Raw genomic sequence first — 216,922 nt, 5'->3', positions numbered from 1 at the left:
CAAGACTTAAAGAACCAAACATTTTTAAAATTATTTAGAAGGGTCTTAACTTTCTCTTTTTGGACAATTATGTATAATTCAAACAGTAGAAGTACTTTATTTATACAAGGCATAAGCTCTGAAATTATCAAGAAGAAAATTTAAGCTTCTTCTCTCATTAGTCATAAAACGTGTTTATCTTACAATGTCTTTCCAGTAAAAATGCAGTATGAATTGTGTGATTTTGTTCCCTCAAATTGTCTTAAACTTTTTCTGTGAGTTACTCAAACAGTTTACTACAATGGGTTTATGATGTTGGATGGTCAAGGTTGAAAGAAGCCAGGAGATTTCCCCTTCACATGAGATATAAGACAATCGAAGATCTCAATTATGATGGTCACTGTGAGACTGGGAGTCACCTTTTACCAATTAACACCACCTCTTCGTAACGCGAAAGGTTATCCTAATTTCTAATATACAGATAGAGTTTGCGTGTGACTGACTTGTTTTCTAGTTATGAACTTGAGATAATATTTAGATTGTGTTTGTGCATTTTTTTGCCGTTTACACTTATTTGATGGTACGTAATTAATCGTAGGTTACAAAATATAATTACGGGTTACTATTCTAGTTAATTACCTTACCTCTAGGGATCTGATCTAAATATTATAAAAAAAACTTATTTGATGGTACGTATAAAATACGATTAAATTATATGATAACACATATTTTGTAACCTAAGATAATACATATAGGATATATATATATATATATATATATAATATTGATTAGGGATGGACGTTCGGGTTCGTTTTTGGATCTTTTTGGAATTTTGTGTTCAATTCAGATCTTTGATGATTTGGTTCGGATTTGGATAACCAATTTAAATAGGTTTGGTTTAAATATTTGGATAGAAGATAAATAATTATTTAAGTATTTTGGAGTTTTAAGTATATTTTAACTATTTAAGATATTTATGTTTGATTTTTTGTATATATTTTCAAGCATTTAAACGAACTTAAAAGTATCATATATATTCTGGATGTTTTATATATATTAAATCTAAAAATAATTAATATATAAGAATATAAATCTATTTTGGATACCCAAATATTTTGGTTCGGATCGGATTAGATTTCAGTTCTTCAAATACCAAAATTTTAAATAATTAAGATATTTAATCAATTCCGGTTCGGATTTAGTACTACTTATTCAGATTGAAATCGGTTCAATTCTTCGAATTCGAGTTTTTTGCCCAACCTTAAATAGTGACATAAAAATCAAATAGCATCATATTTTTTTTTTAAAAAAATACACCCGTATGGATGTGCGGGTCATTTTCTTTACATAGTAGGTGATGTGTTCCGGTCTACATAATTATATTAACTCAGGGAAGAAGTCAACATTTTTCTCAAGAGGAGAATGACTTTTGAGTATTGAATCTAAACCACAACTAAAGTCATGAAATAAGATTAAGGGAGAATTTGTGAAATAACCAAGAAAAAAACCAAAATTAAATTTTTAGAGAGAGGGATGAGAGAGATAGGAAGGGAAAGGAAGAGAGAGAAAAAGATTTTGGTTACTTAGTTAATTTGAGTTTTTTGTTTGGTTATGGGATGCAATTTCCCTAACATTAAACTAGATTTCAGATACAAAAAGCAAAGAAACTTCATCTCTCTCTCTTTCAGAGACTCTGATCTGTGCAATTTCCTTGTTACCCTAGTCTCATGGCATCCTCGTCTTCTTTACCTCAGACCTGGAGATACCGTGTCTTCACGAGCTTCCACGGCCCGGACGTCCGTAAAACGCTGCTCAGTCATGTACGCAAACAGTTTAGTTGCAACGGGATTTCGATGTTCGATGATCAATGGATCGAGAGAAGCCAAACCATTGCTCCTGCACTCACACAAGCGATTAGAGAATCCAGGATCTCCATCGTGGTGCTCTCGAAGAAGTATGCTTCTTCCAGCTGGTGTTTGGATGAGCTGGTCGAGATTCTCAAGTGCAAGGAAAGTATGGGACAAATTGTGATGACGGTCTTTTACGGAGTAGATCCATCTCATGTTCGGAACCAGACCAGAGATTTTGGGATTGCTTTCGATGAAACTTGTCAAGGCAAGACAGAGGAGAAGATACGAATATGGAGACAGGCTTTGACCAATGTGGGAAACATAGCGGGAGAACACTTTCTAAACTGGTTTGTTTTCAATTAAGTTTGGATTTTCACTTGCTCATATTATATTTTACTGTTTGGGGCATTTTCTTTTCACATGACTATCTTATCAACATGGTGATTTCTCTGCCTTGTTAGGGACAATGAATCGATGATGATTGAAAAGATTGCTAGAGATGTTTCAAACAAACTAAACACTAGAATCTCTAGAGACTTTGAAGACATGGTGGGTATTGAAACACATTTGAAGAAGTTGCAGTCTTTGTTACATTTAGATGATGAGGAGGAAGCTATGATAGTTGGAATCTGTGGCCCTGCAGGCATTGGCAAGACTACCATTGCCAGAGCCTTGCATAGCCGATTCTCTAACAGTTTCCAGCTTACTTGTTTTATGGAGAATGTTAGGGGAAGCTGTAACAGTGGCCTTGACGAGTATGGATTGAAGATGCATCTGCAAGAAAACCTTCTTTCAAAGATTTTGAACCAAAATAGTATGAAAGTATACCATTTAGGTGCGATACAGGAAAGACTATGCGACCTAAAAGTGCTTATTGTTCTTGATGATGTGGACGACCTGAAGAAACTTGAGGCTTTGGCTGATGAAACTAGGTGGTTTGGTCCTGGAAGCAGGATTATCGTAACCACAGAAGACCACGAGATTTTGGAGCAACATGGTATCAGCAATACATACCATGTGGATTTTCCAACTAGTGAAGAAGCTCGTCAGATCTTCAGTAGATTTGCTTTTAGACAGAGCTATCCGCCCTACAATTTTGGAAGACTTGTGGAAAGAGTAACAAAGCTTTGCAGCAGCCTTCCATTGGGTCTCCGTGTCATGGGTTCATCTTTGCGCGGAAAGAAAGAAAATGAGTGGGAAGTTATTCTGAATAGGCTAGAAAATAGCCTTTGTCAAGATATCGAGAGAGTACTCAAAGTTGGATACGACAATTTACATGAGAATGATCAATCTTTGTTTCTTCACATTGCATGCTTTTTCAACTTGGAGAAGGACGATTATGTGATGGCCATGCTCTCTGACGGTAACTTGGATGTTAGACTAGGGTTAAAAACCCTGGCGTATAAATCTCTAATAGAAATATCCACCGAAGGTGTAGTAGTGATGCACAAGTTACTACAACAAATGGGTTCACAAGTTGTTCAAAGACAAGAGCCTTGGAAACGCCAAATCTTAATTGATGCTCATGAGATTTGTGATGTCCTGGAAACTGATTCGGTAAGTTCTTTTTGCTATATTTGATAAGCCTTTAAACTGGATAATTTGGCAAAGACCCTCATATCTTACATATATTCTTTTAATTTGGAATTTGGTATAGGGTAGTAGAAGTGTGACGGGTATATGTTATGATACATCCACAATCCAAGATGAGGTGTATATAAGGGCGGGAGCTTTTAAGAGAATGCGCAATCTTCGATTTCTCAGCATCTACAAGACAAGATTTGATAGAAAAGATAGAGTGCATGTACCTGAGGACATGGATTTTCCATCTCGACTAAGGTTATTGCATTGGGTGGCATACCCTAGAAAGTGTCTTCCTCATACATTTTGTCCCGAATATCTTGTGGAACTCAATATGCCGGAGAACGAGCTCGAGAAGCTTTGGGAAGGACCACAGGTTGGTTTGATATAAATTCCTTCTTTCATAATTTGAAACTGTCTGCTCTCTTGATGTTCTTCATCTCTTGTGCCGTTTTACATTTAGCCCCTTACAAATCTCAAGAGGATGAATCTGAACGGGTCCAAGCATCTGAAGGAATTCCCGGATCTTTCAAATGCTACGAATCTTGAGGGTTTGTTTCTGGATAACTGCGAAAGTTTGGTAGAGATTCCATGCTCTATTGGAAGTCTTCATAAATTAAAGTATTTGTATATGGCAAACTGTTTGAATCTACAACATGGTCCGACTCACTGTAATTTAGCATCTCTTGAAGTTTTCCAGCTGATAGGAAGCCGGAACTTGAGGAAAATTCCAGATCTTTCCACCAACATCAAAACACTCGTAGTCACGGACACAGTGTTGGAAGAAATGCCTGACTCATTTAGACATTGGTCTCGCCTTACGCGTCTCTGTATATTTGGCTGTGAGCCAACTCTTGAGAAACTTCCAGACTTCATCAAATACCTTCATGGGTTAACAGTGCTTCAGTTACTAAACTTGCGAAAACTTGCATCGCTGCCAGAGCTCCCTGCCTCGCTCACAAGTCTAACGGTAGCCTCTTCTGTATTACTGGAGACGGTACCCTTCTCTTTTGACTCTACAATTGAGATTCTCTATTTCCCCAACTGCTTCAAATTAGGCAGAGAAGCAAGCAGAGTAATTACGACGATTGCATTGCATGCATTCCTACCTGGAAGCAAAATGCCTGCGGAGTTTGATCACCGAGCTATAGGAAACTCCCTGATCATTCGTTCGGATTTCAAAAGATTTAGGATTTGTGTCGTGATTTCCCGTAAGGAGAAGATGGAAAAAGATGTTCCCAAGTTATTGTGTCGCATAGGCATAAACGATTGCTACGTTGAGAAGCTCATACTCCAGGGTGTCCAAAGAATAGAAACAGAACATATGTTTATATCTTCCTTCGACTTGCTTGACAAAGACGGATGGCTTCAACAGGACAACGAGATATCGTTTGAATTCAGCTCCACGTCTCTCGAAATTATTGAATGTGGTGTCCAGATCGTGGTAGACAAAACCGACTGAAACAGAAGCTATTAGATCAAGAACACTCCAATAAGTCGCGAGGAACATCAAAAGCTGTTCGACAGCAGCAGGCAAGATGATGACAATGATGTTGTTTGCAGAATGCTCAGCAGCTGGTTGTCTCTTGCTTCTTTAGCTTTTAGAGGTTTCTTAGTCATTGAAAATCAAATTCTTATATATGCAACATCAGGTATTTATTTCTTTTCCTTTAGTCCATTGCATACTTTTACCTTCTGCTTTGTAAATGTCTTTCTGGAAATTTGGAAAGGCGAAAAGGATGGAGAAGAAGGACGCTCTTGGGTCGCTTCTTAAGCACAAGGCTTGGCTTCTTCTCTTGGTTCATGGCCTCACTCTCTGCTACTAATTGAGTAAAAGTTTAAATCTTTTCTGAATACTATGACATCACATTTCTCTCATCTGAAGTCTGTTAATTTGTTGTTTCTGTGCTGCATTGAATTTGCTTTGATTATCTTTCCTTGTGTAATTATTTGGTTTATCCCGGTTAAATCATTCACTCATCAACATAGTCAGACCATATTGAAACGCAAATCACCAAAAATAAACATTGTTATCATCCATCCACTCATACGATCAAGGTAGCTACAACACTCAACAATAAGGAAAAAGGAATAACCAAAAAATTCATTTGAATGCCTAAAAGAATATACTTGCATGACACGGCAATAGAGAGAGCTAGGGTTCAGAATAAACAAAGACCAAGTCACATAGAGCAGAGCTGTTTCCCCCTGAATCTCTAATCACAACCGGAGCTTGAGGTCCACCGTGGTAGTCTCTGTGAAGGATACTAGTGAGGTCTCAGTGATGGCTTCCTGTGATGTCCACCTAATATGCATCTCTTGTACAGCCTCGAGAGGATCCATCTCTGGAGGTGGTGTTCTGTTTAGATCCAAACCCTCGTCGAGGTAGAGATCGCTGGAGTCACTTGTTGGAGGCGAAACACAAACACGAGGACTTCTGCTACTCCTTGGAATCTTAGGTAAAAGTCTCCTGTTTGCCTCTTCACACACAAACGAACCCAAGGATGAAGATGAAGCTTCAGGGTTAAATGGAACCAGAGCTAGAGCCATACCCTCCTCATCTTGAGATTGTGGTTGAGCTGGAGTGAGAGGATCGAAAGCAAGAAAGAGTGTCCCATCTCGAGAGTGGAAGGACCAGAGGCGACGAGTCTGGTTAACCTCTAGGTCGTTGTCGCGGACGAACTGGTTCCAACCAGAACACAAGGCGTAGTTGAAACTGCTCCTCATCTCCCATATCCTCAGGTTAGCGTTCCATTGCACCTCAGCATCGTTACCATCCAACAGGATCACGTCAACTCCTTTGAGTCCTTCATCTCGATCTGCTCTGTGATGCTCCTCCACGATGCTCAACTCTCTCTCGTTCAAGAAGTCTTCTATTATCTGCTTAAAGGGGATCAAGAGACGTCCTTGGTCTGCTTTGAGATCGGTCTTCGTAATCACCTTCTCTATCACCAGCTTCGCATCCACACCGTTCTTTCTCCTCATCAGTTCAACCAACCATCCAGGCGTCACCCCAGGCTCTCTTCTAACCGGCTCCTTTTGCTTAACCGGTCTCTTTCTTTCCTTAACCGGAGGTTTGATTTCTCTAATCGGTTGTGCTCTGATTGGTTCGTCATTGGACTCCACACGACGCCTCTTTGACTCAACGACGTGGGACGAACTTGAAGTATAAGAAGATGAAGCAGTGTTTTCTTGATTCTTGCACTCATCATCAATCTTTCGCTTGCCTCGCAAGAAAGCGTTGGTGGCTGCACTAGTGATAGTGTGGATCATGAGCATGTTTCTCGCTTGCTCCTCTTGTCCTCGTCTCGCTCTTGTTTCATCGTCACCGTAAGCGTGAAGCAACGCCGCAAAAAGATCAAAGCATCTCTTCTCTCCCTCCTGCGAAGAACCCTCGCCGCGTTTGTTAGCATCATCATCATCACGGGTCACCATCTTACTCCTCGAAAAGCTGCAGAGTTTCTTTTTCTTGGCGATGAATCAAAATCTCTCTGGAGAAATATAATAAAACAACAATGAGAAGATAGTAGTGGTGAGAAAGGAGGATGAGAAAGAGACTCCTGTTTATATAGACACATCGAAATAGAAATTTTCCTTTTGTCTTTATGTATTTTGATTAGTGAAAATAATCTGATATCCGTTAGAAACTCCATCTCTTTCCTTTTTTTCTTTTAAATCCGTATTTTTGTTGGTTAGTTTTAATTATCGCTAACAAAAATAAAATACAATTTCCTTTTCTTAAATTATTAGCTGCCTCTATTTCCTTTTTCTGCATTTATCTTCGTATTGTTAACGGTAACAAAAATAATAATACAAATGTAAACATTATTAAGTAAATCTCAGGAGATTCTGGCCCTGTTCGTTTGTAAATCTGGAAGATGCATCCAGATGGTCCATCTAGATGTCTTATCCAGATGCTCCATCTGGGTGTTGTTCGTTTCTTCATTTCGTCTATGCATCCAAATGAATCATCTTAATGCAACTATGTTCGTTTCCTTGTCATTTTTTAACTTTCATCTCCATCTAGGTGGACTTGTTAATAAATTGAGTAAAATATAATTTTTTACGTTTCAGCGGAAAAATAGCATTTTTCCGGTTTTGGCGGGAAAATAAGTTTTTTTTCCTGGTTTTCGCGAGAAAAATACAATTTTCCGGTTTTGGCGGGAAAATGCGTTTTTCCGGTTTTGGCGGGAAAATGCGTTTTTCCGGTTTTGGCGGGAAAATGCGTTTTTCCGGTTTTGGCGGTAAAATTTCATTTTCTGGTTTTGGCGGTAAAATACATTTTTCCGGTTTTGGCGGGAAAATGCGTTTTTCCGGTTTTGGCGGGAAAATACATTTTTCTAGTTTTGGCGGGAAAATATGTTTTCTGATTTTAGCGGGAAATACATTTTTCCGGTTTTGGCGGGAAAATGCATTTTTTCGGTTTTGTCGGGAAACTTCCGTTTTCCAGTTTTGGCGGAAAAATTCCGGTTTTGGCGGGAAAATTGTATTTTTCGGTTTTGGCGAGAAAATGCGCTTTTTTGTTTTGGCGAGAAAATGCGTTGTTTCCAGTTTTGGCGGGAAAATGCTTTTTGCGGTTTTGGGTGGAAAATGCTTTTGAAGTTTTGGCGGGAATATGCGTTTTTTGGGTTTTGGTCGAAAAGTGTGGTTTTACTGGTTTAGCCGAAAAATGTGTTTTAATGAAAATATGTGTTTTATGTTTTTTTGCGGAAAAATGCATCTTGCGGTTTTGGCGGGAAAGTGTGTTTTTCCGTTTTGCGAGAAAATACATTTTTTGGTTATAGTGAAAAAATGTATATGCAAAAAAAAAATAGAATTTACGGTTTGAAAATAATATTTTGATTTTAAAAGGTCATTTTTGTCATTTATTATTTTGGACTGAACTAGATGCATCTGCATCCAGATGCACCATCAAGACTCACCTTCATTTGGGTGAGAATTTGAGATGAGTTCAGCTGGGTGATCCATCTGGATGTAGCATTATAATGCAATAAACGAACATCAATTTGCATCTTCACCCAGATGGATCACCTGGGTGAGCAAACGAACAGGGCCTCTCTAGTCAGTTTTAAGTCCACGCGCGTGTGACATTCTTTGGAGAAAGAAACCAATCATATTAACATTATATACTTTGATTCATCAGATATAATAAAACTATACTGTATATTGCGTTGATGATACTTCAACGAATAGCGTTACAAAAATACAAGTATATATATATATTGGTTATTCTTACATGAAGAGACTGTTGTTCATAGTGCATACATTCTCTTGTTGTATTCACCATTTAGAATCTCCGAATCAGAAGCCATACGAGACATAGAGAAAGACTGAGACTTACTCCTCTCTTTCCTTATACTCCTCAGCTTAGACTCCTCCATCCTATGCATCACCACGCAGTAACACATCGCACCGATCGTCGGCAACATGATGGTCCCTCCAATAACAGTAGCACACACGGCCAACCACATCTCCTCTTTCCCCACAACAATGTACAAGAGAGACACAAATGCAATGGATATGAACAAACAAGCGCACCACATGAGCTTGTTGATCACAAACACAAGCTTCTTCTTCGCCTTCTGCTCGATCACAACCACCGAGGTCTGCACCACGACGACAGCCAAGGATATAAACAGCGCCAAGCTGTCGAAAATGAAGAAGACAAGAAACGGCGCTCTGTTCGCTATGTGAGCTTGTCCTAGCAACGCTCCTTTGGACGGGTCCTCCTCGTATTGGCCTGGGATTGTGAAGATGGCTGCGAAAGCCACCGTGGCGATAAGCACGGCCACCACGGTCGCTGAGTTAATGGCGTTGTTGAGACCGCTGATGTGGAGCTTCTTGAGTCTTTTTGCTATCTTCTGGACTCTCACGCCGGTTTGTCTGGACTGCTGGAGCTGAGATTGTACCTCGTGTTTGATGTCGCTGACCGTTTGCTTCAGTTGTTTAGCTGGATTTTGAGGCTTTCCAAGATCTTTAGCTGTAGCTGCTCCTGCTTCCTTTAGAACCGAGACAAGCTCTCCGTTTCCTATCTTTTCGGCTATGTCGAGTGGTGTGTCTCCAGCTTTGTTTATTGGGTTGAGGTTGATGCCTTCAAAAGATACCAAACACTGCACTATCTGCATAAAAGTCAATAAATTTTTTTATCTAAGAACTAATATAAATTGGCTAATAGGCCTTGGATTTGGTTAGGTTGATTCGGATTTTTAGTTTTCAGTATTATGTATTTACTAATTCTCGGGTCGAGTTTGGTTTGGTTCCAGATTAGATTTCAGATCGTATTATAACTAATGTCTATAAAAACAAAAAAATAGCAAAATAAAATAAACTACAAAAATCTTTAAAATACTCAAAAATATCTAATTATCTTAATATATACAAAAACATTAACTTATTTAATTAATTTCAGATATTTTCAGATTCTATTTTAGATTTTGGTTTGGGTTGCACCCAACACCAAAATACTAAGTTCTTAAGTCTCGTTTAGATATTTTGTATAATGGTTCGGATGGCATTTTGGTTTTTTTTGGTTCGGGTTAAGGTCAGAGTTTCGGTTTGGGGTAAAAACACCCGAGCCTATTGGCTAATATGAAAGCATAGAACTACCTTAACACGGCCCTTGTTTGTGGCAATGTGCAACGGTGTGTTTCCTTTGTTATCCTCAACGCTCAAAACCGCTACATCAGGTTTCACCAACTCAACAACAATCTCATCGTTTTGACCTTTCACAGCCATGTGAAGAGCGGTTTGTCCCTTTTTATCGGTTCTAAACCCAATGCTTGGATCATTACCTATCAAAGATTTCACAACGTCCACATGACCCATCCTCGCTGCGGAGTGAAGCGCGGTTTTACCGTTGTTCTTAGCTATCTTAGCCAAGTTAGAGTCTGTCTCCAAAAGAAGATTCACCACGTCAATGTGTCCTTGTGTTGCAGCCGTGTGTAACGCAGTTGTACACGATAAATCTGTTGTCATTGCCAAGTTTGGGAATGTCTCCAACAGTTTCTTCAACACCTCTACACAAGAAGAAGAACCAAAGTAAGAGATCAATCCATGGATGGTTCTAGGCCTGGGATTTTGAACCAACCCGAAACTTCGATTAGTTCAGTTTGGTTAGAAGTTCGGTTCGATTTAGCAGGTTTTCTAAAAAACTTTGGTTTGGTTTGGTTCGGTTCGGTTTTTTTCTTATAAAAAATATACCCAAACTCTACCAAAAAACCTGAACCAATCTAACCAAACTAACCAAAATTAACCGAATTTATCCGAAATTTTTACAAAATTAAACCAAAATCAAAAACTTCAGTAGAATTTTCAAAATCGAACTAACCAAATACTGAACCGAACTTTATTACGGGTTAAATCGGTAAGATTTATGTTGAACCGAACTAACCAAAAACGAATAACCCAAAGTAACCGAACCCACATGCCTAGATGGTTCTGTAACAGGAGAAGTTTCAAAGAAAGATCTTTTTTCTTACCAAGATGGCCTTGTTTAGCTGCAACATGGAACGGATCAAATCCATTTCTAGCTGCAATCGAACCAGTTTCAAGACACATATGCTTCAACATCTCCTCAACAACAAACGAATGCCCATTCTCAGCAGCCGTATAAAGAGGAGTCTCTCCTTCAAGATTCTGCTTCGACAACAACTCTCTCAACTCTTCACCACAACTACTACCTCTGATCAACTCCTTAACCTTCCCTAAGTTCCCGGTCCGAGCTGCTATATGAAGAGGCGAGTCACCTCTCTTCCCTGGCGACTCAGTCTTCTTCCTCCTCTCGCCGATGAAACTCAGCTGCCTCTCCATCACCACACGGAAGCTCTTCTGCTTCTCTAGAAACCCGCCGCGGAAACTCTTCTGCCTCTCCATTGATGGTGCTTTACCGAAGCTAGGAAGCTTCTCCATAACTTTCCCACGTTTCTGATTATTCTCCACACCTCGAAAGCTCAGCTGCTTCTCCATTGACCTTCCTAGTCTACTTGGCTGCACATTCACGCCTTGGAAACTCACTTGTTTCTCTAAAGCTCTCGCCTTTCTCGGCTGGTTAGTCTCAGCACATCCAAAACTCTGTTGCTTCTCCTTTGGTTCTGTCTGGTTAAAGCTCTGCTGCTTCTCTGAAACAGGGCTACTCTGTTTCTCCTCCATTATAGTCATACTATTACTCTAGTTTTTTTCGTCGTTATCAACAAAAGAAACCTAAACCCAGATTGTTTTTTTATCCCCAATCTAACAAAGAAGCCTAATCTAATCGGAACAATACCTTAGAGAGAGAGAAAAAAAAACAAGCTTTTCTTAATTGTCACCTCGGGGAGTCCATGTAGTGAAGAAAAGAGACGAACTTTATACTATGGGAAACGAATTGGAGAGAAGACAGAAGACTCAAAGAGCTCCGGTTTGAAGAAAAAAAGGTTTAGTCTTTTATGTTCTAGAGAGAGAGAGAATGTCTGAAGCAGAACATCAGCATCATCTTTAGTTATGAAGAATCTTTATTAGCAGCCACACTTCTTTGTTGTTAGTGCCTTGTTTTAACACGCTTTACTTTAATTTCACCTCACTCATCTTCTTTGGAGGTCTCTGTGACTATAGTCTATAGATAGATATTTATTGACTTCTGTATTTGATGGTGCCATGTCACCTACTCCGAGTTAAAAGTCTAGACGAGGTAAAATATTTAAAACACGATTCAACTTGTCATCTCTACTATTTACAGTTGAATGCTTTGTTAAAAGTCTAAGTCAATGTCGCTTATGGACTTATAGTAGACGTAGGGTTTTGGTTTAATCACTTTGGTAGTTAATTAACGATTTTCTCTTTAGTTTTGTACGGTAGTTACATAGGCTGTGAATGTGATCCAGAACAAATGCAGATTTAATGCAGACTATTTAATTTGCAGATAGAACTGCATTAATTACCCATTCATGTTTAAAATGCAGAACTGAATAAAGTAAAAAAAATAAAAACTCCCCTGCATGCAGATTGGTTTTGTTCTTTGATTTCTTGTCCTGCAGATTTTAAGGGAAATGGTGCTGGCGAGATGCAGAGGACCAATAAGGGCTTGAGTTTTTTTTTAATCATTGATTATAAATACTTTTCATTATTGCACTTTATTTATTTAACAAATTAATTGTTCTCTTAGTAGTGAAATCTAGTATTTTTCATTCTTACGTTATAGTAGTAGACATTTTTTATTAAAAATAAAAAATGATAATTATCTTGTGTCTAATCAAATTTTATATTTTCAGGTTGTCTTTACATCAATTAAAAGAATTCAAAAACTCAAGGAGTATTTTTAATTAGTTCATTAAATAAATAAACAAAATATTCTTTTAAAAGTTTTAATATAACCTTCAAAAAAGTTTATAACTGTCATATAAATTAAAATTAAATAAATAAACATAATTTTTTTATTAATAATATTATATTAATAATTAATATTGGTGTATAAGTAGTATGTTTAGAATATATGGTATTTCTAATACTAAATATAATTAATATATTTAGGTATAGAAATTGTATTTCGGATATTCAAGTACCCGTTCGGTTCTCTATTTGGTTCTAATTCGGTTTCGTTTTTTCGGGTACAAAAATATAAGAATCATTCGGTTATTTTTTAACTTTGGTTTCGGGTTCGTTTTTTTTGTTTCGTTCCGGTTTGGTTTTCGGTTCTTGGTTTTTATGCTCATGCCTAATTAATTCTATGGTTCAAAAGGTAAAAAATAACCGAAAATCGAGTAAAGATACAAAAAATAAAAATAAAATAAGAATACTCACTATAATTTTTGTAATTGTGATGAATTTTCATATAATGGACAATTTTACTATAGTTATTGTTATTTTTAACATTATATTTATTACTTATTTATAATAGTTATATTTAATTTGGATATTTAATTTTCATTAAAAATCAACATGTATTAAATTATAATAATTATTAAATTATCTTATTGTTCGGTTTGATCTGCATTTGTTCTGCATGATCTGCATTTGTTCTGCTTGATCTGCATTTTTGTTTGATCTGTATTTTTTGATCTGCGTCACCCATTCGAAGCCATAGTGTGTAATCAAAGAATTGTTAACAAGACAAAACTAAAGACGGCTATAAAAACTTCCGTTTTCTTCCAACTCTTTCTTCATTTCTAATCAAAGTAGTACTGTAGAAGTTTCCTTGGTTTAGTAGTAAATTAAAATTTTGAGATTCGATATATAAATTTTCTCAAAAAAGGTTTGTTTTATAGAGTATTCTTATAAATTAGTTAGTTAATTTATAGAAAACATTTAATATAATACATAGTTTAGTACGTAAATTTTAACTTATACTTTTATGAAATGGATATAACTGTTTAAGAAGGTTACTCATATAACTATTTTAAACAATAAAATAAGAATATATTAATCTAATAAATAAATCAAAGTATTAGTTTGAAAATGTTAAATAATTAGTTTAAGTAATTTTTCTTAACTTAGTATTTATGTTACTATGCTATGTTACATCGTTGTTAAAAATATTTAACCTGATTTTATCATTATGCTCTACCATTTATAATATATCAATACTATTAAAACTAAATTATAAAATAAAATTTATCTATTTTAATTGTTTTTTACATTTTTTTTTCTTCCTTTTTAACTAATGTAAACTACTTTATTTATTGTTTTTTTCAATAATTCAATTCCATTTATTATAGAGTACAAAATAGAACTTACTTGTTTTTATTACATCTTGTTCTTTTTTTATTTTTAATTACTTTATTAATTATATTTACTATAATAATTTAACAATATTTAGTTTACAAGTCAACCAAAATAATTTCACAAGTTTGAATAAAACTGATTTATTCATAACAAAAATTAAAATAGTTAATAAGTTTTTTATTTAAATTAGATATGGATATCCAAGTAGATTGAGTTTTTTTTGGTATCAAATTTTTGTAAAATTAAATGTATTATAAATTTTTGGACGGAGTTTGGATTCGGATTTTTTCAGATCCAGATAGATTTGTAAGAACCTAAAAATATCTAAATAATTTATGTGTACAAAAAATTTATTAAACAATTTATAAAAATATGAAAATTAACATCTGCCTCAGTCGGATCGATCGAGTTATATAGTTGAATTTAAAAATTGAATTTAATTATCTGCATATTAGAAATCAGTAAACTATTTCATCTATGAAGACCAAGAAAATATAAAATAATTAAGTTCTTCCGTCGAGAAAGTAATAAATAAGTGATCGATCTATTCAATGTAGCCGATAATTTTGTAGTCAATACGGACAAACACCCTAAAATAAACGAGCAAATCATAAAAAGCACGTGGTCTGCTCATTAATCATTGTGCTTTTTAATTGCATATGGAAAAACAACTTTTCTACATACTTAAAAAAAACTGAGGCTTGATATTGATATCAGATCTAATCCATTGATTACCCGATTTAGAATAGAATAATCATGAAAATGGTCAGTCACTGGAGCTTGTACATTTGGAGAATGATACTTTTATTGAAGTGGATAAAAAGGGTATGCGTCGTCTGCATATAGACCTTATTTGTACGTTGAAATGATTGAATTACTTTTGTATAAATTTCGAAAGTTATTTGATAGTTTGTGTATAAAAGGGTATGCGTTGTCTGCATATATACTCTCTGAATTGTTGATATAGTAGAGCTGCAGAGGTATTTGTTAGCATAATATAATTGCATTTTGAGAATAATCTTGACAACCGATACTTAAAGACAACTAATAACATAATTACATAAGTATGCTTAACTTAACCATACCTAAGAAGTATTAAAAAAAAAAAAACCTAAGAAGTATTGTATACAGTATTCACACCAAAAAGTATTGTATATACACAGTATACTATATTTGAATGGGTATGTGTGCATAATCCCGTACGTTGGTGGAATAACGGCCGACAATTTTTTGACGCGTAGATTGTTATCCGGTTAGTGGAACATGCACGTAAGAATAAAAAACGAGTATTTTTTCAAACCAAACTTAACTAGAGTGATTGTATTTGAAAATGTAAGTAATTATGCTAGACCTAGTTGACAAAAAAAAAGTGTTTGTGCTCGGACAAAGTGGAGGAAACTTTTGACTAGAATTAGGATGAGAAACGTGATCAAACTATGAGACCAAATTAGTCGGTACCACGTTTACTTGTGTTTTAATTGCTAAACTCTAGAACGATATGCCTATTTTCTGTTGATAAATCATTACAGATGTGGGATAATGTATAAGTACTAAGAATATGATTAACCCGGTCTTTTATTTGAGGTTTTTAATTCATGATTTGATATTTTTTCACATTTTTCGGTTAAGAGACGTTTTTTAACCGAAAATAAAAAAAAATATCAAATCATAAATTAAGAACTCCAAATAAAAAACCGGAGAATCATGCTCTAAGAGAAATAAACAAAGTTATAACAAAAAAAAGACAAGAATAAAATCAACCTTTTTAAGGGAACAAAATCAACAAAGCTAATCTTCTGTGTTTCATCAGTATCCAAAAAAGGTTTCAAATATGAAAATATGCATGCTCAATTTAAACACAAAAGAAAAGTAAGTTAATATTGTAAGCAAATTGAATTTCTTACTAGAAGAAAAGTATGGAGTTTCATGGAGAAATAGGCCGGAAAACTTTTTCTTCAAGTATATATTGAATGAACATATATTTTGGGAGACATCTAGTGCTATGTCATAGTTCTTATGGGGAAATAGCTAGTCGTCCCTATGAGTACGTATACATATTATGAGTACTTATAGCCATTGCTCTCCACTTCTGTCACTATAAGTTGAGGTTTGGGTCTGTTGATGGTGTAGCTTTCATATATGATCAGTATTCTGCAGTATCTTGAAAGGCACAAATATCTTACAGGCAACTTCAAAATTAATAAGTGACATAATCACAAAGCATCCTTTACAAATAGGGCCATTTAATTTATTAGTTGTCTCTATATCCCATTAGGTCTCAACAGTTTCTTGGCTTCTTCTTATCGGAATGTGATCGATCTAATATATATTTGAATATTACTAAATCCCAATCTGACTTCCTTTCACCATTTTCCTTGCATCTGCCATTTTACTCAGAAAGAAAAAAAATAGAGATGCACATGAAATTGACTACAAAACATTCACCATTCTTACTTTATAGAAAACGAAATAGAAACAAAATATCAGATAATGAAACAACAAACATAAAGAGATGCTTCCATACAAGAGGAATCATTTACCACTTGACATACATTAGAAGGATCATACTCAAACTGAAAACAATCCTAAAGGCTTAGGCGCTTGTTCGGACCAATTATCTTGACGAGCCACTCCGATTTGTATGAAGCAATGGCTTGTGCTATTGCCAATCCAAGCAACACTCCAAGTACATATCCAATAACTACACCTTTCCAATTCAGCACTTGTTCCTCTTCTTGGTCTTCTTCCTTAGGCTGTTGTGTCGGTGGTGCATCAGTCCCAAAGCAAGTTTCCTGGAGAGGAAGACCACAAAGCCCTGCATTCCCTTCGAACGAAGATTTAGCTTGCCCAGTAATTTGTGTTCCTTGTGGTATTTCTCCTTTGAGTTGGTTGTGAGACACATTTATATACGCCAAAAACGAGAGGCTTCCAAGTCCACTAGGAATAGTCCCGGAGAGTTGGTTGCTTGATAGGTCTAGTGACTCGAGCTTTCGCAGATTGGAGAAAGACAGTGGAATATGGCCTGTGAAGGCGTTGTTTGATAAGTTGAGTGAAATCAATGCTTTCAGAAGACCAATTGATTCAGGAATCTGTCCTTCAATTCTATTCTCAGAAAAATCAATGGTGGCGTATAAGGTAAGGGCCCACTGGTGCTCCATTGATAGACCTTTGTATCGCAAATCTATAATATCAATAATGTTATAGAATGATGTCTCTTCGTATATACTACCACTGTGTACCATATATAGACCACCATCTTCATTCATTGTAAGTGACGATGCTTTCCAATCCACAAAGTATCTTGGTGGCAAGCTTCCAGTAAACTTATTATCAGCTATCTCAAATATACGCAGCTCTGGAAATCCGAGAGAACCTTGACCAGGAGGAGATATAGATCCATAGAATTTGTTTGAACTAAGGATAAGGACTTGCAAATTTAGTAAAGCCTTGAGCCAAAAAGGAAATGTATCTTCAATCATGTTGTGGTCAGCAACTAGAAACTCTAGAGATGAGCAATTTAGAAGAGATCTTGGAAGTTTCCCGGTTAGTCGATTGTGTCCAACGTCAAGTGTCCGTAGAGAAGCACCCATATGAAAGGCGTCAGGAATACTTCCTTCCAAGTTGTTCTTCCGGATATTCAGAAGCGTCAAGTTACTCAAGCATTGAGGAATTGGACCCGTGAGGTTGTTGTAACCTAGCCTCAGATACGTCAGAGACCTATAATTGCAGATTGAAAGAGGTATGCTCCCTGAGAATCTGTTTTTTGATGCAGCAAAGAAGTTGATAGAGAGTGGTAGAATAGGAATTTCTCCTTCAAAACAGTTTCTCCTCAGACTTAAATTCTTCACCGATGAATGTACCAAAACTTCCACTGGACCTTCGAAACTATTAATCGAATTATTTGGAACAAACACTGTAGTCAGACGAGGAAGGTTCCATAACCACTTGGGTACTTTCCCTTTGATTCTATTGTTGGACATGTCTATTACCTCCAACTTCTCAAGGATCTTTAAGATATTTGGGAACTTGGTGATTCCGCAGCCGGATAAGAACAATACCTCCAAGTTTGTTGGGATGTTGTATAAATTTGTATCTAAACTTGCTGGAGATATACTATTACCGGAAAGATCGAGGTACAACAAAGACTTTAGTGAGGAGAAGAGTCTTAGGTCAAATGGGGAGCTTGTGTTTAGGAAAAAAGGTCTAGATGTTTTAGGTTGATGAGCTTCGAGATAGGCTCTATGATTTTTCCTTCAAAATGGTTATCCCCAAGGTTCATGTGTTGGAGACTAAATGTGGTAGATGAGTTATCAAATTCAATAGAACCAGTGAGGTCGTTTCCATGCAGATTAAGATACGTTAAGGATGGCATAGTGAGGAGAGAAGAAGGAAAGGTTCCAGAGAGCTGGTTATGAGAAAGCGCTAAGTACGAGAGCTTTGTTAGATTCCGTACAAGTGAGAAACTACCAGTGAGTTTATTTCGGGAAAGCCTTAAAACGGAAAGAAGGCTGAGGTTATTAAATGAGGAAGGTACTTGTCCAACGAACCCATTATTCTTAAGAGATAAGACTTCTAACCTGTTGAGATTGCCAAATTCCGAAGAAATTGAAGATGAGATGAATTTGTTATGATGGAGGTTGAGATAACGAAGATGGTGTAACCTGAATAGGCTACTATTGGGCTTGAGGTTTCCACTGAGGCAGTCCCTGAGTCGTAGCAATGTGACCACACCGGTCGAGTTATCGCACCAGACTCCATTATAGGGATCAGTGAGGTTGCAGCGACTGCTATCAAACTCGTTCATGAACTCAGTGAGAGCTTGAGTCTGATGAGGACCACAAGCAACATAACGACTATTATCGATATGTAAATCGAAGGATCTTGAAGGGAAGACACAGCAGAGCAAGATTAGCGAGAGAAAATGCAAGCGCATAAGTGATTCAGACATGGTCTTTATGAAAACTTTTTGAAGAAGAGTTATTTTGGTTTTAAAAAAATGAGAGGGAAGGTTGGTGGTATAAATAAAAGATATACGTGGGTTTCAACTTAAGCTATCTCACCCATACAATTTGATTTAGAAGTTTTTGTATTTTGGGTTGGGGTACAGTATGGCTAAGTGGCTAATTGCCATTCAAATCATGAAGTGAAAAACGTGGATTGGAAAGACATCAATTTTGAAATCTCTCACATATGTTCACATATAGTGAATTGTCATGTTTCAAGACTTGGTACTTGAGGGCCAGTCAAAGACCAAAGTGGTCACACGTTATGGCGTAGCTAACAAACACCCTTACACGTGCCACACACTAAACGCGTCATCAGCAAATGTCGGGTGGAGATATATGTGAATTTAACGGATTACAATTCTGTGATTATTCGGATTCGATGTTTTCATCTTTTTTTTTTACTTATTGGTACATCTCTTGGTTTATATTTAAAACCCAAGACTGTTTCAATCCTCTGCTTAAGTCAAGCCAAGTTGACTTTGATGTATCAACACTTCTATCCCATGTTGTATTGTTTTTCTGTTATTGTTGTTCATCTTACCGTCGACTACAACCGGTTGTAGTCGTCAAAACGCTTTAGATTTGAATTAATGAAATTTTTGTTACAAAAAAAAAAGTTTTTATTTTGTATGTATCTGTCTTCTCTTCTAGTAGTGGCATTTTTTAAGCATTAAGTTCTCTGGCGTTTGCTTTTTTTTTATCCTACTATGTTTCGAGACTTTTTCTTCTATCAAGAGTGAAGTGACTCGAGTTGGGGGCAGTCAGTTTATTCAAGAGACCAATAGATTCAGGAAGTGAGGACCATTGCTTGCTCCACTTCAGACTTTGTATTCCAAATCACCTTGTAACCAGTCGTTTTGATTACCATATATAGGCCACTATTTGTTATTCATTTTAAGTGATTATGTTTTCTAATTCCAAAAAACTTACTATCAGATCAGAGATGGTCCTGAGCATAGAGATGGTCCTGAGCATATCAAAGTGAAACATTGGCATAGAACCCTCAAATTTTTTTAAGAAAATTACATGGAAAAAAATTCTCAAATTTGTAAAAAAAAATGTTTTTAAAACTCTTACAAATTGCCTTTGGCCCCCAACATATCAGGGACACCCTTGTATCAGATATCAAGTATTCATAGCTCAGGGAACCCCAGAGGACCTAGATGGGGATGAGATAAAAAGACTAGAAATGTATATATACATATAAGATAAAAGAAGACTTTTTTTTTGTGCGACAAGATAAAAGAAGACTAGAGATGTATATGTATATATATGTAAACTTGTACGTGTCTGTGTTCTCTTCTATTAGAGATGTGTATATATAAAAATGACTAGAGAAGATTCAGCTTTCTTAATTTAAATGACAAGAAATCAGAACATAGCATTGGATAAATATTTAAAGAAAAAACATATGAAATATGTTTTTACTAAATAAACCTTTAAAGATTCAATGCAAAACCAAAAAAAAATCATAAAAGTTACTAGGACTGACGAGCAACCCTTAGGGGGGGGGTTATTGGACAAAGAGTTTTAGAGGAATTATTAAATTTTAAGATTCTATTGTTATTGGTTTGTGAATTTTTAAAATCTAAATAGAATCCATTGTTGTTGGGGTGATGATTTTTAAATTCCACTCAAAATCCTTTGTTATTGGAAAAAATTAGTTTTCATTGATTTTAAGATTCTATTAAAATCTATTGTTGTTGAGATGTAAATTTTCTTTGTTTTTACTCATAGTACTCAACTTTAAGAATATCATCTATACCCATAAGATTTTTGAAATCAATGTAATAAAATACACTCACATACAAAAACTCAAATTGAAGAATGAAATAATATACAAATCACAACTTTAACATAATACAATTCACAATTTAAAAAAATAGAAAAAAATATTAAAAATTTAAAATAAAAATTGTAAAAATAGTTTTAAAAAGCACTTTCGAATTTTTTATAAAAATAATAATTCAAATTTTTTTTACAAAAATTTAAATTTAAACACATTTAATTTTTATTTTTTATTATTTATATATCTATAAAGTAAGAAGTAGAAATTAAATTTTTTGGTCAATTTATTTCTTGAGATCTTTTTTGTGACAAAAACTTTTTTAAAAGTTGTTTATGAATTGCCTTAATTGAAATGATTTTCTTTCCTTTTTTTTTTTCTACCACCATTATTTCTTATTTTAAAAGTTAATAACAATTAATAGAATTCTATACACAAGTAATGAAAATCTATGTAAAAGTATTTGATAAAATTTGTTAATTCTAGTTAACTTGTAAAATCCTCTCAACTATTAAAATCATCAAATTTCACGGAAATTCATGTTCCAATAAACTCCTTAGCCAATAATCACTGCATCCCACTCTTGTTACTATAAGATTTTTGTATTTTGAGTAATTTATTAGTTGTCTTTATATCCCATTTCAACTTAACTTTTGGCTGATGCATCATCATATATATTAGGTCTCAACAGTTTCTTGGCTTCTTCTTACCGAAATGCGATTGATCCCATTTCACCATTTTCCTTGATTCTGCCACTTTACTCAGTAGAAAAAAAAAACATAAATGCATATGAGATGAGAAAAAACATACACAATTATTACTTCATAAAAAGAAGCGAAATAGAACAAAGCATTAGATAATGATACAACAAACATAAAGAGATGCTTCCATACAAGATGAATCACATCAACCACTTGGCATATATTGAAGGATCATACTCAAACTGAAAACAATCCTAACGGTTTCTGCGCTTGTTCGGACCAATTATCTTAATGAGCCACTCCGGTTTATATGTTGCAATGAGGTGTGCTATTGTCAATCCAAGCAACACTCCAGGTCCATACCCTATTGCCACACATTTCCAGTTCAACACTTCTTCCTCTTCTCCTTCTTCTTCTTCCGGAGGTTGTTGTGTTGGTGGCGCAATAGTCCCAAAGCAAGTTTCCTGGAGAGGAAGACCACAAAGGCCTGCATTCCCTGCAAATGAAGACTTAGGTTGGCCGGTAATCTGTGTTCCTTGTGGTATTTCACCCTTGAGTTGGTTGTGAGACACATTTATGTACGCCAGAAAGGAGAGGGTCCCAAGTCCATTTGGAATAGTCCCGGAGAGTTGGTTTCTTGATAGGTCTAGTGACTCGAGCTTTCCCAGATTGGAGAAAGACAGAGGAATATGACCTGTGAAGGCATTGTTGGATAAGTTGAGTGCAATCAGTGCTTTCAAGAGACCAATTGATTCAGGAATCTGTCCTTCAATTCTGTTCCCAGAAAAATCAATAGTGGCGTATGAGGTAAGGACCTTCCCTTGCTTCATTGATAGACCTTTGTATTTCAAATCTATAGCTTCTGTATCCATATATGACAGTCTCCCGGAAGTCCTTTTCGTGTATACCATATATAGACCACCATCTTCATTCATCATAAGGGACGATGCTTTCCAATTGACAAAGTATCTCGGTGGCAAGCTTCCAGTAAACTTATTATCAGCTATCTCAAATATACGCAGCTCTGGAAACCCGAGAGGACCTTGACCAGGAGGAGATATAGATCCATAGAATTTGTTTGAACTGAGGATAAGGACTTGCAAATTTGGTAAAGCCTTGAGCCAAAAAGGAAACTTGTCTTTGATTATGTTGTGGTCAACAGCTAGAAACTCGAGAGATGAACAATTCTGAAGAGATCTTGGAAGTTTCCCGGTTAGTCGATTGTGTCCAACATCAAGTGTTTGTAGAGAAGCACCGACATAAAATGCCTCAAGGATACTTCCTTCCAAGTTGTTCTTCCGGAGATTCAAAATTGTCAAGTTACTCAAGCATTGAGGGATTGGACCCGTGAGGTTGTTGTAAGGAAGCCATAAATGCGTAAGCGACCTACAATTGCAGATTGAAAGAGGTATTCTCCCTGTGAATCTATTGATTGTCGCAGCAAAGTTGTTGATGGAGAGTGGTAGAATAGGAACTGCTCCTTCAAAATAGTTTCGCTCCATTAATAAATTCTTCACAGATGAATTTACCAAAACATCCACTGGACCTTCCAAACCATTAAACGAATTATTTGAAAGAAACACTGTGTTTAGACGAGGAAGCTTCCATAACCACTCCGGGACCTCGCCTTTGATTATGTTGTCGGACAAGTCTATATTCTCTAACTTCTCAAGGATCTTTAAGATATTTGGGAACTCTTTGATGCCGCAACCTCGTAACAACAAAATCTCCAGGTTTATTGGGATGTCTAAATTTGAACCTAAACTGGCCGGAGATATACTATTACCGGAAAGATCAAGGTCCACCAAATATTTCAGCGAGGAGAAGAGGCTTACATCAATCGGGTAACTTGTGTTAAGGAAAGAAAGGTCAAGAATCTTGACGCTGATGAGTTTTGAGATAGGCTCTATGATTTTTCCTTCAAAATGGTTATTCCCAAGGGACAAGTACTCGAGCCTAGACAGGGTAGATGAGGAGTTGTAAACTTCAACAGAATCAGTGAGATCGTTGTCTCCCATATCGAGATATGATAAGAAAGGCATGGTGAAGAGAGAAGATGGAATGGCTCCAGAGAAGTGATTATGATTGATTGCTATAACTGAAAGCATGGTTAGGTTTTGAACAAGTGAGAAACTACCAGTGAGTTGGTTGTGGTGAAGGTTCAATTCCTCTAACGAGGTTAGGTTACTAATTGTGGGAGGAACTTGCCCGAAAAAGTCATTGGAGGAAAGAGCCAAGATCTCTAGTCTGTTGAGATTTCCAAATTCAGAAGGGAGTGATGAGGTGAAGTTGTTTTGACTTAGATCAAGGTAACGGAGGTGGCGCAACTCAAACAGGCTAGTACTCTTAGGATTCAGAGTTCCATAGAAATGATTCGCAGCAAGGCTTAAAGCCGAGAGCTTTGTTAGATTCCTCACAAGTGGGAAACTACCAGTGAGCTCGTTTAGGGAAAGTTCTAAAACGGAAAGAAGGCTTAGGCTGTTAAATGAGGAAGGAACTTGGCCTACAAAGCTATTATTCCTAAGAGATAAGGCCTCTAACCTGCTGAGATTCCCAAATTCTGAAGGAATTGTAGCTGAGATGAAGTTGTTTTGAATGAGTGCAAGGTAACGAAGATGGTGTAACCTGAAGAGGCTACTATTGGGCTTTAGAGTTCCGCTGAGACACGCCTGGAGTCGTAGCATTGTGACCGCACCAGTCGAGTTATCGCACCAGACTCCGTTATAGGGATCACTGAGGTTGCACTGGCTGCTATCAAACTCGTTCATGAACTCAGTGAGAACTTGAGTCTGATGGGGACCGCAAGCAACATAGCTACTGTAATCGATGTTTAAGTTAAAGAAGCTTGAAGGGGAGACATAACAGAGCAAAAGTAGCGAGAGAAAATGCAAATGCAAACGGGATTCAGACATGGTCTTTATGAATTAGTAGTGAAGAAGAGAATTGTTTTGGTTTAAGAAAAATGAGAGAGAGTGTTGGTGGTTTAAATAAAGATATGTAACCACACACAACTTGACTTGGAAAAAGATAGAGAGCTACGTGAAGTCTTTTTATATTTTTGATTGGAGAACTTAATGGCGCTAAAGTTAGTTGATTTTTCAAACGTATAACTTGTGTGCATCATTAGCGGTACACTTTCTCACAAGAGTTTTTTATCTATATAATATTAATGTAATTTACTTTACAATTAAATTATAAACATAGAAGATTTGATACAAAAAAAACATAGAGAATATGAACCAATAACAATGAAACACATTACAAAAGAGTCTCTCATCTTTTCCTTAAAGTTCCACGTACAAGAGACGTCGCTCCAACTTTCTGTTCTTTTTATCGCCCTCTCTCCTCTTTACTTTATTGTTTCCAATATTATAATCACAAGAGACTTGTTCACTAGGTTTTGTGGTCTGTCTGTGTAATGTCGTGTGAATTAGCGGAGTACATCTTTGTGATTCTTTTTTTTTGGTGTAAACATCTTTATTGATTCTTCTATCTCCTTTTGTGTTTTTCGAGATTCCTGGAGGTTTGGTGGACTGAGTCGTGTGAGCCTTAAATACAAGAATATTGAGAGTCTCTAAGATGAGGAAGGGCATCTCCATCCCTACTCCATTTTTTCCTTTAAAATGGAGTAAAAGTGAATATGGAGTAAGGAATGCTCCAACCCAACTCCATATCTCACTCCATAATGAAATTTACTCCATAAATGGAGTAATCTTTTTTTTGTTTGTTCATCATGGAGTGGGAAATGGAGTAGGGTTGAAGCAATTTTATTCTATTTCCACTTTTACTCCATTTTGAAGGAAAAAATGGAGTTTTACATTGGAGATGCTCGAAAGCTTTAGATTTGGAGTAAAGCATAAAAATTATTGTATAGTTGCTCTGTTATGAATTCACCAATTTTGTGTAGATATATGATTATATTTATGCCTTGGATTCGCGTAACAGTTTCCGAAGGCGAACTAATTTTGTAGTCATAGATATGTATGTATCTTTCTGTTGGTATTGCAATCGATTACAGTGGTCTATATGGTGGTTGCTGGTGGAACCAGTGACGTTACTTTGTATATTTGTGGGATTTGTTCTGCTTCTGTGAAGATCTTTTCTGTGTTTCTGCATATTAAAGATATTATATATTTTTACTTATTGATACATCTCTTGTGTTTCATTAGTATCCACAAAACTGTTTCATTTTTTTTGTAGGCTCCCATTTTCTAAGATTGGTAGCCGAATTTAAGCTGTTCCGAAGAGAAACTAGGTCCGGCTGGGTCTGTTTTATTTTTCTAAATACATAATTTAATACCGTAAGCAAATCAAATTTCTTACTAGAAGATAAGTATGGACATATTATCAATAACATAACCGGTTCAGTCAATGCTTTAATTTGACTCTCCAATCCAAAACGTTTACAAAATCAGTCCCATCTGTGCTTTTAAGTCATTAAAACTAGGGTTGAGCATCATTACTCGTTATTCGCCTTAAACTCGTCGTACCCGCCTTAAAAATTCAAGTATTTGATGTTGCCAAGGCAAGTAACAAGTCTGACAATTTTCATTACTTCCAAGACCAAGTCAAGTATCAAGTATCATTATTATTTTTAGTACTTGACTCGTTACTTGCCTCATTACTATTTGTTACATAATCTATTAAATACTTATTTATATTTGTCTTTTCTTTTAGTTGTATTTAGAATTGGACACAAACACTCATTACTCTTCTTATACTTATTACTTATTTCGTATATGTCTTGATTTTTAAATATTCCTCATCATCTAGTTAAGTATTATATAGTAACAAGTATTAAAAACTTAACTACATGACTTGTTATTATATGTTACTTGTTTAGAGAAGACATTTTTGTCATCATAAAAATTATACAATGTTTATATATTGATATATTCATATATATTTTTATTTGTCTTCTTTATAATATGATCACCCGGAAAAAAAAAACAAGACGAGAGCGGCGGTGATTTCAAAAACCCTAGATCTGCTCCAACGATACCGGTGCGTCCGCGCGCGTCAGGCCGTCGGGAGCTCCGATGTTCAGTAGTTAGTCTTCGTCTTTGCTTCACGATCAAAACCCCTCTCCTGTCGCTTTGTTTCCGGTCTCTGGTCAGGCGTGCAAGGTCTTCAGCGTTGGTGGAGTCCGGCGAGCTCTGGAGTCGAGACGCGGTTTGTTGCAGGGGTTATGGGTGGTGGAGTCGGATTTTGAGGCCGACATAGAGGTCGTGTTTCCCTTTCGATTTTCTCTCAAGGTCTCCTTGTTCTTGTTAGTGTTTTGGTCTAGTTGGGCTTTTGGTGTTGTTGGTTTTGTTTGGTTGTTTGTGCTTTGCTGAATTAGAGTTGTAAGGTTTGGATTTGGTATTAGCGTTTGTGTGAGGGTTTTTTTCCCTTTGGCTGCTCTTCAGAGTTTGGGTTTTGCTATGAGTGGGATTGAACAATTGGTTTAGCAGACTTTTGTCTAAGTTTAATGGGTGTGGTGATTGCTTGTCTTGTGTGGTTCTTTGTCCGGGAGTATCCGGTGATATTATGTTGACAAGGCTTCGTAGTTGTGGAGTTTAGTTGAGCTTCTTTTTAGGATTAAGTGGTCGTATGGGATTGCCCCAGATCCGTATCCAAAGGTTGTGTTGATCGAATTTGCGGTCCCTCTTGTCGGATTATGAAGTCTCATGTTCTTGGAGTTTGGACGTTACCGTTTGGCGGGCGTAAGCAGCAGCGGTAAGTCGTGGTGTGACGTTAAGAAGTGGATGTTATCGTGTGCGGGTTTGTAGCAGCGACGATATTTCCCTGATCATTGGCCCGTACTTGTTTCTAAAGTCTGTTGAATTATTTTGTTTACTGCTCGTTTGTAGTGATTAGTCGTAAATCTAAGTCACCCCTGTGTGGGTTCTAGTTGCCGCCTTCATGTGGACTCTTGTTTCTGGGGCTTACTCATTATGCCGCCAGTTTGTGTATCACAACTGCTATTTCACTTTGAATGAATTTTATGACGGAAAAAAAAAAAAGATGAGAGTCCAAGTATTCTGGTGAGATTTTTCTGTAGTTATTCTTTTCTCTCATAATTTTTCTGTAGGAATTAAGAAAGAAAAACTCCATAAAACAACATTTTTTAGTTTTTTTTTTTATAAAATAGCACTCAAAAGAAGAAAATAACTAAAAATTTTTTATTAAAGAATAAATATACATTCATATCCTTAGAGTTAATTAATCTAAATTTAGAATTTAAAGTTTAGAGTTCAAAATGGAGTTTAGAAGATTGGGTTTCAAATTAAAAAAAAAAAAATTAAAATTTTCAAAATAAAAAATAGTGATTTGATTTTTTTTTCAGAGCTATTTTGATGACCAAAACTTAACAATGACTATTTGAAAAAATTGCCCACTAAGAAACTATGCTGTTAGATATCATCACAGTATTATTAATCCCAACAACAGTTTATTCTCAAAATAAAGGAACTGAAATGAAGTCACAAAGCTCCATGGGTACTTGCAGACATAGCCAACCTATGTGGTTCTCCAACTTTTTCTGTATCTTTCGTTTGGATTCCTAGAAACCAAAATGTGGTTGCTGATGCTCTTGCAAAAGAGGCTCTTTGTATGGTTGAAGCTTTTATGCCTCTCACCTAACTCTTCGTTTTATAATTAATGAAAGTTGTGTTCAAAAAAAAAAAAATGAAGTCACAAAATTCAAAAATCTGCTAATTATAAAATAAACAAAGTCCCAAACATATCTACACACAATCTCTCTCTGGCTAGACTTTGGGTTGGCTTGCAAAATATTTGATGAAACTTTTATCTTCAAAAATCTTTATGAAACTTTTATCTTCAAAAATCTTTATTGCTGTTCCATTGATACAGGTTTTGTATCCAACTCTGCGATTGACTTGTTAACCTGTTAAGGGAAAAGAGTATCCACGAAGATACTTAGAGTCCACTCCTGATTCACGAGCCAACGCCACACGCCCTGTTCTTGCAACCTGTGATTGATTGATTGCTCATTAGTAAAGATCAACACGATGCATAAGTTATAATACAAGTAACAACAACACTTCTCAAACTGATTCTTGTTCTAAGCACAACCAGAAGTATTTAGAAAAATGGGCCAGGCTTTGGCTTTACCATACTTATTTATTAGCGCTAAGACTTGCAAGTTATAACATAAGAGTAAGAGATGAAAACTAACACAAACTTTGTAGTGCAACCATTTTGTCAAGATCCCCAGTAAGTTAATTCCACAGCAATCAAATTCAGCAATAAATCAAAAAAAAAAACTAAGGGAGAAAATGATTTAAATGGAAAATTACACCTCTAATAGAAATCCAGTTAATGATGAATGCAATTTACCTGCAAAGTAATAGGATGATCGGATACGTCAACAGCTTTTGCCCTGAAAATACTAGCAATGTCCAGGACATCTCTTCTCGCAGCAGCGTTCACAGCAATCTTAATCAGCATCAGTTCCTCTTTCAGCAAATGGCAATCTTATGAGTAAGATCATGGACCTGAGAGCATTCAAACTGTTTAAATATATACTAAAGACAGTTGATTTTTTGTGATCCTACCTCATGCACATCTACGAGTTTATAAAGTTGCTGCACCAATTTGTTGGCTGATTCATCTGTCGCAGGAACAATTTTTTTTTTTTTGTAAAAAGTTGATGCACCAATTTGTTGACTGATTCATCTGTCGCAGGAACAACCGTTGTAATGCCTGAATTTCCCTCTGTTTCAAGATGTCATACAGCCAAGCTCTAAACCAAAAAAAGATCGGTCAGTGTATCAGCAAAAATACTATGTGTGTGTGAAAAGAGAGAGAGAGATAAGGAACATACCTGAATGATGTATTCCCTTCGAGAGAAAACACCAGTTACGAGATAAAGGACTCCTGGAACATCGTTTACAAGCAAAGATAGAGAGTATGTGACCATAGTCCACTCGTCTGAAAGATCAGAAAAAAAGAACTATTATCAATGAAACAAAACAACCTACGGCAGTGTCTTATAAAATCTACATATATCTCATCTAGAAACAAACTCACTTACATCTTCTTCCGTGAGAAGTCGTAAACCATATTATATATATACCACCATCTTCATTCATTGTAATTCGGTGTTAAGCTTCCAGTAAATTTATTATCAGATATCTCAAGGATTCATAGCTCAGGGAACCCTAGAGGACCAAGATGAGATGGAGATAAAAAAGACTAGAGATGTATATACAAATAAGATAAAAAAGACGAGAGATGTCCAAAAAAAAAATTTTATTAGTTGTCTCTATATCCCATTTCAACTTAACTTTTATTAGGTCTCAACAGTTTCTTGGCTTCTTCTTATCGAAGTGTGATTGAATCCCATTTCACCATTTTCCTTGCTTCTTCGGCACTACTCAGTAGAAAAAAACATAAATGCATATGAAAATGAGTACAAAACATACACCATTTTTACTTCATAAAACGAAATGAAACAGAACAAAGCATCAGATATACAACAAACATAAAGAGATGCTTCCATACAAGAGGAATCACATCAACCAATTTGACATACACATTGAAGGATTATACTCAAATTGAAAACAATCCTAACGGTTTCTGCTCTTGTTCGGACCAATTATCTTAACGAGCCACTCCGGTTTGTAAGTTGCAATGAGGTGTGCTATTGCAAGTCCAAGCAACACTCCAGGTCCATATCCTATTGCCACACCTTTCCAGTTCAACACTTCTTCATCATCATCATCTTCTTCCTTAGGCTGTTGTGTCGGTGGTGCATCAGTCCCAAAGCAAGTTTCCTGGAGAGGAAGACCACAAAGCCCTGCATTCCCTTCGAACGAAGATTTAGCTTGCCCGGTAATTTGTGTTCCTTGTGGTATTTCTCCTTTGAGTTGGTTGTGAGACACATTTATATACGCCAAAAACGAGAGGCTTCCAAGTCCACTAGGAATAGTCCCTGAGAGTTGGTTGCTTGATAAGTCTAGTGACTCGAGCTTTCGCAGATTGGAGAAAGACAGAGGAATATGGCCTGTGAAGGCGTTGTTTGATAAGTTGAGTGCAATCAATGCTTTCAAGAGACCAATTGATTCAGGAATCTCTCCTTCAATTCTATTCCCAGAAAAATCAATGGTAGCGTAGGAAGTAAGAACCATCTTTTGCTCCATGGATAGACCTTTGTATTGCAAATCTATGGTATCTACAAATGTAAGGTACAATCTTCCAGACCTAAATTGTCCGTATAGCATATATAGACCACCATCTTCATTCATTGTAATTGACGATGCTTTCCAGTGCACAAAGTATCTTGGTGGCAAGCTTCCAGTAAAATTATTATCAGCTATTTCAAATATACGCAGCTCTGGAAACCCGAGAGGACCTTGATCAGGAGGAGATATAGATCCATAAAATTTGTTTGAACTGAGGACAAGGACTTGCAAATTGGGTAAAGCCTTGAGCCAGAAAGGAAACTTGTCTTCAATCATGTTGTGGTCAACAACTAGAAACTCTAGAGATGAGCAGTTTTGAAGAGATCTTGGAAGTCTCCCAGTTAGTAGATTGTGTCCAACGTCAAGTGTCTTTAGAGAAGCACCAATATAAAAGGCGTCAGGAATACTTCCTTCAAAGTTGTTCTTCCGGAGATTCAAAATTGTCAAGTTACTCAAGCATTGAGGAATTGGACCCGTGAGGTTGTTGTAAGGTAGCCACAGATGCGTGAGAGATCTACAATTGCAGATTGAAAGAGGCACGCTCCCTGTGAATCTATTGTAGCGTACATCCAACATGTTGATTGACAGTGGCAGAATAGGAATTGCTCCTTCAAAATAGTTATTGTCCAGATATAAAATCTTCAATGATGAATTTACCAATACCTCCTCCACTGGACCTTCGAAACCATTAATCAAATTATATGAAACAACCACGGTGTCTAGACGAGGAAGGTTCCATAACCACTCGGGGACTTTCCCTTTGATTCTGTTGTTGGAGAAATCAATAAACTCCAACTTCTCAAGGTTCTTTAAGATATTTGGGAACTCGTTCATGCCGCAGTCTGATAACTGCAAATACTCCAAGTTTGCTGGGATGTCTAAATTTGTATCTAGACTGGCTGGAGATAAACTATTACCGGAAAGATCGAGGTAGGACAGAGACTTTAGTGCGGAGAAGAGTCTTAAGTCAACTGGGGAGCTTGTGTTTAGGAAAGAAAGGCCTACATTTGTGAGGTTTCTGAGCTTTAAGATAGGCTCTATGATTTGTCCTTCAAAATGGTTATTCCCAAGGAACAGGTAGTTGAGCCTAGATGGGGCAGAAGAGTTAGGAATTATAAAAGATCCGGTAAGATGGTTTCCACTTAGAACAAGATCTGACAAGAAAGGCATATTGAATAGAGAAGATGGAATGGTTCCAGAAAAGTGATTGTCACTGAAATATGCAATTGAGAGATTGGTTAGGTTACCTACAAGTGGTAAACTACCAGTGAGCTGGTTATTGTAAAGGTACAATTGGGTTAACAAGGTTAGGTTACTTATTGTTGGAGGAACTTGCCCAAAAAAGTCATTAAAGGCAAGAGCCAAGACCTCTAGCCTGTTGAGGTTTCCAATTTCAGAAGGGATTGATGAACTGAAGTTGTTGTAACCTAGACCAAGGTAACGGAGGTGGTGCAACTCAAACAAGCTAGTACTGTTGGGATTCAGAGTTCCAGAGAAATGATTATAATTAAGGTTTAAAAACGAGAGCTTTTTTAGATTCTGTACAAGTGGGATACTACCGGTAAGCTCATTTTGGGAAAGGTATAAAACGGAAAGAAGGCTTAGGTTATTAAATGAGGAAGGAACTTGGCCGACGAAGCCATTACTGGAAAGGGATAAGAACTCTAACCTGTTGAGATTGCCAAATTCAGAAGGAAGTGTAGCTGAGGTGAAGTTGTTTTGACGGAGGACAAGGTAACGAAGATGGTATAACCGGAATAGGCTACTGTTGGACTTAAGTTTTCCACTGAGACAGGCACTAAGTCGTAGCATTGTGAGCGCACCGGTCGAGTTATCGCACCAGATTCCATTAAAGGGATCACTGAGGTTGCAGTGGCTGCTATCAAACTCGTTCATGAACTCAGTGAGAGCTTGTGTCTGATGGGGACCACAAACAACATAACTACTATTATCGAAGTTTAAATCGAAAGAACTTGAAGTGGAGACACAACAGAGCAAGCTTAGCAAGAGAAAATGCAAACGCACACGGGATTCAGACATGGTGTTTATGAAAACTTTTGAAGAGAATTATTTTGGTGTACGAAAAGTGAGAGAGAAGGTTGGTGGTATAAATAAAGATATGTCACCACACACAACTTGACTTGGAAAAAGATAGAGAGCTACGTGAAAGTCTTTTTATATTTTTGATTGGAGAACTTAATGGCGCTAAAGTTAGTTGATTTTTCAAACGTATAACTTGGGAAGACATCAGAAGACCCTACATGCGTCGCCCAAGGCCGATTGGTTCAAACGCAGCGATTGTGGTTGCGAATGTGAGAGTTTGCAGATGCAGATAGTTACGATTTTAAGTGTTACTAAACGTTTTGTATGACTCGTACAACGTTTGAAAATCGTTGCATTTGCGACTGGTTGATTATAAGATATTGCAGCGTTTTATTTGCCCAACCCTGATTTGTGGCATTTGTTCTGCTTCTGTGAAGATGTTTTGTGTTTTTCGTTGCATATTAAAGATATTATATATTTTTACTTTTTTACTTATTACATCTCTTGTGTTTCATTAGTATCCACAAAACTGTTAATGTTTTTAAAAAAATACATAATTTAATACTGTAAGCAATTCGAATTTCTTACTAGAAAATAAGTATGGACATATTATCAGTCCAAAACATTTACGAAGTCAGTCCATCTGTGATCTTAAGTCATTTAAGCATCATTATTAATGGATCCTTTTCAAATGAGTTTCTGAACTTTAATACATATATTGAATATTGATATATATGTATAAATATATTATACTTTATACTTTTAAGTATATCTATTATACTTTAAAGTATATTGGTATATACATTATACTTTAAAGTATATTGGTATGTGTTTAAAGTAATATATATACTATAAAGTATATATATTATACTTTAAAGTATATTGGTATGTGTTTTTAAAGTATATATATTATTATACTTTTCTTCTCTCATAATTATTTTCTGTAAGAAACTATGCTGTTAGATATCATCACAGGAATATATATGGGGTAGGAAAGGATAGGAGATTGGGAAAAAAGGACGACGAGCCAATATTAGTCCCAACAACAGTTTATTCTCAAAATAAAGGAACTGAAATGAAGTCACAAAATTCAAAAATCTACTAATTATAAAATAAACAAAGTCCCAAACATATCTACACACAGTCTCTCTCTCTCTGGCAAGACTTTGGGTTGGCTCGCAAAATATTTAATGAAACTATTTTTTGGTAAAACTTTTAATTTCAAAAGTATTTTTTGATGTTCCATGGATACATGTTTTGTATCCTACTCTGAGATTGGGTTGTTAACCTGTTAAGGGAAAAGAGTATCCACGAAGATACTTAGAGTCCACTCCTGATTCACGAGCCAATGCCACGCGCCCAGTTCTTGCAACCTACGATTGATTCATTGCAAATTAGTAGACATCAACACGATGCATACGTTATACAAGTAACCTACGTTTCTCAAACTGATTTGTGTTCTAAGCACAACAAGACATTAGAAAATGAATCAGGCTTTGGTTTTTGTTTTACCAGACTTATTTATTAGCACTAAGACATTGCAAGTTATAACATAGAGTAAGAGATGAAAACTAACTTCGCATATACCGTAGGGCTCCAACAACCTTTGCAGTGCAACCATCTTGTCAAGATCCCCAGTAAGCTAATTCCACAGCAAACAAATTTCAGCAACAAATACCAAAAAAAACAAAGGGAGAAAAGGATTTAAATGGAAAATTACACCTCGAATAGAAATTTAAGTTTATGATGAATGCAATTTACCTGCAAAGTAATAGTATGATCAGATACGTCAACAGCTTTAGCCCTGAAAATACTAGCAATGTCCAGGACATCTCTTCTCGCAGCAGCGTTCACAGCAATCTTAATCAGCATCAGTTCTCTTTCAGCAAATGGCATATGAGTAAGATCATGGACCTGCGGAAAACCCCCCACAAGATTAATAACTGCTTGGAAAGATATTGATACAGTTTACAAATAGCAAAAGGTAAAAGAGCAAAGGGTAGAGACATCAAGAGCATTCAAACTGTTATATATATAAACTATCATCCTACCTCATGCACATCTACGAGTTTGTAAAGTTGCTGCACCAATTTGCTGACTGATTCATCTGTCGCAGGAACAACTGTTGTAATGCGTGAAATTCCCTCTGTTTCAGCATGTCCTACAGCCAGGCTCTAAACCAAAAAAAAAAGATCGGTCAGTGTATCAGCAAAAACACTGTGTGTGTGAAAGAGAGAGAGAGATAAGGACACAATGCCTGAATGTTGTATCCCCTTCGAGAGAAAACACCAGTTACGAGATTAAGGACTCCTGGAACATCGTTTACAAGCAAAGATAGAGTATGTGACCGTAGTCCACTCGTCTGAAACATCAGAAAAAAATGAACTATTATCAATCAAACAAAACAACCTACGTCAGTATCTAAAAAATCTACATATATCTAATCTAGCAACAAGCTCACTTACATCTTCTTCGGTGAGAAGTCCCCAGTGGGCGTCAAGAACACGATGTACCATTAGGTCAGAAGCTTGCTCAACGGGATAAACATCTCCCTACATTTAAAAGCAAACAAAACTTTTAACATTGGGTGGGTGAATAGCAAACTTGTGAAAGATATTTAATTTAGCAAGGGGTAGAAAAACAAAAGGGTATTGATTTCTTTTAAGAGAAGAGAAGCACACACACCCCTGTTGTTTTTTCAGTTGGAGGAATCACAGCTCCCTTTTTGCTACCTCTAAGAACACTAGCAGGTGCTTGCTCCTTGAGATCTGGATAGGACGCTGCTGAAAATCGCCAAAATGGAGCAGTAGCACCCATCTTTTCCCTTCTCAGTGCTATCTGTTAATTAAAATCATCATCCCATATTCCCTAAATCAGTGAAAGTCAACAACATCTATGTGTTTATGTCCACTGAAAGATGCAACTATTACATACATTCATTAGAAAGCACAAACTGGATGATAACAATCCACTACCTTTCCTGTCCTGACAATCTCTCTGATCTGAAACTTTCTCAAATTCCTTTCTACAGCAATCATTTTCCCAGGATCTCCAGTTACCTGCAAGATAGCGTACAAAATGAATAATAAAGACTAAAATATGTAAATTAGAGAAACCCATTTTGTTTATCACATTTTCTCATAGTAAGGTAAAAAGAGCAATATGTGTATGATATTTGATCGTCCAACTATCATAAACAGCATTGAGAATATATTTACATAGTATGGTCGAGTGAAGCAACTTGTTCAAGAACTTTCTAGTTATATTAAGTTAGTGGGTAGTCAAATATATTTAAGGAGGTACACAATACACAAACATAAATTGAATCCTTGTCCCAAAACGAAGCTAGCATGTGGATCATCATCAGTCCAACCAGTCAACCACACTCGATAGAAATGTTCAAATGATAAACTAGGCAATAGTGTGAAAAACAAAACACTGAGAACAGGACAAAATCATAAGCAGACAGACGTACCTCAATAGTCAATGCATGTTCCGCAATATCTACAATTCTGGCTCGGAATGTATCAACTAGCCACATGATCTGTAAATCCATTCAACAGAAGAAGCAGGTAAATAAATGAAAAAGAAACTAAACTCCACCTCTAAGCTGAATCAAAGATTCAAAATCAACCACCTGAGTAGGCAAGGAAGGAAGAGTACCTGTGCCCTGGATTCTGGATGTGCATTCACTTTTACAAGCATTAACTCACGCTCCACTTGCGGCTCACTCGAGATATCTTCAACCTAATTATCAACTCAAAAGTCAATAAGAGATACTATAGATAAACTGTGATGTAGAAGAAAGCTACAACCTTGAGAACATTAACGAGCTTCTGAAGCTGCTCAATGACCTGCTGAAGCACCCTTTCAGTGCCAGAGACAACAATGGTGAACAAAGCCTTGTCTCTGTTGAGACCAACAGCAAGACTCTCGATATTGTATCCTCTCCTCGCAAAGACTCCTGCAATCCTATTTATCATCCCGCTTTCGTCTCCAACAAACACCGAAATGGTATGCTTCTTCACCCTGCTCCAATGTTACAATCATATCCAATGATCATGAAACACATAAAGATACAAACTTTACAATTTAAAACATTGTTGTTCACTCTACTTTGATTCTGGAGTTGTCAACGGAGCATCCGAGACCATCTTGTCTACGCTTCTGATGATTCTCTCTGTTCTCTTTCCTGTTTCGTTGTCACGGTTCGGAGATTTATTACCGGAGAGGTGAGAAGTCTTGGCCGGGAAGGATACACGAGTCAAGGGTATGAGAGAGGGGGAAGAATCGGAAGAAGCAGATCTCAAGCTGCGAAGGGAAGGGGGAGAGCTTGTAGAAATGGCTGCCATTGAAGAGACGAAATCGAAAGTTTGATGTTTTGAGGATTGAAGAAGGAATGATGACAGGCAGGTGAAAGTACGGAGACCACTCTCAAATGTGATAAGAGGTGGTTTTGAGCATTAGATCTTGTCATTTGGTTTATGGTTTAGTACCGGTTCCGGTTTCTGGGATTTTAAGTTTTGGTTATAGAAAACTATAAGAACGGTTAGAATATTTGTTAAATTCAGTTTAATTTCGGTTTGATTTTCGAATTTTAGTTTGGTTCTAATAAAAATATTGGATATTGGTTCATTTTGATCCCGATTCGATTTAATTTTTAAAATAATTTTAAACTAAAATAATTTTTGAAACAAAAATAATCTATGATTTAGATTGTCAGATTAAAATATTGGATAACTAAAATAATTTAATATAATTAAGATAAAGATTAGGTTGTTTCGGTTATTTTCAATATTTTTTTATAATGTTAAATATTTTTCTATGTGAAATTCTAGATTATGTATTTTTTGAAATTTTATTTCAAATGTTTGGATGTCTATTTGGTTTTCTGTCAATTTTAGTTTTTCGAAACTAAGAAAATAAGAACCATTAGTTGCGAATTTCGTTACGGTTCTTTTGATTTGGTTCGGTTCTTTGGGATTCAGATAAAACATCTGGTCTGTCCAAAAGTGGGGTCATACATTAAGTCTGTCCAAATGTGGGTCATACATACATAAACGTTAAAATGGCTTAAAAGAAAGCTCAAAAGGCCTCGACTGGATCATGCCGACACGTGAGCCTTATTCACTAGTATCTCTCAATTAAAAGGGTCTAAAGTTCCATCATTACAAGAAGTTTAGGGGTAATTTCATAATTTGAAAATTAAAATAATTATAGCAACCGAAATAAGTGGACAGCGATCAACAACAGTCCAAGTTTACGCGGGAGAGTTGCCAAACAATGATTGGAAGCAAAAGGTCAAAACCAAAGTCATAACATAACCTCCCCCAATAACATCACAATTAATCTTAATTAATTAACTAATCTCCCTCGATAATCCAACGCGCTTCCTCCGGATCTCACATAATCCTCACAGCTCAAACCAAACCAAAAAAAAAAATGTGATTCGATTTTTTTCCTTTTCCCCTCAGAAGAAAAGACGAAACCGGAATAAGATGGCGAACATCGCCCGACAATTCTCATCCGCCTCCCTTCGCCGCACGCTCAGCCGCCAGTTCACGCGCCAGTCGTCCCACGATCCTCGCCGCAACAACATGCGGTTCAGCTTCGGGAGACAATCCTCCCTCGATCCGATTCGCCGGAGCAGTACTCCTGAAGAAGGCTCCAACCGTCCTCCTCATCAGCTCGCCGTCCCCGATAACCTCGACGCCACTATGCAGCTCCTCTTCGTCGCATGCGGAGGAGACGTCGAAGGTGTTCGGGATCTGCTCGACGAAGGTATTGATGTTAATAGCATCGATCTTGATGGTCGTACGGCTCTTCACATCGCTGCGTGTGAAGGTCACGTTGAGGTTGTGAAGCTTTTGCTGACGAGGAAGGCTAACATTGATGCGCGTGATCGTTGGGGAAGCACGGTAATGTGGAAGTTTGACCTAATATTTATTTTTTATTTTTTTTTCGTGTGGTTTTGATCTGAAGTTTTTGGGGTGGGTGTTGTGTGGATAGGCAGCTGCTGATGCTAAGTACTATGGGAACATGGACGTTTACAACATTTTGAAAGCCCGTGGCGCCAAAGTTCCGGTATGCTTCTTGTTTCATTGATCGAGCTCTGTTCTCTAAGAGTCTGTCATGGGCAATAAAATGATGAAATATTTGTATTAACCCCAAAATTTAAATGGCTAATATGTGTAAAATCATTTTGCCTCTAAATTGTTTAAATATACACTACAAGAAAACAGGCGGATACTGACGGACAAAATCGTCAGAAGTTCGTCGGAATAGAGACAATTTGACGAATTTCTGACAAAAGTGATCGTCGGTATTATTTCGTTGGAAAATGGTCGTCGGTATCATTTCGTCGGAAAACAGGGGCACACTCTTTCGTCGGAAAGTCGTCGGTATATTACGACGAAATAGTATTTTTTGTTTTTGTCGGAATGCCGTCGGAAAATCGTCAAATTTGTCCGACGACTTTTTTGACGTCCGTCGGAATATAGCGTATTTTCTCGTAGTGATATAATACTAATCATTTAGGGGTATATTCAACATAACATTTGAGACAATTAGAAAATATTTGAATTTTAATATAAGTTTTAGATGATTTTAGGTGAATTGTGAAAGTTACATTGACTGTGACAAAAAAAAAAGTGAAAGTTACATTGCTTTCTAAAATTCTATCTAAAACCATATGATTTGGATTTTGATATTTTTTTTAACTATCAACTCTACCAAAAGACCTTTAAAATCACCACAAATCTTCTAAAATCTACTATCTAAAATATTTTAATAACAGTAGATGTTAAAGTACATTTTAAAATCACAAATTCGGTAACACTTAATTTTTAATAATTTTATATTTAAATAATTACGTATTTTATATGTCGCAATGCGTTAGTTACTTTTCTTTCTTCTTGGTTTTAGAAAACTAAAAGGACACCGATGGTTGTGGCGAATCCTCGTGAAGTTCCTGAATACGAGTTGAATCCACAAGAACTTCAGGTTCGGAAAGCTGATGGTATCTCAAAGGTAAGAGCTCTTTTTGCTTCACTTTCCCGTGGATGATGTTTTAGTTTTCCAGTTAATATGTTTTAACAAAATACTAGTCTTGCCAGGGAATATATCAAGTGGCTAAGTGGAATGGGACTAAGGTATCTGTAAAGATACTAGATAAGGATCTCTACAAGGATAGTGAAACCATGTACGTTTTACTCTTCTCTTAGATTTGAGTATAATATAGTCTAATTTAACACATAGGTCCAAGAGTGATTTTAATATATTGATCGTTGAAAGCATTTTTATGCTCTTTGTGATGCTGATATGTGTGAGCTCGAAAATATTAGAATCATAGTTCATGTAGTCTTTGGAATTGCGCATTTTTGGTTTGATTTCTTACAATTTATCTTCATTTCCTCTGTTTTGATCTCTGTTTATTTTTTTGATGTATTACCTTTGTTCTGAAATTGTATATTACTTACCTACAGAGAGGCCTTCAAACACGAACTTACTTTATTAGAAAAGGTTCGTCATCCTAATGTTGTGCAATTTGTTGGAGCTGTTACTCAAAACGTCCCCATGATGATTGTGTCTGAGTATCATCCTAAAGTAAGCTTCTCCTCTTTTGTACACCTTACAAGATTTGTCCCTCATTAAGCATTTTTTGGATTCCAGGTAATAATTTCTTTTGACTTGGGGGTAACTTGCAGGGTGACCTTGGGAGCTATCTTCAAAAGAAAGGACGACTTTCTCCATCCAAAGTTCTAAGATTTGCCCGCGATATAGCCAGGCATGTGCCCTTTTTTTAATTGCAAGATTGTATTCAAGTTTACATTGGTTTTACATGTCTTCTGAACAAATCATTTGGTTATTCTCAGGGGAATGAATTATCTTCACGAGTGTAAGCCAGAACTAGTAATCCACTGTGATCTAAAACCCAAGTAAGATAAACTAAATAAAGAAGAATCTCTATCTGAAATATTTAGAGAAGATACTTTGTTAACTAATTTTTGCAACTTCTTGTAAGGTGCCAGAAATATTATGCTCGATAATGGAAAACATTTGAAGGTGGCGGGATTTGGATCTATAAGTTTTTCAAAGCTATCATCTGATAAATCAAGACTCCTCAATCACGGGGCACATATAGATCTTTCAAGTAAGTTCCCTTATGTGCATGTGAGAAACTGTTTCCATTTTTTGATATACCATTAAGGATGATTGATTTCATGATCCAATTGTTTGCAGACTACTGTGTGGCGCCTGAGATTTACAAAGATGAAATATTTGACAGAAGTGTGGATTCATATTCTTTTGGTGTCGTATTATATGAGGTGGGTACCTTATGATTACCATTAAGGTCAAGTATTCGTGATAATACTGCTCCTCTAGATCTCTTGATTGATGCATCTGGTCTAGGTTTCCTTTAGATGGTCTCCAAAGCACTCCACTCTGTTTCTCAACCACTCTAGTTGATATGTTTTCTTCTGGCATTGAGGCCACCAATAAGCTTCTCTAACAAAATTTCATTCGACGATCTTTGATTAAGTTAATATTAAAAATTCTACAGATGATTGAAGGACAACCTTTCCATCCTAAACCCCCAGAGGAGGCAGTGAAGCTAATGTGTTTGGAAGGAAGAAGACCTTCGTTTAAATCCAAGTCTAAAAATTGTCCCCAAGAAATGAGAGAGTAAATGCACTTCTCTATCTTTTTTTATCAACTTTGTTGGTGTACAGTAGCCATCATTTGCTTGGGCTTGATCCTAATAACCAATCTCTTTCAACGTATTGTTTCAATTTTTATAATAAACAGATTGATTGAAGAGTGCTGGGATGCGGAAGCTGTTGTTAGACCGACATTTTCTGAGATCATAGTTCGATTGGATAGGATCTTTTTACACTGCTCAAAACAAGGGTGGTGGAAAGATACATTCAAGTTTCCTTGGTAAAAAAGTTCTTTCTCTTGACAACTCTTTATCATTTATATTTTAGAATTCAAGAGCCAAACTCTCACATTATTCCTTAAGTCTATTTCTAAAAACCAAATGGATGATTTCTCAGGAAATAGTAGAGAGAAGCGGGAGAGGTTTAACTCAGAAACTCAAAGAACTCAGCAATTCAAGTGCAATAAAAACGGTACAAAGAATACAAAAAGAAACGGCGTGCCCTCTCCCATTTGTCTATGTCTTGTTGTGTAAGAAAATGTATTACATCGGAAAGTACTTCATTGAGCTATATATAGACTTCTCTAATGCACAGAACTGAGCATTACGAAAATTACAATGTATCATATTCATACAAGTAGCACGAAATCTTTTCATTCTTGTTGTCTCAAAGTCGAAGGTCTTTTTTTAACTACGCATAATTCATATGCCAAGAGTCTGATCCTCAAGTCCAAAGAGCAACAAACTCATCAATGTTCTTGTCGGAAGTACCTCCTTCAGAGATAGCCTCACGAGCCAACACCTTTAACTTCTCAACATTCTTCCTCATCTCTTTCCCTTTCTCTCCATCCATAACCTCAACAACGCATCTCGCAATCTCTTCCTTACTCACAAACCCTTCTTCATCAGCCTTCACTCTAACCCCAATCTTCCACACATCTTCTATAAACTTTGCGTTCGTTGGCTGATCTGTCCACTGAGGCATCCCCACCAATGGAACCCCTAAGCATAACGCCTCCAAAGTCGAGTTCCATCCACAGTGCGTCACGAAACATCCAGTTGAGTCATGTGATAAAACCTCTAGCTGAGGAACCCACTTAGCCACCAATCCATAATCTTTCTCCAAAGCTTCTTCAACAAAACCAGACGGCAACTTGCTTCTCTCCGAATCTCGGACAGACCACAAGAAGCTGTATCCGGTTTGTTTAATGGCCGCTGCGGTTTCCTTCATCTGCTTATCACTCAAAGCCGCCAGTGTCCCAAACGCCACGTAAACCACCGACTTCGCTGGTTTACTCGCTAGCCACCTTAAGACAGACTCATCCGGCTCAGTCTTGAAATCTCCAAGGTCGTAATCTTTGTCTTCTAGCAACCGGTTATCCAAGAACTTGGAGGGAACCATCGGTCCAATGTTCTTCACCGGCCACTGATCACTCATCCATTTTACCACCTAGATAACACGTTCCACAAATAGTATTAATGAAACTACCCTTCTCAAAAACCAGAGCCGGTCCTAAACATAATAAAATGAAACATTCTCTATTGGTCCCAAAATATTAGTGGTTAATATGTATATATCATTTGGTTCTAAAATTGATTAAACTAAATATATGTATTTGTTGGGAACAAACGTGAAGAAAACAAAGAAATTTAGTAAAGCAAAAAAAATTGAATTAAATATCCGTTTAAAGTTTGTATATTAATTATGTGAATTATTAATTTTCAATATTTTATACCCGTATTTATAGTAGTCTCAAAACTCAATTTTTTTTTCTTTTAGAAAAGCATTATTATCCCTGTAAAAATATCTTTCCTAATCATAAAACGCATATTATACCCTCTAGATAACAGATCTATCTTCATCTGGTCCAACCTGGTGCACAAAAATCTAAGACACTTCTAAAATTAACATTGATCATACAATAATTGTTTCTCCCATGAATATCAGGCTATTAAAAACATGAAACCAAAACACTTAGATGTTCACCTTAGGTTCTAGCTGATCAAAAGTGTTGCAAAGAATCAAATCAGCTCGCCGCAGGTTAGAGAACTGGCTAACCACAAGTTCGAATAGTAGAGGGTAAGACCCCTTCTCGCGTGCGAAAGAAGGAAGATCATTTTGGCTTAACAATGGGAAGGCCGGAAACGATGCAAGCGTTGGGTTCTCGTGTCTATCATCGGGGACGTCGTAGGTGCCTTCGTTGATGTGGTAGTAAACAAGACTAGCCAGCCATGGTTGAGTGGAATAGGCTACTACGTATAGACCCAACTCCTTGGCTACGTCCAGTGCAAAGGGCATGAAGGGATCATAGATCAGAGCTTTTGGAGGGTTGCTCGTTAACTTATCCCTGCACAAATACATATATGATGTATACATGAGCATGACACTGATGCTAAATAATAATTTCATATCATATTCATAAAAACGCGCGTTGGCTAATTCTTTAGCTTATTAAATAAAAAGCTATATTCTTATGGCTTTTAGATCCTTTTTTTTTTCTTATTCTTTAAACTTCTTTAGCTTTCCACTTTTTTTTTTGTCTTAAAACAAACTTTACATGTCAAGCTGGAAAATTCGCTCAAAAACTTATACCTAGAGATGAAATCCGTGAGGCTGCGAGTAGTAGAGCTAATGAAACGTTGAGGTTCGTTGAACTTGGTTTGAGGGTGTTCGTGTGACAGGAAACCGTCGTGGATTGTGTGGACGGTGATGGAATAGACGTCGGAAGTGTAAGGTTCACGGTGGTTATTGGAGGCGATTACGAGTGTTACGGTGAGTCCCTTTTTGGATAACCGTTTAGAGAGTTGGATCATTGGGTTGATGTGCCCTTGAAATGGATAAGGAAACACCAGCACATGACCGCTTGCTTCACTCATTTTTGGATGGTTTCGTTAAGAGCCAAATAAACAATAAGTGGGTGATATGGTCTAATTCAAGTAGGCATCCTATATATATATATATAATTTATTTACATTGTTGGGGAGTTTTGTTATATACTCCCTCCGTTTCAATTTAAGTATTGTTGTAGAGTAAAAATTTTGTTTAAAATTAAGTGTCGTTTTATAATTTCAATACAAAATTTATTGACTTTATATTATATTATAATCTATTTTTCTATTGGTTAAAATATGGCTAGGTGTATTGGTAATGATGTTTTTATTTTAGAAATATGTAAAATTAAATGTTTTCTTAATTTGTGTGTCCAATTCTAAAAAGACAATTAAAACGAAACGGATGGATTAATATACATTTAGACTGGAGTAGTATGTTAGATAAATAGTAGAATGACTTACTAATTAAATTTTACTAAATGAATTAAATGACAGTTTTGAATATGCTAAAACCAATTTAAGTATGTGACTACATATTATTTTGTAATTTATATTTTAATACATCTAATGGATGTGTAGCAATATTACTCCAAAACGTAAAAATTTGAGTTTTGTGGAAATATAATTATGTGTGGAATAGGGAGAAGATGAAGCCATGAAGGTCAACTGATATATCGTAAGCATGGTATTAAGCGACTTCAACGAAGTAGTCGGACCAGTTATTAAAAGCAAAAATAAAATAAACTAACTTTTAAAATCTGTAAAAAAAGGTTAAGAGGTTGATTGTTTAAGATTTTAAAGTAATTTTTAGTTTTTGTTTTTGAAAAAATCATTTTTTAGACAATTGAGTTTTTACATAAATAGATTCGCTGTAATCTAGTAAAAGTTTTTCTTTAATAATATAATACAAAAGTAAGTTCTATAAAGAACAATTTTAAAACTTGTAAATAAAATAAAATTAGTTATTTAAAATTATTTTTATGTAAGGTTTATATTTTTTTTATAATCTACTTTTTCTTAAAAAAAAAACAAATCAAAATTCTCTTGGTTTTTCCCTACGACCAAAAAATAATTTTTTTTCAAAAAAAATTTCAATAATTTTAGACATATAAGTTATAGAAAATTAATTAACTTTTTAAGTCTATATATTGTAAATTTGTTACACTTTAATTTAATTTTGTGTTTACAAAATTTAGCTATTACCTTTATATACAATAGTTTAATAAAATATAAAAATATACTCACATATAAAAATTATGTCTACACATAGAATTAATTTTTATTTTAAAATGGATTTATGACATAAATATACATAGAATTAATTTTTATTTTAAAATGGATTTATGACATAAATATATGTATTATCAAATTTTTGTATCTATGTAGGAATTACGATAGTTTTATTTTGCATTTATATTTTTTAAATTTTATTAAACAATTTATATGTCTTTTGATGACAGTATTATTATGATGGGGTATTTTAAAATAAACATTTGACTAATATTTTTATTTTATTAATTTTAAAAGGAAAACCCAAAGGTAAAACCAACATCTAAAACAGCCAATCATGTTTTTCTAAAAACCAAAATCTACTGCAAAAGCAAAAATCAAAACTAAAAACCAAAATCTATAAATCAAAATCTAAAAACGAGAAACCAAAATCTAAAAACTAGTAAAACAATCATTGCCTAAATTAAAAGAAATGAACTTGTACCCATGAAATCGGTGATGCTACGAGTGGTAGAGACGGTGAAACGTAGAGGATCTTTAATCTTGGTGAGAGGGTGTTCGTATGAAAGGAACCGTCGTGGATGGTGTGGACGGTGATGGAGTAGTCATCGGAGGTGTAAGGTTCACGGTGGGTTGGAGGCAATGAGGAGTGAGACGGTGAGTCCCTTTTTGGATAAGCGTTTGGAGAGTTGCATCATTGGATTAATGTGTCCTTGTAATGGATATGGGAAAACATTAAGTGGCCGTTTGCTTCACCCATTTTTTCTAAGTTTTTTATTTGTCAAGAGACGCCGAAAACAAGAAGTGGTTCGCTGCTGCTAGTGCCGTGTTGTTCGTGTGCTCGCTGCTGTTCTCGGAGTTGAGGCAGGCCGTCTATGACCTGTTCCTTGGTCTCCTCTGGCGGTTGCTCTGACTTTTCCATCTCAGTCCTCGCCGCTTTTGATGTTCGTATTGCATCGTTTGTTCATTTGTGGAGGTTTCTTCCTCTCCAGTACGTCGGAGTTGCTCACCGGCTCTCCCACGTTGGCGTAACTTTGGCGTCGCTTTTGGAGCTAGGCTCGGTTCTCGGGTTTAGCGTGAGGCGGCGTTTCTCGATATCCTGTGGGTCATGGGAGGGATGGTTCGTCGAGGGAGCCTCATGTTTGGATATGTCATCCCAGCACCATTGTTGGGTCAGTTGGTTCGCAATGGTGGTCATATCCTTGGTCTAAATTGTAGGATTGGAAGAACAACATCAGAATGTGGCTCTCACTGCACCCGGTTTTTGCTATGGTTTGCATTATTTCTGAAGTCGAACTGCGTAATAATAGTAACAGTTAGAGATCTTGGTGGGACTACCCAGTGGGCGCAGCTAGAGCTTTCTGGTTAAGAGTAGTGGTCGGAGTTCTTGAAGATCAGTCTCCTACTGTCGGTGGTGGTTTGAAGGATTGATTTTCGTCGATTGAGGAGTGCAAAGCTGTCCAGAGATGGTATCAATCATTTGGAGCAGCGTTAGCGGGCAAGCCAATTTCTACTGCAGCGTGGTCTCATATATCATCAAAGATGTCATCTCCATTTGGCAATGCACTCATTTGGTCAAGCTTTAGCCTCTGCTTTGCCTCTTAGTTCTATGAGTTTAAATTGTGTGATTGTTCCTAAGGTCTCTTCATGTTGCTTTCCTTCTTCTCTTTGCCTATGTTGATTAGATTACTTTGCTCTGTTACTAGTGTCTGTGTAAAGTCTGTCAAAAGATCTGAAAATGGTATAAAAATTTAACATTTTTACCAAAAAAAAACAAGAAGTGGTTTGAATTCTTTGTATGTTCTAATTCTACTCTCATTATCTCTTATATATTAATTGAAAAAAACATTACAACATATTTTAATAGCCAATTAGAATCTTTAGAAAAATAAATTGGTACATTTAAATAAATATTATTTTTTTTTATTAAACTAACAATAAAATTGATAAAAAAAATAAAAAAATCAAATTTATTAGTAGTGTGCAAAACAATATTCTTCATTTCTTCCTTAAATAAAAGCTACAAAATTACCTAATATGATTAACATATATATGTCAATTAATGATTATGAATAAATAAAGATTTTATAACAATTTTTGTATCCTCTTTATTTTCTGTTTAATTTTATGTTATTAAAATAAATTACACATTCACATTAAGCATATAATAAAAAATTTAGATTTTTCTTATATGCTATATTTTTAATTTTTTAAAACGACTATAAATTACTAAAAATGATAAAAGTCCCACATTAAAAAATTTGTGATCAATGGTTTAACTTTTTTGTTAAAAGAAGATTTAAATAATCATAAAATCGTATGAATATGAAGTGTCCATTAATAGATATTCATATTAAAAATATATAAATATAAATTAATAGCATTTAAATTAAAATACATAAATATGTTAGTTTCGAAATTTGCACTGAAAAATTATTGTGACCTTAATATTTTAATTTTGATATTTCCATTGAAAAAATCTCACACTGAAAATTTTTAGATTAATGATTTAATTTTTTTGTTACAACAAATATAAAAATATTAATAAAATCATATGAGTAGAAAATCTTAATAATAAATATTTATATTAAAATATACTATATATCGATGTTAATATCATTAAAATTTAATTATATACCATATAAAATAAATAAATGATTGTTTTGATTTATTTACCAAAAACATTATTGTAAATAAATAGGAAGTATTGTTTTGGTTTATGTGTTGACTCTAATTAAATTCTATATATAATATGTAAATGAACAAAAAATAAACAATAATATGTTAATATTATTTTTATACATAATGTTCATCCCGCGCCAGAAGTAAATTTTAACCTACTATACTAGTATTTAGGATTCTTTGTAGTTTTGTCTTGTTATTTAAAATGTAAAAATTTCAGAGTATTTAGGATGCTTTGTAGTTTTATGTTTTTTTTATTAGAAGTAATTCAGTGTTACTACTAAATCTGTTTATTAGTAATGTAAATACCATATTAATATGTGCTTACTATTTATTTATTAAAGTTTAATGATTATAATTAATTATTAATAAAATCGAGGATTAAACTGTAAAATATAATTTTAACAGAAAAAAATTGAAGGCCATCATTGAAAAACCACGTCTTTATCTTTTTATTTTAAAAGTGATCCCTTTCAAAATGAAGGGAATTGTTAGAGATGCCCATAACGGGTGGGCAAAAAAATCGAACCGAACCGAATCAAACCGAACCAACCGAACCGAAACCGAACCAAAGTTTATTTCAAACCATTTGGTTGAAGATTTCTCCAACCCGAATGGTTCAATTTAAACCGAACCGAACCGAGAAACCGATGTGTTTCGTAATTATTTTGAATTAAAAATATTAGTAATACCAATATACTAAAATTCTAATACTATACCACATATTTTCCATTTTTCACTAATTAATATATATTCTTCTAACCTAATATGTATTTATCAAAATATTTGATGTAAAAAAAAAAGAAAAGTTTGTATGCTTGTATTTTGTATATGTAAACGTGGATGTTAAATCTAAATCTAATACCTAAAGCAAATTTTATTAAAAACAAAAGTTATTTTCCATAGAGTCACATAGAAGATGATTCATTATATACTTTTTAATAATTTTATAAGAGACATTACTAATGATGTTAGTTTTTTTTATTTTAGTTAACTTTCATTTATTTTAATTCTTATATACTTTTCGTGACTTTAAAAAAAAAATCAGATTTATATTGAATTTAATTCACATAGTTTATGTTTACATAATTTATGTTTTAAAACACAATTTCTCTTAAAAAATTAAACTAAAAAAAACCTAATTAAACTGATCCAAAAAACAAACCGAACCTAATATAAACCGAACCGAACATAAATCGAACCGAACCAAACCAAAATAAATATGGTTTATTTCAGCTGGAAAAATACTATAAACGAACTAACTAAACCGAACCGAACCGAAAAAATAACCAAAGTGCCCACCCCTAGCCCATAATAAAAACATGGAAGGAAATTGGTGGGCAGGCGCCATGTTTCATTGTTTCATCTTCTTTGTCTTTTGTGGAGCATGATTTTTCGTGTTATTAACTTATTATTAGTAACTAGAGGTTTCGTCCGCGCTACGCGCGGAAAAATGTTCGAGTCTTAATAAGTTTGAGATTGGATATCTGGTGATTAGATGTAAATCATGTCTATTAACAAAAGTCTCCGAGCAATCTCATGTATATATAATTATATATATAACTAATAAGTCAATATGTGACAAAAAAAAAAACAAACTAATAAGTCAATAATTTTTTTGACTACGATGTCCTATAAATATAAATTACATATAAGCATATAAAAAGTCTATTGCTATATTTCTCTGTAAATCTATAAAAGTAAGTGTTGTTACGATATTAGGGGTAAAATACTAACCTAATTGTTTGCTAATTTGACTGGTAGAATAGCCCTCTTATATGCACTCAAGCTGGGTTCGAACTCTTATATAATGATTTTTTGGTTTTGGTTTTTTTTTTTGGCTTCTTCTGACCTCCAGGAATAGGAAATGTGTTTATGTAATACTAATTTTGAATACATTATCGGTTTAAAACTGACTTATAGAAACCTGTCTAACATGTACATAGTTGTACATATTTTTTTTTAATTTTTTTGTTTTTTTTCAAAATAATTAGCTAAAAGTTATGAAAAATATACTAACACATTTTCATATGATCAATATTCCTTTAAAGGTATTTATTCAATTTTTGGATTATATCATTTATTTTTTCCATATAGCACTGGAAAATTTTGAGTTAGTTATTTTTTAAAATAAAATGTTCTGATTGTAAAAATATTAATTCATATATTGTCCACATGTATATTGTTCTATACTACTAAAGTTTAAGTATTGTTGTTTTTTTATTTATATCATATTAAATTTTTTGAATAATATGGTTAAATTTTTAATAATTATTAAAGAATAGATCAGTAACCCTCACTCCATGTATATAAATATTCCATAAATATAAATATTCGGATGACTAATTAAAAAGATTTAATTTTTTTTTAAATATGTAAGACGTACTTCAATTTCATTAGATCGGCATGCAATGCAGGTTTGTACTTTTGTTTGATTTAGGACATATAAGTGAGCGCAACAGTATATAATCTTCATATTTGTCATGTTTTGTGATCACAAGCTTATTTTTTTGTTGAGATCTAGATGCTTAATTATGATGCAACAAAATAAGTCTGGGTTGTGTGTCTGCTTTAGACTATATAAAGCTATGTGAAAGATTCTTTAAAATATTCTGAAATGAAAAATTAGTATCCAAACTGTGAATACAGATTCATGCCTATGGATCCACGCCCCTAACCATTCCTCATATCCTGTTACTAATCCTGATTCTGCATCTGAAGCCACTGATGTGCTTAATGTAGTAAGGAGACGACTCAGCACCTATAAACTAAGCTAATCCCTACTAACTATTAAAAAGTTCAAAATAAGATAAGTAAACTGGCTTAAGAGATCGTAAAAACCATAAAATGAAATTGTATTCAAGGAACTTAAACATAAAAGACAAAAGTCTGAAAGTTGAAATGAAAAAAACGCAAAGTCATTCAGAAAGCATAAAACATAACTCGAACTGCAGCAAAAACAATCACTGCGTATGAGGAGAGCTTGAAGCTATATCAGCCACTCTTGCACCGCTTGGCCTCATCTGCCTCAAGAATCTCAGCTGCTTTTCTAGCCCTATCACCCGCAGAGTTTCCAAAGCCACTGGAAGCACCAGGTTCCTCGGATGTTGCTGGAAGAGCAACTGCCAGTGGGAGTATCTTCGTTACAGTTATGGTCTGAGTCTTGCCTGAGAAATTGTGATCCGAGACTTTGACGATGAATTTGCGAGTCTGGCCTATCGTGTCAAGTAAAGCTTGCGGGATCGGCACACAATGATCAGCTCCAACTCCTTCATTAGACTAATAACCAAGCAATATGTACGTTAGGTCAACTAATACTGCCTTTCGGAATCCATGAATAGGCGATGGTCAGCAGTAACACAAATATGTATATGATGTATAATCAGGTAGGAAATTACCTCAAAATAAGTAGCAACCAATTCTGCAGCATGTTTCCCACTCAGCTCCTTGCCAGCATCGCCAAGAATGACAAAAACTGCTTGCTCACTCTTATCATAAACTGATATCTTTGTGAGGTACCTACAAGAAATCAAGATTAGCTATCAGCGCTGATAAAACATAGTTCAACTATGATCACAACACTTACTGAGGAACGCCTGTGATCTCAGTCTTCCAACACTTCTTATTGTTGCAAATCATAGAGGTATGACCTTTGAAAGCCTTGCTATTACATCCACCGCAAGAAATGTAATACCAAGGAGAACCCCGGACAACATCATCTATTGTTGCCGTGCATTCAAACCAAGCGACCTTCATCGTGGAAATTAAAATAAACCTCATTAGTTCCCATGCACATGCAAACGTATTTAAAAACATTAAAAAAATAAAAAAATATTGTACCTTTGAAGTTTCTTGCTTGATGTAGGTGAATAGCTCCTCAAGAGTCACTGCCTCCGGCTTAGTGACAACCTCAGCAGCAACACTATTAGCAATTTCTGCGTTAGAATTCAACCTGATGCAAATAAGCCGTAAGTATGTTAAATAATAAGCTGCACGAAATGTCACATCAACAGATGAATGATAATAACTGCATACACAAATCCCTACCATTCGAGATAGTCCTTGCTAGGCTGGACGTCGGAATCCATGAACACTCGAGATGAGGACATAGAAGTGATAGCAAGGGTTCCTGTTAATAACATATGAGTGAATGTGATTAACCGTAACATACTATATGATTGCTCACCTAACAATTAAAGTTTACTTAAGGTAGTTTTATAGAATTTCTCTAAGGTCTGAATAGGAACATGATGTTTTAAAGTGGAATGCTAACCTCCAAGATGCTTAGGATTCACTGTGGTGACCAGAAGAACGCTTGGAGTCCCTCCATACGATTTGAATTTCTGGCAGAAGTCGGATGCAGCCTGGTCCCATAGATAGAGCTTCATCACTGGTCCGCTACATAAGACAAAAATATTTGTTAACAATAACACAAAACGAAAGAGGCTAAGGTTGGAGAAACATACTCAAGTGCCTGAACATGAACACACAGATGCCGTTTCTCTGCTATATCAGCTTCGTCAAGAACCATGTGTTCAGAGATAGTTTGCCCATTCACCAGCTTCATGTGGCCAACATAGTCTGAGATACCAAAATATAAACCGTATACATCAATCTTATACTATAGTAATATAACAAACCCGTCTATAATTATACTCTCATAATTTAACAAACGTATCTATAAGATCAATTATACTCTCATAATTTAACAAACGTATCTATAAGATCATCATCAGTAGCTCAAATATAAAAGGTAATCTAAATAGTTCAACATGGCTTACCATAAAGATCACCCTTGGAGTCACAGTTGGCCCTAAACTCATCGTAGCTGTGGAACCTGAACCTATCTACTGGAAAGAGAACCGGAGGATTCTCAAAGACCGACAAAGAAGAATTCCAAGAGAATGAAACGGTGGCGCTATGATCAGCAACCCGATACTGAATTTTGCTTCTGGATCCGAAAAAGTTGGTCAACTTATAGACGGAACCAGCTGAGAGATCAAATGTTCCTACACGACCAGCCGGAACAAAACCCTGAATAACAGTTCCCTGTCGATAAATCCAAATCATTAATTAATTAATACACTATCTCAGTCGTGCAAAACCAAACAAAATAAGTAAAAAATTGGAAACAAACCTCTTCGTCGATAAGGAGCATCTCTTGACCAATGAGAATTTTGGTATTTGGATTTCGAGCCTCCCATAAGTGAATCAGCCGGAACCTCAACTCGGCCTCCTGTGGGCCCAGCGAAACATCCCTGAACAACATCACTTGGTCGCGATGAGCGGATGAGAGACCGGTGGTAGCTTCAGGGTTCATCGGGTTGGCGGTTCCAACAGACGCATGCGCGCTAGGAGTCATCGCAGTCGCAGAGGAAGCAATAGACTTTCCGTTTGGCTTAGCAGACGCAGAGGAGACGACAATAGACTTTCCGTTTGGCTTAGCAGACGCAGAGGAGACGACGGTCTTCTTGCCGGACGTGCGTTCGGTGGAGGATGAAGAGTTACGGGTAGGCTCCATCGGGATGAGTATTTGAGAGAATCGTAACAGCTTTGATGGAGGCATGAGATCGGAGAAGAGATTTATAAATAGTAAAACAGAGAAGAAGACGAAAAGAATCCATTAAATGGGTTAAAGCAAGATTTGATTAGAGAAGTTAATGGTGAGGAGGTTTGATTACAAAAGCTAGTGGTGAAGTTACTCGTCGATTCGGATTTGGAGAGGTGAGAAACGGCAGAGATAGAAGTGGAAAGGAAGGTGACGACGCAATTGAGGCTACGACATACGACGCCTAACTCATCAACCACCCATGGGCCATCGCCTACAGAAAAACAGGCCTAATACACATAAGCCCAAACCATTAAAATCAACAAATAAAACGGGCCGAAAATACGAACCCAAACCATTGTAACCTCGTAATGACGTGGCCGTTTTGTGTAATATGACTGGTTGAATATATCATCCGACGTAGACACCTCCATAGAGCCTTATATGCTGCTTTTAGTATAGTTTTGATTTACTTCAAAGGACTTCAAAAGTTGTGGAGCAGCTTAAAAAGAGCTATGGACAAAAAGGCAAGGTTCTCACTTCTCACGTAGTATTATTTCAGCCTTTAAAGGTTATAAAAATAAAATAAAAGATAAAAGAGAAGAAAATAAAATAATTCAAGAAATCATGAATACACATGCCAAAACACTACAACATGTGTCATATGATATTTGATCCATTTTTATTTTAATATTAAAGTTTGAATATAGAAATAAACATAGTAAAATTATATGCTCACAAACTTTATCTTGTGGTGGAAGTCATAGAGTCTGTTGTTATTTTGCTCTCATTGTGCTCTCTACATCAGCAAGACCATTCTCCAAAGCTTTCACCAGATTTTCGAAGTAGGTTTTGGTTACTATAGTTAGACCAGTCAATTTCCTGCGGAAATCACTGAAATCTTTAGACGGTTCTTCGGTTTCGCTGACAAACTGTTTAAACTCCACTTCTGCACAATCATGAAGCCTCTCCAAACCAACTTGAGCCTCCGCTTGCAAATACTCGAAAAATTGTTTCTTGGCATGTTCATGTTGAGGAAGGTAGTATCCATATGCAAATGTCCATTTCAAGACCCTCCTACACTCGATGATCTGCAATCGTAAAATGAATCACATAAAGTCTCACTTACTGTCTCAATAACTAACTCCCAAACGAGAATTATTGCAAGCTTTTACTAATAACACTTTTAAGAGAAATCACGCTTGCTATTCATCGATTCAACAAGATCTATCATGAAAAATATAATTATGAAACCGTGGCTGTAGTCTAGTTTTCAGTTAACCTTAACATTTCACATTATATTCCATTCTGCATAAAGATTAAGGAAAACAAATATACAATTTCTACACCAAGTTATAAATTAGTCTTAGTTATTTAATAGTATATATCTACTAACCTGAAGCCATGCATCTACAATGAACTGAAGCTGAGCTTCTGGTGTGCTGTGTTTGTCACTAAGCTGCTTAAGTTGCACCGATTGCAACTTCTCCAGGTCTCTCTTAGCCGTTAGCCTTGACGATTGATTACTTACCCATCTTTCATAATAATGCATGTATCTACGCAAGGCAGTTTTGGCCATTTCTCTCTTGTTTTCAGCCTCATCATCACCCTTAAACTTGTTGCAATCCTCAGGACATGGATATGCACGAAGACAGATCCAACAAAACTGAAAACGGCAAGGCGCTGAGCATGTCATGTGGCTGCATCCCTGGTTCTTCTCGATATGACGCTTGCATTTGGGACAAGGCTTTGTATTGGCTAGTATCCAAGTCGTGTTCTCGGATTCATCATTGTTCTTGAATATCCACTTCGCCACCGTATCGCAGTCCACAGGACGGTGAGCATCTTCACTACAGTTCCAACAAAAGTCATTAGAACACAAACAAGAAACGTCATAGTTTTCACTTCCTCTTCCAAAATCAACCGCGTATTCGCACCCTGGTGATGGACACCACTTTATTTTTTTCCCGCTGGATTCAACATAAGACCTAAAGAAATATCTATAATACTTCTCCTTATACTCTTCATTAGATATGAGCTTATCGATCATATCTTGACCGACCACAGCAGAACAAGAAGGCTCAGGACATGTAACCATCAAACAGCCAGGACCACCGGTGATTTTTGCAGTGATGTAACCGTTCCAACAAGTCATGCAATAAGGATGACCACAAGAAACTGTTGCAATGTCCTTTTGAAAATAGGACTCAAAGCAAATTCCACATATAATATTCATTTGATTAAGATCAACGACAGGCTCCTTCACTATACCGACGGTTTTACGAACTCTCTCTTCATCGGTAAACCATTCATCTTCCACTTTACTAGCATTCCACTGATAGTGAAGAAGCAGAACGATCGCTTCAGCTTGGCTTATAGAGAGAAGCGTAGAAACTTGTTCGATATCAGTCCTTTGATGCTCGTGAATATCTTCTTCCTTGAGTATGACGTAACTTAGCTGAGATGCAGAATCGTTGTCATTGTCTTCCTCGGCGAATCCAGGATCAACGTCGTCACTGTATAAATTATCTTCACCTGATTCAATATCGAGCATGACATCATCATCCGAATAATCCATGATCGATGGAGAGACAATAGCCCCTAAACGGTTTTGAGATTTATAGGAAGCAGACAAAACCCAAACCCTGTTCTTCTGTCTCGTGATAATTAGGGTTTCACTCTTCTCTTTTGGTGGGGGCTTACGAGTTCTCGTTTTATAAGTTTCCATTTCCACGTCGTATAAATATTTATCCAATGAAACTTCAACACGTGGGACGCATTAAGTTTAAGTAACGACTGAAAAAAGGAAAAGTCACAAACTGAAACGTATACAAGAAGAAGGAAATTGGTATAGATTTTGCTCAAAAAAATCATAGGTTTAAGAGCAAAACCTATGGTTTTTAAGTCTAACTAAAAAGTATTTGCTCTACGGAGTTAAGTCTAACTAAAAAAAAACTATATATGCGTCATCAGATCTGACAGACAAACAATTTTCATTTTTCGGAAAAGAAAAGGTATATTTTGGACTATATCTGAGTGAATTAGTTTAAGCAATGCTAAAGATATTCAAGACCTTTGTTCAGAAACTATATGTTTTGTTCTAAAACTATAGATTTTCACTATTATCAACCAAAATTTAATACAAAATACAAAATCTTTGAAAAAGATTACGAATACACCAAATATTATATTAGCGCAACTTAAACGTACCATACGTAAAAGTTGGATGGACCATAATCGAGTAATGCTTGACACAAAAATACGTAGTGTGGGGTCTGGTAATCCAGTACAACTTTGCAAACAATATAAGTTTACATCAATGTTCTTACACCCGATCCGGATACTGAATCACTCACCAGATTATTGGATCACTGGATCGACCGCGTCGTTGATTTAAAAAAATATATTTAGAAAATATTAAACTTAATTTTTTTATTTTTATTTACAAGACTGATATATTATTATATAATAATTTTAATTTATTCATTAATCCACGGTTCATCCACGGTCGATCCAGTGATCCAACAACCCGGTAAATCGTCCCGGGTTTAAAAACATTGCTTGTGAGAGAAAACATGTACGCGGACGACTGTTTATGGGTAATGATATATGTGGGTGTTTTTCAAAACCAACCCATATTTTCAAGTCAAATCCAAAACCAACCCTTTTTTTTTTGTCCATACTATTCATCAATAAAATTTCCATACTATCCTTATGTTTTTGAATTATTCACAAAATTGCCATTTTTATTTATTTTTTTATTAATTTCGAAATTAACAAAAAATCAAATACACCCTAACCATTTCTTCTTATTTACAAAAATGCCATCATCATCAATTTTTCCAACCACCATGAACCACCATTTTTGAGCTCTAAAGCTCTAGAATTCAATTTTCAACCACTTTTTTTCTCATTATAACCCAAAAAACTTCATTTTCTCTCATCTCCTCTACATTTCCATCTAAAAAACTCTCATAACTATCATTTTCATAATCACAAACTTCATATTTTCGAGTTTCTTCATTAGTGAATCGTTAAAGATGCTTCTTTTTGCTCATATTTGGAGTTTGGACGGTTGAAAAGGTTGGAAACAAGCTTTACACATGAAAAATGTAACTATTTACATGGTTTTCGTTCTTTTTCAGATCTGTGTCGCGACGGTAGACTGTTTTGTATGTCTACGCCTCCGTGGAGACTTACGATGCAGTCTATTTGTCAACGCACGGGTTAGTTTTGCAATTGAGCAGACAAATTTTTTTTCTAACGCAGACTTCCCCAGTAGTCTCCGTCTTTACCTTTGACAACAAAAATAAAACTTTCGGTAGACTTACTAAGACGTCTACCTAAAAGAGGTTAGTTTTTCATTTGACCGAACTTTTGACTTTTCAAAATAGACTTCAACGGAAGTCTACAAAATGTAGACTGCCAACAAAGTCTATAAAAGGTCAGTTTTGCATTTGACCAAAACTTTGACTTCGTGGAATAGGTTAGTTTTGTGTTTGACCAAAAAGTTTAAAAAGCAATCAAAAATTTATTAAATTGTAGACTTCATATGCAGTCTTCTTATCTTAAAAAAAAAATGTAGACTGCGTATAAAGTCTACTTTTTTATTTTGGTCAAATGCAAAACCAACCCGTCGGATTTGAGAGTAGACTTCACAAGAAGTCTACACACCCGTAGACGTTCATTTTAATCTACTGATTTGAAGTCAAACTTGGTCAATTGCAAAACTAACCTCTTTCAAAAAAATTCAAACATGTAGACTGCATATGAAGTCTAGTTCTGAAAGTCAAATCTTGGATGAATTCTGGTCAATTGCAAAAAGTAACCTTTTTAAATTGTAGACTGAAATGAAAGTCTACATGTACAAAATTACAACTTTTATTCAACTATAGAAAGCAACCCGTAAAATGGTCAATTGCAAAAACCAACCCAAAGAGTAGACCTATTTGACAGTCTACGTCTGTAAACTGAAAAGAACGTCAACATCTTCAGAGACTAAATATTAAGTCTTCATAGAAAAATCTATAAAAATGTGAATTTGTGTATTATTCATTAAATTTTTTCTAGTTTTTTTGTTTGACAGTGTGTGTTAGTTAATCCTAATGGGTTTGAGTGATTTTGAAAATAATTTTTTTTTTATAATTATGAAGGTATAATTCATTTGATTTGACAATGTTGTTAGCTAATAATTGTAGACGTATTTCTAAGTCTTCGTTTATAGTTTTGCTAGTAAGGCTGAGCTTGTTTCAAAGCTGAAGTCGGTGACTGTGGAATATAATTTTACATTTTCAGCATATAAGACAACAAAAACTCTGTATGTGGCTAAGTGTCGTGTTCAAGGATGTGGTTGGAAACTTAGAGCGAGTGTGAAGTATGGGCCAAAGACATTTTGGGTGACAAAATATTCGAAAAAGATGAAGAATCGGAAAGGTTGAAGAATGTTCCTTGTGCATGATGGCTGTACACATGGTAAACTTCTTGAAATGACACAAGAAGATTATGATCTGGACAACAAAATTGAGAAGATGGTGCTAACCTATTCCTTACCAAACATCATTTAAAACAAATGACTCCGAATAGGAATATACTCCTCTTATGCCTGTCACGAATAATCGACAAGTACGGAACTTGATCGAGTTATCTAAGACACACTTTGTACGCCTTTGTGTATCAAGCCTGCGCCAATACACTAAAAAAATTTGGATTGACTATATGTTAAATAATAAGTGTAGACGTTTTTGTAAATCTACAAATGTAGACTGCAGTTGAAGTCTACGTCGTAAATTCTATTAAAAGTGTATTTGTGTATTATTCATCATATTTTTTCATGATTTAATTATTTTACAGTGTATGTTAGTAAAATTTTAATGGTCTTGGATGAATTTCACAATTTAATGTGTTATAATTATACACTTGATACTTATTGCAAATTGTTTTGATTAGTATTATTCTTGAAAATTTTTGGGAAAATTTTGTATAGATTTTCTTCTTCTCACATGTGTGTTAGTTATTATTTTAGCTTATGGTGGTTTTACTTGTTTGGTTGGTTAGATCTTGTGAAAAAATTGATATCTAACAAAAAATTAATAATATCATACAAGTGAAAACAACTAAAAATGAATACAATGTTTATAGATTATGCATTAAAAAATTATTTAAAAATTAATATTTTATTATGAAAGTTATTACAGAGCAATATATTAAAAATTATTCTTGAGTATGTTTGATTTTTCATAATCTTGATGCTTCAAATAAAGTCTTGGAAAAAGTACCTGCCAAATAAGATAGAGTTATGAGAAAAACATAAGATAAAAAATAAAATCATATTTTAGTAGACTTTTTATTAAGTCTACGTAAAGTTATTGTTTAGTAGACTTTAGTTGAAGTCTACACTAATGGAAAATTTTCATATTTAAAAGTGTGCATTTAGAAAATTTGAAAATACTTTGTTCTGGAAAATATTTCAAAAATGGTTTTTTGTCATCCTTGTAACAAAGCAAAAAGATAATGTATGAATCTATAAATTTAGTTCATTATAAACACAAAATATCTTATAATGAATATATGGAAAGCTTACATTTTTGGGAAGATGATTTGAAAATATTGGAAGAGAATACCTGCAAAATAAAATAAAATTTTAAAAAATAAGATAAAAATTAAAATCATATTTGAGTAAACTTCTAATGAAATTTGCTTAAAATTCAAGGCTAGTAGACTTCATTTGAAGTCTACCAGCCGTAAGTTTTAAGTAGATTTCAAATGAAGTCTACTCTATCAAAAAAAATAGATCTGAAAAATAATACATTAAAAATATGAAATAAGTTTAAATCTAAAAAACTTTTAAAAATATGATTTAATAGACAAAATAGTTATAAATTAAAGACATATTAATATGAATTTTAATATGTAACTTTATTTGAATATAAATACTAGAACACATATTTTAAATCTATAGATGTAAACCTTACATTTCTAGGAGGAGAAGAGAACAACTATGGAAGAAAATACCTGCAAAATAAGATAAAATTATTAAAAAACATAGAAAAAAAATTAAAGTCATATTTTTGTAGACTTCCAATGAAGTCTGCTTAAACTTTATGGTTTAGTAAACTTCATATGAAGTCTGCAAGCTTTAGTAAACTTCTTTAGAAGTCTACACTGTCTGATAATTTTCAGATCTGAAAAAATCTATATATTTTGAAATGTGAAAATAATTTTAAATCTGAAAATACTTTACATAATATAATTTATAAGGTAAACTAGTAGCAAATTAATGTAGAGAGCTTGATCTATAAATTTATTTGAATATAAACATGTAAATACATATTTAAAATCTATTAATCTAAAACTTACATTTTTAGAGGAGATGATGAAATCCATGAGTGATAATACCTACCAAAAAAAGATAATATTGTGAGAAATAAACATAAAATACACATTTAAAATCTATAGATCTAAAACTTACATTTTTTAAAGGAGAAGATGAAAACCATGAATCATAATATCTAAAATGACAAGAAAATATTGTGAGAAAGACTTGAGAAAATTTTAGAGAGAAAGAAGATAATGAGAGAGATTTAGAAACAATTGAGAGAATTTTAGAGAGAAGAGAGAAAGTTTTAGAGAGAAGGGAGAGAGTTTTAAGAACTTGTGCAGCCACTTTAGAGAGAGATTGAATAAATTTTGTTTATATAGGGAGACAAAAATGTAACTAGGTTAAAATTTACGATACTGTAGACTTCGTTTGAAGTCTACTAAAATTAAAATTTTGGAGTAGATCTTACTATAACATAGTAGACCTTTTTGGAAGTCTACTATAATAATTTAATTATTGTTGTTTATTCTTTATTATTTTAATAATTTTAATATATGATTTATTAAATTTATTTCTTTATTTTTTAATAGTTATAGTATATGATTTCACTTTTTTATTCTTAAGGAACTTAACTTAGTTTAAATATAATGATTTTTTGTAAAACAAATTGAAAAATATAGACTGAAAAAGACGTCTTCAGATAAATAGACTTTATTGTAGGTCTACGAAACCCTAAACCACAAATATCAAACCCTAAATGTTTTGCTTGATAATCAAAAAGTCTCATTTATACAAAATATAAACTACTAAACATTAATATGCAGATTTAAGTTAATAAAACAAAAAAAAAAACAAAATCTAAAATCTAACCCTATGAAATCAACTACTAAAAGACATAACATGTTAGAACCTTTTGTTTCTAAACTATGAACATAGTCTAGCACATGATAACCAAATTAGTATATATTCTTCAAAATTGTTCGATTATATGAAATTTTAATTTATTTACTTCATATTATCCATTATATTGATGATTAATTAAAAATATCACAATAATTATTTTTATACATTTTCAAAATTAAATTAGTAGACCAAATTAGAGTGTAGACTACAAAACAAGTCTATAAAGTAGACTTCGTAGGAAGTCTATATATATGTAGACTTCTTTTATTACGTGTAGACTTCCAAAGGATAGAAACGTAAAATACATTTATGTTTTTTGTTTGGTCATAAGGGTGAAATAGTACTTTCACTACTCCTTTAGGTTGGTTTTGCATTTGACTGAAAGTGGGGTACACTTTTACATTTGACTTGAATATTTGGGTTGGTTTTAGCAAATGTCCCGATATATGTTGAGAGGCGGATCCACGTGTATGTGTATAGAAGGGTGATCAGCTAGCAACACATCTTACTATGGCTGATCCCTTAAACCAGGTTCGACTCTACTCTACTGCCTATTTTACTTCTTTTTGTCTGGATTTAAAGTCCATTTAAATTTTGAACCATGTTTAAAAGGATCCTGATTCCTGAGTACGCCACTGTATATGATGATGTATTGATGTTAAAAAAGGAATTTTTTGTTTAGTGCCTAAACCTCTAATTCGTATGGAGACTTTAAAATTAGTGACAAAATCTCTAATTATATGGAGGCCCTTCACATAAGATTCATTCTTCTTCCTCGTTCCTTCTTTAGAATCAGTTGCTTTTGACTTCATTCTCTTCTTCTGCATCTCATCAATTATCTGAATTTTGTTTTATCAGGTTTGTTTAACTAGAAGATGGTCCGAATTTGGTTTTATAAAAAACAAAGGCATTCCACATTTTTTGTTTTCTACAATTTTTTCGGTGATCTTGCATTGAATTTCTAATCTATTATCTAAATAGAGAATGGAACTGAAAATGATTTACCTTGATAAAACATGTTTTTCTTTGCACGTTATTCTATAATATGAGTTTCAAAGGCTAAGAAAAAAAAAGTGGTGGAACGACCCGACCCAAGTATTATGTATGGATGGCCGACGGAAAAATTAAGTCCGCAGAGGAATTACATTTACCATAGACCAAACCTGAGCAAGAGGACTTGAGAAGCCTCGAGGTGCCTCCTCAGTGAGAGGAGGAGAGAGCTAGCTTGAAAAAGATATCTCAAACTCTGGAAGAGAGCTTTCATCAAGCTCCAATAACCAAAGAGAGACCCGAGAGAAACTATCAAAACCGTCAGATAGAGCAAGAAAACCAAATTTACTGTTCTCTAAATTTTTGCCAAAGCAAGATCAGGGCTTCATAAGTCAAAGAAGAGTGCAAATTCTAGTATGCTAAATAATTATTAGGAAATAAGGTTTAAAAAGTCACAGATTCTACATCCTTGCCACAAAAAAAAAACATAAAACACAGATAGTACTTGAACCAAGAGATCTCAGTGATCACTTGGATCTTTTTAATACCATTATACCAACTTTTGTCTTTTATTAGAGTCTGTTGCCGATTTGGTCTCATTGGGTTCCACATCAGCAAGACCATTCTCCAAAGCTTTCACAAGATTTTCGAAATATGTTTTGGTTACTTTAGTCAAACCAATTAACTTCCTCCTGAAATCTTCGAATTTTTTAGAGAAATATTCAGTTTCGTTGACGAGCTCTTTGAACTCCAACTCTGCACAATGATGTAGCCTCTCCAAACCAACTTCAGCTTCTCCTTGTAAATACTCGAAAAATCGTTTCTTGGTACTTTCCTGCTCAGGAAGGTAGTACCCATATGCATATGTCCATTTCAAGACCCTTCTGCACTCGATGATCTGCAAACGCAAGATCAAGTACACGAGCCACAGATTTTCTTTTGAGAAAAATGTTATAATACAAACCAGCTAGAGCCTCATTACTAACTCTCATATATAACGTTTTTACTATTCACTCCTTTTCTTTAGTTAAATAATGTTTTATGCTCATTGGTTTCAAGAATTAAGGTTTTAGAAATATATTTTTTTGAAGCCGACATGGATCTACGTACTTCCGATCTTATTCTATTCCAACCTTCCATATTCTACATAACTTGTCTTCAGTTAAATGTTACCAAAGTCTTGGTTATTTAAATACATGTATCCGCTAACCTGAAGCCATGCCTCTACGGTGAATTGGAGCTGAGTTTCCCGTATGCCATGTTTGACACTAAGTTTCACAAGCTGCACCGATTGCAATTTCTTCAAATCTGCCATAGCCATTACCCTCGAAGATTGATTTCCCACCCATCTTTCGTAATAATGCATGTATCTATCGATTGCCTTTTTCGCCATTTCTCGCTTAACTTCAGTCTCACCCCTAAAGTTGTGGCAAGACTTGTGATTATTCAGTGGATCCAGACAAGCCCAACAGAAGCTATGTTTGCAAATGGAGCATCTCATATGGTTGCATCCTTGGTTCTTCTCGATCTGACGTTTGCAACTAGGACAAGGCTTTGTATTGGCAAGTATCCAAGTCGTGTTCTCGGATTCATCATTGTTCTTGAATATCCATTTCGCCACTGTGTGGCAGTCCACAGGGCGGTGAGCATCTTCACAGCATTTCCAGCAAAACTCATAGGAACACAAACAAGAAACATCATACTTTTCACTCTCACCTCCAAAATCAACAGCGTATTCGCATCCAGGTGACGGGCACCATTTTATCTTCTTCTGGCTCGATTCGATATAAGACTTAAGAAAATATTTGTAATACTTCTCCTTATCCTCTTCCTTGGTTATAACACTATTGATCATATCTTGACCAACCACAGCAGAACAAGACGGCTCTGGACATTGAACCGTCAGACATCCCGGACCATCGTTAATTTTCGAAGTGATGTAACCGGTCCAACAAGTCTTGCAATAAGGATGACCACAAGAAACCGTTGCACTATCCTTCTGAAGAAATGAATCAAAGCAAATCCCACATTCAATGTTCACTTTGTCGTTAAGATCAACAACTGGCTCCTTCAATAAACCTGCGCTTTCACGGACTTTTTCTTCATCGGTGAACCATTCATCTTCTATTTTACTAGGACTCCACTGGTAGTGAAGAAGCAAAATGATCGCTTCGACTTGGCTTATAGAGAGAACAGTAGAAACTTGTTCGATATCGGTCCTTTGATGCTTGTGAATGTCTTCTTCGTTAAGAACTACGTAACTTAGCTGAGATGTGCAATCCTTGTCCATATCTTCCTCGGCAAATAGAGGATTACTGTCGGCTGCGTCGTCACTGTATAAATTATCTTCACCTGATTCATTATCGAGCATGCCATCATCATCAGAATAATCCATGATCGAGTACTGGTGCAAAACCCTAAGAAGATACGTAACTAAATCCCCTTTTCTTCTCGGAGGCTCGGGGCTAGGGTTTAGCTCAACGAAGTTCTCTCTTTTTTTTTGTGGCTGACAATCTCTCTCTTCTAGTCATTTCACTTTAATATAGGCTCCACGTAGTAGAACCAATCATTTATGTACACGTGTAACTTTTAAAGCTTTCAGTAACGTCTAATAACGAAAACTCATAAGTCCCAACCAGTAGCCGTTTGCCACATGTAACTGATATGTTATATAGAAGTACCTAAAAAGCAACACTATTATAATTACATTTTTGAGATTTTGCTAATGAAAAATATCCTTATATTTAGGTAAAAGCCACGATTTTTTTTAAGGATTTTTGGGTATACAGATTTTAACTAGTCAATTGTTGGTTGTTGTTAATACTGTTAATAGAATTTAACCTTCAAGGTCTGTATATGATATTCAAGATTTGGTTTTGAAACTAGTAGACTTTCTTATAAAATACGTAAATGGAGGTTAACGAAAGAGATTAATAAGAATAAAAAGTGATTTCTTGGAATGAATTTGATTTTCAAATCAAATTCAGATGAAGTGGCATGGATACATAAAAATATGATTTTTTTTTGAACACACATCAAAATATGATTAAATATAAACTTTTTGGTGCAAAGAAGAAGACACACGAACCTAATTTATTAATGGAATAGCTTGTTCATTTGCCTTCTTAATGAGCATGAGGAGAGATCTGAATAAATCATCTTTCAAACCCTTCCTCTTTCACTAGTTAATTGTATTTTTGGTTATCCATGCGTATTCTTTCTAGATTGGACTTGTAAAATAATGGGTTGTTTTACTCATTATAAGTTTTAACACATCAACACTTTGTATAAACATATGTGATTGAAAAGCTTGTAACAAAAAAACTATTGCTATAATCTCACCTAGTTTTCCCAAGCAAAAAGCAGGCTCGTATTAGCAAACACCAGTGACGTCTCTAATTTATAAAAATATAAGTTTTCTTTCAATTGGCATTTAAGAAGAAAACAAATATCCAACAAATAAGAACACAAAACTTAACTTGGTTTCTCTATTTTTCAATCCCCGAAAAATCTCTGGCTCTAATTATTTTCACGTTGTTCATACCAAAGCAAACTTCAAGAAAAAACAAACAGTTACATTATAAAATTCTTACGTTTCTGGAACTCCCAAAACACTTTATTAAGCATATCACACATTGGTACGAATAGTTTACCTAGCAATTTTAGCAACAAATTCATCAATATTCTTATCAGAGTTTCCTCCTTCAGCCAAAGCTTCTTTTGCAAACTCCATCAATCTCAGAGCGTTCTTTCTAATCTCTTTCCCTTTCTTTGACGTCTCCTCCATAACTTCTCCAACACATCTCACAATCTCTTCCTTTGTCACGAACCCATCTTTATCTGCCTTAACCCTAACCCCAACCTTCCACACATCCTCTATAAACTTGGCATTTGTCGGCTGATCGCTATAAGCTGGCATCCCAATCAAAGCTACTCCTAAGCTCAATGCCTCTAGAGTTGAATTCCACCCGCAGTGTGTCATGAAACAACCAATCGATTTATGCGCAAGAACCTGTAGCTGAGGACTCCAATTAACTATCAGTCCTCTATCACCAATTTCCTCTATGTAATTGCTTGGGAGCTTCTTTGTCTCTGTTTCTCTAACTACCCATAAGAAATTATGGCCGGTTTGTTTTAGACCGGCAGCAAGTTCGATCATTTGATCGTCTTTTAGAACCGCTAAGCTTCCGAAGGAGACATAAATCACTGAACCAGGCGGTTTTGAGTCAAGCCAATCAAGGCACTCATTGACTTGAGCATTGAAGAGACTGATTCCATAGTCTTTGTCGCCTGCTAAACGTTTGTCTAAGTACATTGATGGAATCATTGGTCCTATGTTCTTGACAGGCCATTGGTTCTTCATCCATTCTAGCACCTAAGAAAGAAAAAGGTATCATATCAGTAAATCCATGCAATAAAAGAAATATTAGTATCGTATGATTGCAGATACACTTGGTAGATTAATTCTATAAAAGCAGTTCAAGCATAGCATATCATATCATGCAGATTAAGCGGATCAAATACAGATCAAGCAGATCATGTGGGAGAAAGACAAATCAAGCAAATCAAACAATTTATTACAATCATTATAGCTAGTATAGTTGTAAATTATTTTGATACAATTTTATATCATTGTTAAAATCTAAAATGATATAAATAAAATATATATTTTTTAAATGATATAAAATATGACTGAAACTAATTTATTTGCATAGATATTAGAAAATAATATGAATTTTCTATGATTTTTTAAAACTGGATTCTAATAACGAATCAGGTCATGATTTTAGCGAGTTTGACCAGTTTTTGACTCAATTTACCGGTTTAACTAATTTGATTTTAACACAACCCAAAATCAGTTGGAAGAACGAGTCACAGTCCGACCGGTTTGATCCACCGTTCCACCGGTCGGGTTTTCAAAACATTGATTACAGTTTATAATGATAAAAACAGTTTAAAAATAAATGATATAATTAAATAATAAAAATTACAATAAAATACATAATATACCGATACAATACATACATAACAATAAATATTTCACTAAAGTTACGAAACTATATTTTAAAAACTAAAATATGAAAATATTAGTGATTAATCAGATATGTCTATATGCCATTAATATATATATATATATATTGAAACTACAATATTATATATGTACATAATTCAAAACACACACACATCATATATAAGTGTTAAAAAAATTGTATAATAAAAGCTGTAAGCAAAATAGAATAATATTAAATATATTAACGATTTGTAATAAAATCATTTATTGGCCAAAAAGATGAAAATTGGTGAACAGCTCCAAATGTCTAGTGGACAAATCTGCATGTAAGAGATCTATTTTTTTCAGAAAAAACAAAAAGAAATTTGGACTGTTTGTAGATCTCCGGCAAAAAAAAAATTAAAAACAAAAAATGGTGAATGGGTGATTCAAGTGCAAGTTCTTCTGCAACAGCAGATGATGTGCTTGCCTCCCATTCATATAATCAACCAAAACAATTGCCTCATGCATATATTATATAACTCTTGTTAGAATCCGGTTCGGTACAAACCTTTCTCTAATAGATCAATTTTAAGAGTTTTTTTTTTTTTTTGCTAAAAACTTTAAGAGTTTCAAGTTGAAAGATTGTTTTTCATATACTGCTTACGTATTATATATTTATAATAGTGTATTTTCTTCAAAAAAAGAAGAAACACATTTTATAGTTTTAATCCAAAAGAAAAATTGTAAGTTGTGAAGTAAAAAGAATAATAAATGTTTACGGTTTCTAGAATTATTTTCTTTTCTAGATCACATGAAAACACACAATAAAGTGTTCATATAATAAAACACTATTTTTATTTTCATTATGAAGCCAAATACTTCGCTTGTGTTAACGACGGCAAAGACTTGTAAGCTAAACGCCGTAGCCATGTTTCTCTTTAAAGTTTTCAATTTTTTTGTTTTCTAAAACAAGGGAACCTATTTCACTTTGAAAATGCATACCCCAAAAAGACATTTTTAAGAAGTTGGGTAAATGTATCAACCAAACTGGCCCGACCAAACCTACAAGTTCTCGGACTAAAATATTTGCTACTGTGAACCATATAGTATGATTGTGATCTCTGAATCAAATCTTTTTGGGTTTAGAATACTCGATGACACATGTCTAATCTCAGATGTGTATTAAAATAATCCAAAGGCCTATCGCATGGGTTAGGATACTCGAAATAATTGAAAAAGTAAATTAACTTTTTGTGAAATCTTTACAGGTAATAAACATTTTGCGCAAAATTCATTTATAACCACTAGCCAGCAACACATGACACATGTCTAATCTCAGATATGTATTAAGATAATCAAAAGGCCTATCGCATGGCACGTCTATTTGAGTTTTCTGGCTATGTATTTGCCACGAATCACGATAAAACCTACACAATTGGACAAGAACACAGCTCGAGTTGGAGATACGTTATAGATATCTTACAAAAAAAAAAACATTTGTCAACAGATATCTTACAAATATAATATTAACAAAAGGTTAAAAAACTATATATATACTATTAATATTTCTGACATAATTAAATAAAATTGTTGAACCCATTTTTTGTCAGCAATTGTTGAACCAATTATTTTAGTTTACTCTCTTTTCTTCTTTTCTCTTTTAGAAATTATAATTATTGAAATACTCTTTTAGTTGGAGTTGGCCTAAGACATGCTACAAATTATCTGCACCTTGGGATGTTCGCCAGTTGATCTGATATCTTTCGATTTTCGAAGATAGTTTTTTTGTAGTCTGAAAATTTATATTTTCTTATTGTATTTTCCTATTATTTAATGATATTTTACAAAACTATCATTTAAAATCATCTTTATACACGAACATACAAGTCTACGACCATATTTGCGGAGGTAAATTATATTCGCAAACTACCTAATTTCATTTGAAATCTGCAACTTAAATATTGCTGATGTTTTGTTGTATTTTGTGTATGGTTCACGTCAAGCACTAATTGACTCATGTAATTCGGTAGGATAGTATCCACTAAATATATGACGTGAAAAATATTTATATTTGGATTTCATTTTGTAGATAATTAATAATAAACATGAAAATAAACAACAAAATGCCTTAAGATAAAGAATAGTTACCTCAACTTCGAGTTCGTCGAAAGAGTTAACCAAGAAGAAGTCAATGTCGTCAACATTCACAAACTGGCTACTAATGAGCTCAAACAACGGCCGGCAAAGATTATTGTCGTACAGAAACACCGGCAGGTCACTACCTTTCAACGGAGGCATCGCAGGCAAGACGACGTCGTCTTGAAACTCCTTAAACTCTCCACGCAAGAAATGGATGTATATGGCATTCACGATAGAGCTCTGAGTGAAAAATGAGGCCGCAGCGACGCCTGGATATTTCCGGCAAACGTCGAGAATCCAAGGCGAACACGAGTCGTAAACGACAGCGTTTGGTTTAGGTTCCATGGAGGAGATAAGTTGAGAGAGGCTTCGAGAGACGTTTTCTTCCAACTTTGCGAAGTACTCGGGAGATGTGTCGGTTGATGGGTGGCCTTCCTCAAAACCGTCGTCGAGGGGGACGAAAGAGAGCGGAAGAGCGGTGGCTCCTCCGGCGGTAGAACGGCGGATGATGTTGTTATGGGTGGATGAAGTGGTGAGGAATGTGACGGAGACGTTTTTGGAGATTAGACGTTTTGAGAACTGGAGGAGAGGGTTTATATGTCCTTGGATCGGAAACGAGAAGACTAACACTTTTGCTATGGCTTCTTCTCCCATTTTCTTCACTCTTCTTTCTCTGTCCTTCCCTGAGTTTTTTTTTTTTTTGATATTGTTGTTGATAATACTCTCTTCTAGATGTGGTTCGGAGGGATTAGAATAGTTATATATATATATATATATATATATATATATATGTGCAACGTTTTTATGTTGAAGTTGTGATTACTATATGTTGGTAGGTAAGTGACGTAGATATATAAGATTTTGTGTCTTAAGTTCTTTTACAAATGATGTGTTCTACTCTTATTCAGTTTTTGTTTCAGTGGTGGAGGATATTTTATCAAGAAAATATATTTGATTAAATCAAGATGAAAGAGTTATCTTTATAGTTTTTCTAACCATTTAGGCATTAATTTTTTTTTTCATTGGACAACCATCTGTGTTAGTTGTAAACATGTGATATATAAATTAGAAATTTTTTTTCAAATAGCTTCTTTTAAGTTTTCGTCACGAAATAGACCTCAAAAAAGAAAATGACTAAATAACATTTTCTTATTTTGAAAATTTTCAAATTTATTTTTTATTTTTATAAATTTGAAACTCTATCCCCAAAACTCCACCCTTTAACTTTAAACTCTAAGTATAGATTAGTTAACATCTTACATTTTTACCCTTTAATAAAACTTATTTTGGTCATTTTCTTCATTGATGTCTATTTTTGTGATAAAAATTTAAAAAGAACTATCTTAGAGAATTTCTCTATAAATTAAGAACATGGCATTTTATTTACGTTTGGAAAATTTCAATTATGTTTAAATGATAAGTATGCATTTACATTTTTAATTATATTTTTTTATGATAAGTAGTGTTAACAATCGTTTTAAGCTTCTTAAAATGAAAGTACCAACATTTAAGCTTTTCGCACAATCAAAAAGAGAAATCAGACAATCGTGTAGCTCACATGAGCCATCTTGCACAAACAAGTAAGAACGACAAAAGAGAATTATTTGGATGTCAGCTAGGTTTGCGATGGTATTTATCAATGTCACATACACCTTTTGTATTTGTTAGGTCTGCACTATCAATACAGGGACCCTGGCACCAACTGCCCACAATTAGGCCTACCCATAATTTCTGTCATCCAAATTCTTATGCAATGAATGGATTTAACGAGGTGCACGTCGCCACTTACAAAATTCATGGATCTGAACAATTTATTAAAAAAACAAATCTAGTTTTAGCTTTTAAGGGCTTCCAAAATACCAAAAAGAAGATGAAGAATAATAATAATAAAAGAGCACACGATTATCGTTTACGAACTTCATTATGTATTTGAAACTAATGTTGATGTATGTATGAAACCTTTATCCAAAAAGAAGAATAATGATAGTACATGCATTCTTTCGAAATGAATAACTCTAGTTGCCCTTTGGCCCTGTTTGTTTGTATTGAGAGACTAGGTCACATGACATACCAGTTTATATTGTTCTCATCTTCCCCGCAGACGCAAGTAGTTGCTTACTTGCTTATGTTAGCAAGTGAACTGAAAATGACTCAAGGTCCATTTAAACCTCCCAAAACTACGGGCCCGATTGAAAGCCTAGCATACGTACTTGATCTCTCTCCTCAGCCATAGAGCCGAACAGCCTCCCACTGGCCCATCTCTTCGACCATAAAGCCGAGCTAGTCTCAAGAATCTTCTCCTCGGCCATAGGGCTGAGCTGCCTCTCCAACTGCCCATTCTCTTTTTGGCGATAAATGCAAGCATTCCTCAACAATCTCTTTGGCCATAAGGCCGAGCAGGCTTCTTCGACAATCCTGCTCGGTCATAAGGTCAAAAAAGCATTTCCGGTCACTCTTCTCTACTATAATGCCGGCAAGCTTTGGTCGTTAGGATGAAAGGTGATATGTTCTAAATTGGAGGATCACTTTATCTGGGTGTTGGATATGATCTGAGAAGGCAAATGACTCTTCTGGAACTGAAATGGATTGAAAGGATCGTCAAGAGATGCGGAATAGCTCTTGATATACCAACGATCTAAGGCTAACCACCTAAGAAAGAATGTAGTGTGTTGGCTAACCACCAAACAACACACAAAGATGAAATGGCTGACCACCAAATCAACAAGCTGGTTCACACCAATGAACTAGCTAAAGAACACTCTCTCACTCAGAGAAGAAACAAAAACAAACTCAAAAATATAGACTGGTTTTATCCATAAAAGAGTACATATTTATACTAGATGTGGTCAAAGAAAGACATAATTATTTGTGGGAATCACACATCTAAGAAATCAGAAATTTGACTAGAAAATAATAAATGAGTTAAAGTTGCTGAGTTTGAGGTGGACTGGTCTGGTCAAGGAGACCTTTCAAGTTTCGACTACTGTCCAGGTTCATTCTGGTCGTTCTGGTCCATGGTGGTAAAGATCAAGACGTGAACTGGATAATCCGTACGGCCCAAATTCGCGAGAACTGAAGATCACTTGATTTGCAAAATGCATAACTCCCACATCTGAACTCCGTTCGATCTGATTCTTCTTCGAGGAGCTCTGTAATTGAGTTGAGAATATTTTTCAAGTGATTTCATACGTAAAGGCCTCGTGGTTTAGAATATATGAGTCAAACAATTAACATATATCATTAGTGCTTTCCATGATCAACCCATGCATGTCTGTTTTGCCCGGTGCGCTACTCAAAGGCGCATCAAGAAACCTCATCATACTACTTTTCTCGGCAGAACCATGTTCACCTTATCATTTTTAAGGCATTGGCCTCAGGGGCCCTCCGCCCTTTCACATCAGTATATTCTGGAGGTCCAATATTCATAAATAATCATATAATTAAAATGACAATATGATAATTGAAAAACATACTATCTTTTAATACTTTTTAATAATACAATTATTTATGTTTAGTTGTCGTAGAGATTAATTTATTTTTATTTTATTTTAAATGTCAAAAAAAGTTCTGTATAGAATTTAAGTTTATATATAAAATTTTCATAACCAAAATATAATGTTTGCCATTAACTTTTTCTTAAAAATAATGTCAAAAATTTAGGATAGGAAAACAATTTATTTTCTGGTTTATGTTAAAAATAGTAATATTGTTGATACAAAATAAATTATTTGTATGCCGACCAGACTTGGTTATAAGGCCGAGGAACCCATCTCCTTCGAAGATAAATATGGATTTAAAAAGAAAAAGGAAATAGAGACAGCTTCTAACATATTTCAGATTGTCTTCACTAATCAAAAAAATTAAAGAAAACGAAATTATGGGGGTGATTGGTAGTTGCTGTAGGTGCTGTCCACAGCCCTATTTATTTCCACAGCACCAAATTCAGAGCAATCAAGCTTTAAATTTTTTTTTGAAACCACAGCTCTTAAAATATCCTACAGCTATACAAGTGCTCTGCAGAGCCAAATATCCAAAGCAATTTTTTAGTGCTTCAATAAAATTCTACAGCAATAAAATCTAAAGCCACAGCAAAAAATCTACAGATTTTTTTCTACAGCAAAATATTTAAAGCTACAGCCATTACCAATCGGACCCTATATTTTCTTTTTGTTAGCGATAAATAAAACTAACCAAAAGTAAGAAGATAAATACAGATCTAAGAAGAAAAATGAAAGAGAGAGAACTTATAACATATATGATATATCCGATTGTCTTCACTAATAAAAAAAAAAAAGACAATTGGAAAATTTCCTTTTTAGGTGTCCGTGTGAGAAAAGGTGAAATGAAACGCTATATAAATTGTCCCTACTACTAAACCCTTTCACAGCCTCGCTCTCCTCATTACTATCTTCTTATTGCTGTTTAAGTGTTTATATATCTTTCCAGAGAGATTTTGATTCATCGCCAAGAAAAAGAAAAGAAAACAGAACTCTATTTTCGAGGAAGATGGCGACCAATGATGAAGATAAAAAACGCAGCGAGGGAGAGAAGAGATGCTTTGATCTTTTTGCGACGTTGCTTCACGCTTTTGGCGACGATGAAACAAGAGCGAAACGAGGACAAGACGTGCAAGCGAGAAACATGCTCATGATCGACACTATCATTAGTGCAGCCACCAACACTTTCTTGCTAGGCAAGCGAAAGATTGATGATGAGTCCAAGAATCAACAAAACACTGCTTCTTCGTCTTCTTCTTCTTCGAGGAGTTTGTTAGCCGTCGTTGAGTCAAAGAGGCGTCGTGTGGTGGAGTCCAATGACGAACCAATCAGAGCACAGCCGATTAGAGAAATCAAACCTCCGGTTAAGGAAAGAAAGAGACCGGTTAAGCAAAAGGAACCGGTCAGAAGAGAGCCTGGGGTGACGCCTGGATGGTTGGTTGAACTGATGAGGAGAAAGAACGGTTTGGAAGCGAAGCTGGTGATAGAGAAGGTGATAACGAAGACCGATCTCAAGCCAGACCAAGGACGTCTCTTGATCCCCTTTAAGCAGATAATAGAAGACTTCTTGAACGAGAGAGAGTTGAGCATCGTGGAGGAGCATCACAGAGCAGATCGAGATGAAGGACTCAAAGGAGTTGACGTGATCTTGTTGAATGGTAACGATGCTGAGGTGCAATGGAACGCTAACCTGAGGATATGGGAGATGAGGAGCAGTTTCAACTACGCCTTGTGTTCTGGTTGGAACCAGTTCGTCCGCGACAACGACCTAGAGGTTAACCAGACTCGTCGCCTCTGGTCCTTCCACTCTCGAGATGGGACGCTCTTTCTTGCTTTCGATCCTCTCACTCCAGCTCAGCCTCAAGATATAGATGAGGGTATGGCTCTAGCTCTGGTTCCATTTAACCCTGAAGCTTCATCTTCATCCTTGGGTTCGTTTGTGTGTGAAGAGGCAAACAGGAGACTTTTACCTAAGATTCCAAGGAGTAGCAGATCTCCTCGTGTTTGTGTTTCGCCTCCAACAAGTGACTCCAGCGATCTCTACCTCGAGGGTGGTTTGGATTTAAACAGAACACCATCTCCAGAGTGCACTGAGATGGATCCTGATCTCGAGGCCGTACAAGAGACGCATATTAGGTGGACATCACAGGAAGCCATCACTGAGACCTCACTAGTATCTTTCACAGAGACGACAACGGTGGACCTCGAGCTCCGGTTGTAACTAGAGATTCGTGGGGAAAACAGCTCTGCTATGTGACTTGGTCTTTGTTTATTCTGAACCCTAGCTCTCTCTATTGCCGTGTCATGCAAGTAGATTCTTATAGGCATTGATCGTATGAATGGATGATAACAATGTTTATTTTTGGTAATTTGCATTTCAATCTGGTTTGACTATGTTGATGAATAAATGCTTTAACCAGACTAGACCGGAATAAACCAATTAATTACACAAGGAAAAATAATCCAGCAAAATTCAATGCAGCAAAGAAACAACACTTTTTTTTTGACGAAATTCTTCTATTTAAAGCATGAGAATACAAAAAAAACAAGCCATAGACCTTAGTGTTTTTGATAGTTAGCCCAATAGTTAGAACCCACATAAATTTTTTTTTAAAAAAAAACCAATAAAAGATCGATTCAGCTAGTGATCGGCGGAGTAGTCGAAGAGGCACAAGGAGAAGTGAGTTTATAGCCAAGCTTGGATCATCTGAGAGGAGAGTTGAGGATGTGATCTCATAGAACTCAGAGACGAATATGAAACTTTTACTCAACTAGTAGCAGAGTCAGGGTATATGTATGACTTATGAGCCATGAGAAGAGAAGCCAAGCAGTGGTGGATCTAGCAGTGATGGATCTAGAAATATTTTTTACCGGGGTCATACTGTATCACAGTGGCTGTATATTTAAAGAATAAGTATTGTTTTCACTATATAAAAATGTAATAAGCTCTAAAAATGTTACATGTACTTTGACTCTTCTAAAAATGTTACATGTACTTTGAAAAAAGTGTCAATTAGGGATTCGAACCCTAATTTATAGGGGTCTGAACTATAACTAACACCAATTTAGCTGAAGATTCTTTGATATTTCTCATACAAAACAAACTATTTGTTCACTTTAGTGGGGTCAGCTGACCCCACTACTCCCTTAGTAGATCAGCCCCTGAACCCAAGCCTTGTTCTTCTGCTAAATCTCTCTGCAGAATACTCCAATAGCTTATTCCAAAGCTCTCCTACATTCAATTTTTGCAAACTGATCCTTTCAGTCACCTGATTTAGATTTTGCAGGGCTTGGATGCCAATGTGAAGTATGACATGTAGGGTCATCCCGATTATTTTTTATTATACTGACTTCCATACTTCTCTGTATTGTGTAAAGATGTTTTGGAAAATAACTTGAACAAGTGCAATTTCTCAGAAAGTGTATTATGAGTTCATGTTAAGGTTCGGTACAGTCTGACAAAGGAGTCTCAGATTTTATATAACAGACAACTAACAGTCTAACACTCACTTATTGAGATTCTTATCTATTGTCGTCCTTGTCCTCCTAAGCAACTTCTATAACACCTAGAACAATGGTCTGATCTTCCCGGTGTCCTAAGCAACTTTCATAAGCAGAGAAAAGATGACTTGATTGATTGATTATGTCTCCAACATCAGAGTTCTTTTTGTCACATAAACAATGAATGATTAATGAAGTTGACGCTTATGTCCTCTGATGTTAACCATCTTTCCCGTTATTGTGTTATACACAAATCCAGCCATCTCTTTCACTTTTAATCAATAGTTACCTGGATTAGTAATTGGTTTGTACGTGACTATATAAATATCGCAAACATTATTTTTGATAACCTTGAAAGTATCCCAAACCTATAAAAAGTTTCAGACTGATCTCCCAACAAGGGTGTATTTCAATTATAAGAGATTTTTGTTCTCTTATATTTAGAAATATATATATAGAATTAACTTATATACACTTATAATTTACATTTAAATACACAAGTAAGTTCTAATCATAGAGCAGACTATAATCATATAAAATCAAACACAAAGTGAAAACTGCAAACAGAATTATCTATGTAAAATTGTAAAGATAAACAATCAACACGTACCGTATTAGTTCTGGATTCATTTATGCTTTGTTTATTGCGTGGATCTCCAAAATCCTTTTCAGAATATTTCTAATCTTCACTAAACAAACACTAAGTCACAATCCACTATCACTAGTTCATTATTTTCTAATAATTTACCTTTTGAACTTAAAATTAATAATTTTTATCTTTGTTGATAATCATGATTGTCATGTGGGCTGGATAATGATGGGTCTATTTTTTTCTAGCCTGTAAAGTTTAATCAAAACTGATAGCATAGCAAATGTCTAAAATCTAGTTAGAATAATTTCATAGACTAATACTACCAACCTTTGTTTTGATGCAGGTTCGTCTAAACTTTCAAATAATGGAGAAAATCCTACCAATTGGCAGAAAAAGTAAACTAAACAAACATTAATATGAACATTTAAATAATTTACAAAAATCAAGTAAATAATGAATAAAACTATTATTTACCAATTGGAACAAAAAGGGAAATGCGTTTGGTTCATGTTTACTCATTGTTTTGTCCTATACGTCAACCAAATCTCTTAATCGATCGGATCTCAATATTAATATGTTCTCTCTCAAAATATTTTATAACATTCTCCTTCTCTAAAGGTTAAACACAATAACATGTTATAAAATGTAATTAAAATATATATTTTATAATGTATATATACTCAATGGAGGAAAATAATTAAGGTACATTTTTGTAATTGTACGCCATTACAGAGACAAACTTGTAAACTAGCAAATTGGGTTACTATATATATTTTGCGCACACACACAAAATATGATAAATGTACATAATAAATTCCAGCTTATTCCTTTTCTCTTACACTCTGTATAAACACTGCCATTCACTATATATAATCGTCAGTAGTAGTATTAATCTTCCTCCAAGATAGTAACTTGCTAACTAAAACTTGCATTTAATTTGAGAATGGGAGGTTTAGGTTCACCATGTGGAGCATGCAAGTTCTTGCGTAGGAAATGTATAGAAGGTTGTGTATTTGCACCATACTTTTGCTACGAAGAAGGGTCTTCTAATTTTGCAGCCATTCACAAAGTGTTTGGAGCCAGCAACTTCTCCAAGCTCATTTCTCATCTCCCTGATCAAGACCGATGCGATGCGGTACGAACCATCTCTTATGAGGCGCAATCTCGTCTCCATGATCCTATTTACGGCTGCGTCTCACAAATCTTCTCCCTGCAGCAACAGGTTTTTTCATCTTGTTATAGTGATTCATTTAATTATGACGAAAAAAGGAGGTTTTTCATATAAAATCAGTTTAAAGTAGACCAGTTTTATTCTTCATCATCTCTGGTGTACTTACAATTAGTTCTTTGAATTGCTTGTATATGTTAAGGTTGTTAGTCTACAAGCACAAGTGGTTCTTCTTAGAGAAGAAGCTTCTAGAAAGTTCCCTCAAGGGGATTGTAGTGAACAAGGGGAGTTTCTAGCTCAAGATACACCCCAGGATCTTCACAGTTGGTTTCACCAAGTAGTCTCGGACTCCAACCTTAACCAGATGAGTGATGTTGCATCAACGTCCATTGATCACGACGAGTCACTTTGCAGGTCAAATGAATTTATTTATTACCAGGAAGTCATGTTTCCATGGTCTGTGTGAGTACAAGTGACTAGTTTGCTAAAGAATGGGATAATCTTCTAAAATCTCTGTTACTATTGACTTTTTGAACGTGTTGCTTCTTTAATGATCCTTCATAGAAATAACATTAGATTTGAACGAGTGACCTAAAAGAGTAAATCTTAAAAATATAAACTTACAAAAAAGAAGGTTCTTCCATGTGTTTGATTTAGAACCACTTAAGTAACAGTACATATTTTAGTTTTACAAAATGATGGACTCAAATATGTGATTTTATTCAAAAAATAGTTAGATAAGATATTTTGTGAATGATAAAAAGGCTTTTTGGCTTTAGGCCACCACAACTACCGGCAGTGAATTTCATGCAACTTCAACCATACCATTCATTACTCATTAGGTCCAAAAGTCAGCACCTTTCTACCAACACCAAAGCAAGAATAACTGGTTTGTTTGATCAAAAAAAAAAAAAAAACTGGTTTGTTTACTGGACATGATTGATGTGATCAATATTAGCCGGCAAATGTGCACAGTGTGCGATTACACAGTGAGTGAGAATATCTGAGCGAAAAGAATTTTTACTTTCATATCAGCTTTTAGAGTATCAATCAGGTAAACTACATTTTTTTTACTCTTTTACTCTACATACTATTAAAAAAAAGAGTAAAACATTCCACCTTTTTCCCTTATTATGACTGTGAAAAAAAAAAAGAGAATTGCTCTAGCTTTTGCTTTTTTACTTTTATTTTATTCTCTATAAATTTTCCAGTCCTTTCAAACAGTTTAGATTACTCCTAGTTATTCGTACATTTACCGATCACATTCTACGTGTTAAGCCAAATATATGATACAACAACAAAATCAATTTTACATTTTCAAGTCCAAATATTTTTCTTAAAAATTACTCAGCATACAATATAATCAAAGTTTAAGTTACTGGTTAAAAAAAAAAAATCAAAGTTTAAGTTACTAAACATGGCCTATCCAGTCTTATTGAACAGGTTGTTTCCAATTTCAACCAACCGACAAAGTTAACACAAAAAAAATGATAAGATAAATACACATCGCTTGAACCCTGTTATACAGTACGAACCTATACAGTTACGACTTACGACCTAAGCAATGAGGCAGAAATATCAAGTTTCCTACCATTAATTACGGTAAACCAAACCGAATTCTAGTAACCAACTTAAACCGAATCACAACATTGCTATTATATTTTCCTCCTCATTTGCTTGAAATTCGCGGGACGCGATCTTCGGTGAGAGCCACAAAAACAAAACCTTGTTGTCCAAGACAGAAACCGTGTTGTGTTAACTTGTTTGATCCGTTTCATTATTTGTTTTTGGTTCAAATGTTGAAACCCAGTAATTTCTACGTAAAAGTCAAACCATATCAATATTAATTTCAATATATATATATATATATATATATATGTATCAACTCTAAGTGTCTAAGTGCAAGACAAATCGTAGGCAAAAAAAAAAAAATCGTAGACCTTACAAGTTAACTTTTGTTTCCTTCCTTCTTTTTTTTTGGTCAACGGACTTTTCTTTCCTTCTTTAGTTCAAAGAGACAACAAAGTGGTGATGAAGAAGCAAGTGGTCTTTGGAGTGATCTTGCTTGCACTCTTCTTGATTTTCATTAACGCCAAACAAGTAGAAGCCACAAGGCTGTTAGGAACCACCGTCGATAGTGAGATCCGGTCTGTGTTCCAGTCGTTGCAGAAGGGTACGGTTCCTGAATCCGGCAGGAACCGTTGCACTCATATCCCCAAAGGCTCGGGAAAGTGCCACGGATGAACACGCGCGTATATTTTGATCCCAATACTCAAACATATTTTGTTCTTGTATATATACGTAACCGTTCCTGTATACATATGTACTATAGCAAATATATGGTACACGTTTCATTGTTTTGTAGACTTTAGAAACAATTTGATAGTCAGTGACAAAAAAAAAAACAAAATTTGAAAGGAGATAAATTATTTGATTATTTTACAAATCATTGTTTATGTTTTGATAAACCGGAAGCCTACCATAAATTCAATAAAAAGGTTTTGTCTCTCTAGTGGTTATCAATTCTGATCAGCTTCAATTCAAGTACTAAAAAGAAAGTAACCAGTCTAAAGATTCCGGTAATGTTTATTCGGCGTAAGTGTCGTCAAACGCTCAATATTATTCGCAATCCGATACAGAGAACCGAGTCAGAAACCAAACCGGTTTAGATTGGTTTGATTCAAATGTTGTTCTTCCTAGGCGAGAGAGGTTCTTAAAACACTTAAACCTTCAACAATTTCGATTGAAGATTTTCCCGAGATTTGGGAGTATCCAAAACTCCAATATTGTTTTTTTTTTTTGAATGAATGTTAAATTTATTCATCAAAAAAGCCTGTATACAACCAAGTGCATCCTTTATACTCTAGGAGCTATACTAAAGATTTAACCAACATTTCAAAATAGTTAAAGCTATTATAATCTAGTTTGGAACCAAAACTGCATCAGCAACTCCATATCTCTTACTCCCCTCATTCTCAATACACTGATCTTGTTCCTAATCCCTTTATCAACCAGTTTCTGTAGAATCTGTAACGGCATTAGCTTTCCACCATGCTTTACCTTGTTTCTCTCACGCCAGACTGCATACAGGACCGCCTGAAGAGCATATCTGATACAGAACAAAGACTTCTTCTCTCTTGTCGCATCAAAACAAAGAACCCCAATATTGTTACCTTTCAAAACCAAATAATTAACTACTAGCACCAATGGTCTATAGGTAAATCATTTGGGTGACTATATCCTTGAGATCTTTAAAGACCCTTGTGCTATGGCACTAATGCAGGTTCTGATGTCACAGGAACGTTATGAAATCGCGGTATCTTGTGTGCGTAAATTTCCAGACAAAACATATCAGATTCATATGTTACTGTGAAGCAGGAAACTTAAATGAGCTTATTGTAGTTGCCGTCAAGGCCTGACTTTTTGTAACGTCTTCATCAAGAAGAGACGTCGGAAGGAAAAACCTCCAGCCACGAACGGTGTAAGTGGGAGTACACTGCCGTGAGAACAGCTTTTCCTTCAGACGCTGTATATAAAGCGTATGTTTGTGTCATTGTGTGTTATGTGATTGTTTTGTGGTAAAATTATAAAAGTCAAAATACTTGAATTATTTCACTGTATCGTCTACCTTTTCAAGCTGAAAAGTCCAATAAAGCTTCTTTTTAAAACAAACAAAAAAGGAAACTTTTTATTATTCCATTTGTTTCGGAAAATGCTATTTTCTTTACCAACTTAGTGACTAGCGGTAAAAAACATGTTTGTATTAATCAAATTACCGTTGATTACAATTCAATTGATATGAGACCAAATCTAAAGCTACTGTATAACTACGTATATGTAACTATGTACGTAACATACAAATGTTGCAAAAAGAAAAGAATCAAAGAATGATGAAGAAGTTTCGCGTGACAGCTTTAGCCGTGGCGGCACCTACCTGAACCGCCGCGAGGGATATGGGTGCAACCGTTCCTACCCGAGCCTCTAACCGGACCTCTTTGCAGCACCTGCAATAGCAGACTGATCTCATCGACGGCCATCGGGAAAGACCTTGTGGCTTCAACTTGCGTAACGTCCAAGACAACAACGAAAATGACAACTAAGATTATTACAAGCACTAATTGTCTCCTCATCATACTTAGATTTTTCTTCTCTTTGAATGAAAAATCAAAAAAAAAAAAAACAAAACAAAAAACAAGAAAGAGCTTTTTGATATTGGTTAGGGTCTTTTCTTGGTTTGTATGTGTATAATAAATGCGATGATGACTCTTATATATAGGGTTCTTGAGACGTCGTTGTTTGACTTGTGCAAGTTTCGTCTCGGTATGTTATGTTTATGCATACACACACCACGCATATATGAACTTTGACTTTTGACTTTACTTAAAAAGAATTGGTTTTCAATGTTTTGAACCAAACAGTAGGCTATTTGGAATAGAAAATTCACTTAGACACGGTTTGTCCAAGTCCACATGGGCTTTTTGCTAAAAAAAAAAACAAGACCGGGCCCTAGTTAGCTAGCTGCCTCTCTCTAAAGTCTAAACGAATTCTCTTATCCGTTTAGATTGGCTTGATTTCGGCTTGGTAGGTGATGATAAATTCTCTTCTTGTTGCATTAGATTGAAAATACATTCTTTTCAAGTTTGTAACATTGAAAATGATTTAGATAGAGTAATTTATTGATGAAAATCAAAAGTTTCTCTTATAACATTTACGGTCTATGGATTTGTTTGGGAACACAGGACGCTAAAACAACGGTTCAAATAGGCCAACACAATTAGAGTTGGTAAAAACATTGATATTTATTTGTTTGAATTTCTTGTACTACCATTTTTATAGCTTTGTAACGTTTAGATTGTAGTCACTTTGGTGAGATAGAGATAGTGTGGTACATGCATCCTCTATCGCAAAGTTAGCACAATACCATAAAATGCCTACATGTTAAATGTAATGGTCCAATTTAAACCATTTGTAAATAGATAAAAAAATAGAATTATAAATTAATATATTAGATTAGATCAAGTTTGAACTCACACGTCCGTGCAGATTATCTTTTTCTTTTATAAATGTATAACTTTGACATTATTTTAAATGTTTTAAATATATAATGTACATTCAAGTGTTATATATTGCGAAATTTTATAATTTTATTATTTAGATTTCTTAAATATATAATGATCTATTTTATATATTTAATTTTGTTATTAATTGTTTTTGTATAGAATACATTTTTAATATTAATTTAACTATACTATAAAAGTATATTTTTATAGTATATAACTAACTATTTTAGAAATGATGATATAATATGTTACCCACATCTGAATAAAATATGTTTAATTAAAATCATATAATATAGCAACTATATATTTATATAGCACTAAGCTATGAAAATTTTTAAAGGTTAATTATATTATAAAAATCATATAGTTGTATAACTATAATTTACCAATCATAAATTTATATTAATTGTCAAAATTGAAGCAATGTTGGTGTATATTTCTTACACACCACAACTATATACATCAACTCTATCTTTTTTAATGCTGATTTATTAGATCTTACAATTATGATATAGGAAAGATTACATAGACGATTCGACAACCGACAATACTACATGCCTTATGAAAACCTACGTCTAACTGCATCATCTGAGCCGTTCTATGAAGATCCACGCCTGGCCAGATTTACTTGCACCATGTTGAAGATCCCTTGCAAGCTTTTCCTCTGTAGTCTGCATAATTGTTTAATAAACCGCTCTCTCTGGGACTTGAAACCTGGATTTCCTGTAATCTGCAATAAATTGCATAGTCTGAGATTCGAACCCTAGACCTGGGTGTAGAAACCTTTAAACCTTAACCAATAGGCTACGGTGCTTCCACATACATCAACTCTATTAGGCTTTGGAAAATTTTAAATGCTAGAATAAATAAGAAACAACTAAATACAATGAAATGTCCATAGTTTTATGTGAAAATAAATGGTGAAAGTTTTACGGATGTATAGCAATAAAGATGAAATTAATGTTGTTAACCATAAAAATAGGAGTGACACGTTTGTAATATTGAAAATAAACTAAGGAAATTTCAAAAAAATCTTATTTTAAATGTATTGATATCTATTTTTAGTGAAATATAAATATGTCCAAGTTTTAAATGACAATATTTATAATTAGATTAAAAATAGGATTTTAAATTAATAGAATAGATGTGTCATGAGATTGGGGTAGAGGGTTTTAGTGTCGTGAGATTTTCTTGAAGTTTGACTTTTAATTGAAAAAGAAACTCGGCTATAAACATTTGAACAAACTCATGTTGGAATTAATCAAACAAGTTATACATGATTCACAATCCCAGTTTAAGCTTCTCGGATCCTTGAGCATGAGATTACGAGTGAGTGCCCGCGAGTAACGAGGTACTCGTAACTCGTCGTAACGAGAGTGTTGGCGTCAATGAGCATTATCCAATGACATACGCGTATGTGTAGCCCTGTATCCATTATCCAATACCACATAGTACACAAATTTATGTAATAATTTTCATGGTTTTCATACTTGCATGCGTTTGTAGGTCTACCAAACTAAAACACATTAAGAAAACAAGTTTAAAATACATATAGTTCGCTTTCACGGTCATGGTTCATGTGGCAATGTATTTCAGAACACTGATTATAAAGTCCTTTATCATATCATTTTAACAAATAGTTAAGTACACATTTCTATCTCGAAACATCCACTCCCAACAATATTTAGTAAATGTGAGAAATCGAACAGAAATCATAAAGCCGAAACAAAATTTAGGGTCCGTATAGCAATATGGAACAATTGCGGAACAATTGCATTGTGGTTTTAATAGTAATGAAAATATACTGATAAATACGTATATGCAAAGATTTTTGTTATCATTAACAGCGGCATGGTTTGTAAACATTCGGATCCTAATTTAATCTATGTATTTTCTCTTAATGTTTAATGTTTTAGAAACATTTGGTTTTAATAGTAATGAAAAAATATTTAATGTTTAGTCGGGAACTTTAAAAAAATTGGTAAAACTCGAGCAGAAAATAGTAAAATTTTAGGCGGGAATATTAGGTACAGTTTGAACGACTTCCTAGAAGTCGTCTAGAAGACTTGAAATCGTATGGACGACTTCCCTGCATCCAGAGAAGTCGTCTATGCCCTAAAAATAACCCAGAAACTAAATTAACTAACTAAACACTTCATAGAATCAACTTAAATTTAAAAAGAGTTTAATATATACAGAAATAGACACATATAGATAAAAAATTATTTTTTCAAAAAAAAAACATTTAAGCTTTCCAAAATCTAACTATAAGAATACATACAATACTACAACATATGTTGTCAAATCCTAAACCAAAGAATATCACGATTCACTACTTTCACTCATCTATGTAGAAAACAATTCAGTTTTATTATATCTTAATTTATATCACTTAAAACTGTTTATAATTACATGATTTTAATTTTTCATTTATCAAAATACTTTTACAAAATTTATAAATTGTTTTTAAGATCAATTATACCAGAAGATTTCCATGGACTTCGTATAGACGACTTACACTATGTCAGAAGACTCAGAAGACTTTTCGGAACTATATTCATAAAAATGAGTTCTAATTTTTTGTTTGGTCACAATAAACGGCTGTAGTTTTACAAGTCTTTTAGATTAGTTTTGCATTTGATTCAAATTTGGATGTAGTTTTGCATTTAGAATCAAGTTTTGAGTTCTGGCAAATCTTTCGTAAAAAGTGTCATGTTTCTTTTATATATCATTTGTAGGGCTGTTCAATATGGTAAAACCGAACCGAACAGAAATAGACAATAAGGTTTGGTTTTGGTATATACCATATAAACCGAATAGATATAATTTTATAAAAACCGTAGGATTTGGATATGGTTTGGTATATAACCGATTAAACCAAATAAACCGAACAAAACCGATTAAAAGTAGAAACATGTAAATATGTATCTATTTTATAACAATACATGAAAATCTATTTGTTACATAAGTTAAATTTGTGTAAATAACTATTACCATAATTTTATAGTAATAAAGAATCTTAATTTGTAAAACACTTGAACTATAATTAAATAACAATACATCACAATTTATACATCTTATTTTCTAAGTTTTCTTTTAAATCTTTTTGCTTTATTTTAGTCTTTCACTAAATTAATATGAAGATTATAAATTTGATGGACAATAATTAATGAAAAAATTTCACAACTTTTTTCTTATCTGTAAACAAACAGAGTTTCATGTTCAATTGAAAAAGTATGACTTTAATGAACACTAAATATGGAAGAATGAAAAAACTTTTCTTTCATATTTCTGTTTTGTTTCATATTTTTATTTTCAAAATTTAAAACTTTCATTTTAATTATAGATTTGATTATTTTATTTGATGATAAAAGCATTTTTGCTTTTTTGTTCATTTATTTAAACATGTATTATATTTTTAATAGATGATTGTGTTGACAATATGACTATAAAATTCATATAATATGATCTCAAACTAAATAATTATGTTCTTTGGTATAAAACCGAATAAACCGAAAACCGACGGTATATAAACCAAACCGAACCGAAGTAAATATAGATTTAGAATGGTAGTTATATTTTACTAACCGAAATATCAAAAACCGAAAAAAACGGAATCTAAACCGAACCGATATCCGGATTGAACACCCCTTATTCATTTGCCTTATTAAGTATTTGATCCATTAACGAAAAAGAAGAGTGCCGACTTCAACGTGATATTGAAGTAAAATAAAAATTTAAAAGAGAATGTGATCAAAATAGTCTTTGATACTGTGTAAGATTTTTATTTTTTTGACATACACTGTATAAAAGCCAACAACAAACTCCAGAAACCAATGTATCTCGCCTTTGAAAAAAGTGCATCTCTGCTTTTCTTCTTTCACAACCTTTATCTCGTGTACGTATGTGAGTTAGTAGAAACACATGTATTTTTTTTTTTTTTTGCCATCTAGTGATATTTAAAGGGACTAAAGCCCAAAATACAAGAACATAAAACCCAAACATGGGATCCAAAAACCATACATTCAACCATAGACTAAACCCTAAAGGCCCAACAATGGCCTATAATACAGGCAGACCCAAGACTGGCCCAGGACAAAACCCTTCCGGATAAAAAAACGCAGCACTAAAACACGTGATGAACACGCGTCGATTCTGAAATGAGTACAGAACACGTGTTGAAACCTCACCAAGCGAGTTACACGCGTCGCACATTCACCGCGTCTTCACCGCTAAGAGTCACCACCGGAGACCGTCGAACGGCGCTTCACCGGGACACCGAAACACACGCCGGTCAACAACCGACGTCTCACCGGAAACACCAAATCCACCACCACCACCTACGGCCGAGCTCCTTTCACGGAGAGCTTCCATCGAACTACATCGAAATCTCATCCTGAGCCTCCAAGCCGCTAATCACGGGATTAAAGAAATCCCACATCTCCTCTTGTTTGTCGTCAACACCATCGAAGAGAATCACTCGATCTATTCGAGATCTCTTCAGAGGGGACCAAACCAGAACACATGAATCATGAGTCACACCCTTGAGGAAAGGGGTGACAATCAAACCCGACGGCGCAAGGCGCAGAGCCTCCACACCTCAGAGTCGTAAGCCGGCGAGAAACGGAGCCAGAGAAGCCTCCTTCTCCCGAGAACAGAGCCGGCGAAGCCTGCATAAGGAGCATCGGCTTCCCAGATTCGAAATCCAAGAAACGGGAACCGTCGATAGAGCACCGCGAAAGCTTCATCTCGTCTTACAGAAGAGAGAGAAGTCTCGGTCTCCGTCCGGGCCTCATTTTGATAGTAGAAACACATGTATTATTCTAACAGAGACGAACTGTCATATTAAAATATCATACACACTCAATAAAAAATAATATACTCGAAATCCAAAAAGGTTAATTGTCTTTTGCTTTTCTTCTTTTACAATTTTTATTACATGTTCTCTAGTAAATGACGATTAGATATCATACACTCTCAATAAAAATAATATACTCGAAATCCAAAAAGGTTAATTGTCTTTTGCTTTTCTTCTTTTACAATTTTTATTCCATGTTCTCTAGTAAATGACGATTAGATATTTTTAGACACATAATAAAAGCAGTTCACATAGACAAAGGGAGATCAGCCTCCCCACTAAGGATTTATAAATTATAAGTACCAAATCACGACAAATATCTTAATTAACTTGTTCCAACACAAACACATCGGAAACGTTCATTGAGTTTACCCAAAACTTCAAAAGTAAAATAAATAAAATAAAATAAAAACAATAAACTCTTTTAGGATTAGAAATTATTCTAATTACATAGAATTAATCTCTCTTTTTCTTTTTGTTTTCCCGCAGTTCAACGAACAATAGCCATACGACGTCGCTGAGATTCCGTTGGCAGTTTCACGTCATATGCTAAACCGATAATCTCAAGAAACCGGACAATGTACCAGGAAATGTCGATTTGCCACCATTCAAGTCCTTGTCTAGCCGACGACTCGAAAGCATGGTGATTGTTGTGCCAACTTTCTCCAAATGAAAATACCGATAGCCACCTTCGAAAAGACAACAACAACAACAAGAAAACAAAATAAAGTTTAACAATAATGCGTCTTTGGTCCCATTAGCTGTCCACAATTCACGTGTAGATAAATATTTTTGGAATGCGACAGATATGATATTCGATTATTCTTGATTCACAACAAACATTTACATACCAAACATTACGAGAAGTGTCATTTGTCTTCCAAGTTCGAGTGCCCCAGACATGGCATAGTGAGTTTATGAGACAAGTCACGTGCACCTCCAGTGCTGCTCCTACCCCCTGGATCACCCATCAGTCAATTATAATTTAATGCTATAATATACTAGTACGACAGTATTTTATTTTCATCGAAAACAAGAGAGAGGGAGATTCAATGTTACCATTCCCCAAGTAACGAAGGACATGCCACCGAGGTAGAAGAGAATGATACCAAGTCCTAGAATGTGAAACAGCACTGTCTTTTGAAGAAACCTATAGAACCATTGCCTCTTCAAATCGTCCACGTTTGTTCTTCTTCCACACTACATTCATTCATTCAAACATAATGATTTAGATCTTGTCGTTATAACAAACGACTTATAAAATATTGAAAATCACCTTTGTAACGAGATATGCGGAATCATAAATCCATAGGAGATGACTAAACCAAAAGCCTTCCTTAGGGCTATGTGGATCTCGTTCTGAATCCGTGAATTGGTGATGATATCGATGAGTGCTCACCCAATCAATCGGATCTCCCTATTAAAAAAAAAAGAATTATAATCAATAAAAATAAAAGATACTACTAATTAATATTAAGATCTAAAGATCTATTGGACCAAATTGAGTAAATAATGAAAATTATAATTTAGTTTATTGATATGGACCTGAATGGCGAGAAGGGCACAATAGGCCAAGAGATACTCGAGCCATTTAGGGACTTTGAAACTCCGGTGAGCCAAGTTCCGGTGATACGACACCGTAATACCGAGACCACCAATCGTATAAAACAAAAAGGTAACCCAAAGTGCTGACCAGCTGAAATAGAACGGAGCCAAGAGAGCCATCGAATGCACAAACAATGAAGCCGTGAGTTTGAAATAATCTAATCTCCTCCACTTTCTCCCCCAAAACGCCCATCTCTGCTTCCTCTTCTCCGCCTCTTTCTCCGGTGATGAAGGATCTTTCCGATGGTTCTCCTCCACCGTAGTTGTCACCGACATCTCTAGATATCCTTTCTTCTTTTTAGGTTTCTTTCTTGTTGAACAACCTTTTTTCTAGAGGAATGAAGAATGGTGAGGAGAATAAAAGTGAAGCGTTCCTTGTGATTTATAGTATCGTGAAAAAACTATATTACCGCAACAAAAATCGTATGAATCAGTAAAATAATAAATATCATGATATTTGTTTTGGACTTTGACACGTTAGGCGCTAAGGTGTAACTTACATGCACTAGTGCCTAGTGGTATATTTCTTTCCTTTATTTGACGAGAATATATATTCTTTCTTTTTTTTTTGACGAGAATATATTTTCTTTCTGTTGAACAGAAAAAAAATATATATCCTTTCTTTATTTGACGAGAATATATATTCTTTCTTTTTTTTACGAGAATATATTTTCTTTCTGTTGAAAAAAAATATATATATATTCTTTCTTTTTGATTAAATATTTCTCTTTCTAACCACTAAAATATTTATTGTTTTAATTTTATGAGATTAGTAACGTAAAAGTTATTTTTAGATGCCAAAGTATAGAAAATGGTGACACACGGCTTTAAAATAAATTTTTGTTTTTTATTTAGTGCTGATAATAATGTAAAAGTTATTTTTAGATGCCAAAGAATAGAGGAAATGGTGACACAGGGCTCGATATTCCTTGACTTATTCTTCTAACTGTTGATATACATTGCTCTATGGATGTACGTGATTACAGGCAAAAATAACGTTTGGTAGCTGGAAACAGTTATCGAATTTCTGAGTTTTATTTTTTGTTTCTTAAAAATAAAAATTCGAATAAACCCAACTGACTACTACTGAGCATATACCTTTTCTTTTTGTAACAAAGCATATGCTGTTTCGAATCGGTTCTTTTACAATTATTTTATTGGAAAAATATCTAAATACACAGATTAAGTCCCCAGGTTGTAGATGTACACCACCAACTCATTGTCTCGATACAAACATTTATTAATTTTCGTTGACAACCAAAATTAATATTCGTTATCTCATTCCAATAATACATTACTTTGTGTTGTTCCGTTTTAGTACCAAGTCAAACCGTACATAAAGTTTCCATATCCAGGTCATAAATATATGATCATTCCACCGAGGGCATGACTGTTTTTTCCAGTAGCACCTGCAAATGCAACTATTGCGGATAGTAGTAGTTGTCGGCGTATTGCAACAATCACTCAAATCGTTCTAAACCGTTCTAAACCTTATAAATTCAAAAGTTGTTTCCAGTTAGCGTTTACGGTTATGGACGGTTGTGAGATGATAATTTTTTTCTCCATTTTTTTAAATAATATAAATACAAAATAAAATATTCAATAAAAAATTAAATTGGAATTAAAAAAATACTAAATATATCTATTATATTTTAATTAATATTATCACATTTAAAAAATGAAAATATTTTCTATAATTTTTTAAAATTTAAAATTATTACTTTCTAAATATAATTTTTATATTGATTATAATATTATGATTTTTAATATTTTATAATTATATAAAATGTAAATATCGTTAATTTATTATTTAACCGTTGATGTATTTGGTAGTTAACCAGCCATAAATATCTTGCAAATGCACTAATTTCTAATCGCAGAACCAGTCGTACAAATCTCTTAAAAACGCTAGAAACTGCAATTACCCACATCCTCAAACTTTCGCAACCACTTCGTTTGAACCAGTCAGACCCTTAATATACAGATTCATATATGTAAACAAATATACACGATCTCTACAAAAATGAAATTTGACCATCCATACCATACTTGCTCGACATTTTTCGAATATTGAATTAAAAAACAAAATAAAATAATATCCATTATCATTTCTTAGCATATATAAAAGCGAATCATTGTTTCATATTATTAGTTTGGATTTGCGTTGCATGTAAACGAGGCCGTGAAAAGTATTTAACCTGTAATTTTAAAAATTACTAGATCTTGATTCGCAAAACCATGGATGATTATTTTTATTTGTATAACATAATTATTTGCTTTATGTGACTAATTGTAAATAACTAATTATTTTATATAACATTTTAAAATACAATAATTTTATAGTTCACATACAATAATGTTTCTTTTTCAGTGATAGCATATTTTATATTATGTGATACAAAATTCTGAATTGAAATATATTATTGGTTAAGGATCAAAATTTTAATTGAAAATTATTATATTAAATTAATATCACAAATTTAATATAAAATTCTACATGATTTTAGTTATAATTACAAAATTAATTAGATATTGAAAAAGTTTTTTTATTTAAAATGAAATATACATTTAAGTTTTAAATAAACACGAAATTAACAAATATTTTATAAAAAATATTAGGTGAAAATGAAATATACATTTATCTAAATAAATACAAAATTAATTAAATATTTAAAAAGTTTATTTTAATGAAAATGAATAATATATTTATATTGTAAATAAAAAGATATGAAAAGATTTTATTCATATACAATTTCAGAGAAAATATATGAATATCTGTTTATTTTTGTTTTATAATAATTAAAAATAATTCATTTATTTATAAAAAATATAATTTAAATAAATTTCTAAAGGGTGGTCCAAATAAAAAAAATCACACATGAACTAAGTCATGATTTCTATTTTAATATATAAGATTTAGAACAAGATCTAATTTGGCAGCTCAATTGGTTTAAGCGTAGGCGTTGTGTCATTGTGTTCCTCGGTTTGATTCTAAATTTGACCATCCATACCATGATTGTTCGACATTTTTTGAATATGGAAATTAAAAAAAGAATAAAATAAAATTCATTAGGATTTCTTAGCATACATAAACGAGGTAATTTTAAAAATCATTTGGCAGCTCAATTGGTTTAAGCGTATGCATTTGTGCTATTGTGTTCCTGGGTTCGATTTACCGTGAGAAGAATACTTTACGCCAAAATAATATAGTACATATCGGGTTTTAGACCTAAGGGATTAAGTGTCTTGACCAGAACCTCCAGATAATTAAAAAAAATATATATATTTCGTAACACAAAATAAACTGGAACAAAATCGAAAATATAAATACTTTACCTATTTGGGCATATTTAGATTTCAAGTAGTTGAACTCATGTATTGTTTATTAAGCTTTTTATGTTTTCAATAAATTAATAACTTTAGACTTGCAACTTCAGTAACAAAAAAAAACACTTATGGTTGCAAGATTGTACACAAGTAAAGCCTTTTCTCGAAAAAAGAAGAAGATTGTACGCAAGTAAATAATAACGTATTTTACTGTGACCTTTTTTGTAGCCTATAGTGATATATCGCTATCAATACACACTTTAAAGTAAAATTATTTTAAAAATTGTAAAGAGAGATATTATTTTAGTAACCTTGGGGCCCTTTGTCTTATTGTTCATATCTTTTAGTAAAAATGAAATTGAAACCATAAGTAAAATATAATGTATGTCGAATCAAAGATAAGTTTTATTAACTATAAGATCGTAACTTTCACATGTTAAGATCTGTTATGTAGACATAATCATGTGGCAGAACTATGAGCTCTTATATATAATTCAAACTATTTTGTTGCGAGTGTAGTTCATGACAATTTATATAACAATTATATGTGTATACTCAAAAAGAAAAATCAATAAATCATCACGTTTGAAATGTTCCAACAATCCTAGATCCTCGGTTTTGGATCTTGAAAAAGTAACCTTCAGATTAAACACAAAAATGGAGATCAGAGCCTCGCGAACTCCGGAAGTCGTAAGACGACAGAAATATACTAAAAGCTAAAATCAAATGAGTACAACATTGTCAGTACCCTACAAGAACAGCGTGCAGAGTGCACTTGCTTTAATTATAGCATCTACAAATATACTTCAATATAAGACTTTTCCCAATATGTACCAATACATAAGTAGTCCCTACATCAAAATCACAGCAGCAAATTTATTTAATTGGGTTAGCTGTAAACTTCATTAGGTCGTGGGCAAGTGAGAAAGGTAGTTAAGCATTGTTATTAACGATTAACGAGCATTTAAATAAGAGATGAAAAGCAAACAAATAAAATAATCATGTGGTTTCCGTCATTTTGATTAAAACCATTGGCCGATTCCTTTGATGCATTACTAAACAAATGGTGGGCAAAGCTGATCTAGAAGATGTTAACATTGACACAGACAGTTTATTAATTAAGGAGATCTGATCTGCAAACTCTAGTACTATAATTTTGAATACTAGGATTTTGGAGCAGGTAAATGTATCATCACATTGCTACACATCTTAAGATTTATGTTTAACTCATAACTGATATTAAAAAACAACTGTGATCGTTTTAAAGAAGAAAAATAATATCAGAAAACAATTGTGCAAGTTCATGTTTTGAGATAGTCTGGTAATTAGTTTAGTTGTTTTAGTGATAAAATAGGTCTGCATTTGATCTTTTGAATTGCTTTGGAAATTATCGTCCGAAGTCCAACCAAGACTGAAAAGAAGTCATATAGTTCTGTTACGTACTTATAGTTTTTGAAAATCGTCTAGATACTTTTTTAAGGATTTTTTTTCTGGATACATAGTTTTTGAGTGACAGTTTCCTAAGAAAAAAAAATCGTGAGGCAGATAAAACTTATTATATCTCAGACAGTCAGGCCTTCTAACTTGTTAATATAGTACTTATACTCTAAAAACAAAAAAAAATGATCGTAACATGTGTGCAGAGATATAAAATTATAAGAAAAAAAAAGTTTAGAATTGTAAATTATGCGAATCGTCCATGATGACGATTTAACTAGTAGCTCGTCAGAGAAGTCACTGACCACTAGTCGATATACTTTCTCAATATAACATCTTCATCCCTCATTTTCATTTTATCAGTCATAACATGCGAATATATTAACTAATTACATGGGTGGTTACAACTTCCACTTAATCTCGTCTGATCAAGAAGACAACGTGTTTCATATAGTAAAATTTTGCAGAGATAATTCACGGGTGTTACTTGAATGATCTTACATGTTTGATTTTGGATCATTATTCGCTTATGTCTCGTTTTACTCTGGAACGAATCTAAGAGTTAACAAAAAAAATTATATCTCGACATCATATCGTTTAAGAATATTTTTTCTAAATCGTGTTTCTCTTCATTTCTTTATTTAAAATTGTTTGTATTACAATCGCAGTTTTGTTTTCTAGCTCCTAAAATTATAATCATAGTTTTAGTGAAACACTGAAACTAGAGCCATTTTTACTACTTATCTGACTATGCTATTCATTTTTCGATTCTGTTACATATTTTGTCACGTACATTGGCACATGTGGATGTAAGTATTCATGTTTACGAAAAATAACATTTTCAATTAATACACATTGTACCCATGCAAGTTTTAAAAAATTGAAGTATATTTTTTTGTTTCATCATACTGGTTAATAAATTTTGGAGTACAAGAAGCAGTTACGTCCTACGGATAGTTACATGCATCACTCGGAAGTACATAACTAATCAATTCCAAAATTCTCTATACGATACCTGTCCGTCAAGAGCTTTAATCTTAAAACGTCGATTACTTGGCTCGATCGGTAGCTTGTGAAAGATAAACTTCACATTATCGTGCTAATCCCAGCCCACACGATGATACAAATAATCACCGGTATTTAAAGACCAGTAACATCAAAGGTTACGAAGGTACGAGAGGAAAAATATTTTGAATTTCATGAACGATTCTTGAATCAAGTGACTTTAGTGCTATTGTTGATTTTCTTTTACAACAATTAAAACTACTCTATGATAACACTACCGGTTCGGATAACCAAACCGGAGGCGTCGATATATAACATAGCAGATGGAGAATTCCTCGCACCACATGCAAGCTTGTCCGACCATGTATTTTGTACTAGTGCTGGGAATATGAACCACTATCTGCAGGCCCCGCCCCGTTTGACCCGCTGTAGGGCGGGTGCGGGTCGAGTGATTTGAAAATTTTGGTTCGCGGGCGGGTACGTGTTGAGTGATTTTTATGCGGGGCAGGTGCGGGTCAGCCAAAATTCAGTGCGGGTATCTTCCAACTCACAAAAATTAATTTTTTTTTTAAATCTTATTATTAAATAAAAAGTTTTAAAAATTATTTAATTTTAGTTATAAATAGATTAATATTTATTATTTTTAATAAAAATTATTTAAAATATTAAATTTTATTGTTATTTTTAATAAAACAATAATTAAAATTTAAAAGTTTATTATTTTTTAATAAAAATATTTAAATTAACAATTTTTATTATTATTAATATTATCTGCGGGTCTAGTGGATCACCCGCAGGTTTAAGTGGGGTGGTCTGAATTTTTTTTTTTTGCGGGTCAAATTTTTTGAGTCAAAAAAATCAGTCAATCCGCGAGTTGACGGGTCAAGCGGAACGAGTTTGATCCGCAATCCAGCTCTATTTTGTACCCATGGAATATATTTGATCTTGAAATTAGGGAAGAAAATTTTACTACGGCTGCATTCTTCCATATGGCCATGGTATTGTTGATGAGAATTGATTTTCAAAGGACTTGAGAATCATGAGTTTGTAAATTGACGAAAATATCTTTCAAAAAAAGAGAATTGACCAAAATAATATCAATGCTCTAGAAAAAGAATATGCTCCAACATTTTGGATCATGTGGGCTTTACGGCCCATAACATGTTCAAGGGGCCCAGGTCCAAAGCCCGGTGGGGACAAATTGACAATGCTCATCGTGTTTATGTAATGAAACTCTCTGTTTCCCAAACGGGAATGGCGGAACACGCCAAAACGACGCGTTTTTAAGATTCCATTACCAAAATACGCAGAGATTGTGCGCATACATGACATTGATCTCTTGTAAGAATCGCATTCACTTCTTCCGCCATATTCAATCTTCCTCTGCTGCATCTACTTGGGGTGGTTTCTGGAGCCTACTACAGCTAATTTAGATCTGTTTGTGTAAGTTTGTCTCACAAAGTCTCCTCCTTTGATCTACTTTCAATCAAAGCTCTCCTCTTTTGATTCAGGGCTAGCATAAAAACTTGTCCTTTTCCATGATTGCTTCACTGTTGTTAAGTTATGATCTGATTTGCAGGTTAGTTGCGTTTGGTTAAAGTCAGTTAGAGTAGAGAGTTATAGAAAAATGGATAAAGAGAAATCTCCAGCACCACCTTGTGGAGGTGGAGGTCGTCTCCCTCCTCCATCTCCCTCAGGTCGCTCCTCACCCTTCTCAGACGCTAACAGGTTGAGCCACGATATGAGCCGTATGCTAGAACACCCGCCTAAGAAGATTGGTCACCGTCGAGCTCATTCGGAGATCCTCACTCTCCCTGATGACTTGAGCTTTGATTTTGATCTTGGTGTGGTTGGTGGTAGTGCTGATGTGCCTTCTTTCTCCGATGACACTGAAGGAGGAGACTTGATGTCTATGTATCTTGATATGGATAAGTTTAACTCTTCTACTGCTACTTCCTCGGCTCAAGTGGGGGAGCCGTCAAGAACTGCTTGGAAAAATGAGTCGGTGATGCCTCAGAATAGTTTTGGTGAAAGGCCGAGAGTTAGGCATCAGCATAGTCACTCTATGGATGGATCTTTGAACATTAGTGAGATGCTTGTGTCTGGAAATGAAGATGATTCTGTAGTTGATGCCAAGAAGTCCATGTCTGCTGCTAAACTCGCTGAGCTTGCTCTCGTCGATCCAAAACGTGCTAAGAGGTATTGAGGAGTCCCTTGCTTGATTATCTTATCTTAATGCAAACTGGAACATGATTTGTGTTTTGTGTGTCATACAATAGGATATGGGCAAACAGGCAGTCCGCGGCAAGGTCAAAAGAAAGGAAGACGAGATACATATTTGAGCTTGAGAGGAAAGTGCAGACTTTGCAAACAGAAGCTACAACTCTCTCAGCTCAGCTGACTCTCTTACAGGTTGGTTTTCAAGTCAGTCTACTCTATTTTTTCTAGGTTTTAAAAACGTTTACTCTTTTCGTTCTGTTTGTTCAGAGAGATGCAAATGGTTTGACTGTTGAAAACAACGAGCTGAAGCTGCGGTTGCAAACAATGGAGCAGCGGGTTCAGTTGCAGGATGGTGAGGCTCTTTTATCACAAAACACTTTACTTCCCCCACTTTGAGAAATTTTAACACTACTCTTGTCTTTTGGCACAGAACTAAACGAAGCTCTTAAGGAGGAAATCCATCATCTGAAGGCGCTGACTGGCCAAGTTGCCTCAAACGGTGCATCATCAGCGATGAACTATGGTTCGTTTGGATCAAACCAGCAATTCTATTCCAACAATCAGACAATGTTAGCCGCACAACAGCTCCAGCAACTGCAGATTCATTCACAGAAACAGCAACAACAACAGCGGTTTCAGTTTCAACAGCAACAGCAGCAGCAGTTTCTGCATCATCGCCTTGGACAGCAGGAGCAACAAAATGGAAGTGCGGAGATGAGAAAACAGAAGCCAGACCAGATGGAGAGCTGAGAAATAATGAATACTATGTGCACTTTAGTGAGAGGTATATCCATCCATCCATCCATTGCAGTCTATGAATACTTGCATTATAGGGCTTTAGCTGATGAGTGACTTGACCTACAGGGTATTGGTGTTGTGTGCTAAGCAGAAGCCTTTAGGTACATCATTGAAGAGTACATATGGATAGCCCAAAGAAACATTGCATTTGGTCACGGAGACTGGGTCCTTGTGTCAATTTTATTACATAAAAAGTTGCTAATTTGTTATAAATCATAAAATATAACTATTGTTGCCAACATCATGTTTGATGTATATTTATTTTCTCAATGCTTTTTGTAATATATATATATAACATTTAGACTATGTTATACATCAAAATTTCATATTTGATTGACATAATTTTTTATCCACAGGCTTAGTAAGAGATTTGAAGTTCTTATAGCACATAAAGCAAACATACAATCTAACAAAGAGTATGCTACTTACTTTTATTATTAAAATTAGTCTTGGTAAATATCAAAATCATTTCATTAAATACTACTATGATAGGATGATGAAAGCCACATGATTAGTCAACACCAACTCCATCTAGAGATTGTTATGATCTTTAAGAACATTTGTCTTCTTACAAAATATGCAACGATCAATACAGACCGCAAAAAAAACATTCAGCCGACTATTTGTTGTGTGAAACACTGTCCACCAGATTTTGATACTACACTAAACACGCAGAAAGAAAAAAACAATAGTGTTTCTTTTTCTGTGGACAATGTTAAGTGAAAGAGACAGAGAAGGAAAGAAGCAACGTGAGCCGCAGAACCAGAAGAAGAGTGGAGCCTACAACTAACTACATGGCCCAGCTGTAAGAAGCAAGGATGTGGTTCCTTTTGATACGCAGAATCATCATGAAAAATCTTCTTTATCTTCTTCTCTTCCCACCTTATCACTCCCTCCTCAACTTGAATACTAACCAAAACTGTTTCTCTTTCTTTGCTCTCAAGTTTCGTCTCCATTTAGACCAAGAGAAGAAACACAAAAGGCAGAGACCTCTGTTTTTCTTGTGAAGTGAAGAGAGAAAGATGAAGATACAGTGTGATGTATGTGAGAAAGCTCCTGCTACACTGATATGTTGTGCTGATGAGGCTGCTTTGTGCGCTAGTTGCGACGTTGAGGTTCATGCAGCCAATAAGCTCGCTAGCAAACACCAACGCCTTTTTCTTGACTCTCTCTCCACCAAGTTCCCTCCCTGCGACATCTGCCTTGTAAGTAAAAATAATCTCCTCTTCTCCTTTTGTCTGATTGTCTCTCTGTTCATGTCTGTATTTGTAAACGGGATCTCCAGAAATTTGTTTAGTTATTAGTTAGCAAAGATTTAGAGGTTAAGGGATCTCAAGAAACAATATGTTCAAGGTTTGCTTAGGTAGTGATGTCTTTCTTGTGTGTTGACTTGCAGGAGAAGGCAGCTTTCATATTCTGTGTTGAGGATAGAGCTCTTCTCTGTAGAGACTGCGATGAGGCGACCCATGCGCCTAATACTCGCTCTGCTAACCACCAGAGGTTCTTGGCTACTGGAATTCGAGTCGCTTTGAGTTCCACTAGCTGCAGCAAAGAAGTGGAGATGAATCATTTCGACCCACCTAACCAGCAGATTCTCTCTAAACCAACAATTCAACAGTCTGCTGCTCCATCTCCTCCATGGGCTAGCGATGAGTTCTTCCGTTACTCTGATCTTGAGTGCAGTAACAAGGTGAGAAATGGTTTACCAAATATGTGAGTTTTTGCTTGTGTTAACATGTTTATGTGAATCACTTTTTTGCTTCAGCAGAAAGAGCCGCTTGATCTTGGTGAGCTGGACTGGCTTTCAGAGATGGGTTTCTTTGGGGACCAGCCTGATCAAGAAGCTCTACCGGCAGCTGAAGTTCCGGAGCTTGCGGTTTCACATTTGCCTCATGTTCATTCCTACAATAGACCCATGAAGTTCAATGTTTCCAACAAGAAGCCCAGGCTTGAGATTCGGTATGATGATGATAATGAACATCATTTCCTTGTCCCTGATATAGGCTAAAGTCTTGATGAAACTAGATAATATATATATAGCATTTGCTTCGCATATGTACCTACACACACTCATCTTTTGCCTTTGCCTTCCTTTCTCTGTGATCTGATTCAAACCAGTAATATATGTATTGGCATGTTAGTCTTAAACTTTGAAAAAACTGTTCTTATTATTAGCAAGGGATGCATTAAATTGAAACATATATGTCTTTAAACAAAAAAAGAGAGAGAAAACAATAATACATAAGGGAACACACATCACATGGAGAAAGCTTGAGAGTTGTTTTTGTTTTTTTACTTCCCTTCAAGAAAGCTGAGAACTTCAGCATCGGTGGGAAGAGCTGGAATAGCTCCTTTCTTGGTCGTGGTGATTGCTCCACAAGCGTTTGCGAATCTTAGCACCTTTCTCAATCTCTCTTCGTCCTGTTTCATTACATAAATGAAGTTTAGAACCTTATATAACTATCATTTTTAACCACAAGAGAATGAAAGCAATATTGAGTTGGGTACTTACCTCGAGAATGGATTGATCCTCAGCTATCTTGTTTAGGAGAGCACCAACAAAGGAATCTCCAGCTCCGGTTGTATCCACGGCGTTCACATGGAAAGGGTCAACGGCTCCACGGAATGTCTACACAGTTTTTAGTGAAAGTCAGAAAAGTCATTGACGTAGTAAACAAGTATACGAACAGGTTCCATGTTCATGTGATTAAGCAAATAAGAAAAAGCTTAAGTAACAAAGAACCTTAGAGATCACGACTTTTATGACCCTTAATTGATTACTTGACCAGTAATAATGTTTTGGAGGGTCCACGCGAAGCAATTTTTTAAATTAGCAGTTGGTGAGATCTACCAAACCAACTCATAACCCACCCAATATTAAAGTAAATAGCACAAAATGATTCCTGAATAAATTTTATATATTATCCCTCTGTTTTGTTCTTGTTCTGACTAATGTATTTTAATACGTTTCTCGAATCCTTTCCAAAAACATGTTAATATAAAAAGTAATTCCTAAATTATATATTCTATAGACACTACTAGTTTTGCCTTATGGCATCACCTCATGGACACAACCAAGAGACAACTCATGTTAATGATGATTATTAAATTAATGCACTATGTTTAGTGAGTTTACCTTGGCGTAATACCGGCAGCCCTTTTCACCAAGAGTGACAAGCAAGAGCTTCAAGTTGGGATGCCACAAGGACATTGCGGTTTCATCATCGACCTTGTTGCTTCCAGTCAGAAACTCGAGCTCGACGTCGCTGACCTTGATGATCTCAGCCTTGTCCCAGATGCTCATGATCTGTGTCTTGGCTTCTTCGTTTGATGGCCACAGAGGCTCCCTGAGGTTTGGGTCATAGGAAAGAATGGCTCCGGCTTCTTTCGCCACTTCCATGGCCTTCAAGTGAGCTGACCTACATGGCTCCACTATTAAGCTTATTGATCCGTAGTGAAACACTTTAGCCTGCATAATTGGTCATCAAAATTACGCTTTAAACAGTTTTTTTTTTTTTTTGAACACACGCTTTAAACAGTTTAGTACACCCGAAAACTCACAAAATAACACCAACTTTATCCATAAGGAATCATTATGACGGGGACCCATTCTAATATATGATCCTGTGTGTTTCGAATATTAACTACGATGGGGGGTCAAATCAATCAATATCAAACTGTTGAAGAAAAGCAAAAGGTCCTGCCATTGATATTATTAGCTGTAAAGGTAAAAACATAATGTTCAAAAAAAAAAGGTGAAAACATTTAAGCAAAAATATTCAACCAGGAGATAATTTCACCATCACCATAAAGATGGACTATACACCTATGTTGATACATGAACATTAACTGTTGATAATATGGCCAGTCCTAAAATTAATACGACTTACACAATTGTAGACTAGGAACTAAATAATCAATACATATATATTATTTTTTTCTGAAACTTAATCATATATATTTTTCTATCAATTTTGTGCAAATAATTGATACAAATTAACTAATTAAATGGCAGAACAGAAATGTTTCATACACTAACTAGATCACATCAATAAATCAAAAAATTCACATAAAATTCAATTCAGATCAAGAAGAAGACAGATTTAGTTCACTGCTAAACTACTTAACAGTAGATACAAAACATCACACACCTAATTTCCACAAATCTTTTTTTTTTCCTCTTTCATATTTCGGATAATAAAAACAAGAAGACAGTGACTTGGGAAAATCACGTGATAAAACACGTGGATCTATGCACATACATGGGAGAAAGATCAAAGAGACAAAAAGACCCGCGAAAAAAAACGCAGTGAGACTAGAGAAAAAGTCACGGTCCGTGAATTTAGCATGGACACACATATATCCACAGAGAGATAGATCATCTTCTACGTTTCTAAATCGTGAAACTATTTAATCAGAGAGTTTACGTACGGATCTGATGAGGTCGAGGTCGAGTTCATCGGGACGGAGGAGCATGTCGGCGCTGGGGTTCCGGTAAAACATAAACACCCGATCTCCGTCGGCACGCAACGTCACGAACGCTAACGCCGTTCTTGCTCCCGTGTCGAAGTTAATCCCCTGATCAGCGACGCCGTTCTCCCTCAGGATCCCAGCGAGCATGTGTCCGAACTCGTCGTCGCCGAGCTTCCCGACGAAGGCGGATCGTCCGCCGAGACGCGAAACGGCGATGGCGACGTTGGCGGGGGCGCCGCCGGGAGCTTTGAGGAAGCCTGGAGCTTCGGCGAGCGAGACGCCGGATTCGGTGGGGACGAAGTCGATGAGCATCTCGCCGAAGCTGACGATGAGTCCTTTCTCGCTGTTGGATGCAGCCATTGGAGAAGAGGACGAGATCTGTGGGATCGTTTAGATCAAATCGGAGGAAGTGAAAGAGAGAATAATATAAAATGAAGAGGGAAGGAGGATGGTTTTATATAGAGGGACGACGACGAGAGTTTTGTAACTGGTGGAGAAGGAAGTGTAATCATTTGATATAATAAATGTTTTTATGGATTTTTTTTAAAACAAATATCCATAATCCAGAAAATATCAAAATGTTATCTTCCAAAAACACGAGTTTCTCTAATGAAATGCAAACAAATCGCTTCAAATCTTGATTACCTTTTCAAATGTTTGCCTGAATCTTTGATTTTATTTTCTCTTAATCAAGATTAAAAGTCCAAACGTCGATGATGACCACTAGCTAGAGTAAATAATAAACTTAGTACAGATAATATATCATGATGTGTGATATATTTCTTGTGGGATGATGACAAAACACCAACAACATACTCTCACGTGTTCGAAATTGTATTTATTCTCGGAAAAATGAAATTTTAATTCAATTGTACCAGTTTTGTTATTTATATAAATATAATGGAATATATTAAATAAAAAAGATTTTCTTAAAAATAAAATCATTTACATTTTCTTAATCAATGATAAAAATTTGGAAATGGGATGTACCGATTTCTGGATGATAACATTTAGTTTTCAACTTGTTGAAATTTTTATTTTATATGACAATACCTCGTACGAGTGTTCAATCTGGATATCGGTTCGGTTTCGGTTCGATTTTTTCGGTTTTTCGGTGTTTCGGTTTATAAAAAATAGCTACCATATTAAAACCATATTTAATATGGTTTGGTTCGGTTTATATACCGTCGGTTTTCGGTTTATTCGGTTCTATACCAAAAAACCGTAAATATATTTATCTTTTAAAATTTTTTGTGAATTTTACTTTATAAGATTAGATACCGACTTTAAATTTAGTTATAACATGGCGATATTTTGGTTTTTAAATAATCTATTTTTTATTTTACTATTTAAATAATCAGTAAACATATTTAGTTAATAACAGTAAAAGTTTTATAGAATAAAAGTAAGAAATATCAGTAATACATAATACTATTAAATAAAAAAGTAAAAAATATATTTTTTTAATTTGATAAAAAAAGTTTTGAACTTACAATAAAATATTAAATAACTAAAATAAACATTTAAGTAGGAAGATCATACCGATAAAATAAATTAGGTATATATTATTAATTATATTATATAATTTACCTATACTTATACTATTATATTTGAATTGATCGGTTTATTCGGTTTATTCAGTTTGATCGGTTTATATACCAAACTATATTCATATATCGCGGTTTCTTAAAACTGACATCCATTCGGTATATTCGGTACTACCAAATCCAAACCATTTTTTCTATTTCGGTTCGGTTTTAGTTGGTTTGGTTTTACCGGATTGAACACCCCAAATACGTCGCAAAGTTGACAAAAAATATTTAAATCTAAAACAAAATGAAATGATTCACGTTCAAATAAACTAAGTGAAGCGTCACTGGCTGGTCGGTTTTGACAGGTTGTATTAATTTGATATTTTATTTATGGATAACTAATCATGCCAATACTAAATAATCAGTGGACTCCAATATAAGAAACACAGCAATTTAAAAATCTAAAGATTAGTCTGAAATTTGATTCGTTATTATACGGTTTGATAAGAACCATTTCACATGATTTTGTGTGTGTAGCTTGTTACGAATCATTAGCACAGACTTCCAACATTATTGGGAACTAAACACGGTTGTTTTGGACAGTAGAGCTACAAAGGAAGAGGCTGCAAAGTGAGAAAGGTTTGTTCTTGTTCTTCTATTGATCTTCCTGTTGTGTTAGCTAGGTGGTTATGTGATCATGGAGGACTAAGACTTTGATTGTGGCTGATTCACCAAGACTTTCTATGATTTATCTAGATGATAAAACATTTTTTTTGCTCAAAATACAATGTGTTGCTTTGTTACAAAATATTATCACACCGCAGAAAACACCACCATTGTTACAAGTTACAACACATACTTGGCGGTGTCATAAATTTGTTTACATAACATAGTACAACTACAAAAGGAGAGGCTGCAAAGTGAGAGAGGTTTGTTCATGTTGTTCTGCTGGTCCCCTTGTTGTGCTAGCTTTGGTGGTTACGTGGTCATGGACGATCAAGAGCTTGAGCGTGGCTGATTCACGCAGCCAAGTTGCTACCACTGAACCGCTTGATGTGAACCGTCCCATGTTGCATTTCGAGAGGTAGAACGGTGCATCCATTCCCCTCAAAAGCGCTTCAACCGCTGGCCTTAGTGCTGCATCTCCAACCACTTTGCTGTGTTTCCCCCAACCAGTCAATATACTGCCACACAAAAACATATCAAACAACCATAAATGAGTATCTCCAAAGTAATCATGATGTAAGACTAATAACTTAAACCTTACCAAACTGCTTGCTACTATCACAAGACAATCTAGCATCTACTTTGGCATTAGTACAAGATTCTAACTGAGAATTAAAATATATGAGTCGTATACCTCAGCAATTTGGGCAACTCATGACCTTCATAGACAATGGAGCGTATGTTAAGCAACCAAGCATGCACCATAGCACGTGCAGCACCAGAAGACATAAGGTGCAAGTCCAAGCAAGACTCAGACCACACATTCTCCCAAACTTGTCTAGATCTTCCCTCAAGCGCCACCAGTTGCGCTCCTCGTTTCTACAAACAAAAACGTTTCCAAAAGTAAGCCTTTACACTAATAGTAACGCTTAGAAACTCCAAAACTCAGCCTCAACGATAACGGTTTGATTTTTACCTGACCAAAATGCCAAAGCATGTCGGTAAGAGCATTGTAAAAAGCAGCAGCAGTGGAACCATCCATTTCGTTTACTTTGTCGAATAAGCTCTGAGCCTGGAGCCACACATTCTCTCTGTGTCCCTTGAGAAGTCCATGAACAACACCATACACCTGATTATCAAACAGCCGGAGCTCCTCTAGCAGCACCGATGCATCTTCAAATGAGTTGCATCGACTAACATCGATACACAAACACGTCAACAAAAATAAGACTCCTCATCAAAATGCCACCACACAGCGAAACCACATAGATCTATAATAACATATCCAAGACAAGGACAAACCTGCAAGCATTAAGAATGGCAGAGAAGGTAACAACATTTGGTTTAATTTCCAGCTGATGCATCTTGCGGATAACTTCCAATATAGAGGAGAGCTCATGCATACCCTCCTTACAATCTTTCTTCCCTCTGTTACTACTCTCTATCGTTAACTTCCCAAATATCTGCATCACCTGATTATCCTCTGTTACAGCCAATTTACTTAAAGAAGAAGAAGGCAGCAAAGAGGACGATCCAACTCCACCGTCTCCAGACTCAGCCAAGCACTCCACAGTCGCAGACCGACCAAAAGCATCGATTATAGAATTATAAGTCACAACATTAGGACTAATCCCTTCCTTAGTCATCTCATCAATCAAAGACACAGCAGAACCCACCAACCCATTCTTGCACAACGCATCGATCAACGCACTGTACAAAACAACATCAGCTCTCAACCCCGCGCCCTTGAACTCCTTAAATATCTCCATCGCCTCTTTGTACAACCCTCCTTTCGAGTAGACATCGATCAACGTGGAGTAAGTGAGCAGATTCGGCGTCACGCGCTCACGTTTCATCTCAGCGAAAACGTTCTTCACTTCGAGGTAGTTTCTCTGCTTCCCGTAACCTCCAAGAAGCGCGTTGTAAGTCACCACATCCTTCTTGATCCCCACGGAAGCCATCTCTCTCAACACATCCAACGCTTCTTTCGATCTACCAAGCTTAGTGTATATCGAAAGCAGCGTGTTGTAAGAGACTCTATCCAACGCAATGCCAAGGTACTTCATCTCGTCAAACAAGTTTAGAGCTTCATCGAACCGCCCTGCCTTGGCGAACCCGTCGATGACGGCGCTGTAGCTTACCACATTAGGCATGATTCTCTTGGAAGGCATCTGGGAGAGTATCTCGAAGGCCATATCCATCTTCCCGCCTTTGCAGATCGCATCCAAAAGCGTGTTGTAAGTGAACACGTCCTGCTCGATCCCTCGCTTGGACATCTCGTCGAAGAGGTTCCTCGCGGCCTCCCACAGCCCTCCTCTGCTGCAAACAGCGAGGAGGGAGTTGAAGGTGATCCTGTCGGGCTGCACGTTGTTCCTCTGCATCTCGTACAAGAACTCTGCCACTTGTTTAAACTCCATCCCTCCTTTGCCGCACGCGTCGATGACGGCGTTGTAGGTGACGAGGTTGGGCCTCAAGTTGTAGCTTTTCATGGAGGTGAAGACAGAGATTGCTTCCTCGTGGAGCCCGCTTCTCCCGAAGGCGCTGATGATGGCGGAGAAGGCGTAGACGGTGTTCCCGTAGCCGCCGGATAAGGCCTCTTCGAAGACTCTTTTAGCGATGGAGACTTTGCCTAACCTACCGAGAGTACCTATCATGGCGCTCGCTAACTTACCTTGCTCGATCTTTCTCCTCTCTCTGAGGACGGCGAACTCGTAGAAGGTGACGGCTTTGTCGCACTCGCCGCGGTTCCCGAGCTCGCGGAGGATGAAAGTGTAGTCGTCGGAGCCGCGGAGTTCGAAGCTCGAGATGAGAGATTGGAACGTCTGGTCCTCTCCGGAGAATGTAATGGCGGTCCGGAGGGCCTCTTCGGCGGCGGAGCTGTGGCGGGAGGAGGAGGTGGTGGTTTTGGGTCGGCCGAAATGCATCTTGGAGACGAAGCGGGTGGATCGGCGGCCGGAGAAGTCGGAGGAGTCGGACTTGGGGGTTTGTAAAGGAGGAAACTTTGAGAGGTTTGTGGAGGAGGGGGAGGAGGCGGCGACTGAGACGGCGGCGGAGGAGGAGGGGGGAGCTGAGGTGACGGCGCGGCCGTTGCGGGGGTGGGAGGGGACGCGCTGGGGAAGCCATGGACGGTGGGTGGGGTTGGGTTGTTGGCGGATCTGAGGGTGGGTGTTGGTGGTGGTCATGGAGCGGTGAGGCGGCGTTGACGCCATCGCGAAAAGGGAGGAAGGGGAAGAGATAAGGTGTAACAGTGACCGGGGAGATAAGGCTTTCGTTACGTTTGGACTCTTTCTCTCCTTATCACCTTCTTCCACAAATCCATTTTATATTTACTTTTTTTTTTCATTTTTGGTTTGGTTTCGGAGTTTATTAGGTTTAACAAAAGTCACCCATGGCTATTCTCGTTTATTTTCTCACTAATTATTTCATTTTTTTTGTGTTTTCCAGTATTTTTTAAAAAAATATGTTCTTTAATATTCTTTACATTCTTTTTTTTTACATTTAATATTTTCATTTTAAATTTTAATATAGAAGTTTCTGAAAAAAAAATGATGGGTCTAAAAGATTTTATAAGAAAGAGTTTAGCTTGTACAACTAACCAAAGTCACGTGTAATAATTCTCTTTTATTTTCTCAATGGTTCTATTTTTTCAATTCTCTATGTTGTCTTAAATTTTTGTTTTCTCTTAATTTATTTATTTTTACATTTTCGTTCAATAAATATTGAATTTTCTGAAAAGTGATTGTTATATATATTAAAGGGCTTATTTGCCAAATAACCAAAAAAAAAAAAAAAAATTAGATTTTGGGAGAGAGAGTAGAGAGAGATAGGAAGAGAAAGTAGGAGAGAGGGGGGATTTTGGTTAGTTAGTGTATTTGTTTTTTTTCATGTATATAGGGTGCAATTTTCCTGTGTATTAAAAAAAAAAGAGTTAAGTTTATACGACCAACTCTCACCAAATGAGATAATAACCCAACTACCTATAGTCGAATAGAAGATCCCATGAGTAATTGTCTCACCTAATATAGTAGCAAAAATGATTTTTTTAACTCTAGACCAATCCTAGATTTGCTGACGTCATAGAGACTTGAAGAATTTCGGACAATGATATCCGCGTCAGCAAATTCACCAGCAGCAAGTTACATGCTTTGAATTACTTGTACCTTGGGTCACAAACTGATCATAAATCTGAATTACTGCAACACAAACTTGCAAAAGTTTCTATTGTTGACATTCTGGTCGCAAATTAGCTTATGTGTTCGGTAAGATCACGAACAGTTTAAGTGACTTACAAAAGTAAGATAAAAGTAACAAGAGCTAAAAACAAACCGCAATTCAAACAAGAGTAGCTGAGAGAACAAATACAGAGGATTGACTATTTCACTTCCTCAAGACAGAAAGGTAAAGCTTTTCATAACTAACACGCTTATGTACAAAAAGTTACAACAGCTAAAACAGCCGCAATTCAGACAAGGAGAAACAAAAAAAAAAACACGAATAAACTCACAGGATCCAACCATTGTAAGAACTGCCCTCGGAAAGAAACCACAAAACGAAGTAACGATGGACAATCAAAATCAAAACTATCTGCCATCTCAAAACTTTCAAACCTTTTTGTTTATTGTAAAGGTCTTAACTTCATCACTAAATTAATAATCCCTCCGTTTCAATATATATGATGTTTTAGATAATTGTTGTTGTTTCATAATAGAGGATGTTTTCACATATCTAGGTTAAAATTGTGTAGCCAATTGTGTTTTTACTATTTTTGTTTATAATTAAATAAATTAGTTTTAAATTATATTTCAAAGATTTTTTGTTTATAAAATGCAATTTCTTAATATGGATGCAAAGAACAAAAATTTCATCTATTATGAAACAGAGGAAGTATACTATAAACCTCATTGTATAACAAAGACAGTTTGTTTCCTGTAGAAGCAAAATCTCACTAAGTAAGAACATTTGACTAAACGTCACGAAAAAATACAAAATACAAAAAAAAACAGTCAAGTCTTGACACTCTACTTGTTCCCACTCATCATCTCATCAGGAATAACTTTAAGATGCTTCCTCTGCTTAGACTTTGCAATCTTCTTCAACGTCTTAGGGTTCGTAATCTTCTGCAACTTGGTCCCCGTCCTCAAAACATTCTCCTGCTTCCTCTTCTCCCTCTCCTCCTTCTTCTTCCTCTTCTCCACCTTATTACTCCTAATCTCCTCCTTGAGCTCACTCATCCTCTCCCTATACGCTCGCTTGATCTCCCTCCCCCTCTTCATCTCCTCCAGATCCGGCCCCTTGTTCCTCACGAACCTCCCCGACGCTCTGTGAGCTCGCGGCAGCTTCCACGGCCGTCCGGAGACTTTCCCGGAGATCACGCCGTCGTAACTCGGTCTCTCGATCGCGACGACGGATACAGGCTTGTCTGGATCTTCCGAGGAAGCGACGGCGCTGCGTTTCGCCGAAGGAGGTTGGATCGAATCGATGTCCATGGAGGCTTCGGCGGAGGCTTGCTCTTGAGATTCGCACTTACGTTTGAAGGTTTTACCGCCGAATCCTTCGTCGAGGCACCGTAAATCTACGGTGCAGGCCATTTTCTTCTTCTTCTTGTTTGAGAAGCTAAGTGATTGTGGCGGTGAGGTTTTGAAGGAGTTAAGGGTTTTCGAGAATTTATATGAGTGGATGGAATCAGGTTTAGAAATCCGGTTTTGAGTCTCCCGTCCAAATCCAACAATTGAACCGAACCGGATTCTCGATGTAAATCAGTTACCCTGGTGTGAAAATCAACTCCGAGTTAAAAAAAAAGAAAGTTATTTGTCGTAGGATGGAGATAATAAACATTTTGTATCGTTATAAAGTTACATCTTTTTAAAAAAAACTGATTACCCATTTTAAAAATATTTATAACCCTAATCTAGTTAATATATGATTAACCAACTTATTTTACAGGGTACAAGTAGATCATATTTTAACTTTACACATATCAATGGGTATTGTCATATTTTAATTTAATTTTATGAAATTTTATTTTCAGGTCTAACTTATTTTCCACGTTATTCCAATTACTATTTGTTAATAAATATCCATTCAAGAACCGATATTTTCTGAAATTTGGATTTTTAAGTGTCCAAGAACCTGTTATCTTGGGTATCAGGTAGTTTATGTAGATTTAGAAACTTAAGTTGAGAAACCTCCATAGGAGTTGCTCTTGTCCAAGAACCGAAAAAAAATTAAGACAACCTGAAGAAGAAATAAATCAACCTTATTGTGTAAAAACCCCCACAAGTTTTATTTTAAAACAGAAAAAGGAAGAAAAATAAAAGAAAATCCATAATCGACTGAAAACCAAACCCTTCTTACTTGTGACTTAAGCACTGGTGGTGTGTTATCAGGAACGACGAGAGCTGCTCTGACCGGAGTGTTTAGATTCTCTTACCAGAGGAGAGAGAGCCAAACATAGTTTTCCTCCTCCATATCGGAACGACCATATCACAGTGACGTCGTCGACCTTAAACTCGTTACGGTCAATCACATTGTTCCAACCACCAACAACTACGTAGTTCCAATTTTCACCCATCTTCCACCTCCTTAATTCAACCTCATGCCTTTTTGACAGAGGATCCACCAAGACCACACTCACGCCTTTTTTACCGCCTTCTGTACGAGTACTTTTCCCCGGTTCTGGCGCCGGTTCGTGTAGGATTGTTGTCTCCTCGTCCGTCAAAAAATCCGAACTAAGCAGTTGGTTTATAGGCATTGAGAGACGTGACTGTGTTTTGCTGAGATCGCTCGCGTGCAGTTTCTTCTTTATGATCAGTTTTGGATCGTGTGCGTTCTTTTCTTTCATCATCACCATCATAAGCCACTTGGGTGGTCGTGTCGAAGAAGATTTCTCCGTGCCACTGGCTCCCTCTTTTTCTTCTAATACCTTTTTCGAAAGTTCTGCCAACATATCCAGCTTCCAAAACTTATTATCATCAGATTTCGCCGTTGGGATGGATTCTTTTGAAGACATGTAAGTAACGGAGCAAAGAAGCTAGCAGGGAACCGCGAGTTGTAGACAGCGTTAGATAGAAAGATTAGGTTTCTTTACATGCAAGCAACCGAGGTAAATAAAGAGAGAGAGAGAGAGCCAATGTAATCTTCTTAAATAACATATTGTTAGTTTGGTTCCTAACAGGATTTGCTCTTTCTCTGCTCCTAATCTTACTAGGATTAGTCAAACCACGGCATAATTCTATAATCTTTTAAGAGCGATTTGCATAGAAAATATACAATAATAATGAAATTTGCAAGAATGGAAAAGAGTGGTGGAGCCCAACATTGTTAGGTGTGAAAATACACTGCTAACCCTACCACTTATATCTCTCTCATTCTCTTTTTAAAATAAATAAAATAAAAATAAATTAATTCTTTCCCGATAAAGGAACGTCGGCACAAACATACATTCTGATATCGAAGAAATGTCAGAACCCTAGACAACCGGATTCAGCAAAAATGAACAAGCATAAACACAACAAAATCTTGATCAAAATCTAAAGAGAGGAGATTATAGCCCGGGAAAAAAGACAGAGGAGCTATTGCCCCATCCCCGACGAACGCAAATGGGTATTGGATCCGATGACCTCGCAGCTTCTCGGCAGCCGGTGTGTTTGAAACCGTACATCGATCCATCCACGATTAGTCTTCACCAAAACAGCCATCCCTAGAGTTGCCTCGCGCCCCGACCGCCGAAATCTACAAGAGACCCGACTCTCAAACTCCCTCTGCCAAGTTCAGCTGCTGCCTTGCCGTCACACACATCCTACAGCACCGCGCACAAACCCTAAGGTCTACCGGCCAAGAAGAGCTTCAGCGTCTAAGAGGGAGATTTCCCGGAGAACAGCCATCCCCGAGACAAGCTCGTCGACACAAGAATCTTCACAGGGACGGCGTAACAAGAAGACCTTAGTCCCCATAGAGACTGTTCATCGCACAAAGATAATATAATAATTAGCCAGCTAATATGAATTATTAATGTTTACCTGTTTGTTAATTTAGCGGGCTAACATTCATTAACATTAGTTAGTTTAGCCGGCTAACAAATGTATTTTTATGTATTTGAATCAAATATTTTCACGCAGTATATTTGTTAGTTTAGTCGGCTAACATATATAATATGTTTAGGTATTTGTTAGTTTAGCCGGCTAACATTCGTTTGTTTAGCCAGCTAACAAATATATTTTAACGTATTCAAATCAAATCTTTTTATGTAATATATTTGTTAGTTTAGCCGGATAACATTCGTTTGTTTAGCCGGTCAACAATATATATAAACAGTTATTTACTAACAAATAGCTATGTTTACCGGCTATTTGGACACTTGAAGAATAATTTATTTTATAAAAATATATAATTTAAAATAGTCCATGTACGATCGGTGAATGGTTAAACTTTTTGAGAACATCAATCATAAGTTAGCAAGGTTATCCTCCGACATAACCGGACACTCAATGTTTTTAGCTGGTTTTAATTTTTTTGTTATATGGCTATTTGAACAATTGACTGTCTTTAGTTTGAAATGGCAAAACTCATGTTCCAAAAGATGCATGTTTTACTTCAGAAGATCTTCACATATATCACAGGAAGCCAAACATCCTTGGCAACAAAAAAAACATGATAAGAAGAAGCTCGTTGAAACTCCTCTGCTCCAAAATTGCAAAGCAATGAAACCCTTCAGAGATAGAACCATCACATGCTCAATATTTTTGCTCAAAAAAAAGAGAAGAAAAGAAAGAATCTTGATCACAAAAGTTACTAAAGGGATGTTGAAAAGCACTATTTTTGCGGCAGAGCTCTTTCCCACTGTCCGGAGAAGTCCACACACGATGTTCCTTGGATTCTCGTAAAAGACGTACTTCGCGGCGGTGCTTTTGGGGATGTACGTGATTGAGAATTTGAATGATGGTTCCAGAGATTAACACATCTTCAGAGACCTGATCAAATAAAACATCAGACAGAAATGAAAAAAATATTTATCTGAAACAAAATCCACAAAAAACTAAGCAAAAGGTGTAGATTCCTAGGAGACTGAAGACGAACAGAAAACAAAGCAGAGGAATAAACCCAGTAGTAATGTTCCAAAAAAAAAATTAATAATAAACCCAGAAGCATTTGTTAGACCTTATATTGGAAATTTCTTCAATTCAAATTATAAAAGGTAGGACAAAGCTTACCATCGTAAAATCAGACTAACGAGGAAGAAACGACCGATTAGAGGACCCGTCAAACGTCGGTTGCAGAAATATCAAGGAGGTGAGAACTCGAGGAGATTGTGAGAAAAAGGAAACGACGCTACGGAGAAACCAAAGGGATTGATAGAGATGCCGGTGATGTTTTGCGAGGAAACTAGATAAAATGGTCAGCGGAGTAAACAAGAAGGTTCGTTGATCAGGAAGTCGAAATGTGACTGTTACAGATGTGATTGGAAACCTTAATTCGGAAGAACTTGGAGATCATGATCTATGAGGTTTCTAGAGAAAACAAGATGAAAAGGGAAGATGAGTGAACAGTGATTTTGAGAGAGAAAGGAGAAGTTACGGTTTATATTAAATGCATATAATCGGTTATCGTGTTTGTCTTGACAAGCTTTCTCACGCGTACGTAATATATATATACAGAGTGTTTATATATGTGTAAAAACGTAAGTGTTTAATTACGGAGTAGGGGCAGAATTGCCATTAAAAAAAAATACATCATCGATTAAGTCAATTTTCCATAGCTGCAAAATAGTCAGTTATGTTTGTATAGGAGTCCCAATTTCTCATCTTTTAATTTTAATTCTGGCTTTCCTATTTTGTATTTTTTTCTTTTCTTTTCGAAATCGGGGGTAACAAAATCGTGGCTAGCCAAAATAAAAACAATGTGTTTATACCAAGTGTAGGAAAACTTCCAAGTTAAAAGAAAATCTATAGAATTCAGTGACAATAGAATTTCTATGTATTACTGGTCGCAACCTTCAAAAGTGGGTATTGAAAGAGAACTACTTATTACATAGCCTTGATTCAGTTCATGGCGATTTGATTCATATTATAGCTATAATTTTTCATAGCTAGAGGCAAGTGAAATTAGTGGTTCACGTAATTACATATATAGTGTCACAAGTAGAAAAGTGTTTCTAATATATCATTTAGAACAACCATTGCTCCATACTGAACAAGAGGATAGAGAAGATGAATACCAAAACAAAACAAGACAGAAATAGTCCTCCGATAAGTGAGAAGGCTAAAATAACACAAAACCATTGGAAAGACAAGGGCTCTCTTATATACTATAATGCTTAAATTGAGAGCTTAAGAGCCAGCCTCCTCTATAAAGTTTTTAAAACTATTTCAGAATCTTCACGTCCTCTACATGGTTCAGAAAAGTGTCAACTGTATAACTCCCCTCTAACTTTTCCAGTCCTTGGATTTCAACTCGTCTTATAGTTCCCCTCTTCAAATTGTAGTAGTAAACATAGAAAGGCTCGCGGAATAAAGATTTGGGACACAAAACAATTTCATCTGCACCAGTCACACCTACAAAGTATAAGTTCTGACCTGCACTTATATGCTTCCACAGAGGAGGTAATATGTAAATATGCTTGGACCATTCATGTTTTTCGGAGTCTTGTAGAACCCACATCTCAAAACTTCTAGTAGTATCATAAATAAAATGGTAGTGAGATTGCGAGATGACTGACGCCAATTTACCGTTGTAGTTTACCAGAGTTGCTCTAGGGTGCACTAATCTTTCCATTACTTTAACAAAGTTGTACTTCTCAGACCTAACATCAAAGCAAACTATGATATCGTCACCATTGGAAGAATTTTTGGCCTTGGCTTTGAAATACAAAACACCATTAATGCATATATTACGTGGCCCTGGATAACCATATTGGGGAATGCCACATTCAATCCTTCTCCATGCCAGTTTATCAGTTCCTCCTAATGTCAGAACTTGATGATCTTCAGCTTTTGTCACTTGCGAGGTCATTGCCAAAGCCTTGTGTTGCTTCTCAATCGGATCATACCCTAAAAAGCATCTTATCCAAATACGCTTCCTTGTCTTCATTTTGGGTAAGGTAAAGGATTGACCCGTGCTTGGGTTACATATCACCCACACACGCCTTGGTGTTTTCTGTCCCTTTATAACCCGAAAATCGTCAGTACAGACAAAACCACTAACAGCACTACAAAGGCTGGGGCTATCAAAGGGGAAACTCATATGATAATTGGCAACTATAGTAGATGAGTTCTCATCAGGATTTTGAGGCTGAGGTGTAGAGAAGTAGAACATTACATCATTTGTAAATTGTTTTTGGCAGGCGAACAAGACCTGTGGCCGAGACAAAGAACTGGCCAAGAACGAGTCCGTGAAATCTAGACGGACAAGTATAGAGGCCAAGAGCTTTGATACACAACGACATCTGGCTATAGAGTTCAGAGGCAACCTCAACAATATCTCGATGATGAGATCAATAGAGATCGGAGATGAGTATCGTGAGTGGCATCGAAGGATGGTTTGAGGGTTCTCCGAGACGTCGTTGTACCGTGGTGATTTCATGGCTGGAGTAACTTGCGTTAAACCCTAGATAGTTTCGAAGTCGGTTTACGTTTCATCTTCTTCTTCTTATAAATAAAACAATTATGGCGAAATTGCAAAAAGACCCATATTCCAACTATGTAATATTAGAAAGTACAACAATAAACAGTTTAAACCCCGGCAGAAAAGCAAATTACCAAACCAGATTTCTACAAAAACAAAATGTTAAACCGGCATAAAACAAATAACCAAACCAAACCAAATTTCTCGGTTAAACCAGATCCAGCATTTTTATATAACGAAGTCAACAACGCCTTTTTTTTTCACTCGCGTTTTTATTTTCTCTCGTCTCTCGTCTCTCTTCTCTCTTTCTTGATTTTCTTGGAGAAAAAGCTATCGATTCCATCTCTCTCTCTACTGCTAAACATGGAAGGAGACACATCAGAGACTCCATGGGGTGAAGTACCAAGAAGAGAGAGAAGCATGCTAAAAAGGAAGGCGAGAGTTCACGACGACGGCCAAGGCAACGTTGCGGAGGAGACGACGGAAACGACGACGACACCTGAATGGGTTGTGAAGCTGATGAAGAAATATGAAGGCTATGATGCTAATCAGATTATGGAGTTGAAAGAACTCAAAGCTACTGATCTAGACCCCAATCAAGGTCGACTCTCGCTCCCTAAACACGTGGATAGAAACTTCTTGAACATTGGCGAACTAGGAACCCTAGCTACAGGTCCCAAGAAAGGGGTACACTGTCTCTTTATTGTTACTGAAGGAAAAGTTCATGCTGTTGAGTTGAGAGATTGGGCGAATGGGTTAGTTTTAGCAAAGGGGTGGCGTAAGGTGATTGAGGAGGAAGTGTTTAAGATTGGTAAAAAGTACCCTCTTTGGTCTTTCCGCTCAAGAAACAATGAGGATAAGCTTTGTTTCACTCTGGTTAAACCTGACCAAGTAGACCCCATCGAAGTCCTTCCCAACGTCGACGATAAAGATGCGGTAAGTCTTCTACATGAATCAAGAAAGCTAGCGTTAATTTGTGTTTCCTGTGGTGTTACTGTTTTGTCTAACGTGCGTTCTCTTGTGTTAAATGATGATATGCAGAAGCTAAGTGATACAGAGGAAGAAGAAGTTGCAAACAAAAACGAGGCTGAATCTTCTTTAGCTGGTAAGTCACACTTGCATTATCGTTGGTAGTAGCTAGATATCTTTGTATCCGACACATGCATGCATGCGTAGCAACTTAAGACATGTAATGATCTTTTATCAGGCCATGACCATCCACCTGAGTCTCCCGCTGGTGTCAGCTCTCTTCCTGGCGAAGATTTGGATTTATCTTATCAGGACGCCAACGGTGATGGCTATCTTCCCACCGAAGCAGAACTCAACAGCTTTCATATCCTTCCGTGACGATTCTGCCTGATTCTGAAATGATTTTGTCAAGATCAGTACGTGATACTTTGATTGCTGATAGATAGGTTTAGCAGCTGTTGCTTCCTTCTTTATTTTGGTGTGAGAGTGAACATATTACCACGCAAAATGTAAAGTTCTTTTTCTTTTGGTTATGTTTGTGTAGACATTTTCTTAGACTCTGTGGATTCTACAAGATATGTTAAGAGTTGCAGATGCCATGTTCATATATACACTAATGTTTTAGTAATCGATAATGTAAGCCAGCCAGATTACTTGCTCTACAAGATATTGGCAAGAGAGTGATGCATCAGCCGTACACATGCTAATATGAAGAATTGTTTGCTATATTTCTCCAATGGTTATGTCTGCTTATATTCCAAGGACTGAGAACCTTAACATACAGATGAATGAAGCAACCATGTTATCAAAGTATAGAACTTTTAACGAGAACACATGTTCCGGCTCTTTGATTGGTCCAAAACGCATACATATATGTGTGTATATATAAATGTCAACAACATGTATATATTTTTTCTATCGAATAGATTTACAAGCAAGAAACAAAAATTGTCACCAATGCAGATGTTAGTTTGGCAAGTATATACTATTTAACAAACCTGTAACGCCTTTTTTATCTTTCTTTCTTCATAGAGAGTCTTCAAACAAGAAACCATCAGTGTTGAAGTCTGAATCTATGCCTTCTCTTCCCCTAAACTCGCAAAGCCCAACCGCCTTCTCTATAGAGAAATCATTCATCAAAGCAAAGTCATCTTCCAAGAAAGTCCTGGACTTGCGTGTCATGATAAGCTTCTTAGGTGTTTTTGCCTCTCTGCCTCCTATCTCTCCACTCTCTTCAACTGGTACCACCTTTGAAGATATTTTGCTAGATTTCCTCAACCTAGACGGCAAACTTTTGTTCCTCTTCACAATGTTCCTGATGGGTTGTTGTTGGTTCTTGCTGTTCTCGGTTTTCTTATTGCTGCTGCTTACTGTTCTTTTCAGTTCATGGATCCGTGTTGGTTTTGAATTTGATCCTGCAGGACCGTTGAACATGAGCTTTCTCTTACACCCTTCTTTGAGATCTAGCTTTCTTGTCTGAAGCTGTGCTCTCATTGATCTTGGAGAGGTACTTGCACCTTTGCTTCCTATTGATTTCTTTCTCCGTGGTGACATGGTGAAATGCTTTAGTATATCCTCTGGTGTCCAATCAAACTTCTGCTCCAATGGCCAAAAAAGAGGCTCCACAACATGCTTTCTCTTTGAATCTCCCTTATCTTCAAGTATGGGTCTAGCAGGAGTAGATGGCTCAACAGTTGAGTTAGCTGGTGAAGGAGACACATCTGACTCTAGTGAGAAGCTAACTTTCTTTTCTTCATGACTAGATGACTCAGTCTTGTTGTTGCTCTCAAGTAAACGTGAAGACGACGGATTTGCCGAACCTGCTCCAATATATTTACCAGATGAGTTGCAGAATTTTCCGTCCTTTCGCATGTTCTCTGAAGTACATTTTGTCTGGTGATGATGATGATTCTCTTTTAGAGACAATGAAGAGTTAGCAGCGTTTGATAACCAGGAGACAACCTTTTCGTCGAGTGAGAAATGAAACGAGACAGAGACTCTACGTTCCTCTAGAAGAGAGGAAGTAGAAGCGCAGTCCGAAGCCAACCAAACGGAATCGCTGTCGTCAAAACATCTCAGCTTAATGAACTGTTTATTACCGGAAGAATCATCGATCTTTTCGCGCCGTGGCTGAGGAGAAACACCTGCGGATTTGGTCCTGTTTTTGTTTGCTGCTCTGACATCTGGAAGAGTCTTTTTCCCATGAGGTAGATGACGCATGGGTTCATAGTTGGAACCTGTTGATTTGGACCGTGGAAGAAGTGGTTTGGGATCGTTGGTTGTGGTGTTCTTCTTGTTTTTCTTGATGGAGAAAGTTGATGTAACTCTCTTCACGAAACCTTTAGATCCATCTTTCTCACCTGCAAAAGACATGGTGAAGGTTTCAAATGTTGCTCCTTCAATCTTCAGAGCCAAAGACGCATTACTTTTAAAAGCAGACTAGATCATAACATAAAACACATTAGCGTGTGATTAGAGATAAAATCAGAAAGGGTAAATGCAGGACACATTCTTGTCATTATTCTCTTCTCTGAATAAGAAGACAAGAACATGTCAACTACTTGAAACATGATTAATGAATTAAAATATGAAAAAACTTGTATAACATTCATGATACGTTGATGTAATAAGAATGAAGTATACATTATAAAATTAGAATATCAGATTAAAGAATTCTTGACACACCTAGCACTAAGTGTTTTTATTTTCTTCTAAGAATTAGAAAGAGTCAACAACTAAGCTTTGAGAGAATAAACCCTAAAAAAAAAATTTGTGACCGTTCAAGAAACAAAGGTCGAAGAAATCAAAATGTAAAAAAAAACAAAGCAGCTCTTTACTAAGAAGCACAAAACGAGGTTACGAGAAATGAGAAAGAAGCTTTGTCACCTTCAGCGATTGAACGTCGAAATCTATGCATGTAGAAATGTAAAGGAGAGAGAGAGAGCTGAGAATCGAAGAGACGCAATTTCATTAATTTGGCACTTTGGCGCGATCCAGTTACAATCACGTTCTAGAGATTCTCTCATAAGTTAAGGAAACATATATTATTAATCAATTAAATGAAAATACATGAATCTGTTTTTTATAGAATGTTTTCCTTTTTCTTTAGTGGTAATTCAGAAAAATCTGTGAATTAAATTTAAAATTTACGCGGCTAACTCGTCTATAAAGAGAAACTTGTGAATTGATCTTTAATTAAAGTCCTAAAGCACTAATTACTTTGGGCCCATTATTGAATGGGCCTTGGGCTAAAATCACTTTCACATCTGATAATTGTTGTCGCTCATGAGAATTTGGTTTATTACTAAATTGATGAAATAAATTCAACTAAACCGGGATCGATCTAACTCCTGAGCTGCCTCCAACCAACCACAGACACAGTCGTCGAAGAGAAAGGTTGAAGCGAAGAAGAAGAAGAAGAAGATGGGTGGGGGAATGGAGACGAACAAGAACAAGTTCATCGAGGATTGGGGATCCGCGAGAGAGAATCTCGAGCATAACTTCCGCTGGACGCGTCGCAACTTCGCTCTCATCGGAATCTTCGGCATCGCCCTCCCAATCATCGTCTACAAGGGCATCGTCAAAGATTTCGTAAGCTCCATTCTCTCTATCTGTCGATTCGATTTGCAATTCGATCTCTCTGTCCGAATCAGAAATGTTCCATGTCTGTTTTTGTGCCCTAATTTTGCTTTCATGTTACTGTGAGCTTCGAATTTGGATCTTATGGTAAAATCATTTGGTTGAGATTCTGCGTCTGCGTTTGTGGAACGTTTGGATTCAGATATGCGTCTTCTTCCCTGTATCTTCTTGTGTTTGGTTTGACCTATATTGCCAAAGTTGTTGAACAGACAAGATTGGTTCAAGTGTGCTATGTGCGTTGTCTTTGTATCCTCACCCTTTTAGTCTTGATTGCTTCTGCTAAAACTGGTTTCATCTGCTTTTCTATGTATTATTATTCTGAGTCTTGAGTTTGATCTTGTTTATAGGTTTACTTTGTTCATCAGTGATATAATTGGCTTTCTGCATTCTAAATCTTACCACTTTGTTTGCTTCATTACTTGAGGGTTTTTGCATATGTATATTGTCGTGCAAGGGGGGACATACAGTACTTATGTGATTGATGCTCTGTGTTATACTTGTTACTATGTGTTATGTTGTCTTTCGTCAAGCTATAATATACTGAAAACTTTAATTTTTGACAGCATATGCAAGACGAAGATGCTGGCAGACCACACAGAAAGTTCCTCTGAAAGGTTTTTGCAAGGACACTCTCTGCAAAATGTCTCAGCAGTGTGAAGTTTTCAAGAAGCTGGTGCTAGAACTCTCCCTTTTTGCATTTTATTCAAAATAAAAGAAGAATATCTTAAGGATTATAATTTTCTGTTTCAAAAAGTTTGTTTTAATTGGCAAATAAAAAACTCAAGCTCGCCCATTTGACACTTTTGTGCTGAATTGAAAATTTAACATTCCGAAAGTGATTGAGAGCGCTTTCAGGTAGACACCAAAAAGAATAATAAATGAAGCACTGTGAATATCACTCGTCTTGCTACACAAGTTGAGATGGCTTGGTCCATGTATGTGTCCTTCCCATCACATGCCGGCCTATCTTCATATCAGAGCGGGCTCGAGTGAATCAGCAACAATGCAACAGCTCGAGTCTTGACTCTTGAGAGCATGACTCTCATAAGTTATCGAGTCTTGAGCGTTGAGAGCATGACTCTCACCAGTTATCAAAAATAGGAACTTATCGATGATACTCATTCAAACTCATTGATATTGCTCATAAGTACTTCTCCCATAGAAAAATCATTGATATTGTTCATTGGTACCTCTCCCATTCCCATAGAAAACGGAAACCAGCATCAAACCGCAGAATCCGAATTTTTAAACAATGGAGCTGATTTTAGTTCAGTTGAGAAGAGTTACTTAGGATGATGAAACCATAATGGGACACGTCGTCAGCATATTAAAAACTCATTGAAAAAAACAGATTGTTGACAGTGGGATTTGAACCCACGCCCTTTCGGACAGGAACCTTAATCCTGCGCCTTAGACCAACTCGGCCATATCAACTGGTTGTTTACTGATTTGAACACATATATTTCATCAAGATCCTTAGTCCTTACTCCTTAGAGCCCTACAAATCTGGTTTTATGGGGGACACAAGTTTGAGATAACAATGGGGGATTCACTTATTCCAGTATATGTATGTTCTTCAAATGCTATTTCAAAGAATTGAAACGGTAATACTATCAAATGTTATGGAAGCTCAGGTTACTCAAATGGTCAATTTTTTAAAAAAACTTATTTTTACTCTATTTTACATAGACTCGAGAAGTCTACCAAATTTACATTTTAGTCTGCAAATATATTATTTCTGGCAGATTATGCAAATATTTGGTAGAATGTGTAACTATTTGGATGTAGACTTCTTACAGAAGTGTTTCACATGTATCAAAAAGCTTAATTTTCAATCTGCTAGCATAACTCTCAATTTTTTTTAACAGATTTCAGTTATCTAGCAATTTTTTTTAAAATATCCAAATTTATTCAGATTTTCAGATTTTAGTCGGTCAGTCAGTTTGTCAATATTTTAATGTATGATATTTAATAGATTTTTTTAAAATGTGTTAAAGACTAAGTGGGCTGCTTATAGTAAAAAAACAGATTTTTTTATTATGGTCATAATAGTTTAAGAGTTATTCTTGGGTTCATTCCCTAGGTATTTGAGTATTTGATATTTGATATCTTTTAAAAAAAAGAAAAAAAATCAAATTTTCAAATTAGATTATATTTTTAAAATAATAAATCAAAATACATAAAAATAGTAATAGTTACAAAAGATAAATAAATCCTTCGCTTTCTCTTCATCCACATTTCCATCTTCACTAGATATAATTGTATCAAATAATACTGCTTTGGAAGATCATTTGTTTTGGAGAGTGTCACCGGTAATGGAAGATCATCAGTTTGCATGGATTCTATGGTATATATGGAAAGGAAGAAACAACAAGGTCTTTAGCAATTTGGATATTGATCCTCGTGATACTCTTAAGTTGGCGGAAATTGAATCGGCCCTCTGGGCTGAGGCGCAAATTAATCATGCACATGGATCTGATCAGGCCCGATTGGTAGTGAACGCGACTTTGCCCACTATTCCCGGTAGATGGTGCTTTACGGATGGTTCATGGAAGGAACATGATAAATTTTCGGGATAAGGATGGTGTAGCACTCTGGAAGGTTTTGACAGTTTGTTGGGAGCAAGGAATACTAGAGTCTGTCAATCCCCCTACACTCGGAGATAGAGGCGCTCATATGGGCAATGAAATGTATGAGGAACTTAAGACAATACACTGTTATTTTTGCGACGGATTGTTCTCAGCTGGTGAAGATGGTTTCTGAACCTGATGAATGGCCCGCATTTACAAATTATTTGGAAGATATCAAGATCCTGAAAAGAAGTTTCCACAGCTCAGAGCTCATCCATATACCAAGGACGCTAAATTCAAGGGCGGATAGTCTAGCTCGCAGTGCAAGAAAGCAATCCTCGTTTGTGGTCCACATGGATGTGGAGCTACCAGTTTGGTTCACAGAGTCTTTAGACAGATGAAAATGGCGGGGGGGGGGGGGGGGAGAAAAACATAAAACACCGGCAACAAAGTAAACGGCTTTATGTAATAAACTTGACCAAACAGACTGTCATAACCAAATATATAAAGCTTTCTCCATCCATCCAATCTTTTTGTTTATCCTCTCTCAATCTTCCTGTCTTTTAGGACTTCCTCTTTCTTCAAATAAACAAAAAAAATAAACTTAGCAAACACGAAAAAACAAGTAATCAAAAGAAGAGAGAGGCCCAAGAAAACCAAAACAAAAACCTAAAAAGAAAAAGAAACTTGAGCGCCAAGCTTCTCTCTTCCTTCCCATGGGGTGCATTTGAAATACATTTCCTTCTTGAAAAAAAAAATCGCTTTTGATCGATTGTTAATTCATCGATCATTCGTGGTTCCGTTGGATATTTATTCCAAAAGAAAACCCATATCCCATGGGAAGCTGCGTTTCGTCGCCATTGAAAGGTTCTCCTTTTAGGAAGAGACCGGCAAGAAGACGGAAAAGCAGTAAGAGCAAAACATCCACCAACCCTCGTGTCGATTCCTCAACTAATCTTTCTCGGAGATTGATTTTCCAGCCGCCGAGTCGTGTTCTTCCTGAGCCTATTGGAGATGGAATCTTCGTCAAGTATGAGTTGGGGAAAGAACTAGGCCGTGGTGAGTTTGGTGTCACTCATGAATGTATTGAGATCACCACTCGAGAAAGGTAATATCTTTTTGAAAGTTTTGAGTCCTTTTTTTTGAAAGACTACGAGGTTTTAAACCCAAAAAGCTTGCATATCTTTGTGGGAGGAGACTTAAACCATATTCTCTCCGTTTCTTAAAGAGATGATTTTATGATTGTAAACACAGATTTAAAAAATATTTAAATTTCTACATTTTCTATAAAAAAAGCATTAATTGTTTCACAATTCAACTAATAATAAAATAGAAGATATAATATTATTGGTTATATAACATTAATTATTGATAACTTTTACGTAGAAAATTGAAAACGTATCTAATTTAGAAAAAAATAATTTCCTCTAAAACATCAAGTATAAAAAAAGGGAGGGAGTATTAAATTAAATCTTATTAGGAGAGTAGACTCCTCACAATAGGATTTGAAAGTTATTTTGCGCAAAACTTTGTTGTTTTATTTGATTCAATGAAGAAAAACCTGGCAGGTTTGCATGTAAGAGGATATCAAAAGAGAAGCTAAGGACGGAGATAGATGTTGAGGATGTAAGAAGAGAGGTAGAGATCATGAGAAGTTTGCCAAAACATCCAAACATTGTTAGCTTTAAAGAAGCTTTTGAGGACAAAGACGCTGTTTATCTTGTCATGGAGATTTGTGAAGGAGGAGAGCTTTTTGACCGTATTGTCTCTAGAGGTCATTACACTGAACGTGCCGCTGCTTCTGTCGCTAAAACCATTCTTGAAGTTGTCAAGGTGTGTGAAAAAAAATTCAAATCTCTTTGTATCTTTTTAATTTTTTTCCCGCCTTTATTGTTGTTTTCTTGTATGTCAAGGTATGTCATGAACATGGAGTGATTCATAGAGATCTTAAACCAGAGAACTTCCTCTTCTCCAACGAAACCGAGACTGCACAACTCAAAGCTATTGATTTTGGTCTCTCCATTTTCTTCAAACCTGGTACTAATTAACCACATCTCTATAGTTTGTTTATGTTATCTTCTTGAAGAGAAAACTCTGTTTGATTCGAATGGATATTGCAGGTCAGCGGTTCAACGAGATTGTGGGAAGTCCTTACTACATGGCTCCAGAGGTTTTGAGACGAAACTACGGTCCTGAGGTAGATGTTTGGAGTGCTGGTGTTATACTCTATATCTTGCTTTGTGGTGTTCCTCCCTTTTGGGCAGAAACTGAGGAAGGAATCGCGCATGCAATCGTGAGAGGGAACATCGATTTCGAGAGAGATCCTTGGCCAAAAGTCTCAGCTGAAGCCAAAGAGCTCGTTAAGGACATGCTTGATGCTAACCCTTATAGCAGACTCACAGTTCAAGAAGTGCTTGGTAACTTCATGATAATAACATTTCATTATTGAAATAATAAGATTGATAAAACCACATTATTTGATTGGAAAGCTATGTTTTATAGAACATCCATGGATACAGAACGCAGAGAGAGCACCAAATGTGAATCTTGGAGATAACGTGAGGACCAAGATTCAACAGTTCTTGTTGATGAACAGGTTCAAGAAGAAAGTCCTCAGGGTATAATATTAATTTTCTTGAATTTCACAAACAATATGCATTTACTAAATATTGTTACTAATGATCTGGAAATAAATCATTTCAGATTGTAGCGGACAATTTACCAAACAAGGAGATAGAAGAGATAGTACAGATGTTTCGAACGATGGACACTGACAAGAACGGTCGCTTGACATTCGAGGAACTAAGAGACGGGCTAAAGAAGTTTGGAACAGTTTGTCCCGATGGCGATGTGAAAATGCTAATGGATGCAGCGGATACAGATGGGAATGGGATGTTGAGCTGTGAAGAGTTTGTGACTTTGGCAATACATTTGAAGAGAATGGGTTGTGATGAGCATTTGCAGCAAGCGTTCAAGTATTTTGACAAGAACGGTAATGGATCTATTGAGCTAGATGAGCTCAAGGAAGCTCTATTTGATGATGATAAGCTAGGCCAGGGTGGTGACCAGTGGATCAAAGATATCTTCTTTGACGTTGACCTCAACAAGGTAAGTGAACAAAGGGTGTGACTGTAGCAAACTCAGTGTTCTAAAAATCTAAACAAAACGATTTTTCTTGAACTATATTTTTTTTTAAAATTAGTCTAGGTGTTCAAAAAATCGATTTAAACGGCCACCTAATCAATAATCGCTTATAAAGCACCTAGTTACCGCCTAACGATTTCTTGAAATTGAGCGAAGCTAAGAAACTTGATTCATGAGTTCTCATCACAAAACTGATTCATGTTGAATATACTAAACTAGATCTTCTATACTTTACAATGTGAGATTCCTAACATGTTTTCTTGGGAACAGGATGGAAGGATAAGCTTTGATGAGTTCAAGGCCATGATGAAATCAGGGACTGACTGGAAAATGGCGTCGAGGCAGTACTCTAGGGCATTGTTGAATGCTCTGAGCATCAAGATGTTCAAAGAAGATGGTGGGAACAATGGTCCAAAGTTTCATTCCATGGAGTTCCCTGTGGCGAGAAAGAAAGCAAATATACTTGATCCCAAGAACAAATCAATGGAGCTTGTCCACTCCAGAACCTATAAGCCCTCAGGTCTAAGAAACTAAGGAAACTGATCTCTTTTGTTATTCTTTTTTAATCTGTTTGTTCTTGGAGCTACAAGTGACAAAGATAATGTGATTAGGTTGGCTTAAAGTTGCATTGTTCATCTTCTTTCTTTAGAACTCTTTTCAACACAATATCAAAATATAACACACACAAGAGAGCATAGAAACTTCATTTTATCAAAATTGAGAGCTGTAAACAAATAGAAACTCTTGGATCACATTTGAATATCTAGTTTTCTAATTAAACACCCAAATGATTAAATATAAAAGTTTTTTTATAACACTATTAAATATAAAAGTTATTCTTCAAATGTAACTTAAATTCAGTATTACAAACAGAGAGAATGGTCAAGTGAAGCCAAACACAAAGCATGCACCATTGACTCATCTTTAATACCAGACACCAGGCCAACTAGATTTGGTTTCATAGAGATTGTCATAGCAGAGCAGATGACAGAAGTAAAGTTACAATGTGTGAAGAGATAACACAGACATATTCTTTTACACTATACATAAGCAGGAAACATAACACAAACCCTACAATCCAAACCTACACACATACATAAAAGAAGAACTGGACCTTTCCACCATGCGAGTGCAGTTTAGGGGTTTTTTCTTTGATCGTGTGCATTCTCCAAATGTCCAAAGAAACAGCTGGAAGTGATCTCAAGACCAATACGTGGTTTTGTACCTTGACGAAGACATATATTAAGATCCACCAGTTCTGGAACTTCCTTTGCCTTTACCTCTTGTTTTGCTACTGCAACCTGTTGATTTAGAGCTAGTTGATTTGCTGCTGCAAGCCGCGTGCGAGTCCACATCAGCAAGACCGTTCTCCAGAGCTTTCACCAAGTTCTCAAAGTAGTTTTTCGTTACGCTGCAAATATACAACAATAGAAGCAACAGGGAAGATCTGAAATACTTTCTTCTTATTATCAAACAACATGATATATGTATGAAGACAAAAAGCTAACCTGGTCAAACCAGCTAGTTTTGTCCGGAAATCATTGAAATCTTTTGATGGGCCATCTGCGTTGAGAAATTGAAGCAAGTCCTTCTCTACGCATTGATGGAGCCTCTCCAAACCAGACTCAGCCTCCCCTGAACAATATGAAAAAAAGGTTAAGCTGCTTCTGAATTAATTGACAGAGATACACACAGTAAGACGTTCCACAGAAGAGGTTACTGACCTTGCAAATACTCGAAAAATTGTCGCTTGGCATGTTCATGATCCGGTAGGTAGTAGCCATATGCATATGTCCATTTCAACACTCGCCTACATTCAATGATCTGCAGTGGTAGGGGGAACTGTTATGAAAAATGCTATGGAAAAATCCTCGGTTGGTTATCTAAACATTTTTATCTGCTCACCTGAAGCCAAGCTTCTAAGATGAATTTGAGCTGAGATTCTGGTGTGCACTGCTTATCACTAAGCTTCTCAAGCTGGCAGAAATCGACATAAGTCAAATGCACATAACAGAGTAGGAAGACTATAACTCTAAAGGAACGTAACAAGTCTTACATTATGCGTCTGCAATTGCTGCAGATCTGTCACAGCCTTCTGCCTCGACTGTCATCAAATCACACAAAAAATAAAGAAGAAAACAAAATCAATGGTGAAGAGCTACAAAACCTCCTTAGGCATAAGAAGTAGAGCATTGTGCTTACCGTTTGATTGCTTGCCCAGCGTTCATAGTAATGTGTGTATCTCTCTAGTGAATTTTTTGCCATCTCTCTCCTCCTTTCAGTCTCATCATACTAAAAACAAGGAAGGATGAACAAACATCATTAATCAAAAAATTTAGCACAAATAACTGAGAAAATGTCGCAAAGGATCAAACAATTACCCCAGGTCTTACCTGCCCTTCTTGCTTGGCAACCTCGTACCGGTTACAAGCATAAAAACCACCAGTTCTTTCCCCATGATCCATCCACGCACCAAGACAAAGCCTGCAGGGATAATTATATTATAAACACCATCATTAATGTTTCTTGTACTTAACGTCATAAGACGTTAAAGAGAACACACTTCTAGTACAAAATTGCAGAGAAGAAGAAACAACCAAACTAAGACGCTGTTCAGTTAGAGATGAAGGCGAAGCATTACCAACAAAATTCATATTTACAAGGCGGTGTGCATGTCATATGCATACAGCCCTGGTTTTTTTCAATTGGCCGCTTGCATCTTGGACAAGGCTTTGAATTGGCAAGTATCCTGCACAAAAGGAGGTAAATTTTGATTAGCAAGATATATAAAAATTCTGAAGACAGAGATATATGTATACCAATTCATATTTTCAGACTCAGCACTGTTCTTTAATATCCATTTTGAAACTGTGCTACAATCCACAGGTCGGTGAGCCTCCTCTGTGCACTAAAATTCAGATTTAACACTCAGCTATTGATCAACCAAAAAAAAACAAGGAAAAAAGAGGAGTAATCAAATTAATGGGGGTTGACCAAAGAACTTACATTCCAGCAAAAGCTAAACGAGCAAAGGCAAGAAACATCATAGTTTCCAGACCCGGCAACAAAATCAATAGCATATTCACACCCCGGGGCAGGACACCACTTCATCTGAACAAGATAACCAAAGCAGATGCAACATCAGGGATACTAACATCGCTGCGTACGAATAATGGAGAGAGACAAATACAATTTGGAACTTTGCTCAACCTAAAGTCGTTATAAATATTTCGAGAGCACGGAAAACATAATGTAATCATGAGAATGAACAAAATGTTCCAACAACACTAGTGACATGTTACAAAAGGCTGTGTTCATTTTGAATGTTAACCACTAGCCTGGGAGATGAATGATGTATTTGAAATAAATGAACTAGGGTAGCCTTTACCTTTCTGTTGTCTTCAATATAGGACCTAAGATAGTATCTATTGTACTTCTCCTTATCTTCTTCAGACGCTAGTTTGTCAACCATGTCATGTCCAACAGCAGCTAGACAAGATGGGTCAGGACACCTTAGCATCAAACATCCTGGGCCGTCGTTAATGGTTGTGCTTATGTAACCTGCAACAACGTACATTGTAAAATGTAACTTACCGCTCAACAAATATTGTAGTTGAAAATGGAGCACACAAGTTGTTTCACAACACTCAGAGATGGGAGATTTTGAAATTAACAATCCGATTGAGCTACATCAAATCAACTAAATATCTAACTCGGATAAATACAGGGAAACAATTTAAATTAGAAATGTAAGAGTTTTTGAGGATGCTAATGAGGAAAAGAAAAAGAAAAAAAAAACTACAACGAACCTGTCCAGCACGTAGTGCAGAAAGGATGTCCACAAGAAACCGAAGCAATTTTCTCAGGAGGGTACGGATCAAAACAGATTCCACATGTAAGCTAAACAACACATCATGCGTCAGTAAAACATGAATTATCAAGAAAGAGAAATGTAAAAAACCAAATCATATTCTATAATTCAAAGAAAATACCTCTGTGTCATCAGATGGTGGAACAACAGGTCTCTCCAATATACCCACAGTATTCCTGACTCTCTCTTCATCCGCAAACCATTCATCATGAACTTTACCAACACTCCTGAAACGAGAAGTCTCTCATCGCCTCAGGAAGCTAGAATAGTCAACACAAGTATGATATGGATAGATATACATTCTAGAAAAAAACTATAGAGATTATTTGATATTATCACCAGAAAACAAAAAGTTGTCTCCAAATAAGTTGAAAATAAACAAGGTAGCAGTGATCATATCAAACAAACAAAAAAATGCCAAAGGGTTAACCAGTGAAAGTAACGAAGCAGGATACTGGCTTCGACTTCAGTTATTGAGAGGACGACGGAAACTCGCTCAATAGCATCCATCTGGTGCTTGAGAATATCTTCCTCCTTCAGAACACAAAAGTTTTTCTGGAAGGAAACCATATTTACAACAATCACGGGTCAATGATCACACAAGAATAAAGTAGACCATGAACTTCAAACAGAGAGAAATGACCCTAACAACACCACTCGTTAAACATAAAAATTCAAGCCAAATAAGTAGTTAACAATGCAGTTACAGAGAGACTTAAAAGCTAGAGCCAAAGAATGCAACAAACAATCTAAAAGCTAGTCACAACGTTAGTGAGTGAAGTAATCAACGAAACGCTACTACAAAACTTTGCGAACTCAATTAGACTACACTCCCAAGTAAAAAATTGAGAATTTATCAAAGAAAGCCCATAAAGTTTCAAACTTTACCAGCAAATGAACAAAGTAGAAGAACCCACCTGAGAGCGATGAGAGGCGATCATGGCAGAATCGTCAGCGTCTTCCTCGACAAAGCCGTAATCGGGTTCGCCATCATCGTCATCATCATCACTATCCTTGTAATCATCGCTATAGAAATCATCCTCCCCTGAATACATATCGTGCGCATCGAGCATGTCTTCTTCGGAATCCATGAACCCCAAATGATAAAAGGACCGAGATTTGGAGGAATTAACTGAAACCCCTCTTTCCCTTACAAATTAGGGTTTGTCGGAGAGACAATCGCAGAAGGGGAAGTAGTAAAAATAAACTGAGAGCTTTTTGTTGTGATGTGGATTTTAGTTTTGGTAATGAAAATGTAGAAAGTATCCAAAGTTTTGCTGTCTAAATCGACCAAGACTAGATCCGTTCGTACGGTAATGATTTTGGATATTATAAAAAGTAGATCGGACAAAGTAATCATTTTTTATTTGTTTTATAAGTTTCCACAAATTTAAAATTAGATTAATACTTATTTCTTAATTTAAAGTTAGACCAAATTTTTTATCTGATCTGAAACTTATAATGCTTTTGTTCCAAAATACTTATGTAACTGTGTTGTCGTATATAACGTTATTCAATAAAATAAGATGGCGACATAATGTCAACATGCGTACAATAATTTAAAACAATTAAATAAATGAGGATTAAAAATTAAACTCTAAATAAATAGACGGTTTATTACCACTATTCTTAAAATTTTGATATTTTACTATTAAAATCTTAAAACGTTAAATAAATAAATCAATCATACTGTTGGTCCAAATTATAAAGATGACAAAAGAAAAAAAAGTTGTTTTTGGAGAGTCGGTAACACACTAATGTTCATCTTCTTCCTGGGCTCTGGGCATGGGTTTAACAATGTTGCCATAAAGTTCATAGGCATGGGAATGAGGTTGAGATTTTAAGGCGTCCAGATGAAGGTGTGGTTGAGTTGTGAGTTTTCTCGGGGGTTAGTTTTTCATGGTTTTCGTCTTGGTTTCATCTTAGAGGTGGTTTGTGGTCATCGTGAACGGGAAGGTTTAGATGATGGTTCCTGCTCTTCATGAAGTACTTCAATGGTTCCTGCTCTCTTGCCTTGAGTTTGGTAAGACTACCGGCTGATCATAAGATAACTAAGTCTGATACTTTTATGTCTTGTTAGGTCATGGTTTAGTCGAAGTATTCTAGTTTGTAGCTTAATGTTTCTGTTGGATTTTAGTGGTCTGTTTCTTAGACTATCGTTCTCCTCTTATGGGTTTAGTTTTCGGTGAAGTTCATGTTTTCCACTGGCATAAGTATTCTATTCTATAGTCCCTTGTTAGGATGACACATATGAGTTTGTGGTTAACATGTTTTTGTCTTTTTTTTATATAGAGGAACTGTGTGAGTTTGGAGCAGAGATTAAGCTTTCGGTCTTCCAACTTGGGTTCAGTCCACAAAACAATAGCATCCATAATTATGCAGGTTAACATCTCATCATGATTGTGTTTGCCTGAGTTTATGGGTTCTTTTTGCATATGATTGATGATATCTAAGTGATCATGAAAATGTGTTGCGTCCAGGTGCTTTGTCACGTTCTTCCATCCTTTGTGAAGATGCAAAAGGAAGGCTTAGATGGTCACGCGTAGATAGAGATGTCAAATGGGCGGGTTGGGCGGGTTTGGGTGTGTCCGAATGGGCTTCATTTTTTTGCTGGATTTTTTTGGTCGAAGCCCAAATAGAACCATGTCCAAATGAGACCATAACCAAATAGGACCATGATTTGTTGGGTTATCCATGGACGGCCCATATGGCCACTTAATGTAAACAACATAATTTCAGTTTTAAAAATTTAAAAATTCATTAGTTTTCAATTTTAAAAATGTCATATACTTAAACTTTATGTTTTAAACTTCATGTTTCAAAGTTATAAAAAAACACAAGATAGGTTCAAAAGATTCGTGATTTCGTCTGATTTGCGGAAACAGAAACAGTCGCCAGACTCGCCACCAGACTCGTTATGAACACAAATCACTGATCCATCTAACACATAACCCATAACACAATACTAGTAGATGATACGAATCAGTAGATAATAGTAAAACCCCATAACATAAATCACGAAATCAAACCTTAAGAGATGATGAAATAAGAAGTTGGTGAAGAAGAACCGAAAGAGAATCGAAACAAAACGAAGATAAGGAAGAAGAATCGAACACGAAGAAGAAGAATCGAAGACGAGGACTTGAAGAGGAAGAATCAAAGACGAGGACAAGAATCAAACACGAAGAAAAATCGCAAGAATGAGACAAGAAAAAAAAAAGTGATTTGTGTTTTCTCCCAATTATCCAAACCCTAGACATTTAAGTTTATTGGGCCGCCCATTGTCCAAGTGGTTAAACCCAGTATAGCCCATGGATATAATTGGGTTCACCCATCTGGACAAATTTTAATTATGGTTTAATCTGGGTCTGTCCATTTTGGACCATATCGATTTGGACACGGGCCACCCATTTATAACCCACCCATTTGACATCTCTACGCGTAGATAAAGAGTTACATGTGTGTGCTTATTTTTTATTCTTCTCTTTTCTCAAGCCGTGAGATGAATTTTTAACATTCAATAATTTTGCTGTAGATCTTGTGACGTTTCTCGAATTGGTTGCCTTTGTTTGTGGTTTAGAGTTTCAGTAGCTTTTTGTTTAGATTAGGTAGATGATTCGTATCAAGGATCAAAATGTGAAAGTTTGAGATCTGAAAAATATACTTTTCTTAACTCCCCCAACCACACCACAATAGTTCTTCAGTTACAATATATATAGTGTAAAGAAAGATTGTAAAACCCTAGAGCCACACTCTGATCTCTATACAAGTGGTGTAATCACAGCCCTTCGATGCATTGCCCAAGAGGGCTGAACGTATTCTTCAGGACCACACCACCAGCTGTCGCTGACCTCATCCCTTCCGTACTCTGTAGACGACCGTTTGAATTACTCATAACACTTCTTCCTTTTACCGCCTTCTCACTTGGGCTTTGTCTTAACTCAACACTAAGGCCCAAGTCATGTGTGTGAACTCGGCCCACTACATCCTCCTTCTTCTCTTTTACCGTCTCTGTTTCATATAACAGAGTTGTGTTACGCACACCCCCCCCCCCCCCCCCCGCAAACTTGGCAGTTGTAGAGTGCCAACGCCGAGTTTGTCACGCAACAACGTGAACGACCGTCTTGGGAGAGGTTTCGTAAAGATGTCGGCAAGCTGATGTTCGGACGGAATATGCGTAACCTCAATTAACCCAAGCGCCACACGTTCTCGTATGTAATGATAGTCGATCTCCATGTGTTTAGTACGACCATGGAAACCCGGATTTGCAGAGAGATGAACAGCAGACAAGTTGTCACAGCGGAGGAGAGCAAGAGAGTCTTGAGGTATCCGAAGGTCGCGAAGAACATAATTCAACCAAGTGAGCTCACATGCCGTCTGAGCCAAGGCACGATACTCAGCCTCCGTCGACGAGCGAGAGACCGTAGGCTGACGTTTCGCACACCACGACACCACATTCGAGCCAAGCAAAGCACAAAATCCCGTGGTGGAGCGACGAGTGTCATGGCAGCCCGCCCAGTCACTATCACTAAAGGCATTGAGGGATAAGGATTGATCGCGAAACAAGTGAATACCAAATGCCGTAGTGCCTCGGATATACCGCAAGATGCGTTTCAGCATCGCAAAATCAGTCATCGTAGGCAAGTGCATACGTTGACACACAAGGTTAACGGCAAACTGAATATCAGGCCGAGTCAAGGTCAAGTATTGGAGCTTCCCAGCGATGCTCCGAAAGTAGGTAGGTTCGGGGAAGAAGGTAGTGTCTTTGTACAGAGCATCAAGGCGGGTCGGGAGAGGAGTGGGCATGGGATTAGCCGACGCCATTCAAGATTCAAGGAGAATCTCCTCAGCATAAGCCGTTTGACTGAGAAACAGGCCACGCGCATGATACTGAGCTTGGATCCCGAGGAAAAAATGAATTTCCCCCATGTCTTTCATCGAGAACTGACGGCTCAACTCAGTAACCAGTGTGGACATGAGAGAAGATGATGTGCCCGTGAGAAGAACATCATCAACATAAAGAAGCAAGACAAGAGTCTGGCCATTGTGGTGAAAGGTAAACAGAGAGGGATCGGCCGGACTGCAGGTGAACCCAAAGTCAAGCAAAAACGAGGTGAACTTGTTGAACCACGCTCGGGGAGCCTGCTTCAAGCCATACAGAGCTTTGTGAAGGCGACACACGTGATCAGGTTTGGAAGGATCCACAAAACCAGGAGGCTGTTCGACAAAGACATCCTCTAGGAGTTCGCCATGTAGAAACGCATTTTTAACATCAAACTGTCGCACCTTCCAGTTCTTGGCTACAGAGACATTAAGAACCACTCTGATAGTGGAGGTGCGGACCACAGGACTATACGTATCGATGAAATCCACCCCTTCTTCTTGTTCATACCCTTTGGCGACCCACCGGGACTTGAGTTTGTCCACAGAGCCATCAGCCTTCATTTTTACCGTATGTATCCATCGACTACCAAGCACATGCATACCTGACATTCGAGGAACTAGAGACATGGTCCCATTACGCCGCTGAGCTTCCATCTCCTCATTCATCGAGTTGTTCCAACCAGGGTGCTTTAAGGCTGAAGTGATTGTCTTTGGGATAGTGGGAACATCAACTCGGGTGAAGAGGGCATAACGAGGGTTAGGTTTGCTGATGCCACATTGCAGCCGAGTAGTCATTGGGTGAGTGCGAGGAGGCGGTGGAATTTCAGGAGAAGGTACTCGAGAGGGAATATCATCAGATAGATGAAGCTCTGGTGTTGCAGGTGCCTCAGCGAGACAGTCATCGTGAGTCGTGGACACAGAGGGAGAAGCAACACCAGCAGGTGCGACCGGAGTTCCAAGGTCGGGAGGATGACGGGAAGGAGTGCGCTGCACGGTTGGTAGTATGGTAGGACCTACAGGAGCAGCTTGCCACGCTTGTTGAAGGGGGGTCGAGAGAGGCTCTACATAGTCTTTATATCGCTGCTCATAAGGAAACAAATCCTCATCAAAGATAACATGCCGCGAGATGTAGATTCTTCCAGTAGGTGGGTACAAGCACCTATAGCCCTTGTATTGAGCATGATAACCCAAAAAGACACATTGAAGGGATTTAGGATCAAACTTGTTTTGGCCATATGATCGCAAACAAGGGTAGCAAGCGGCACCAAAAACGCGGAGGAATGAATACTCAGGGATCTTGTTATGGAGTAACTCAAACGGAGACTTAAAGCCAACAGCAGAGGAAGGGAGAAGGTTGCTCACATAATTGGCAGTGTAAAAAGCCTCAACCCAGTATTTGAAAGGAGTCTTGCTCAAGTATAACATTGACAAGGCGAGTTCTGTGAGGTGGCGGTGTTTACGTTCTGCCAGGCCGTTCTGTTCAGGAGTAGAGGGACATGAGACCTGATGATGAATTCCATTAGAGGAGAGATGAGAGCGGAAAGCATGACTCATGAATTCTCCCCCACCATCACTCTGAAAGGACTTAATTTTGAGACCGAACTGAGTTTCAACCATTTTTTGAAAGGCAATAAACACTTGATGAAAATCTGACTTGGCTTTTAAAGGAAACAACCAGGAGAAGCGGGAGTAATCATCCACTAGAATGGCATAGAATTTAAATCCTTGATTCGATACAATAGGTGATGGACCCCAAAGATCACAATGTATTCGATCAAGGGGTGCCATAGAAGTTGATAAAGAAGTAAAGAAAGGTAGCTTTGAACTCTTCCCCATCTGGCAAGTCTCACAAATGGAGGATGTGCTGCTCTTATTTGTTGTTATTGCCTTGCTGCTCTTGAGATACTGAAGAACCTGAGGATTTGTATGCGCTAACCGACGGTGCCACACCAACTCACTTGCAACAATCTGCCTATTGGAATAAAACGCTACAAAATCCACATTCTTCAGCATATAGAGATCCTCATGTCGAGGTCCTTTGGTCACTACTTTCTGAGTTCGCAGATCAATCACATACACCCAATTAGCATCAAAAAACACTCCACAAGGGAAATCATCACATAACTTAGATATAGACAGTAATGATTTATGTATTCCCGGACACACAAGAACATCAAGGAGAGGAATGCTACCTTGGGGTGTAGTAATGACCGTGGAGCCTACATGTGTGATCGGAATCTGATTGCCATTGCCTACCAGAACGGACTCAGGTCCATGATATGATGAGACATTCTGAAGAGAGGACGCCGCAGACGTGATGTGTGCGGTTGCAGCGGAGTCTGGATACCACTCATGACCTGTCGCATCAGAAACCTGAATGGCAGCTAACGCTTTTGGAATATCAGTGCTTTGGTAAGCATTGTCAAACCGGTTCCAACATTTAAGAGCAGTGTGACCAGGACGCCCACAAATCTGACACGATGGGCGGTTCGAGTCGCCAGATAGAGCTTGGTTCCACCCAGACGTGTTGACTTGCTGAGAGAAGCCTCTCCCACGAGTGCTGAAGCCACCCCCTCGTCCCCTGTTCCCGTAGCGACCACCTCCATTCCCTCTGCCTCGCTGGTAGCTCATGGACCCCGTGCGTTGAGTCTGAAAGGCAGCGAATGGAGTCACATCTGCAGGGGTGTCGTAAGACTGAAGACGGGTGTGAAAACCTGAGACCTCAGAGAGAACATCACTAAAGGTCGGAGGAGGGTAGCGGGACATTGAGCTCTGCACAACCGTAGAGATGGGATCATATTCTCGTGAGAGACCATTGAGAAAGGTAAAGATCTTCATAGTCTCCTCAACTGGGCGCCCAATGGAGCTAAGTTGATCACAGAGAGCACGGAACTCCCGACAATAGACAAGAAACTCTTTACCGCGAGTTGACAGCAGCTGGAGCCTTCTCCTCAAGTCAAACTCTCGTGCAACAGAACTTTTGTTGAAATTATCGGCTAAAGATAACCACACATCACGGGCTGTGTTGAGGTTGTGGACATACCCAAGGGCCTCTTCGGTGAGAGTACCAAACAACCAAGACTTAACGAGTTGATCTGAACACCTCCAGGCTTCAAGGGCTGGATTCGGAGAGACGACTGGTACTTCATTGACGACGGTAGTGATAGTCTCCACTGGAGCCGGGACCTCACCAGTAACAAAACCTAGAAGCTTCTGGCTGCTAAGCAGAGCTTCAAGCTGAGTCTTCCACAGAAGATAGTTACTCTCATTGAGCTTTAACGTCACAGAACTAGTGATATGGAGGGCTGTAGGAAAAGGGTCGGTAACTGGAGCATCTGCCATTACAGCGACCTGTTAAGGTTCTCAAAGCTCTGATACCATGTGAAAGTTTGAGATCTGAAAAATATACTTTTCTTAACTCCCCCAACCACACCACAATAGTTCTTCAGTTACAATATATATAGTGTAAAGAAAGATTGTAAAACCCTAGAGCCACACTCTGATCTCTATACAAGTGGTGTAATCACAGCCCTTCGATGCATTGCCCAAGAGGACTGAACGTATTCTTCAGGACCACACCACCAGCTGTCGCTGACCTCATCCCTTCCGTACTCTGTAGACGACCGTTTGAATTACTCATAACACTTCTTCCTTTTACCGCCTTCTCACTTGAGCTTTGTCTTAACTCAACACTAAGACCCAAGTCATGTGTGTGAACTCGGCCCACTACATCCTCCTTCTTCTCTTTTACCGTCTCTGTTTCATATAACAGAGTTGTGTTACGCACACAAAACACATTAGCATCATAATCTTAGCATGTAGATTTATAGACTCAAGCACCAAGTATCTACTTCAACAATCTACCAATTAACATTTTCATTTTTTCGAACCGTGATGGCTTAAGCCGCAATCCACTCACGGATCTGAGTATCAAGCAAGTCTCCTATGTAATTATAGGTAGCTTCTGATGGATGAATGGAGTCAAAGAACAAAAACTCCGAGTGATTGTCACACGTTTGAGAAAGAACATTACACATGAAGCTCGTCTCCAGAAACCCTGTTCCACAACATCCTCTCTTCGTCTCCTTGAACCCTGTTTTTAAAAATCCCACACGAGTGATCATAGATATTATCTTATAAAAAAACTTGGGAGACAAGAAAGGTTGTATATATACCGTATTTGCCAGGGTTTTGCATCATGTCATAGATAGGGTTATATATATCAGCGTAGAGGATCTTGCTTCCGGTAAGAGATGCTTGCATCTGGGGTATTTGCTTTTGAAGCTTCTGATTGTATACCACAGAGTCTTTGTTCTCTTGTTCTAAGCAAAACCTAAAGATGTTGCGGAACTTAGCAGTCATTTGGATCGGTAAGCAACCAATAGGAGGTAAACCTCCGATCACAATATTTCTGCAACCTAAACTATATAGCTCCTGCACACATACACACACCAGAAAAGATAATCAAATAATTGTTAAAAAAAATTATTTCATAAGCTTTTTTAGTCTAGGATTTACGATTTGAAAAAAAAGGGTTTCAAATTTAAATTTTTTATTTTAGATTATAAATATATACCATTTTGTTAAATTTGAAAAATAGATTATCATATGAACTTGAGATGGATTTAGCATTTCCTTGCACAACAAGAAATGTTGCTATAGTTTGAAAACTTTACCCCAATGAGATTGTCAAGCCTCTTAAGAATAAAGTCTTGGTAGCTAGAGACATGATGGTACTGAAGACGCCTTGTAGGAATAGTGTAATAATTCAAGATGAAATCGTTAGTCCCTGCACTTATAACCACCAAGGCATTGTTGATAATCTCCATAGCTTTCTTGTCTCCCACGATACTCTTAAGACGAGCAATGTAGCTCTTGAACATGTTAGGTTGTTCGGAGACAGGAACCGCCTGAGTGGAGAGACTTGTTAGGTCATCGTAGCCCGCTCCGGCTGATGCAAAACAGACTCCAGTTACAATATCTTGGTCGGAGAGATTTGGTTGTAAGAAAGGAGGAACAAGCTGTTTGATGTTGTATTTGGCTGCGAGTATGTCGGGGATTAGTTTTCCGTTTGAGAATCTTCCGTTAGCTTCATGGTTTGGGAGATCAATGCCGTAAGGTAGATGTGTAGCTCTGAAGAATGTGTTTATAGGGTAGTTGTTGTTCCCTGTGTCCACGGTTGAGTCGCCGAAGATTAGAATCGCTGGGAATAGCGGTTGCGTTGTGGCGTTATCGGCTGCGTTGCTGGACGCGAGAAGTGTTGTTGCGATGAATAGAATGAAGGTTATGGTATTAGATGTAGACATTTTTTTTTGGTTTCTTTGTGTTTTGATTAACTTGAATGTGTATGTATGGTGATGAGTTTATAAAGAGCTTTGAAGGTGAGGTTTCTTTTTGTTGCCGTGTTGGATTTTTGATAATAGTGTGCTGTTGTTTTTCTTCTGTAAAATGAAACAAAAGGGATAAACAGCTTTGAATTTTGTAGTCTAAATAAAGATTCACCTAAAAACTGCAAAACAGATGGTAAATAGAAACTTTAATCGGTAGTGGAGCTGTTTAACAATTGATAAGATGTGTAAAGAGAAATGAAAAAATATCTAACATATCTCTAATGAAAATCCCTATGATCTGTACGAGGAACACAATACTGAATTTAACATATTGACAAACTATATACAAGGTGAGCGGGTTAACAGTTCTTTTTCTCTAAAATTTTGTTGATTAATTTTGATCTGATACAAGCTGGTGACTGTAAGAATACAATCCCAAAAAACAGAAGTTGTAACAGATATAAAACAGTCACACATGATAGACGCTAAAATTATAAATTATTTTCAGCTTTATTTATGCCAATCAGTTTTTTTTTTCTGCTTCCAATCTTATAAAATTCAGAGTCAATAATGTCTTTGATGAAATGCCTCAATCTAATGGAACCACGAGAACGTATGAAGAAAAGAAAATCATATACCAAACTAACACTTGACTGTAAACTTTTTTTTTTTTTTTTTTAAACTCCTTAATCCCGTTTTAGAAAGAGAGCTTAAAGCTAATATTAGTTACAAGCCTCTGGCTCCAGAAGTTTGTTGAAATTTTGTGATCAGGTTTGTGTGTTAGCGTATCTCCATACGGTTACACACTTTAGAAAAATTACTTCTCCGTTTCATAAAGAAACATGAAATTTTTATCTATGCATTTATAAATTTTCATGATTTTTTATTATGGGGAATATACATCATTTACACAATCGAATTACTGAAAAACTGATACTGCATTTGCTAATGGGCCGCATTTATCAGATAATGGGCTTTGTTTTAATACGAAACGAGCCACACAACACGAGCAATAGAAACCCTAGTCCCAAAACTATATATTCTTCGCTTGCCGCTCATCGCCACCTTCTCTAGCGTTTTTTCAGAACTCTGAGCTAATCGGCAAACTTCATTTATCTTCTTCTACAACATGGCAACGCAAATCAGCAAGAAGAGAAAGGTAAAAATCTCACTCGATCCTTTTTACTTCCCTATGGATCTCTTTCGGTGCATCGAATTTTGAACTGGTTCCTTGAGTTTGTGTAGTTTGTAGCGGACGGTGTGTTCTACGCCGAGTTAAATGAGGTTCTGACTAGGGAGCTAGCGGAGGATGGATACTCAGGTGTGGAGGTTAGGGTTACTCCAATGAAGACTGAGATTATCATCAGAGCCACCCGTACTCAAAACGTTCTCGGTAATAATGTTCATTTCAACCTAAAGCTTAGAACTTTATCTGTAGAGAGGTCTGATTGATAGCTATTTGATTCGTTTGGATGTAGGTGAGAAGGGGAGGAGGATTAGGGAGCTGACATCACTTGTGCAGAAGAGATTCAGATTCCCTCAAGACAGTGTTGAGCTTTACGCTGAGAAGGTTGCCAACAGAGGCCTCTGCGCCATTGCTCAGGCTGAGTCTCTCCGTTACAAGCTCCTCGGTGGCCTTGCCGTTCGCAGGTACTCACATGGTCTTCTGTACATTTCTGTGTGTTGTTTGTTTGTCAGATCATGAATTTGTTAGCTTGTTACCTCATATAATGAGTTGCATTGCCTAAATGATTGGGTAAAGTTTATAGCTTTAGGCATGAATGGATGTTATTGAAGCATATCAAAGGAGATCCAATCTACTCGTTAACTTTGTAGTATTGGTGATGCATGTGGTTCTAGCTAGGTTTTGGCTGGTTGCTTTGTTTATATTTGCGTATTGTTTCCAGTCTTTGATTCTCTCGTTTCTTAACAAAAGCTGGATGTTTAATATGGCTATGATCTTGTGTTGTGTATAGGGCATGCTATGGTGTCTTGAGATTCGTCATGGAGAGCGGAGCTAAGGGTTGTGAGGTGAATACTAATAATTCCACTATTCTCTACGTTGTTTTGTTTTCTCTCCACAAAATTAATCTCAGACATTGTTCATGTCAAATGCTTGCTCTCAGGTGATCGTGAGTGGAAAGCTACGTGCAGCACGTGCCAAGTCCATGAAATTCAAGGACGGTTACATGGTTTCCTCTGGTCAACCTACCAAGGACTACATCGACTCTGCTGTCAGACATGTTCTCCTTAGACAGGTGAGATTTTCCTCTTCTGGCTTGTTTGGTTGAATAAGTAAATCGACAAAAGATGTCTAATTCTAAACCTCAAACGTATGTGCAGGGCGTGCTCGGAATCAAGGTGAAGGTCATGCTTGACTGGGACCCTAAGGGAATAAATGGACCAAAGACACCATTGCCTGATGTTGTCATCATCCATTCTCCCAAGGAAGAAGAAGTAAACTCTGCACCTGCTCAGGTTGATGCTCCGGCTGCTTTTGTACCCGAAGCTCCCCTCACTGCCGTAGATTACCCTGAGATGATCCCTGTCGCCTAGAAAGGAATACCTTTTTTTTACTACTATTCCATTTGATTTTGTTCTTTTTTTTGTTCTTGGAATCAGACTCCTTTCCAAATTTTATTTCTAAAATTATCTCAAGAAGTTTCCAGTGTAAGGGCTTTTGGATCCAAAAGTTTATTTCTCGTTTTCATTTTCAAGAAAGCTTTTGTATTTGCGATATACAAAAACCAATTTGAAATAACAGATCCCAGTTACTAACATATAAAAGAATTTAGTTGAAGAACTTCTAATTCTTGAAGTTCAAGAAAAGTATATTCTTCAAGTGATTCTCTAATAATTCTTGAAGTTCGGTGATCATGTTGTTCTAAATAAGATTAAAATCATAACCAAGATACCAATATGCTTTTTTGACCAAAAAAAAAAAGATACCAATATGCTTTTTTTTTTAATTATTTTTAAAATAGTTGAAAATTCAGAATCAAATAGTAAAGCCATTGTGTCTGTCTGAGACACACACATGTAATAGAATCATAACCATGGCCCACAGACAGAAGATGGCATAACAAGAAGGAGATGCCACTTGCCAACCCAATAATTGAAGCTTCTTTTCTAAGAAAAGTCACACAAATCATCTCTCTTTATTAACAACTTCTCCTCACCATTCACCTCCGATAAGAAAACACCCTTCCTTATTAGAACAAAGAAGACGATCATTCTAAAGAAAGAAAGAGAGATGGGTTGTATTCACTTCGAGTCATCAGATCAATGGACACGCTCTGTCCAAGACGAAGAAACATCCAACACAGCTTCACCACAACACGAGCAAGGAGGAGGAGGGATCCAGGAAGCTTGGGCCGAGATCGAGACTCGCGGAGGTGGTGGTCATTTCGCCGGAGAGAGTAGGAACAACAAGCTTGAGAAGAGGAAGAGCCAAGTGTTGCTTGAGGGCTACGTTGAAGCTTCTGCTGCTGATGATTATCAAGAAGATCTTACGAGAGGTAAGAGTTTGACGGATGATGATCTCGAGGAGCTTAAAGGCTGTTTAGATCTAGGTTTTGGGTTCAGCTACGACGAGATCCCTGAGCTTTGCAGCACTCTGCCTGCTTTAGAGCTTTGTTACTCCATGAGCCAGAAGTTCTTGGATGATCAACAAAAGTCGTCGGACACGTGTCCGGCTGAAGATGCTTCGCCGCCGCCACCGTCCACGACCGGTCCAGTTGCAAACTGGAAGATCTCTAGCCCTGGTAAGTAAATCTTGATTCCATTTAAAGAACATTTTGGTTGGTAAAATCTTTGTTTCTTTTTTTTTAATTCTTTTTTTTTTATATATAAAAAATGTTTTTGATTCAGGTGATAATCCAGATGATGTAAAAGCTAGACTCAAATACTGGGCACAAGCTGTAGCTTGCACTGTCCGGTTGTGTAGCTGAACAGCTACCATCATCATCTTGTCTGAACATATTGGGTGAACCAGAAACATTCTTCTGAAGACCTTTTTTGCATGAATGAAGTCTCTGCCACTGTTAGCTGAAGAATAGACCTGCATTGTGTGTCCATGGAGAAACTGGTTCGGCTTTTTTTTTTAATGTATGTGTATTAGTCTTATTTGTCAATGAAATTGGAAATAAATGTGTCACTGAATAAAATTTTCATATTATTTGTCTACAAATTCTCCCGACTGATCTCGTCGTTTAAGTGCAATAAGGGTTACTTTAACATCTAACATCTGAATAGAGTTCATTGTCCTCGTAATATGCAGTGATGAGACTTAGAGAGACAAAGAAACAACTGTGTTTTTGAAGTCCTCTGTTTTGTTGTGGCTGAGGTAACTTGATCATCTAACTGTCAGAGTTTTAATTAACAAGTTCTGTTTCATGATCTTGATCTGTCTTTGTTCTTGTGCTTCAGTTACAAGATGTTAAAAAAAAGAACACGTCCGTACTTGTGATTCTTTTTATCTTTTTTTTTTTCTTTCCCGTTTGTGGGAAAGTATCAGAAAGTTGTGGTAATAAGTTGTGAACACGCTCAACGTGTCGTGTACGATAGGGCAGACATGATCGTACTTTCACGTGTTCTGTTACGTATCCAACTTTTCTAATAACGGCGAATATGATTTCTTTCTCCATCTAACTTTTTCGTGTCAGCTTTTAACTGAGTCACGTGATAAAAAATCATTTTTCATCCATGAGAACGATATGTTGAGAAGACAAGAAACATTTTATTTAGAATACAGATTCAGAGAAGATATGTTTTGCAATGTCGATAATAGAAAACAAGAGGCTGAATAAATATAGATAAAATCCGTTCTTGAAACTTCAGTTGATGATTCAAGAAGAAGCAAGTCCCAACAAAGTTTGAATGTCTTAACCAAGCGCTCGTAGCTTGGTGGTAAAGGAGGTACAGCTGTACTGTTCGCCACCCGGATTCGAATCTTGGCCACAACGGATTTAACATCCTTTCTGTTGGGGCGTTGGACCTCTTTCGGGGATAGTTGGGAATCTGGCTTCCCAGATACCAGAGTTATCAAAAAAAAAAAAAAAAAAAAGTTTGAATGTCTTTCTGCACAATCCAAATAAAACCGGTTAGTTATAAGGTGGTGCGTTATGTGTGATTTGTGAAACACATGAAGAAGTGTGAGGATTCCGGTTTAGGAGGGAACCGGGGGGCCTGGTGCGTACCTCGAACTCAAGAGGAGATGTTCTACGAGAGTATCTCTGGAAGACTTTGCCGTCAGGAGAAAATCAAGAACTTTGTAAAGTTCCATTTGATTGCGTCAATCAGCAAACCTCCTTTCTCTGCTTTCACATATTTGTATAACGGCGCCGTGTTCTTCCCGTTCACATACACCCTACGTTGACACACAATCACTATTACTATAAAATGATTTTTCTCGTAACACATGTTTATTCAAAATCTTGTAATCAAACCGTCGATATTTCTTGGCTGTTACTTTTCAATAAACTAGTAGTATATGGTAAGAAAACGATACCTAACCTAAAAGATAGTATTTAACTATTTGTTTTAGTAATAAAGAAACAGAGGAGAAACAATACTTTTTTGGTGAAAGTTCATTTTTTGACTAGATGAAAAGTATCGTACATAAATTGTGATTAGTAGGAAGAGGTTGAACATAATTAAATTTGATAAAAGAAAAGAAAAAGAAGTAAGTGCCTTGCCAAAGATGGGGAATTCAGCTTTGAACCTGGTGCAGACAGTTTGTAGAATCTCTTCATTGTTTCCTGGTTCTTGTCCCAGGAATTGGTTGCATGGAAACGCTAATATCTCCAACCCTGTTATTATATTTCACAATTGAAATCCTAATTAACCTAAAAAGAAAACCAAATTTGAATATATAGATCACAAATCTTGTTCCTTGTATTTGTCGTATTACTCTTGAGCATCTTTGTTTTTTTTTTAATTTGCGTGTATTTTCGAAAATGATGGCTATTTATAACGTAACATTTCAAGACTGGTTGGCGCATCCAAGTCAAATTATTACTCTTGAAACCAAGTGTATGCTGGTGGTGGAAAGACACTAAAGATGGTTCTTGCTGTTGAATCCGTAAGTGCATATGTAACATTTTAATCTGCATTTTTTTTAACTATATTAAGAACTGACATTTCTAATGAACTAGATTCAAAATCAATGCATATTACAAGAATATGCAAATTTAGTTTAATGTCAGTTTCAATTATAGTAATAAGAATACTAATTTTGTTTTCTAATGGATTGATATCACTAATTAAAGTACTAATTTCGTTTTATGTCAGTTTCAGTAAAAGGAATAAAAACTCGTCTGCCCGGAGGGGTCCATATCTAGCTAGTTGTTATTTAAACGAGAGCTGATCCTCGTTACTTGGTCAGCCATTGGATCCAACTTCCCTTACAACTTACAAGTTCCTACTTTTTTTTTTTTTTTTTTTTTTTCAAGTTCCTACTTTTATCATTTCTGGTTATGGTCTCAAGACTCTTCCGACTTTAGTTAATTTAACTAAAACTCTGTCTAGTAGTATTAGACAACAAGGAAGTAGAGTTTTCTTGTTTGAATATGTTGCTGCGCTGGATGAAAGCTAATAATCAGATTTGTTATGATAATCAAGCAAGTCCATAGGCGTGTGAAGTGTTTTGACGAAACGTTTGATCAAACAGTAAATATCCATTCGCAGGTCGATTCAATGGTAGTGTATGTATACTATGCTTACTTTAAGTTTCCTTTATTTTAACCTAACAGCTAATTAAATATGAAAACTCTAAAAGTTTCATTTATCTCTAAACAAATCTCAGATACATACAAATCTCAGCTAAATAAGCCAGAGTTTATATATAGATAAATAAAAAAAACAATGATGCATTTTGTGAAATCATTAGGAAAAGGTTTGTATGGTTCCTTCAATCTCATCGGATTCACTAAACCCGATAGCTTACTACCATGCTGTGGCAAGCTCACTCCCTACAAAGAGCATTCAGATTCTGCACTCAACTCAGATTCTGTCCATGAAACCTTGGGGACATCTTGCTATAATGCAGCTACCGGAAGTTTAAGTTCTTTCCTGGAGAAATGTCATTGTCTGATATGATGATTAGGTATTTCACTCATATGATTCCTTCAAGGATTTGTCTCTCGGTTCATCATCACATCACGGATATGTTGACGTCGCAGGAGAATGAAAGAAAGAATACTTGTCGTTCACTTAAAGCCCATTTATGTAAGAAGAAAAGGCCCATTAAAAGTCTATTGGGCCCAATAAACTAGTGAATTGAGTATCTAACCTAGATATAAATACTAACAGCTAAAAATGTGATAACGCACCATTCTCTTGAGATCAACCCACTGCTCCTTCTTCGGTTCCAGCGTTAAGCAGATTTACATTTCAACATCATGGCGACTCAGATCAGCAAGAAGAGAAAGGTCATTTGTAATTTCTTTTTTTTTTTTTGGTTGAGTTGATCTCTATCGAAGCATCGTATATTGAACTGTATCTGTGTTGAATGTTTTTGTTATAGTTTGTAGCGGACGGTGTGTTCTACGCCGAGTTGAATGAGGTGCTCACTAGGGAGCTAGCAGAGGATGGGTACTCAGGTGTGGAGGTTAGGGTCACTCCAATGAGGACTGAGATTATCATCAGAGCTACTCGTACTCAAAATGTTCTAGGTAATATGTGTAGATAGTTATTTGGAACTGAAAGTTTGGAACTTTAAATATGGAATCTCATAAAGATCGTTTTTTTTTGGATGTAGGTGAGAAGGGAAGGAGGATTAGGGAGCTGACATCGCTTGTGCAGAAGAGATTCAGATTCCCTCAAGACAGTGTTGAGCTTTACGCTGAGAAGGTTGCCAACAGAGGTCTCTGCGCCATTGCTCAGGCTGAGTCTCTCCGTTACAAGCTCCTCGGTGGTCTGGCTGTTCGCAGGTATTGATATATAGTGACATGTAACCAGACATTTCGTAGTTCTTCTACTGTTTTTTTGTTTGATTGAAGTTTGTAGGTGTATTGAGGTAATGAATTTGTTAGTTTGTTATTCCATATGATGAGTCACATTACTTAACTTAATAGGATGAATGTCATAATTTTAGGAATTAAGAATTGTGGGTGACAAATGTTTGTATATGGGCTTACCGTGGGAAGCATTCATGGAGATTCTATATTTATTGGACCCTCTACTGAAGTTACACTCTTTATATTGGTAGCATTGATGCATATGGGTTCAAGCGAGGTTTTGGCTTGTTGCTTAGTTTATATTGCGAATTGTTATCTGCATGCTCTCGTTTCTTAACAAAAGCTGGATGTTTAATATGGCTATGATCTTGTGTTGTGTATAGGGCTTGCTATGGTGTCTTGAGATTCGTCATGGAGAGTGGAGCTAAGGGATGTGAGGTGAATACTAATCCCATTATTCTCTAAATTTATTTTCTACTATTATATAAAATAATGTCTCAGACATTTTGCATTTCTTTTTAACGCAAATGCTTGCTCACTCTCAGGTGATTGTGAGTGGAAAGCTCCGTGCTGCGCGTGCCAAGTCCATGAAATTCAAGGACGGTTACATGGTTTCCTCTGGTCAACCTACCAAGGAGTACATCGACTCTGCTGTCAGACATGTCCTGCTTAGACAAGTGAGAGTTTCTTATGGCATTTTTGGTTGAGCAAGTAAACCGGCAAGCAATGTCTAATTCTAAACCCCAAATGTATGTGCAGGGTGTGCTCGGAATCAAGGTGAAGGTCATGCTTGACTGGGACCCTAAGGGAGTAACGGGACCAAAGACACCATTGCCTGATGTTGTGATCATCCATACTCCCAAGGAAGAAGAAGTAAACTCTGCACCTGCTCAGGTTGATGCTCCGGCTGCTTTTGTACCCGAAGCTCCCCTCACTGCCGTAGATTACCCTGAGATGATCCCTGTCGCCTAGAAGACCTTTTATGTAATTTTGTTCCTTTTTGTTGAACTTTTCTCACCCTCTTTTGACAGTTTTTTGTTTCTTGTATCTTCGAATCAGACACCTTTCCTCAAATCGATTTTTCCAATTATTGAAATCCCGTGTAAGTTCCAAAAATATCTCACTGGTCTGACTGCTTAACCTTGGCAAAGATTATGTATCGTTTGATGGCTTTTGAATTTGATTCTTGGAATCACTCTCAAAGATGACATCTCTAAACACTCAAATTTTCAACATATTTATTCCGCAGACTACGCACCATATAAGTGCGGCTTCTGTTTCCACCACTGTCAGTCAATGAATGAGGACAGGTTTTTGCACCAAACCATCTCATATTGCCTCCCTCGCCACCTCCTAATCCAGCCCTCACCACTTATAGCAGCTTCCTTAGACTAATAAACACATTGAAACTCCTGCAAACAGCTACTATATTCAAAGAGACGTAGTAGTCACGTAGGGAGTAATATTATGTGGGCGTACCGTGTCCAATGCAAGGAGTATAAAAAAAAAGAAGCAGATCTTGGTGTAGGCCTCTTTTACATATATTTTCAGTTGGTCATCCTCTGTGTGCTCGAGCTTTTATCCCCAAGTACCTCACTTCTTTGTTCTATCCTACAAACAGAATGAGCTGACACTCTACAACAAATAATGAATCAGACTCTGTGAAGTTAATTTCTTGTGAGTTGTGACGAAGATTTTTGCAAATACTTCAAAAATTCAATGAGCCTGTTCTTGTTCCTTTCGTGATCTATAAAATTCAATGAGCCGGTTCTTATTCACATTTCTGTCAGCAAAAAAGTTCAAAGCAATACTTATGATCACATCATTGAAACATATGATCAAATAATATCACTAAACCACAAACTTACGTTACTTGTTCAATAAATAACTTTCTAAAAAATGACAAGTAACACCGTTAGGATTAAAACTCTAGATGAAGCGCACACAACTATGTAAAGAAAAGAGAATGTACGAAATTGTTACTATGATCAGTGTAGTTTTATTACTCACTAATTTTGTATCTATACATAAAAAATGGTTTGTGTTCAAAATTAACACATTCACCTCAGTATAAAGAGCTACATCAATCAAAAAGCGGATGCGTATTACTAATTCTATAGCTTTACTTAGCTTATTATCCGGTCCACTCTATTAGATCAGAGCGAGGAACATAAATCTTCGACAGTTGTTCTTCAGCTACTGTATCATTAACAACACCTCGACACCCTGGAAAGCCACATGAACATGAAAGCCGCTCATCGACTGACAAGAACCTGTAAGTTAGAAGATAAGCGTTAGCAAAATGATTATAGAATTATCTCAGATATGATCCAAATGGCATGAAAATGAAACCTGTAGTCATAAGTCAGCTCTTCCCATTTAGCTATATCCCTCTTTGCGAAAATGATAATGTGTTCATCTCCATTAACACTGATGACCCTCGAGTAGCAATTTGGCTGCATAAAAGTAAGTATAAAAATGCTTAGTTCTGTAGATGTTAACCCAATCGAATACAAGCATTAAGAGTGATGAGCCATAGACATACCACACAGGAGTGATTAATCAGGTGGGCAATGCTTCCTGCCCTTGTAGCATCTATGACCCGCTCGTCATCAATTCTAAACATATAAGTACCCGCACCCTATCACGTAAGAAACAAATAACTTTCTCAGATACTTATGAACTCATCCATGATTTATACTTTTAGAGGAATGTTATGAAATAATATAGAGATAGATGAATAAAGCTACATATCAATCCGCTGATACATTCTTCCAGTTTTGTTCATAGAATCTACCATATATGTAGCACACAAATGTACAAAGATAGTTAGAACTGCTTACCACCATTGAATTGTAGATAAGACGTTCTCTTTTGTCAGCTATTGAAGGTCTAACAAGTTCTCCCGTGTATTCAATCACCTACATCAAAATCATACAAATATATTTTCTTGAGTGCTACTTTCCAAAAACGGAAATTCAAGTTCAAGTTAAGTATGCTCACCATATCTCCAGCCCTGTGCGGAAGCTTTCCAAAGATGCCAAAGCCATGAATTCCTGATTTCCCTGAAAAGAAAAACGAACTTTTAGGATCATACAGAAATTCTACTATTTTGATCGTAGCATAAGTTTGAAAGACCTCTGATATCCTTTAAGATTTGCTGCTAATTCAAGAAGAACGAATGCTTACCAAATGTTAATCTCTTCTTGTATGTTTCCTTCATGTATTTATATTTCTCAGCCATAGAAACCATGTTGGTTGGTGTATTCATCTGTGACACCTTTGATCCGTGAATGCACTCATAGGTTGAAACCTCATTTCGAGAGTAACCACCGACAAGGTATGGCTGATTCTCAACAAATAACCGCTTTGAAGAAGCAGCCGCAAGAGCTTCAGGTTCCTTCCGCCCTCTTCTTCCAAGAAAATTATAAGGCTCTGCAACAATAGACCAAAAATATGTTGAGATGGATCATCTATGCTGCTGAAACGTAGGACATTACTAAAAGTGAAAAAGAATGTGAAAAATGCTTAAGATTAAACCTTTGTATTAAATATATTAAAAAACGGTTGTATATAAAATAGGAAACTACTATTCCAAGAGGATTTGTAAGAACATGAAAGATTAACAAACAAAAAAACACATGGTGTAATCTAAAGTTTAATCCTAGAACCCAAAGATAGACGAAGTAGCTACATACCAGTACGAGCACAGCCAGATGGATTAGGTGGTGGGAGATAGTCGGAATTTTTATGCGTAGTGGGTTTGATCATGTCTTTTGATTCTAGGCAGGCAGTTGATGTTTGTCGATGCCTCTTGCAGAATGAGCGCATGCGGATACACTGATCTGCTTCTTCATCCTCCTTTGGTCGAAGAAAAAGCTTATCCTCACTCTCAAGCTACATAGACGGTCAAGATAGCCATCATCAGTTAAAAACATCTCTTATGGACTAGCTGTGTTTTGAGTATCACTTGTGTGCAAGATATGAAAGTACCTCAACACATAGACCAGAAGCTCGCGCGCAAAGTGGATGATATGCCACACGACAAGAATCGTTTGAACACTGAAAAAATGTAGTCACTTTTAACATTATATCAACTCATCGCTGGCCTTTGACAGTAACAAAGGCATATACAGTTGTTTGGAACACAACTCATACACATGCTAAATGGCAAACATAACTTAACTTTAAAAGATATCACAATGCAATATTTCAAAAATCTAGTTCAATAAGAAAAGGGCATGTGATTTGGCCAGTGGACATAAACAAAAAGTAAATAAGCACTAAGATCTCCTCTGAAAAACTCATATGACACACATTCTTGCCAAATGAATCTATATATGCATCATCGCTTCTTAGAAAAAACCAACAAGTTGATATGATACTGTCTGTAAAAGGTCACCAACTACAGAAGCACAACCAAAAATATTTACAGGAATGATCAGAAAATTATGCTGCATTTCTTCTACTTAAACCCAGTAATATTGGCAGCATTTTCATTAGGCAATTTCAACTAGATAATTGTGTACCGGGAATCCATCACAATTCATAAGAATGATTTAGCTTCTATTATCACAGAAAGAAATCTTACTTGGATACAAGCTCCATAAGATACCGCACAGATGGTGCACATTAGTTTCCAGCGATCCTAGTTTTAAGAATTCAGCAAAAAAGGAAGAGGAATAAGATTTCTGAAAAGCCCACAGTGACGGTGTAAAGGAAACAGAAAAAGAAAAATGACCACCAACCTTACTGATTTTATTCACCCCATCAATCGGTTCCATCTTCTTGACATCAGATAGACACGTTTCTGTTGAAATAGGAAGTTTCAAATATGGTAAAATGCCACCTATTTCTTCAGTAGAAACTAATCTATACAAAACAACAAATCATAAATATCGAACCTGGTATCCATATAGCACAAGCTAGATGAGCCCAGCGCCCATCAGTTGTCGGCTTCATAACACCCCCTAAAAGAAGTTTTTATTATACACTAATGAAAAGACATAAATACTCCACACGCTAAATGATACGGTCAAATTACCTACTACAGGACAAAGACAACAGCGTGGATGTATATCAGGAGCTCCAGGACGGCATAAGTTGCATAACCACAAAGCACCATCACAGGGTTCTATCTCTCCATAGCATCCAGCATGGACCTAGTAGTGGACAAGCAATTTCAATTTGAGTCACACAAAGCACTACAGAGTGTAGATCTAAGAGGCATATGTTAACGAGAAAAGCTCAGAGCATGAACAATACCATTATTCTACATTTATCACATTGCAGGAACAAATTGTTTTCATACTCCTGCAGACAGAAAAAAAATATAAATCAGAATTCAGAACTAACTTGTTAAAGCGCAAAAGATTGAAAACTCCTATCGAGAAACAAAAAGATGCATCCTTAACCTCATCCATGTCGCAGACATTGCACTTATCGAGATCTTTCCAGTCAACACGAACAGGTCGATAACCAGTAAGATGATCTTGACGCTTTCCCAAACTATGTTTGCTTATAGAAACATTGGACGATAGTCTAGATTTTGATAAACCCTGCTAGATGATGGGTTATAAAGGTGCAACGCATATTAGGTGCAATCACTAGAAGCATACAAATCAGTTTAAATGCAACGACTAGATACCTGTACAAGTTTAATGACTTCCGGGTTGGAGAGACCAAACATGTCTGATCCATTTAGTTCATCCCCCAAAACATTAGGACTATCAGTAGCACTCTGAACCTTTCTTGTCCTGTTATATACCTTATTCCAGCAGGCCGATGGAGTAAGCCCTTTGAACTGCCAAAAAAAAGTTATCAGTGGTAGCCAGAGATGCACGCTGGACCTCAAAACACATAGAACACACATAGAAGGTTAGCAAAAGTAATTAGATGTTTTCTACTCACTTGCTCTCCACTATCTGCAGTCACTCTAAACAGAGGGCGAGTCTTCGACTCGGCATCTCTGAGCACTTCCATCTTGTACAAGGCATATGCGCTATGATCTGCTTAAAACCAAAAGCAACAGCCCATTTATGAACTAATTTCAATCAACCAAATATGGAAAATATCTTATTAGTAAGGAAAAGTCAAAAACTTATTAACAAATTACCTTTTAGGGATGTGTACTTTCTCATAGCCGTATAACCTTCAGGCCAAATATGATTCTCATCCTTGAAAAACTGAGAATCTGTCACAATTTTCCCTGTAAGACAAAAGTCATAAGTCAATTCATGATAATGGAGTTCATTCCAATAGCCAACTGAAAATAATTAACCATAGCACTAAGGATGATACACCATATTATAAGTTCCAAGCCTTACCGAGATTTATTATTTGCAGATCCCCTATTGTATACCGGAAATCTACAGTTTCTGTTGGTCTCAACCACACTTCTCCATCACTCATGTGATCAATGGCCGAGTTTGAGCTGACTTCTTCTGGACTATTGGTCCTTTCGGAATCAGCTCCTTTTTGAAGTTGAGTCATCCTTTCTGGAAGCCTATGTTCCTTCAGATATCTGGGTGAAGCAAAATAATAGTACTTTCAGGACAGGCAAAATGTTTCATGAAACATAGGGAAATAATTATTGGCCTAATTGTTAATGCACGAAGTACTGGAAAATCGAGAAAGTAGAATGTAAGTGAAAAGAGAGGGACTTGCATTTTTGCTTCGTGCATGCCCTCTTCAAACCGAGGTTGTTTGCACTTCAAATGAGATGACGCGAGAAGCCCTTTGAGAAACGAGGTTGCTTGTTTTACCTTTATTCTATACAACCAAAGGATGTTAAACTTCAGCTTGATAATGCGCAACATTCATCTCAACAATTCGGTAGCAAAACAAGATATTTAAATAGTTAGAAGACATTGTCTAACCTGGCAAAATCATGGGTGCCAAAAAATTGTACCAAGATCGATCTTCCTCCAGATACCTTGTTGGTTAGGCCTTTCCGCTCTCCAATAACAGATTCGTCCACAATAACTGCTGGCCACATAGCATGACCTGTCCAAAAAGGTAAGCAAATGCAGTGCCATGAAGCCCAGTAGGTAGTTTTCTGATAGCGTAGAAAAGATTTCTAAGATATGCAGAATTAGAAGAAGTCAGTTAAGTAAAAACCAGATAGTTTCGCCCATATAATGTCTCCAGGCCCAAAATCTTGAGAATCCTCCAAATTAGCTGCCAATACAACCATCTCCTCGTAATCACGGACACCAACAGTCACATCATTAGTACAAATCTTCAGATGTAACAGCTCCATCTCTTCACGAGAAACGAAAAATTTGATCATTTCACGATCAAGAAATAGATCCTCACTAGATCCATCCTCGTATTTAACCTAAAGAAGAATGCAACCACCGTTAGAGGATCAAGCTTTTGAATATTACCTAGCTCACAAAATCATTCAAACTCAAAACTCAATTAGAGTATCTAGGACTACTTACAACGTAACGCTTTCTCTCTAAACTGTATTCAACAATGGAACCTGTATACCAAGAAGCATCCAGCGGCCAAAAAACCTAGTGATTAAACAAAAGTTGATTGTTAAAATGGAATGCAATATAGCTTAAAACGGACAATTATCTACTTTAACACTTGCCTTGCATTGAAGCCCTACGAAACTTTTAGGATCCACACCATCATAACTCAACCTGCAAATTCAAAACTCCCTCTAATCAAACAAAACCAAGAGTTCTAGAAAATTTCACAAGTCAGTGACTTTGAGTGGTTAGAGAAGTGATAGAGCTAAACCCTAACCTGAACCATCTCTTAGTTGAAGCAGAAGCAATAGACACCTTGTCCTGACTCTTAACAAAGCTCCCCTTCCTTCTAGACGCCTCCTTCTGCTTATCTCCACTGCAACCCCTCAAGCCACTCCTTAGCCCACTCGAACCCTCACCAATTCTTCTCCTCTTCTGATTTCTCTCATCAAGCTTCAAACTTTCAGCGTTCCCAGACCCCCGCGGCGACCTCTTACGTCGGCGACAGTAGACTCGAACAATCTCAGGGCGCAGCAGCTTGTAATCACCGGCGCGGCAACAATCGCCATCACCGCTAACATCGCTACTACCTTCGACCTCGAATCGCTCAACCATCGGAAGCTTACGGGCCTTCACCTTCTTGGACATCAGACTGTGGGAACCGACGGCGACATTGCACGACGACGAGGCGACGGAGTACACGTAGCGAGACGGAGCTTCGACGTGGCGGCCGTGGATGTCGATTTCGATCTGGGATTCATCCGCAACGCACGCCATGGAGATGAATTGCTCTCTCGCGAAAAAAATCGATAGGGGTTTTCTGGATTTCGGAAATTAGGGTTTAGAAAGCAGAGATCGGAGAAAGATAAAAAAGGGGCGAAAGTCCTATGGAGGGAGACGCAAAAAGACGGTTTCCGTTTCCCGCCGATTTTTTTTTGTTAGATGGCAACAGTTTCAGATCTAATCTAGTGCGCTTTGTCTGTTTATATATCTCCGCGTCGATACATACAAACTCCCGTGCTATATGTATATATACTAGGTGTCTTCCTGCACCATGTGCAGTAAAAAAATTTTAAATATTTTTAACCAGATAAATATAAATTCTATTTTAAAATATAATTTTATTAATATTGTAAAAAAAATTTTGTATCAATATTTTAATATAAATTTGATTTAATTAAAAATAAAAAATATATTTAAGAATATGCATGTATATATTTGAAATTATAATCTTAGATAGATTTTTCTATCTATTTATTTTAATTAAATATATTAAATAAATTTGTAAAAGTTGCATAAATATCAAAAATTAAAATTAAAAATTATTTCTAAAAATTTGTATATATATAACAAATAATGATTTTTTGATTAAATTTTTAAAATTTTCTAAAAAAAATGTATACATTTTTGAAAATTTTAGTAATAAAATTGTATAATTTAAAAATATATATTAAATTATATTTCGAAATTTATAATGCCATATTTGAATATATTTATTTAATGATGATTTATGAGTTATTTCCATATTCTTAAAAAATTTCCAAAAATATAAATTGACATTAAATGTAATATATGAGTTATTACCATATTTTAAAAAGTTTACCAAAAAAATAAATTAACAGCAATTGTCCATGTCATATTAAGTTATAAGACATGTCATCAATTTCAGTAGTCATGTCATATTTGTTTTGTGAAATTGATTGTAGAAACGACATGTGGCAAAATCACTTCGCAAATATAGTCTAGGGGATGCGTTGCAATATCTGCTTATTTAAATAAAAATTAAAATATTTACTCAATTGCTATTTGCCGTGTCATCATCTAGGTTACAAGGAAGATTTATCAGATGTCTTGTTACTGTTTCCAAAATATTTTCAGAGTAACCTTTCCAAAGACATTCTGAAAGTTTACAATTTCATTTTGGAATCTTATTTCCGTTTTAAAGTCCAAAATCGTAAATAAGTAAAAAATATAAAATTATATTTTTATTTTATATAAGATTTTTATATAAGATCTAAAAATGAATTGTACTAAAATATAGAAAATAAAAATGTGCAAATATTAACCTAATACCATGAATTATCTTTGTGCACAATAGTTTTTTATACGAATTCTTGTATATTTTTCAGGACATAAGTTGTATAAAACTATTCTTATATTTTTAATATATATATATATAGAGAGAGAAGATATGCTTTCAAAATGTTTCCGCTTCCTAATTTTTTTAAAAAAATATCTCGCTTTTGCGCTTTTATATGATTATACTTCCATGTATCCTTTTTCGATTCCATGTAACATAGGTCATGTCCTTTTTGATTCTTGTTTGAAAATTTAAATTAGCCATTTCAGGAATATGATAAAGAAAACAACTTTGGTAATCTATTATATCAAAATACCATTACTCAACAGAAAACCATTTGATTGTATAACCGATTTTTTTAATAATTCATGTTATAGCTAATTTAGATTTTTGGCTAGGGCACACTATATATATTATATATGATTTTATCACATTATGCAAAAATCTAAGTGACCAACTTCATCTTCTCCAAATGCATCAATGTGTTCAGTAAATTATTAACATATGTTCATAGCTTACAATCAAATAATCTTTAGTAAATGATAGGACAACTAAATCAACGTAATTATATCAAGCGACCATAATTTAAATATTCTCATATTTTCATTGACTGCAAAAACAACACTACGAAAACACAATATGTCAAATAATCTGGGAAGACGTTTGTGAATGTCAAACTTTACATGAACTTCATATACATTACAAACCAGAAACTGGCATACGAGTTATATAGTAATATTTCTCTGACTGAAAAACAAAAGTATTCGTACTGAAAAACACAAGTAATCTTGATTTTTTATATGTTTTCGTATAATGGGTTATATATGTGAATGAATTTACAGTCTATTTTGCTAGAGTAGATATAGAGTACATGTCGAAATATGTATTTAATATCAAAATTATTAATGATTGAAAATGTAATGTGACCAACTTTAGTAGATAGTCCATTTTATAAAAAAAATCACACATGAATAAAAAGTCATGGATTCTCTTTTTAATAGAATAGATAGATAGATATAAGATTATCGGAACAAACATGTAATACATTTAACCGGAGAAGAACCTGGTTCGAACTAAACCGGCTCTATGGACGACCCGGGTCAAACAAAATAAGTGGTTTTAAACAACCCTAGGGATTTAAATACTCTATATTTTCTCCAGCTCTATTTGCCCCTCGCCAACTTTCTTCTTCTCCTTCCTTCCTACTTCTCCGCCATTCTTATCGCTCTAATAAAACCCTTTCACGCTCTACTCAATTCAATTGAGCTCTCTCTAGGTCTCTTGTACGGAAAACTCCAATCGAGTCCACCACTGCCTCTGATCGTGTGTTTGTCTAAGTGGTGTCTCGATTTCCAAACTCCTCGGAAGATGGATCTGCCTAGCCTCGCTTTGATCCTCCGAGCCGCCGCGCTCAGCCCCAATCCCGATGAACGCAAAGCTTCCGAGCAGCAGCTCAATCAGGTCTCCTTAGTTTCTTACTTGAAATTTGAATTCTGTGTTAACAGCTCTTCTCGAGTTTGATTGAAAAGCTATATTGGATTAAGTTATGTAGTTCATGATGATTGTGTTTATCGTTACTCTCTTCTATTGCAGTTGCAGCACACGCCGCAGCATTTGGTGAGGTTATTGCAGATAGTCGTGGATGGAAACTGTGACATGGCGGTGCGTCAGATTGCTAGTATTCAGTTCAAGAACTTCATTGCTAAGAACTGGTCACCTGTTGATTCTGGTAGATATAAATAATTGTAATTTTTCTTCACCCGTCTTGATTACGGTAAGCTCTTAGGTCAATTCGTGTATCTGAATGTGCAGGAGAGCAGTCGAGGATATTGCAAAGCGACAAAGAGTTGGTGAGGGACAACATCCTCGTCTATGTCACCCAAGTTCCAACCTTACTCAGGTAAAGTTGCCAAATATAGCTTTTTATTTCTGGTTTCTTTCTGGTAATTTGATTGTCTGCCTGAGGTTTGACTTCAAGTGGCTTTGTGAAAAGATGCGATATGTGTGGCTAATTACGTGTATCATCATCTTATCTGATAGATAGTCATCACTTTTTGTCTGGCTTGGAACTGTTAGCAGGCTCATATATGTATCTTTGTGTCTTTTGTAATATCCTTGACTGGTAGATATTATGAATCAGTGGATGGTGGATGATTATTTCAGAAGTTAGATTTTTTTCTCTATGCCAATAATTCTGTTTTTTTTTCTCCTAATTTCCTGATCCAGATCACAACTTGGAGAATGTCTCAAGACAATTATTTATGCTGACTACCCAGAACAATGGCCACGTCTACTGGATTGGGTGAAGTACAACTTGCAGAATCAACAGATTTATGGAGCTTTGTTTGTGTTGCGGATACTCTCTAGAAAATATGAGTAAGTTAACACTTTCCATTCCTATCCCATTCCCGTTCCCGTTTGTATTAATTTAAAGACTTATTGAAATTTTAGTTATGGTTGTCTGCCGTGGTAGTAGTTCAGATTTGGCTGTTTCAGTGTATCTCTTCGGCTAAAAAGCTTTAGTCGTAATTACTACCGAGTCGAAAAAATTAAGGGAAGATACAAATGTATTGGACAAGGAGTGTTAAGGTGGATTTTAATTTGTATTATTAGAATACAACGATGTTCATGGCTCTTTCAAACAGTGTTCGTAATGTCTTATGAAGTTTAGATGAGTTCCATTTTGGAAACGAAGGGTTTGCATTCCATTTAAAGGAGCAGAAAATCTAGATAATGATCTCATTGTTTACGCCTAAGTAGCCCCATCTCTTTGATTCTGTCTCATACTTTTGTTTTCTAGGTTCAAGTCAGACGAGGAGAGAACACCAGTTTCCCGCATTGTGGAGGAGACATTTCCTGTACTTCTGACTATTTTTAATGGGCTTATTCAGATAGAAAATCCCTCACTGGAGATAGCAGAATTTATGAAGCTGATATGCAAAATATTTTGGTCATCCATATATGTAAGTCGCTAGTCAGATCAGTTACTTTACTTGTGCTTCTTTCTGTGAAAAAAAATCATTTAGTTTTTTTCGTAAACTTAATATGCACATCCCTAAGATACAATTCAAACCAGTTTAAGTGTTGCGTGTGGTATTTATATATCGGAATGAAAGATATTGGCCAACGACTCCTAGTTAGGTGGTTCCAACTCCATTTGTGATCCATGTCTCTGATTTCTTGTAGTGGAGATTATCACTTGCATTGCATGGTATCTTGTCATATTGGAAATTGGAAAATTTGCTAGTTACACTCTTTCTATTGGTTTAGCAAACCGCAATAAATAATAAAAGATGGCATCGTAGGCTTCCGGAAGCAGTCCCTGTTTTTGTGTTCTTTTCATAGTGATTTATGGAAATCATGATCTTCATTGTGTTACTTTCCAAAGATTCACCACATGATTCTTTTGAACTATTTTTTTCTGTGGCAGCTGGAGCTCCCAAAGCAATTAGCTGATCCAAACGTATTCAATGCATGGATGCTTCTGTTTTTAACTGTTTCCGAACGTCCTGTTCCAGTTGAAGGCCAACCTATGGACCCGGAACTTAGAAAATCTTGGGGCTGGTGGAAGGTCAAGAAGTGGACAGTGCACATCTTAAACAGGCTCTACAGTCGGTATGTCTCTGAAGTTAATATGTTAAACAAAAGTACTCTTGGAAGGTGCGTTTAATTTTTTGTGAACATTGTTTGTGATAGATTTGGAGACCCAAAACTTCAGACTCTAGAAAACAAACCTTTCGCCCAGATGTTTCAAAAGACTTATGCAGGCAGAATTTTGGAAGGGCACCTAAATTTTCTGAATACTATTCGTCTTGGAGGCTATATTCCTGACAGAGTTACCAATCTTCTCCTTCAGTACTTAAGTAACAGGTTGGTCTTACGGTTCCTTGTGTGCTTTAGTTTCATTGGCATTAGAATGATCACTTGGCTGACTCAAATACTTATTTCCATGGTATTGTAAATTTGTTTTTTGGTCAACCATTTAACGTTTTAGATTTTAATTTGAAAACTGTAGATTTATGTTTTTTGATTAGTCTTACACTATTCAACATTTTTGTCACCTAACAATATTCTACCTTTTAACATGTATTAAGATGTATTTTTGTCATATTCCCTACAGCATAAAAATAAATGAAAAAACTACTACTATATTTTGACAAATGTGCCCTTTCTCGTTGAAGCGAGTTCTTAATCCTTTGACACTAATTCATTCTACCTGCAGCATTTCGAAGAATAGCATGTACAGCCTACTGCTGCCTCGGCTGGATGTTCTGCTTTTTGAGATTGTTTTCCCTCTAATGTGCTTTAATGACTCTGATCAAAAACTTTGGGAGGAAGACCCACATGAATATGTGAGGAAAGGTTACAGTAAGTATTCAAAATAGTGAATTTCTTGAAGTCTTAAAACATATCGTCTAATGATATCTGTTGTGATGCATTACAGATATCATCGAAGACTTGTACAGTCCGCGAACAGCGTCTATGGACTTCGTAAATGAATTGGTTCAAAAACGTGGGAAAGAGAACCTCCCAAAGTTTGTTCAGTTTGTTGTAGGGATCTTCAGGAGGTATTCCATTTGAGATGTTCTGCTTGAATCTTCTTCCTTCAGTCGTGTCTTGTTGTGAATCTTTTTTCACACTGTTTGTAGTTATGACGAAGCTCCTGCCGAACATAAACCCTACCGTCAAAAAGATGGTGCTATGCTTGCTGTTGGAGCTCTTTGTGATAAACTGAAAAAAACGGAGCCCTATAAATCTGAACTAGAGCATATGTTGGTGCAACATATTTTTCCTGAATTCAGTAGTCCAGCTGGACATCTTAGAGCAAAGGTATTCATTGTTTTTGGCTTTTCTGTTGTACTTCTCAATTTATTTGAGAACTATGTATGATTGCTTAAAAAATTGAAGGAAAAAGGATAAATTGTTGCAATATAATTGGCGACTGCTGCAAAGTTGTCGATATTTTTAGGATGGACTTCCTGTTTTATATTCAGGATTAGATAGTATATTCTTTGGGAGCCTCTTGGTCTGTTTAACGATTAAGGTTTTGGATGTAGGCCGCATGGGTAGCCGGACAATATGCCCATATCAACTTCTCAGACCAGAACAACTTTCGTAAAGCATTGCACAGTGTTGTTTCGGGAATGCGCGATCCTGATCTCCCTGTCCGTATTGATTCAGTTTTTGCATTACGTTCATTTGTTGAGGCGTGCAAGGGTATGTGACTTTCTCCTACGCATTCTTATGGATGAATCTGTTTGCACTTGTTTGCCGTGTGCGTTGTCTTCTTGATTGTGTCTGGGTTTATATATATATATGTGTGTGTTTAATAAAACTGTCTGGTCAAACTTGCAGATTTGAATGAGATACGTCCAATCCTCCCTCAGTTACTTGATGGTAGGTAACCCTTGTTTCTAAAAACTAGATAGTCAGTACCGTTGGTAGAAACTAATGGTTTCACTTGATGGTGATGTTGCTCCTATCAGAATTTTTCAAACTCATGAATGAGGTAGAGAATGAAGACCTTGTTTTTACGTTGGAGACCATTGTCGATAAGTTCGGTGAGGAGATGGCTCCTTTTGCTTTTGGATTATGCCAAAATCTGGTAAGAAAATGAGCTCTCTCATGTGTCTAGTTTTATTGAATATTTGAACTTTGAGATATATGTATTTCTGACTCTTCTTTTTTCTCAGGCGGCTGCATTTTGGAGGTGCTTAAACACGTCAGAAGCCGGTGATGATTCGGATGACATGGGAGCTTTAGCTGCTGTTGGTTGTTTGCGTGCCATAAGTACAATCCTTGAATCTGTTAGCAGTCTTCCTCAGCTGTTTGTCGAGATAGAACCAACTATACTTCCAATAATGCAGAAAATGTTGACCACTGATGGCCACGGTATATTAATCTATAAAATTACTTCTTCTTTTTTCACCTAGATCTGGTCCTTAGTTTGTGGTCTTCGAATATAAGCAAGTTACATTGCATCCAGATGTTATACTTTTGGATTGATTTGTTAGCCATTTTGATTGATTCCATTAGTATGCATTTTTAGAAAGGACATTTACGTGTCCGTTTTTCTTGTGAACCTTTTGTTGTGTAGTAGCATCAGATCTTAAGTTCACTCATTTTCTTTTTCCAACTGTTTTAATGCTGATATTAATGAATTCTCATCCTATTTGCTTTGGTAGATGTATTTGAAGAAGTTCTGGAGATTGCATCATACATGACCTTTTATTCACCTACCATATCCTTGGACATATGGAGTCTCTGGCCATTATTGGTGGAAGCATTGGTCGATTGGGCAATTGATTTCTTTCCAAGTATGACTTCTCTTATATCTGTTTTTGTTCCGTTTACTGTTACTGCAGAACCTGGAAGGCAATCTCTTTAAATTATATTCACTAATTTATTCTTTGAAAATTTAGATATTTTGGTTCCTATGGACAACTTTATATCAAGGGGAACTGCTCATTTCCTCACTTGCAAGGAGCCCGACTACCAGCAAAGTCTATTTAATGTTCTTTCAACTGTAAGTATATTTATGATAGATATAGTGCAATTATATGGTCTGCTTTTGATTCTTCTAAACTAAAAGTTGTGGAATTTTGTACATTCCGCATTACATATGACAATTCTTGCTGCTGTAGTGTAGAGATGCTGTACATATATATAATCATCTCTCAAGTTCTGCCAGTCAAGCAAAACACTCATCAGTCTACAGAACAATACAGTTCGAGCTTCATAGCTAATTTGTATCTTGCGTTTGTTTCTACAGCTTATGACCGACAGAAACATAGAAGACAGTGATGTTGAATCTGCTCCAAAGCTTATTGAAGTTGTTTTCCAGAATTGCAAAGGACAGGTGGATCAGTGGGTCGAACCTTATCTCCGACTCACAGTTGATCGGTTACAACGAGCGGAGACGTCCTACTTAAAGTCGCTTCTTATACAAGTGGTAAGAACTGTGTGGAGAATTTATATGATTTAATTATAGGTAACGTTGCAAGGGGTTGAACTCTCGTTTCTAGGAGCCACCATTATGACTACTATATCTATTTTTTTTTGCTTTATGTTCACAGGTAGCAAACATGCTTTACTACAATCCAGGTTTAACACTTGGTGTATTGCATAACACGGGTCTTGGTTCAACAGTGTTTGATCTCTGGTTCCAGATGTTGCAACAAAAGAAGAAGAGTGGCCTACCAGCAAATTTCAAAAGGTAAATACTAAAATCTATATTATGATGGCTTATCATGTTCATGGGAGCTTATAAGTGTGATGGTGGGACTTTCTATTTTATTCACTTAATCACTTTGATTAGCTGATGAAGAGGTTACTCTTTTTTATACAAGGGAACACGATAAAAAGGTTTGCTGCTTGGGTTTGACTTCATTACTTGCACTCCCGGGTGGTCAGTTCCCCGACGAAGCTCTGCAGCGTGTTTTCAGGGCAACACTTGATCTTCTTGTTGCATATAAGAATCAGATAGCTGGTATGTTGTGATATTGACCCGTTTTCTCTCCACTTGACGTGGTAACGTTTACAATTATTCCCTTCCCCATATTTTTCGCAGAAGCAAAGGAGGCAGAAGTAGATTATGAGAATGAGATGAATGGACTCGATAGTGATGACGAGGATGATGATGGGTCTGATGGGGAGATGGGGATGGATGATACCGAGGATGGAGATGAAGCAGAAAGCATGAGACTGAAGAAGTTAGCTGCACAGGTATGTCAAGTGCTTATATCAAATTCCCTCTGCTAAAGATGTCTAGAATTGACTCTTTGCCAATTCGCTTGTTCATTTCATAGGCAAAGTCCTACGGATATGATGATGAAGATGAAGATGACGATGATTCTGATGATGGTAGCGATGATGACGATGAGTTTCAGTCACCCATCGATGAAGTGGACGCCTTTGTATTCTTTGTCGACGCAATTAGAGGTACATCTATTCTGTGACCAATCTCGAGCACATAATACTATAGGTGTACATCTTGCTTAATTGCATCCTCTGTCCATTAAACAGTTATGCAGGCATCAGATGCGCAGAGGTTTCAGAACCTTAACCAGTCACTGGACTTCACTTATCAGGCGATTGCAAACGGAATCGCACAGCATGCAGAGGTGAGAAGAGTGGAGATCGAGAAGGAGAAGCAAAAGAAGGCAGCAGAAGCCGCTGGCACTCCTGTTCCTGCTATATGATTCTCAAGCTTGGATGATCAGAAGTCATAGTGTCTGAGAAGGCACAAATATTCATTTTGGTGAGATTCATTACCGTCTGCTTCCACGTTATACAAACAAAGAAGCATATTTTTTGTGGATTTTAGAAACATCATTATCTCCAGAGCCTTGTGAAACCGTGTGGTTGCGGTCAGAAGGTTTGAGTGTTTTTTGGTGAGGTTGATTGACGATGATGATGGGGGTCTCTTATGGTCTGAAGAGAAGGTGTAAACTCTTTTTGCATGGTTCTGTGTGTTGTGTCTTTGTCACTTCTTCTGGATTGGTTGCATTCATAAAGGAGGTTTATTTTTGGGGGTATGGTAGGGGATTTTGTGTACTCTTTTATCTACATTATGTCTTTGTCTCTTTGGGACGTGTTAGTTTTGTTTGGAAAGTTATATTGAAATTTGTGATCTCACACAGAGATCAGCAAAGGTTACACTTCAGTTTGTACACGACCATTCTTTCATAAAGTGAAAACTACTATCATTCAAAAAGTTCTTTTAATGTATTTCGTTAACGTTGCTTAGTAGTTAGTTATCAATTAAATAAAATCTATAATTATATTAAACCTCTAGGAATGCTTAGCTTTAAACCAATTTTTTTCGATGTGTAAGTGGGTTCTATGAATGCTTAGCTTTGAATGAACTGTCTGCCTTAAGTCATCAATAGCCAGCCAATATGCTTGTTTTGAGACCCATGAGGCATCTACAAAACAACACATTGTATTTTACCTTAATCTGGTAGTGGCTTCCACGTATGTTTTTGGAGCTTTTTTTCCATCATGTCCACTCTGCTTTGACTTATATGGAATGACACTACTTGAGACTTATTTATTGAATTCTCATATGCTTGTTTGGATTAACATGTTTATTGTAATCTTTGGACTGGAACTCAGTTGTCCAGTTGAAGTAATTTAAAACTCAGACAAGTAAACAAAATTTCACTATATAATTCACTTAGCGTCCTTGAAATGAAGGAGCAGCACCAAACAAACATTTGGTTTTGTGAGTTTTATCCTTAAAACATTAGCTCTTGTCTCTGTTCAACATGAACATTGTTCTTTCCGTTGCTCAAACAGAGCACCAAACCCTCTCAAATGTCCCAACGGAGGATGGTCTACCAGGCAAGAATTTCTACAATTATAACAATACATTGCAAGAACTCGAGCTCTGCTCCATTTGATGCAATCTTGGCACTGTTCCTTGTACTTTAAGAAAATGGGATTTGCTTAGCTCTTACTCTTGTTTCTTGAGTGCCGGGTCAGTACTTGGGACTCCTGATGTCAATTTCTTCACATTATCTTTGGCCTCTGCGACGAACGAAGCGTCTGGCTTGTGTTTATCTGTAGGTTCTTTCAGGGCCAGGCAGATGTAGAACACAATCACTACATTGACTGATACCACAGCAAGAAATCCACTCAGTAGTGTTAGAGAATGCGGAGAAAATGTTGTTGAACCTGACAAAGATTTACAAAGAAGTGTTAGAGGTGGTAAAACAGATGACCAAACGGTTTCTGTAACATTATGCCAAAAATACAATAGCCGACTAAATGGCCATCACACATAATCAACTTTTATTACATGACTAAAATGCTTGTGCTACAAGAATCAAGGTTACAACCATAGCATAGCCTCTTGCAGCAATTTTCCTGAAACCTAAGTTGATAAAGTAAGTTTACAGTTTCAGTTTCCAAGAGATTTTACAATCATAATCCGTATTCTGCCATCAGATCCCAACAAGCCCAGCAATTCTCATGAATCAAGATCCACTAAAAAGAGCTTTTGCGCACACTAATGGTACTTCTCTAAGGAAAACCAAAGAAGACTACCTTGCACATGTTCCCCCTAAAAGAAACAACTTAAACATCCTTCCTAACTTCTTCAGATAGTGGTTCTCTGGGTTTAACTCAATTTCAAACCCTGCAAGTGTAAACCCTCTTACAAGGAGACACAACAGTCACTCCTAATTAACAAGACTATGATCAGAAATTACATAGATCTACAGATCATAGTTGTAAGACAGACTTGATAGTAAAATGTGAAGCTAGATGGATTAGCAATTAGCTAATAATTCCCTATGGAAAAAAAAATTATATAATTCCCTATCAAATAAGTGAACAGGTAGGTAGTGTACATGAATCCTTAACTCACCATTCTCAAAACCAACAACCAGAGTTATTTGCCTAACCTGATAATTTCTTACAAGACTTCTCTCAAGAGCTCCAAGCTCTAAACACCTTCTTTTTTTTATATCTATAGAAACTACACGGCAGAATCATGGATGCAATTACAAAACACTACAGGCTTCCTGAACATGTGGCCTTATTAGGAGAACAAATTGGTCCTAACAACCACAGGCAAAAGCAGCAACACATCAACAAAACAAAAAAGTCAACCCTGATGCATTACTACTAGGCCCTTCTTCCTCCTTACCAGGAAGCAAATCATTGTTGAATCCGTATAATATGGCAACAGGAAGAATCCACATGAACATTGATGCCACTAGGAACTTCTGCATAACCCCACCCATGGTGTACCACCACCAACAATCTACCATCAAATCATCAAAACCCATATATCAAAAAAGTGATATTTTAATACAAAAAAAGTAACCTACGAAAGAGAAGCTTACGTTGAATCTCACGAGGTAACTCTGTCTTGGACGACTCTCTCAAGATTCCAGAGTGAAATGGAAATTTTGCAAAGTCTTGATTTTTTATTTGTTTGTGTGTTCTACAGAACCAAACCGGAATTAACCGGTACGCCCAACCAAATACTTATATGAGGTTCGGTTCAGGAAAACTGGGAGCCGTTTCTAACTACATGGTATAGACTTCACGCCGTCTCACTCTTGTCTGAGAGTTTCTCCAAATGGACCGAGTCTCTCAGGACAACGTGTTCTTGTTTGACTCTGGTGTCATCTGGTAATAAAGAAATAAAATGATTTTCTTGTTCATCAAGGAAGTCAACGAACTAAGTAATATAAGAAACAACATCAAATCTCCATTTGCGTTCCTTAATCATTGACTTTTATCTACTCGTTTTTAGATTGATTTCAGCAAACTAGTGGCAGCCAATAAGGATGGAGAAGAGGGAAGATCTTAGGTCAATGCTTCAGTATCTGCCTCTCCTGGTTCAGTCTTCATCTCTAGTTTGGCCACCTTCTGTTGAACAAGAGATTCGAACAGTGTCTACAGGGCCTAGTGAGTCAATGGTTAACTCTGGAGAGGCTCTTGCCTTGCGTATCACGAGTATGCGGAGGTCCCTCTCCTTGGATGCATCTCATCTCGCACCATGTGCGTCACAAGGTTATCCTCTTTTCTTTGACGAGGTAATGATTCTTCTTCAACTTTCTTGGTTCCTTTTGGTGCTTTTTGATTCATTGTGTCTGATATACTAAATGTGAACATTACCATGTGAGGTAGAAAATATCAAGAGAAGAGTCAGCTAAGTTCTTTGGTGAGGTGGTTCCTGCATTATGTGGATTACTTCTCCAGTTACCTTCAATGTTAGAAACGCATTATCAGAATGCAGACCATGTTCTTGATGGAGTTACGTCCGGGCTTCGTCTATTAGGCCCACAAGAAGCTGGGATTGTGTTTCTTAGCCAGGTATATACTCACTGAGTTTAAAAAAACATGTGCTATGTTGTTCATTATATGAGTAGTAAGCTATATGCATGTGCTATGTTGCATTTCTCACCATCCCTCAGTCAGTATTATTTTTGGGTCTTATGTAGGAGTTGATTGCAGCTATTCTTGCATGTTCCTTCTTTTGTCTGTTCCCTGAAGTTGACAGACGCTTAAAACATCTTCAAGGAATCAACTTTGATGAACTGTTTTCGTATGTTGGATCCATTCTAAGCCTTACATGTAATTAACATGTATATTTCCCAAAGTTACAAACCCTTATTGTGTTTTCTTTTCAGGTTTCTGTATACACGTCAGTGCATGAAACAAGAGAGCAAAATAAGGTGCATTGTCCATTACTTTGAAAGGATATGTCAATGTATGCCCAAAGGCTTTGTTTCATTTGAAAGGAAAGTTCTTCCTCTAGAATACAATCCGAACTATGTCTCTTATCCGGAGGCTGATTACTGGGCCAAATCCACCACCCCGCTTTGTTCCGTTCAGGTAAAGTTATGTTACGTTTGATGGATGGATTTCCAACGTAAAACCATTTGGTGATAAGTAGATTATACATCTTTCTTATATACTATTTAAGATTCCTTCCAATTCCGATATTGGATGATGTCCTAATACGTTGCAACATTTAAGTGTTATTTACCTCTCAGTCCATTCTCTTGCCTCATGGTTTTACTGGAGTAGGTTCACACCACTGGAGTTATAGAAGATCAACCCGGTGAAGCTCTTGAGGTAGAGTTTGCTGACGAATATTTTGGAGGTCTTACTCTTCGTCATGGATGTCTACAGGTCTGAAAATGTTACTACCTTCTTTCATATTATTCTGAATATGATGATATAATGTACTGAAGACACCTTTCTATATAGGAAGAAATAAGATTCATGATGAATCCAGAACTCATAGCTGGAATGTTATTCTTGCCTAGTATGGATAAAAATGAAGCAATTGAGATTGTTGGTGCTGAAAGATTTACACTATACACAGGGTAATTAACTACCAATTAATTAGATATAATAATTTTATTGTTATAAGTTCAATAAAACATGGTTCAGGTTTGGATCTTCCTTCCAATTTGCCGGTGATTACTTAGACAACAAGGAGTTAGATAGTTACATGAGGCGTAAAACGAGAGTTGTAGCTATAGATGCCATGCCTAGGCCAGGAAGGAGACAGTACAAACCTGATGGACTCCTTCGGGAGGTTAACAAGGCTTTTACTGGATACTTGCATCAGTGTAAACATCAAGCGGGTACTCTTCCATCATCAGCTTCAGGGAGCCAAGTTGTCGAATGCTCGGAGAGATTGTGTATTGATCATGAAGAGAAGAAGATTGGTGTAGCTACAGGGAACTGGGGTTGTGGGGTGTTTGGAGGTGATCCAGAAGTGAAGATCATGCTTCAATGGCTTGCCATTTCACAGGTACGCTTCTCTGGTTGCTCTTGCAAAAACAGTTATCATTCTATAACACTCTCAATCTACTTTATCCACAGTCTGGAAGAGCCTTCATGTCATACTACACATTTGGTCTCCAAGCCTTGCAAAATGTCAGTCAGGTGGTGGAAAGGATTGGTTTGCAAGAAATGAATGTGGGAGAGCTGTGGAGTAAGCTAGTGGAATATTCTACAGAGAGGTTTAGTAGAAGTGTTAAACTATAATCTAATCTCTCCTTGATACATTTACATAAGTTAGTTATTTATGTTATTACACAAAGAGTTGTAACTCTTCAAGTTGTGTCCTTTAGTATAAAGAGTTGTGTCTCTTATACTTGTATTGATTCGATCTCTATATAAAGATCAATCATCTGTTGTAAACATAATAACCGAATCTCAATAATACAAAAGTATTTTCAGAAAAGTTTATAAGTCTGAAACGTCTATCTTATTCTTTCTCTCGAACTCGTGTGTAACACACTGTGATCATTGTGTAACACAAGCGGTTGGTAAAAGATTAACATGGTATCAGAGCTTTACGTTTGAGAGGACAAAGGAAAAAGCACTAGTAAGAGAAACACTTGGCGTGGAGAAAAGGAGGCTAGAGGATTTTGTCATACGATTTCGGAATCACTCGAAACGATGAAGAATCAAGTAATCCCCATATTTGATGGAGAGAAGTACGACTTCTGGAGCATCAAGATGACAACCATTCTCAAGACCAGGAAGTTATGGTCTGTGGTTGAAGAAGGCGTAGCAGCCCCACCAGCACAAGTGGATGAAACCCCTGAAACAGCAAGGGCAAGATCGCTTAGAGAAGAAGCGATGATGAACGATACATTGGCTTTGCAAATCTTGCAAACTGCTGTATCGGATCATATATTCTCACGGATTGCAGCAGCATCAACATCCAAAGAGGCGTGGGATGCATTGAAGGAGGAGTATGAAGGCTCTCCTCAAGTTCGTTTGATTAAACTTCAAACATTGCGAAGGGAGTATGAGAATCTGAAGATGTATGAGAATGAAGACATTAAGGTCTTCACAGATAAGATAGTTGAATTGGCAAATCAATTAACTTATCATGGTGAACAGAAGTCAGATGTTCAACTCATACAGAAGATACTCATCTCTCTCCCAGCCAAGTTCGATAGCATAGTCAGTGTGTTGGAGCAAACAAGCGATTTGACTTCAACAAAGATGACAGAGTTGATCGGGATCTTGAAGGCTCATGAAGCAAGGCTGGCTGCAAGAGAAGAAAGCACCAGTGAAGGAGCATTCGATGCTCGTGTTAAACACAAAAATTCTGGTGTTACACAAGACAACTCAAAGCGCCAAGGAGGCAAGAAGTGGTGCGGTTTCTGCAAGAGAAACAACCACAATGAGAGCGAGTGTTGGAGGAAACAGAAGAAGGAAGATCCAAAGAAGGATCACAGAAGTAACAAGGAGTGTTACAATTGTGGCAAGTTAGGCCACTTTGCAAATCAGTGCTACTCAAAGAAGAAAGAGAAGGCACATGTGAGTTTTGAAGAAGACTCAAATGAAGATCACATGTTGTTCAGTGCGAGCGAAGCAGCAACAACAGTGATGGAAGATGTCTGGTTAGTAGACAGTGGAGCAACTAATCATATGACAAAGGAGGAGAGTTACTTCTCAAAGCTTGATAGGAGTATCAAGGTTCCAATAAAGATTGGAAATGGAAGCACAGTCATGACAGCCGGTAAAGGAGACATTACCGTCATGACTAAAGGTGGCAAGAAGACCATCAGAAATGTATTCTTGGTTCCGGGTTTGGCGAAAAATTTGTTGAGTGTTCCACAAATTGTTTCAAGCGGATACCGGGTGAGTTTCCAAGAGAAGAGATGCATCATAGATGATGCAAAAGGAAGGAGGATAATGGATATCCCAATGACTCACAAAAGCTATCGAATCAGGATGAGTTCGGCTCAGGTAGAAGAGGCCTTGAGCGCTAGTGAGCAAGGAAAGATGGAGACATGGCACAAGAGACTTGGTCATGTAGGCGACAAAAGGTTGCAACAAATGCAAGACAAAGACTTGGTAAAGGGATTACCAAAGTTTAAAGTCAAGAAGGAAGCATGTGAGGCGTGTAGACTTGGAAAGCAATCACGCAAAAGCTTCCCAAAGGAATCTCAAACTAAGACAAGAGAGAAGCTTGAGATTGTACATACGGATGTATGTGGGCCGATGCAGCACCAGTCTGTTGATGGAAGCCGATACTTTTTGCTATTCTTGGATGATCATACTCACATGTGTTGGGTATACTTCATGAAGCAAAAGTCAGAGACATTCTCACTGTTCAAGAAGTTCAAAGCAATGGTGGAGAAGCAGTCGGATTGTACCATCAAGACACTGAGATCAGATGGAGGTGGTGAGTTCACTTCACGAGAATTCAACCGGTTCTGTGAAGAAGAAGGAATCAATAAGCAAGTCACCTTGCCTTATTCACCACAACAAAATGGTGCAGCGGAGCGCATGAATAGGACCTTGGTGGAGATGGCTAGATCGATGTTGGCAGAGCAAGACTTACCGCTCAAGTTATGGGCAGAAGCGGTATACACTGCCTCATATCTTCAAAACCGTCTGCCATCAAAGGCAATAGAAGAAGATGTCACTCCTATAGAGAAGTGGTGTGGACACAAGCCAGATGTGTCACACATGAGAATGTTTGGTAGCATATGCTACATACATATCCCAAATCAAAAGAGGAGGAAGCTAGACGTCAAGGCAAAGCGTGGAGTCTTTGTTGGATATAGCAACCAATCCAAAGGCTATAGAGTTCTCATTTTGGAGAATGAGAAGATTGAAGTATCAAGAGATGTCGAGTTTGAAGAAGGAAAGAAGTGGGATTGGAAAAGGCAAGAAGAAGTGAGGAAGACATTGGAGTTGTCTATGGAAGACTCTCACTCGCCTGAAGAACAAACCGAAGGTGCATCCAGTCCTGAGGAACAAACCGAAGGTGCATCCAGTCCTGAGGAACAATTTGGAGGTACTTTCAGTCCTGTTCTCTTTCAAAATGATGATCATGATACTAGTAGTGGAGATGAAGAAACTTCTGAGGCACCAAGGAAGTTCAAGTCCATGGTTGATATCATGGAAAGGGCACCGAGAGTAGAGCTTGATGAAGCGGCTCAAGCTATAGAAGCTTGTCTTCATGCAAATGAAGAACCATACACTTATGATGAAGCGTGTGGTACCAAGGAATGGAGAGAAGCAATGAATGAGGAGATAGCCATGATTGAGAAGAACAAGACGTGGGAACTAGTGGACAAGCCAAAGAAGAAGAATGTGATAAGTGTGAAGTGGATCTACAAGATCAAGACCGATGCAAACGGCAATCACATCAAGCACAAGGCGCGGCTAGTTGCAAGAGGGTTCTCTCAAGAGTATGGTGTTGACTACCTTGAGACGTTTGCTCCTGTCTCAAGACATGATACAATACGAGCCATACTTGCCTATGCGGCTCAGATGAAGTGGCGATTGTATCAGATGGATGTGAAGTCAGCCTTTCTCAATGGCGACCTCAAGGAAGAAGTGTATGTCACACAACCGCCTGGGTATGTGACACACGGGAAGGAACACAAGGTGTTAAGGCTACACAAAGCTTTATATGGTTTAAAGCAAGCCCCAAGGGCATGGTATGGAAGGATAGATTCATACTTTCTTCAAAACGGTTTTGAGAGGAGTATGAATGATGCGGCCTTATACATCAAGAAGCAAGGAGGAGATGTGTTGATCGTGAGTCTATATGTGGATGATATAATCATCACAGGAAGCAACATTCAGAGCATCAACACATTCAAGGAGAACATGAAGAAAGAATTCGAGATGGTGGATCTTGGATTGTTGAACTACTTTCTTGGAATGGAAGTAATTCAAGACAATGGAGGCATATTTCTTTCACAAGAAAAATATGCAAACAAACTTGTAGACAAGTTTGGGATGCGAGACAGCAAGAGTGTAAGCAACCCACTTACACCACAAGGAAAAGGAGTTGAGGATGACAAGGAGTATGGAGATCCGACTAAGTATAGAAGCATCATTGGAGGGCTTTTGTACTTGTGTGCATCAAGACCTGATGTGATGTATGCAAGCGCCTATCTCTCAAGATACATGTCTTCACCTCGCATGAAGCACTACCAAGAAGCCAAGAGGGTGTTAAGATATGTCAAAGGAACATCAAACTTTGGAGTGTACTTCACAAGCGTGAAAGAACCAAGACTTCTAGGCTACACGGACAGCGATTGGGGTGGTTCTAAGGAAGACAAGAAAAGCACTTCAGGTTATGTGTTTACTCTTGGATCAGCCATGTTTTGTTGGCAGTCAAGCAAGCAACAAACAGTGGCGCAATCAACGGCTGAAGCGGAGTACATAGCCGTGTGTGCAGCAGCAAATCAAGCAGTGTGGTTACAAAGACTATTTGAAGACTTTGGTCAGAAGTTTGAAGGAGGCATTCCGATCTTATGTGACAACAAATCAGCAATAGCAATTGGGAAGAATCCGGTGCAACACAGAAGGACGAAGCACATAGAGATCAAGTACCATTTCGTGAGGGAAGCTGAGCAAAAGGGAATCATTGAACTGAAGTATTGCAAAGGGGATGATCAACTCGCAGACATTCTCACAAAGGCATTGGGCGGTTCAAGATTTGAAGATCTAAGGAAGCAGCTTGGAGTCAAGTCGAGATATGATTAAGGAGGAGTGTTAAACTATAATCTAATCTCTCCTTGATACATTTACATAAGTTAGTTATTTATGTTATTACACAAAGAGTTGTAACTCTTCAAGTTGTGTCCTTTAGTATAAAGAGTTGTGTCTCTTATACTTGTATTGATTCGATCTCTATATAAAGATCAATCATCTGTTGTAAACATAATAACCGAATCTCAATAATACAAAAGTATTTTCAGAAAAGTTTATAAGTCTGAAACGTCTATCTTATTCTTTCTCTCGAACTCGTGTGTAACACACTGTGATCATTGTGTAACACAAGCGGTTGGTAAAAGATTAACAAGAAGAACAAAGCTTGGCTTCTTCTCTTGGCTCATAACCTCACTATCCTCCACCAATTGAGTAAAAACTTACAATTAAGTCAGTTTAACTGTTACTCATCAAGTGTTGTTTCTTTGCTGCATTGAATTTACGTAGGATTATCTCTCCTTGTGTAATTAATTTGGTTTTGTCCTGATCTTATCTGGTTAAAGCATGTACTAATGATTACTGAAATACAAATTGCCAAAAATAAACATTGTTTATCATCCGATTAAGGAAGCTACAACACTCCAAGAGTAGTAAGTAGTGTACAAAAAAATCAAAAACAATAAAAAAACCTTTTGAATGCCTAACTAAGAAATAAATTACTTGCATGACGTGGCCAATAGAGCGCTAAGGGTTTAGAATAATACAAAGATTAATTAAGTCACATAGAGCAGAGCTGTTTCCCCTCCTCCAGGAACCTCCAGGATACTAGTGAGGGCTCAGTGAGGGATTCCTGTGAGGTCGTCTCTTGTACAGCCTCGAGTTCATCAGAATCCATCTCAATGCACTCTTCAGGTGGTGTGCTATTTAGATCCAAACCACCCTCGAGTAGGTTGAGGTTGCCAGAAGAATCATTTGTTATGATTTGAACACAAACTCGAGGAGTTCTCCTTTCCCTTACAAATTGATAAAGTCTCCTGTTTGCCTCTTCACACGCAAACGGATCCTCCTCAGAGATTTCAGAGGGCACCATGGATGAAGATGAAGATGAAGCTGCCGAGTTAACTGGAACCAGAGCTAGAGCCATACCTTCATCTCGAGTGGGAAGATCGAAAGCAAAGTAGAGAGTCCCGTCACGGGAGTGGAAGGACCAGAGGGTAATAGTCTGGTTCGTCTTTAGCTTGTTATCGCGGACGACCTGGTTCCAACCAGTACACAAGGCGTAGTTGAAATTAGAACTCATCTCCCATATCCTCAGGTTAAGCTCCCATCCCTTGTTATTACCGTTACGACGCAACAAGATGACATCAACTCCTTTCATTTTCTCATCAACGTTAACTCCTTTTTTAACATCTCCCTTGTGTTTGTGATGCTCCTCTAGGATCTTCCACTCTGCCTCGGTCAAAAAGTGCATATCAGCCATTTGGTTAAAGGGCATCAAGAGACGTCCTTGGTTTGTTGCGAGGTCGGTCTTCGTCATCGCCTTTTCAAATATCATCTTCGCATCCCCCTCACGACCTTTGAATCTCTTCATTAGGTCAACCACCCATCCCGGGGTCACCACCGGTTCTCTTCTAACCGGTTCCTTTCTAACCGGCGCCTTTCTTTTAACCGGTCTCTTTCTTTTCTTAACCGGAGGTTTGATTTCTCTAATAGGTTCTGCTCTGATGGGTTCGTCGTTAGACTCCACCACACGACGCCTCTTTGACTCTTCCAAACTCGAAGAAGCAATGTGTTGTTGATTCTTGGACTCATCATCAAACTCGAAGAAAGTGTTGGTGGCAGCATTAGTGATAGTCTCGATCATGAGCATGTTTCTCTCTTGCTCGTCTTGTCCTCGTTTCGCTCTTGTTTCATCGTCACCGCAAGCGAGAAGCAACGCCGCAAAAAGATCAAAGCATCTCTTCTCTCCCTCGTCCGAAGAACACTCGTAGCGTCTGTTAGCATCATCATCATTGGTCGCCATCTTTCTCCTCGATAAGCAAAGTTTCTTTTTTATTTTTTCTTGGCGATGAATCAAAATCTCTCTGGAGAAATATAATAAACAAGCAAATAAGAAGATGTTAATGAGAAAGGAGGATGAGAAAGGGACTCAGTTTATATAGCTATTTTTTTTACCTACTCCTACACGGACCACCTAAAATGCAAATTTCCTTTTTCTTTGTGAATCCGTAGTTATCTTCGCATTGTTTTTTTTTTGGTGTAATAATAATATAAGTTTGAACATAACTAAAAGTGAATCGAATCTCAGAGAATTATCTCTAATGTAATTAAATCTCAGGAGATTATCTTTAGTGAACTTAAGTCCACGCGCGCACTGCACATTTCTAACTTGTGTATTTATCTGACAGCTTTATTTACGATTCTATCCCAATCAACAAGATTGGACTGGACTGTTCTTCTAATTACTTTCATTACAGAAAAACTTGGGCTACAAGTTTTAGCTGCGAAGACTAAAAGAACAAAAAAATGTATAAAATCTATAAAAAAAACACCACTAAAAAAAAAAAATCTTATAATCAGAAGGAATGATCAGGAAATTATCCTATTTATGATTTTAAATTTGAAATGAAATTTTTTTTTTCGAAACTAACATTTCAAATATAGTATGATAATTATATTCTCATTCTAGTGATAAATTATATTTTCAAATAAATTAAACTTAAATTAAAATATAATTATAGAATTATTTATATTTGAGATCGATATATTTTGTAAAATATAATTGTATGTTTAATGTAAATTTATGTGTTTAGTATTCTAAAAAAAAAACTGATAACATTTTAAAAATATCATAGTTTTACTTTGTAAACCTTACAAAGGGGGATTATGTAAATTTTTATAAAAATAATTTGTATGCAATATTTTATAATTATGTTTTAAAAGCTATATTAAAATAATTAAATCATTTGGTTCAAATGAAAATTAAATAATTTAAAATATATAACACAAAGGATTTGTGATTTACTTTGGGGATTTAATTAGGGTTAAAGTTTGGAAAATATAAAGTTTGGGGTTTAGAGTTAATTAAAGGATATATGGTTAAGTTTAAGGTTTGGAATTTTTAAAAAAAAATTATTTATAATGTTAAGGTTAATTAGTTGAAAATATAATAATGTTTTGGAGTTTGGAATATAAAAAGTTTGAATTTAAATATAAAGGTTTCTGATTAATGTATGATATATGGTTTGGGTATAATATAAGTTGAAGGAGGCATATATTTAAAATAGAGTTTTAAAGTTTGTATTTAGAGTTTATGATTTAAATGAATGTTTAGGGTATAAATTTGATTGAATATTTAAGATTTAAAATATTCAATTTTGAGTTTAAATTTAAGATTTGAGGTTATAGTGTGAAAAGATTAGAGTTTTAAGGTTTATGTTTAGAGTTTCAAATTTTTTAAAAAAGTTTAGGGTTTCAAATTGCTATAGCCACGAAATTTTGAGAATAAAATTTGAAAATATTTGATTTGTAGTTTATGTGTTAATATTTGGTGAAGTTTGAAAATATTAGTTTTAGTGTATAATTTATGGTTTGTGGTATAGTATAGGGTTTGAAGTAAAGTGTTTGGGTTTGGGGGATAGATTTTGGAGTTTAGATATAGGGTTTGGAATTTAATTTTAAATTTAGGAATTGTAAATGCTAAAAATAATTATTAAATATAAATGTTAAGACTTAGTTATAAAGTTAAAGTTATAAAACTAAATAAATTTAAAAATTACAATTGTGTTAGATATGATTTAAGTGTATTATTTTGCATGTCGTTTAGGTTTAGAGTTTTAGTGTTTGAAGTATAATGTTTGAAAATTGAAGGTTCTTAGTGTATGAAAAATGCGATCATATGTCATTGATAGTATTATTGAAACGGCTTAAATTATGTATTTGGCGCGTAAGTCTCATTTTCAGTTAAGTATTGGCAGTACAGTAATTTTCTGTTTATGCTCGATAATTTTTCAAAATAGCGTTAATTAAGTGTTATTAGTATAAACTAAATTCAGAAATTGATCTTTCATAGCAGTTATGAAAACAATGATATTATATTGTGCTATCAAATCCCTTTTCGTAGTGACATTAAGCAGAAGTAATGTATTATAATGTACTATATTATTAAGTAAATAGTATAAAAATCAAACCATATCAATGATACAATTTTAAGTGTCTATGAGAGAGAGAGAGAGAGAGAGAGAGAGAGAGAGAGAGAGAGAGAGAGAGAGAGAGAGAGAGAGAGAGAGAGAGAGAGAGGTTAATTAAAGGATATATGGTTAAGTTTAAGGTTTGGAATTTAAAAACAATTTTATTTATAACGTTAAGGTTAATTAGTTGAAAATATAATAATGTTTTGGAGTTTGGAATATAAAAAGTTTGAATTAAAATATAAAGGTTTCTGATTAATGTATGATATATGGTTTGGGTATAATATAAGTTGAAGGAGGCATATATTTAAAATAGAGTTTTAAAGTTTGTATTTAGAGTTTATGATTTAAATGAATGTTTAGGGTATAAATTTTGATTGAATATTTAAGATTTAAAAGATTCAATTTTGAGTTTAAACTTAATATTTGAGGTTATAGTGTGAAAAGATTAGAATTTTAAGGTTTATGTTTAGAGTTTAGAATTTTTAGAGAGAGAGAGAGTGACATTAAGCATAAGAAATGTATTACACAATACTATATTATTATAATAAACGAACCATATCAATGATAAGTGTTTATGAGAGAGAGAGAGAGAGAGAGTACACTATTCCGTAAATAGAATAGTATACTACTCACTCTTTTCTATTAGGATAGAAGTTTTAGAAAATATATTTTACAAAGATATAATTTTTACATTTTTATGTATAAATTATAAACTTTGAAAAAATTGAGTTTATCGAATCCCCTAGACTATATTTGCGAAATAATTTTGCCACATGTCTTCTCTACAATCAATTTCACAAAACAAATATGATATGGCTACTAAAATTGATGACATAGCTTATGGTTAATTATGACAAGACATATTACATTTAATATTGATTTCAATTTTGAGTAACTTTTGATAATATGGTAATAACTCATATATTACATTTAATGTCAATTTATATTTTTGGATTGTTTTTAGAATATGGTAATAACTCATAAATTATCATTAAAGTAAATATATTTAAATATGACATTATAAATTTCGAAATATCATTTGATTTAATTTTATTACTAAAATTTTCAAAAATGTATACAATTTTTTTTAGAAAATTAGAAAAATTTAATCATAAAATCATTATTTTCTTATATATCTACAAATTTTATAAATATTGTTTAATTTTAATTTTTGGTAATTATACAACTTTACAAATTTATTTAATATATTTAAGTAAAATAAATAGATAGAAAAATCTATCTAAAATTATAATTTTAAATATATACATACATATTCTTAAATATAATTTAAAATAAACAAAATTATTTTATTTTTATGTTTAGTTAAATCAAATTTATATTAAAATATTGATAAGAAGAAAGAAAATTTACAATATTAATAAAAAAATTTAAAAATATAATTAATATTTATCTGTTAAAAAATATTTTAAATTTTTTTACTGCAGGAAGACTCCTAGTTGTTATTGGTTGAAAGGTATTGGAAGCTGATAATTACAAAAAATATAATAATTTAATATATTTTTTTAATATGTGTGAAAACACTAAAAATCTATCTATAAGAAACATATGTAGTAAAAAACGCCATGTCAATACATACATGCGTGTGAACCTTCATTAATCCAAAACATATATTCAATATTATAGCAAAATAATAGCTATTATAGAAACAGGGAATTGCAAAATCCGAATACACATAGCTTACTACTCAACGTATAAATCAAGTGTATTATTCTATTTTAGTATGATTCATATATAATATAGTATAACTTCCGTCCGACAGTGTTTAAAAAAATCATATGTAAAAAATATATATATGTTCTTACTAACATAATTATACTATCTCCAGTCATGACCCTTGATGTCATACTACACATTTGGCCTCAAGCTTTTCAAAATGTCAATCAGATTATTAGAATGCCTAACTCATTGAAACAACATCACTATTTCAAGACCTTAAGAAAACATGTTATATAGAGTATTAGGTGATTGAAAAGTTCGGTTTGCACGAAATGAATGTAGGAGAGCTCTGGAGGAAGCTAGTGGAATATTCTACAGAGAGGTTTAGTATAAGAACAAAGCTTCGCTTCTTTTCTTAGCTCATAACCTCACTCTCTTCCACCAAATGGCAAAGTACATCGACAAGAACGTGCGAGGAACAAGCTCTCAACTCTCCACAGAATGAAGTACAGCAAATATACAGGTGCAATGGCCAATCTGGTTTGCAACAAGAAGTTTGGGATATCAGCAACTATGATCCTTGTTAGATTTTTTACAACAAAGCCACATCTATTGTAAAAACGTTTTTTGACTGAAATTAATTTTAATTCTTTAAAAAAAAAATTTAGTCTGTTTATTGTCACTCATCAAGTGTTGTTTCTTTGTTGCATAGAATTTATGTAGGTTTATCTTTCCTTGTGTAATTAATTTGTTTTTTTTTTGTAACTGTGTAATTAATTTGTTTATTCTAATCTTTGTCTGGTTAAAGCATTTACTTAATGATTACTGAAATACAATTGCCAAAAATAAACATTGTTTATCATCCGATTAAGGAAGCTACAACACTCCAAGAGTAGTAGTAGTGGACCAAAAAACTAAAACAATAAAAAAAACCTTTTGAATGCCTAAGAAATAAACTACTTGCATGACGTGGCCAATAGAGAGCTAGGGTTTAGAATAATACAAAGATTTAAGTCACATAGAGCACAGCTGTTTCTACGAGGAACCTCCAGGATACTAGTGAGGGCTCAGTGAGGGATTCCTGTGAGGTCGTCTCTTGTACAGCCTCGAGATCAGAATCCATCTCAGTGCACTCTTCAGGTGGTGTGCTATTTAGATCCAAACCACCCTCGAGTAGGTTGAGGTTGCCAGAAGAATCATTTGTTATGATTTGAACACAAACTCGAGGAGTTCTCCTTTCCCTTACAAATTGATAAAGTCTCCTGTTTGCCTCTTCACACGCAAACGGATCCTCCTCAGAGATTTCAACCATATCCATGGATGAAGATGAAGCTGGAACCAGAGCTAGAGCCATACCCTCATCTTGAGTGGGAAGATCGAAAGCAAAGTAGAGAGTCCCGTCACGGGAGTGGAAGGACCAGAGGGTAATAGTCTGGTTCGTCTTTAGCTTGTTATCGCGGACGACCTGGTTCCAGCCAGTACACAAGGCGTAGTTGAAATTAGAACTCATCTCCCATATCCTCAGGTTAAGCTCCCATCCCTTGTTATTACCGTTACGACGCAACAAGATGACATCAACTCCTTTCATTTTCTCATCAACGTTAACTCCTTTTTTAACATCTTCCTTGTGTTTGTGATGCTCCTCTAGGATCTTCCACTCTGCCTCGGTCAAAAAGTGCATATCAGCCATTTGGTTAAATGGCATCAAGAGACGTCCTTGGTTTGGTGCGAGGTCAGTCTTCGTCATCGCCTTTTCAAATATCATCTTCGCATCCCCCTCACGACCTTTGAATCTCTTCATTAGGTCAATCACCCATCCCGGAGTCACCACCGGTGATTCTCTTCTGACCGGTTCATTTCTAACCGGCGCCTTTCTTTTAACCGGTCTCTTTCTTTTCTTAACCGGAGGTTTGATTTCTCTAATAGGTTCTGCTCTGATGGGTTCGTCGTTAGACTCCACCACACGACGCCTCTTTGACTCTTCCAAACTCGAAGAAGCAATGTGTTGTTGATTCTTGGACTCATCATCAAACTCGAAGAAAGTGTTGGTGGCAGCATTAGTGATAGTCTCGATCATGAGCATGTTTCTCTCTTGCTCGTCTTGACCTCGTTTCGCTCTTGTTTCTTCGTCACCGCAAGCGAGAAGCAACGCCGCAAAAAGATCAAAGCATCTCTTCTCTCCCTCGTCCGAAGAACACTCGTAGCGTCTGTTAGCATCATCATCATTGGTCGCCATCTTTCTCCTCGATAAGCAGAGTTTCTTTTTTTATTTTTTCTTGGCGATGAATCAAAATCTCTCTGGAGAAATATAATAAACAACAAATAAGGAGAAGATGTTAATGAGAAAGGAGCTAGGATGAGAAAGGGACTCAGTTTATATAGCTATTTCATTGACCTATTCCTACACGGACCACCTAAAATGCAAATTTCCTTTTTCTTTGTGAATCCGTAGTTATCTTCGCATTGTTAAGCGGTAATAATAATATAAGTTTGAACATAACCAAAAGTGAATCGAATCTCACAAGATTATCTCTAGTTTAAGTAAATCTAGGAGATTCTCTTTATTCAGCTTAAGTCCACGCGCGCACACCACATTTTCAATTTGTGTACTTATCTCACCGCTCTATTATATGCCTATATCCCAATCAACAAGATTGGAGTGTTTCTCTAATTGCTTTCATTAAGAATAAAACTTGGGCTACAAGTTTTCTCTAGGGCAGACGAAAAGAACAAAAAAAATGTATAATATCGTAAAAAGACACCCGTAACAAAAGGTCTTAGGGATGATTAGGAAATTAGCCTATTTATGATTTTAAATTTGAAATACATCTTATTTTCTTTTTCGAAACTACCATTTTAAATATAGTAAGATAATTATATCCCCATTCAAATGAGATATTATATTTTAAAATAAATCAAACTTAAATTCGAAAATATAATTATATAATTATTTACTTACTGTTCTAAAATAGACAATTAATAACATTTTAAAATATCAAAATTTTACTTTGTAAACCTTATAAAACAGAGATTATGTAAATTTTTAATAAAAATCAATTTTATGCAATATTTATATTTATAGTTTAAAGCTGTATTAATGTACTATTATGCAGACAACTATTAATTAAGAGGAAAATTTTGACTACGCGACCCACACCTGAGAAGAGTAAAGCCAAACAATGTTAGCCTATACCGAAACTAAACACGAAACTCATAGCATACTTTCTTAGAAATTACACATATTCCAAATATTTCCAAACTCGTAGTATGAAATATGAATGTCAAGATAATAAAAATAATAAATAAATGGTGCAAACTTGTTCTCCAATGATACTGAACAAAAAGTTTGGAAATAGATTAGAAGCTGCATGCAAAATATTACGAAAAAGGCACTATATATGTTATCCCGAGAGAATCTAAGAAAAATTACAATCATACTTTATTTTTTATCCCACAATGAAGTTTAAAGTTAAATTTATTCCAATTCCAATTTATTTTTACTCTATAATGAAGTAAAAAGCAGGTCTATTCCATAAATAAAGTAATATAATTTTTGTTTGTTTATTATTACTCTATACACGACATTAGGGTCATCTATTCAAAAAATCCCATAAGCTAATGTGCTTAAATATCAAATGTGTTCTAAGAGATACTATTCATTTTCATTAAAATAATTATTTTAAAAGAGTGAATTTGTTGTATAACAGTGACAACCAATCAGACAAGATAATTTGAGTGAAACTTTGACCTGATTCTCCTTACAGCGTGTGTGGTGTGCCTGAATTTATAGCCGAAATATATTGGTTCGGGTCGGACTCGATTCTTATTTTTTAGATACTAAAAATTTGAACCTATTCTGATATTTAAGCAATTTTTTTTAGATTTGGTGTCACTTTTTTAAATCGGATTTGGTTTCGTTATTTAGACAGATTTTTTTTGTCCAAGGTCCGATTGGTAATGACTGTAACTTTAAATTTTTGCTGTAGAAAAAAATCTGTAAACTTTTTACTGTGACTTTAGATTTTATTGCTGTAGAATTTCATGGAAAGCACTAAAAAATTGCTTTGGATATTTGGCTCTGCAGAGGATAGCTGTAGGTTATTCCAAGAGCTGTGATTTCAAAAAAAAAATTAAAACTTGATTGTTTTAAATTTGATGCTGTAAAAATAAATAAGACTGGACAGCAACTACGGTAATTACCAATTACCCAATTGTTAGTTGTATAAACTTAATTTTTATATAGTTATGTATATTTGCTTCTATTTTCTTTAGAAATGTCAAACTAGAGAAAAAAAAACATTTTTGGGGATTAAACAAAAATTCGGGAATTTCTTCCTTTTGCTTTCTCCATCATCAACATCAGGTCAAGGAAAGCCTCTCTCTCTCTTTATATATTTATTCTTGTAACAGCGTCGGGAGATCGTAGAACAGAGAGGCGACTTCTTCTTCTTCTTCTTCGCCAAGGTTTGTTTGAAATTTTCTTCTCTGAATCTTTTCGTCAATTTAATTCTTCTATCCTCTACCTGCAGAATTGGATTTTGCTATTTGGATTCTCAATTTTCAATTTCTTTTTCGATTAATATTTAGATTTACGTTTATAGGATCTAATTTGATTCAGAAGAATGAAACCCTACATGTGATTTGTCTGTTCTCGATTGATTCACAATTTTGTTGGTTTAATCATGTTTAAAAGTTTTGATTTTTTTTTCTGATGGTTAAAAGAAATTAAAGACAAAGCTAACATTTTTCGCTTTGCATCATTCATCTTGTACCATTTGAATCATGTTTTAGTTCACTCTGTTCCATGTGTCCTCTGTGTGTTCTTTACCTCTTGCTATTCATTACCATTTCACTTGCTGAGTGTTTGTTAGCATTTTATTTAGGTTTAAGCATGTTCTTGTTCCCTATGAGATGTTGGCTTTAGTGTGAAACCAGTCTTTAGCAGAGACAAGAATTGATCTTCTTTTTTTTTCTATATTTTGAGCCATGAGCACAGCGACCAGGCCTTCCTCTTCGACAGCGACAACAACCTCCGTCATCTTAGAGAACCCTGTTTCTCAGTCCCAACCGACAGAGAGATTAGTGCTTCGTTTGAACAGGATAAAGAAGAAAGTCTCGTGGAAAGACGGGACTGTTGATAACGAGTTCATGCAGAAGAAGAGTTCCAAGAAGTGCTGCATCTTTCACAAACAGAAGCCTTTTGATGAGGATGACAGCGAAGAAGACGAAGATGACCAACACCACCATGATCATAACCATGAACACTGCGAATCTGGTGAGGCCTCTTCATCTAACGATTCTAAAGCAGTTGACTAATCAGTTATGGTTATTCACATCATGGAAGAACACTGAGGTTTTTGGTTTTTCATGATCTTATCTTCTCCTACAGTAACACTGGTTGGGCTTCATTAGTATATTTAACATGTAATTTTGCACGTTGCTAATGATATTATTATTCATTACAATGTTGATATCAACATCTTCAAAGCTGTATTGACAGTTATGTGAGCATCTTTTCAGAAGATCAACGACTAATATATCTCTTGATTACTACTTTACCAAGGTTTTGTTTCTTAATGTATTTATGGAAGTTAAAATTCAAAATGAAATTCAATAAAGTTTCAAGTTAGCAAGGAAAAATTAGTATGGAAAATAATTAAACTGGTTTTAATTTATAAACATTTTACTGTATTTATAAAGAGTCCCAACTCCAAAGCAAACAAGCAAATCATAAACACACTGAGAACTCAAACATGCACACTAAGTAAAAAAAATTATACCTAAAACCCCAAACAAACAAAAACAAGTATCAACAACACTGTACAAGCACACAGCAAGTTCTGTTTTCCTCCTCCAAACGCAAAGCCTTGAAACCAACGTTGCTGCTAGTGCTTGCCATTGGCCTTTGGCTGAAAGATTTGCACCAGAGACCACAAAATGTCCATCCTCTGCATTACTTTGTTGTTTTGGCTCTGCCATTTTCATATTACCATTTCCATATTAGTCAATATAGCATATCATAGTAACCCAATGTTCAAGGGGATATAATTTGACTCCTACCTCAACTACAAAGCATATCCATGTTTTCTCCCCCTGAGCCTCTGTGACACCTCTTAGTATGATGAGGTCCAAGCTCCTGATCACATTTGCTATCTCAAGAAAATGGCCACATTCTTCGCATAACATCTGTCCAAAACCCCCAAAAACATTTTAAATCAAAGAATTTGGAACTGAAGTTCAAACAAAGACTAACCTAAAGGAAAGAAAGAAAGATTACAAACCTCGATAAGAACCATCCCTTGCTTGTTCAGATTCTCAACGATAATCGAGCACACTTGAAGATGGCCTCCAACTTCCACAGCGCAGGTTGAACCTTGTGTGCCAGTTTCCTTTTGTTGCATCTGAGATTACAATATTTGCTACATCAATCAATCAAACATGATAGCATAATATGTCCATTTATCAAAGATGGAAGCTGGAAACATAAATTTCTAGGATGGAACCGAGATTGTTAGTAGACGTTTTACCTTTGTAGTAGCACTTTTACTGAGCTTGTCAGCATGCTTAGTAACATTCTGCAAAAAGAGCATGTGCTTGATCGTGCGTTCTAGCAAAGAATCAATACTGCACTGTAAAACATAATAAAAATGATTAGCAAACAGCCAAAAACACTGGCAACTACAATTGAAGCTAGGAAGAGAAAAGTCACCTTAGATCCATTAGGTACAAGTTCTCTAAGCTCCTTGATCCTATCCTGAATGAGTTGCCTGTCTCTTGGTCGAGGCCGAGAACTTTCTCCAGGCTTAGCCCTCTTTTTGATCTTCTTGGGCATCATCTCCAGTGATGTCTGGAACTGATCGCTAGATGAGCTGGGACACGTGGATGAGAACCCAATCGAAGAAAATGCTCCGCAGATATCTGACGGATTCTGTTGAGTATACACCTCTGTTAGTGGCAGCTGATTATGCATCTTTTGACCTGAAGGTTCTGCCATGCTAGTAAGCAATGACTGTACCGATCTGCTAGATAAGATATCATCCCTGGCATTGCCATCGCTATGACACACATTAGCAACCACAGCATCTAGAAGATTCTCAGGGCCAGGGTCAAATGTAAGCTGGCTATGACTCATATCATCCGTTGGTCTTGTTGTTGAACCATGTTCAGACTTCACTAGCTCCTCACGACCACCCCTGCTCGTTTGCTTGAAACCAGAGCCTAATGCCTCTAGCAGCTCGCTGCCAGCAAATGGATATCCAGATGAGATCAAAGCATCCTTGCATTTCCCCTCCAGCATACGCTCAGTCTCCTCTATGTATCTGTTTCCTTGGTTCTCAGATAGTTGGAACACTTCATTTTGGTAAGAACTTTCTTTACCTGTTCTTGATGAATCATAAAAAGTTGAGTCCAAGCCTGGATATGATTGGCTTGATATCAATCTTTCAGCCTCAGTTGCTAAAGCAGATGAACTTGAATTGTTGAGCACATGAGGTGCATAACTGACTATATTTGTACCTACTTGACTCTCATGTTTGGCATCAACCAAATCAATTGGAAAGCCAAACGTAACACTGCTATAACTCCCACAAGAAGATCCTTGCACAGCTTGGGCTGCCTTCTCCATGAGAAGACATGAAGGTGTATTATAAGGCACGCTAGCCACATTCATAGCTTTGCCAACTTCTCCAGAGCAATTAGGTAAAGCCTCAACATGTAAACATTCAGAAGGTATTTTTGGCTGCAACAAAAAAATAATACAACACATCATGTTCCTACTCAGGACAAACGTGAATCCATATTTGTATGAAGAAGATCTTTACCAGAGACAACGAATTGTTCAAATTACATTGCATTAAACTTGCTGCATGATCTGCCAGTGGATCCTTCAGTGCCAAAAACATATGTCGGATATGATTCACCAATGTCACATCTTCATCAACCTGTTCAACAGAAGCACACAATAAGACCAGATACATTCACATGAGGCTATTATTTTGTTACTGCCAAACACTCTGCATCCAATTATATGATCCTACTTACTTTATGCAAAGAGCCTAGCTGCACAACACCACAGGGACCAACAGCTACTACAAGAATGGTCTGCAACGAAGGAAAAACAGATGTTTTTAAGACGAAAGTGTCCAGTGGCAAACTTTGAGAAAGTCATTGACAATAGAGCAGACAAAAGTAACACTTGGGAAAAATCTAAAATACCTTTACTCCACCAGATATTTGACTCTCCCAAACGTTATGAAACTGTAATAAGAAAAGGATATCTGGTTTAAGACATTAAAAATACACGAAAAAAAATCAACTCGATATAAGAAGTTCCTAAACCTCAGATGCTGAGTGGCAGTTGCCATTATATTCGGGGAATACCCATTGGTATCCTCCAGAAACCGCAACTTGTCCTACAATCCTGTTAATATAGACATCATTAGAAAAATTAGTCTTGACATCATTGAGTAAAATGATTCAACAAGAACCATTGTAACTAATAGTAAAGGCTCCTGCTGGCATCAAGTCCTAAGACAAGACAAAATCTTTGCATCATGTAGCTAATGTCAAGGAAACAAAGAATAAAAACACACACAGCAATAATAAATTTATAACTACCTAATGCCAGAGTACGTCATAGACTGTTGAGCTAAAGACGCCTAGTTGAAAAGATGAAGTCAAGCAATTTATTCTTACCCTTCCCCTAGAGAATAGACATGATAAGCCATCTTTGCCACAGCTAAACCAAGGGAGTCATGTGCTCCATGCATGTCCTTTGGTACAACGCTGCAACCCTGAACTTCCGGTGAGTTATTATTGTGCCCACAATTGTCATAGTAAGCATCCTCCAAGGTAAGTACCCTGCAAGTGTTGAACAGTCTCTAAAAATCAAAAACCATCCTGGTCAACTAAACCCTCAACTAGATTGTTTAATTGATTGTCTACTTAAACTTCATGTAAAAACTGATTCTAGCAAAAATACCTACAAAGAAGCATTACTTCCACAGGCTATTAGTAACTTTCTCAGCTCTTCCAAAAGATTGGGAAGACTCTTAAACTACAGTTGTATAAGTCTGCATTCCACATAAGGTTCCACAAGTTCTCTCTCGCTAGCGAGTTGGAGGTACATATCAATATTAACTATATAGAAGCACTACAATCACAGGCTATTAGTAGCTTTATCAAGTCTTCCAAGAGATTAAGAAGCCACTTAAACTAACACTTGCATAAGGCTGCAATCCATAAACGTTACATATGTTCTCTAACACTAGAGAGTTGGATGGAGGTAAGTCTTAAAAACATTAACTATACATCTCTTAAACACCCAAATCAACTATTAGATTCCAACCCGTTGACAATTATAAATGGTCCACCAAGCACAGACGGTAAACATATCTTAGCAGGAATAAAAGGAAAGGTTAAGACAACTCACATTCGAGACCGATGGTTAAGTTTCCAGAACACAGCATATCTCCACACCGTGTTGGAGCAAAGGCTCCTCAGTATCTCTTGCGAGGTAGAACCCATTCTCTAAGAGAGACAGAGATGATAACTCTCAAGAAATGAAAAAAGAAAAAAAAAAACACAAAACTCTTTCCTTTGATTCTTTTATAAGTTCAAGAAAAAAACAACAACAAAAAAACAAAGTCTTGTCTCCACCCACTCCCAAAAAAAGAAACTTTTTTCTTTCCCACAACGATGAGCTAACAAAGTGACTAACTTCCTCGGTAAGAACCTCTACCAGCTTGTTCCCTTCGCAATCCAGCTCTTGGGTTTATCGGTGGTCCTACTTCATCCTGTGAGATTTGCCTCCTACCCATCCCTTTCCCAAACAAAACAGTTGAACAGGACTACGAACAATCCCAAAAAAAAAGGAAGCTAATTTAAAACAACCCTAGCTCAGAGAATCAGAACTTGAAGTAGCTAGATCCGTTGAATTGAGCTGCCATATGCAATTCAAAGCAAAAAGGAGAAGACTTTATGCCGAAAAAGAATCAGACAGTGATTGTAAGAAGAGAGTTTAGCTTATGTCAGAAGACATTTGGTTCTTGTCAAGAGTTGAGCTCAGCATAATCTCAGAAAAGACACAAAAATTTACAATCTCAGCCGAGAAACTCGCCGGAGAAAGGAAGCTACAGAGAGGAGAGTGAAGGAGAGAGAGAGAGGTAGTGAAAAGACGGTTTCTTTTTTTTTTAAAGGGTGAAGAAGAAGAAGAAGTGAGGCAAGTAAGAAGCGGGCGAATCACGCACCATGCTCATTTTAGCAACAAGTCTGCGCATTTTAGTGAGGTAGTGGGAGGGTGTGTGAGAGGCGGAGGGTGTGACAGATTTTATGTGGAAAGCTTTCAAGAGGGGATAGGATCTATTATAGTAATGGCCAGCAAAATGATTTTCTATGTGAATTTTTGCTTCCTTCTTTACTTTCTTTATTTACCTTTTATTTCTCCTAAAATTTAACAGTTTACATACTTTTTTTTGTATTAGATTTAAATGTATAATAATATACAATATTCATCAATAAATTAAATTCATTACAAAAACTTTTCTTTTTCAAAAAATGAAGTATTCACATTAACTATCATATATAGTTTAGTGGTTTGTTTTTTTGGTAATCTATATTAAAGCATTATTATTTTAAATTTTTTGATAGAAGATTAATAAATGAAAACTACTGCAACAGTGAAATAGAAGGTGAGGAAAATTAGTGGTTTGGTTTATAAATGATAACTGAAATTATGTTATTTATACACTAAAATTATTATTTTTTAAAAAAAAATTGAGAGAATCAAAACGTGGAATTTTTGGATTAGTGGATATTCAGCTTTTGTAAAAAAAAATGATTTCATTTGCCAATATAAAGTTGAAACATATAGGAGCTTTATAACTTGTCCATACATATTCTCACATTATGATTGAACATATCTCTCCTTTTATTTCCCTTTTTGTATTGTCAACAAAACCTAATGTCTTTTTCATACTCACTCATTTTGTCTTGCTTACCATAATAATCTCTGGACAAAGTAAACTAGCCAGTGAATCATCAATATGTTGTCCTATGTTATTTTTGGTTGCGGGTCCATTATATGAACCAAAATTACATTACTAAATACCATATATTTGCGTCAAAAAGCTTTGTAGTTACCTTTAAACTGAATGTGAATATTTATTATGTTTGTAAGGTTTATAAAATGTAGATGCGGGTTAAATAACACACAGAACAATTAGAGCTTAGAGTATGATTTTTTATTAGATTAAACTAACTGGTCGAATTTAGTATCAAATAGAAAACAAACTGATTCAGAAAGCAAGCAATTAATATATCTTAATTTGACTATGGTTTTATTTTGTTTGACCTCCAATCACAATGTCAAACCTAACCTAAACTGATAAGATATTAAGATTAAATGGTGATGGAAATGAGTGGGAATAGTGAATTCTTTATCATTTCTTACAATTTACATCATTTACAAAGAATATTTGTTTTCTATGATTCTTTAACATTCTTTAAAATTTAAAGAATAATAGATTACAATTATTCTTGATCAAATTACTAAAGAAATAGATTTTCTTCTTATTTTGTTTCTTTTCATTTATTTCTTTCATTTTCTTTATATTTTTTAATGGTTACCAGTTAGAACTATAGTTGATTGAACAAATATCAAAATTGGAACTGTGTCAAACCGGTTCATATTCAATCCAATGTCGGATTGACCCTATCTTCTGAAACTGGAAAAGGATCAAACAAAACCAAATGAAAATTTAAATTGAATACATTTACCTTTATAATATCCAAAAGTGTTCACGAATTTTTTGAAAGTTTATGAGCACTTCTAGAAGAAAATGATTATACGGTTCGAATTGATAGCCTGAAACAATTTATAGTACAAGGTCATTTTACTAGACAATGACATTCCCCATATGAAGAAAATCTTTGTGGACAAAAAAATCTTTATATATATATATATATGTGTGTGTGTGTGTGTGTGTGTGTGTGTGTGTGTGTGTGTGTGTGTGTGTGTGTGTGTGTATCTTGGCAATTTTCAAGTGTTGTTGTCGACCATTCCATAAGTTCATCAAGAATCCAAACGTTGAGAGTATTCTGAAATGTAATTATAATCTATTTTGAGTTCCACTTGGAAATTAAAATGATGATGTTCTACTATTGATTGCTCATTATAGTTTATCTAGAGGGGCTCTTATTATATGCTCTCATGACATGTTTCCATCAATATGTTCTAATGCATCGCACCAACTCAACATCCCTTTCCCCCTTCCCATCATTTTTATCTTTTACTCCTTTACCTCAAATTCAATCGAGCACACATATTTATATATATTATCCATCATTTTTAATCATTATTTTCACATTTTATTTATTTAGTCAATTATATGTCAAATCTGAAATTGTATATATTGTATAACAATTTATAAAATTTGCATCACTAGTTCTATCACAAATATATACAGATTTATTTTTAAATATGAATGTTTTGATAAAATATTCATGCAATCATTGTATCTACTAAAGGGTTAATTGGTTTTTATGTTGCCTCTGTCAATGCAGTGTTTGTGAGTGATAACAATTGTTAGCATTTGATAACAAATAACAATCACGATATTTCCTACAATATTTCATATTGCATGTTGAAAACTTCTGCAGCCATATCCACTACGTTTAAATCAAGTAGATCTAAAGCTTGTACGAAAATAATTCGCCATAATATGCATGAAATCGTCACCTTCCGTTACTAACCATTTTCTTTAAGCCAATACTTAAATTTTACATCTCAAATCAACTACGAAAGTGATTATTGGTCTGGAGGATGATAAACCAACCTTTTTTCCCCGATGAGTTTAAACCAGCTTTGTTGAATTCATGTAATTTATACGTTAGAAAAATATTCCTCTGATTTTTAACAAAATATTTAATTTCTGACTTCTGAACTTGTATTTTCCAGAATATCAAATGTGGATAGCCTATGAATAAAAAAAGAACTAGGTGTACTTTTGTTGGGATATTTATCAATTTAGTTTCCACCGAAAACTATATTAATTGATTTTATATGTTTCTGAAAGTTGGCATTAATTAGATCAAGCATGCCTGTGTATAAATTGTTTCAATTATCTTTTAAAGCTAAGAACTTTTGATAATAATGTTTAATGGACAACGACCATTTGATGATGAGTTGGTCCGTAATCGATAAGCCATGCAAGTTCCCATCTGGTCAAGTGTTCATTTTAATGTTTGTTTTCATGATCCAACGTTTCCAAGTCGTTATTACTTTAAAATGTTGATTTTATTAGAAAATATATCTATATTGGCATAGATTATACTTATACATAGGTCCTTGGTCTACTATAAAAAGTTAAAAACATACGGGACAAAACTTCTTAACGTACAAAATGAAAAGGATGATTGAATCATTTTGTATAATATCGATTTATAGCTAGTTCTACATTAGCAGTTAGTACAATTCGTTAAACATATAAATTATTGTACGTATTACATAAGATTATATTGCGGAAGTGTCTTCGACGATTAATCTTAAACGTGATGACGTAATGTACGCAAGTGTAACTTTTTCCTTTTTTTGGTCTAAATGTTAAGAGTGTAACTTTTTTCTTAATACATAGAACGATCAACTTTCAATGCATAGATCTTTCCTAATTATATCTTATCGTTTCCAGAAAAAACCCCTAATATTTCTGCAATAATTAATATTATGGTATAAGGTCTCCACGAAATCAATGAAAATGAAGGTGTTCATATTCATTGTACCAGAAAGAAAATAAACGAATCTTGCAAATAGAGGCAAAATGGAATCGAAACTTAGGGTTTTGAAGTTTCTCCAAAAAAGGAACTGGGTCAGATATTGCTTAACCAAGTGGCAAAGGTCTCTCTATTTCTTTTTTTATTATTATTTTATTTTTATTTTTTTCATTTTCTGACATAAAATATTCTTAATATTAGTTTACTACTTATTCGAGAAAGGCTCATTCAAAGATAAAAATAAGAAAACTATAAGACTTAAGGAATGTATGATGGAACTAGTTGTGGTCCATACAAGATCTAAGGAATCTAATGATTATAGTCCTTATAAAGAAAAAAAGAAATCTCACTCAGTCTCTCTCTATACAAGTTCCATTTCTTCTTCTCCTCCTTTCTTCTTCTGACATTTGTTTGCTTTGGGGCCTTGGGGCTCATTGACCCTCAAAATTTAAAACTTCGTTTTCCAAGTGATATCCTCCATTTATTTTGTATGTATTACTGTATTAGCATGACCTCTTTTCTAATTTCATGTTTTGTTTGTATTTCACTTATTTAATATATATGACAGATTATTAACTGCATTATGTTGATCATGTGTAGTGATGGCATTGGACAAAGTAAAGTGGAGCTTTGTAACGAATAAGATGAGTATAGTCAATAAAGATGACCGGCCTCTAGTTGTTAATAGTGATGATAGCTTGTATTATTTGCTAATCTAGAACTCAAGTGATATAAAAATTCCCGTGGAAGAGAAAAGTAATATAAGTTCCAATTTGAGATATATATATATATATATATAATGTTTCTTATTTGCAGTCAACAACTCCGATTGTATAAATCTTGAAATATTTTTGCATGAATACTGTTACAAATTATCGCGTTAAAACAATAATCCCTCAGCCGTTTCACCATAAACGACATGCAACCTATTTCTCTAATCTCGATACAAAAATCAAGTTGGTTGACCATCTTAGATATATATCATTTTCACTGTCAAAGTATTTTCTATATTATATGTTTTTATTGTTGAATTTTATGTTTGTAATCAACTGAAGAAATTTTATAGCTATGCTTCACCAAATTTAAACCTTGGAAATATAGGGTTGATTGGATAAATTGTTCTTTTAAAATGATGTGCTGAGAGACGGCTTTAAAAGATTTGAACTAATTGATAATGGAGCCACTCCGTTTACATACAGCCCAAATCTAGAAAGGCTCAAATGGGTTCTGCTTGACTCGTTTAGCGTTTAACTTGAACTCATACTTGAACTTCATGATCTAAGTTGTTCCTAAAAATAATCTCAAGGGTAAGATGTAGCCACAGCTTTCTTGTTCTCTTCTTCTAGTTGAGATCGGACTGTTTGCGGAGATGCCAATTTATTTATGCTGCATATAATTTATAAAGAGATTTAAATAAGTAACTCGAAACAAGTATATAAACTGTAAGTATGTGCATACGATGTAAAACTCACCATACTAGTAAATCTCCACTTGTTGATCTTTTCTCAAAAATCCATTCCGGGACAAGCTCTTGCATTAAAACAAGTTGTTCTTCAACTTCTTCTGTAGAAGTGTAAGTGAACAAAAACAAACGGTTAGGACATTTTCAAAAACGCTTGTAAAGAAAATATTTGGTTGAGGTGCTTACTTCTGTCGGTAATATCAGAGATGAGTTATCCATCTCCCAATAAGCGAAAAGCCAATATCTTAATCTCAAACTGCTAACAAGCAAAATGTAATACCGATTGTCTAAGTTCATCAGGAAGTATGCTGAGGATATCATCATCATCTTCCACTGGTACTTGATCAATGCCTTCATCAACACCTGTCATATCCACAGCTTTCTTGTCCTCTGTATAAGAATCAAAGTGGATTGGTTTTTGGATCTGGTGAGGTTGTTCTCCGGCGGTTTCTCCGGCGTGGGTAGAGGTAGGGATGATGAATTAGGGTTTACGGTTGACGGCGGATGGAATAGCTGCTTCTTCGATTTGAACGGAATTGATTTAGAAGATCCCGGTGCAGTCATTGCTCCGGCGAGGTTAGTTATGGAGGGGAGAGAGAGGAGAGAGAGAGAAAGGAAGAGGCACGGTGCTTCGCGGGACATCACCTCCAATGCCCAATCTCCTCCTCAATCAATCTCCTATGCACCATAAAATATACTATACCCATCAAGCATTAATGAATATGTGAAAAGACCAAAAGGACATATTTTAATTGGAACCAAGAATGTCCCAAACCAAAATCGGCATCCAACATAACTCGGGTTTGGTCGGATCTGAATTGGATTGGTCTGTAAAAAAAATTAAAAGTGGTTCTTATGTTTGTTGGTTTGGTCTAAAAAAAAAGAAAAAAGTGAATCCCGATTCTCCCCGAGCTCCCCTCCCCCCAGACCACCCAACCTACAGCTCCTCCTGCAGCTCCTCCTCCACTCTCCCCCTCCTCCACTCCTCCTCCACTCCTCCTCCACTCCTCTCTCTCTCAGCTTCTCGAACGCTGCCGGTAAGTTATGCTCTGTTCGAGCATTATTTCGGAAGTAGGTTTTGGGGGTTTTAATAGATTTGTAATTGTGACAAGTTTTGTTTAGTTTCGGGGTAAATTTCGGTATAATGAATTTCGGTAGGTGAATTGGAGTTGAGGGATAGGGATAAACCCTAGATTATTCAATTGTTCTTGATAAATTGTAGTAAAACTGAATAACTGGGTACAACTGGTAGAATTAGGAAAACAGGAAAAATTCGAATAACTGGTAAAACTGTAGCAGGATAATAGTAGGGGAAATTGTAGTGAGTTTCTTTTGTTTGGTTCCTTTTGGCAGGACACAATGAGCAATCACGTCAGAGATATACCTGGTAGTCCGAAAGAGAGCTACAAGATGTTGTATAGCTATTTGTACATGTTAGAGCAAGTGAATCCGGGGACAAAAACCTGTTTGAAATTGGATGATAGAAGTAAATTTGAGTACCTTTTCATAGCTTTGGGAGCTTGCATTGAAGGGTTTGCAGTTATGAGGAAGGTGATAGCTGTGGAGGGGATACGTCTGAAGAACGGTGGTGTTTTAGTTTTCGCGAAAGCTCAGGATCCTAATGGTCAGAGTTATCCACTTGCGTTTGCAGTAGTAGATGGTGAGAATCTTGCTAGTTGGACTTGGTTTTTCGAGATGCTTAAAAGTGTTATACCAGACTCTTCTGAACTGGTTTTCATTAGTACTCTTCATCAGAGCTTGATTTTCGCCATAGGAAACGTATTTCCACAGGCTCACCATGGTCATTGTTTATGGCATTTGAAGGAAAAGGTGAAATTACATGCTTGTAACGTCAACAAGAATATAGTCGGGCAAAAACTTATGGAGTTGGGCAGATATTACACGGTTGATGACTTCAATTCTGCTTACGACTCATTTAAGATAAGATGTCCAGCTGCGTACAAGTATGTGGAGGAATGTGGTATTGAAAAGGACAAATGGGCAAGGGTTTTTTTCCCACGTGATAGGTACAACTTGGATACAAGCAACACTCTGGGATCAATGAAGAACGTGTTTAAAGAGGCAACAAGGTGGGCCTTAATACCAATGCTGGATTGTATCATTAGGAAATTCTCTGATTGGTTCACTCAACGGAAGGATGTTGTTTCTAGATCAATGAATACAAGACTGGTGCCTCGGGTTGAGAACTACTTGCACGATCTATGGGCTGTTGCACATAAGTTACCTGTGCGGGAACTTGATAGTTACGAGCTTAAGTACGAGATCACTGACACTGCAGGAAAGGTGTTTTGGGCGACCTTGGTTGGAAAAACTTGTACTTGCAAGGTGTGGGACTATGAAAAGTTCCCTTGTCTGCATGGACTGGCAGCTTATATCTATTTCGCTAGGAATGTTGATGGCAGGCGCCTTGATATCCATGAGTTGTGCTCAAAATACTACTGGACGGAAATGTGGCATTTGGCGTATTCCAGAACACTTAATGTTGTGCCCGACATGGCTTCTTGGAATGTACCAGATCAGATCAAGGAGGTGAAGATCATACCTCCATATCGCATCAAGCGGCAAGGAAGGAAAAGAGTTTAAATTTGGATGAATTTGGAGTAATGCATATTTCGAGTAATGCATTTGGGTACTTGATTTTGTGGCTCTTGAACTTTGTTTCATTTCGTGTTGTATCGTGTTGTATGACTTGGAAAACTGCGTAAACTTGAAATCTACTTTGTTTTGTAATGACATTAGTATTATCTATATCAAAACTCGAATCTCATAGTTTTTTCTCTATCAAAACCTGAATATCATTGTTTTATATTTGTTTTCGCAACTCTAACATATATTTATAATAAAACTCGGTTATCAATTTCTGAAATTTAGGAAAAAAACTCTCATGTATCCCTTACGAGACCTTGTAATTCCAATAACACTTTGTTGGCCAAAGACATCTTACAAACGAAACTTTCGAGTTATATCTATTCGCTAAATATAATTGCACGGAACTATATATATAACAATTTAAACTAGTAATATTGAAGGTAAAACTAGATAACCAATTTTAATAGATTAGTAACACTAAATAAATTAGAAACCGACAAAAATATAACTATGACCAAAGTTGGGAATACTAGTATCTTGGGTATAACTATGAACAAATTTTTTTTGGGCAATTATCTCAACCACACAAATTTACTCCCCTCCCAAAGCCTTTCAAGTACTTTCAGTTTGACTTTTTATCCCTTTTTCATCTCTCCCTCTCTCTTTCTCTCTATTTCTCCCCCCATTTCCTCTTCCCCCCCTCTCTCCCGTGTCTCTCTCCCTCTCTCGTCTCTCTTCTCTATTTTGAGAATCGAATTCTCTTCCCCCCTCGCCGAGCAAGTGAGATGGAAAAAGTGAAGATGGAAGTGGGTTCGGGTTCGGGTTCGTCTTTATCGCAAAGGAGCCGCCGCCGATTTTCTTGTCTGAGGTTGTGTCACTGTGGCTTGCCGGCGAAAATAAGGCAAGCTTGGACTGAGAAAAATCCTGGTCGACACTTTTATGGCTGTCCGCGTTTTAAGGTATGAATATATGATGGAATCTGGATATAATGGAATCTGAATTTGAATTGGGTTTGAATTTTGACCTTATTGCAGCTTGGAAATGAATGCAATTACTTCTCTTGGTTCGATGAAGAGGTTGGTACAGAATGGCAAAGGAGAGCATTGCTTCAAGCCCGTGATGAAATCCAGGAGAAGGATAAAGTGATTGAGCAATTACAGAAGACCATTTCTGAAATGAAAAGTCACTTGGAGAAGAAGAAGACAGGGAAGGGCGGGGGCGGGAAGACCATTTCTGAAATGAAAAGTCACTTGGAGAAGAAGAAGACAATGAAAAGTCGCTAGCTTTATTTGTTTCTTGTACTCCGACTCATAGAAGTACATCCTCAACGGTTTGATTGCCTCGGTTGCCTCTAATTCCTGCAAGTAACATTGTGTTCTACATCAGTTATGCAAGTACTAAAACATAGTTCTCCTAAGTTATCCGAGCCTTTCCTAGTATATCTAGTTAAACCCTATTCAAGTTCCACACTTATTACCTCTTCTCCTTGCCCGAGAACCCCTTCACCATCACCATCAACATTTCCTAATTCCGCTTCCAATGGGGGTTCTCCTTGTTCTTGATTTTCATTTTCATTTTGACCTCTGTTCTCTTCGGGAGTCCCGTTCTCTTCTTCTCCGGTGTCTTCCTCCTCTTGGATTTTTTCTTCATCTTTGTTCTCTACTTCTTCATCGCTATTTCCTTCTTCCTCTTCATCTTTGTCTCCATTTTCGTCTTTCTCTTCTTGAGATTCATCGCTATTTCCTTCTTCCTCTTCATCTTTGTCTCCATTTTCGTCTTTCTCTTCTTGAGATTCATCGCTATTTTCTTCTTCCTCTTCATCTTCGTCTCCATTTTCTTCTTCCCTTTCTTTCTCCTTCTCCGATTCTTCTTTCTCTTTCTCCCGATCTTCTACATCCTTAGCCGGTTCTTCTACTTCATTCTCCTCCGCAACTCCCACGGTTCCAACAAAATCAACCGCCGGTGATTCCTCATCCGTCGTTTTTCTCTTCTTGGAACTCTTCTTCGGTTTGTTCTTCTTCGAGTTCTTCGAGGTCCCGCTCTTTTGCGGAGGAGGAGCCGTTGGAGGAGGCCTATCCTTTCTCTTACCCAGCCTAGTTTCAACCATGATTCACACGTTTTCGGTGAATAATCGAAGGGAAATCGAAGGAATCGAAGGGGAGTGGGATGTTCTAGGGTTACGTTTTCGAATTTGGGGGAAACCGTTGAGAGAGAGGGGATCCCGAGAGAGAGGGGAAATGGAAATAAAGGGGAGACTTGGTTTAAATCGAAATTGAGTGGTTATTTGGATTCGGGTTCGAGATGGTTAAAATCGAGATTGGATCGGAGGGTTTAAGTTGGATTGGGAACGGTTAAGTCTAATTTATGATCTTTGGTTCGTATTTCAATTCGATTCGGTTTTCTCTCCGGTTAAACTTGGTAAAACCCGTAAATAGTTTACCTTCCTTAGGGTTAACTGTAAATTCCAGCAATTTGCCATTTTATATTTTTTCCTTTTTGTTTCATGTCCTTCAAAGATTGACCGATAAGGAGGGTGGGCATTGGAGGTGATGTCCCGTGCTTCGCGCCAAGTTATGTCGTTTCCTTCCCGCGAGATTATGTCCACTGGGTTGAAGCCCACTAGGCCCGTAACGTGAAGAAGGTACGGTTCGACCTCCGTTACCTAAGTTATGAGGCGGGTGTTTTTGGCATGGGCCTAATGAGAAAACAAAATTATATACACAAATTTAAATATTAATTATGTACGAAACATATGAAATCTATAACTCATGTATAAAAATTAAAAATTATAGGTTTTGTTAGATAGAAGTTTTGTCTGTAAAAAATAATCCCGTTAAAATATAATTGACTGTAGAAGCACCATAGTCTAATAGTTAAAGTTTAAAAGTTTTTATATCTTTCGATTCGCAAACTATGCAATTTTTTTTGCAGATATACGATGCGGAGCTTATCAAAAGTTCAAGAGCTCTGTAGGTCGTCTGCTGTTGAAAAAATGTATACATCAAAAATGTCGTACTAACCGTCTGTCGATACAAATTTTTTGGAGGGAGCTTCATCGAGGATGTCGTGTTACCCAATGTCAAAGAAAAATCGAGTTGATTAGAGGGCTTTCTTCATTAGTAGGTAGTCACATTACATACTTCCAGAAGTAGTCTTTTTATAAAATGGGCCGGTAGCCTACTAAAAATAATTGGTCCATGATGAGAATTATCCTTTTAATTGCTTTTAAAGTATCACATTAAATATTAAAAGTGTCGTATTTGGTTCACTAGTGTTTTTAAAACCGAACCGATGATTAGATCCGACTGGTCACGTTGTGAAGTTAGGTTTAATAATTCGACTATAAACCGTTCATGTAGCCACATAAGATTTATAACCAAATTAGATTTTTAAGTTGTTGAACTGATAAAAACCAATAAAACTATCAAAATATATAAATCAACTATTTAAAAAACTACGATGTTTTATGTTTAAAATTTATTTATATTTTATTTATGTATCATTTTAAAATTTGTATACTAAACAGGAACCTACTAAACATATATGAAACTACTTTAGTGGATAAGGAATGTTTAAGCCGATTAAACCATATTGAACAATGAGTTAAGTAATTATCCGGTTCAACTTCCTGTCCGGTTTTAAAAACACTTGCTCCAACCCTAATTTAGCCTCTATATAAAGATCTGATTTTCCTTTTTAATTATCAAAAAGAAAAAGAATATTTGATTTTTACTTTTTTTTTTTATTTTTTAAACCTAAGATGTAACAGAGGAACTAGGGGGTAAAAAAAAGGAAGAATAGAAGAAAAGAGGGACTCGTCGTGATCACGTTTCTTTGGCTAAAGAGTATCTGCAAGAGAAAGAGAAGAGAAGAAAGAAAGAAAGCCCAAATCAAGTCCTCCAAGGCATAAAGGATCATATTATTTTATATATCACTCCTCTTTTCTTCCACGCAAACCCCAATTCCATTCTTCTTCTCCTCCTCCTCCTTCGATCAATTCAATTCAATTCAATTCAATTCGCAACTTCTTCATCCAAATTTCCACCGCCTGAGAACAAGTCCTGTTGGATTCTCATAGCTGAACTTCGCTTCCTCTCTGCTCTTCCTTTTGTGGGTCGCTCGAAAGGTTTGATCTTTTTTGTTTCTAGTCATCGATAAAGTTTTGATTTTTATGATACCTTGAGGGGAATTAGTTAGTGGGTTTGGAGGAGTTTGTCCTGTTAGCTAATGGGTTTTGGGCGTTGAGGTTTGACGTTTCAGTTTCGTAAAGAATTGTATCGTTCCTGATTGAATCGATGCTAATAGTAGACGACAAAGCTCTTCTTCTGGTTTAAGGGAATTGGGTTTGATCAATGAATGTTTGTTTGTGCAATGGTTGCTGTCTAGATTGAGTATATGTTTCTCTCCTCTCCTCTGTGTTTAAATGTTTCTTAAATTGCATCGTTTCATTGCTAAGTACTTGATGGATAAGAAAAAGGAAGTTTTTGGATTGAATAGTGATTTGAGTGTTAAGCAAGGTTAGGTTGCTAGTTTATAGTATCAATCATCATCGGAAGTAATAATAAAAAACAAGTCTTTAGCAAGTTATGCCACAAATTGCATACTTTATCCATTTGATGTTTGATGCAGGATCTGTTGCTGCATTTTCGTGAGGGCATTACTTTATTAAATTTTCCAAGTGGTAACTAAGCGGGGAATGGACTGGTTGTGTTGGTCAATCGTCAGTCTTTTCGAATGATGAGTGGGGGGCAAAAACCTCCAAATGTATTCAACTTCTTTAAATGGCAACGTGGTGAGCCCTCATCGTCTTTAACCACTGGATTACTTGATAATGTGTCGCACGAGATTGAGCTATCCAACTACGGAGGAGTACCAAGCCCTGGCAGCGAGAGCCCGTCGGGGCTTCTCAACGGAGAGAGCTTAAACGTACAACCCATCGCTGATTTGGATCTCTTCTTCGAGAAGCTCTACAGCTACTACAGGGACAAAGGCCTTTGGTGTATTATTGTTAAGTGGGCTGTTGAGCTTCTGAGTCTCGGCTTCATCATATGCTTCTCTGGGTTCTTCTTGCTGTATGTGGATTGGCGTGGTCTTAAGAACGCGAAATGTGGAATGGATGCAGTTGAATCGGGGACTAAGCCGTGTGATCTTGTGAAAGAAGCTATCCATGAGCACCCTCTATCCCCTTTCACGCTCACAACGGCTATAATCGTTGGATACTTGGCTCTCTTCTCTCTGTACTGGCTCTTCTGCTTCTTAAGGTTCTTTGCACAATTGAAGGATACGTTAGACTTCCGGCACTTTTATTACAACAGGTAAGTTGAAAGAGACAACATGTTACAAACAGTTTAGATCATAACCTAGTTTCTTATTTGTGTTTGTAAATTTTTGCAGCCTTCATGTCACAGACAACGAGATCCTGACTATGCCATGGGAAACAGTCCTTGAAAAGGTTGTTCAGTTACAAAGTTCACAACGCCTTTGCGTGGTTAAGGATCTTTCAGCTCATGATATTGTGATGCGCCTTATGCGGAAAGAGAACTACTTGATTGGAATACTCAACAAAGGTTTGCTTTCTTTCCCAATCTCCCATTGGATCCCTGGTGCTGGTCCATTAGTCAAAACTGCCCCAGATGGGACGCAACATCACCTTGTACTGACAAAGACCCTTGAGTGGACCCTGAACTGGTGCATACTGCAGAGCATGTTTGACTGGTATATGCTATTCTCCTCGCTAATCTCTGATCTAATTGGAAAACTGCTTTCAAGTAACATTGTAGATTTAAGGTTTCATCAGCTTCTAAAGCGAAAGTTTGTGTTGTAAAGGAATGTAATGAAGATGACAGTTTCAGTTTAAATGGGCTGAGTATTGTCCGTTTTTTTCTAATTCAGGCGTTTTGATTCTGCAGCAATTTTCGTGTAAGAAGGGACTTTGTATCAAACCCTGAGACACTGAAGAAACGGCTGTTTGTGGTTGGGCTTGCTATGCTTCTGCTGTCACCATTTCTTGTCATCTTCATGTTGGTGTATCTATTCCTGAGGCATGCTGAACAGTTTTACAATCATCCAAGCACTGCATCCTCTAGAAGATGGTCCAATTTGTCTAGATGGCTCTTCAGGGAGTTCAATGAGGTTAGTTAGTTACCTTCTGTCAAAGCTGCTGCTTCAGTGTTGTTGCCTTCTCTAATCTGTTTGTTTTCTGTAACAGGTTGACCATTTGTTCAAGCACCGGATTAACAGCAGTGCAGAACATGCGTCCCAATATCTGAACCAGTTCCCCTCGCCTATCATCTCCATCATTGCAAAGTTCGTCTCGTTTGTGTCTGGCGGCTTTGCGGCTGTGTTAATCATCATTGCGTTTCTCGAAGAATCTCTTCTAGAGGGCCATGTAAGACACCTTACAGCAGTTAGTAGATACATTATTTTTTGGTTATTAAAGTTTTTCTGATCTCTTGTGTAGATATTTGGTCGCAATTTGTTCTGGTATGCTGCTGTGTTTGGAACTATTACAGCCATTAGTCGGGCTGCTATCTCGGATGAACTTTTGGTCCTCGACCCTGTGGGAACTATGGCTGCGGTGGTGCAACACACTCACTATATGCCTAAGAGATGGCGTGGTAAGGAGAACAAAGATGATGTCCGTTTGGAGTTAGAGACCTTGTTTCAGGTAAAACATCTATTTTCTTAGTAACTTTGATGTCTTCTCTTTGATGATCGTATGGAATATGATGCCAAACATGATCTTGTTTCCCGTCTTTTTTTATTTTGCTTTCTCCATAAATGATTCTTAATGGAAATTTATTCGCTGCAGTATACTGGAATGATGTTGCTGGAGGAGATAGCTTCTATTTTCATAACACCGTTTTTGCTGATGTTTATCGTGCCAAAGGTATAATTATGTCATTTTGCTCAGTGTGTATAGAGGGCCAAAGGTATAATTATTGTTGAGAAGTTTTAACACATTGTGTTTACTTTGCAGCGGGTTGATGATATACTGCAATTCATAAGAGATTTTACAGTTGATATTGAAGGTGTAGGCAACGTTTGCAGGTATATCACTTTAGTGCTTTTGATCTCTCTCGCAAAAAAAAAAAACCACTTTATAATCTTTTGGCTGGCTATTCCGCTTGCAGCTTTAGTGCTTTTGACTTCGAGAACCATGGGAATGCTAAGTATGGTTCACCTCGTAATGTATCTCGTGAGAACAGAAGCTCTCAGGGGAAAATGGAGAAGTCATTCTTGAGGTCTGAACCATCATTTTCATTTGAAAGCTCTCAGTGTTATGTCCTCTCTCTCTCTCTCTCTCTCTTTCTAAACAATGAAGTGTTTTAATATGTTTTGACAGTTTCCAGAGTAGTTACCCTTCTTGGGAATCAGATTCTCTTGGGAAGCAGTTTCTATCCAATCTCAGAGCCTTCCGGGACCGAAAGCTTCAAGAGATAAACACAAGACACACATTCTCTCCTAGCAGGGCGTGGCGTGAAGCTCCTATCTTTCGTCCTGGTCATATAGATAATAACAGCGTTTTATACAGAGACGCTCCGAGAAATCCACGCAATCACATTGACTCCATGTGGCTGATTGATTCAGATCAGAGGAACCACCCTTATCTTCTTGACTGGTACTACACTTCTCAGCCTCACAACAGAACCGATCATCACCCGGTAGAGAGAGTAGTGAACGAGCTCTTGACTCCAAATCTAGACGGTGTGGACTGTTGGCCTCCTAATCTGGGAGTCCGTGGTGGAGATATGGAAGCAAGCACGTCGGGTCAGTTCTTCAGAGGTAGCATTCTGCGCCAGCGAGAACCTGAAGGAGAAGAAAACTATGGTCATCATCATCCTCTTGATGGTAGGAGTCAGTGGTGGGGAAGAGGCGGAGACGGTTCTTCTCACAACGGTGCATCTCATCCCGCAGCGGCTAATAGCTTCATCGAGCCACCTGATTTCATAAACCCGTACACAGCGAGAAACTTGTTAGACAATTCGTGGGAAGGAAGAAGCATTGAAGAAGAGGAGGAAGAAGAAGGTTTGGATTGGGGAGATGATGCAAGAAGGAATTTGTCAAGAACTACATTCATGGATGATGATGATGATGATGTTGAAGGTGGGATTGGTCTACATTTCGGTGATGTATATAGCTCAAGGACCTCATGAAACTTCAACATCATCAAGCTTAGGGTGAACAACTATGAATTTTTTTGGATTCAAAGTTGTTTCTTTTTTTTCTTTGTTTTAGTGGTGATTGATATGGAAAAGATAAAGAGATGCTTGTTAAAAGTGTTCTCTTGGACTTGGAAAAGATGTCGGAATAATAACATTTTTCTTGTCTTTTTCTATGTTTCAATCTAACATTTCATGCAATTCTTTATTGTTTGTTGTATTATTGTATTTAAATGTTCGTTTAATAGTGTTTCTTTAAAAAGAAATGAATTACTGTTGTATTATTTTATAAGATTTTAATGATAAAACTTTCCATTTTTAAATCACAAAATCCATTAATTATTGTTTTGAACATTTAAATTTCTCAATTCAAGTATTTTATTTTCTGTTAAATTAAAACACACTGTTTTGGCTCAAGAAAAAATGAATTACCATTTTCTTCAATCAAAACGCTGCATTTCTCTATTGATTACCACACTGTTTGTTTATCCACTTCATCAAATATTAATTAAAGATAATTATGACAGAAAAAAAACTTTCATTTTGAAATTATAATATTACAAAGAAATTATTTTAGTATCATAGATTTATTTTAAAAAGTTGAAAACTCTATTTTTTGTGGAATGGATAAAATAATTAATAGATTTTTATACGATCAAAAACTAGCTGAGGTTTTATAACTAAAACCCTAAAATATACTCGTCTTTAGAGTAGTTTTGCTCAAGAGAGGGTTTTTGCGACGACGCCATTTCTCAGAGCTCCGCCATGAAAAGTCTCTCAATCTCCCTAATCCGTCGCCTCCAATTCCACAAATTCAAACCAATCCCACCTCTACTCCGCCTTAACTACATCTCCGATACTACTACTTCATCTTCATCTTCTTCTCTCCTCTCCCCACCACGCGAAATCTCCACTCACTCCAAACCCCATCCCCCGACCCTCAACAACAACCACTCCTTCTCCAACCCACGCCGAAACCTAACCATCCACGCCGAAGACCCGCCGGAGACTCCAATAGACCAAGAAAAACTCGATCTCGAAGAAGCCTTCGAGTCCGCAACCACCACCGACGAAATGGTCCGTCTCTTCAAGCAGATGGAGCTATCCTTCGAAGGCAACGAGCTAGGCCTATCCGCTCTCAAGCTAGGTCTCCACCTCGATCGAGAAGGCGACGATCCCGAAACGGTCCTCTCTTACGCAACCAAAGCTCTCAGATCGTTCGATGTAGCAGCTAACAAACCGAATCTCCTAACCGCCATGGCCTTGCAGCTCATGGGATCCGCTAATTACGGTTTAAAACGGTTTAGCGATGGTTTGGGTTACTTAAACAGAGCGAACCGGATTCTCGTTAAATTAGAAAAGGAAGGCGATTGCAGTGTGGAGGACGTTAGGCCGGTTCTCCACGCGGTCCACCTCGAGCTAGCTAACGTCAAGAACGCTATGGGGAGGAGAGAGGAAGCGATTGAGAATCTGAAGAAGAGTTTGGAGATTAAAGAGATGGCTTTCGAGGAAGGGAGTAAAGAGATGGGCGCTGCGAATAGGAGTCTTGCTGATGCCTACGTGGCGGTTTTGAATTTCAACGAGGCGTTGCCTTACGCGTTGAAGGCGTTGGAGATACATAAGAAGGAGCTGGGGAGTAACTCTGCTGAGGTGGCGCAGGATAGGAGAGTTCTTGGAGTGATCTACAGTGGTTTGGAGCAGCATGACAAGGCCTTGGAGGAGAATAGATTGTCTCAGAGGGTGCTGAAGAATTGGGGGATGAAAGGGGAGCTGATTCGCGCGGAGATTGATGCTGCTAACATGAAGGTTGCGTTGGGGAGGTATGATGAAGCTATAGATGTGTTGAGGAGGGTTGTGGAGGGGACTGATGAAGGGAGTGAGATGAGGGGGATGGTGTTTATATCGATGTCGAAAGCGCTTGTGAATCAGCAGAAGTTTGCTGAGTCTAAGAGGTGTTTGGAGATGGCTTGCGAGGTTTTGGAGAAGAAGGAAGGTTGTTCACCTGTTGAAGTGGCTGAGGCTTACTCTGAGGTGGCGATGCAGTATGAGTTGATGAACGAGTTTGAGGTAGCGATTTCTTTGCTGCAGAAGACGCTGGGGATACTGGAGAGGCTGCCTCAGGAGCAGCATTCGGAAGGGAGTGTTGCGGCGAGGATTGGTTGGTTGCTTTTGTTCTCCGGGAGAGTCTCTCAAGCCGTTCCTTATTTGGAAAGCGCGGCGGAGAGGTTGAAGGAGAGCTTTGGTGCTAAACATTTTGGAGTTGGGTATGTTTATAATAATCTCGGCGCTGCTTATTTGGAACTGGGGAGGCCTCAGTCCGCTGCGCAGATGTTTGCTGTTGCTAAAGACATTATGGATGTTTCGCTTGGTCCGAACCATGTTGATTCGATCGATGCTTGTCAGAATCTTTCAAAGGCTTATGCTGGGATGGGAAAGTAAGTGGAGTTATTGTTTAAACACAATCATGTTCTTGTGTTGTAAGAGTGTTTTTTAATGTCTTTGAACATTTTTTGCAGCTATAGCCTTGCGGTGGAGTTTCAGCAGCAAGTAATCAAAGCTTGGGATAATCATGGAGATAGCGCGAAAGATGAATTGAAAGAAGCCAAAAGGCTTTTTGAGGAGTTGCGGTTGAAGGCTCGTGGTGGCGTTTCAACGGATAAGGTTCCTACAAAGGCTTTACCTTTGCCTAAGAAGTGAGCTTTGTGTGGTTTTTTTTTTTTAAACCTAAGATATTGAGCTTTGAAGTCTAAAACTAGCTCTATCTTGTACGAGAGCGCAAGTAGAACCAGATCTTCTTTGTCCCATCAAAGAAAAATAATAGAGTTGTACAAGTAATTAAGAAGCCTTACTGCTTCGTAGCTGCATAATATCTATACTTGTTTGCTAAGAAATACCTATACTATTTTGAATTAGACACTGATTCAGAAAACTGGTGATTTAGAATCAACACAAAACATAGTAGAACTATTTTTTGGAATACCTCATGTAGCTTGTCAACTGTTGTATTTTTGCTCTTGCTATATGTTGGATTGTAAAATTAAGAAGGAATTATTTATGTCGTTGAAATTCAACCAAGTAAAATTGAAAACCTTTTTTTTTCATCGGTGTAGATACAATCATTGGCTCGTTGATAAAAATCTGTTGCAGATACCGGTTTTCATGTAATTCATTGTCCAAATCAAAGTGCATTTTACTATGTTAGGATCAGTCTAGTGAGCTGACGCATGTCATTCATTTATATAGTGAGCTTTCTCATCATTGAGAACAAAAGGAAAAAATAATGGTGAAATTTAACTAGCCCATTTTGCTTTTCGACGTATCATTCATATACTCCTTCCAATTACAAATATTCATGTTTTTGTGGTTGTTTCCATACTATTCGATTACGAACATGTACTTGACAAAATATATGTTGCTTTTGAAGTCGTTTTTTCTCCGTCTCCGATCCAACTGCACTAAATGGTCCCTTAGTCCACAAAGGCTGATATTTTTTTTAGGTTTAGCTAATCTCAACGATGGTCTTAATTTACATCCCTGATGGTAAATTAATTAGCTTAACCAGAAAATAAAGAATCGGTCTTAGTCAGCCAGACGCATCATACTTAATCGAAAACTAGATTTTGATCCGCGCAGGCGCGCGGGTGTATATTTTGAAAAATATGTTGATATTTGTTTTTCATGTAATTATTAGGATTTGGAAAAATGAATCCGAGGAACATAACCGATACCGATCCAAAGATATAGTACCAAACCCAAACATAAATTGATTAAATATTCTAATTATTCAAAATTTTGTTATTTAGAGAACCGAATCTGATCCGAACCGAAGTATTTGGGTATCCGAATTTATCTAAAAATAGATTTATATACTTATATATATTAATTATTTTTAGATTTAACGTATATAAAACATCAAAAATGATACTTTTAAATTGGTTTAAATACTTGAAAATATATATAGATAGTCAAAAGTAAATATCTGAAATAGTTAAAGTATACTCAAATCACCAAAAATACTTAAAATAATTATTGATTTCGTATCCAAAATTTTAAATCAAGCCAATTGATATGTTAAGCTTAAGTATTATGACATATGTTATTCAAATTTATACGTAATATATTATTTTATTTATACATTTTGAGAAATTTAAAATATATAATGATTTAAGACTTTAAAAATAATTTAAATTAGTTATCCAAACCCAAACCAAACCCGCAAAGATCCAAATCGAATTCAAACCAAAATTTAGAAACATTCTAATAAGGCTGAAATCTTTGACCCCGAAAACTCAAAATACAAACCGATCAGAACTAAACCCGTATGGGTATCCAAAAGCCTATCCCTAGTCATTATTATATATCGTATTTTATCATCATATAATTAATCGTATTTTATATGTACCATCATATAAGTAATCATATAATTAATAGTATTTTATACATACCATCATATAAATAATTACATATATTATATTTTTAAAACTTAATATGAAATATGAAAACCATAATTTGAGTTGGTATTTCAAATTGGGCTTTGTATTATATTTTTCTTATATATATTGACAATATTTTTTTATAATGGTTATTGAAAAATAGTTTAGTAAAAATCCATTTTTGAATATATGTATATTTTTGAATCAATTTTTGATATAAATCAAATTTGAATTATTATTTTGATTTGAAATATGTATATAAAGTTTAAATTTTGTTTTATGGTTAGTTTAGAAAAAAATTTTTAGGGAATTAGATTGACCCATTTTGGTATATTTTAAAAGTGGCCTAGATAACTTTCAATTTTTTAAAAAAACATAAGCCCATTACTTTTTTTTCTTAATACTACTATCCTTGTTTTCAAACAAAAATATTTTTTTTAAAAGACTGCAATCCATGTTTCCAAACACTCCAAATTTTTAAAAGTCCTATTCAAGTTTCCAAACACTCCAATTTTGTACTTGAGTTTTAATAAGATAGATTTGAATTCTATGAATATTCAAACATCAAATATATATATATCTGAAAAATAAACATCCACCAATTTAGTGTCTATATCTCAACCCAAGTTTACATAATGTAATTTCTTTATTCAATATCGGTTCATTTTAAGATTTTGAAACTATAGACAATTTAATAAGAATTTTCATAAAGTTTTATTTTTAACAATTTGGAATGTGCTATATATATATATAGTTTTATGTATTGATTTTTGAAATTTTACAATTTTAAGATCAATGATTAATTTGACATATGCCATGTCTTTGCGGATCCAAACCAGTACACCAATTGTAAAACAAAAAGATAACAATTGATATTAGAGTCAACTTGAGGTATATATTAATCAGACCTAACAAGTCTATAATCATCTTTAAGTTTAAGGTAACATTATTGACCCTAGCCCAATGTGTTTTTTTTTCTTCTTTCGCTGATTTAACTGAAAAATCCTAATCATATGACCAAATTGCAAATTGATGAAATAATTTTTGAACTTCTATCCAAAAGCATAATCAGACCCGCTGAAATGTTATTTTGTTAATTTAAATTTATCACGATTTCGCGCTTGAATGTTTTATCCACTTTTAAACTGATATACAATTAAAAATTGCAAAAAAAAGAAAATTATAATTTGCGGCCTTTAAGCAAAAGAATTGCGGCCACCAGCGTGTAACGATAAATATTTGATTTGACTGATACCGAAGAATAACAAACTAATGATTCGGATACAGTTGCTTATGGAACTCTTCACGCCGCCTCTCGTTTGCATATATCTAATTAGTTTATAGTATATTCATCAGATCTATTTCAACTTTAATATGCTTTTCACTTTTATATTAGTACAAAGACTGCAATAGAAAAAGATTCCAGATTTTTTTGCTCATGTGACTGATGAATAAGTCGTGACAAAGTTAATAGACACGTGCGGTAAATGAAGATGCATGCACTTACTCAATTTCTCTTGCTTTCAAGTTTCAACGAATAAAATGCTTGAATAAGAAGAGAATATTCTGGATCTTTCTGAAACCTATTTACGTAATAGTAATACTTTGTTTTGAGTTTAAGATATTTTTATTTATTTTCCATTCAGTAAAAAAAATTAGAGAGAGAAAAGTGAATTATCATATTAAGTTGGATGGTAAAAAATTATTATATACCATTCCCATATTTTCTTATAATTTTTTTTCCTGTAAAATACAAATAATACGGTTAATCTGCAATGTACAACCATAAAACAAAATAACAGATTGCATATCTGTTAAAACATACTTTCTCCGTTTTTACAAAAATACATATTTTAGAAAAAACTTTTGTTTCAAAAAAATACATATTTTATATTTTTTTAATGTAATTTTTATCAATTAATAATGAAAAATTGTGAAGTTTAAAACATTAATTGCATTTCTTAAAATATTATTGGTTTAAAATATAAAAAATATAAAATTACAAAAAACTATGCATATATAGTTAAATTTTAATATGTTTATTAAAAAGTGTGAAAATTCTAAAACATAGATCTTTTAGGAACGGATGAAGTATTAATTAAGTAGGTCAGGATGTCAACCTGGTTGATCTAGTCTACTTATCACATGTTTATCATTTCGTAAGTTAGCCAACTTAATTTTCAAAATTCATAGATATTGAGGATTATGCAGATTAACACGGAACGAGAAAATCAATGTAACTAAGAATATTATTCTATAAAGTAAAAATATAATAACTGATATAATATATAAAACCGAAAGGTATTTTGGACTTGCTCTAATATTTTAAGTAGATAATTGAAGAACTAAGTTGAAGACTGTCTAACTAAAAGGTTGAAGATGGTCGTATGACAAAAAGAAAAAGAAGATGGTACAAAACTTTGTTACAAATGTTATACTTTGATCGTCTCAGTAAAAGCCAATAGATTATATATTATTTTGATTTTCTTTGTTAATTAGAAAGTTTAGGATTTATAAACTAACTTTTGATGATACTTTAGGCAAATTCATAAACTATTTTTCCTCTATCACTATATATAAGACAGTTTCAAATGTGAAATTGGTAGCACTAAAACCAATTTTTATAATCGTGTGAGATTTTACCATACTTGGATAACTTATATAATTTGTAAACTTGCTTATATATTATGCACTCCAGATTATAGTCCTTCAGTTTAGTAGTACTATATAAGAAAAGAAGGAAACTATGTATAGGTCATATATTCAAACCGCCCAGTTGAATAAAACTGGCCTAACATATTAACGGTATCACTGGCTGGCAACAATGAGAAGAAATTATCATCTAGATGGTTATGTGTAATAAATATATAATAATTGAGTTTTGAATAATTCAAATAAGGTCAAGTGAAGATTAAATAAAAGCTGTTCGAATTAGGCCTCGTGGGTATTGATTTATCTCAAGTTGAAATTTGTCGGAAATATTAGAAAAGCATGTATAGTTAAGTTCATCGTCATTATTTAGTCTATTAATAATCTGTTATGTTTTCTTTTATTTGAAGTGGGAATTATTTGTCTATTTTATTTTGGAACATATAGATGCATGCATGTTCCAGTGAGATGGTTAATTTAAATAAGTTCATTAGATGACTAATATCATGAAAACATAGAAAATAACATTGTACAATTTATATTCAATAAGTCTATTATGTACATTACATAGAATTACATCTAACATTTTAAACAGTTGGTGTGATGTAAA

At 36.1% G+C, this 216,922-nt stretch overlaps 43 protein-coding genes, 1 long non-coding RNA gene, 1 other non-coding gene and 2 pseudogenes across 56 annotated transcripts; 19 read left to right on the top strand and 28 right to left on the bottom strand.

Annotated features, from left to right (window-relative positions):
* Nucleotides 1-1,613: 1,613 nt before the first annotated feature.
* LOC106402312 (disease resistance protein RML1B-like) lies at nt 1,614-5,390 on the top strand. 2 transcript variants are annotated; one of them, XR_007339240.1, is made up of 5 exons: nt 1,614-2,176; nt 2,291-3,386; nt 3,487-3,786; nt 3,874-5,062; nt 5,141-5,356. XR_007339240.1 is itself a non-coding variant. In XM_048778385.1 (4 exons), the coding sequence occupies exons 1-4, from the start codon at nt 1,707-1,709 to the stop codon at nt 4,870-4,872; spliced, it is 2,865 nt and encodes a 954-aa protein (XP_048634342.1). In that variant the 5' UTR covers nt 1,614-1,706; the 3' UTR covers nt 4,873-5,390. The 2 variants fall into 2 exon arrangements, 1 of the variants encoding a protein (XP_048634342.1); XM_048778385.1 differs by having other exon boundaries at nt 3,874-5,390.
* Nucleotides 5,391-5,429: 39 nt separating this feature from the next.
* On the bottom strand, nt 5,430-6,890 carry LOC125608273 (B3 domain-containing protein At2g31720-like). Its single transcript, XM_048778387.1, has one exon. The coding sequence runs from the start codon at nt 6,843-6,845 to the stop codon at nt 5,631-5,633; it is 1,215 nt and encodes a 404-aa protein (XP_048634344.1). The 5' UTR covers nt 6,846-6,890; the 3' UTR covers nt 5,430-5,630.
* A 1,666-nt stretch (nt 6,891-8,556) lies between these two features.
* On the bottom strand, nt 8,557-11,925 carry LOC106446995 (ankyrin repeat-containing protein At5g02620-like). Its single transcript, XM_013888833.3, has 3 exons — nt 10,889-11,925; nt 10,017-10,426; nt 8,557-9,529 (listed from the first exon to the last, which is right to left on the bottom strand). The coding sequence occupies exons 1-3, from the start codon at nt 11,565-11,567 to the stop codon at nt 8,663-8,665; spliced, it is 1,956 nt and encodes a 651-aa protein (XP_013744287.2). The 5' UTR covers nt 11,568-11,925; the 3' UTR covers nt 8,557-8,662.
* A 4,337-nt stretch (nt 11,926-16,262) lies between these two features.
* LOC106450072 lies at nt 16,263-21,055 on the bottom strand (annotated as a pseudogene).
* A 613-nt stretch (nt 21,056-21,668) lies between these two features.
* Nucleotides 21,669-25,306, bottom strand: LOC106447003 (receptor like protein 23-like). The gene has a single exon (XM_048778384.1). It carries the CDS (start codon nt 24,508-24,510, stop codon nt 21,853-21,855), a length of 2,658 nt encoding a protein of 885 aa, XP_048634341.1. The 5' UTR covers nt 24,511-25,306; the 3' UTR covers nt 21,669-21,852.
* A 2,885-nt stretch (nt 25,307-28,191) lies between these two features.
* LOC106447002 (acetolactate synthase small subunit 2, chloroplastic) lies at nt 28,192-37,299 on the bottom strand. 2 transcript variants are annotated; one of them, XM_048778378.1, is made up of 12 exons: nt 36,946-37,277; nt 36,645-36,858; nt 36,493-36,576; nt 36,305-36,373; nt 35,805-35,888; nt 35,515-35,667; nt 35,295-35,381; nt 35,087-35,191; nt 34,881-35,003; nt 34,591-34,743; nt 34,406-34,471; nt 28,192-28,572 (listed from the first exon to the last, which is right to left on the bottom strand). In XM_048778378.1, exons 1-12 carry the CDS (start codon nt 37,179-37,181, stop codon nt 28,483-28,485), a joined length of 1,464 nt encoding a protein of 487 aa, XP_048634335.1. In that variant the 5' UTR covers nt 37,182-37,277; the 3' UTR covers nt 28,192-28,482. The 2 variants fall into 2 exon arrangements, with proteins under 2 accessions (XP_048634335.1, XP_013744293.2); XM_013888839.3 differs by lacking the exon at nt 28,192-28,572 and adding an exon at nt 33,906-34,202 and having other exon boundaries at nt 36,946-37,299.
* LOC106447094 (receptor-like protein 41) lies at nt 29,984-32,864 on the bottom strand. Its single transcript, XM_013888949.3, has one exon. The coding sequence runs from the start codon at nt 32,824-32,826 to the stop codon at nt 30,172-30,174; it is 2,655 nt and encodes an 884-aa protein (XP_013744403.2). The 5' UTR covers nt 32,827-32,864; the 3' UTR covers nt 29,984-30,171.
* A 795-nt stretch (nt 37,300-38,094) lies between the features above and the next one.
* LOC106447004 (integrin-linked protein kinase 1) lies at nt 38,095-42,146 on the top strand. Of its 6 annotated transcripts, none has more exons than XM_048778383.1 (12): nt 38,095-38,747; nt 38,839-38,913; nt 39,754-39,858; nt 39,945-40,030; nt 40,314-40,350; nt 40,536-40,615; nt 40,704-40,766; nt 40,860-40,981; nt 41,071-41,156; nt 41,393-41,514; nt 41,638-41,769; nt 41,886-42,146. In XM_048778383.1, exons 1-12 carry the CDS (start codon nt 38,328-38,330, stop codon nt 41,890-41,892), a joined length of 1,335 nt encoding a protein of 444 aa, XP_048634340.1. In that variant the 5' UTR covers nt 38,095-38,327; the 3' UTR covers nt 41,893-42,146. The 6 variants fall into 6 exon arrangements, with proteins under 6 accessions (XP_048634340.1, XP_013744297.2, XP_048634339.1 ...); XM_013888843.3 differs by having other exon boundaries at nt 40,314-40,434; XM_048778382.1 differs by having other exon boundaries at nt 39,936-40,030.
* On the bottom strand, nt 41,971-44,422 carry LOC106447006 (UDP-glycosyltransferase 74C1). Its single transcript, XM_013888845.3, has 3 exons — nt 44,082-44,422; nt 43,476-43,836; nt 41,971-42,938 (listed from the first exon to the last, which is right to left on the bottom strand). The coding sequence occupies exons 1-3, from the start codon at nt 44,363-44,365 to the stop codon at nt 42,213-42,215; spliced, it is 1,371 nt and encodes a 456-aa protein (XP_013744299.1). The 5' UTR covers nt 44,366-44,422; the 3' UTR covers nt 41,971-42,212.
* Nucleotides 44,423-51,088: 6,666 nt separating this feature from the next.
* LOC111198356 lies at nt 51,089-53,328 on the bottom strand. 2 transcript variants are annotated; one of them, XM_048778377.1, is made up of 8 exons: nt 53,014-53,328; nt 52,699-52,813; nt 52,506-52,630; nt 52,280-52,361; nt 52,073-52,184; nt 51,819-51,982; nt 51,631-51,751; nt 51,089-51,511 (listed from the first exon to the last, which is right to left on the bottom strand). In XM_048778377.1, exons 1-8 carry the CDS (start codon nt 53,300-53,302, stop codon nt 51,227-51,229), a joined length of 1,293 nt encoding a protein of 430 aa, XP_048634334.1. In that variant the 5' UTR covers nt 53,303-53,328; the 3' UTR covers nt 51,089-51,226. The 2 variants fall into 2 exon arrangements, with proteins under 2 accessions (XP_048634334.1, XP_048634333.1); XM_048778376.1 differs by having other exon boundaries at nt 51,819-52,184.
* Nucleotides 53,329-54,396: 1,068 nt separating this feature from the next.
* LOC106450073 (probable E3 ubiquitin-protein ligase ARI10) lies at nt 54,397-57,371 on the bottom strand. Its single transcript, XM_013891733.3, has 2 exons — nt 55,177-57,371; nt 54,397-54,871 (listed from the first exon to the last, which is right to left on the bottom strand). The coding sequence occupies exons 1-2, from the start codon at nt 56,506-56,508 to the stop codon at nt 54,557-54,559; spliced, it is 1,647 nt and encodes a 548-aa protein (XP_013747187.2). The 5' UTR covers nt 56,509-57,371; the 3' UTR covers nt 54,397-54,556.
* Nucleotides 57,372-62,468: 5,097 nt separating this feature from the next.
* Nucleotides 62,469-66,320, bottom strand: LOC106379130 (probable E3 ubiquitin-protein ligase ARI11). The gene is made up of 2 exons (XM_013819136.3): nt 64,202-66,320; nt 62,469-63,889 (listed from the first exon to the last, which is right to left on the bottom strand). The coding sequence occupies exons 1-2, from the start codon at nt 65,384-65,386 to the stop codon at nt 63,542-63,544; spliced, it is 1,533 nt and encodes a 510-aa protein (XP_013674590.2). The 5' UTR covers nt 65,387-66,320; the 3' UTR covers nt 62,469-63,541.
* A 225-nt stretch (nt 66,321-66,545) lies between these two features.
* Nucleotides 66,546-70,896, bottom strand: LOC106447008 (UDP-glycosyltransferase 74D1). The gene is made up of 2 exons (XM_013888847.3): nt 70,133-70,896; nt 66,546-67,366 (listed from the first exon to the last, which is right to left on the bottom strand). Exons 1-2 carry the CDS (start codon nt 70,775-70,777, stop codon nt 66,641-66,643), a joined length of 1,371 nt encoding a protein of 456 aa, XP_013744301.2. The 5' UTR covers nt 70,778-70,896; the 3' UTR covers nt 66,546-66,640.
* Nucleotides 70,897-74,549: 3,653 nt separating this feature from the next.
* On the top strand, nt 74,550-76,024 carry LOC106448774 (B3 domain-containing protein At2g31720-like). Its single transcript, XM_013890615.3, has 2 exons — nt 74,550-75,274; nt 75,308-76,024. The coding sequence occupies exons 1-2, from the start codon at nt 74,630-74,632 to the stop codon at nt 75,839-75,841; spliced, it is 1,179 nt and encodes a 392-aa protein (XP_013746069.2). The 5' UTR covers nt 74,550-74,629; the 3' UTR covers nt 75,842-76,024.
* A 1,696-nt stretch (nt 76,025-77,720) lies between these two features.
* On the top strand, nt 77,721-80,132 carry LOC106450075 (LOB domain-containing protein 14-like). Its single transcript, XM_013891735.3, has 2 exons — nt 77,721-78,935; nt 79,084-80,132. The coding sequence occupies exons 1-2, from the start codon at nt 78,657-78,659 to the stop codon at nt 79,345-79,347; spliced, it is 543 nt and encodes a 180-aa protein (XP_013747189.1). The 5' UTR covers nt 77,721-78,656; the 3' UTR covers nt 79,348-80,132.
* Nucleotides 80,133-80,232: 100 nt separating this feature from the next.
* Nucleotides 80,233-81,652, top strand: LOC111215378. Its single transcript, XM_048778374.1, has one exon. It carries the CDS (start codon nt 80,913-80,915, stop codon nt 81,123-81,125), a length of 213 nt encoding a protein of 70 aa, XP_048634331.1. The 5' UTR covers nt 80,233-80,912; the 3' UTR covers nt 81,126-81,652.
* Nucleotides 81,653-81,670: 18 nt separating this feature from the next.
* LOC106450077 lies at nt 81,671-83,378 on the bottom strand. Its single transcript, XM_048778373.1, has one exon. The coding sequence runs from the start codon at nt 83,012-83,014 to the stop codon at nt 82,796-82,798; it is 219 nt and encodes a 72-aa protein (XP_048634330.1). The 5' UTR covers nt 83,015-83,378; the 3' UTR covers nt 81,671-82,795.
* Nucleotides 83,379-89,051: 5,673 nt separating this feature from the next.
* Nucleotides 89,052-90,770, bottom strand: LOC106447009 (delta-9 acyl-lipid desaturase 2-like). The gene is made up of 5 exons (XM_048778372.1): nt 90,345-90,770; nt 90,076-90,216; nt 89,859-89,999; nt 89,651-89,757; nt 89,052-89,488 (listed from the first exon to the last, which is right to left on the bottom strand). Exons 1-5 carry the CDS (start codon nt 90,678-90,680, stop codon nt 89,290-89,292), a joined length of 924 nt encoding a protein of 307 aa, XP_048634329.1. The 5' UTR covers nt 90,681-90,770; the 3' UTR covers nt 89,052-89,289.
* Nucleotides 90,771-97,400: 6,630 nt separating this feature from the next.
* On the top strand, nt 97,401-99,542 carry LOC106447010 (probable transcription factor PosF21). The gene is made up of 6 exons (XM_013888855.3): nt 97,401-97,616; nt 97,753-98,372; nt 98,453-98,585; nt 98,661-98,745; nt 98,824-99,177; nt 99,258-99,542. The coding sequence occupies exons 2-5, from the start codon at nt 97,801-97,803 to the stop codon at nt 99,141-99,143; spliced, it is 1,110 nt and encodes a 369-aa protein (XP_013744309.1). The 5' UTR covers nt 97,401-97,616; nt 97,753-97,800; the 3' UTR covers nt 99,144-99,177; nt 99,258-99,542.
* Nucleotides 99,543-99,874: 332 nt separating this feature from the next.
* Nucleotides 99,875-101,365, top strand: LOC106447012 (B-box zinc finger protein 25-like). 2 transcript variants are annotated; one of them, XM_013888859.3, is made up of 3 exons: nt 99,875-100,396; nt 100,588-100,881; nt 100,960-101,365. In XM_013888859.3, exons 1-3 carry the CDS (start codon nt 100,214-100,216, stop codon nt 101,197-101,199), a joined length of 717 nt encoding a protein of 238 aa, XP_013744313.2. In that variant the 5' UTR covers nt 99,875-100,213; the 3' UTR covers nt 101,200-101,365. The 2 variants fall into 2 exon arrangements, with proteins under 2 accessions (XP_013744313.2, XP_013744312.2); XM_013888858.3 differs by having other exon boundaries at nt 99,894-100,396; nt 100,957-101,365.
* Nucleotides 101,341-104,115, bottom strand: LOC106447011 (probable fructokinase-1). Its single transcript, XM_013888856.3, has 4 exons — nt 103,623-104,115; nt 102,328-102,660; nt 101,704-101,820; nt 101,341-101,612 (listed from the first exon to the last, which is right to left on the bottom strand). The coding sequence occupies exons 1-4, from the start codon at nt 104,022-104,024 to the stop codon at nt 101,484-101,486; spliced, it is 981 nt and encodes a 326-aa protein (XP_013744310.2). The 5' UTR covers nt 104,025-104,115; the 3' UTR covers nt 101,341-101,483.
* A 1,825-nt stretch (nt 104,116-105,940) lies between these two features.
* Nucleotides 105,941-109,203, bottom strand: LOC125608271 (pentatricopeptide repeat-containing protein GUN1, chloroplastic-like). Its single transcript, XM_048778371.1, has 4 exons — nt 107,165-109,203; nt 106,839-107,055; nt 106,557-106,741; nt 105,941-106,380 (listed from the first exon to the last, which is right to left on the bottom strand). Exons 1-4 carry the CDS (start codon nt 109,069-109,071, stop codon nt 106,095-106,097), a joined length of 2,595 nt encoding a protein of 864 aa, XP_048634328.1. The 5' UTR covers nt 109,072-109,203; the 3' UTR covers nt 105,941-106,094.
* Nucleotides 109,204-110,749: 1,546 nt separating this feature from the next.
* LOC106447025 lies at nt 110,750-111,658 on the bottom strand. The gene has a single exon (XM_013888871.3). It carries the CDS (start codon nt 111,448-111,450, stop codon nt 110,881-110,883), a length of 570 nt encoding a protein of 189 aa, XP_013744325.2. The 5' UTR covers nt 111,451-111,658; the 3' UTR covers nt 110,750-110,880.
* A 7-nt stretch (nt 111,659-111,665) lies between these two features.
* LOC106447024 (putative B3 domain-containing protein At2g27410) lies at nt 111,666-113,035 on the bottom strand. Its single transcript, XM_013888870.3, has one exon. It carries the CDS (start codon nt 112,869-112,871, stop codon nt 112,245-112,247), a length of 627 nt encoding a protein of 208 aa, XP_013744324.2. The 5' UTR covers nt 112,872-113,035; the 3' UTR covers nt 111,666-112,244.
* A 1,352-nt stretch (nt 113,036-114,387) lies between these two features.
* Nucleotides 114,388-115,635, bottom strand: LOC106368426. The gene is made up of 2 exons (XR_001274043.3): nt 115,072-115,635; nt 114,388-114,831 (listed from the first exon to the last, which is right to left on the bottom strand). It is a non-coding gene; the product is annotated as an uncharacterized LOC106368426 (long non-coding RNA).
* A 138-nt stretch (nt 115,636-115,773) lies between these two features.
* Nucleotides 115,774-117,443, bottom strand: LOC106447020 (F-box protein DOR). The gene has a single exon (XM_022718849.2). It carries the CDS (start codon nt 117,437-117,439, stop codon nt 116,222-116,224), a length of 1,218 nt encoding a protein of 405 aa, XP_022574570.1. The 5' UTR covers nt 117,440-117,443; the 3' UTR covers nt 115,774-116,221.
* Nucleotides 117,444-117,494: 51 nt separating this feature from the next.
* Nucleotides 117,495-118,977, top strand: LOC111215377. The gene is made up of 3 exons (XM_048778370.1): nt 117,495-118,417; nt 118,523-118,586; nt 118,689-118,977. Exons 1-3 carry the CDS (start codon nt 117,641-117,643, stop codon nt 118,826-118,828), a joined length of 981 nt encoding a protein of 326 aa, XP_048634327.1. The 5' UTR covers nt 117,495-117,640; the 3' UTR covers nt 118,829-118,977.
* A 288-nt stretch (nt 118,978-119,265) lies between these two features.
* On the bottom strand, nt 119,266-121,532 carry BNAA04G18260D. The gene has a single exon (XM_013888865.2). The coding sequence runs from the start codon at nt 120,821-120,823 to the stop codon at nt 119,477-119,479; it is 1,347 nt and encodes a 448-aa protein (XP_013744319.2). The 5' UTR covers nt 120,824-121,532; the 3' UTR covers nt 119,266-119,476.
* A 237-nt stretch (nt 121,533-121,769) lies between these two features.
* On the top strand, nt 121,770-122,882 carry LOC106447028. Its single transcript, XM_013888874.3, has 2 exons — nt 121,770-122,041; nt 122,653-122,882. The coding sequence occupies exons 1-2, from the start codon at nt 121,874-121,876 to the stop codon at nt 122,698-122,700; spliced, it is 216 nt and encodes a 71-aa protein (XP_013744328.1). The 5' UTR covers nt 121,770-121,873; the 3' UTR covers nt 122,701-122,882.
* Nucleotides 122,883-123,442: 560 nt separating this feature from the next.
* On the bottom strand, nt 123,443-123,523 carry TRNAL-AAG. Its single transcript has one exon. It is a non-coding gene; the product is annotated as a tRNA-Leu (tRNA).
* Nucleotides 123,524-125,152: 1,629 nt separating this feature from the next.
* Nucleotides 125,153-128,895, top strand: LOC106447016 (calcium-dependent protein kinase 24-like). Its single transcript, XM_013888863.3, has 7 exons — nt 125,153-125,767; nt 126,228-126,492; nt 126,573-126,696; nt 126,780-127,076; nt 127,162-127,277; nt 127,363-127,767; nt 128,074-128,895. Exons 1-7 carry the CDS (start codon nt 125,496-125,498, stop codon nt 128,335-128,337), a joined length of 1,743 nt encoding a protein of 580 aa, XP_013744317.2. The 5' UTR covers nt 125,153-125,495; the 3' UTR covers nt 128,338-128,895.
* On the bottom strand, nt 128,743-132,972 carry LOC106391390 (probable E3 ubiquitin-protein ligase ARI7). Of its 2 annotated transcripts, none has more exons than XM_048778368.1 (15): nt 132,592-132,972; nt 132,105-132,229; nt 131,796-131,901; nt 131,613-131,703; nt 131,192-131,364; nt 130,810-130,914; nt 130,623-130,711; nt 130,445-130,552; nt 130,185-130,287; nt 130,006-130,095; nt 129,860-129,907; nt 129,709-129,780; nt 129,528-129,627; nt 129,312-129,438; nt 128,743-129,214 (listed from the first exon to the last, which is right to left on the bottom strand). In XM_048778368.1, the coding sequence occupies exons 1-15, from the start codon at nt 132,763-132,765 to the stop codon at nt 129,046-129,048; spliced, it is 1,680 nt and encodes a 559-aa protein (XP_048634325.1). In that variant the 5' UTR covers nt 132,766-132,972; the 3' UTR covers nt 128,743-129,045. The 2 variants fall into 2 exon arrangements, with proteins under 2 accessions (XP_048634325.1, XP_048634326.1); XM_048778369.1 differs by having other exon boundaries at nt 130,197-130,287; nt 132,592-132,971.
* Nucleotides 132,973-140,081: 7,109 nt separating this feature from the next.
* On the bottom strand, nt 140,082-142,645 carry LOC106447019 (GDSL esterase/lipase At2g31540-like). The gene is made up of 4 exons (XM_048778208.1): nt 141,235-142,645; nt 140,734-140,992; nt 140,478-140,651; nt 140,082-140,314 (listed from the first exon to the last, which is right to left on the bottom strand). Exons 1-4 carry the CDS (start codon nt 141,862-141,864, stop codon nt 140,082-140,084), a joined length of 1,296 nt encoding a protein of 431 aa, XP_048634165.1. The 5' UTR covers nt 141,865-142,645.
* A 236-nt stretch (nt 142,646-142,881) lies between these two features.
* LOC106447023 (40S ribosomal protein S3-2) lies at nt 142,882-144,666 on the top strand. The gene is made up of 6 exons (XM_013888869.3): nt 142,882-143,047; nt 143,134-143,281; nt 143,367-143,538; nt 143,865-143,919; nt 144,015-144,146; nt 144,232-144,666. Exons 1-6 carry the CDS (start codon nt 143,018-143,020, stop codon nt 144,442-144,444), a joined length of 750 nt encoding a protein of 249 aa, XP_013744323.1. The 5' UTR covers nt 142,882-143,017; the 3' UTR covers nt 144,445-144,666.
* Nucleotides 144,667-145,002: 336 nt separating this feature from the next.
* On the top strand, nt 145,003-146,538 carry LOC106448776. Its single transcript, XM_048778367.1, has 3 exons — nt 145,003-145,652; nt 145,759-145,975; nt 146,168-146,538. Exons 1-2 carry the CDS (start codon nt 145,142-145,144, stop codon nt 145,836-145,838), a joined length of 591 nt encoding a protein of 196 aa, XP_048634324.1. The 5' UTR covers nt 145,003-145,141; the 3' UTR covers nt 145,839-145,975; nt 146,168-146,538.
* A 2,599-nt stretch (nt 146,539-149,137) lies between these two features.
* On the top strand, nt 149,138-150,936 carry LOC106447021 (40S ribosomal protein S3-2). Its single transcript, XM_013888868.3, has 6 exons — nt 149,138-149,318; nt 149,414-149,561; nt 149,648-149,819; nt 150,230-150,284; nt 150,392-150,523; nt 150,606-150,936. Exons 1-6 carry the CDS (start codon nt 149,289-149,291, stop codon nt 150,816-150,818), a joined length of 750 nt encoding a protein of 249 aa, XP_013744322.2. The 5' UTR covers nt 149,138-149,288; the 3' UTR covers nt 150,819-150,936.
* An 863-nt stretch (nt 150,937-151,799) lies between these two features.
* LOC106447031 (histone H3-lysine(4) N-trimethyltransferase ATX1) lies at nt 151,800-158,265 on the bottom strand. Of its 2 annotated transcripts, none has more exons than XM_048778365.1 (24): nt 157,605-158,265; nt 157,447-157,498; nt 157,292-157,366; nt 156,966-157,185; nt 156,725-156,851; nt 156,513-156,617; nt 156,173-156,369; nt 155,962-156,054; nt 155,757-155,854; nt 155,494-155,649; nt 155,261-155,407; nt 155,112-155,159; nt 154,891-155,008; nt 154,751-154,816; nt 154,595-154,656; nt 154,438-154,494; nt 153,840-153,908; nt 153,545-153,743; nt 153,036-153,281; nt 152,850-152,911; nt 152,690-152,767; nt 152,392-152,487; nt 152,199-152,302; nt 151,800-152,119 (listed from the first exon to the last, which is right to left on the bottom strand). In XM_048778365.1, the coding sequence occupies exons 1-24, from the start codon at nt 158,102-158,104 to the stop codon at nt 151,981-151,983; spliced, it is 3,114 nt and encodes a 1,037-aa protein (XP_048634322.1). In that variant the 5' UTR covers nt 158,105-158,265; the 3' UTR covers nt 151,800-151,980. The 2 variants fall into 2 exon arrangements, with proteins under 2 accessions (XP_048634322.1, XP_048634323.1); XM_048778366.1 differs by having other exon boundaries at nt 155,261-155,404.
* A 2,294-nt stretch (nt 158,266-160,559) lies between these two features.
* Nucleotides 160,560-168,123, top strand: LOC106447013 (importin beta-like SAD2). The gene is made up of 22 exons (XM_048778364.1): nt 160,560-160,868; nt 161,001-161,136; nt 161,220-161,307; nt 161,634-161,783; nt 162,208-162,370; nt 162,838-163,022; nt 163,104-163,277; nt 163,630-163,775; nt 163,852-163,975; nt 164,057-164,237; nt 164,465-164,624; nt 164,763-164,804; nt 164,894-165,012; nt 165,101-165,299; nt 165,593-165,724; nt 165,830-165,933; nt 166,180-166,359; nt 166,484-166,623; nt 166,757-166,896; nt 166,978-167,132; nt 167,216-167,348; nt 167,433-168,123. Exons 1-22 carry the CDS (start codon nt 160,776-160,778, stop codon nt 167,606-167,608), a joined length of 3,120 nt encoding a protein of 1,039 aa, XP_048634321.1. The 5' UTR covers nt 160,560-160,775; the 3' UTR covers nt 167,609-168,123.
* Nucleotides 168,124-168,558: 435 nt separating this feature from the next.
* BNAA04G18160D lies at nt 168,559-170,331 on the bottom strand. The gene is made up of 3 exons (XM_013888873.3): nt 170,261-170,331; nt 170,062-170,178; nt 168,559-169,085 (listed from the first exon to the last, which is right to left on the bottom strand). Exons 2-3 carry the CDS (start codon nt 170,156-170,158, stop codon nt 168,865-168,867), a joined length of 318 nt encoding a protein of 105 aa, XP_013744327.1. The 5' UTR covers nt 170,159-170,178; nt 170,261-170,331; the 3' UTR covers nt 168,559-168,864.
* A 261-nt stretch (nt 170,332-170,592) lies between these two features.
* LOC106447017 lies at nt 170,593-172,928 on the top strand (annotated as a pseudogene).
* Nucleotides 172,929-178,137: 5,209 nt separating this feature from the next.
* LOC125608225 (B3 domain-containing protein At2g24670-like) lies at nt 178,138-179,399 on the bottom strand. The gene has a single exon (XM_048778207.1). The coding sequence runs from the start codon at nt 179,380-179,382 to the stop codon at nt 178,138-178,140; it is 1,245 nt and encodes a 414-aa protein (XP_048634164.1). The 5' UTR covers nt 179,383-179,399.
* Nucleotides 179,400-187,536: 8,137 nt separating this feature from the next.
* LOC106447026 (protein phosphatase 1 regulatory subunit INH3) lies at nt 187,537-188,787 on the top strand. The gene is made up of 3 exons (XM_048778363.1): nt 187,537-187,697; nt 187,845-187,850; nt 188,202-188,787. Exon 3 carries the CDS (start codon nt 188,216-188,218, stop codon nt 188,543-188,545), a length of 330 nt encoding a protein of 109 aa, XP_048634320.1. The 5' UTR covers nt 187,537-187,697; nt 187,845-187,850; nt 188,202-188,215; the 3' UTR covers nt 188,546-188,787.
* An 88-nt stretch (nt 188,788-188,875) lies between these two features.
* On the bottom strand, nt 188,876-193,557 carry LOC106447014 (transcription factor bHLH155). Its single transcript, XM_013888861.3, has 11 exons — nt 192,660-193,557; nt 191,924-192,088; nt 191,567-191,648; nt 191,444-191,485; nt 191,270-191,329; nt 191,050-191,169; nt 189,939-190,967; nt 189,757-189,858; nt 189,511-189,630; nt 189,290-189,415; nt 188,876-189,201 (listed from the first exon to the last, which is right to left on the bottom strand). Exons 1-11 carry the CDS (start codon nt 192,752-192,754, stop codon nt 189,115-189,117), a joined length of 2,028 nt encoding a protein of 675 aa, XP_013744315.2. The 5' UTR covers nt 192,755-193,557; the 3' UTR covers nt 188,876-189,114.
* Nucleotides 193,558-199,096: 5,539 nt separating this feature from the next.
* LOC125608270 lies at nt 199,097-201,251 on the top strand. The gene is made up of 2 exons (XM_048778362.1): nt 199,097-199,495; nt 199,812-201,251. The coding sequence occupies exons 1-2, from the start codon at nt 199,223-199,225 to the stop codon at nt 201,060-201,062; spliced, it is 1,524 nt and encodes a 507-aa protein (XP_048634319.1). The 5' UTR covers nt 199,097-199,222; the 3' UTR covers nt 201,063-201,251.
* A 1,125-nt stretch (nt 201,252-202,376) lies between these two features.
* LOC125608224 (myelin transcription factor 1-like protein) lies at nt 202,377-203,175 on the bottom strand. The gene is made up of 3 exons (XM_048778206.1): nt 202,963-203,175; nt 202,546-202,848; nt 202,377-202,445 (listed from the first exon to the last, which is right to left on the bottom strand). Exons 1-3 carry the CDS (start codon nt 203,173-203,175, stop codon nt 202,377-202,379), a joined length of 585 nt encoding a protein of 194 aa, XP_048634163.1.
* A 1,706-nt stretch (nt 203,176-204,881) lies between these two features.
* Nucleotides 204,882-209,403, top strand: LOC106447033 (autophagy-related protein 9-like). The gene is made up of 10 exons (XM_013888878.3): nt 204,882-205,194; nt 205,698-206,383; nt 206,463-206,783; nt 206,978-207,200; nt 207,277-207,456; nt 207,529-207,735; nt 207,880-207,957; nt 208,048-208,118; nt 208,202-208,312; nt 208,414-209,403. The coding sequence occupies exons 2-10, from the start codon at nt 205,803-205,805 to the stop codon at nt 209,222-209,224; spliced, it is 2,583 nt and encodes an 860-aa protein (XP_013744332.2). The 5' UTR covers nt 204,882-205,194; nt 205,698-205,802; the 3' UTR covers nt 209,225-209,403.
* Nucleotides 209,404-209,911: 508 nt separating this feature from the next.
* BNAA04G18090D (protein KINESIN LIGHT CHAIN-RELATED 1) lies at nt 209,912-212,142 on the top strand. Its single transcript, XM_013888879.3, has 2 exons — nt 209,912-211,665; nt 211,747-212,142. Exons 1-2 carry the CDS (start codon nt 209,996-209,998, stop codon nt 211,925-211,927), a joined length of 1,851 nt encoding a protein of 616 aa, XP_013744333.2. The 5' UTR covers nt 209,912-209,995; the 3' UTR covers nt 211,928-212,142.
* Nucleotides 212,143-216,922: the final 4,780 nt, after the last annotated feature.

The sequence above is a fragment of the Brassica napus genome, chromosome A4 (genome assembly GCF_020379485.1).
Source record: "Brassica napus cultivar Da-Ae chromosome A4, Da-Ae, whole genome shotgun sequence".
NCBI classification, from domain to species: Eukaryota; Viridiplantae; Streptophyta; class Magnoliopsida; order Brassicales; family Brassicaceae; genus Brassica; species Brassica napus.
The sequence above is the reverse complement of the archived record's forward strand: the minus strand, read 5'-3'. Positions and strand labels throughout refer to the sequence as shown.

What these genes read in the sequence shown, in the direction of transcription:
- LOC106402312 (XM_048778385.1), top strand. Translation starts at nt 1,707, where the DNA reads ATGGCATCCTCGTCTTCTTTACCTCAGACCTGGAGATACCGTGTCTTC. An exon ending in GGAGAACACTTTCTAAACTG is followed by an intron (nt 2,177 to 2,290) that starts GTTTGTTTTCAA and finishes CTGCCTTGTTAG; the next exon opens with GGACAATGAATCGATGATGA. An exon ending in ATGTCCTGGAAACTGATTCG is followed by an intron (nt 3,387 to 3,486) that starts GTAAGTTCTTTT and finishes AATTTGGTATAG; the next exon opens with GGTAGTAGAAGTGTGACGGG.
- LOC125608273 (XM_048778387.1), bottom strand. Translation starts at nt 6,845, where the DNA reads ATGGTGACCCGTGATGATGATGATGCTAACAAACGCGGCGAGGGTTCT.
- LOC106446995 (XM_013888833.3), bottom strand. Translation starts at nt 11,567, where the DNA reads ATGACTATAATGGAGGAGAAACAGAGTAGCCCTGTTTCAGAGAAGCAG. An exon ending in AGCTAAACAAGGCCATCTTG is followed by an intron (nt 10,427 to 10,888) that starts GTAAGAAAAAAG and finishes CTTCTTGTGTAG; the next exon opens with AGGTGTTGAAGAAACTGTTG. An exon ending in CAAACAAGGGCCGTGTTAAG is followed by an intron (nt 9,530 to 10,016) that starts GTAGTTCTATGC and finishes ACTTTTATGCAG; the next exon opens with ATAGTGCAGTGTTTGGTATC.
- LOC106447003 (XM_048778384.1), bottom strand. Translation starts at nt 24,510, where the DNA reads ATGTCTGAATCCCGTTTGCATTTGCATTTTCTCTCGCTACTTTTGCTC.
- LOC106447094 (XM_013888949.3), bottom strand. Translation starts at nt 32,826, where the DNA reads ATGTCTGAATCCCGTGTGCGTTTGCATTTTCTCTTGCTAAGCTTGCTC.
- LOC106447002 (XM_013888839.3), bottom strand. Translation starts at nt 37,181, where the DNA reads ATGGCAGCCATTTCTACAAGCTCTCCCCCTTCCCTTCGCAGCTTGAGA. An exon ending in ATCCAGAATCCAGGGCACAG is followed by an intron (nt 36,374 to 36,492) that starts GTACTCTTCCTT and finishes ATGGATTTACAG; the next exon opens with ATCATGTGGCTAGTTGATAC. An exon ending in AGCCCTACGGTATATGCGAA is followed by an intron (nt 34,203 to 34,405) that starts GTTAGTTTTCAT and finishes AATCAATCGTAG; the next exon opens with GTTGCAAGAACTGGGCGCGT.
- LOC106447004 (XM_048778379.1), top strand. Translation starts at nt 38,328, where the DNA reads ATGGCGAACATCGCCCGACAATTCTCATCCGCCTCCCTTCGCCGCACG. An exon ending in CCCGTGGCGCCAAAGTTCCG is followed by an intron (nt 38,914 to 39,753) that starts GTATGCTTCTTG and finishes TCTTGGTTTTAG; the next exon opens with AAAACTAAAAGGACACCGAT. An exon ending in TGTCCCCAAGAAATGAGAGA is followed by an intron (nt 41,515 to 41,637) that starts GTAAATGCACTT and finishes TATAATAAACAG; the next exon opens with ATTGATTGAAGAGTGCTGGG.
- LOC106447006 (XM_013888845.3), bottom strand. Translation starts at nt 44,365, where the DNA reads ATGAGTGAAGCAAGCGGTCATGTGCTGGTGTTTCCTTATCCATTTCAA. An exon ending in CTCACGGATTTCATCTCTAG is followed by an intron (nt 43,837 to 44,081) that starts GTATAAGTTTTT and finishes GTATTTGTGCAG; the next exon opens with GGATAAGTTAACGAGCAACC. An exon ending in TTGATCAGCTAGAACCTAAG is followed by an intron (nt 42,939 to 43,475) that starts GTGAACATCTAA and finishes CGTGTTATCTAG; the next exon opens with GTGGTAAAATGGATGAGTGA.
- LOC111198356 (XM_048778376.1), bottom strand. Translation starts at nt 53,302, where the DNA reads ATGATTTGGATTTATCGACAGGGAACTGTTATTCAGGGTTTTGTTCCG. An exon ending in GTTCATGTTCAGGCACTTGA is followed by an intron (nt 52,631 to 52,698) that starts GTATGTTTCTCC and finishes TGTCTTATGTAG; the next exon opens with CGGACCAGTGATGAAGCTCT. An exon ending in GAATCCTAAGCATCTTGGAG is followed by an intron (nt 52,362 to 52,505) that starts GTTAGCATTCCA and finishes TGTTATTAACAG; the next exon opens with GAACCCTTGCTATCACTTCT.
- LOC106450073 (XM_013891733.3), bottom strand. Translation starts at nt 56,508, where the DNA reads ATGGAAACTTATAAAACGAGAACTCGTAAGCCCCCACCAAAAGAGAAG. An exon ending in TTGTAGATGCATGGCTTCAG is followed by an intron (nt 54,872 to 55,176) that starts GTTAGTAGATAT and finishes TTACGATTGCAG; the next exon opens with ATCATCGAGTGTAGGAGGGT.
- LOC106379130 (XM_013819136.3), bottom strand. Translation starts at nt 65,386, where the DNA reads ATGGATTATTCTGATGATGATGGCATGCTCGATAATGAATCAGGTGAA. An exon ending in CCGTAGAGGCATGGCTTCAG is followed by an intron (nt 63,890 to 64,201) that starts GTTAGCGGATAC and finishes TTGCGTTTGCAG; the next exon opens with ATCATCGAGTGCAGAAGGGT.
- LOC106447008 (XM_013888847.3), bottom strand. Translation starts at nt 70,777, where the DNA reads ATGGGAGAAGAAGCCATAGCAAAAGTGTTAGTCTTCTCGTTTCCGATC. An exon ending in TCGACGAACTCGAAGTTGAG is followed by an intron (nt 67,367 to 70,132) that starts GTAACTATTCTT and finishes TTTCTTTCTTAG; the next exon opens with GTGCTAGAATGGATGAAGAA.
- LOC106448774 (XM_013890615.3), top strand. Translation starts at nt 74,630, where the DNA reads ATGGCGACCAATGATGAAGATAAAAAACGCAGCGAGGGAGAGAAGAGA. An exon ending in GAGTTGACGTGATCTTGTTG is followed by an intron (nt 75,275 to 75,307) that starts AATGGTAACGAT and finishes CAATGGAACGCT; the next exon opens with AACCTGAGGATATGGGAGAT.
- LOC106450075 (XM_013891735.3), top strand. Translation starts at nt 78,657, where the DNA reads ATGGGAGGTTTAGGTTCACCATGTGGAGCATGCAAGTTCTTGCGTAGG. An exon ending in TCTTCTCCCTGCAGCAACAG is followed by an intron (nt 78,936 to 79,083) that starts GTTTTTTCATCT and finishes GTATATGTTAAG; the next exon opens with GTTGTTAGTCTACAAGCACA.
- LOC111215378 (XM_048778374.1), top strand. Translation starts at nt 80,913, where the DNA reads ATGAAGAAGCAAGTGGTCTTTGGAGTGATCTTGCTTGCACTCTTCTTG.
- LOC106450077 (XM_048778373.1), bottom strand. Translation starts at nt 83,014, where the DNA reads ATGATGAGGAGACAATTAGTGCTTGTAATAATCTTAGTTGTCATTTTC.
- LOC106447009 (XM_048778372.1), bottom strand. Translation starts at nt 90,680, where the DNA reads ATGTCGGTGACAACTACGGTGGAGGAGAACCATCGGAAAGATCCTTCA. An exon ending in CCGCATATCTCGTTACAAAG is followed by an intron (nt 90,000 to 90,075) that starts GTGATTTTCAAT and finishes GAATGAATGTAG; the next exon opens with TGTGGAAGAAGAACAAACGT. An exon ending in CCTTCGTTACTTGGGGAATG is followed by an intron (nt 89,758 to 89,858) that starts GTAACATTGAAT and finishes TGGGTGATCCAG; the next exon opens with GGGGTAGGAGCAGCACTGGA.
- LOC106447010 (XM_013888855.3), top strand. Translation starts at nt 97,801, where the DNA reads ATGGATAAAGAGAAATCTCCAGCACCACCTTGTGGAGGTGGAGGTCGT. An exon ending in GATCCAAAACGTGCTAAGAG is followed by an intron (nt 98,373 to 98,452) that starts GTATTGAGGAGT and finishes GTCATACAATAG; the next exon opens with GATATGGGCAAACAGGCAGT. An exon ending in CTCAGCTGACTCTCTTACAG is followed by an intron (nt 98,586 to 98,660) that starts GTTGGTTTTCAA and finishes CTGTTTGTTCAG; the next exon opens with AGAGATGCAAATGGTTTGAC.
- LOC106447012 (XM_013888858.3), top strand. Translation starts at nt 100,214, where the DNA reads ATGAAGATACAGTGTGATGTATGTGAGAAAGCTCCTGCTACACTGATA. An exon ending in CTCCCTGCGACATCTGCCTT is followed by an intron (nt 100,397 to 100,587) that starts GTAAGTAAAAAT and finishes GTTGACTTGCAG; the next exon opens with GAGAAGGCAGCTTTCATATT. An exon ending in ATCTTGAGTGCAGTAACAAG is followed by an intron (nt 100,882 to 100,956) that starts GTGAGAAATGGT and finishes TTTTTGCTTCAG; the next exon opens with CAGAAAGAGCCGCTTGATCT.
- LOC106447011 (XM_013888856.3), bottom strand. Translation starts at nt 104,024, where the DNA reads ATGGCTGCATCCAACAGCGAGAAAGGACTCATCGTCAGCTTCGGCGAG. An exon ending in GCTGCCGGTATTACGCCAAG is followed by an intron (nt 101,821 to 102,327) that starts GTAAACTCACTA and finishes AAAACTGTGTAG; the next exon opens with ACATTCCGTGGAGCCGTTGA. An exon ending in AGGATCAATCCATTCTCGAG is followed by an intron (nt 101,613 to 101,703) that starts GTAAGTACCCAA and finishes GTAATGAAACAG; the next exon opens with GACGAAGAGAGATTGAGAAA.
- LOC125608271 (XM_048778371.1), bottom strand. Translation starts at nt 109,071, where the DNA reads ATGGCGTCAACGCCGCCTCACCGCTCCATGACCACCACCAACACCCAC. An exon ending in GCCATTCTTAATGCTTGCAG is followed by an intron (nt 107,056 to 107,164) that starts GTTTGTCCTTGT and finishes TATCGATGTTAG; the next exon opens with TCGATGCAACTCATTTGAAG. An exon ending in TGCTTTGGCATTTTGGTCAG is followed by an intron (nt 106,742 to 106,838) that starts GTAAAAATCAAA and finishes TTTTGTTTGTAG; the next exon opens with AAACGAGGAGCGCAACTGGT.
- LOC106447025 (XM_013888871.3), bottom strand. Translation starts at nt 111,450, where the DNA reads ATGGCCTGCACCGTAGATTTACGGTGCCTCGACGAAGGATTCGGCGGT.
- LOC106447024 (XM_013888870.3), bottom strand. Translation starts at nt 112,871, where the DNA reads ATGTCTTCAAAAGAATCCATCCCAACGGCGAAATCTGATGATAATAAG.
- LOC106447020 (XM_022718849.2), bottom strand. Translation starts at nt 117,439, where the DNA reads ATGAAATCACCACGGTACAACGACGTCTCGGAGAACCCTCAAACCATC.
- LOC111215377 (XM_048778370.1), top strand. Translation starts at nt 117,641, where the DNA reads ATGTTAAACCGGCATAAAACAAATAACCAAACCAAACCAAATTTCTCG. An exon ending in ACGTCGACGATAAAGATGCG is followed by an intron (nt 118,418 to 118,522) that starts GTAAGTCTTCTA and finishes GATGATATGCAG; the next exon opens with AAGCTAAGTGATACAGAGGA. An exon ending in GGCTGAATCTTCTTTAGCTG is followed by an intron (nt 118,587 to 118,688) that starts GTAAGTCACACT and finishes ATCTTTTATCAG; the next exon opens with GCCATGACCATCCACCTGAG.
- BNAA04G18260D (XM_013888865.2), bottom strand. Translation starts at nt 120,823, where the DNA reads ATGTCTTTTGCAGGTGAGAAAGATGGATCTAAAGGTTTCGTGAAGAGA.
- LOC106447028 (XM_013888874.3), top strand. Translation starts at nt 121,874, where the DNA reads ATGGGTGGGGGAATGGAGACGAACAAGAACAAGTTCATCGAGGATTGG. An exon ending in AGGGCATCGTCAAAGATTTC is followed by an intron (nt 122,042 to 122,652) that starts GTAAGCTCCATT and finishes AATTTTTGACAG; the next exon opens with CATATGCAAGACGAAGATGC.
- LOC106447016 (XM_013888863.3), top strand. Translation starts at nt 125,496, where the DNA reads ATGGGAAGCTGCGTTTCGTCGCCATTGAAAGGTTCTCCTTTTAGGAAG. An exon ending in GAGATCACCACTCGAGAAAG is followed by an intron (nt 125,768 to 126,227) that starts GTAATATCTTTT and finishes AAAACCTGGCAG; the next exon opens with GTTTGCATGTAAGAGGATAT. An exon ending in CCATTCTTGAAGTTGTCAAG is followed by an intron (nt 126,493 to 126,572) that starts GTGTGTGAAAAA and finishes TTGTATGTCAAG; the next exon opens with GTATGTCATGAACATGGAGT.
- LOC106391390 (XM_048778368.1), bottom strand. Translation starts at nt 132,765, where the DNA reads ATGGATTCCGAAGAAGACATGCTCGATGCGCACGATATGTATTCAGGG. An exon ending in ATATTGAAGACAACAGAAAG is followed by an intron (nt 130,915 to 131,191) that starts GTAAAGGCTACC and finishes TATCTTGTTCAG; the next exon opens with ATGAAGTGGTGTCCTGCCCC. An exon ending in GCTGGGCAAGCAATCAAACG is followed by an intron (nt 129,908 to 130,005) that starts GTAAGCACAATG and finishes ATTTGATGACAG; the next exon opens with TCGAGGCAGAAGGCTGTGAC.
- LOC106447019 (XM_048778208.1), bottom strand. Translation starts at nt 141,864, where the DNA reads ATGTCTACATCTAATACCATAACCTTCATTCTATTCATCGCAACAACA. An exon ending in GGCTTGACAATCTCATTGGG is followed by an intron (nt 140,993 to 141,234) that starts GTAAAGTTTTCA and finishes GTATGTGTGCAG; the next exon opens with GAGCTATATAGTTTAGGTTG. An exon ending in CTTGCTTGATACTCAGATCC is followed by an intron (nt 140,315 to 140,477) that starts GTGAGTGGATTG and finishes TATATGAAACAG; the next exon opens with AGACGGTAAAAGAGAAGAAG.
- LOC106447023 (XM_013888869.3), top strand. Translation starts at nt 143,018, where the DNA reads ATGGCAACGCAAATCAGCAAGAAGAGAAAG. An exon ending in CCGTACTCAAAACGTTCTCG is followed by an intron (nt 143,282 to 143,366) that starts GTAATAATGTTC and finishes GTTTGGATGTAG; the next exon opens with GTGAGAAGGGGAGGAGGATT. An exon ending in GGTGGCCTTGCCGTTCGCAG is followed by an intron (nt 143,539 to 143,864) that starts GTACTCACATGG and finishes TGTTGTGTATAG; the next exon opens with GGCATGCTATGGTGTCTTGA.
- LOC106448776 (XM_048778367.1), top strand. Translation starts at nt 145,142, where the DNA reads ATGGGTTGTATTCACTTCGAGTCATCAGATCAATGGACACGCTCTGTC. An exon ending in CTGGAAGATCTCTAGCCCTG is followed by an intron (nt 145,653 to 145,758) that starts GTAAGTAAATCT and finishes TTTTTGATTCAG; the next exon opens with GTGATAATCCAGATGATGTA.
- LOC106447021 (XM_013888868.3), top strand. Translation starts at nt 149,289, where the DNA reads ATGGCGACTCAGATCAGCAAGAAGAGAAAG. An exon ending in AGATCAGCAAGAAGAGAAAG is followed by an intron (nt 149,319 to 149,413) that starts GTCATTTGTAAT and finishes TTTTTGTTATAG; the next exon opens with TTTGTAGCGGACGGTGTGTT. An exon ending in GACATGTCCTGCTTAGACAA is followed by an intron (nt 150,524 to 150,605) that starts GTGAGAGTTTCT and finishes ATGTATGTGCAG; the next exon opens with GGTGTGCTCGGAATCAAGGT.
- LOC106447031 (XM_048778365.1), bottom strand. Translation starts at nt 158,104, where the DNA reads ATGGCGTGCGTTGCGGATGAATCCCAGATCGAAATCGACATCCACGGC. An exon ending in TAGAGAGAAAGCGTTACGTT is followed by an intron (nt 157,186 to 157,291) that starts GTAAGTAGTCCT and finishes ATTCTTCTTTAG; the next exon opens with GTTAAATACGAGGATGGATC. An exon ending in CTTCTGGTCTATGTGTTGAG is followed by an intron (nt 153,744 to 153,839) that starts GTACTTTCATAT and finishes CCGTCTATGTAG; the next exon opens with CTTGAGAGTGAGGATAAGCT.
- LOC106447013 (XM_048778364.1), top strand. Translation starts at nt 160,776, where the DNA reads ATGGATCTGCCTAGCCTCGCTTTGATCCTCCGAGCCGCCGCGCTCAGC. An exon ending in CAAGTTCCAACCTTACTCAG is followed by an intron (nt 161,308 to 161,633) that starts GTAAAGTTGCCA and finishes TTCCTGATCCAG; the next exon opens with ATCACAACTTGGAGAATGTC. An exon ending in GGCAATTGATTTCTTTCCAA is followed by an intron (nt 165,725 to 165,829) that starts GTATGACTTCTC and finishes TTGAAAATTTAG; the next exon opens with ATATTTTGGTTCCTATGGAC.
- BNAA04G18160D (XM_013888873.3), bottom strand. Translation starts at nt 170,158, where the DNA reads ATGGGTGGGGTTATGCAGAAGTTCCTAGTGGCATCAATGTTCATGTGG. An exon ending in CAACAATGATTTGCTTCCTG is followed by an intron (nt 169,086 to 170,061) that starts GTAAGGAGGAAG and finishes AATCTTTGTCAG; the next exon opens with GTTCAACAACATTTTCTCCG.
- LOC125608225 (XM_048778207.1), bottom strand. Translation starts at nt 179,382, where the DNA reads ATGGCGACCAATGATGATGATGCTAACAGACGCTACGAGTGTTCTTCG.
- LOC106447026 (XM_048778363.1), top strand. Translation starts at nt 188,216, where the DNA reads ATGAGCACAGCGACCAGGCCTTCCTCTTCGACAGCGACAACAACCTCC.
- LOC106447014 (XM_013888861.3), bottom strand. Translation starts at nt 192,754, where the DNA reads ATGGGTTCTACCTCGCAAGAGATACTGAGGAGCCTTTGCTCCAACACG. An exon ending in AAATATCTGGTGGAGTAAAG is followed by an intron (nt 191,330 to 191,443) that starts GTATTTTAGATT and finishes CCTTCGTTGCAG; the next exon opens with ACCATTCTTGTAGTAGCTGT. An exon ending in GGATATGCTTTGTAGTTGAG is followed by an intron (nt 189,202 to 189,289) that starts GTAGGAGTCAAA and finishes TGAAAATGGCAG; the next exon opens with AGCCAAAACAACAAAGTAAT.
- LOC125608270 (XM_048778362.1), top strand. Translation starts at nt 199,223, where the DNA reads ATGTCCCAAACCAAAATCGGCATCCAACATAACTCGGGTTTGGTCGGA. An exon ending in CAGCTTCTCGAACGCTGCCG is followed by an intron (nt 199,496 to 199,811) that starts GTAAGTTATGCT and finishes TCCTTTTGGCAG; the next exon opens with GACACAATGAGCAATCACGT.
- LOC125608224 (XM_048778206.1), bottom strand. Translation starts at nt 203,175, where the DNA reads ATGGTTGAAACTAGGCTGGGTAAGAGAAAGGATAGGCCTCCTCCAACG. An exon ending in TAGAAGAACCGGCTAAGGAT is followed by an intron (nt 202,849 to 202,962) that starts GTAGAAGATCGG and finishes TCTCAAGAAGAG; the next exon opens with AAAGACGAAAATGGAGACAA. An exon ending in TTCTCGGGCAAGGAGAAGAG is followed by an intron (nt 202,446 to 202,545) that starts GTAATAAGTGTG and finishes TAACTGATGTAG; the next exon opens with AACACAATGTTACTTGCAGG.
- LOC106447033 (XM_013888878.3), top strand. Translation starts at nt 205,803, where the DNA reads ATGATGAGTGGGGGGCAAAAACCTCCAAATGTATTCAACTTCTTTAAA. An exon ending in TCTTCAGGGAGTTCAATGAG is followed by an intron (nt 207,201 to 207,276) that starts GTTAGTTAGTTA and finishes TTTCTGTAACAG; the next exon opens with GTTGACCATTTGTTCAAGCA. An exon ending in TGATGTTTATCGTGCCAAAG is followed by an intron (nt 207,958 to 208,047) that starts GTATAATTATGT and finishes TTTACTTTGCAG; the next exon opens with CGGGTTGATGATATACTGCA.
- BNAA04G18090D (XM_013888879.3), top strand. Translation starts at nt 209,996, where the DNA reads ATGAAAAGTCTCTCAATCTCCCTAATCCGTCGCCTCCAATTCCACAAA. An exon ending in GCTTATGCTGGGATGGGAAA is followed by an intron (nt 211,666 to 211,746) that starts GTAAGTGGAGTT and finishes CATTTTTTGCAG; the next exon opens with CTATAGCCTTGCGGTGGAGT.